This window comes from Cetorhinus maximus, chromosome 2 (assembly GCF_964194155.1).
Source record: "Cetorhinus maximus chromosome 2, sCetMax3.hap1.1, whole genome shotgun sequence".
Lineage (NCBI taxonomy): Eukaryota > Metazoa > Chordata > Chondrichthyes > Lamniformes > Cetorhinidae > Cetorhinus > Cetorhinus maximus.
Window position 1 is genome coordinate 117,057,537 of NC_135880.1, and position 288,358 is coordinate 117,345,894.

Sequence of the window (288,358 nt, forward strand, 5' to 3'; positions counted from 1 at the left end):
GAGATGACCGAGACCTGCTGCAGCAGACTGTGACTTTTCAGGCAGATGGTCACAGACATCTATGTCCTTGTTGCCAAAGATCTCACATCTTGCAGCACTGGTTGCTATGCACTGCCAGTATCTGTTAAAGTCACTGTGGCCTTGAACTTTTTCACTTCTGGTTCCTTCAAAGGTTCAGCTGCAGATCTTAGAGGTATCTCATAAACATGTGCATCTCAGTGATAACTGATGCCCTATTTGCCAGAGCTAATCAATACATTCATATAACAACATATACAACCTAGCAAGGATGGTGGACATTGGGTTCCGCCTCTATCAGTGGATTCTATCAGGTACAGGGCATCATCGGTTGCACCCATGTGACCATCAAGGCATGCAGTGACTGGCAGGAAGATCCAACAGGTAGGGCTTCCACTCCCTCAAATGTTCAGCTGGTCTGGCACCACAAAAAGAACTTCCTCCATGTGTGCGCTTACTTTCCTGGCAACTACCATGACTCCTTCATCCTCCACCAGTCAGGGTTGTCTCAGATCTTCACTCCAATGCTCAAAGTGCGTAGATGGATCCATGCCAAGGGGCATTACTTGAAGAGATGGCTCCTGACCCATCTGCCAGAGTTCCCAACAGAGGCGATACAGCCAATGCTATGATCTCAATAGGATAACTATTGAACAAGTCATTGGGCTTCTGATGATGCAATTACGGTGCCTTGGTTGGTCAGATGGTGCCCTCCAATACCCTTCTGAAAGGGTTGTGGTCATTACAATGGTCTGCTTCACTCTCTATTACATGGCCTTCCAGAGAGGTCTTTGGGGACAATAAGGCCCTGGGAAGGGACATCTCATCGGGGGAGCAGCAGGATCAGGAGGTAAGAGAGGCAGAGAAAGAGGCTGCAGAGGGAGATGAACAGAGCCTCTCTGGCATGAGGTGATTCCACCTGCCACACTCTGGGAAGAAGACCTCCTCCTCACCCTTGCGGCCTCCAGCATTAGATCCACATCAGCATTGGAGAGGCTGCCCTTCCCTGGATGCCAGGCCTCTGGCTCTCCTGTGACATCTTGCTTCTCTTTGATAAAGTGGAAGGCTTTGGCACAAACTACAAATCTCTCCCTCAGGACCTGTAAACTCAGTGATGGCTGCCGTAGGAGTATAATTAAATTCATCCAGCCTGCCTCTGTTTCTGGTCCCATTGGCCTAAGTGGACAGGAAACCCATCTCTGTATCAATTAAGGGTTCATTCCCTTGAAAATCTGAACTTTAATAAGTTTCCCACTGCAGGCTGGTTTCTGACCCAAAAACAGACCTAGTTCCTGTTTCCCATCTCCATGATGAAAATTCAGCTCCATGCGTCTCTGTCACCATTGCTATGGTGATGAAAGGTGCGGTGGGTTTTCAGGGACATTGAAACTTAAATAATTTACAAGAAACCGTTAAATTTAAAATTAATAATTTAACATTGGAAATCCCCATATGTATTTTTTTTCCTCATAAACCCATCCTTAACAGGAGTTTTCCTTTAGTCCAGGGTTGTAACTTTTATTTGATCCTTGGGTGCCAGGACTTTCCAGCTGTTCTGGATGAATTCTGCATGTGGGACACAAGTATAATGTAGTTGTGATTTTCACCCTGTTCCCATAGAAGTACAATCTCCAGACTTTACCACATGACAACCAGTTGGAAAAAGGATCCTTCAACTGACCTGGAGATCTGCCTGTGAAGAAAATCTGGAGATATGCAGAAAAGAGCGCAAAAATGGAAGGGCATCATGAGAATGATAGTTTGCACCCTTAAATAAGAACTGGTCAGATAATTTACAAACAGCATCGAGACAAAAATATATTTTCAAGCCTTTTATGCAGCTTAGGCCATTAAATAAAAGTCCTGCGCTAAAGGTTTGTTAGGGAGCAGGTTTTATGGTTCAGAGGTTTGCACTGGGAATGAATGCGTATTTATGACATGCTTGGGGACTAAGCTTTATCACTGCAGCTTGGACTACAAGAAATTTATTAGTAATTTACAAAACAGAAATAACTAATAAACAGATGTGCAAAAATTTAACCAGTAGATTTGAAATCCATTTCGAACTCCACTTGATATGGATGAAAAACAATGATTGTTTGGATATAGTTAATACCACCATTGTTGAGAAATGAATGTTTTTGAATGCATTTGTAATATTACTAAAATGTTACCGTATCATCTTCACTACATAAGGCCAACTTAGGATGAGATTTTCTTATTCCTGCTCCTGGACCTATTGGTTGGCTTGGGCACGCCAAATAATAGGAAAAAGGTAGCACACAACTGTTAGAGAGTCAAACCACTTTTCCATCCACTTAAATTAATGGATGGAAAACTGGGTGCACCCAGAGGCCATGGCCTCTGATAAGGATGTGGGCTCCTCCCTCTCCGACTTTCCTGTACTCTTTCTGGTCAGGCCATTCAATAGTCCCAGGCATAAGAACATGAAAATCTGCTTCATATTCTCCAAACAAAAATCTAATAAATTTGGGAACAAAAAATACTGCAAGGGAAAATATTTACAGAGCTATGGAAAATCAGTAGGAGAGTGATATAAATTGGACAGGATCTACAAAAGAGCAGGCATAGATACTGTCGGCTGAAATATCTCCTCCTCCGCCATATCATGTTATGATTCTACAACTTACCAACTTGAGCAGCAACACACTCCAGCTAATCACAAAATAAAAATACTACTTTACATGAAAACATACTGCACCACGCTGAGTTCTTGTGGAAGGAATTAGAAAATTAAAACTAGTAGCAGGTGTCCTGTGATGTTCCTCACTATTAATCCAGGCGTTGCTTTATCCCATTTAGGCTGCAATTTAAATGCAGTAGTTTGTCCAGTGTAATAAGCATAGTTAGTGAATCAATAAATCAATATATGCAATATAAGTTTCTTCTCCTCTCGTAAACCTCATATTCTCAGCTATCTACATGATAAAAAGTATATTAAACCCCCTTTCTGCCTTTGGTTTCTCCCCTATTACCTAATCCCATACCCTCTCTGCATTTTCTTACACTTTTATGAAGTACCTTGGGGCATATTCTAAGGTGCTACATAAATGCAAGTTTTGCATTGTTCTAACTCCCAAAGTGGATTTGCAATGTTTGCTTAAGATGGACATACTTCAGTAATTTTTCATTCCTTAATTCCTGAAACTTTCATCTTTTTATTTACCCAATCAACCAGTGAAGTTTTCTCCTTCCGTCTTTAAATCTCCAAAGGCCAGAGCCAAACATGTCATCAATCACCATGATCCAGGCCTAGCCAATGGGACACCAATGTCTTAAGTCAAAATCAAAATATCTCTTCTTGCACAAAAACAAAAATAGCTGGAAAAACTCAGCAGGTCTGACAGCATCTGCGGAGAGGAAGACAATTAACGTTTTGAGTCCGTATGACTCTTCATCCATTCTGATGAAGAGTCATACGGTCTCGAAACGTTAACTGTATTCCTCTCCGCAGATGCTGTCAGACCTGCTGAGTTTTTCCAGCTATTTTTGTTTTCATTTCACATTTCCGGCATCTGCAATATTTTGCTTTTATCTCTTCTTGCATTTGGGTCGTTGTGTTGTGGATAGAGGAATATTGCAGGGAAATAATCACTCACCCATATGGAGCTCACCTGATCATCCATCCATTTACAAAGCTGTGAAATTTAGTTTAACAGCATACATTTGGAGTCTGATTTACTGGACCCTGTAAGGTTGTGCTGACATTTTCATATTTAAAATATTATAACCCTTCTTCCAGAAGTTTTTTTTGGCTTGAAAGATAGAACTCTAATAGGCTTCAAAAGGCAACAAATAGTGTTAAAATCAAAACTTTCTGGGGATGCCACAAGTTCCTCATGGAAATAAATCTGTTGCCTCCAGCAACATAACCTCTTCAGTAATTTCTAAATCTACAAGTCCTGCAAATTAATCTTTTATGTACTTCTGGGGTTTACTGGAATTAAATAAAAACAAAGGAATATTGGCTTAAATTATGACAAGCCCACATCCTACTTTAGGCCGAACTCCTCTTCTTCATATGTCATAAGGCCTATTTTTGGCTGACCAGCTGCTAACTATTGCTCATTTTTTTCATGTTGGTATGTCTGGTTCTATAGTATCTATGATCATGTGATCTGCTTCTGAACAGGTTCGCAGTTCTATTCAGTTCAATTCCTGAACATGTTGCTACAGTAGAGCTGGAAAATTCTGTTGCTGAATTGCATTCTGTAGTACCAGTGAGTTTCATTATTCAATGGGGTTCTAAAGTAACATTCATGCCAATGAGTTCAATTAGTGGACAGTGTACAAGAGATCTGCAAGAGCAAATGACACCTTTATTTTAATCTGAAGTCACTTTGAAACTATAAGCCATTATGGACTAAACCGATTTTACTCAGGAATGAAGAACCTGTACAAAATTGTATGCATTATAAAAATATGCTAAATCAACTTTTCAGTTACGTAGCTGACAAAATTATTTGCCTGCATATGAATGATAAATTATATTTCAATTAATGGCTTGCTATGGCAGCACTAAGTGATGACAATTTGCACACCCCTTTACATAACATTTACCACAGATAGTTTAGAGGACCAGTACTGGGATGCATTCAGATCAGTCATAACAACATATCCCAAAGGCAGGCAAGCCACAGTATCCAGCTAATTCATTCAAGTAATTATAATACTACTCATATTTCAAAAATACTTTATATCTTGGTGTCAGACATTCTGCCACAATTTGTACTGCACTGCTCCATGTAATAAAGTTTCCCTATTCTTTACACATATGTATCAGAGATTCCTGCAATTCAGTACTTAGCAAATTATTCTGGGTTCTGATGATTTGGCATTAAAACACTAGCTCTAAAACTACTTAAAATATTACTTGAGTCACATTTCACAGAGTACGTTCTTGAGTCAAGCCAATGTTTTGCCTACTGAAAACAAAATTTTGATGCAGCTCTGCTTTTAAAATCACTAAACCATGCACAATTAACATTATTATGAAACAGTGCAATATTAGTACATCATATGAGTGGAATGGGAGAAAAAATATGCCTTTATAAACCTGAGCAAGATATTTGCTTTCTTATGCTGGAGAACGAAAGCCACCCTGTTGAACAGAATTTTCTCTGGAGTTTGTTCAGACAGCTCTCAATATTATCTATGGCAACTTGCACAATTCCATATTGTACCCTCCCCCCACCCCCAGAAAAAGGTATAGTTTTTTAAAAAAAAAAGTTTGATATTCACCAAAAGAGCTGCAGAGAAAAGTCTACAAAACTGTACAGAAATTGATGTGGACTGCACTCTGGTGTGCTGGCAGGTTTGGAAATTCAAAATCCAGGCATTTTTTTTATAACAGCTGTTGCAGTACAACTAAAGGGTGATATACAGAACACTACCACATCACTGTATCACTGGTATAACTGGTCTGGTTACCTGTTCATGGTCAAATGCATTTTTTAAAATCTGTTCATATAAAATACAGGAGTATGCTGAATTGCACATTTACCACAGGCCATCATACAAAAATGCCAGTTAATGTCTTTGCTTATTTTTTAAACAGGAATTGGATAAACTGAACAAATATAAAAGTATGCAGGCAGCTAGGCTAAGATGAATGCGAATCAGGAAGGAAAGAGGCAGGGCATTCGGCAAAACTGGCATGCTGGCTAGAAACTTGTCAGCAATAGTATCATCATTCCGCTGCAACAAATACTTTGGCATCAGTGAGCCACTGGACTGAGCTACATTACATGCAGTCATCTACCATGCTGACTTTCTTAGAAGGAGCGCAATAATGTAATTGTGCTTTCAGGTTCCAGACCTTCAGGCATCCTTAAGAATAAGCTAAAATTGCAAACAAATAAGAAAGCTACAAAAAAAAACAAAAGGGGAAAAAATTGCTGCATGATTAGAGAACATGGAGAAATTCAAAAATATATGGTAATGCTTTGCTCTGGCACTTGTAGACCTTGAAGAGAAGACTATGCTAAAATTCCATTTGTATTCTTTTAAAAAAATATGAGAAGCTATGTCCATAACTTCGGCAAAGGCCAAATCCATGCAAGTCACTGAGGGGCAGGGCAGGACCACCTCAATAATGACATCTTCAGAGCAGAACACGAGACTCCAACCGAAGAACAGCCACAGAAACGAGTGATGGGTTGTTGTTAGGCCTTTCTCATCATGAAGAACTCAGAGAAACAGTCACCAAAGTTAAGAGGAGGATGAGAGGAGGAAACACATGAACTCAGAAGAATCTGTGGAAAATAAATCATACCTGATTAGGGTTTGACTCTTTAGGCAGACTAGGTGCATCGTTATGATGTTAGGGCAATAACAACTTGCACTTATATAGTGTCTATAATGTAGAAACATGTCCCAAGGCAGTTCACAAGGTGTGATCAGATGAAGTAGAGCCCGAGTCGAAGAAGAAGGAGTAACCAAAAATTTGGTTCAAGAGGTGGGTCCTGAGGAGAGTCTTAAAGGGAATTCAGGGAGGTGGTGAATTTTTATGGGAAATTTCAGTGTGAGAGAAGTTAATGCCTGAACGCATCGCCAACAGTGGTGGAGTGAAGGTCTGGAGGTTAGGATACACAAAATGCTAGAATTGCAGGAATGCAGCTGGTTGGGGTGGGCAGAGGGTTGTTTGACTAAAGGGGGTTACAGAGAAAGGGCTGGGTAAGAACATGAAGGGGTTTAAACATGAAGGTGAGAATTTTAAGTTGGAGACATTCGGTGACGAGGAACCAAGGCACATCCACAAGGTCAAATGTGATGGGTGATTTCACTTGTTGCAGATTAAGACATGGACAGCAGAATTCAAGATAAGCTGAAGTTTGGAGAGTTGGTGATCTAAACAGTCGGGCCTGAAGGCATGGATGAGATTTTTAGCAGCACTTGGATTGAAGTGGGGTAGAGGTGGGAGCTGTTATAAAGGTAGAAGTAACCCATCTTTATGATGGAGAGGATATGGAATTGGGAACTCATTTTGGGGTTGAATAAGGCACTAAATTTGAGGGAAGTGTGTTCAACATGAGATGGTGGCTAAGGAGGGGGATGGAACTGGTGGTGAGAGTACAGAACCAAAAGTGATGACTTCAGTCTCCTCAATTTAACTGGCGAAAACTGGAGCTCACCTAAGACTGTCTGACAAGGCAAAGGCAGTGAAAAGATCAAGATAGGGGGTGGGGAAAGGTCAATCAGAGCTACAATTCTTCAATGCTCCAAAAAGGCATGATTATGTATGAATGTTGACTCCAAGACTAGCAACCTCCAAAAAAGGTACAGGTTAGAATTTAAATTTGTCAGAAGAACCATAGACTAAATTTTTTTCGGCAACACCAAGTTCATTATGACGCATGGTGACCAGTTCACTATGCATCTCTCTCAATACATTCACATCATTAGTTTTCTTAAAAAGTTTTCTCTTCCCCTCTTTGTCTTCATATTGTTACCAACAAGCATCCTCTTCCGAAGAAGATTGGCAGGCTCACGGGCTATTTTATGCTCAACATTAATATTACTCTGCTATGGATGGCAATAGATAGGACTGAGTTGGGCAGGGCTAGATAAAGAGTTCCACTGCCCAAGACCTACACTTCTATCCAACTTCAGAGAAGCCAGTGGAAAGGGGAAGAGAAAAATCTGTAATCAATGACTTAGTTGGTATGAACTGCCCAATGTGATCCTCAGACATATCTATGTGCAAAGTTACAAATTAAATTCCTAATATATGCTAAATTAGTTTATCTCATCCTTGAAAAATAGTAGGAGCGTTATAATTGGTCTCAGCATTCCTCAGCTAGTGAGGAAAAAAATCAGCCAGAATTCCTCGTTCTGATCACCATCTAGTGATTTCTACTGGGAAGTTCACAGGGATTGGCATTGATCAAATATAGAATTTGACTTTATTGTGATATTTCCCTTGTTTAAATAGTCTGTCCTGTATCACTGGTGGAAAATTTATGCCCCTCCTGGAAGCTGACAGCAGGTTGGGGTGTTTAGAACAACACATAAAAATCAGGTAGGATGGCAGGTGGCACCAAGCCTCTTAAGGGCCTCCCCTCCTCCCGCAATTGCTGGTAAAATACCAGAGGCTGAGGATACCCACCCGACATGGCAAAACTGCCAAGTGCACCCTGGTGGGCTGGCTACAGGCTGGAAGGGGCTCCATCCCGTTCAGCAGTCTGTGCCCTAAGGAGGGGCTCCCAGTCAAAAAGGCAGCCCTTGCTTGAATCCCCACCCCTGGCCTCCCAATCGCTGCTCCCTCATCCTCATTGGGGTCACCCTACTTACCAACAATTCTGGCCTTCTCCAAGGTTCCTCGTTGGGGACTGACTGCAGTCCCAGCAGTGGCCACTGCTGCCAGTGACACTGTTGGGTCTGGGGAGCTGCCAGCCATCCAATCAGATGACTAGCTTTGGAGGTGGCACTTCTTCCCTCATGGGGGCAGAAACCATGACCTCAGAAATTAACTGCCTGATGATCATAAAATCTGGTTGTGGCTTCCTGGCCCAGTGGAGGCGGGCTCACCCCAGACTTTTCAGTGAGTGGGTGGGGCTACCGTCTTTACGTAAAATCCAGCCCACTAACTCGGTTCTTATTTGAAGAATGTCCACTCAAGTCACACATGAGAAGGTGAATGGTCTTTGTGCCCAATATGCATCTAATGGGTCTGTGCTTTTAGCAGAAAATTGGATAGCAAGGAAAATAATAAAAACAATTCTATAAAAAAAATTTAAAAGGATATATGTGTTCAGAATAAAATGCTCCATATCCAGCTTTGGTACAAAGCTACATAAATGTAATTATAATTACAAATTGATATACATGAAGTCAGTAGCTTAAGATCTTGTGTAGTATCTCAAATTAACTTTCAAAGATGACGGCAAATGGCGCTCTTTAGAGATTTTTCCTGGGTCTGCCACCATGTGAGCTACTGCACCAAAGTTCAGTCCCAAGCAATCCCTTGTTAAAATGTCTTAGGCTGTGCATTGCAGCTTCAATGTGACATATTTATCTCAGTTGTCCTGCTGAACGATCAAGCTCAAATTGTTTATGATGGGGAGATCTTCTCTCCTCACCAACTGTGACATCCTGTTTAGTTGAGGCACCTTATGTTCATTCTGGGAGACGAAGCCTTTGTACTTACCACAGGTTTTACTTAAATGTTATCCAGCCTTTGTGTCCACGAGCTGCATCTGAACATTAACTGGTATGGGAGGACCTGCATAACCGCCCTTGGACTGCATTTGGTTCTGAATTGAGCTCACCTACAGATAGAAACAGAAGAGGTCAGATGCAAATTGGCTAGTTTTGACAGCACTTGACCACCACATCTGCCCCCGAATGCTGTGAGAAGATGGCCATTAACAGGCTCACTGAAACTTTCACATACTTCTTACTTAGCAAGTGTTCCATTGTGAGATTGCAAGGGTGATGCTGACAATGACTGACTGCTTTTGTTCCCATCTCATGGTTACGGCTGAAATCAATGGCACAAAGGCTAGAGATTTCATTAACCTCTGCTGAAGTCCTAGAATTTACAATTGGTCATTTTCAGGCAGAAGATAAATTGAGTGCCTTGAAGCTGATGTATTCTGCAGTGTGCTGAAGGGATAATGTCTGCCTTTCATAAGATTGCTTCACATTATTTGGTGCTTAATTTACCCTTTAAAGATCGAAGGGCTTTTTGACTTCCTCACAAGTGAAAGAATAAATGGAATGCGCCTTGTGGGATAATCTGTTTACTTTAAAAGCTGTTATTGTTTATCTCTGAACATATACCACAGGAGATAACCTGCATACATCTAATTAGGTAATTAATTAACCAAGGGGGTTTTATAAATTTATGATTTTGTTATAAATAAGGCCACAAGGTGTAAGTTTTCATTTCTAATCAAGAGACTATCATTTAGAGGGGTACCTTTAGGGAAGAATACATTTTGTAGTTAAATCAGGATTTTCTTTCTCTATGGCGCCATTACATGTAAATATTTGCATTCCACAGCTGAATTATCAAACTTCTCATTGGTTATATCTGCTGAACAGTACTTTAGCTACTTGAGAAGTGCAAAAGAAGCTTTATTACAAGTGTGATGTGATTTCCCATTTTTCTATTGTTCCTGCTAACCAAGCTGTGTTTCACAAAACAGAATTGAGCCTGGCCATTATAATTGGCAGCTGTTAAAATCTGTACTAAAGGATTATTAATTTCTTCTCTGCAAAAGAGGAAAATATCCCAAATCTTAAAACTTTTCTCTTGCTACCCAGGACTTCACAGTAACTGTCATAGTCCAGAAGAGGAATATTGTTTGATTCCAACTCAATCTATCTGCGCATTAACTATGAGTGTTATAGTGATTACCAGCGGATCAGAACCATTCTGTATCCCTTTTTGCATTTAAAAAAACAGTAGTGAGAAATCTCCCTTTTGTGAAAAATCTTGGAGCCTTTTTAAGTCTCCATTTTGCACTCAGAGGATTATCAATACTTTTGCTATTAGTGAGAACCGACGTTTTATAAAGATCATTTTTCCCACTTAATGGACTCAACTGTGCCAAGCACTATTCCCTAAACAAAAGTTCAGGCAGGACAGGTGTTCCCAGGTCTCAGCTTTGGCATTCTGGAATGAGATGTTAGGAGGAGGTGTGCAGAAGCAAGCCTTGGTCAATTTTCCACGAGACTTCTACTCTGTTTTTCCTGACTGCTTCAGGTGTGATGGGGAAATCCATATCCTATCACTGCACTCTGGCACAATGCACTGTATCTCCACTTTGGATAGTTGCATAGCCTTAGTATGCCAAAGAATGTTGATAAAATGCTGCAATTTGAAAGCTCAGAAAATAAAGTGCATCACAGCCACAGTAAAGAAATATTTTACTAAAAAGCTGCAGTCTTCCTAAGGGCCACAATTTTGAATTATGTACCATCAGCAAAACTAAATTACAGTTCAGAAGTTAGTTTGGCTGTGCCCCCCGCTTCAAATTTACTGGCTGTTTTTGTAAGCTTAGGAAATGTTAAATACAAACGTGAAATCCTTGTTGAGAAAACACTCAGCTTTTCTGGATTCTAATCGAATCCAGAAAAACTATTTAATGCCAACTTACTGTAATTTTTTTCCAGAAAGGGAAGAGGGAATGGAGTCACAAATCCAATGGTGGACAGACAGCATTTTCACAAGTTATTTTTCCCACAGCCCTGAAGTAATAAAACCAACCAACATCACCTCTTTACATGTGTGTCTTGTAAAGAGCAGAGGGCACCGTGTACCACATCCCTGAGCCAGGAAAAACAAAGCAATATTTCTTGAGTGCACAGGGAATGAGATTGTATAGCTCTGTGGGTGTTCATACTTGACTCTTGAGGTCAACGTTTTGGCTCACTTTTTCAAGCATGATTAATATGAGACTATTTTCCTGATCAAAATGAATAATCAATTTGCTGGTTTTTCATTATTCAACCCTTGAGAGTTAATAACTAGTTAGGGGCCACGCAGGAATATTACAATGCACTTCAAAATATGCAAAACGCTTTGCCTGTATTTTCAAAATATCTCAGTCATGCCCTACTGGTGGTCTGACAAGTCAATCAATAAGTTCTGTCAGAAAAGGGAAGCAGGAATTTTTTTTAGTGACTTTAATTTGTACTTTGATAATATTTAAAATGCTTCAGCTACAATACTTACTACAGAGCAAATCCAAAACTTGAATGCTAGAACTGTGACTGAATTTTAGGAGATACCAAAGAAAATTAACTCTAAACAGAATCCTGACGTTGTTATCCTAATGTTAATTTTTTTGCAGACTTGTTTTAAACTTGACAGCTGATGTACTAATGTACTTCTTGATGATGATTGTATGCCTAGTGTTGATTCCATAAACGGCACATGACTATTTTAGCTGAAACATTTTTTATGGTAAAAGGTTACTGCATCTCCTTGGGGATAGCTCAAAAGTGGCATCGCCAGAGGATTGGAGCAACTGGAACAAATGCTGGCCAAACCTAATGTGAGATTGTTGCTGGCAGGGGAGGAGAGATAAATTGAAATTCTTGTACCCTTTCCCTTTTGTCCATAATCAGCGTGTTTTTTTTGAAGATGATCAGTGTGGTTCTTAGCCTCTGCAGTTTGTCATCAATTGAAAGAAACAGCAGCAGACGTTTGTGGGTTTTAATAAAGATTATTCATACATTCAACCCAAAAGTCTAAATGCTATGTCAATCACTCCCACACAGACAAGAAAGGTAGTTAAAGAAACTAGAATACTTTACAAGCTGTAAACCAAAATAATAGTTCATAGTTCACATGTTAGTCTTGTATTAGAAGAGCAGTCGTTGTGGGCCCAAAGAAGAAAGGAGCCCTTTCCCATTCTTGAATTCAAGTTCAGATGGTCCAAAATGCTGAAGTCAGGTATCAGGATTATTGCAGGATTGCATAGAAATATAGAAGCAGGAGCAGGAGTAGGCCGTTCGGCTCTTCGAGCCTGCTCTGCCATTCATTATGATCATGGCTGATCATCCAACTCAATAGCCTGCTCCTGCTTTCTCTCCATATCCTTTGATGCCTTTTGCCCCAAGAGCTATATCTAACTCCTTCTTGAAAACATACAATGTTTGGCCTCAACTACTTTGTGGTAGTGAATTCCACAGGCTCACTACTCTCTAGGTGAAGAAATTTTTCCTCATCTCAGTCCTAAATGGTCCACCCCGTATCCTCAGACTGTGACCCCTGGTTCTGGACTCCCCCACCGTCAGGAACATCCTTCCTGTATCTACCCTGTCTAATCCTGTTAGAATTTTATAGGTTTCTATGAGATCCCCCCTCGTTCTTCTGAACTCCAGCAAATATAATCCTAACCAACTCAATCTCTCCTCATATGTCAGTCCCACCATCCCAGGAATCAGTCTGGTAAATCTTCACTGCAATCCCTCTATAGCAAGAACATCCTTCTTCAGATAAGGAGACCAAAACTACACACAATATTCCAGGTGTGGTCTCACCAAGGCCCTGTATAATTGCAGCAAGACATCCCTGCTTCTGTACTTGAATCCTCTCGCTATGAAGGCCAACATATCATTTGCCTTCTTTACCGCCTGCTGCACCTGCATGCTTACCTTCAGTGGCTGGTATACGAGGACACCCAGGTCTCGTTGCACATTCCCCTCTCTCAATTTATAGCCATTCAGACAATAATCTGCCTTCCTGTTTTTGCTACCAAAGTGGATAACCTCACATTTATCCACATTATACTGCATCTGCCACGCATTTGCCCATTCACTCAGCTTGTCCAAATCACACTGAAGCATCTCGGCATCCTCCTCACAGGTCACCCTCCCATCCAGCTTTGTGTCATCTGCAAATCTGGAGATATTCCATTTAGTTTCCTCATCTAAATCATTAATATATATTGTGAATAGCTGGGGTCCCAGCACCGATCCCTGCGGTACCCCACTAGTCACTGCCTGCCATTTGGAAAAAGACCCGTTTATTCCTACTCTTTGTTTCCGTCTGCCTGTTTGTTTCCCTTTCGTAAATCCATGCTGACTCTGCCCGATTCTGCCACTACTTTCCAAGTGCTCAGCTATTAAGTCTTTTATAATGGGCTCTAGAATTTTCTGCAGTACCGACGTCAGGCTGACTGGTCTATAATTCCCTGTTTTCTCTCTACCTCCCTTTTTAAATAGTGGGGTTACATTAACTACCCTCCAATCTGTAGGAACTGTTCCAGAGTCGATAGAATCTCGGAAGATGACACCAATGCATCCGCTATTTCTAGGGCCACTTCCTTAAGTACTCTGGGATGTAGATTATCAGGCCCTGGGGATTTGTCGGCCTTCAATCCCATCAATTTCCCCAATGTCATTCCCTTACTAATACTGATTTCTTTCAGTTCCTTCCTCTCACTAAACCCTGTGTTCCCCAACATTTCTGGTATGTTACTAGTGTCCTCCTTTGTGAAGACAGAACCAAAGTGTGTATTTAGTTGGACAGCCATTCCTTTGTTCCCCATTATAAATTCCCCTGTTTCTGACTGTAAGGGACCTACATTTGTCTTCACCAATCTTTTTCTCTTCACATACCTACAGAAACTGTTACAGTCAGTTTTTGATGTTCCCTGCAAGCTTACTCTTGTACTCTATTTTCCCCTTCTTAATCAATCCCTTGGTCCTCCTTTGCTGAATTCTAAACTGCTCCCAATCCTCAGGTCTGTTGTTTTTTCTGGCCAATTTGTATGCCTCTTCCTTACATCAAATACTATCTCTAACTTCCCTTGTAAGCCATGGTTTGGCCACCTTTCCTGTTTTACTTTTGCGCCAGACAGGAATAAACAATTGTTGCAGTTCACCCATGCGCTCTTTGAATGTTTGCCATTGCCAATCCACCGTCATCCCATTAAGTAATGTTTCCCAATCCATCATAACCAACTCGCACCTCATACCACCGTAGTTTCCTTTATTAAGATTCAGGACCCTAGTCTCAGAATCAACTACGTCACTCTCCATCTTGAAGAAGAATTTTATCATATTACGGTTGCTCATCCCCAAGGGGCCTTGCACAACTAGATTGCCAATTATTCCTTTCTCATTACACAATGCCCAGTCTAGGATGGCCTATTCTCTAGTTGGTTCCTCAATGTATTGGTCCAGAAAACCATCCCATATACACTCCAGGAATTCCTCCTCTACGGTATTGTTACTAATTAGATTTGCCTAATCTATATGCAGGTTAAAGTCACCCATAATTACAGATGTTCCTTTATTGCATGCGTCTCTAATTCCCTGTTTAATGCCATTCCCAACATCACCAATACAGTTTGGGGGTCTATATACAACCCCCTACTAATGTTTTTTGCCCGTTAGAGTTTCTCAGCTCTACCCACACAGATTCCATATCGTCAGAGCTAATATCTTTCCTCACTATTGCGTCAATTTCCTCTTTAACCAGCAATGCAACTCCACCGCCTTTTCCTTTTTGTCTGTCCTTCCTAAATACTGAATATCCCTGGGTATTCAGTTCCCATCCCTGGTCACCCTGCAGCCATGTCTCCGTAATCCCGACTATATCATACCTGTTTACATCTATTTGCGCGGTTAATTCGTCCACTTTATTGTGAATGCTCCTCGCATTAAGGCACAAAGCCTTAAGGCTTGTCTTTTTAACATTACTTGTCCTGTTACCACTATTTTTCACTGAGGCCCTGTTTGATTCTTGTCCTTGATTTCTCTGCCTATCACTTTTCTTATTCCCCTTTCTGTCTTTTGTTCTTGTCCTTGATTCCCCCTCCTCTAACTCCTCGCATAGGTTCCCATCCCCCTGCCATTTTAGTTAAACCCTCCCCAACCACTCTAGCAAATATTCCCTCTAGGACATCAGTCCTGGTCCTGCCCAGGTGTAACCCGTCCAGTTTTTACTGGTCCCACCTCCCCCAGAACCGGTCCCAGTGTCCTAGGAATCTGAAACCCTCCCCCTCACACCATCTCTTCAGCCATGTATTCATTTGATATATCCTGCTATTTCTACTCTGACTAGCACGTGGCACTGGTAGTAATCCTGAGATCACTACCTTTGAGGTCCTATTTTTCAAGTTACTTCCTCACTCCCTATATTCTGCTTTTAGGACCTCATCCCTTTTTTTACTTATGTCGTTTGTACCAATGTGTACCACGACCACTGGCTGTTCACCCTCCCCTTTCAGAAGGTCCTGTGGCCGTTCTGGGACATCCTTGACCTTAGCACCAGGGAGGCAACATACCATCCTGGAGTATCGTTTGCGGCCACAGAAACGCCTATCTATTCCCCTTACAATTAAAGCCCCAATAACTATTGCATTCCCACACTTTTTACTCCTCCCTGTGCAGCAGACCCAACTGTGGTGCAATGAATTTGGCTGTTGTTGCTTTCCCGAGAGGCCATTCTCCTCAACAATATATAAAGCGGTACATCTGTTTTGTAGGGGAATGGCCACAGGAGATTCCTGCACTGCCTGCCTAGTCCTCTTGCTCTGCCTGGTCCTCTTGCTCTGCCTGGTGGTCACCCATTCCCTTCCTGCCTGTGGACGCAGCCTGCATGTGACCACCTCTCTATACGTGATATCCACGATACTCTCTGCCTCGCAGATGCTCCACAGTGTCTCCAGCCGCCACTCCAGAAACCTGGGCTTCCAGGAGCTGCAGCTGGAGACACTTCCTGCACACATGCTGGCCCTGGGCACTGGAAATGTTCCCAGCCTCCCACATAGAGCAGGAGGCGCACACCAAGGCTTTGCGCTCTCCTGCCATGACTTACCCCTTTAAACTAAATTAAATCTTTTGGAACATACTTAATGTCAAATAATATCAATCACTCTAGTGCCCTTCTTCCCTGCTCCTTATTGTTACAGAATATAGCCCTTACAAATGATGAACCACAAAATTAGACCTTAAAAACTATAAGCGATAAAAGTAGTAAATATTTACTCGACTGTGCTCACGGTACTCAAAGGATCACCTCGTTCCATCCTCACCGAACTCCCTCAGTCACCAAACTTCAACTTAAGCACTCTACTGCAGCCGAAAGCAGCACTCCAGTGCAGACAAAGTCAGCACTGTAAGGTGGCCTGTTTTTATACTCTCTGAATCTAGCCTCTGAAAACCTGTTTAAGCCAGTTATCTAATTAACTAGTTGTAGCTGCAAGCAGAGCCTGTACAACCCCTGTTTTAAAGTTGGCCTAAAGCTCACCTTCTTCCAACCCAAACAGCAACATTTAGTTAATTACTAAATTAAAGAAACACTAGACTTTTGATAGAAATTAACCCTTAATTTCCCTCAGTCACCAAATTCTAACTTAAGCACTCTACTGCAGCCCAAAGCAGCACTCCAGTGCAGACAAAGGAAAAGATTGCCTTGAAAGGATGAACATGCAACAGCAGGTCACAAAGCTGGGCACTTGTGGTTTTCATATCAGGAAGTCCGATCTCTTTTCAGATGAACTTGGAGTTTTAGAATCAGACTGGGAGACTTGTTTTCGACGTATAGCTTCCATATTCTTAAATGCAAAGATGGCACAGCTTTTTGCTGCAGCTGCTGTCTCATTCATTGTTTTCTGCAGACTGCCCAGGTCTTTCTAGGTCTTAAGATAAAAACTCGTTATTTCCTGCCAGTTTTGATCACATGACCAATACTGGTATTATCCACTTAGCTGAAAGCCATTGCTATACAATGGAGATGATGGATGGGTTCTTCACACTTACTCAGGATGAACTGGTTTCTGTTAGGGTTCCAATTCGGAGACATGGAGTCTGGACTTGTGTTTTGGGTAAATACCCAAACAATAGCAAGTGTGAATTCCACAGATAGTATTCATCTTGATATGTCCATGTCCCCCACCCAGGATGATGCAATTAGGAACATTCCTGAAACTTCAGATAGTCTGTGTTGAAGTTGCAAAGGTTGCCTGATGAACTATTAAGATGGCGGCCAAGAGTGAGTGTCCATTTTAAAGAAAAGACAGTTCCAGAAACTTCTATACAGGCACAGGTTCAAAATTTAAGGTTATGAATATGACATGCCTTTACTGGACGTAACAAAGATAAAGATATCATAAAGATTTCATTATTTGGCTGATACACATAATGAAGTAGTTTATCGAGCGCATCATGTATTGCCATTTACGATTCCCAAAGGGATTTCAATGTAGGATGATCAGTATTTTAGTTCCTCATATTTATACATAACATCATTTACAGGAGAAGCAAGCAGTGTTTAATATAAAGCATACCAGTACTAAAAGCAGCCTGAAAAGAGGAAGCATAACTATTATCATGGCAAACAGGATTCAACCGGCAGTTGTAATACCAAAAAAAAAATTGATTTGAGCTCTTTATTTAATAAAAGCCAATTAATGAATATCATAGTTCTCAGCTAACTTGAAGCAAAGAAATTCTAAATTCACCTGTAGCACATTCTACTTCCAACACGAGTCAAATTGGTGACAATGAGTCCTACAGCAATCAGGTTGATACCAATTTTCAGGGGTAATATAATTTATACTGAACAGTAGTCCCTCACATCTAGTGTCCGTATGAAACAATTTCACATTCCACTGGTACAAGACAAGACAATCAGCATAACTGTAGCTTAGATCTGCTGTAGTCGCATCAATTTGTTAATCTAGTAGTGCATGACCACCTGAAGAAGTTATTCTCTGTAGCATTTGGCTTTGTACTGGATGCAAAAATAGATCACTAACTGCCCTTAAACCTGAATTAAAAATCATGAGGCAGTCATATGAACAACTTTTAATTTGAGGATATAATTTTTTTCAGAAAAGAGTTGACTATTCAGGAAAGAGCTGTGGGGATTGTTTGCTCTTTACGTGCGCTTTGTATTTATTTATATATATGCACAGAACTGCCCTTTATTAGAAGTCAATTCTGTGCTATCTGTTCCTCCAATGCCAAACCAGTACAGTTAATTCAATAGTTTATCATACTATTTATAAAAAAGTTTTTTTTTAAAATAAAGGATTCTTTTTCTCCCTTCCCCTTTACCTTTTAAACGGTGCCCTTCAGGGACTGATGGCATTAATCCCTGTTTGTATCAGTTATAGCTGGGTGGATTGCTCACAGCCTTTATTAACTTTAGGAATTAAATGAGCACTGCAACACACAATGCTGATCTACATCCCTTTGCAATTACCAATATAGATATTGGCCAAATGCAGCCTTAGCTCTGGCTGTTGAGTCACATTTCAGCCTTTTTAATTGTAGCCGACAGTAGCCACTGACTGAGACATAACTCATAACCAGCTGCCATCAGAAACAAATACAAAGGGTTTTAAGATAACTGTTCAGCCTGAAGTAAAACCACAAAATGAAGCCTGGCCACTGTTTTCATATCCTGTTATTTGAAATGTATGTCGAGAAGCTTTATACTTATCAGGGAGACAGAGAAGGGGTAAATTTTGCTTTGATTTTTGGTTTTTTCAGGAGTGTGTCTTCATTTTTTTTCATTTGTGTAATACTGGAAATAGGACTCCATTGAGCACTGGTCTTGTTTGATTCAGACTAAAACCCATCCATCTTTGTTCTAATGGTAAAAGGCTAAATTTGTTGACGCCTTAACTCTAGGTGGGGGTGGGTGGTGTAATTCTCACACCAGATCCACAGAAGTATCGTACTGGCTGAACCAAAATGGGAAACTCAGCAGTTGGCGGATTGGGGCAATGAAGCCCTATAATTCAGTGTTAAAGCTGGTTTAGGAAAGCTTTGCATACACTGCCTGTGGACAGGAGGCTGGGATATAGACAGTGTCTGTAACTGGAGTGTGGAATAAGTGAGCAGTCCCTCCCTCACTGTCACTGCAAAACTCTTCATTAGGTTGGTTCCCATCAGTGTTACAGGGGAATGGGTGAGGGGCTCATGTGTGAGAGCAGGGGCGTTATTTTATATCTACAGCCATGAACTCAGCAGCACCATTTGAGCTTCACATCTAGTGTTCAGGTACTGTCAAAGAGGGAGCAGCAGCTTACAGGCACCTTCTAATAATGTTGTCATTGTCTTTGCACATGCGCATTGAAGATTTTCAATTGGTGTCAGACGTTAGTGAATATAAAATTCAATCTCCATATATTCTATTTATGTCAAACCTGATAATAATTCAAATCATTTTCCAAATCAGGTGTCACAGACAGAATGTATGTGCTTTCTTATTTCCTGTAATCAATATGTTTTGTATGGAAAGAGGTGTCTTTCCTTCCCCTTGGAGTGTGTATTCCAATTAAATAGTTCAGCAGCAAGCCTGCGTGAGTTTAAAAGAAAAAGCATTATTTATTCTCACACACTTACACCGAATTATCGCTACCATACACACTCCATCTCATGCACGATTGGATACAAATAAAGATAGTGCACTTCTACAGATTAAAGTTAATTGAGTTTCTGATTTATGATTTCTGGTCTCCCATGTTGCTTCTTGATTGGATTCAATGATTTAAAGTTGAAGTGAGGGTCTTGTAAAGTGAAAGGTTCACAGGTTGCAAGGTTTCTTGCAGTCGAATATCTAGGAGCTTGACTCTGGTGAACTTTGAAACTAGAACAGGTTAAGCACTTTGGCTGCTTGATGACTTGCAGTTAATTTCAGAGTCTGGTTCATAGGCTGGCTGATGACTGATGGTTCTGCGGGGTCCTGTGGTAATAAGGGTGCAACCTCTGAAATCAGCTTTGATCACATGACTGCTGGGTTACACATCCGAGGCCCATCCAGACTTGTTTGGACAGGGGAGGCCATTGTAATACAATAAGAAATCGGTGGTGGAGGGAGTGAATGTTTGTGGATGGGGTGCAAATCAAGCGAGTTGCTTTGTCCTGGATAGTGTTGAGGTTCTTGAGTGTTGTTGGAGTTGCACTCATCCAGGCAAGTGAAGAATATTCCATCTCGCTCCTAACTTGTGCTTTGTAGATGTTGGACAGCTTTAGCAAGTCAGGAGGTGAGTTACTTGCCACAGGATTCCTAGCCTCTGACCTACTCTTGCAGCCACAGTATTTATGTGGCTAGTCCATTTCAGTTTCCAGTCAATGGTATCACCAGGATGTTGATAGTGGGGGATTCAGCAATGGTAATGCCAATGAATGTCAAGGGCTGATGGTTAGATTCTCCCTGGTTGGAGATGGTCATTACCTGGCACTTGTGTGGTGCGAATGTTACTTGCCACTTGGCAGCCTAAACCTAGATTTTGTCCAGGTCTTGTTGCATTTGAACATGGACAGAATTGCTGCAAAACAGCCATACTGATCCTGAAATGCTATTTTTAAGTGTGGAGATTCATTCCCCCAGAACAGCATTTAAAATATGCACGATTTCCAATATAATAAAAATGTTATGATATGGCAGTTGGTATATGCCAGGCTGAGCAAATCCCAGAGCGAAACTTGGTCATGTTATCACAATGATTTCACAATTTGTACTTATTACAAGAAGATTTGTGCACTGAAGTCAGAAGTAACAAGTCCACTACCAACTTTAGAGATTTTAAAGATTAAATTAAAACATTTATTAACAAAAGAAAAGAAAACTTAAACACACAAATTTCTATTACATGGTTACATTTACTTTTATAACAGTTCTTACAATATTTATACTTAACTAGACTCCCAATTACATACCCCTTTCAGGTAACAGTCCAAAATAGATTATTAATCTATAAAACATCCAGCAAGATTACCAAAAACACCCACTGTTGTTGTAAGGGAGGTATTTCACAGATTCTTTCTCCCTGCCACTGGACAATGGACTTCCAAGGCTTCTAAAAAACCTTGCACTCTGGAACAAGCAGGCACTGCTCTCTGAGGTCGCTGGAGGCTGCTTCTTCACAAGTTTGTTTTACGCAGTTAAGATCTCACATGGCCACTCCCATACAGCTTTCCACCCTTCTTTAAATATATTTCCTCCTTTTTGATCTGTAAATCCCATTGTTTCCACCTGTCTTTGGAATTTACTTTTCCCAGAGTATAAAAATCTTTTATATTGTCATTATGGCCAGCACTTTTGGGAAAAATAAACATAATAACTTTGCCTTATTTGTCAATGTAAACATCTTACTATGTCCCTTTGAAAAGCCACCAACCTCTCCACTTATCAAAAAATGCAAATTCCATTTTACTTAGCTCGTCCATTAGCATTTCAAATACTTCTTGTTTTTACACTTGACCCCTTTGATGATTCAAACCTTGCAGTCTAACAGTCTGAAGTTTACTTAAATTATTCACATGCACAGGAGCATACACACAAACATAAGCCTTCTTTAAATTATCCCACCATAATATCAGGAAAAATATGCTAGTCCCTTTACACCTCCATCCTTATGGAAAAGTGAACCAGCATAATCCTAAAAGACAGTTTCATTTTCTCAACCCATTTTGCATTTACTATACTTATCTATATACACAAAACTATTACACTGCCAGGTACATGCATTAACATGACAATATATACAAAGCCCTTGTATCAACAGAGGTGATTTCAGTTCAGTGCCTATGTTTCAAATGTCCAATCTCCTTTGAACTTTAAACTCTTGACAACGCATCCTCAATTAAATTTTCCCGTCCAGCCACATGTATAATCTGTAAATTGAACAGTTGCAGTAATACACTCCATTTGAACAGTCTGGCATTCGGTCTTTGTCCAGAAATTTTAAAGGATTGTGGTCTGTAAAAACAATTGTTTCTGAAGAATCGCTTGCAACATAAACTTGGAAATGCTGCAACCCTAAGACCAGACCTAGGGTCTCTTTTTCAATGGTTGAGTATCTTTTCTGTACATTCAGCTTCTGTGAAAAATATCCTACCGGTTTTCAATTCCTGTTTCATCTTGCAACAACACAGCACCAATGCCCAATCACTTGCATCAATTGCCAACTTAAACTGCTTGGCATAATTAGATGCTGCCAAAACTGGTGTAGTCGTCAACACAGCTTTTAAACTGTCAAATGCATTCTGACACTCCTGTGTCCATTGAAGTTTCTTGTTCTTTTTTAGTAGTTCAGTCAATGGAGCAACCACACTGCTAAAATTTGGTAAAATCCACTCATGCCTAGAAATCTCAAAACTTCCTGTTTTGCTGTAGGCACTGGGAAATTTATGATGGCTTTCACTTTCACATTTTGTGGGGCCACATCACCATGTCCAAAGGTATGTCCTAAATGTGTAACTTGTGCTTTTGCAAATTCACTCTTAGCCAAGTTAACCACCAAATTAGCTTCTTGCATGTCTGTCTGAAAACTACCAAGTTGCCGATATAAACAGCACAATTGCTCAGTCCTGCAATTACTTTGTTTGTCAGCCTTTGAATTGTTCCTGGCGCATTCTTCATACCAAATGGCTTAATTTTAAATTGATATAGCCCATCTGATGTTACAAAAGCCGATATCACTTTTGCTCTCTCCGATAACGGTACTTGCCAATATCCTCGCAGCAAGTCAACCTTTGTGATAAATTCTGATTGTCCCACTTTCTCAATACGATCTTCCAGCCGCGGAATAGGATATGAATGCGCTTTTGTCACTGTGTTTACTTTTCAATAATCTACACAGTCTTTGTGTTCCATTCAGTTTTGGCACCATCACAATAGGTAAACTCCAGTTACTGCAACTAACCTCTATGATGTCATTTTGAAGCTGGAGTACTATTAGTACCTCCTTCTGGTAATCTTTCCTGTCAAGAGTACTTTTTAAGCATATTTACATGACATAGCCTCTGCTCCTTTCTTCTATCTAGAGTATTTATTAAATAATTTACTTCACTCAGTCTCTTTCAATCATATAAGGCCCACTAAACCTTGCCTTTAATGGTTCCCCTGACACTGACAACAAGACTAATACCTTTTCTCCAGCAACAAAACTACGAGCTTTTGCCCTCTTCTCTGCACTTATCTTCATCACCTGCTGTGATATTGTTAAATGTTCCTTAGCTAACTCACATGTTCTGTTCAATTTTTCTCTGAATTTTGTCACATAATCCAGGAGAGTAGTTTCTGAACTCTGGCCCACTAGTTTCTCGTGAATCAACTTAAGTGGTCCCCTTACTTCATGACCATAGACTAATTCAAAGGACTAAATCCTGTCGATTTGTTCGGGACATTCTTAATAGCAAAGGACAAGAATGGAATCCCTCCATCCCAGTCCTGTGCGTAGTCTTGACTATAAGGTCTCATCATAGTTTTTAAAGTTTGATACCATCTCTCTAAAAGCACCTTGTGATTCAGGGTAATAAGCTGATGACTTAAACTGCTTTATTTCTAGGCTGTTCATTGTTTCCTTAAACAGCTGTGACATGAAATTCGACCCCAGATCCGACTTTATTTCTTTTGGCTACCCATATCTTGAACGTAGTCAACTCCTCTACAATTCTCTTTGCTGTAATACTTCGTAAAGATTTCGCTTCTAGAAATCTTGTAGACACATCCATGATTGTCAGCAAGTACTGATTTCCACTTATTATCTTAAGGAGGGTACTACACAATCAATCAGGACCCTAGTAAAAGGTTCCTCAAATGCTGGAATTAGAATTAAAGGTGCAGGCTTAATCACTGCTTGAGGTTTCCCGTCACCTGACATGTGTGACATGTTCTACAGAATTTGACTACATCTTTTTGCAGTCCTGGCCAATAGAAATATTTTTGTATTTTCGCCTGAATTTTTCGAATTCCTAAATGTTCAGCTATTGGAATTTCATGAGCTATTCTCAATATTTCAGATCTGTATCAAGATGGTGTAATTATTTGATGTACTACTGCCCACTTCTCATCTGCTGGAACATGAGACAGTCTCCATTTCCTCATTAACACTTTTAAGGTAATAATATTCTGGAATATATCCTGCCTCTGTTTCTGAATAAGCTGTCTGATATTACTTTATTTGTGAATTCTTCTACTGTAGCTCTACCAATTTCACTGAAGTAAACACTTCCACCTCATTCTCTTCAACCATCTCTTCCTGAACAGCATTTTCAAAGACAGATCCAGCTAATGGGATGTCAGCATCCTTTCCCTGTTTCTTAGATTCCTCCTCTTCCTGTTTCAACCCGAGTGTGAGATCTTGTTACTACACAATCTGGAAACAATCCAGGATGCTCTTTCTGCAACATCGCTGTTGATTGCATCTTCACAGGCTGCTCGACTAGAGTAGGCATCATCAACATCTGTGACCCAGCTATATCATTATCTAGGATAAATTGAACCCCTGCAGTGGGCAAATTTTCCACTACTCCAACAGTCACCTCACTTGTTTTCAACTTACTTTTAAAATTTACCTTCCACAATGGAATAGGTTTAGCAACTCCATTAATTACACTTATTACCACTTTTTCCTGCAATACCCCCTCTGGACAACAAATAGTACTATCCCATAACATTAAGGGCTGACTAGTCCCCGTGTCTCTTAAAATTTTAATATATTTGCCTGCTCCACCCTGTACACATGTAACTGCTCTGGCAATTCCATTAACTTAGCCTTAGTTACTTTTTGTAAATCAATCAGAGTTATATCTTCTACTGTCAGAAAAGTCTGAGCAATTCTGGAAGCCACATTTGCAGTCTAACCACTATAAAATCCCTTAATACCAATTCCTGAGTTCAATGTTCTTCTCATACCCGTAGCCTTAGGATTCACCAACTCCAACCCAATCAAGGAATTTTTAAAATCCTGCAAAGAGCCCCAGTTTTGTTATGAAGTGGAAGGTGGTATGTGCTAGGCTGATCAAATCCCAGAGGGAAACTTGGCCACTCTATTACAATGATTTTGCAATTTGTATTTATTACAAGAAGGTTTATGCACTGAAGTCAGAAGTAATGAGCCCATTACCACCTTTAGAGATTTTAAAGATTAAATTAAAACATTTATTAACAAAAGAAAACTTAAACACACAAAATTTCTGTTACAGTTACATTTAGTTTTATAACATTTCCCACAAGATTTATACTTAACTAGACTCCCAACTATACACCCCTTTCAGGTAACAGTCCAAAATAGATTATTAATCTATAAAACATCCAGCAAGATTACCACAAACACCCACTGTTGTTGAAAGGGAGATATTTCACAGCTTCTCTCTCCCTCTCACTGGGCAATGGACTTCCAAGGCTTCTAAAAAACCTTGCACTCTGGAACAAGCAGGCGCTGCTCTCTGAAGTGACTGGAGGCTGCTCCTTCACAAGCCCTTTTCACACATTTAAAGATCTCACATAGCTACCCCCATACAGTTTTCCATCCTTTAAATATATTTCCCCCTTTTTGATTTGTAAATCCCATTGTTTCCACTTGTCTTTGGAATTAACTTTTCCCAGAATATAAAAATCTTTTATGTTGTCATTATGGCCAACACTTTTGGGAAAAAATAAATGTAATAACTTTGCCTTATTTATCTTGCCAATTGTAAACATCTTACCATGTCCCTTTGAAAAGCCACCAACTTCTCCACTTACCTAAAATGCAAATTTCATTTTAATTAGCTCGTCCTTCAGTATTTCAAATACCTGTTTATTACACTTGACCCCTTTGATGATTCAAGCCTTGCAGTCTAACAGTCTGTAGTTTACTTAAATTATTCACATGCATAGGAACATACACACAAACAAGACTGCTTTAAATTATCCCACCATAATAGTTCCTTTACAAATAAAAATTAGTTTATTTGCTTTAAAGTATATAATATTTGATCTCCTCCATCAATCCAATGTGTAAGTCCCGATCTTTATTTTGCTTTCTGTACACAACTAAAACGTTAATTATAATCCATGCTTTTTACCTCCTGCGTTTGAGAATTTTTCAATCTGATTGGCTGATCAGCTTGCTTGTTTCCTGCACTGTTGTTGGATGCCGCAAGTGGCACAAAATTCAAAGTTACATTAGAATAGAGGACGTCTAAGCTCGAGAGCTTGCTAAAACTTTGTGGGTATTTTTTTCTTGGAGTCAGCAGTGAGTGCTGAGCCTTTGTCACTGACTGTAAAACATGCGTCATAATTGATAAAGACAGTGGTGCGTTCGTATGAAATTCTTTGGTCCACTATTTTCATAAAAGCAATAATCCAATTAGGATAAACATATTTATGCCTTCATTAAAATAGCCTTGATCTCATTACTAACATTACACTGAACTTCATCCCAATACGCAGAATTTCAACCCAATTATTGGGGGAAAGCAGAGTTGCTAAATCTTTTGCCTTGAATGCAACTGAGCAATGTAAATCTGAAGGGCCCCTGGTTTGACTCCTGGTTTGCAGTAACTTCATTGGTCATTCCCGGGAAATGGTAGGATAATAGAATTATCCTCAGTGGCACCGAGCAAGGAATTTGACTGTTAATCACTGTACAGTGACCCCTGATGGAAAGTGATGGATAAGGGAAACGGAGCAGTGACAGCTAAATGGACAACAGTCTTGAGGGGCTGAATGTCCCACTCCCTTTCCGATGATGGTTGGTGAGAATAGGATCAGATTTGGCTATGACAGACATCTGTCAGCACTCACATATGAAGAAAGGGAAAACAGTGAATTACTGTAGAGGTGACAGTGCATATGGGGAACATATGCCCAGAATAAGTCTATGCTTTCAGGGTAGGAGAAAATTGGAAGGGAGAAAAGGAAGGGACAAAAATAAAATACCAAAATATGGTTATATTAAGGACTGTTTAGCCCAAAGCCAAAACTGACCAATCTGCTTTTACAACATTACTTCAAAAGGTAACTGTGCGTACTCACGGAGTTCATTCCACTATTGAAAACATCTCCTGATCCTACATGGGCCGTATGAACAAAGTTTGTCGGCTCTCCTATCATGCTCCGGTCTATCCGCCGTCGCCTTTTCTAAAACAGAAGAGAGGGTCATCAGAATTCTTTCCCAATTACACAGCTTGGAGAACAAAAAAAAATTACATTAACAAGAACATTGCTTCAGTTTCCATTAAAAGGATAGCTACTGTACCTGCTTCCATCAGGCAGAAACATTGAGACCTTCTCACCACCCCGATGAATGTGTGCAAGTGTGTCTGATACTCAGTTCAAATTCCGCACCATTGTGGAAACTAAAGCGCTAGCAAACCTAACTTTGCCTCACTAATGGCTTCCGTCTTAACCACAACAGCACATTGTTTGTGTGGGTTGCACCCAACAGATACATGCTACAAGTTTATTAATGCATAAGTCAGTACAGTACAGGGTGTTTGAGACGTGATCTCTTGCCACAGAACTGCAAGATAGAAGCCCAGATTTTAACTTGGAGTCCGTTCAGGACAAAAACAAAAATTGCTGGAAAAACTCAGCAGGTCTGACAGCATCTGTGGAGAGAAAGACAGCGTTAAGGTTTTGAGTCCAGATGACTCTTCTTCAGACTCTTCTCCAGTCATTTGGACTTGAAACGTTAACTCTGTCTTCCTCTCCACAGACGCTGTCAGACCTGCTGAGTTTTTCCAGCAATTTTTGTTTTTGTTTCAGATTTCCAGCATCCGCAGTACTTTGCTTTTATGTCCTTTCAGGACAGCTGGGAAAGCGCTATAGGAAGTTGAGTGTGATGCTTGAACCAGCCTGGCTCCTGGCCCCCATTTTAATTGTTCAGAACCGTCTCTCCTCCACTCTCCTGGCACCAAAGCCGACAGGAAGGACACAAAGCTGGTGGGAGGAAGTATGAATTTACGCAGGAGCCAGACTCCACTAGTAACCATGGAAATGGTCCCTCGGCATAATGTTAGTACCGTTGAGAAGAGGCTTCCTAACAGACACCGGTGCTGGAAGGGAGAGAGAAGGCCAGGGTTGAGAAGTTTGCGAGGCCAGTACTCCTGCTCCTCAGAGAATTTAGCATGAAGCATTTACATTTGCCTCTTCTGACCACACTGTTGCCTCTCACCAAATTTCACTGAGGCATTAGTGCAGTGCAGGTCTCCTGATATCTTCAGTTAAAATCGTGGTATGACAGTCATTACATTATTGGGCCTCGACTTCAGCATGTTAAGAAAACCATCCTGTGCCCGAATTCTGCATGATTAAAATGGCGGGGGGGGCAGGGTGGGGGAGGGGTGAGGAATGCATTACCCCACACACCACCATCTTAACGTCCCACTAATCCTGTTCACGCCAGCCAGGTTGTGTTAAAATCAGGGCTATAAGGACTAATTATGATAATGAAATTCTAAATCTACCTTTAAATGTTTCATAGTCAACTGCTGACAAACAGTTACACACTTTATATTGCATTCTAACCATTGGTCAGGCAACATTTCCCCGTGATTCCCAGTGATTCTCCAGTGTGTTATCTATGGTTTAGTTGGTAGCATGCTCACCTCTGAGTCAGAATGTTCTAGGTTCAATTCCTTCTCTAGGGGGTGAATTTTATGGGGGGGTGGCGGGCATATTGCTCGCAACACCCCCACACCGCCAGTAAAAGAGTTGGTCTTAAGCCTACCACCTTTAAGAAGGGCTGCCCCATAGCAATAATATGCCAGGTGGGGGGGCAGCCTTAAAAAGGTAAATGTGGGATTTCCACCCCTTGGGCACAGGAAATCCTGCCCTCAAGAGCTGCCAGCCAGCAAATGAGTAGATCCAGCGGAAGCAAATCACAGTAGTGGCCACAGATGGGACTACAAGGTAGTCCCGAGGAAGACAACAACATACCTACCAGACTTAGGTAGCGTTGAAGAGTGACAGTATTCTGTTGGTACCACTGGAATTCTGACCCAGCTTTCTGAGTTGGGATTCATACTGAATGGTGGATTCCTAACAGCATTGCTGCCAAGAGGGAACATGTCACTGACTGGCTGTGACATAGGAAGAGAAATCTTTACAGCAATACTTGGGATTTCTGATTAGGAGGGCTATGAACACAAAAGCTTTATAAATCACTCTAAATTGTTGAACTGTGCTCAACTTTTACAGACGACAGATTGTTTCATGTATACAGCATAAACCGTACAATATCTGACATGTAAAATACACCTTTTGTTGGATTTAACAGGCTTAGTTGGTGTATTGTGTTGGCCCCAACAGCCACACAGTTAAATCAATGGCCCAGTGCAGTACTGAGCCATCTAAACCAGGAAGACTTAATTCCCAGTCAGCACTGAGCTACTTGATCTCAGACAAAATTGCGGAACTGGTACAACAACTAGCCTCAGCAGGCCTGCTGAGGGAAAAGCTAAATTCCTGTTTGTAATTGCTATTTATTAACGGCTGCTGGAAAGGCTCGAGTGTCCAGACACTTGGGGGAGATGCCACAATGCTTTCGCACTTGTGCATTACAGCATGGATCCAGCTCTTCAGGAGAGAAGGGAAAAAGAACCTATGAACAAGGGACAAAAAGAAGTGTAAAAAGCCCACATGATTACTTCCCTGCTGCACCCACGGAATTACCACAGCAAAGCACATTTTCCTTAGTAGGCAATCTACAGTTGAACTGCTACAGTTTATTCAACTATGTCTTAACAGGCAAATCATAAACTCTGTCAAAACTTGTGCAAATGCAGTACAGATGACAAGCTTGTGTATAGGCCTTTAATTATGGACTGAAGAATTCCAGATGGATTTTTCTTTTTAAATACAGAAACACTAACCCAGAAAATTAAAGTGCAACTACTTATTGCAAGTGGAAATATGTATTTATTTGGATTCTGTTTAGCCTGTGGATTCCATTCACAAATGATATCATAACAGAGGATCTCCTTACAACCACAATATTATTTCCTATCCTTTCCTCCGTGAATTTTGTAGTAAAAGTCTTGAAAAGTAGAAAGACTTTTTTCAGTTCTCTGTAACATCATCATGTAGGAAAGTTAGTGGTGCATATGAATTTAACGTATCTGAACAAAAATATTCTGTGTCAGAAAATTCAGATGAAGGCGCAAATTGAAATGCCAATAAAATGGATGCACTGCCAAAAACTGACTTACACTCAATGAGTCCTTGCCCTTCCAGGTAGGCTTGTCATTTCAAGAGATGCAAATCCACAACAAAACTGTTTTTGTGAGGTAATAATAAACCAAAATAGAAGATTTCCTTTGTCCTCTATTTATACCAAAACTGAGACTGGAGTTTCTGCTAGAAACATCAGGGTAATTCAGATGGAATTAGCTAAATCAATGCAAAATATTGCGGAATTTTAAACTTAAGTTACACCCCAAACCACTTATATTTGTGTTTCCCATGGTCTCTTACACCAGTTTAAAATTAAATTCACCTGGGTCAGGTCCCACTCCCAAAATTGGCCACACCCCTGTTGCGATATCACTTAGAGAATATGCAAATGATGGACGTGTCATCGAGGAACCAGGGTGTAAAGCAGCAGGCTGCTGTTAGTATTGGTGGTGGTTGCCATTGTGTGTTGTATCCCTAGAGTAGGTGTATTTGTTGAACTCTCTGGAACATGTATATATATTAGTTCTAGTCTTCGAATAAATTGAACCTACTTATAGTTTACCAATCCTGTGTGTGTGACTGGTGAGTTTGTGCAAAGAAGCCAGAAACACAACAACTCGCAGATCGACATTACGATATTCTGCCAACTGTGATAGTTCAGGGAGGCTCTTCAAATTGTGCTCATTTTTTTCTTTTTTAGGCATATAAACAGTAGCAAAACTTTGTAAAAATGCATTTTCATGACAAAAAAATTACATATTTACCAAGAAACTGACCAGCGCACGCCAATGGAAGTATTAAATGATTCAATATTTCTAAAAAAATTTATTTTCAGTGAATTTAAATACGGTTACTCACCTTCACATTCTTATTAAAAAAGCTTATTTGCTTATAAACCCATCTTCAGCTGTATTAATAAAACTGTACCAGGTTACCAATCTTAAATACGCCAAGGAATATAACTTTAATGGAAAAAAACCAATTACTCAATATGTGCTGAATCATGGGAGATTTGCTCTGAGGCTGAAGCCGACTGTTCACAACCCTTGGTGTCATAAGTGACCTCAAGACGAGCTTCAAATCATGTCTGTACCATCGCTAAAACTACCTACTTCCACCTCTGTAATATTACCCGACTCTGCCCTGTCACAGTTCATCTTCTGTTGATACCCTCATCCATGCCTTTGTTACCTCGAGACCTGACTATTCTATGAATTTATGACATCCTCCATGCTCTATCTTCCATAAACTTGAGGTAATCCAAACTCTGCTGTCTGTGTCCTAATTGTAGCAAAGTCCATTCATCCATCACCCTTGTGCTCACTGATGCAATTGGCTCCTGGTTAAGCAGGGTTTAGATTTTAAAATTCTCATCCTTGTTTTCAAATTCCTTCATGGCCTGGCCCTTCTCTATCCCTATAATCTCCTCCAGCCCTGCAACCTGCCGAGATATCTGTGCTCCTCTGATTTTGGCCTCTTGAGCACACCAATTTTAATCACTCCACCACCGACAGCCTGCTCCCTAAGTTCTAGAATTCCCTCCCTACACCTCTCCATTTCACTTTCCTCCTTTAAGACATTCTTGAAAGCCAATGCCTTTGACCAAACCTTTGGTCATATGCCCCAATATCGCATGTGGTTAGGTGGTTTATTTTGTTTAGTAGTCCCTTCTAAAGTACCTTGGAACATTTTATTACACGAAAGATAAGTTGGTTGTTATTGCTGGTGATTATGCAAATACATTTTAGTAGAAACTTGAAATGTAACCTAATCAATGCAATTTCTAGTGCACTTTGGGTGCAATTTCACAACTGCGACTAAAACAGAAATTCTACCCCTCGTTCATTATAGGCAGTTACAATTTTACTATAAATAGTGACACAGGAACTAAATCTCTTTGGGTACTTGGGCTGGCCACAGCAGATCTTTGTCCTTCCCTCCTGTGACCAGATGGCAAGTCGAGATTATGATTATTTTTGTAAAAAACACTTTTTCACCAATTGTATTCTCATGTTGGTTGTGACTCGGTGCAATACTTGCAAGATACATGAGGGCCCCACCCTCTCCTTTGCTGTATGTATCGTGAAATCTGCACCCTTGCTGGCTGGGAAGTGGGTACACATTTATTTAGTCAGGAGCATGAACCCAATTGGATTCCTGTAAGATTATTTGACAAAGATTAGATAAGACCAACTGATACAATTAAGAGTGACAAAGTGACAAGACAGGAAGATAAACACAACTCATCCAGCCCATCCAAGTTTGCATACTTTTAATTGCAGGATAACAGTAGAATCATTTTGTTTTTAAAAGTAGTAAAAATACTTGAATGAACAAGTAAATACTCAAAAACAAAAAACTACTGCGGATGCTGGAAATCCAAAATTGTTCTGTTGAAGGGTCATGAGGACTTGAAACGTCAACTCTTTTCTTCTCCGCCGATGCTGCCAGACCTGCTGAGTTTTTCCAGGTAATTCTGTTTTTATGAAGTAAATACTCAAGTTCCTTTGTGGCATGTGGTGTGGTGCTCGGGCTAGGTTTTTGTGCTAAGCACTGATAATACATCTGATGGTCCTATGGACAGTCAATCTATAATATCACATGGAGCAATGTTCACTGGATTCCAATAGAGAACACTCTGTTCTACTGATTTTAAAATTCTTACCCTTGTTTTCAAATCCCTCCATAGTCTCCTCTCTTTTGGCCTCTATAACCTCCACCAGCCCTAGAACCCTCTGAGAGGCCTGCAGCCCACCAATTCTGGCCTCTTGTGTAGTTTAAATCGCTTGGTCGTTGGCAGGCATGCCTTTATATACAAGATAAAAGCAAAGAACTGCGGATGCTGGAAATCCTAAACAAAAACAAAAATACCTGGAAAAACTCAGCAGGTCTGGCAGCATCTGTGGAGAGGAGCACAGTTAACGTTTCGAGTCCGCATGACTCTTCAACAGAACTAAGGAAAAATAGAAAAGGGGTGAAATATAAGCTGGTTTAAGGGGGTGGGGGGGGGGTGGGGACAAGAAGAGCTGGATAGAGGGCCAGTGATAGATGGAGATAACCAAAAGATGTCACAGACAAAAGAACAAAGAGGTGTTGAAAGTGGTGATATTATCTAAAGGAATGTGCTAATTAAGGGTAGAAAGCAGGACGAGCTAGGTACAGATAGCCCTAGTGGGGTTGGGGTGAAGGAATCGAAAAATGCTAAAAGGTAAAGATAAAACAATGGATGGAAATACATTTAAAAATAATGGAAATAGGTGGGAAAAGAAAAATCTATATAAATTATTGGAAAAAACAAAAAGGAGGGGGAAAATCGGAAAGGGGGTGGGGATGGAGGAGAGAGTTCATGATCTAAACTTGTGGAACTCAATATTCAGTCCGGAAGGCTGTAAAATGCCTAGTCGGAAGATGAGGTGCTGTTTCTCCAGTTTGCGTTGAGCTTCACTGGAACAATGCAGCAAGCCAAGAACGGACATGTGGGCATGAGAGCAGGGTGGAGTGTTGAAATGGCAAGTGACAGGGAGGTCTGGATAATGCTTGCAGATAGACCAAAGGTGATCTGCAAAGCGGTCACCTAGTCTGCGTTTGGTCTCTCCAATGTAGAGGAAACCGCATTGGGAGCAACGAATGCAGTAGACTAAGTTGAGGGAAGTGCAAGTGAAATGCTGCTTCACTTGAAAGGAGTGTTTGGGCCCTTGGACGGTGAGGAGAGGGGAAGTAAAGGGGCAGGTGTTGCACCTTCTGCGGTTGCATGGGAAGGTGCCGTGGGAGGGGGTTGAGGTGTAGGGGGTGATGGAGGAGTGGACCAGGGTGTCACGGAGGGAACGATCCCTACGGAATGCTGCCGGGGGGTGAAGGGAAGATGTGTTTGGTGGTGGCATCGTGCTGGAGTTGGCGGAAATGGCGGAGGATGATCCTTTGAATGCGGAGGCTGGTGGGGTGATAAGTGAGGACAAGGGGGACCCTATCACGTTTCTGGGAGGGAGAAGAAGGTGTGAGGGCGGATGCGCGGGAGATGGGCCGGACACGGTTGAGGGCCCTGTCAACCACCATGGGTGGAAAACCTCGGTTAAGGAAGAAGGAGGACATGTCAGAGGAACTGTTTTTGAAAGTGGCATCATCAGAACAGATGCGACGGAGGCGAAGGAACTGAGAGAATTCAGTTCCTTCGCCTCCGTCGCATCTGTTCTGACGATGCCACTTTCAAAAACAGTTCCTCTGACATGTCCTCCTTCTTCCTTAACCGGGGTTTTCCACCCTCGGTGGTTGACAGGGCCCTCAACCGTGTCCGGCCCATCTCCCGCGCATCCGCCCTCACACCTTCTACTCCCTCCCAGAAACGTGATAGGGTCCCCCTTGTCCTCACTTATCACCCCACCAGCCTCCGCATTCAAAGGATCACCCTCTGCCATTTCCGCCAACTCCAGCATGATGCCATCACCAAACACATCTTCCCTTCACCCCCCGCGGCGGCATTCCGTAGGGAACGTTCCCTCCGTGACACCCTGGTCCACTCCTTCATCACCCCCTACACCTCAACCCCCTCCCACGGCACCTTCCCATGCAACCGCAGAAGGTGCAACACCTGCCCCTTTACTTCCCCTCTCCTCACTGTCCAAGGGCCCAAACACTCCTTTCAAGTGAAGCAGCATTTCACTTGCACTTCCCTCAACTTAAGTCTACTGCATTCGTTGCTCCCAATGCGGTTTCCTCTACATTGGAGAGACCAAACGCAGACTAGATGACCGCTTTGCAGAACACCTTCGGTCTGTCCGCAAGCAAAACCCAGACCTCCCTGTCGCCTGCCATTTTAACACTCCACCCTACTCTCATGCCCACATGTCCGTCCTTGGCTTGCTGTATTGTTCCAGTGAAGCTCAACGCAAACTGGAGGAACAGCACCTCATCTTCCGACTAGACACTTTACAGCCTTCCGGACTGAATGTTGAGTTCAACAATTTTAGATCATGAACTCTCTCCTCCAACCCCACCCCCTTTCCGTTTCTTCCCCCTCCTTTTTGTTTTTTCCAATAATTTATATAGATTTTTCTTTTCCCACCTATTTCCATTATTTTTAAATGTATTTCCATCCATTGTTTTATCTTTACCTTTTAGCATTTTTCGATTCCTTCACCCCACCCCCACTAGGGCTATCTGTACCTTGCTCGTCCTGCTTTCTACCCTCAATTAGCACATTCCTTTAGATAATATCACCACCTTCAACACCTCTTTGTTCTTTTGTCCGTGACATCTTTTGGTTATCTCCATCTATCACTGGCCCTCTATCCAGCTCTTCTTGTCACCCCCCCCCCCCCCCCCCCCACCCACTGCTTAACCCAGCTTATCATTTACCCTTTTTCTATTTTTCCTTAGTTCTGTTGAAGAGTCATACGGACTCAAAACGTTAACTGTGCTCCTCTCCGCAGATGCTGCCAGACCTGCTGAGTTTTTCCAGGTATTTTTGTTTTTGTTATGCCTTTATAAATACATGCTTTAAGCTGTGGAATTCCCTCCCTAAAGCTTTCCACCTCTCTACCCCATTATCCTCCTTTAAGACGCTTCTTAAAACCTACCTCTTTACCAAGCTTTTACTGACCTAATATCTCCTCATGTTGCTCAGTGTCAAATTTTGTTTTATAATACTCTTATCAAGTGCGTTGGTGTATTTTACGTGTTTTACTACATTAAAAGGTGCTACATGAAGCGAGTTCTGGTTGTTATTAGAACCTGAATGGCAGTATACTTGGCCACCAGCTTTAGCAAAAACCAGTTTTGAATTTCCTCCTATTAGCAGCATCTATTCACCAGCATCATATCAGCCCAAGCACAGGGCATCAATATTATCATACGTTTCAGCACTGCACACCAATCTTATATCAGGCTTTTATCATTAGATTACTGCCAGGAAGACACACACCTTACAAGCAAAACTGCAGTATAAAGTGGACAAAATACTCTATTATAAGTTGGTTAGCCATTGAAACAAAGTGAATTCACATTCCTTTCCTATGGAAACACCTTGGGTGAAATTCTTATCGAGATTACGGTGTGAGACTACAGCGTGATTGATGGTCTTCCTACACCTTTACTTTTTCCAGGGTTTTGCAGCATAAGAACTCCTCACTGCAAAAGAATTAGTCAAATTTCCTAGTGGCAGAGACGCAATAAATAAATGCTAAAAGACAGCTGTCTGTGAGCGGTTACGCAATGTGGTCTCAGGATGGGTACTTCAATGCAGAAAATGTTATTTCTAATATATAAGCAGTGCAGAGAATTAGGAGAACGTTGAAAGCATTCATGATATTCATTGAAAAAAATCACAGAACCAGTGTGGACTTTCAAGGCAAGCAATTTGGTCAGAATACTCACCCATTTCAACAGCTATGCAAGGTAAATATTTAGCAGAATGGTCAAATTTAATAAGTATGGCACCTCTGATGTCATTTCCACTGCTGTTTCTAATATCTTAATCATTTTTTCCAAAACTGCTTTTGATGCTATTCTCTTTATTATTGCTTTATCAGTTTCCACACACTATTTAAACTCAGTTTAAACACATGCCTAGAGTCAAACATCTTCAAAATGCTTTATTTAATAGAGGACTGCGCAAAATTAATGATCGGTTTCAATAAGGCTGTTCACAGCAACACAAGAGAAAAACCTTAGAGTTAGTGAATGATAGTCCCAAGGTGTATCAGGCTAATAGAAAATATTAGGAACGATCTCCATTATCCAAAACATGCAGGTTTAAGCAGCAGGGAAGCTCAGGGTGCTGCGCTGCAGAATAATTTCTTGAAGTGGAAACATAAATGGGAGTTCTCTGCTTGCATGAAGTTTTTACATCTTTCCAATTTTTGACAGTAAATTTTTTTACACAAGTTGCATTTACAATACTGGCAGAGTTTTGCACTGAAGCAGTAGATAGCACCTTATTTAAATATGGCTAATAGGTGTACACAACACTGGAGGCATATTTCAAGTGTCCATTGAACAGACAATGTAGGAAGGCGTAGGGGAGCTGACCCCCTCTGAAATATTCTGGAGCGCACTTCAATGGCTTCCTTTAAAGATGGACTGAGAAAAATCTGAAAAATGTGAAATATGTTTGGAGGTACAGGCCATTTCGGGGGAACACAGGTGAACCCCTTCATTCCCTAGTCAATAAGCTGGTGTATCTCTTTAATGCTTCACCAAGAACAGCAGGATTTTTTGGATGGTAAGGTTTCCCCACCATTAATTGGCTAAGGGCGAGAATTCCATCCCTACCTGGGCAGGAAGTTCCGCCTTAAGGAGCTGCTGGCCAATCCAATTAGCTGGCAGCTCTGTTGTCCCAGGTTCAAGCAGTGCCCATTGCTGGGACAACAAGCAGTCCCCAAAGAAATGGAGCTAATGGTGGCCAAACTAAAGATAAGTCAAGGTATTGACAGGGCCAGGCCTATGGGCCCCAGTGAGGGGGGGGTGGGTGGGTGGGTGGAGTGAGGGGGTATGAGGACTGGGTTTGACAGGCTGGTGGGGGGGGAGGGGGGGCAGTTAAAGGGGCAGGGGGTATGACCTTTGGGGGAGGGTGCCTCCAATAGGCACAGAGAACCCCAAGGAAGGTACCCCTCCGCCCTCCACCCCTTGCCTGACACCAGCCTGCACAGCTAAAGCTGCTAGGTTACCCATATCGTGTGGGCCTCCCCCTGCTGCAGGTAATGTAGTGGCAGAGGTGGGATGAGGCACTTATGTGGCCATTAATTGGGTGCCGGGTAGACCAAGTACTGTATTTTATTAGCCCCTTGCCTTCAAACCCACCAGCGGGGGACCGTAAAATTCCACCCAAAGAAACTCCCCCAAACAAGACCTTTCAAAAGTTGTAGGGAAGTCTTGGGCCCACTCCTCCCGGCACACTCTCACAGGAGACCAAGCGCCAAAAAGACCTATTTTATAGATTATTTTGATTTTTTTTGGACAAATTTTACAATTTTTGACTGCCATAAACATTATTTTCTGGCATATTTGCTTCCCTGAGAGGGGAAAATCAAGAGGTCTGTGGAAAAGATTTTCTTTAACCGGTAGTTTTGGCAGACTGCTTAGCTTCGAGCTGTTGTTTCCATATATGCTAATTAGCTTTTTTCATTGGTTGATGTTAATAGTCAGATCTACTCGCTTGCCTTATACATGGATCATATATTCCCCCCTTCTCTTCAGTTGTATTTGCTGTTTTATAAATATGAAATTTGAGCTAATCAAGTCTGATACGTACTTTGCATATCAAGTGTGATGCCTGAGCATTGAGTGACCAATCTAATGGTCCTTAAAGGGACAACTGAAGGCTGCTTGCAAAACACTCAAACAAATGCAATTATTGTTGTTGGGGTTCAATGGACATGCATGCTCCTCATGGCCTTACAAAAAAGATCCCAACTGCTGCTAATCCCTCTGTCCTGCCCCCACACCCACTGTCCTGCCCTTTTAAGGTCCGCATCAGGCTCTGCTCCAGAGGAGCAGCCAGATCTCACGCCCTCCTGATCAGCAGGATATGTCTTACATTCGTTCAGTGTTGGCAGCTCGCTAAAAAAGTTCCAATGAAGCCCGACCATGAAAATTGGTCGAGCCTAGTATGAATTCCATCAGTCAAGCTTGGAACTTTCAGCTTCTGCCAGATAGAAGCAGACATATAATGGTTCAACACCCCCCCATCCTCACTGCTGCATATTACAGACTAAGAGCTGGAGATAGGCTTATGATGCAGGAGTTTTAGAGAAACCACCATGGTCACCCTCTGAATATATTCAGCATTATGGATCAGTTAAAATGACCAACAAGCCTAGTTGTTAATGAGCAGCTTCTCTGCCCTCGTATGTCTTCTAGAGTGTGGAAGGTGTGAAGCTGTTACTGACACTATGCAATGTATAAAGAGCCAAGGACATTGTGCACTGAAGATTACCTCAACTCCGATACTTATTGTCACAGATCATTTTGCTGAGCACAGTATTTACCTCTGTATGGAATGTCCCTAAATGTATTTTACTCGTGTTGATAAGGTCAACATGTAACAAAAGCATTGATGTTCTGGAGATTCTTCTTCCTGTTTAATTCAAATAGTGAGTGGAACTTCTCAAAGTACGCATGTCGTTGTTTACCTCACTGTGGTTTTTATGGTTTTGACACAAGGGACAATGCAACAAAAGACAAAAAGAAAAAGAATCCCTTTTTATACACCCACAAAACTACAATTACAAGCAACCTCCAGAAACAGCTTTACAAACAGTGGCTTGTTATGATCCTAGACCAGATTCCCAAATGTTCAGTATGATCCGGTTAAGGACCAGTAACTTTTTGTTTAAAGTAGACAAAGTTTGAAATTCAAGACACTTGCTAAGAGAAAAAAGCCTCAAGAACCAATATCTATCTTATAGCCTAACATTCAGGGTTAATATGAAATACATGTGAATTAACAGGCAAACTGTGGTCAAACACACCACATTGCACAATAAATGCAACCAAGAAACATTCCACTGATTTCTCAACAACCCACCCAGATGTCAATAAACACAGTCAGCCAATCTCATTAAAACTTTTGTCTCTTTCATGAGAGGTTCCAGTCTTCGCCTTTGAAGATCTTGCCTTGGAATCCTCTCCAAAATCCGCTCCAACTTGAACAGCCTCATCGACGGCCCACCTGGTAGAGTTTCAATCTCATCTCCCGAGACTCCCTTCCCCGGATTCCTGAGTCTGCACTCCAACACCAACACATAAGCACAACTTCAGCTCTTCAGCTGTGCCAAGCAAAACACTACTGCTCCAAAGGGGTACCTTAACCCCAAAGGCCCACAGCACAGAGTCACAAAACTTCTGCTGCTTTCTTAGATCTTCAGGACTTCTCCTGAGCCCCCACTGCTTAAAGCCTGCCAACCGCAGCCCTTGTTCTGATCAGAGCTTCTTTTTCTTCTCCTCTCTTTTTCTTCTTAAATGGGACCTCTCCGGGACTCCCTTTGGGAATTCTCCCTGCCCCTTGCCTGGGATTGTTCGCTGCTCCCTGGTCACATGATCTGGTTTTCATGCAGTGATCTTTTTGAGCAGGCGCATTGGGCCTGTCCTCAGCCCAAAGAACTACAAAATGCTGTCTGGTGCACACGCCATCCGCTCCCAGAATGTGTAGGAACTCCCAAGGCCTGTCAGAACTTGGAATTCCTGGCCCCCGCTCGCTGATAAGGTAAGTCTGGATTTTGCATCAAGCTCTATTTGCTTCCCACCAAATAACCCAGCTTTGAGCAGATTGCACTGGATAATAATACCAACTGATAAGTTCTGGGGATACTGCAGGAAGCAAGAATCATTTTACTATGTTTTCGCGACATTCATATATGTATGATGTTCACACTGAAGAAATCCACAATGAAATCCACTTTGCGCCGCCTTCAGTAATTTACGTCTTAAAAATACAATTAAACATTCCCATGCTTTTCTTACTCCATCTTGACTCAGCATCTGAGTTGGTCTCCTCCCTTTCTGTGGGAAAATATTGATTTTCTGTTAGCCCTCCCCCTGCTTTGGATCAATATCAATGGTGGAAGCAAATGGATTTTCAATGGCTCCATAGATCAGTTGTTTAGTGTGGCAGCTCCGGGCACCAGGCCCATTTCACTTATTTCATAACAGTCTGGTCATTTGGCTGTTGAACTAGGCAATGAGAAAACACAGGGGAAAGTATTTGCTCCACAAGCTAGTGGACAATCTTCACAGGCGTTGAGAAGCAGTGGAAAGTTAACACAATGGAGTTTTTCGTGTTTAGACAGTACCAGGTACATTTTATTATTGGTTTTCCAATTGGGAAAGAGGGGAAACTGTGTTCATGAGCACTCCATATTCAATGGACGTCTCACAAGTGAGATTGTGATCCCCGTTCCTAGGACAGTGATTTTGTGACTGCATGTAATAGTACCTCCCCATAATTCTGATATAGTTTTAGAGCATAGAATGCTTTACTGCAGGGAGTGGTTGAAGCAGGGACCACTGAATCTTTTAATGAAAAATTAAAAGCAAATATAATTGAGTCAAAAGAAGATACAGGGCTATGTGGAAGAGTTCAGGGCAGTGGGATTCTTTTAGATTGCACTATCAAAGAGCCAGCATTGACAAGATGCGTTGAATGCCTTTCATCAGGGCTATGAACTTTGTTGCTTCAAAGGCTGTCTTTGCAAAAATAGGAATTCTTCCCAAATCTCTCAGCCAGGTGCACAAAGAAAGAGAAATACAACAAAAACGGGAACAGAGAAATAGACTCAGAAAAGCAGCGAATAAGAACAACACATTAATGCCCTTTTATTGTATCTTACAGATCATTTGATGGTTGCAATTTGCCACTTTTAAACATGTTTATGTTTTTAATAGGAGGCAATGTACCTGATACATGGCTTGTGACTGAAAATCTCTCATCCAAGATCTGTCCAATGTTAACAGTTCTAATGAAACCAAGCTGGACACACTGCAGTGTGCATCCTTAGGCTACTACAGCTCTGATAACTTCTAAACATCAATGTATTGTGCTCGACATGCTTATACACATACACAGCATGAGCTAGGATTTTATATTGCCGCTGGGGAAGGGAGTTCCACAGCATTCCTACAGTTACACAAACCTCAAATAGGAATACGATTATTCAATGTGGTTCAAGTCTGAGGCCATCATGCTAAAACTGTAAGAGCTCTGATCAGGCTGTGACTTGAATATTGTGTTCAGTTCTGATTATAGAGACACAAGTGAGATTACCCAAGTTTAGAAGTGGTGCAGAGAGAGGCCACAAGACTTTGTTCCTCTAAACACAGCCCTATGGCATTAGTGAAGGTTAGAAAAACTGGGACTTTTCAGTCTGGAAAGGAGACAAAGTTTTAGAGGATCTTATAGATTTATACCAAGAGCACTATTTCAAGTTAAAGGTTTAAAGGTCCTTTGGACTAAAGGTCAAAATGACATTGGAACAAACTGATTAAAAACCAAATTTAGAACCAAGGTTAGAAACATTTCTTTGTGGAAAGTGTGATTAATACCAAGAAGAGTTCTCCAGTTGGATGTAGGCAAGCAAAGGCAAAAGCTTAACTCATTTAAAAGGCAGAGTGATGTTATAATGGGGTGGGGTCACAAGTTTCTGTAGGAGCATGAGCTTGATGGGCCAAATGGACTTCCTCATTTATACTTATCTTTGTAAATGTTTGTCATAGTTATATGTTTCAAGGAGACAGAGTCATAATCCCACTCCCAGTTAAGTGCTGTTTTAAATCAACTCCTTTCAGAGTAGGCCCCCTGATAGCTCACTAAGTTCCTAAGCCTTTCAGAGTAGAAAGATTCCAGGTTTGATTCCAGACTGTGCCAAGTTAGTCTAAGACAGGCAGTGATAGGAATGCTCAATGCCCTAAGGGTTAGAAAGAGAAGTCAGCCAGGGTTCCCGTTTTTTTAATTCATTCATGGGATGTGGGCATTGTTGGCTAGGCCAGCATTTATTGTCTTGCCCTGTTCAGAGGGTATTTAAGAATCAACCACATTGCTGTGGGTCTGGAGTCACATGTAGGCCAGGCCAGGTAAGGGTAGCAGATTTCCTTCCCTATAGGGCATTAATGAACCAGATGTTTTTTTACATCAACCAGCAATGGTTTTGTACTCACCATTAGACTTTTAATTCCAGATTTTTATTGAATTCAAATTTCACCATCTGCCGTGGTGGGATTTGAACCCGGGTTCCCAGAGAATTACCCTGGGTCTTCTGGAATACTAGTCCACTGGCAATACCACTATGCCCTGTTCCTGATCATCTTATCACAGTAAGGAGCTAACACTTCTAAAAGAGCTGGATAAGGCCCAAAACTGGTGAGGAAGTAAGATTCTGAACCCCTGCCCACCCACCCTCAGACATATTGTACAATTTATCCATTTCATAATGTTACAATAAAATAGAGTTTCTTTTGGTCTACCCTCACTGTGTGCATGTTGGTGTTTTGCTTCCTAAGATTCACATAACTATTTAATTTTATTTCTGGGAGACTCCTATGTTCCCACACTAGCTGCCAAGCCTGTAAGTGTGCTGTTATGAAGCTTAACATAATGTTTTTCTGTAAAAAAAAACTCTGATTTATGTTGACCCTGGGAGATGTATATATGTCATTTAGATTTATATCAACATTGTGAGGGGCCTGCATTTTCTTCCAGCTGAAGCAGGTATAAATATGTGGTGCCCTGTTTCACAGCAGATGCTTGAAAACAATAAAATCACTCAAGTACTTGATGAGATTCAGCTATTTTCAAAATGAAACAGTGGAAATGGTCGGGGGTGGGGGTGGGGTTGGGGGTGGGAAATCCCTCTGGGCATGGAATGTGTTTAATGGATTTATCTGCATACTTTATGTATGAGAAACAAAGCAAAAAGGGGAGGCCAAGAGAGCAAATTCTTGCCCCAATTTTTGCGGCCTAATAGATAGTGATAACGCGGCTATATAGAAGACAGGTCTCAGCCAGCAATGAAATTTAGCATGATAAATATGTCCATAAGGACACTGGATAAATCAAAAAAGTGATTTTTGGCTCCATAGGATAAGCTTAGCAATGGAAACAGAGCCTCACAAAATCAGTCCTTGTCACTGTGAGAAGAAAAAGTTTTCCAGTACCTCAGCATCAGGCAATGAGTAGCCACTGCCTGTACACAGGGTTTCTGTATATAATTTACATAAATTGAGAACACGCTGACAGCAATTGTCAACCATTTCATACAGGAAGCTAAGGAGGCTTGTTAAGTACTATTAAACAGCCTTTAACATAGCTCCATAAACAGCTGCAGGAGTCTCACTTTTCATGGGATGGAACTCTGGGATTGGGCTTTCTTTTGAAATAGGAAAATGTCCTTAGCCATCAATCTGTTTATGTATTTAGAAAGATGGGGGTGGGGGTGAGGACTGCTTAAACATTACTGCCCAGTTACTAAATGTCTGGGCTCATTTTCAGCATTGATTTCACGAGCAAAAGAGTGAACAAATAATGGGTTCAGCACGAGTTATCCATCTTGGATTTCACTCTGTCAGGTTTTTTATCAGAATCTGCACATATCCAAAATTTTAATTAACATGTTGCTGTGAATCAAACATCATCCCTTTATGTATTACTTTTGTACTCAACTTGGTCAGTGATACACCTCGCCGTATTATCCGTATTTCACTGGATATCAGAACAGTCGCAGAATGTTTTACCGAGAGATGAGCTGAATAAAAAAAATGTTTAGTGATATCCCTGGCACAAGGATGTTGGGTGTTACATCAGCATAAAGCAGGCAAAATCATTCCACTCCAAAAGGTTTCCTTTGGTGCTGACTAGTTAGCGACACTGTTAACCACAGTTGGACAATTTCTTCTGCTAAATATTTCTAGCAAAATCTCTTTGCTTTTCAAATTAATTTATGATATAGCTAAAAATAGTCAGTCTCAGAAATCTTGCCAACAGGTTTAGGATGTTATTAACAGTATCCATAGGAAAACTTCCTAAATATCACCTTTCTTGTTATCTAATGAACACGAGTTCAAAGCAACCCAAAGCTTCTGTTATTAATTAACTTTTATGTAAGCTTAGTATACCGATGACATATGTTGCAATATAACTCTCAATAATCTGTATTGCTTTAAGGAACTACATTTGCTAATTCTCTTGGATCGCCAATGTTTGTTCATCTGTCTAAATGGTATGTTTTGAATAATTTTGAATTTTCAGGTAAACTATTTCTCCAATGATACATCCAGTGATTCTCAGTCATTGCTTATCAGGCTTTATAGTGTGATTTCTTTTCTGATGAGAACTATCAATTTACCATGCTCCAACTGTTAGTACTGTGAGGACCCTTGTTAAGCTCCAATAGCTGTTAGGCAATAAAGACCGAGACCAAGACTGACTCGTTTGGATAGAGTTTTATTTCAAGTGCATAAAGCTCTCAACAGCGAGAACTTGCCTCACCTGTTATCCCTTTTATACAACCAAATGGGTACTTAGGTGTTAACTAATAATTAGCAATTGAACTCCTTTAGCTGTTTCCTTCCCCAACAGGTTCCCCTCTTCTTAAAAAGAAAGTAATCCTTAAGTTTATATAATCACAAAAAATATCAAGATATATTTTTCATTCAATAAGTTCACCTTACTCCCCATCCTTAAAAAAAGACAACACATGCATAGATATGTCCACACAAAAGCGGTACTTCTTTAATGCCTTAAAGAAGAAGGTGTCCCTCTTTAAAGGTCTCTTTTTGGAGCTTGCTCCTCTTTTGGTGAAGCAGTCAGATAATTGATGGCTGTTATCAATCCATTTGATCTTAGCAATCTCCTTATTCTCGAGCATCTGTTTTAAGCTTGCAATGTCAATCCGCAATCTCTTTTCATTAACGTGCTTTGTAAAGTGAACATTTTCCCAAAGTGACTTATTGTCTATAAGACATTCGACAGGTACCATTCCTGAATACCCTTTAACATTCAAAATTTCTGCCGTGCTTCTTTGACATAAAGAATGCCATATCTATCGCCTCAACAAGGGCGAGTCTCCCCGCTGCCAATGTACTTTTTACAACTCTTCTTATCTTTTCAGATTCCTAGGCCAATGGGCAACATTCACCTTTCTCCCCCATGAGAAATACTATAAATGCTCCCACACTTGAAAATCAATCATATAGATTTGCATAAGATGCATCACTAAACACAATCAGTTTCATTTTACCAAGATCACCCAACGATGGGAATTTCAAAACACCCTGCTCCATTTTTAATTTCGTCAATGTTTTGTTAGTTTAAATGATTTCTTCAACCTTGGGATCATCCATTTTAATACTCCAAAACATCAAAACTGACGTCTGGCCTTGTTTGTTTGCCTAGCCAACTGGGTTGCCCAATTAGACTTCTGAGTTCCTCTTTTTTAGTTTCAGAAGCCATTGTATCTTTCTGGAAGGCCCTACCATGACCAATTACAATGGGATTGACGTTCTCCAAGTAGGATTGCTGATGTAAAATAATTATGTGATCTGCCCTGCCTGATTTCCAATCCAATGTATTTAAACGCACCAGAAACTTGACCTCCAATTTTAAACTACGTTCTGAGCCCATTAATGACAACCGTTTTAAATTCACTACTACCACCCCACAAAAAAATCAGCTACATGCATCATAAAGATGCCTGCAAGTTTCCCTCCATGGTGCCAATAAAACATTGCCAGGTCTGCTTCCAACCGAAGACAGCCCAACTTTAACAAGGCTGACCTCACTGAGAAATACCAAACTTTGGAGGCGTCATTTAAACTGTGTGTGCAGTTATATAGCTTCCAGAGCGTCCCTTCAGCGTTTGGTGCCTCTTTCGGTGGATGGAGAAAAACTTCCCTTTGAAGTTGGTGCTCTGCAAAAAAGCTCCTTTAATATCAATGGACTTACATTCCCAAGCAATTGTAGCTAACAGAGCCAAAAAGATCTTCAGAATAACGTTTCCTGCTGTAGGTGAATCTACTCTTATATCCTGGTCACCCAATTTTTCATCAAACCCTCATGTCACCAGCCTGGCTTTATATTCATAAGTCCTTTCAGGAAGCACCTTTCACATGCACATCCATCTACGAGATAGAGCTGGTTGTCCCCGATCTGGCACCTCTGTGTTTACCCCAGATTCTTTCCAATTATGTAGTTCTTGCTGTTTGGTTTCCTTTATTAATTTATCTAATTTGTTTGAAGCTACTAAGACTTCTCAATCAAATGAGCTTCTGCTCCTTGTAGCATTACCAGTCTGTGCCATATTCCTTGACCTTGTTAAGTTAGGCCCTCTATCACACTCCAGGCTGTTACTGTTTAATCTCCTTCTCCTATTTATAGATGTTCTTTCAACAGTTCACGATCTTTTCCTAGAGGCATGTTCACTCCCAGACCCACTGAACTGATGCTACCGTTTTTGTGCCTTCCATTTTTGTACTTGATGTTCCCAAACCATAAGCCTACCCTCCTGTCCTTTATCTCATACATTTAAGCAGTTTTTATGGCCTTCGCGTTTTTCAGGAAACCTCATCCACGGTGGGATGAGGTTTCCTGAAGGTTTTATAAAATAAATAAATTTTCCAAACTTCACAAACATGTCCCAGCTCATGTGATACTGTCACATGAGGGGACATGTTTAAATATATTTTTACTTTATTTATTGAAAAGTTTTATAATCCATTCAATCTCCCTGAGGGATGGAGCTGCCTCAGGGAGATTGCTGTGCTCTTTTGCACGCATGCGCGAAAGAGCACAGGCCTCGATTCTCCCTCCTTCCGCCCCACCCCCCCTCCGCACAGGTAGCGCTGAGCTCACCCGCCCGTGTAAAATGGCGGCATGCAGCCGATCACGGCCGGCGATTGGCTCCACGCCCGCCCCTGCCCAGCCCGCCCACCATAGGAAAAATTCTCCCCTATATTTTCCAGTGGCCTTCCCTGCTCTACCTACAATTGTTGCATCCTTCCATCCTCTGGGACAAATCACCTCATCTCGTTCATCCGAATTACTGTGCCCATCTTCAGACACCCTGACAACCTCAGCAATCTGGTCCTCACAATCATGCAACATATGGGTATGAGAAGTACATGGTTCCTCATCCCTTCCTACAACTCCTTCCAGACCCACAAATTTGTAATCCACGCCAACTAACCTCGATGAGTGTACCCGAATAGTCTGGTTCCCATGGTTTAAAATGACTGTTTTACCATCTTCACCTATAACCTTTCCCAGGCTTGTCCATTTGTTAAGTCCTTCTCTTTTGTAAAATTAGTTTCCGATGGTCGTACATTGTGTCTTAGAGCTCACCGAATTCTAAAACTTCGGCTTTAAAGAATGCTCTTCTGCCCGTGTGTAGTGCATTTAAATGCTCAGAAAAGGTGGCGCTAATCATAGTTCCCTCCCAAGCTGGGGGATGATCACTCAGGACTGAAGGAATTTTTGGGTTTCTACCAAAAATCAACTGATATGGACTACATCCTCCAGCCATCTGCAGTGAATTCTTGGCATGGACAGCCCATGCTAGAGCTGATGTTAATGTACAGTTTGGTATATCTGCCAATATTTTACGAAGCATCTCATCTATCACTGCGTGATTCCTTTCACACACTCCAATACTAAAAGGGCTTTCTGCTGCTGTATTCATAACGATTACATTCATGTTTTTGCACATATCCCGAAACTTATCGTTAGCAAATTCCCCCCCATTATCAGTGAGGAATTTTGCCGGTGCCCTATCCACTTTTCCATTATCTGATCCACAATTATTTTCTTTCTTTACTTTATATGAATGTCGACTGGCTAAACCTTGTGGCCAAATCTACGAAAAGTAAAATAAAAATGTTCTTTTCTTTATCCCACACCTTTAAATCCACCGCCACAACTTCATTGAAATCCCTTGCTAAGGGTACACTATGGGTTGTGACAGTGTCCTTCTGTATTTCTTACATCTATCAGATCTATCGTTTATCTCCTCCATAAATTTAGTGTACTCTTCACCCCTTAGCAAAATTTTTAAGCTTTGTGAAGGGTGGGCAAACTGCCGATGCAATTTTAACACAATTAGCTTTTTGTCTTCTAAATTCCTATCCCCTGGTGCTAATAGCACTTCTTTACTCTCCTTAGTAGAAAAGTTAGGTTTCATTAAAGGGATACAATAGTGTGCAGATTGCGCAAGTTGCAAATCCACAGGTTTTCCAAATACAATGGCCTTGTCGTTCTCCATGTCCAGCTTCATTTACGCTTTCTTCATCGATGGCCTTCTCAACAGTAAGGTTATTTCGCTAGTCCATACTGATGAAATGGTTGATTCCAGCAATCTTACAGGAAATCGCTAGCCTTTTTAAAGATTTTGGAGTGTTATCATCTCCAAATCTAAAGCTGGTGGAACTCTCAAATTCCTTAACCTTATTCCGGTTCTTGTCATTTAAGGAGTCCAGGTAGCATTAACCAGTCTATTTCACAGACTGTAGATGTGCATCCGCTATGTAGCACCGCACAGTCAAAGGACTCTGCAACCAAGACATTCATCACTGGGCTGAAACTTCTTGTAACTAATACCCTCTCTTTGGTCAATATCTCCATTTTCTTCTACCGAGTCTTCTGTCCCATGTTTAATTTCAAACACATTATATCGCTTAGGACAGTTCATTGCATAATTGTATTTTGAATCACATATCAAACACCAATTGACCACACCCTGGGCATTTCTGGGGTTCATCCTTTTTATTGTAATTCCCCAATTCTTTTCTCCTGCCATAACTGTCAAAGGTGTTTTGTCCTCATTGTTTCTAGTTACAAATCTCCTTTCATACTGACGCCTGCGTCCTGTTTCTAGACGATCTCACCATCCTTTTAACATTGTATCCGCCATTTTCTACCTTACCACCGGTTGACCCATTTGCACCATGAACGCAACCGGAAAGGAATGTTTTCAGAGGAATTTTTTTTTTTTACAGCTTCTGACATCTGTTCTAGCAGTGTGCATCTTTCTGCAAATTTAACTCCCGTCAGAACTAGGAGTCTGTCCGTTTTCAATACTCTGGCGCAGTCTAGTAACTTAAATGCCAGCACTGATTGCAAAAATTCCATCTGGAAATTCCCCAATCTTGCAAATAGTCTACTGAATTCCATTATGTAATCTTCTATGGAACTATCCTCCAACTTTCTAAATTTGTTAAAATCTGACCACGCTTCATAATCGCATAATAAGTCATCTTTTTGATAGATTTTATGGATAAGATCTAATAATGTTTCCAAACTTTCATCTGTGTCCAAATGCTCAGGCTCCAACTCCGAAAATACTTTGCATCTTATTTTGCTTTCATGTGGTAGCAAAAGTGCCAAGGCCATTCCCTGCTTTTTTCTTTGGCAAGGAGGTAACCCGTGTCCACACGGTTACTTAATTCTTCCCTTGGTCATATAGCTGATGCTCAGAAAACATCGGTGGGTAATCATACCCCAAAACTCTACATTTTGATTCAGCCATTTTTGAGTGACTCCAAACCACTCTGCTCTTATAGTTAACTCCAAATACAGTCTCTTGTCTGAAGAAAGCTTAGTTTCAAATCTTTTTACTTACAAACAGCAACCATCCTCTGCTACCACTGTTAAGCTCCAATAGCTGTTAGACAATAAAGGCTGAGACCAAGGCTGACTCCTTCAGATAGAGTTTTATTTCAAGTGCATAAAACTCTCAACAGCGAGAACTTGTCTCACCTGTTATCCCTTTTATACAATCAAATGGGTACTTGGGTTGTTAAATAATAATTAATAATTGAACTCCTTTAACTGTTCCCTTCCCCAATAACCCTATGGGCAGAATTTTGAACTCATAGTCTCAGTCACAACGGTGAGACCTGTAGCGGGTTGGGAACCTGAATGCTGAAGAAGCGGGTTTTGCCCTGGCTGTTTAACTCAGCTATGGCATTAGAATTCTGTTTCTGAGTTTCTTGATCAGAGGGCTGGCTGGGTCACATGTCAGATCCGTCAATGAAAGCTTTCTATTTAAAAAGGATCCTGGCAGGAATCTGAATGGTTGCAGGAAATCTTGATGTGGAGGCCATGACTGCATTAGGATCAAAAAGATGTATACTCACAGGTAACATCCATCATTTTCTCACTTCCCTAGTATTCACCTGTACAGCACCCCTCTGACTGATACACCTCGCAGTTCTACATGTCCTTTCTTTCCAGCCTCCTCGCTAAATCTCCAACTCAACAGACACCACTCACACTCAACCTCATCTTCTTGCCCTCTCACACTCATTTCTCACAGTCACCCTCTGCAAATGCTGTCATTCCATCCTCAAAACTCATTCTGCTTCTCACAGTCAGAATTCTCAGCGCACAACTTCAGGGAGGGGTAGAGAACCCGGGTGGACCTGCAGCCATAGCTGCCTTAGAGATTAGCACTGGTGATGGTCCACAGACCCGGTGACAGCATTATATATCACATTGCCACTTGGCACTTCACTGTCACTCATGGTGAACTGGCGTCCCCATTAATTGAGCCATCATGATCTGCTCTATGCTGAATTTAGACCCTTTTTCACTTTCAGCACTAACTAATGCCTTTCATCTGCCACAGGCCCTTCATGGCTCACAATGAAGATCATGAGGTGCCAGCCCGAGTCCTCAGAGGAGGGTGAGCACCCTAAGGGTACTGTCAGTTGCCTCCTGCACACCCTCCACCAGCCCAGATACACACACACATGGGTCTTGCATGAGATAGGTAGGTTGTCACATGGTGAGGAGCACATCACATGGGAGCAAGTGCTGGAGACGGGGACAACAGTGGAGAATCCGTAATTGAGGGCACAGGACACTCCAAACTCTGCTCAGCTGAATATATACGCTGAGCCTTGGGAGTCATTCATGAAACGGTAAATTGTGAAGTAGCAACAAATGCACGTGCTGCAGTGAGCATTCCTAGAGATAGTGCAACATTGGAGAGATTGAAGAAGCCGTTTCTAGCATGATTGCCATGACGTTTCAGGCACTTGTGTGGATGCCCATCTCCATGGAAAGAATGACCAATCTCATTGAGAATCAGGCGTGGAGCAGGATACTGTGTGTGCGTTGGCCCAGACCATTGACCTGCATACTCTATCTGCCACTTTACGCTGGATGGAGCAAAGCCTCGCGTTGGTGGCTCAACACCACACTCATATGTAGCCAAGTGCTCTCCAGTTCTTGACTAGCAGGGAATGCAGATGGACTCCAAGATGGAATATGAAGAAAGGGAAAATGGCAGTGGGGACTCTTCTCAAGCCATCCCCACTTCTCAATCCTTGTCCCACTCTCCAACCCAGTCAGAACCGCGAATGTTGCCTCCTGCCCTGATGGCTGAGTCTGTCCCTGTACAAATACAGGTAGGGCAGCCTTTGGCACAGCCTTCACAGGCTCCAAAACTCAGGGGGCATCCACCACGGCCATCTTATCTGTCAGAGTAGGTGAATGAGCAATCTGCTTCCAGCTCAGGTGAAGCCACAAGAGTTGCACCACATGATGTAACAGGAAGCGAATGAGAAAGACCTATTAGTTTCAGATGGGGATTCACTTAGCTGTTTCTACCAATGTTAATGGTATTATGATAATGTTTGTTTCAATGATTGAGAGTTTTTTTGAATTCTTCAACTCATGGCCTCTACTTGGTTGCCTCTCCCATTCACCCCGGATAATAGTCTTCAGGTGAATGGCATGTTCAGCCTTGAGGAGGAGGAATGGGTGTGTACGTGCCAGATCCTCAGTGGGTAGTCCTCATTTCCAGGAAGCCAGCCGCTGACATTCTGTGGCACAGAGGACACTTGTGGCAGATGTAATTGCCACAGAATGAAGGAGTCATGGCAGCTCTCTGGATACTTGGTGCAGAAATGCATGATCACCTTATGGTGCTCACAAAATAGCTGGACATTATGGCAGTGGAAGCTCTCCCGGTTCTGTCGATCTGAGGACATCTTGATCGATTGCCACATCTGTACAATCAATCACCCCTGGACCTATGGAAATTCAGCCAGTTCTGTGAAGCTGACAGTCCCCTAGGTTTGAGTGGCCCCCCATCTGTGGGCCAAGGTGGTATAATTGGCAATTTTTGCAAAACAGGGGTTTGGTGTCCTGAGTGTTGTACATGTGGGCAGCAGACAGTGATATCCTGAAGATGTTTACAGCAGATCGCTGGAGGGAGCCAGAGACAAAGAAATTCAGTGTTGTGGTGACCTTGATGGCCACTGACAATGAATGTCAACCGCTCCTCTTGAGAGAAAGTCTAGTTTCAGGAGACAAAAGATGTCTGTCATGACCGCCCGCGAGAGCCTGAGCCTCCCGAGACATGGTTGCTCGGGCATGTTCATGAAGCTGTCCGTATATACTCTTTTCTGGAGCTATCACCTCCTTCAAGCTGGAGGTCTCTGTCCCTTCCTTCTGTCCTGTGGAGAGGTATGTGACTGTAGAGGCGGTGGGGGGGGGGGGGGGGGGGGGGAAGGCTGCTGCTGCTCCTGGCGCTACTGTTGACCTTCTTGTAGCTGCTGGTGTGCCTCCTCCTCAGAGGTCCAGGCTGCTGCTGCTTAGATTGCTCTCATGTTGCAATGAAGGCTGACAGCAAGGAAGTTGAGATGATGCCGAGTAAACTCTGAGCGACCTGAAAGTAACTCCAAAAAGTTGCAAATGGATCTGAAACAAGTGATTACAGGCTGACAGAAGTGATCCTGACAACAACACAAGTCTTTCACTGTGGCTAACAAGCTTACCGATTTCAATCTTTGTAGACTTCTCAGCGTGACAACTTCATTAAGCAATCACCCCCCCAGTGTGCTCTTGCCTCCTGCAGCCTGGTGGGATGCAGGGAGGTCATGGAACCCAAGCACTGGCTGTTAGAACCAGAACACTGGGTTAAAGTTAGACTTAATGAAATGAACCCTTTGAATATTTAAATAGTTTCCTGATATCGGCTTGGGGGTTTCCTCGCTTGCACCTGAACCTGACCGGGTGAAACCCAGAAAAGGGCAGGATGATTGTGTGTTCCCAATCCGATGTCACTTTTCAGGGATTTCACCTCACTCCCACACCTGCGCTTGCCTCTACTTTCCCATGAAAATTCCCTTCTATGGATCAGAGGTAGCCAGTTTCAAAGCTTAAGAGCCAGGACAAGCCAGTGTTCAAGCTATAATTACAAATAGTTCACATGCAAAATACTGAAACCTAGCCTACCAATGTGATTTAACATGCTTCATTTCCAACCATTTTCTTGAAAGATGGTTGTGCTTTCATGCCCTGCTCTGTTTCATTTCCTCACTTACAAATTCTTTGGATGGATTTTTCACGGAGTGGAAACGACTCCGGGTACCTTCCAAAATGGCGGATGGGATCTGGAAGTCCCACCCCCATTTCCAACAGATCCTTCTTGTCACTGGAGGTGATTGGGGATGGGATTGGACTTCCATATGTGGGAATTCTAAACTCAGCAGGATCATTTGAACTCAGTGCTGAGTTCAAACAGACCTGATTTTCGCTGGAGCGAGGGCCTTATTCCGCAGTGTGGGAGTTACAAATCTTTAGAGAAGTTGCAAATACTCTTGAAGGCAGATAAGGTCTGCAGAACTGTCAAGTTGGAAAGTTAGTTAAATGGCCAGTCCTTTAAAAATTGATTAAAAAACTGCCTGCCTGTGTCAGAGCGAGTTGAAAAGAAAAATCGATTCTAGCAGTTTCAGTACGTTTGTTGTTATAACCCTCAGTGCTATCATTATAGCATTATTTATGCTTGACTGCTTTCCACAACTATCATTGTCACAGTGGGAGAGGGAAGCAGGGAGCTGTAAAGTCAGCTTGATTGACAGCTCAAGGTGGTTAATAGCTGTTTTTGCAAGGGTTATGAATTCAAGTGTTTGTTTTCATAATAGATTAAGCTCTTGAGGCGATTCAAATGTATTGCATGGGGTTTCATGAGTGGTGGGGAGTGTGTTATTTTTAAATATAATGAAGTTTGTAATAGATTGTTAGAACTTTATTTTATTTCAGCTCAGCATAGTTCCTGAGGTCTGCCCATGGTGGATAGTGGGTGAGCTGGCATGGAGGGTGTAAGGGCAAAGGGTCATGAGTTGGCATAGGGGACATGAGTTGGCATGGAGGGTATGGGGGTCATTCAGGATGGGTGGGGGCATGTGTTGGAATGAGTTGGTAAGTATGGGTATGGTGTGGGTGGGAGGGGTGGGGTGTCAGGGCTGGCTGGAGGGCCTAATGTTTAACAAAACAACTGGGACGATATCCCATAGAACCAAGGTGGGCCTTTTAAACAGCTCACCTTGGCACTCGGCAGCCCGGGGCTGCTTCTGATCTGCATCTGGGGGTGGGGAGGCTCCCAACTTCATTCCACACCTGCCCCGGAACTAAAATTCCGCCATTTAGAGCACATTTTCCCCCATGGGCCAGGTGTGGTGAGTGAAGAGATTTCCTGACTCGAGCTACCCAACTCAGGAGTGAAAACCCAGGCCTTAGTCTCACTTCTTACCTGTCTTTCATTTTCAGTCCCTTTCCTCTTTTTCTGTCTGACATCCCTTTTCCCTCCTTTTGCATATATACCCTCTCCATTCCCTTAGATGCTATGTAAATACAAGTTGTTGTTGCACTTCTCCTAGTTCACTGAACAGGATACAAAATGCAAGCACAAATAGCATTCAGTTTAAGAATACTTTAATTCAGTGCCATTCTGTTTCTCTGCCATTGGTCGTGGTGTTGTGGAGGAGGTGATGAGCTGCCAGGGGTGGTTTGATCTTTTCACCTTGGCACATACAGCAGTGAAGTATTTGCAGCATGCAGCACATAATTGATAAAACTGTCTTTAAAATTCTTTCCCCTGTTTTTTTTCACTGTGAGGGGAACTGACCTTTGCATATTTATGGCCGTATAAAATTCCTGCTAACTGGACTGATATTTATTCAGCAAAGTGTAGTGCCATTCTGTGCCAACAAGGTTGGCATGGGCCCTGACACACCATGTAGGGTATTAAGCTCTTTACCTAATAGGTCACCACTGGGTAGCTCTCCAATAAATCTAGCCAACTGAAACACATTTAAATGCATTTTTACACAGTGGGAAAGCTAATGTGGCTTAATAAAATGTAACAAAAATTTGCTAGATTTTATATTTACAATTTTTGACAGGATTGTCATTTATACAGATTACAAAAATCTGCTTTTAAGGTGTTACATTTTCTGTTTCCTAGCTTTATACAGAAATGTGACAGTCAGAAGATAAATCACTGTTCAGAAAGGAGCTCAGAATAAATAAAAATAGAACAATAACTCACAGACCATTTTGTACTGGAATCAACATTCAGTTACTGTCAGTTTATTAAATGTTATTAAATGTTTGTACAGGTTTTTAGACAATACTGACAATGGGTTTTGACTCAATGTGTTAATGTCAATTACACTGAAGAGTCATTTCCTGCTTTTGCCATAGATTGTCTAAAAGGACTGTATGAAGTCAGTCTCTTGGGGATTAAATTTCCTGTTAAATTAGTCAATTAAGAGCTTGGAATAAGCGTTGTCCTGAAGCTACGGGGCTGATTTTCATCCCTGTTGTTGGGTAGGCACAGGGAGCCAATGTACTGGGCAGCATAGTATTCATCGGTTTTCCCTCCCCTCCCTCCTGGGTTGCTGCAATTTTGGTCGGAACCTTGCAATGAGCTAATGAGGTGTGGTGGATGAAATATGCAGGAGCCTTGTTGACCCTTGCACATCAGGGTCCTGTAACAAAATTGGATCAAGGTCCAATTCAACACATCAATGGGTGGAGCATGATGCCTCAGGGAAATCCAATCTTGAAGCAGGGTCCTCAAATAGAACATTTATTTGTTTACACAAAGGGATATCACCTATTTCAAACCTGGGTAAACCTCGCAAATTTGTTACCCAAGACGGCAGGCTGTGCCCTTCTGGCAAGTTTCCTGTCCACCATAGTGGGGCCCTGGTAGTCCGAGCCTAGGTCATTGTGTCTCATTGTACTTACAATGGGCTACTGGAGGAATCAATCTGGGATCTCCACCCTAGTTTATCAGCATGTTGACATTCTGCTCAGGGCATTCTTTTTTTTTTAGAAATGAAGTAGGGAGGAGACTCTCAAACATCCCAATTTAATCATGTCTATTAGAATTGCTTTAACAGCAACACAGGAAATGCTGCAAATTTAAAGTGACGGCAAATTTAAGCAGCACAACAGGATGTCTGTCAATGCACACGACCACAATTCTTCCTCTTACAGAGGAGCAGCAGAAAACCAGATGCAAAACAGGTCATTTTACAAGAAAAGGCTCCATACACAGGTCGAGATGGACAGAAATTCCTGATTTTGTTTTCAAACAAACAGCAATCTATGGCAGCAATGTAGCATAATGCTGGACTCCATTAATGATTTTAGCACACACCATGAGTATTTACCCAATTGTACATATCTGCTTGGATCAAGAGAAGCAATATTGAGTAATACTCCACCCAAGTAACTTCTCTGGGCTAAATAATGCAGTTATTCCAGGACAAGCTACTTTTCTCTCTTCATGTCCCCCACTGTTCTAGAAGTTGGTGATCAGTGGATTCCACATTTTCCAATCTCTGTACAGGTGGATTGAACCAGCCCCTGATATTTCACCCACCCCATCAGTTAGCCCTGTTCTTTATCTGCCTCTTTATCCATTATCTTGACATTTTCTAGACAGTAACAACCTTTTCTGCAATGTCTGCATAATTTGCCCACAATATGTTTTGTCACATTTTTCCTGAACTGGTTTCAGAACCTTTCATTAAGTCATTATTCTTATCTTACTAATTTTCAACTCAAGTATGTAACATCATATGTCTGAAAAGCCTCTGGTCTTTTTTCTTACTTTACCCTTCAAGATCCAATTTTCAGTCAAATTATGTATATATTGTGGTGTATGTAGGCTTATGATATAGACAGAGGAAAGAACATTACTCTGCCGCGACTACATCAAAGTCAATGGAAATAAAAGTTGGAAGGGATGTAACAAGGGCTATCCACTCTCCATCACTGGCTTTACACTATCATACAAGGCACAATCTACCCCGATGTTTCTTAATGACAAAATGTAGTTACAGTATGAAAAGCTATTGCTCACAGCAAACAAGAAATATAGTGACCAAATTCCCTTAGCCATTCTACTGGACTTTAATAGTTTGTAAAAAGGCCAGGATACATTGGATCCCAACCACAGTTGAGAATTCTTGACCAACCTTGGAAGGGGTGGAGTCTCTGTCCACAGGTTACAGGGAAGGGCTTCCTATGCTGGGAGCTCCAACTTTCCTGATGCTTAAGATACTTGGCATGATGCTGGAGGATGGTACACCAGTAAGCATATGTATGAACATATGAAATAGGAATAGGCCATTCAGCCCCTCGAGCCTGCTCTTCCATTTGATAAGGTCATGGATGATCTGATTGTGGCCTCAATTCTTACGTTTCTGTCTACCCCCTACACTCTTTGACTCCCTTGTCAATCAAGGCTCTATCTAACTTGACCTTAAAAATATTCAATGACCCTGCCTCCACTGTTCTCCAGGGAAGAGAATTCCACAGGTTAACGACTCTCAAAAAAAAATTTAGAACCATAGAAAAGTTATGGCACAGAAAGAGGCCATTCAGCCCATCATGTCTGCACCAGCCAAAAAAAAAAGGAAAAAAAAACTAGCTGCTCATTTTTAATCCCACTTTCCAGCACCTGGTCTTTAGCCTTGCAGGTTACAACACTTGCGTGGAGATCCAGGTAACTTTTAAATGAGTTGAGTATTTCAGCCTCAACCACCAATTTAGAACCATAAGCAATGAATTCTTGACACCCACTACCCTCTGGGTGAAAACGTTTTTTCTCATGTCCCCTCTAATCCTTCTACCAATCACCTTAAATCGATGCCCCCTCATAATTGGCCCCTCAGCTAGGGGAAACAGATCTTTCCTGCCCACCCTATCTAGGCCCCTCATAATTTTATACTTAATTAGGTAACCCCTCAGCCTCCTCTTTTCTAAGGAAAACAATCCTAGTCTATCCAATCTCTCCACATAGCTGTAATTTTCCAGCCCTGGCAACATTCTTGTAAATCTCCTCTGCACTCTCTCCAGCACAATTATGTCCTTCCTGTAATATAGTGACCAGAACTGTACACAAAGTTTCAGCTGTGGCCTAACCAGCGTTTTATACAGTTCCATCATTACATCCCTGCTTTTATACTCTATACCTCGTCCAATAAAGGAAGGCATTCCATATGCTTTCTTTACCACCTTATCCACCTGTCCTGCACTTTCAAGGACCTGTGGACATGCACTCCAAGGTCTCTCACTTTTTCAACCAGGTTCCCGAGATGCACTTATGGCGGTTTAGGCATCCAATGGCCCCATGCAAATCTGTTAATCATATTCAGGTGGAGGTTACTAATTGGGGACTCACCTATGCTACAAACTTGACTTCAATGTTCTCTCACTGCTTGGCTGTCCAGGTTTTCAAAGTGCCTTCCTATTGCCCTTCCAAATTGCGGCAGGGGTCACTGCAATCCCAACACTTCTGTCACATTTTAAATTTCCCTTCCATCTTTCTCACCGAGTTACATGGAACTATTTTAACAAATACGTATAAAATTTTAAAACATGAGTTTTTTTTAAAAAAACTTTGTTTTTGCACATTTATGCTTCAAATACTTTGGATTTTGAAAATCCTGTGAATAAAATAAATTTTAGCAGAGAAGTTCATGTTAATAAATGTTAAGCATCACATAGCACATACAGGCTTTAAACCTAAAGCAGTTCTGAGTAGACTGGAAATCCCCAATATCTAATAAGGGTCCAACTGTTCTGGATTTCTCAGTATTTACTAGATGTTCTGGGACAATCTGACTTATATTTTCACACTGTTCTGTGAGACTTCATGCCACATTGTGAAGATAACACAACACTGAGGAAATGATTAAGTAAAATAAAAATCAGTCTATTTAAGATTCTTTCCCAGTTTAATTTTTCTACCAATTTGAATCAGATTGACACCATAGTTGGAGATTTCTTATTACAGGTTCTGCTGAATGATGTCCTATTTATGCATCGTACCAAATACAGCCTCAAATGAAGCATACAGGGCAACATGCTGCTTGTTTGGCATTGCTGTGAAAATATGATACTGCACAAATACATTTTTGTGGCATGTTCAGGTAGTGCTACATTCATTCTCCTTCCTCCTCCTTGCCACACATTTCAAGTCATTAACACATGAATCTTGTGCTGCATTACTCAGAAAAGTATGGAAACCACATCAACCAACTGCACAAAATTTAGATGATACACCCACCATAACCACCATCCTACATGACAGTAGCCGCTCTACAAATGGTTGTATAAACAGTGCACTGTAGCAAAATTAAATTTACTCCCAAGATGAACAGGAACAGAAGAAAAATATTTTTACAACTGTTGCATACATATAGCGCCTCAGTACACTGATCCACATATCCTATTTTAAAAAGGACTGCAATCTCTCTCTGAAAAAAATACATTTGAATTTCTGATGTACTACAATCAACAGAAACCTTTTGCTCTGATCTCATCTGCTTTTTAACCCAATAGTTTACCAATTAATTTCTAATCAATAGCAGCCTATTTTTAAGAAATAGAAGTGATCATAAATATTTATTTACGTAATACAAAGAGTAGACAATGGGGTGAATCGTGCAAGTGCATATGTAGTTTGGTTTGTGATCAGTGTGCGTTTGAGCAACTGCGTCATTTATACATTCTCAGCTCAGCCCAAATAATAACTCAGAGCCTTATCTATCTCTATGAGGACCTTCCCTTCTGATTGCACACACACAGGAAATAGATTTTGCTGTTCAGTAGATTTACACACACTTTCAGGGTAATTTTGGCTTTGTGAGATAGTGTAAAATGGATGATAGCGAATTAGTGACTGTTTTACATCTTTCATAATTTTTTTTACCAATATTTCCACAAAATGAAAATCAGGAGAGATATAAAATGGACTGCTAGCTTGCTATCACCCAGTTTACATTATCACAGAAAGTCAACATTCCTCTTCACGCATTTTTTAAAATAAACTGAAGCTAGATTGCATTCTGCCTGTGCATCTGTGGGCATCTGCACAAAAATGAAATCAACTGGGTCTTCATTCCAGGCTATATCATTGATGAATATCAATAAATATGAAAGATACACCTTTTTTTCATTAAAAAAATCAATCGAAATGAAAATTGGCAGAGATATAAAACTTGTAGTCGACTTGCTATCATCCATTTTACAACGTTGCCGAGTCCAAAAGTTATGCTCAACCTGTGTAAATCAATTGGACGGCCAAATCTATTACCTATATTTGTGTGCAATAAGAAAAAAAATTAAAATCTAGGTAGCTGGATTTTTAACGGATTCTCCAACATAATATGTCAAATGTGCTCAGAGTATGCTAGTTTAGTAAGTCCAATTAATTCCCACTGGCCCACACTATTTTCTCCCTGACTCTCCTGTAGAGTGCTGGCAGCCCTTAGGTACTTGGTGGCCAAGTGAGCATTTGTCGTGTGTATGCCTAAACAAGTGGCTATTCCACTATTTCACTAGGTGCAGAAATCGGACTGATTTTGTTTCCACCTTAAGAGATGATAGGTCAGCCATAGAGCTATTAGTGTTGCCCTGTCTGAGATTAGCTATCTCAGCACAAAAACTTTAATCAAAGGATATCTGATCCCTATGTCTTGGTGTAGATCCAGGTGGTGGTGCCTTTACCCACAGCCAATTGAAGAAGCTGTTGAATCATATTTTAGGCCACAGCCATATGGTAAGCTACATGTTCTTTTGCATTTTTATCAAATATGAGAAGCTGCAAAGCTCTCCCATTGCAGGGCCAATTTCTGCACCTAGTGAAATAGTGGAATAGCCACTTATTTAGGCATACACACGACAAATGCTCACTTGGCCACCAAGTACCTGAGTGCTGCCAGCACTCTACAGGAGAGTCAGGGAGAAAATAATGTGGGCCAGTGGGAATTAATTGGACTTACTAAACTAGCATACTCTGAGCACATTTGACATATTATGTTGGAGAATCCGTTAAAAATCCAGCTACCTAGATTTTAATTTTTTTTCTTATTGCACACAAATATAGGTAATAGATTTGGCCGTCCAATTGATTTACACAGGTTGAGCATAATTTTTGGACTCGGCAACGTTGTAAAATGGATGTTAGCAAGTCGACTACAAGTTTTATATCTCTGCCAATTTTCATTTCGATTGATTTTTTTAATGAAAAAAAGGTGTATCTTTCATATTTATTGATATTCATCAACGATATAGCCTGGAATGAAGACCTAGTTGATTTCATTTTTATGCAGATGCCCACAGATGCACAGGCAGAATGCAATCTAGCTTCAGTTTATTTTAAAAATGCGTGAAGAGGAATGTTGACTTTCTGTGATAATGTAAACTGGGTGATAGCAAGCTAGCAGTCCATTTTATATCTCTTCTGATTTTCATTTTGTGGAAATATTGGTAAAAAAAATTATGAAAGATGTAAAACAGTCACTGATTCGCTATCATCCATTTTACACTATCTCACAAAGCCAAAATTACCCTGAAAGTGTGTGTAAATCTACCGAACAAATAGTTAGATGCTCATGCAAACCATGACTGAATGCAGAATGAATAAAAATTTCCCCGCCCGCCCGACCATCCCCTCATTTTCTCTAGCTTATTTTGAACTGTACTTATACAGATTTTTGCTTCCGTATCACGTCAGATAGTTCTACTCATTAAGATGACCAGTTAGATTTCCCATGGTATGTCCCTCAATAAATTGACAGATTACTGCTCCAGCTTGGTTTCTTTCTCATTATGCACACTGTGATGGAAGTATGTTGCAGCAGCAGTGGCATGTTTTATAGTTAAGATGCTGCAAGTGGAAATGTTCCTTACAGAACCCCAGAGGGATTCAATGGCCTAGATTATTAACCATTCATCCTGCATGTCAGGACTTTTATGGAGCAGAAACTATGTTGCTATTTTGATACAGCAGCTCACCAATTCAACGTGATTCTCTCCTCATTAAAAGTCTACTGGCACTCACCCCTTTCAACAAAAACAACTGGAATACAAGGAAAATGATCAATCCCTGATATGCACACATTCATGCCTTTACAATTTTATAACACACAGCAAAATTAATCTTAAGAAGTGCAGCCTGCCTTAGTGCAGAACTTGTTTGCAATGGAATAATTAATGTGATTCTACCTACAATCTCTCAGGCTAAGCTAAATATGATATATCCTGATTATGTTATATGCTGAGAAGTGCACAATAAACCTATGTGGGTTACCTCCCCATAGTGGCAGCCTTCCATCTCATGAGACAATGTTTTGCGCTGTAATGGTCAACTCTGTTAAGCGTCGCCTGGTGTGGCTCTGGAGCCCCACTCTGGCATGGCAGTCTCTGCCGCATTTGCCGCAGCGCAAGACAGTGGCTGAGAAGGTGCATGGTTCGCTGGTCTCAGTTTTCTCTGAGCTGTCTTCTTGGCCAGCTGAACTTTTCGTTTTTGTTTGCCTCTTCCAATGCCCTTCCAAATAATCAGCCTCCGGTGGTCATGGCCATCAGCGACCCCCTCCTAGTTGTCCACCATCTTCATATTTTGCTTGAACATGATCGAGCCAGCACAGACCTCGTTTGCTTAGCAATGTGTGGTATGCTGATGGAATTAGCATGCTCCAGGGCCTCTTGAGTTGGTGACCTTGTCCTGCCAAGAGATGCTGAGGATATGTTGGAGACAGTGAAGGTGGAAACTGTTCAGCCTTTTCTCCTGCCTAGCACATGTTGTCCAGGTCTCAGTACTGTAGAGGAGTGTGCTGAGGGCACAGGCTTGGCAGACTCACAGTTTGGTGTTCTCAGTCAGGCTACTGTTATTCCACACTCTCTTGGTCAGCTTGGACATAGCAGCTGTAGTTTTTGCAATGCATTGTGTTGATGTCAGTATCGAGTGAGAGATTGTTGGTGATTGTGGAGATGAGATATGTGAAGCTATCCACAATCTCCAGCGTCACTTTGTCGACTGCCTCCCCAGGGCTGATTAGGGAAACGTACCTGTAGGTTCTGTGTTCAATCCCAGTCTATTATCAAGGTAAGTGACTTCAGCCATGGCCCCAACTGGGTGCTATAATTTGTCTCAGTGCCTCTGGGCTAAAGAGTGAAAAAAAGAATGAGTCAGGATCCTTGTTCCTGAGTTCAGCCAGTAAGCATTGCTGGAAAGTGCAAGTGTGTAGATATTAGGTGAGGGCAGGATGACGCTCAGCTGTGTTGATCTTCAAGTGGAAAAGCCCGATCCTTACTTTGTCAATTATGTAAATTTACAGCACAGAAACAGACCATCCGGCATAACTAACCTAGGTTGGTATTAATGCTCCACATGACTATCTTCCCACTCTACTTCATCTAACCCTATCAGCACATTCTTCTATTCCTTTCCCCCCCTCATGTACTTATCTATCTTCTCCTTAAAGGCACCTGTGCTATTCACCTCAATTACTCCATGTGGTTGCAAGTTCCATATTCTCACTACTCTCTGGGTAAATAAGTTTCTCCTGAATCCTTATTGGATTTATTTGTGACTTCTACTTTTGGACAATCATCTTCTGTTTTTTCTACCCTAACAAACCTCTTCATAATTGCAAAGACCTCTATTAGGTCAACTCTCAGCCTTCTCCTTTCTAGAACCCCAGTCTGTACAATCTTTCCTGGTCATTATTATCACTCTGATATCAACCAGAATTGTGCAGAGTGTTCCAATATCAGAGAACCTGTGGAAATATATCCCAGGGGACAGAGAAGGGGGAGAAAACTGAAAATAAACAGGAAAAGGAAACAGTTCAAAAATAGAAGAGCGGCTCCATCAGCTCCATGATATATGTTATTAAAAATAACAGATACATTAGATGAGTTTTCCAGTTAAGATTTAATTTCAGGGTTCAGGAAACAGTCACCTGAACGTACGAGTTAGGAGCAGTAGGCCACTTGGCCCCTCAAGTCTGCTCCGTCATTCAATGGTATCATGGCTGATCTGAATGTAACGTCCACTCCACATACCTGCCTACCCCCAATAACATTTCGCCCCCTTATTTATCAAGAATCTATCTAGCTCTGCCTTAAAAATATTCAAAGGCCCTGCTTCCACTGCCTTTTGAGGAAGAGAGTTCCAAAGGCTTACAACTCAAAAAATTTCTCATTTGTCTTAAATGAATGACCTCTTATTTTTAAACTGTGACCCCCAGATCCAGATCCTCCCACAAGAGGAAACCATCCTCTCCACATCCACTCTTTCAAGTCCCCACAGAATTTTAAAGGTTTCAATCAAGTCATCTCTTACTCTTCTAAACTCCAGTAGATATAAACTTAACCTGTCCAACCTTTCTTCATAAGACAACCCGCACATTCCCGGTATTAATCTAGTAAATCTCCTCTGAACTTCTAACACATTTACATCCTTCCCTAAATAAGGAGACCAATACTGTACACAGTGCTCCAGATGTGGTCTCCCCAGTGCCTTGTATAACTGCAGCATAATCTCCCTACTTATGTAATCAATCCCCTTGAAATGAACAATAGCTGTCACAAAACTATAATAATTTTCATAATATTATTGTGGTTTATTGTAAAGTAGTTGTATGGGTGTGAGTGTAGATGGTTCTCTCTGTGTGATTTAATTAGAGTCAGATAGGCTGCAAGCTTGAAATTATCTAAAGTAGTTAGGGGTAAAAGGCATTTGAATGACAATTTGAATGGCAATGAGTAAACATGGATGAAGTCTTGGCATGTAGAGTGTGAAGGAAATTTGCGTTTTTAGATAAGTGAAGGAGTTGTTTGGGTTTCAAAGGGATGGTACAATGTTTATGACTAATAAGACAAATAGGCCAAGGTTATTATGTTTATTTTTCCCAAAAGGTACTGGCCATATTGACAACATGAAAGATTTTTATATTATGGGAAAAGTAAAGTTCCAAAGACATATAGAACAATGGAATTTACGGATTAAAGAGAGAGAAACATATGTAAAGAAGGAAGGAAGGTAATATTCGGGGGCCATGTAAGAGGACCATATAAAACAGCCTTGGGGATGTCTCCAGCCACTTTTGAAGAGGTCTGCTGTGTCCAGTAACCAAAGGTGGAGGAGAGCTTTTGGAATTCCACTGTTGAGTGGGTGCTGTGGTAAACTTGCTGTCTTGATATTTACATTTAAAATCTATTTTGGGCTGTTGCCTCAAAGGGGGCGTGTAGTTGGGAGTCAGGTTAATTAGGAATTTTGGGATTTGTTATAGTAACTGTAATCTTATGTATGTGCTTGAAATCTTTTCTTTTGTTAATAAATGTTTTAATTTCTTTTTAAAATCTCTAAAGGTGTAATGGCTCATTACTCTGAATTCAGTGCACAAATCTTCTCGTAATAAATACAAATTGCAAAACCGCTGTGATTGCATGGCCAAGCTTCCCTTGTGGATTTGGTCCACCTGGCACACATCACCTGCCATGTCATAACATAACATTCTATTGGCTTTCGTAATTACTTGCTGTACCTGCATACTAGCCTTTTGTGATTCATGCACTAGGGCACCCAGACCTCAGTCTCAGAGCTCTGCAACCTCTCACTGTTTACATAATATGAGTTTTAAAAATTCTTCCTGCCAAAATTAACAATTTCACATTTGCCCACATTATTCTCCATTTGCCAGATCTTTGCCCACTCATTTAACCCATCCATGTCACTTTGTAGCCTCCTTACATCCTCTTCACAACTTACATTCCTACATATAAGGAGCAGGAGTAGGCCATTCAGCCCCTCGAGCCTGCTCCGCCATTTAATAAGATCATGGCCGATCTCATAGTAACCTGAAATCTGCATCCCATCTACTGCCGATAACCCTTGTTTACCAAGAATCTATCCACCTCTGCCTTAAAAATATTCAAAGACTCTGCTGTGACCACCTTATCAGGAGGAGTTCTAAAGACTCACAACCCTCAGTGAAAATATTTTGCCTAATCTCTGTTTTAAATAGGCGGCCCCTTAATTGTAAACAGTGACCCCTAGTTCTGGATTCTTCCACATCCAGCCTATTAAGACCCCTCAGAATCTTATATGTTTCAATCAAGTCGTCTCTTACTCTTCTAAACTTCAGCGGATGTCCAACCTTTCCAACCTTTCCTCATAAGACAACCCTCCCATTCCAGGTATTAGTCTGGTTGCCCCTCTCTGAACTGCTTCCAACGCATTTACATCCTTTGTGTCGTCAGCAAATTATTCACCAGTTCCCCTTTAACCACAATGCATCTGACTCCTTCAAAGAACTCCAATAAATTGGTTAAACACGATTTTCCTCTCACAAAGTATGATTACGGCCTTGCATTCGTTGGCACCTATTTAGTTCGAATGGCAGTCCGCCCATTTACTCACTCCAAGTTGGGCCTGGAGCTAGTTTTAGTAATGTAAGCATAAAAAGCTGATGCATCATGATGCTATCCTATGATCTGTTTCACATTTTATGAAGTGCTCTATAAAACAGCAGATTGCATGAAAGCTGATCATAACATCCTCATAACATTTCTGGCCTTCTCACATCATCCAATGTACATCAACATCCTAAGCTACACAGCAATCTATACGCTTCGTCACGATTGCAAAAAGAAACAAATGGTTACAACTCTAAGAAAAATATACAATAAAACTTTACTATTTAATTTACATGGCCGCAAAGATATCAAATCTTAGATGTTCAATTCAGCATTAATCAGTTGAGCTTTCTTCTCATCGTCAAGCACATTATCTGAACCCTTTGATGATTGCTGGCCTGTAAATCACTCACCTCCTGGGATCTGCCCATCAATGGTTATTTGAGATGCAGTGTCATGAGCAAGAGCAACAATTTAGAATCAAAGTATTTCCTAATAATATACTCCCAACGAAGAACAAGTAAAACAAATTACTTACAAAATGCCATGCTTTGATATTCCTCACTTTTAAAAGAAGTATAAGCTAGATTCAGGTTAAACAAAGTGCTATATCCCAGAATGCCAGTATATGTTTACCTGCTTGGAATTTCCCAAGATACTGCTTTACTAGCTGGGATTGGTTGTTTAAAATGTTAGGGATTATAATCTGATCGAGTGCTTTAACAGCATGTCGAACTTTTAATTGGAAATATTTAAGATAAGAACTCTATGTTTTGCATTAAGGATCTCAAACTCTGAAGAAATAAAACAAAGCCACTAATATTGCCTATTAAATAGTCTTCTGAGGTACTGTATTTTTTAATACATGAATTTAAAAAATAATGAATTGTATATCTTTTCTTCCTATTTTAAGTCATCACCACGTTATGGCAACATGGTGTTGAATGCATAAACAAGTTGGTTTTACTCTGCCACAGAAGTTAGATGGAGGTAATGTTTTCACACCTGCTTGTAAGTTAGTCTGTTTGCCTGAAAACAATATATCTTGAAAACTAATGGCCAGATTGTAGGCCGAAGCATTATTAAAGGTGTTTATTGAAGGATAACGTTTGGCAAGGACACCAAGATAACAGCCTGTCTGCTTTCTTTCCAACAGTGCCATGCATCTTTTATATCTAATCAAGACCTTAGTTTGTCATTTCAACTGAAGGGTGACATCGTCAATAACGTAGTGCTCCCTCAGTGCTACACATGTCAGTCTAGATAAGAGGGGCAGATTACCTGCCACCTACCTCTCCAACCTCGAAGTGGGCCAGCACCTCGCCGACATGAAATCTGACTGGCCCGCAGCGATAATACATGGGAGCGGTCTTAATTAGTGCAGAGTGGAACTACCGCCCCTCCGGGAGAGGAAGTCCTGCCCCAGAGTGCTGCCAGTCAATCTGATTGGCTGGCAGCTCTGTAGTCCAAGCAGCGGTGCCAGGAGACTGTAGTGGCTGGGACTACAACTAGAACCCACAAAGAAGTGAAGATGTCACCTGGACTTCAAGTAAATCTGGGGACTTTGGGTGGGCATGGCTGGGAGACCCCAGCAAGTGGTGGAGGGTCAGGTTAGAGAAGCTGCTGCGGGGTGTGGGGGGACAAAGGGGGAATACCATCATGGGTTGTCCTCGATGGGCACAGTCTCCCCAAAGAAGGTATCCGCCTTTCTGTCCCACAGCAGCCTGCGCTATCAAAGCTGCCAGGTTGCCCACCTGGCTTCCACCTTCCCCCGCAGACAGGAAAATTGCGATGATGGTGGATTAGGCCCTTAGGTGGCAGTTAATTGTTCACCTAAGGGCATCAATAGGCCTAAGGAGGGGGGGGGGAGGGTGCGGGTACATTGCCTGCCCCTCGTAATATGGGGGAGAGATTGCGGGTTGGGAGGGAAGGAGGCAGGCAAGTCACTCACTTTATTTTACACCCCACCCCTCATCCCCTTGCCTTCAAATACACCAGTTGGGGGATGTAAAATTCATCCCCATTGTTTCAAATCTATAAGGTTGAGGACAGTGTATTACAGATAATTATTGTTGAACACAAGTTAGATGTTGGAAATACTTAAGCCTCTCCAAAGCATAATTTGATATATAAAGGAGATAAAAGGGATCAGGCATGATTTACAAAAGTAGGCCACCTCTGTCTTTTTGCCTGATGTCTATAGCCAAGGCAATGCAGCATTCAGTGACCAGGAAATACCCAGAAGTAACTAACTCCTCCGATTTTCCCTCCAGCCTCTGCACAGTCTCTCCCTAATCAATAACAGGGAGCTCCATGGTAGGAAACTGGGACTGCTGTTAAATAGTACAGGACCAGGCACGAAATCTAAATAAAAAGGGACCATCAGTCTTGAATCAATGTAGAAAGACTAAACCCACATCTCTCTTCCTGTTTCAACGTGAGACAGCAATGTGTGCCAAGCAGGAAGCTTCTGAGGAGTCTAACACCAGACTGATGTGAAATATACATTCAGAAAACTCCTATGGACTCTGCTCACAGTACGGCAAGTTATAAATAATGCAGGAGAATTTTTTTTTATACTTGGAACTGGCTTGAAGTTAGATTTTGCAGAAGTTTAAAATGGAATTTTTTTTGCTTCTCTTGGCCTCATGCTTTCTTTGATGAACGAGCTGGCACATGGGTTATCCCACCACAGTGACAAGATGGAAGGAGTGCTGTAGTAGCACAGTTCACAAGAGGTCACATCGGAGGCGATGCGTGACAGCTGACTAATTTTATTCATTCAGATTGGCCTTAATTAGAAAATGAGGGTCTAATTAAGGAACGCATTTGCTAAAACCTTTTTCTTTAAAAAGACTCAGTGCAGTCTTGAGAAAACAATTTCTGAGAGGATATTTTAGTAAGGATCTGGATAGATTTCTCTGTGTAATGCTTATGTCCATAGTACTAATCTATGTCTTGTGTTAACGAGTAGCAGTGCACAATCCAGGATATTATATTCTCCAGTCAGCCAGAGGTTTAGCAAGTGCTTCTTGGTATGAATTTATATTTTCAGATGATCTGCCGCTATGATTCATGTATTACGGTAATTGTTTTACTCTCCCCCCACTATTAAGGTTTGCTTTTGGCCATTGATAGGCATATGTAAGTGAGCAAATCAGACATCAGAAATAAAATACTGCGGAGGCTGGAAGTCTGAAAGAAAGACAGAAGATTCTGGAAATGCTCAGCAGGACTGGCAGCATCAGTAAAGAGAGGACCAGAGTGGAATTTAACACAGTTGATGGAGATCTTAGCCCCTAGCTGGAGGGTGCCCTGTGTCGCCTCAGCTGGGGAAGGCCTGTGGTATTGAGTGCTCATCAGACACTTAACTGGTCAGCGGCAGGCCTTCTCCAGGACCCCGGGAGCACAAATCCCACACCACCTCCCCACCCTCCGAGAGCTATTGGCCAGTCAGAGACTGGCAGCTCCCCACTGCTGTCAGTGACACTGGGAGCAAAGGCAGTTGTCAGCAATGCACCCAACAGAGGCCTAGGATCGCCTAGGGACCTAGGTCATAAACTGAGTGGGCATGAGATGGGGGTTACTAACTACACGGAGGGGAGGGGGGGTGTGTGGAATGCAGCAGGGAACCTCTCAGTGGACCCCCACTCTTTCACAATGCCAGGTCCCTTGATCAGGAACTAAGTACCTTTGAATAGGAGCCCCCTCTGCTGGCCCCCTGGGAGCTGACAGGGTTTGCTTTTTGAGCTTCCTACATGGCCAATCCCCTGCCTGCCACTAGTTGAACACCAGTGGTGGTAGGATGAGGCCCTTAAGTGGGCAATTAGCGTCCAGGTGGGAAGGCCGTCCATGCACGGAGTCGAAAAGTTGGCAGAATACCCACCCCGCACTGCCCAATTAAGTGCCTCCCCGCCTCCAAACCTGCAGCTGGTGGTATGGGGGGATGGAGGGGTGGAATGTTTAAGTAAGTACAGGGACAGGGTGAAGGTGATGGGAAGTAGAAAAGGGAAGGTCTGTGATAGGGTGGAGGGCAGCAGAGATTAAATGACTAAAGTGATGACAGCACAAAACAAAAGGGAACAGTAATGGGGCAAGTAGGGGGAAAAAATAGGCCTAGAGGAGGTGTAAATGGAAATAGCAGAATCATCACCAGCAGCGGTCACAAAATGGGGGAAGAGGTCATGATAACTGGTTAAGGAACCACCATCATCCCTTCTGTTATTTAACATCTCTCGCCTTCCATCCTATCACAGGCCTTCCCTTTTGTTCTTTCCCTGAGCTCCTACCCCATTTCTGTATTTGCTTAAAATTTTATCTCTCTAATTTTTTTCTGACAAACGGTCATCGAACTGAAACTTTAACTTGCTCTTTCTCTCCCCACAGATGTTGCTGAATATTTCCAGCATTCTCAGTTTTGAGTCAGATGTCAAGTCTATTGTGTCTCCATGGCCATCACTGATGGCATTTCTTGTTCAATGTACCTAGAGCAGCTCATATACCCATCCTGTGAATGAATGACTGAAAAACAGGGGGCTACTAGACTGATCCCCATTTTATTAATGGAAGCAAGAAATAAGGATAACAGCTTGGGACACTGCAGCCTGCTGCAGCTGAATTACAGTTCTGAATTATAGCACATGCAGTTGAGGAAGATTTCCCATCACTGAATGCCCAAATGTCAAAGTAAAACACATTGAATATAGTTATCGCGGCTAGTGATGTTGGTCCTGAAGGGGTGGGGAGAATGTCACTCCAATGATACCAGGTGAATGGGACGTTACTGCAGATAATGATGACAGATAAAGGCAGTGGCAACACTGGGCAAGGGTGGGGTGAGGTAAAGAAGCAGCATCACCCTGGGCAATGACATTGGGGAAGCAGGGATAGTGCTGCAGACAGTGATTTCAGGCAAGTGTAAGAGGAAATATTCTGCAGACGAATGACGCCAGATGGTGGAGGGGGAGCTTCACGACGCAACAGGATGCACACCAAGTGAAAGTGTAATAAGCACAAAGGTCTCGTAAAATGGAGCCTGCTGATTGTTGGATGACTGAAAGCCTTGTGGAGACTGTTCTGGCCACCAAAAGACTAATGCTTGCTCTATGAAGTGATGGTTAATGATTTGTTTAAACAGGAGTACAAAGGGAGAGTTTCAAATGATGACACTCTTGGGTAGAAAGTTCCACAGTGTTTAAATTAGAGAGTTAGAAATTCGGCCTTAAATGACATAGAATCCCAACATAATCACTGTGTCCCTTGGAAAAAATGACAAACCTAATACATTTCTGACTCTGTCCCTGAAACGTCTGTGCTTTAAGAAATTGTTTGGGGGGGGATTTTTATCAAAAGTAAACTTCTCATTACCAGAACTAGGTCACACTTACCGGTTGAGGTTGTTCCGCAATACAGCAATTGAAACACAACCAGAATTCACTCATGATTTACAGTCCAACGCCAAAATGTCCCTTCAAGCGGCACAGAATCCAGATTCTATATCCCAGGGTGAGAATGTCCACCTGTCTGTCCTTCGCCGGGCGGATTAGCGTGTGCAATACTGAGAGAGCGAAGTTCTTCCTGGAATCGGCAAGAAGCTAAAGTCGCAATGGTCTGGCTGTGGTGACAGGTATTGGAAACTTCACAAAGGATTGGGGCGGCCTTTTTCACCTCACCTCCAGGGCTCAGAATGACGACCTGCAAGAAATTCAAATAAAAGAGTAAGGATGAACAAAAGAACTGTTGAGTATTACCAGCATGGATCATCATTAGCTGTCAGTCCAGCTGCCCCGTTACACCATTTACAGACACACGGTGTGGCAAAAAGGCAAATCTACAAAGGCAAAAGACAAATCTATCCTGGGCATTCGCCAGTTTGTCTAAATTGGGTTTTCTTTTGAATCTCAAGCGCAATCACCTAATCTCCTTTGATGCTTCGCACGTAGCCTGCTCCTGGTTTCAAAACATCAAAGCAGAAGGAAAAGACAAGTTGATGTAACTAAGAAAGCGGCTAAACTCTGGCACTAAACATTTTTTTTTACCACAACCTTGAGACCCTTTTTTCTCACTTGGTTGCGTCAGGAAATATTCCAGGTATGAAGCTTCCTTGTAATGATTGACACCAGCCTCTTTTAAAGCTTGCGAACCATGGAGGCTGTGGGGCTGAATATCACCGCTGTGTGGGTCTCCCCGCAAGTGTGTGTTAAAAGGAGGAGGGCTGTGACTGCACTGCAGCTTGCAAAGAGAGGCGCACACGGCAGGTGGGCGGGGAATAGCAAGCATTGTGCAACTCTACATATCACAAAGAGAAATTAGCTCAAGAGCTCAAAGAAAATCAAAAGGTTGTTGAGAGAGAAATCTCATTTTGAATTTGGAGCAGCAGTGTTTTGCTCTAATTCTCTGTTTAAAGGCTGCTGCAGTGGTTACATTTGAAGCAACCGTTCTCATTAACCCACACGCTTGGATGACCAGCTTCATTACAACAGGCTCATTACAGTATGATTCCTCCCCCATAAAACTGTTTCCTTTTTCAATAAGGCGTCTAAAAAAAGGACTGTGTAACACAGATGACAAGATTCTGTAATTTTAAATGATTTTAATTCAATTTTCAACAGATGAAATATTAAAAATATGAAATTATTTTAGAAACGTTTTGAATTATGACACTTATTCAGGGGAGTTAATTTTCAACTGGAGAAAAGGGGCAATGGCTTTGCAAGCCACAGCTGTTGACTGCCGTGCTGTTTAATAGCGGAAATATACTTATCAGAGACAAGCAGATGATCCCTAGAATCATGGTTAACCACACAAGTAAAAAAGATTATTGTTCTAAGATGCATTCTATTGTATATCCTTTCCAATTTCTAATCCAGACTATGACATTGTAGCATTATAATATAATTATAGGAACTCAGGTTACAAAAGGACGTATTTCCGCGTTTAAATCTTATTCTATAGTGTTTTGGAATTACTGAACCCAGTTGACTTATTCTGTTTCTTCCGTTGATTAATGACAAATTACAGAATTTTTTGACACACCTTTTGCGTGTTATTTTTTGCCCATGATGGAGAGGGTAAGCAGGGATCTTGCACCCGGCCTCTTTATCTGCCAATGGAGATGGCTTAAGACTGGCTTTCCAATTGGTACATGAGCAAGGCTGGGGTTGGGGGTGGTTGGGGTGACATGGAGAGGGTCTCTCTACTAATAAGGCTAAGATTGGCTGTTAATTCATTCCGAAGCTAGGTAGTGAAGTAGGAAACCAGACACCCATTTTTAAAATTAATACTAGATTTATTCACAGAATGAAACATTACATATGTCTGCCTCCTTCCTAACCAACATCCAGTGTCCCAGAAGTCTCTCTTTATATATGCTCAAGGTACCTAATCAATCAATGCCTTTGTATCCTTAACCTTGATAATACAATTAACATTCCATTAATATTGTGAACTTGTGTGGGGCAAATCTGAGCTGTGAATGAGAGTTCTAGCATCCCTCCACTCCCTAGGCACTTTCAATAGAAAAGGTTTATTGAACTTGTCACATAAACATTTCAACTTTATTTTAAAAACTCAAAGTGCTCAACATATACAATGCCATGCAAACCTACGCCAGACTTGATATAAGTAATTCATGTGTGAACTTTGCAAATACTATACTTCTAGTCTTTTAAGTACAGTTACGAGACTAAAAGAGAGACGGTAATTTTCGGAGATATGGTACAAGGTTTGATCTTGAGAGAAAACCTGTTCTTGGCACTAGAATTGTAAATACCAAAACACTTTTTTTTGGTTACTTCAGAAGGTTTGGGAGATTTCAAATTTATGATGACACAGATATGAAGTGCCAGACACAAAGATATCTTATAGTTAATGGCAATGTCACTACTGACTGTAATGATCCCCAGAAAAAAGAAACTACTCAGTTTTGTCCAAATAATAATTCCCTTTAAAATATATATGTCATGTGCCGTCACATACATCATAATGCAGATTGCACAAAATGGAGCAGATAGATTGAGAATGCTGAAAAGAAGCTGTCAAGTCAAATTAAGAGAATCAATTTGTGTTGCAACATCTTGATCTCCTGAACTCTGCTTCTATATTTTATCAGTGCTTGAAATCAAAGGTTAGTCCTTTAAGCTGGTCTTTCTCAGATGAAGTGCTGAAACGGGATTATCCGTGGAGATATCATTCCCAAGAATTCTAGATGCAATAGGCCCGAAAGACCATGGGCAGCGATCCCAGGATTGCACAGAGATGGCATCCGCCAGAACCCTCCAACATTGACTCTCCCTGTTCAGGGTCAATGGGAGATTTCAATTAATTAATGCCAGGCCTCCGAGAGGCAGGAGATGAAGAAACACCAGCCTGGGAATAACTGTTCCAAAAATGTCCCTCGAAAAAGAAAGAAAAGTTTACATTTATATAGCACCTTTCATAACCACCAGCCGTAAACGTATTTTACACCCAGTGAAGTACTTTCGAAGTATAGTTACTGTCATACTGTAGGTAATGCAGCTGCCAATTTGTACACACCAACCCCCCAGCAATGTGATATTAACTAAATGTTTGTTTTTATGATGTTGATTTGGAGATAAGTATTGGCCAGGATACCAGCGATAACTTGTCTGCTCTTCGAAATAGCACCATGACATCTTTTACGTTCATCTGCGAGGGTAGAGGGGGCCTCGGTTTAAAGTTTCATCCAAAAGACTGCACCTCTAACAGTGCAGCACTCCCTCAGTACTATCCTGGAATTTTGTGCTAAAGCCCTTATGACTCAGCAACACAGTTGACAATGCACAAATGACTTTGTAATGAGATGGAGGTTCTGCTCCTTCCAAAGCCCCACAGATAGTGGCACATGCAGGCCTGTTTTTGTCCCTTCCCCCAGAGCTGTGCCAGGACCGTGCCCAGATTTCTCTCCAATCCAGAGTTTCAAAGTTCAATTTAACTATACATGGCGATTACAACAGAGAAATGATTTGCTCAGTTCAAACAATCTGTGTTGCTGTTTCTTCTCCACATGTGCAGCAGTTTTAATCCCATGTTCCCTCCAACTGCCTTTCCTTCTAGGATAGGCCTGTAGTAAGATGAAAATCCGCAAAAACATACTGCTCACTTCCCACCCAAAGTTTGCCTGAAGCAAATTTTGAGCCATCCATGCCCCATTGCTTCAAACTCACCACCCTTTAACCATATGCTTCCGCACCACCCCCCTGCTCCCCCCAAATCAGAGATCAGCCTGTCAGAATTTAGCCTGAACCAGCCTGTCAGAAGCTGACAGCTTGCCGTAATGAACCCACAAAAATGCATTGGGCCTCCTGCCAGTGACATTGGGTGGTAATACAGTCACCCCACCCACGAGGTCCATTTGATGTCCATGCAAGAGAAAAATCAGCACCTACTGTCCCCTTACCTACTTCTCCCCTTCACCTTGAGAAATGAATGAAAAGTAAACTGATGCTACTTAGTTAGAAATAGATTAAAGCGAAGGATAATTAACAGGTTGAAGCCCAGGTCATTCTAAGCTGTTTTACTTATCTTCATTAAAGTAAGGGCATGACAATATAGTGCAGCCTGTGTACCTAATTTATAATGCAAGGAGGCCAGCTGATGTGGCATTGTCATGGAGGCCAGTGTCATGATCTGTAGTCTTGGTGTGAAGTTACCAGGCTCACTAAACTACCAAAAATACATAAATGCTCCATGGAAGAAGTTGGCTGCATTGATGCTTATTCCACTCTCCCCCAGTGCCAGGAGCTCTTAAACCAAATTTCAGGAAATACATTGATTAGTTTCACAAAGTCCCTTAAATAAAGAAAATATATTTTACAGTTTATTGAAATGGACTGGAAGGTTTTATTGCATAAGAAAACTAACTTCATTCCCTTAAATGAGTTTCACTGCCTGGATGGAAAACAAAATAGGATAGCAAAATATAAATGAGGCAGACCTTTCAAAGCCAAACTCGGACATTATTATGCACAAGTGTCAAAAGTAGTTGGAATTCACAAAAGTAGAATTATAATGTATCAAGTGCAAACACGTTATTTAGCTTTAAGAGGCTTTCTTCACAGCTTTCACTGCAATACAGAAGTCCCTGGTATCATGTTTATCCTGTCTCCAGTTGCTCCACAGAGTGATTAGGGACATTTCCGTTTTATCCTAGTTCCATCTTAGCCAATTTCCAACATACTGGCGATTTCAGGTCTCCTCTAAACCAGCTCTAGCTACATCAGGAAAAGCCCAAAGTCCTTTGGAAACCAGTTGGAAGCAGAAATTAAAAATGCTGAAGTTTTCCAAAATAAATCAACGAGAACATCCTGAAAATCAAAGCTGACTGTACAAAACAACCAAGTGTAATATATTCCAATGCCTGCAAAAGTTTAACCCCAGGATATATCTCCTCATAAATTCTAGATTTTCCCTGAAGACAAAGGTTCCCCATCCCTCCTTTTCTACATGGAAAATTGCCTCAAAACTTTTTCCGCTTGTCTCAGCCATGACTCAGTTGGAAGCATTCTGGCCTCCGGGTGACAACGTATCAGGGTTAATTCCCACCCCAGGACCTGAACACAAAAATCAAGGTTGACTCTCCAGTGAAGTATTGAGGGAGTACTGCATTGTTGGAGGTGCTGTCTTTCAGATATAAAAGATCCCATGGCACTATTTCAAAGAAGAGCAGGGGAGATATCCCCAATGTCCTGGCCACATTTATTCTTCAATCGCATCACAAAAAGCACATTACCTGCTCATTGTCACATTGCTGTTTGTGGTGCAAAAATTGGCTACACCACAAGAGTGATCATACTTCAAAAGTACTGTAAGTCGCTTTGTGACGTCTGGGTGGTTGTGAAAAGCACTTTTTAAATGCAAGTCTTTCTTTTCTTTATTTTCACTCAAACCTCCAATATCAAGTCCAAGGAACTCATGGAATCCATCATTTCTACTTTGTAGACCATCCTGGATCATTAACTGCTTGAGATGAGGGCATTGACCTTTGAGGAGAGATTGAGTAGACTAGGTCTATATTTCCATGGAGTTTAGAAGAATGAGAAGTGATCTAATTGAAACATGTAAAATTCTTAAGGGGCTTGATGGGTAGAAGCTGAGAAAATGTTTCTCCTGGCTGGGGAATCTAGCATATGGGGTCACAGTGTCAGAATAAGGGGCAGTCATTTACTAAGCTATGCTACTGTTGACTTCCTCCTCGCTCCTGCGTTCTGACCAAACCTAGCACCCACTCATCCTGCCCCATCCACTTTCTGTTTTTTCCTCCTATCTCATCCTTCATATTCTATCCAAGCTCATTCTTTCTATGAGGCCAACCACTTGCTCACAAGAACCCTTCCCCACTCAACTGACCAGTCAATTGCCTTTCTTGGCCTCAACATCTGCCAACAACATTAAAGCTCCTCTCCAAATACTTCTGCATTTCTGACCTATGTTTCCTCCGAGGTCCTGAGATATATATAGTCACACGCCAGCTCCACGTAAATCTCTACCAAAATCCCTTCCAAATTCCTTTCATATGGCTCCCTTCAGCCTCACACCATCAAGAGCATCCTGCTATAATGACACCCTCAGACACAGCTATTTATTCATCTTCGTCTTCAACAGGTCCATGGCATTTGGAATTTTTCAGCCACGCATTCTTTTTCAAGCACCTCTCCTCTGCTGTCCAGTTGTGTGGGACTGCCCTTGCATGGACCCCTAACTCTAACCTGTCTTAACAAAGCCAGCAATGGCTTCTTTGTCCATTTCTACCCTGAAAATATATCCATGACCACTTCCCACTTCCTCATTTACATGGCACTCCTTATCCATAGAAAGGGTTCAGCTTTTGATCACCTCCATGTTGATAGATTGTCTGTCTGAAATTAAGCTGCAAACAATTCAAAGCTTCATCCAACTCAATATCAGGGTGAGTCAACCCATCACTTTTTGTATGTCCCAAAATCCTATTCCTTTGTCATCAGTTCCAATCCCCTCCCTGGCCAGCTGCTGAGATTGTGTCGAAAACCTTGACATTCTGCTGGATCCATAACTGAGTTTAAAACCTCAAATTCTACTCATCAACAAGAATATGTATTTATGCCTCCACCCTATCTCAACCCCAACATGTTGCTATCACTTCCATACTTCTTTCTATAGAGGTCCAAGCCACCATCTGATTTGGACACTTAAGGGGATTCCAAAACTGCTGGCAGTCCAGGAGACATTCCTGCTTCTGCTGACCACAGGCAGGATCCCTTTGAGGTCCCAGGACATGGAAGTTCCTAACTGATGGTCAGTTTAGCACAATGCTGGGACTTGGCGTGTCTAGGTCCTACTTTAGAATCTGAAAACTGCTGCCAAAGATATGGTGGGGGTAGATTAAAATGGCTACAGATTTTGGGCCTGAATTTTTATCCCCTTTCTAACTGAACCATCAACAGTAAAGTAGGAGCTCATGGCCTTTATAGCAATCATGTTAAAATACAGCTGCAATGAACTAATAGTGAGTATCCTCTATGTCTGCCTCTTAGCCATGTTGCACAGTCCTACCTCTGTTACAGGATGAAAGGGTTTACTGTCAAAATCAAGGAAACTTTCCTTCGAACTCACCACAATTCAGAGTTTACATTAAAAGGAGCTCAGAATTAAATCCAAATGCAGCCCACACCCCGAATATGGCAACTAGACACCAAACTTCAGTTCTGTGCAGGGTAGAAGCAGTGTGCGACTCGCAGGGGTTTATGTAATACTGTAATTACACACAGTTAATCACAGGTTTTTCCCCCTATCATATGCATTGTTTCCAAAGAACGTAGTTGCCTGAAGGGGTGAAAATGAATGGGCCGCCTGCCGTACCTTAGCAAAACGTTTGGCTACATTTTCTGCAAAATTCAAAGTGTGTTTAATGATGGTCAGAAATTTACCAAAGGATTAGCTCAGGCTCTGTGGTGTCCCTGTGGTTGCTATATATTCTGTCAACTGATATGCCTTCCTACTCAAAGTCTGCTGCAGAGCTAACCTTCATTTTGAAAGAAGAAGCGAGGATTGGCAGAAAAATGATCAATTCGTGTTTTACACTAGTGCCTGGAATTACCCCACAGAATGTTAATCTGGGCACAGTATTGAAAAGGAACAATAGTCCTGTTCACAATTGTTCAAGGAGGAGAGATCAGGTCATAAATGAAGTGCACTGCACTGTGGTCACAAATGGAGGTTTGCATGTTGAGATGAATACATCACCCATGCCGCACCAAGGGTTTACAAGATAGGTATCCAGTGTTAAACTCCAGAATGGTAAAAAGGCCAGCTTTATTATGGAAAATTAGCTATTCCCAAGATCAATATCAGCAAAATACTGGAAATCTGAAACAAAAACAGAAAATGCTGGAAAAACGTAGCATTCAGAACACCAAAGAAAGAGTCCGATTGGACTCGAAACATTAACTCTGTTTCTCTCTCCACAAATACTGCCAGACCTGCTGAGTTTTTTTCCCAGTATTTCCTGTTTTTATACCCAAGATCAAATTTGTTTTTGGAGATGTCCAAATAAAATAGTCGATAAATTTTGGCTCGAGATCTGGCATGATTAACCCATCCCCATTCCTTCCGATGCAGGCAACATGCAAGCTTTGTGCTACCTGCTCATGTTCACGATTGCAGCGTGCAGTCAGCGCTTAATGTGCTGTTGAGCATCTTCATGCCCGAGTAGGGGGTGCAAAATCGTGAGAGACTAGCATCAATTAAAGCTAGCCTGCATTGGCTAAAGCAGGTGCTGGAAGTCATTCTAGCAGTGAGTTTCTCCTGAAAAAGTGACAAGAATGGTGTAACATGGTAGAGAATGACTCTAAGATTCTCCAACAGCAGCACTGGAGGCTTTAGTGCAGGAGATGGATGGGACAATTGAGGGCCTTTATTCACAGAGGATCGACAGGCCCTCCAGACAAACACTGCGAAGACAGCGGAAGGCAGCAGCCACCATGGCCATTGGGAACCTGGATGCAGTGCTGCAAGAAGTTCAATGACCTCATACAAGTGGTCAAGGTGAGTGAATGCATATCCATAAAACCAACCTACTAGCCTCATACACTTTTCAATGCACCACCCCACTTCACTTACCAGCAATCTCAATCAACCATGACTCAGGTCACGTTCATAACCTCACCACACCTTCACACACTTAGCACTGCTGCAAGTCTCACAAGCACATCTCTCAGCTTGCACACATTACCAATCATTCAGCCATGACAGGCATATCACCCAAGCACATTGCACCACATTCACTGATGCCCTCCCTCTTGTAGGACAAGGTGGTGTACAAATGCAGGCAACAGCACCTAACCGGTTGCATGTCGTCATTGATGGATTAGACGGTAGAATCATTGGAGCAGCCACGACCAAGTCCATGACCAAGGCTGAAACCACAGAAGGTGACAATATTCTTGTACCTAATTCTTCTTCTCACATCCCAAATTCTTACAATATACAGCTGGAGATGGCGTTAGCAGGTACCTCTTACTTTCCACCCTCCTTATCACTGCTCCCCTACATTTGTGCCTATCTCCTTTCAGATGCTCCTGAACCATTACAGCTCTTGGATAAGAAATGGAAGAGAAAGAAATGACTGATGATGAAAAGAGTCACTTACCCTCACCCTTGCAGCCACCAGCTCAGATAATGACACTGTGCATACTTTATAGGGGATGGCTTAGATGTGGGATCTGCACATAGTGAGCCACCTGGCATGAGTGGGCTGTAGCCAGCACAGGAGGAAAAGATAGCACAGGTGCCAGCTTGCTGGAAGGCAAGGTTGTACACAAGTTTTGTGGTGGACTCAGATGAGGATTTTGACGGAGTGGTGTACAGAAAAGTGCTGATGGGGTATGCACACAGAAATGCTTAGAGTATTGCAGGCCTGCCAGAAAGACTTACTTTGTCAAGCATGGAGGAGTTTGACAGCAATTTTGCACACAGCTTAACACAGAATTTGGAACCCATCCTTTTCAGTGTGGAATTTGTGGCGAACTTCATTAGTACAATTGTGGACTCAGCCATGATGCAGTGTTAGATGTCTTAGCTTCTACTGCAACACAAGTAAAAGCCTCCCAACATCTGAACGCTACAGTGAAAACACAGACTGAATTCATGCAAGCTCAGCTTTCTGCAACAAATACTCAGATTGCTTCCATCATGGTTCGGAATACCAGTGTTCAAAGGGGTTTGCAGTGACTCGTAGCACTCCAGTAATCTGTCCTTCAACGGATTGCTTAAACTGCTGAGGTTTGGAGCCAAGGAATGTGGCAGTGACTCCATAGGAGCATGAAGCTGCCGCCCTCTCTCAGGATGGCACCACTGACCTTCCACTATGGCCACTCCACCAGTGTTCTTGATGCTGCTCGTCAGTCAGTCAGCCCAAACTGCTGCTTCCTATTCAGAGTTGGTGCAATCCAAAGCTGGCTCTGCTAGAGCCAGCGCCTTGTGTGATGGCACCTGCTGCCTTCCACTGGCCATGCTGCAGCTGTTGGGGTAGCACTGTATAGCAGCACTCAGACACGAAAAGGCTTACTGAAAACAGGCATGAAGGAAATGCACAATCTTGATTGGCTGAGTTTTGTATGGCATATTGGATGGTTTGATTGAAAATATCAGTTTGGAATATTTGTTTTGCAGTGTCTTTTGTTGTAACATTGTGGCCAAATGGATACTGTGATGGTTAGTGACAAAGGGAAGGTAAGGAGTGGGACTGCTGATGAATAGAAACTTGGGGTTGTATTGCAGTCGGATGAACTGATCACGAATAGCCCAGTGAGAAGGGGCTGTGTTGATTTCTTCATCTCTTTCTCCTCCTCCTCAGTTGCTAGCCGTACGCCGGTGGCAAGTGCTATATTCTCACCAAGGAGGAGTTGTGCAAGATGCAGCAGACCACGATGAATCATAAGGTATATACTGGACAGCATGACAGAGCTGCTCCTGAGGAGTCCAGGCAGCGGACGCTTTGCTTAAGCACGCCAAAGGTCAGCTCAATGACATTTTGTATGGCAGCACAGCTCGTGTTATATGCTTATTGCCCACTTCTGCGTGGGTTGCGCACTGTAGTCGTGTGCTTGCTGGTCAATGGAGCCCTTGTCACCCAGTAACCACCCTCTGGTTTCTCATTGTGGCTTAAATGTTGATACTACAGTGGACAGGTGCAAAATAAAGGCATCATGTCTGCTGCCAGGATATTGGGCATTGACCTGCATCATGCTCTGAATAAGGTCGCGAACCAGCTGGACACTGGGGTAAACAGACACCTTTCCAGTTGTGGTATATATTTTAATTTACATGCGGTTCCCACAAAACATCATGCATGCAGTCAACGGCACCCTGCACCACCTGGAAGCCTGCCATTCTGGTGATGCCATGTTCTTCCCTGCCTGCTTCTGTCCAGAAAGACAGAGTGCAATGTATTCCCCTCTCTTTGCTTACAGAGTATCAGTGACCTCCCCCACACAGCAGTGAACGTCAAACTACAAGGGGTTGGAGATGTCACCTGCTCCAGCCTGGAAAGAAGAAAAAAACAAGACTTGGATTTATATGGAACACTTTTCATGACCACCAGACATCTCAAAGCATTTCACAGTCAACAAAGTTCTTTTTGCAGTGTAGCTACTGTCGTAATGTAGGAAACACTTTAGCCAGTTTCCATACATCAAACTCCTACAAAACAACAATGTGACCATGATTTTTTTTTGTCATGTTGATTGAGGGATGAATATTGCCCAGGGCACCAGGGACAATAGCCCTGCTCTTCTTGGAAAAGAAGCTATAGCATTATTTCAATTTGAGGGGGCAGACAGGGCCTCAATTTAACGTATCATCTGAAAAACGGCATCTCCAACAGTGTAGCACTCATTCAGTACAGCACTGGAGTGTCAGCTTTGATTTTTGTGCTCAAGTCCTGGAATGGAACTTGAACCTTGAACCTGAACCTGGAACCTTGTGACTTAGAGGCGAGAGTGCTACCAACTGAGCCACAGCTGGCACTGACAAAGAACTTGATGCAAAGAGCTGTTGGCCACTTTTACAGACACTGACAATGCTGCCCTTGCCCTGCAGGTCCACCTGCCACAGGTACAGATTTCAGTGAGGACCACCTTAGTGAAGTGAAGGTGGCACATACGATGTTCCTCACTGAGGTTCAGGTAGGAGAATTGCTCCCTGAAGACCCCAGGAAAGATACAGTCACCTGCTGAGAGCCCTTCTCCCCATCCTCCTCCCTTTTAGAGGATCCTCTCTTCTGTGCCATCTCTCCTTATTCTCCCTGGCATGCCGCAGACCAAGGGAGATAGAAACTACAACATGACTGCGAGAAAATGTTGAGAGCAGAAATCTTGAAATGAGACCAAGGCCTTCACTGTATGCCGCACCAATCCCTGTAGACTTCACCAACTTTAAGTAGCAAGACAAACCACCAAACAGTTCCACTAACTCAACAACAGCCAGTAGAAATCAATCAGCAACTAACCTGAAATAGTTGATGATCCCTTTAATTAGGGCTGGTGGGTGTTTGGGGGTGGGGGGAACGTTCTCCTACTGCTGAATGCAAGTTCAGCTGCGTGAGGTTAAGAGGAGGAGCTAGCTAGAGTGTTTAGGTTGAAAGTGGCTCTGTTAAGAGTTAAATCAGCATTTCATACTGACTGACATCATGAGATGCCTCTACATATTTCGGGCACAAGTTCCTAGCACCTGTGTTAATGATCTGCCTAAAATGACTTCCGACAGGGCCAGCACCAGATGTATGTACATGCAGCTCGGATGCCATTTTTTAACTTGAAGCGCTACCTATAGTACCAAAAATATGGACATTATGCATCCAATTTTACAACCCCAGGTTCTCCTGGAGATTGAAAGTCATAGTGCACCCAAAGTCTTCCAGTTAGAATCAGAGCTCCAACTCACTAGCTAGATGTGGAAGTTTTGTGCACGCAGCCAACTTTAGGTAACCTCTCTCTCTGAATTGGTTTCATACCTGGAGTAATTTGAAGCAGGCAATATAGTCTTGACACTCTGATGCCAAAACTCACTCACTCACACACCTAAAGCTTCCAGAAGTTACAGTTATCCGGTGTTGACAGCCGATTTTCTTTTCAGCCCTGCTATGCCTATTCTACCTAGTCAGAATCTGAAGCAACATATTCTTTTACTCTATACACGGTAGCTAAAAATTACAATGTTCAACACAACTTCTGATGTTGCTTGTTTTTATGGTTATGAAACTTCTCCATTAAAAAACCCAAAAAATACAGTAAAGCACTGTGCGATGATGAACGGTGTCTAGACATGAGGGACAAATCTTGCACAGATGCCTTTTTCATTCAGGTCAGCCAAATGCAAAGTTATAATTAACAGAATGGCATCAATCAAATACACACAGGGACCAGTGTCTTTTCTGCATAGGTCTTTTGATTTTAACTGTTGTTTAAGTAAACTAACCTCAAAAATGTTGTAATGGCGAGCTTTGAAAATCTGACACATTTGGCAAGTTCTGTCATTATTCAAATTTCAGATGCTCGAAGTTGCATCGCAGCGAACAACAGTCAAGCTCTTGTTCCCTATGTTGGGCGCTCTGGCTGCCCATGCCAGCAGTTGGAGGAATCTCATTAGTTCTAGGCTAAGACCATGGGACATAGAATGGTGTTCCAGTTCCGTAAGGGAAAGAGAAACGACTGAAGTGGAGCAAAAATACATTCTGACGTATTCCTTGTGAAGGTGTATAACCAGGTTAATAGCAAATTGCTTTGGAAACTTTTTATTTATTCATTTATTCTTTCTTGGGATGTGGGTGTCGCTGGTTAGGCCAGCATTTGCAGCCCATCCCTAATTGCCCTTGAGAAGGTGGTGATGAGCTGCCTTCTTGAACTGTGGTGTAGGTACACCCACAGTGCTGTTAGGAAGGGAGTTCCAGGATTTTGACCCAGGGACAGCGAAGGAACAGCGACATAGTTCCAAGTCATGATGATGTACGGTTTACAGGGGAACTTGTAAGTGCTGGTATTCCCATGCATCTGCTGCAGAATAATCTCTTGGAAGCAAACACAAACTCAAGTTCCATTCTACTCAGTTCCTGACTCAAACGGTACATGAAGGTGACAAGTGGAGCCTGCAACATTATAAAATCTGGAAAAGATAGTCAACCCTTGGCAACCCCTTCTAGTGTGTTACAGAAGGCATTGCTGGCATTGAATTAAAGTGCAGAAATGGACTTTGAAAAATGAAGCCACAAAAAAGAAAATTTACCCAAAGATGAAAGTTTTGAAAATGTACCCAGTCATTCAGCTCAGTCCATTCTACAGATCATACACAGTTTGACATTGTTTTGGGTCTATTTAAAGAGCTGCAATATTTCTGTGAAGTCAATCACATTGGGTGTTCTCTTGTGGGCTGAGTAATGCAGACCATGCAGTGACATTGTTGCAAGTTACACTAACCAGGGCTATTCACATAGTAAATGTACTTAGCACAGCACTGCAGCTCATAGCTACATTAACTGCTGACTGCTTAGGCCTTGATGCATATTACAAAAAAAGGCTGACAGGGGAAAAAAAAATCAACATGTTCACAATTAAAGAATAGTGACAATTTAGACTTTGAAATCAAAAGAACAATTTCCAAATATGCGGATGATACCAAATTGGGAGGGATAATCACCACTGAGGACGAGTGTAGCAAATTACAAGAAGATATTAATAAACTTACAGGTCATTGGCAAATGAATATCAAACTGAATGAGTTGAGGTATGACATTTTACTAAGAAAAGTGAGGAGGTCAGATATTACTTGGAAAATAAGAATCTAAATAGGGTGGAGGAACACAGGGATCTAGGAGTACAACTGTACAAGTCACAAAGTTACATGCAGATCAATAAGGCCGTAACAAAAGCAAACCAAACACTAGGATACAATTGAAAAGTATAGTAATGTTAAACTTGCATCCAAGCTTGGTTAGGCCACAGTTAAAATACTCTGTACAATCTGGCTGCCATATTGTAAAAATAGAGGCACTGAACAGGGTATAAAAATGATTTAATAGGATGATCTCAGAACTGCAAGATTATACCAATCAGGAAAGGATGAACAGGCTGAGTCTCTTTTCTCTCACGTTGTGAGAGTTGACCTAAAAATAGAAGCTTTTAAACTTACGAAAGGGTTTGAAAGAGTCCACGCAGATATGAGTGTTTCCACTTATAACAATGGTATTCACGACATGAGCCACTTGTGGTCCTCACTTGTTTCTCCTGTAGCCTGCTCTACATCTCTCTCCTGCTTGCTAAACCTCCTACCTACTGTTTCTCTCCGGCTTGCCGCCTCTTTCCCACTCTCCCATCCCCTCACTCCCATCCCTCCCAGGCTCTCCCACTCACTGCCCTTGCTCACCCCGAGGGCTCAGGAGAGGGAAGCGGCAGGCGAGGGGGAGAGGGGCAGGGCAGAATCTGGTCAGGACAATGGGATTCTTGGCCGCTGGCTAGAGAGTCACAGGGGACCTATATCGCTTCTTTTCGGGAAGGCCCACCGCATCTTGTTCCACTCAGGCACGTGACAGGCCAGCGGCTGGCCTTCCTACGAATTGGAAGTCCTGTCATTCAGAGGCAGGCAGCTCTACTGAATGGCAGTGCCACCGGGGAGGTGGTGTTAGTATGACACCCACCTGAGGCCCCGTCTCATTACTGGATTCCAGACACGGGTGAGTGATGGCGGGAGGGACGTCTTGGAGTGTGTGGGGGTGGGGGGTGGAGGAAGAGTCATAAGGGAGGGGCGTTGACAGCAAGGGCAGGGGGCGGCTCTCAGCAACTCCCCCTTCATGATGCCGGGTCCCTCAATCAGGCACTGAGTGCCTTTGAACAAGGGACTCCCCCGGGAGCCCACGAGCAACCCTACATGGATTTGCTGGTCCTACCCCCCCACATTGTGAGCCCCACACCTGCTGCTGGGTTAATGCCAGTGGCACTGGGATGGAGCCCTTAGCTGGACATTAATGGTCCACTTAAGGACCTCAATTAGCAGTGGGGCGGGAAGTCTGTCCGCAGACCTTCCTGCCATGGGCTTAATTGGGGATGAGGCTGGGCATGTGGCGGGGTCCCCACCAAATTCACCACAGGGGCAGGCACAAGATTTCACCCTCAATGGAGTGGGAAAGACAGAGAGTGGGAGAGAAGTGGCGAAGAGGAGCAGGGGGGGTAAGTGGAAAGAGTTAGTCAATTATTAAACACATTAATAACTATACACAGTGTATTGTGTACAGTTACTAACAGCCAGAATTTCATGCTCCCCCGCCAGCTGGTTTCGAGGCAGGGGATGGGTGGGGAAGGAGCATGAAATTGAAGGGACGGGGTTCCTGCCCAGCCCTATCACACAGCGATTTTACGTGGGGGCAGGCACGGCCTTGGACAGGGAGCCTGTCCTTGCCCCAATTGAGGCCCTTAAGTGGCCAATTAATGGCCACGTAAGGGCCATTTCCTGTCCAGCCTCAATTTTTAGGCTGGCAGCAGGATTTACCTGGTGTAGGAATGGCCCAAACAAAATCGGGCTTAGATCTTGGGCGTGAAGAGGGAGTGAGGGGGTGAGGGGCGAGGGGGCGAGTGCCTCCATCAGAAGCCCCATTCTGACTGCGGGCATGTCCCTCTCCCTTAAGGTCCTTTGGCAGCTGGACCTCCCTTCCCACCTCAACCCCTGATTGCCCCCTTTGCACCCCCCCAGACATTCCCTGCCCTGCCCGCACTGGAACCTCTTAAACTCACCTTGTTCTCCAGTTCCAGGACTTAGGCTCAGGCATGTTGGTGTACTTCCTCTTCAGTGTACTGCATCTCTTGTTGCTGCAGGGATTGGAGAGCTGCTGGCCAATCAGATTGGCTGGTAACTCACTAAGGCAGTGCTTCCTCTCAAGTGAGTGGTGGAAATCCCGCGTGCAGCCACTTAACGCTCTTTCAAGTGTAGAATGGCTGTGGGGCACTCAGAGTCAGCAAGGGTGTGTACCCCGCTGACTCTTCGGATGGTGGGGAGGGAGACACGGCCTTCCGAAAAATTCAGGCCAATGTGTTTATCTTTTATAAGCATGTTTTGTATTTTATGTAACAAGATACATCACAATGAATCAACAAGCATCTTTAAATTCTATCTGCGGGATGTTTAACATTTTCCAATTAGCCCTCTAATTTTCTAGTGGCTACCACTGACTTATGGAGAAGAGCAAAATTAGAGGCCATCAATACAAAAGAATCACCAAGAAATCAAATAGGAAATTCAGAAAAACTTCTTTAACCTGACAGTGGAGAGAACCCAGAGCTTGCGTGGTTCAGGTGAATAATTTGGATGCCCTTAAGGAAAGGCTAGATAAACATATGAAAGGGAAGGAAAGAGAGGATTATGCTGATGAGAGTTAGATGTGCAAGACTGGGAGGAGGATCGAATGGGGCATAAATGCCACCATGGACTAATTGGGCCAAAAGCCCGTTTCTGTGCCATGTATTTTTACAATTCTAGGTAATACAAAAGGCAAACCTTTAGAGCTTAATTCTGTGTTAATTCGTTATCCTACCTCCTTTAGGAAATAAACACCTGTTTGAATGCTGTCATTACCATTCGCTGGGTTATGGTCCCAGATTCCTTGGGGAGCATAATTTCAACAAGATTACAATATCACTAATTGTTTGGTGTGTGAAGCAATTTGTCCAGGTGGTAGGCAAGTAACTGTGAGGTGGTATGTTTGGCAGGGCCTCTTTTCCCTATCAGTCACTTGTAAAAGGCCTCCCTATAAACGTGCTGTTCAAACCCAAGGGTAAATATTTAATAAGCAGGCTCCTCACAGCCCACAGCCTGAATCTAGCAGGAGACTGCTGTGTACCTAAAGCACAGTTAGGAGCCCCTCAAATGAAGCTGTACAAATATATAAACCAAATGGACATTGTTGCTTTTGTTGGCCGGGCGTACTGAGATTCTCACCCCTAATTTACTCCATTACCCCTGTCAACAAAGTAATAGTCATGGCCTATTTCAAGTGTTATTCTTAGTCTTAATCTCAAAAATGCATAATAATGCATGATATAGACTGTATCTGTGGTATTGTACTAAATAAGTTTTATATTAAATGATACATCGGAGTTCCTCCAGCCATAATTGGATTACCGTGGTCACGGAAAACCAGTTATATTATAATGTGTGAATCCTTTATTGACAAACATCCCTAATTGTGCAATTTATTTTTATTCCTAAAACCACCAACATTTTATATCTCCACTTTTCTCTCCAGCCTCCCTTGGTGACATACATTGTGAACTATACCTACATGTCTTGAGGAACCGTCACTTGCCTTCTGGACAGTTTTCATTTCCAATTGGCTGACCAGTCAGTCTGGAGCTACTTAACACAGAAAAAATAAAAGAGGCTTGGGTGTTCCGGTACAAGGAACATAAAGTTAGCATGCAGGTGCAGCAAGCAATTAGGAAGGCAAATGGCATGTTGGCCTTTATTGTAAGGGGATTCCAATAAAGGGGAATGGAGTACAAGAATAAAGAAGTCTTGCTACAATTGTACATGATTTTGGTGAGACTGCATCTGGAGTACTGTATGCAGTTTTGGGTCCAAAATTAAAAAAGGACACACTTGCTTTGGGGCCAGTATAGCGAAGGTTCACCAAATTGGTCCTTGGGGTGAGGGGGTTGTGCAATGATGAAAGACTGAGCAAATTCTCTGGAGTTTAGAGGGATAAGAGGTGATCTCATTCAAACCTAGAAAATTCTTAAGGGGCTTGATAGGGTGGATGCTGATTGTTTCCATTGGTCACGTGGTTTAAAACATGGAGGTACACAGTCTCAGGATAAGGGGCCGATCATTTAGGACTGAGACGAGGAGAAGTTTCTTCATTCAAAGGGTTGTGAATCTTTGGAATTCTCTACCCCAGGGGGCTGTGGATGCTCCATCATTGAATACATTTAAGGCTGGAATAGACAGATTTTTGGTCTCTCAGGGAATTAAGGGATATGGGGAGCAGGCAGGAAAATGGAGTTGAAGCCTAAGATCAGCCATGATCGTATTGAATAGCGAAGCAGGCTCAATAGGCTGTGTGGTCTACTCCTGCTCCTATTTCTTATGATCTTATATACTGGATGAAAAGGGAGATACGTTTGGCAGGTCATAGAGACATAGAGGTCTACAGCACAGAAAAAGACCCTTTGGCTCATTGAGTCTGTGCTGGTCAAACAATTATCTAACTATTCTAATCTCATTTTCCAGCACTAGGCCCATAGCCTTGTATGCCATAGCATCGCAAGTGCACATCCAAATACTTCTTAAATGTTATGAGGGTATGTGCCTCTACCACCCTTTCAGGCAGTGAGTTCCAGATTCCTACCACCCTCTGGGTGAAAAAATTCTTCCTCACATCCCTTCTAAACCCCCTGCTGCTTACCTTAAATCTATGCCCCCTCGTTATTGATCCCTCCACCAAGGGGAAAAGTTCCTTCCTGTCTACCCTTTTTATGCCCCTCATAATTTTATACACCTCAATCATGTCCCCCCTCAAGCTCCTCTGCTCCAGGGAAAATAACCTTAGTCTATCCAATCTCTCCTCATAACTAAAACTCTCCAGTCCAGGCAACATCCTGGTAAATCTCCTCTGCACTCCCTCCAGTGCAATTACATCCTTCTTATAATGAGGATTCCAGAACTGCATGCAATACTCTAGCTGTGGCCTAACCAGCATTTTATACAGTTCCAGCATAACCTACCTGCTCTTATATTCTATGCCTCGGCTAATAAAGGCAAGTATCCCATATGCCTTCTTAACCACCTTATCTACCTGTCCCGCTATCTTAAGGGACCGGTGGTCATGCACACCAAAGTCCCTCTGGTCCTCGGTACTTCCCAGGGTCCTATCATTCATTGTGTATTCCCGTGCCTTTTTATCCTGCCCAAGTGCATCACCTCACACTTACCCGGATTAAATTCCATTTGCCACTAATCAGCCCATCTGAGCAGCCCATCTATATCCTCATGTAATCTAAGGCTATCCTCCTCATTATTTACCACCCCACAATTTTCGTGTCATCCGTGAACTTACTGATCAACCCTCCTATATTCGAGTCCAAATCATTTATATATACCACAAACAGCAAGGGACCCAACACCGATCCCTGTGGAACCCCACTGGACTTCAGCAAGTCATAAAAACACCCCTCGACCATCACCCTTTACTTCCTGCCACTCAGCCAATTCTGGATCCAATTTGCCAATTGTCTTGGATCCCATGTGCTCTTACCTTCGTTATCAGTCTCCCATGCGGGACCTTATTAAAAGCCTTGCTGAAGTCCAAGTCGACTGCTTGGTCTAATACCTTTGTTTCAAAACGTTCTGTGGCATGTTCTATGTTCTAGTGGTATTTCTGGGATGTGCAGCTCTGGAGAGGCTTGCTGATCTGTACAAAAAGCCAGCTATCCTTATAATAAATCAAGCAACTTTTGGACCATTACAGTCAGCCATTGTAGCATATATCACATCAATGGTCATGGAAGGAAGTTGAGACCTAAGTCGTCGACCTTGCTGAATATAAAACAAGATACAAGATAAAGGACTGTTTCTATAAGATGACGTAGTGATTATAGTTACAGTGGACAAAAATATCTGTAGGACATTGATCCCAACCCTTGCCAGTGGTATTCTGTTCAGTGGACTTTCTGTGGTCAGGGGCAAGTTCTCCCATTACCATGCTCCTGGTGGGTGCCTGTACATTTAGGGTTATATCTCAAATAATGGCCCATTCTGGGGAAATAAGAAAGTCTGCTGAAGACTAGAGGGCACCAAAAGCTCAGAGATGCCCCTGTGGCCCTCTTTGTATGCAGCTACCCAAAACCCTGTTGCCAGAACAAACGCATTTTGCACTTCAGAGGACCAGGCAGCATTCCTGGCCAGAACCCTCGAAGTGCACCCCACATTCACTACTTATCATCAATTGCTGATACTCCACTTGGCCTCTAAGTCAGGGACCTTCCAACATGAGAATCAATATGGGAAGGCCCTGAGGCCTTCAGCATTAATAGTTTGTTTGGGCAGTTGGAGGTCAGACAGAAATTCTAGTGCAGATCAAATGCCACACTTACGTTGCATGCTAACACAGCACCACAGCATGACTATGAAAAAGGGCATCACTGATTTGCTCCTCTGAGCCCTCAGTTGGGTCAGAATTCAATTTCCAGCTTTCCTGTAATCCATGCTAAAAATGCATCGTGTTAAATTTGTGATGGAGACAGGAATGGGATGAGCTGTGATGTGCCTGGTTGAACAATCTAATAACACTCAATGCCTTGGTTTGCATGAAGAAGGGGCACGTGGGCAAAGTGTTGCTGGCACCCAAGGAACCATATGCCAGCATTAAATTAGCACCTTCAGGAAAGGAAGGAAGAACATTTTTGCCTGCATACCAATTTACACAGTATTTCAACAGCAATTCATTGTGTGAAGCTCTTTAACACATTTTGACATATAAACCTTCCCGAGCCCCTATGCTAACTGACATTGCAAATGATTCTATCGCCTCACATACTGTGTCTCTGCTTTTCAAAACTGCCATCACCATCATCATCTCCTCCTCAAAAAATATCTTTAATCTGAAACTTTCCTTTGCAAACTTCATTTTCCTCCCAAAAGTCATTGAATGTATTGTTGCCTTCCAAATCTGTATCCATCTCACCACAACTCTCTTTTTGATTGTCTCTCATTAGATTTCTACCCTCTTCCTCAAGCAAAATTATGAGCAACATTCTCTGTGCCTATGACAATGCTGCATTATTCTTCCTTGTCCTCCTCAGCCTCTCCACATGGTCTTGACCCAACCGGTCTTTTCCAATGACTCTCTTTCATTGGGTGTAATCGTCCCAGATTTGCACTAGGTGCAGTCGCGGGTGGGTAAAATTACGTTTTACCTGCTGGCCCCAATATCAGGTTTTCATGCCATATCATCCCAAACCCACCACATTAGTTATGCATTCCCAGGAAACATGTCATTTCGATGGCAGACGGGCTCTCATTGCCCGCCAAGCCATCACCTCGCTGCTTCATCATGCTGGGCTCCATATTTAAAGTCCAGATTGTTATGACCCAGCAGCTGGTAAAGCTGAATTATTTAAAAATCCCAGAGGGAAACTTTAAACAACTATCATAACCTATATTTTTATTTTTGCATGTTTGAGATGCAGCTCTAAATTCAGGAATCAGACTACCAGTTCTCAAGAGGTTTTATATCAAAATACATGAGACATTATATTAATTTACACAGGTTAAATATATATACACATGGCTACAAATTGCATCATAACTTTTAACATTACTAATCTACATTAAGGCAACAGCAGACACCAGGCAAAGTATTTTCATCTTGCAAATTCAAAATGAGGTTCCTTTCACTTTGGTTCATGTGGAGACAGTTGCAAACTTACAGCTGCTTTGATCTTACATTGCCTCTGACCTGCACACACAAAACTCTGTCTTTTATACCTAGCACAGCTCAGTGAATGTAAATTCTCATTGTATCACCAGCCCCTTTGAAATCCACCTCTTCTAACAATAAAACCCTTTTCATAGTACCAATTTTATTAGTAATATAAACATTGCTTGGTCTCTGCTCGCTAGGTGCCAGAATTCACTCCCCTTCTTGAATGCTCTATTCAACAAAATGCAAATGCACTCTACCTCTCTTACGTCTCAAAACTAGATTCTCTCTTGTTAGAGATGGTCATTGTCTGGCACTTGTATAATGCAAATGTTACTTGACACTTTTCAGCCCGAGCCTCTATATTGTCCAGATTTTGCTGCATGCGGGCAAAAACTGCTTCATTATCTGAGGAGATATGAATGGTGCTAAACACTGTGCAATCATCAGAGAACATCCACACTTCTGATTTTAAGATTATTGATGAAGCAGCAGAAGATGGTTGAGCCTAGGACACTACCCTGAGGAACTCTTGCAGTGATATCTTGGGACTGAGATGATTGACCCCCAACAACCACAATATTTTCCTTTGTACAAGGCATGACTCCCAATGAGTGGAGAATTTTCCTCATGATTCCCACTGACTTGAATTTTACAAGGGCTTTTTGATGCTGCATTCAAACGAATGCTACCTTGATATCAAGGGCAGTCACCCTCACCTCATCTTTGGAATTCAGCTCTTTTGTCAATGTTTGGATCAAGATTGTAAAGCAGTCAAGAGCCTAGTGGCCCTGGTGAAACCAAATTGAGCATCAGTAAGCAAGTAAGTTATTGTTGAATACTTGTAGCACTATCAACAATACCTTTCATTACTTTGCTGATGATTGAGACAGACTGTTGGGTGGTGAATGTGGAACCAAAGGTTAGCGGGAAAAACAGTAGCTGAAAAATGGGCTACCTTCAAAGAGGTGGTGGTTTGGGCACAGTCAAGGTATGTTTCCTCAAAAGGGAAGGGTAGGACAAACAAATCCAGAGCTCCCTCAATGACAAAGGAGATAGAAATTAAGTTAAAGAAGAAAAAGTGTGCTTATGACAGGTGTCAGGAAGCAAATACAATTGAGAACCAGGCTGAATACAGAAGGTTCAGAAGGGATGTGAAGAAGCAAATACGAGAAGCAAAGAGGGATTATGAAAAAAGACTGGCAGCTAGCATAAAAGGAAATCCCAAAGTATTCTATAAGCACATTAATAGTAAAAGAGAGGTAAGAGGAGTAGGGCCGATTAAGGACCAAAAAGGGGATTTACACATAGAGGCAAGAGGCATGGTTGAAGTGTTAAATAAATACTTCGCATCTGTCTTTACCTAACAGGTAGTTGCTGCCCAGGCTATGGTGACAAAGGAGGAAACTCAGTCACTAGAAGGGTTTAAAATTGATAAGGTATTGGATAAGCTGCCGGTACTTAAAGTTGATAAGGCACCAGGATCGGATGAGATGCATCCAAGAATATTGAAGGAACTGAGAGTGGAAATTGCAGAGGCACTGGCAATAATCTTTCAATGTTCCTTGGATTCAGGGAGAGGTGCCAGAGGACTGGAGAATTGCAAACATTATGCCTTTGTTCAAAAAGGGTTGTAAAGATCTGCTCTTCAATTACAGGCCAGTCAGTTTAACTTCGGTGGTGGGGAAACTTCTAGAAACAATTATTCAATATAGAGTTAATAGTCACAATGTCGATTGATTCGAAGAGTCAGCACGGATTTGTTAAAGGAAGATCATGTCTAACTAACTTGCTGGAGTTTTTTGAAGAGGTAACAGAGATGGTTGATGACAGCAAGGCCGTTGTGTGGTGTATATGGACTTCCAAAAGGCATTCGGTACAGGGCCACAAAACAGACTTGTGAGGAAAGTTATAGGTCATGGAATAAAAGGGACAGTAGCGACGTGGATACAAAATTGGCTGAGGGATAGGAAACAGAGTAATGGTTAATGGGTATTTTACGGGCTGGAAGAAGGTTTGTAGTGGAGTTCCCCAGGAGTCGGTATTGGGACCCTTGCTTTTCCTGATAAATATAAATGATCTAGATCATGGTCTTCAGGGGACAATTTCAAAGTTTGCGGACGACACAAAACTTGTGAGAATTGTAAATTGTGAGGAGGACATTGTAGAACTTTAAAAGGACATTGACACATTGGTGGAGTGGGCAGACAGGTGGCAGATGAAACTCAATCCAGAGAAGTGTGAATTGATACACTTTGGTACAAAGAACGTGGACAGTATAAAATAAAGGATACTATTTTAAAGGGTGTGCAGGAGCAGAGAGACCTGGTGTACATGTACATAAGTCAGTAAAAGTGGCAGGACAGGTAGAGAGAGCTCTTTCTAAAGCATACAGAATTCTAGGCTTCATTAACAGGGGCATAGAGTACAGGAGCAGGGAGGTTATGATGAACTTATGTAAGACACTGGTTAGACCTCAGCTAGAGTATTGTGCACAGTTCGGGGCGCCACACGATAGGAAGGATGTGAACGCATTGGAGAGAGTGCAGAAGTGGTTTACGGGAGTGGTTCCACGGATGAGACACTTCAGATTTGAGGAAAGATTGGACTGACTGGATTGGGACTGTTTTCCTTGGAGAGGAGAAGGCTAAGGGGAGACTTGACAGAAATTTTCAAAATCATGAGGGGTCTGGACAGAGTAGATAGGGAGAAACTGTTCCTGCTCATAAACGGATCAAGAACCTAAGGGCACAGTTTTAAAGTGCTTTGCAAAAGAAGCAAATGCGAGGTGAGGAAAAATTTTTTCACACAGTGAGTAGTTAGGGTTCGGAACGCGCTTCCTGGAAGTGTGGTGGAGGCAGGTTCAATTAAAGCATTCAAGAGGGTATTAGATGATTATTTAATTAGAAACAACATGCAGGGTTACGGGAAAAAGGCAGGAGATTGGCACTAAGTTAAAATGCTCAGAAAGCCAGTGCAGACACAATTGGCCGAATGGCCTCTTTCTACACTGTAACAATTCTGTGATTCTGCGATTGGATTCGTCCTGTTTTTTATCCAGTAATCTTGCATATTGTCGAGTAGATTCCAGTGTTGTGGCTATACTGGGGCAGCTTGCCTAGGGATGTTGTCAGGCTCCACAGCTTTGGCTGTAGCCAGTGCTTTTAGCCGTTTTTTGTTATCACATGGAGTGAATTGAATTGGCAGAGAAACAGCATCTGTGATGCAGTGGATCTCAGGAAGCTGAGACAGATCATCGATTTGGAACTTTTGGCTGAAGATGGTTGTGAATGCTTCAGCCTTGTGGTTTGAACTGATACTCATTGAGGATGGTAATGTTTGTGGAGCTGCTTCCTCTGGTTAGCTGTTTAATTGTCCACCACCATTCATAATTGGATGTGAGACGGCTTAGATCTGATCCATTGATTGTGGTGCCAATCAACGCTGTAGTTGAGTATTCTCGTGTTGTAGTTTACCAGGTCAGCATCTCATCCTTAGGTATGCCTGGTGCTGCCCCTGGCAGGCTCTCCCACACTTCTCGTTGCATGGGGCTGGTGCCGTGGCTTGATGTTAATGCTAGAGTGGGCGATATGCTAGGGCATGAGGTTACAGATTGCGATTGAATGCAAATCTGCTAGTGCTGATGAGTAATAGCACCTCATGGATGCCCAGTTTTGAGCTGCTAGATTTGTTCTGAATCTATTCCATTCAGCACAGGGGTAATGCCACACAACAGGATGAAGGGAGCCCTCAGTGTGAAGATGGTACTTTGTCTTCACAAGGACTGTGTTGTGGTCATTTCTACCATTACTATCATGAACTGATGCATCTACAATAGGCAGACTTGTGAGAATGAGGTCACATTGGTTCTTCCCTCTTGTTGTTTCTCTCAACAGCTGCTGCAGGCCCAATCTTGCAGGTATATTCCCTTAATACTCAGCCAGCTCGGTCAGGAATGGCGCTACTGAACCACTCTTGGTGAAGGACATTGGAGCCCCCCACTCCGAGTATATTCTAGGCCCTTGCTACCCTCAGTGCTGAATGTCAGAATTGGAGAAGTGCAGAGATTCCAAAGGCTTGTAAGGCCAGGAGAGGACAGAGAGATAGGGGAGGGACGCGGCCATGGAGGAATTGGAAGACAAAGGCGAGAATTTTAAATCTGAGGAATTTTCAAACCAAGGAGCCAGCGTAGATCAGCAGGCATAGGGATGATAAGTGAACAAGACTGGTTGCAAGTTAAGAAACGGGCAGTAGAGATTTGACTAAGCACAGGTTTACGTAGGGCGGAAAATGGGAGGTGGCCAGAAGAGCGTTGGAACAGTCAGACTGTCAATTGTACAGCAATATTCCCTTTAATTTTTTTCCATCCGTGTGTGGAATGAATTTTGTTACACCCACCAATATCAAGGACTATAGAGCTTAGATCTGATCCGTTGATTGTGGTGTCACTCAGCTCTGTAGTATGCTGCTTCTGGTGTTGAGTATTCTTATGTTGTAGTTCACCAGGTCAGCACCTCAAGTCGAAACCCCAAAAAATATATACAACATATGTTTTTAAAAAGTTACCACAGAGTTATGTTCATTGTGTTTCACACACGATGCACCAAAATTAGTCATGAGTGGAAGCAGCTGGTGCTTTATATGGGCATGTGCAAATGCGCATGTGCAAATCCTGACCCAGGCCCATTCCCACCCACACGAAAATGATAGGTGCCACGTTCAAGGGCAGGGCTTCCGATTTTTGGCCTCTCATGCCATTTTTGCAATAACGGAGAGGCTCTTCACACTTGCAAAAATCCAGGCCACAGCATCCCTGCAATTAAATGAATATTGAAGGGAAAAACTACGTCGGGAACTGGGGAAGAGAGCGTTGTGGTAAAGAGAGAATGGAATCCCAGAAGGGAGAATGACTGTTCAGGCAGCTTTTGGGGAAGTTGTGGCATTTATTCTACCTACAGTTTTTTTAGATTATAAATCTATGAATCGTGAAGTAACAAACTGTTCATCATTTTTGAAGTAAACCATCTCTCACATACATACAAAAGTGAATTGGGGAAGAGGTGGTAAAAACAGAAAATGCTGGAAAAACTCAGCAGGTCTGGCAGCACCTGTGGAGAGAGGTAGTATTTGGAATTATGCCAGGTTTAAAATATTCCAGGAGATAACCTCACAAGGACCTTTGCATTATTATTTGGGCTAGGAATCCAAACTTTTCACATATTTCACAGAAATGCCCTTGTGCTTTTAATGTGTTGAACATCTTTGGGGGTCAATCTTCCTTTAATAATTCTACAAAACCAGCTGCAGCAGAATGACTAGATCAGTGGTATTAACTGGCCCAAAAGTCACTTACTAATTCTTAAATTACTATCTCCTTCAACTTGCCTTCCGCAAAAAGCTTCCTACCTCCAGCTCGCTGCCTCTCCCAACTCGCCACTTCCCTCCCGCTTGCTGCCACTCACTCTCGCTGTATCTCCTGCTCACCTCTTCCCTCTCCTGAACCCTTGCTGTGAGCGAAAGTGAGGAATCAGGCGAAAGGAGCTGCAAGTGGAAGGGTTGGGGAGAGAAGGGACAAGCGGGAGGTGAGGGCCGGGGAAGGAAGCGATGAGTGAGAGGGAAGGGTCGAGAAGGAGAGAAACAGCGAACACTGACATGGCTTTGGGTTCCAGGAACTGACATGAGTGAATTTTGGCTGTTAATTCAAACTGAATAATCATGCCAGGCCTGAGTCCAATGTGGGGGACTCTACCAGTTCTTCGCTCACGGGCTAGAGTGGCAGTAAACCTCATTTAACCATCAGGACATGCGTGGTTGTAATAATTAAGTATGTGGCAGTTGATGGACAGTTTGTGACCACACAGCTTAGAGGAAACACTGGTCTAGAGGTAAAAAAGGCGTGGGTGAGGGTTTCAGCAGATAAGCTGAGGGATGGTCACAGTCGGGCGAGGCTCCACGGGTGGAAGTAGGCAGGCTTGGTGTTGGAGTGGACATGTGGTCAGAAGCTTATCTCAAGGTCAAGCTCAAAAGCAAGTTGTGAATGTCTGGTTCAGTTTTAGACAGCTGCCAGGGAGAGGGATGAAGATGGTGGTCAGGAAATGGAGCTTATGGCAGGACGTATCAGATATTTACAACTTTTGAATTTACTTTTTAAATTTTAGGACATTTGTGGCAATTACTTTTAATGAGGGGTAAATTAAAAGCAAAAAATAATAACCAAGAAAGGCCTTGCATGCATGGCCACTCGTCCTTAGCATCTATAAAAGGTTTAAATCGTGGCTGAATTTAATCTGTCCTTTTGATCTAAACGCTACCATGGAAACGGTGCAATTATTCAGTCTGCATCAAAAACACTTACACTGGCAGGTGGCTGAGCTTGTTATAAGTAGCCTCAATTCAAAGACAAGTTATATGAGAACAGATACTCCAAAAGGGTAGTACATAACTGTCTACATTACCGAACTTTAAAGGTCTAACTGTACAAAGCAAGAAGCTGCTATCCATACCCTTTATATGTGGCATGAAAATCAACATAGAATTACTTCAGAATTGCAACACAGTTACAGTCCGTCTGATCTAAGCAATCCATGGTGATGTTTATCCTCAATATAAGCTGCATTCTTTATTTAATCTGTCTGGCTTGTTCCCATATTCCTTTATTCCTGTTATCTTTAACTAACTATTTAACCAATTTTTAAATACTGCCATGGTCTCTGCTTCAATCACTAACTCTGGTAGTTTATTGCATAGCCTCAATTCTGTGTAAATAGGTTTTGCTGTCCCAAATGTCTTGTATTTAATTTTACATCGATATCCCCTTGATCAATCCCTCCCAAATCACTGGAAGCAGTCAGTTCCTGTTCAGTGGGGCATCTCTTCATAACTTTAAACATTACGATCAAATTATTTCTTAATCCCCTGTTCTAAAGGAAATACCGTTTCAAGTCTTCCCCCATATTTGTATTTCCTCATACCAGGCAGCATTGTATTGAGTCTGTGCTGTAGACTCTCAACATCCTTTCCATAATGTGCAGCCCAAAAGTTGATGCCGCAATCAACTGTGATCTTAAGATTTTATATAGATTTATCATTACATCTCAACTTTTATAACCTGTAGCTCTTGCCATAAAACTCAACATTCCATTAACTTTTTTGACCTTATTCAATTACAGAGCTGCTTTTCACATCTTGCATACCAGGAAAGATGTGTGGGAGCGGGCAGGTGGGTTCCCGATCGGCACCCCTGACGTGGGCCAGTTAAGGCCCGCCCAGCGTGACATCCACTTGGAAGTGCTATGCGCTCCCTGTGCGGGCGGGGTGGGGGATTCCCTGAGCTAGGAATGCACTCCTTCGCACATGCGCACGAAAGAGCACACTCATCTCCCTGAGGCTAAGTGCTGCCTCAGGAGATCGGTGGAAGTTTTAAAATTTTGTGGAAGGGTGGAAAAAATATTCCTGACATGTCCCTCATGTGACACTGTCACATGAGCTGGGACATGTCAATTTCTTATATTTAAACATTTTGTGCACATTTTAAATCCCTCTTGAAACCTCATCCCGCCCGTGGATGAGGTTTCATGTTTTTTCCAAAGGCCACCTGGACTCTTTGCCTGCCCACCAACCTTAAGGCTGGACGGGCAGATCCATTAATTGGTTTAATTACTTTTTCAAAGGGTTTAAGTGGCCGTCGACAGTTCGGTGGGCACGCAGCCGAATTGGCTGTGCACCTGCCGAACTGAAAATCTAAATGACACAGGACGCACGCTTGACATCACCTGCATCGTTTTACACGTTGGCAAGTGGGCCCCGGCCCCCGCACGCCAACCGGAAGATGCTGCCCCATAAATCCCAAATTCACTTTCTCTCTTCCATGTCACTCAGCTTATTCAATTCAAAGTGGGTTAATCCTTTCAAAAAAGCTAAAACGTACTGCGTCACATTATTGACATTGATTTCCATCCACTGCTTCTTTTCCCTCTTTCCATCCACCTTGTCAATGTCTCCTTGCAGTTTCCTTTGGCCCTCATGGGCTTCATATTTGAGTATGGGGGGAGGCAATGGCATAGTGGTGTTGTCGCTGGACTAGTAATCCAGAGACCCAGGGTAATCCTCTGGGGACCCGGGTTCGAATCTCGCCGCGACAGATGGTGGAATTTAAATTCAATAAAAAACCTGGAATTAAATGTCTAATGATGATCATTGCCGATTGTTGTAAAAGCCTCTTTGGTTGTAAAACCCATCTAATGCCCTTTTGGGCATGCCGTCCTGGTCTGGCCTACATGTGACTCCAGACAGCAATGTGGTTGACTCGTAAGTGGACAAGCGAAGCCCACATCCTGAGAATGAGTTAAAAAAAAATTTGGACACCACTTTCTCATGCCTACATACAAATTATCGACATACAGTGAACATAAACAGTCCGAGAACAGAATCATCTGGGACCACTGCTACCTACTTACAACTATTGAGAAACTGCTCTCAACTCCTACTCTACTTCTTCTCTTCTAAACAGTTTTTAAAGCAACTTGCTACCTTATTTCTCTCCTTATTTCTTTACCTGGCAACCTTCTCCCTATTTGTCTGCCCAGTTAAATAACAGATTGTTATGGTAAATCGTTTGCTGTATTACTTGTGATCTTTACTCTTTAACCTTCGATAATGTTTCTATTGTACCTAGTGCCACTACATAGAATGGGTTAGAACCAGCTTGAACCTCAGAAACCCGAGGCAGACCCTTGAGGATACTTATACATGTGTACATTTCAAGATTTACTAGTATCAGTTATTCTTGCAAATGGCTTGAACATCTTAGTCTTATATGTGTTGCTTTCCATGGTCCTATATTAATCTGTATAATAGAAAGCCCTGGGGATACCTGAACCAGATATCTGCGTCTTTTGCATGTGCATTTCTTCAATGGAGCCATAGGATTGGGTGAGGGGACATGAGTGGCATGAATGGAGCATAGGGAGTGGGGGGTGCATGGCGATGGTGTGTGAGGGGTAAGGCTAGAGGGCCTAATATTTAACAAAAAAGCCAGGGCAAAGTCTCAGAGAACTGAGGTGGACCTTTAAAACAGCCTGCCTCAGCAAATGCCAGCTCCTATGGCTGTATCTGTGTTGGGGGCAGTGGACAGAACTCCACCTGCAACTCCCCCCAAGCAAAAATCACACTATTTGTGGAACTTTGACAGCACCTTCCAAACCCACGACCGCTACCTTCTAGAAAGGCAAGGGCAGCAGATAGATGGGAACACCACCACCTGGAAGTTCTCCTCCAAGTCACTCACCATCCTGACTTGGAAATATGTCGCTGTTCCTTCACTGTTGCTGGGTCAAAATCCTGGAACTCACTCCCTGAGTGCACTGAGTATACCTACACCACATGGACTGCAGCAGTTCAAGAAGGCAGCTCAACACCACCTTCTCAAGGGCAATTAGGTGTGGGCAATAAAAGCTGGCCCAACCAGCGAAGCCCACATCCCATGAATGAACATAAAAATGCTTTTCTCCTAGGCGAGTGCGCCAAGCCAGGAAATTTCCCAACTTGAGCTAACCGCCCTGGAATCGAAAATCCGGCCTCATCTAACCATTCTGACAATTTTTGAGGACCCATTCCAAAACATGCATCTCAAGGTCAGACCAATGGCTAGTCCCTGTTCTCATGTCACATTTGGTCTTAAGCAACTTCTTCAGTGCTGATTCCTCCTCCTTCCACTCTCACACCAGTTTTTCACTAACACTGTATTTTCTTGTTAGAGCACAGTTATTTTAGGAGTTAGCAAGCGTTACAACTTTTAGGATGAACCGGTTTCATACTTCAGTTTCTGCAGGAGGATCTATTTCGGTTCGTCAGTCACTATGTGCGGTCAGCTCTGTGTGGGTGTGTTGTAAACTGCTGTGCATCTTCCTGGCAACACGGCTCATATTGTCTGCTTGATCCCATGCACCAACATAGGAGAGGATAACCTAAGCGTGTATTTCTAGGCTGAAAAATTGAAGCTGACTTCTAATGCAACCATATATCCCTAAACATACATTTATTAGCTCAAAAATGGGGAATCAACTTGTACACCGAGTATAGGTCTAAACATACATTTTGGCATTGAAAAAATGGGGTTGTCTTATACGCTGGATCTATGGTATTTCCCTTTTCAAAGTTGCAATAGGTTTTGCTTCTACTGCTGTTTATGGAGGACATTCCAATCCTAATAACCTCTGCATTAAAAAGAATATTTTCCTAGCCTCTCCCTTTGTTCTTTTGGTGATGGTTTTGAAGCTACCTTTCTGTGACCAACTCACTGATCAGTGGAAATACTTTCCCCCACTTCACAAACTCTTCAAAACTTTGAACTCATCTTTTTAATTTTCTCTGCAGCAATAACATGAGCCTCCATCTTTCCTCATAACTGAAGTGTCTCTTCCCTAGCATTATAAAGAAAATCATATGTATCTCATATCTTTAACGGCCTCATGATGTCCAGATAATTGCCAATTCTTTGTTTTTTAATGCAGTCATTGTAATTATGTCTCATGTGGAAATTGAGTCAAGCGATGATCAAGTATTTCGCCCATGGTCAACCATTGTGCTGATTCGTTAAGGCTCACGCATGAAGAGCATGCTCCTGCTCTTCATGGAACAGATCCCCAGCAACAGTCTGTAGCATCAGGAGTGAATGGGAGTAGAAGAGAGAATAATGCAATGGTACAGACTGGATATTATTGAAAGAATTATCTCCCAGAGAAAAAAAAACTGCTTCATGAGTTTTTGCGCTCAACAGGGTGAGGGCTCTCAATGTTGAATGAAATATATTTCCCATGGCGAGCATGCAGCAGAATTATATAATCCTAGAAGACCAGCAGCAGAGTAGAGGTCTTTCAAATTTTCTCAGCAATTCATCATAGCCAATTTCAGCCAAGTCATTCCTTACAGCACAAGGCCCCTCCAGTTCCAACGTTCACACGGCTCTCCTATGTGGGATTAGCAATTAGCTTCAAATTGTCTTCTGGCTCAAGTTATTGACCCATGCTGCATAAACTCAATCATTGCACAAAGAGCCACTAAAGGCAGCAGAGAGCAATCTTTAACCCGATCACATGAATGAATTGGAGTCAAATACAAGTCTTGGAGATAAAAACACATTATGTTTATCAACTACAGCACTTAGCCTAGTTTAATATACAATTTTAATAATGTCTTGTGTCTGCACATAATTGAGGCAGAGGGTTTTAGAAATGAGCTATACTGTATAGCCTGATTAAGAGGTTTCATTTGTACTGTCTATCTTATGTCTGTCCACATCCAAGTGTTTCTGGGCAGTCAGTTAGACATCAAAATGATCTGTCAGAGGATGTGAGATCTGACAATGTCCCCAATGTTTGTTGAAGTGAAAATGGGACCAAATCATGAATGAAAAGATGGAGTCTACCCCTTTATGCTCCTGCATTATGCAGACTGAACTATCACATTATAAAAGGCAGCTTTCTTTCACAATTTATTACTTACAAGTCAGTTACATTACACAGAATAGTTTGTTCTACTAAATGATCATTTAAGATAGAACTAAATTTGTAGCTGAAGGCAGGAACTGAGCTCAACTCTACAGTTTAAAAGATGCTCCAATCGCACAATGATCGACTGTACAGAAACAACACAGTTAAGTCACTTGCTCTATGCTATTCATTTGGGAAGTAATGGGCAGCTAAGAGTCTGAAAGGGAAAGAGTTGACGGCTTAGTACTTTATTATTGGAATATTCAAGGAGTAAAACTAAATGAAGATAGAGGCCATTAAAAGTACTAGTTTAGTTTTCCCCATTTCTGCTGAAGGCAATGCTTCATTCTGGAAGTTTCAGAGGCACACGTTGTCCACTATTATCTCAGCAGAGTAGTTGTTCTTTATCTGCAATCCTGAACAATGAGCGTCATCAAGCTATTTTACAGTTGATCCTCAACGCTGTTGATGTCTACTGTTCACACACATGCTCTCTTGATTATGAGTCTGTGAAACTGATCTAGAGCAGGAACCCTGGCTAACTTTTCTCAGCAGCATGGGTTAAATTCTAGAGCTCTTACCATCGTATCTACTGCGACCAATTAACTCAACACAGGCCAGACAGCAAACATGGGATCTTCCTGGTCTTTAAGGCTCAGTTCCACATGCAACAATAGCAAATCCATCAGATCAATTCTTCAGGCATTTTTTTTTAAAAAGATAAATTTGAGCCATTTCCTCTTTCCTTATCTGAAGACTTTGACTTTTTGCTGGCAAACTATTCATCTGCATGATCTTCGCAGTTAAGTCTGATCTTATTCTCACTCTGTATCTCCACAGGCAAAACTTGCTGCTGGGGCTAGTGGACAGCAGCCCAGGTGCACTGAAGCCATTTGAAATACCTTTACCATTGTTCTAGCTGAGATCAGCTAACTCGCGTAGACCCCCTTACACCACAACAATGTTGCAATTAAGTATCTCCTTTAATATAGAAAAACATCCCAAAATGCTCTACAGAGGCGTAATCAAATAAGAGAGGGCAGACTGACAGGAGAGAAGTTAGAAGGATTGGACAGCAGTTTAGTCAAAGAATTAGGTTTTAGAGGAAGAGAGGAAGCTGGAGAGGTTTACAGAAGGACCTCCAGAATCTGTGCTAGAGGTGTCTAAAGGCACAGGATGGAAGTCTATCCAAGATGCCAGAGCCAGAGAAGACAGTTTGGTGATGGGGTCGCAGGGCTGGAGGAGACTACAGACTTAGGGAAAGCAAGGAAATAATAGTGCTTTAAACACAAAGATAAGAATTATAAGTACAGGGCATGGAGGATTTGGAGCCATTACAGATCAGCAAGGACAGCAGTGATGATTAAATGGGGCTTGGTGCAGGATAGGGTACAAGCAGCAGGGTTTTGGGTGAGCTGAGGTTTACAGGGGTGGGTGAGGAGACGATAACCAGGGGGCACATTAGAATAGCTGAATCTGGAGGTAACCAGCAACAGATAAGTTGAGGTAGTTGGAGGTGGGTAATGTTACGGAAATTGAAGTAGGCAGCCTTTGTGACAGACAAAATATAGAATTGGAACCTCTACTTGGGTCGAATAGGACATCAAAGTTATAAATGGTCTCGGTAAAAGTTTTATATTATTCTTAGCACAGGCAACAAATGGCAAGTAGCTTTGATTTCTTGTTTTAGTTTGATAAAAAGCAAACAGGTCATGGATTGTTTTGTAACCTCCAATGTCAATAGTGCTTCACGTACACAGAGGATGGATAACATGCATTTAACAAATGAGGTTGTGTTAATATTTTTGCCATATTCAAGGGAACCCCAAAGATCATCCCACTGAGAAGTGGGCTAACTCACCACCTGCAAGCCCAGCTGATACTACATACATAGATTAAATGGGTTTAATTTCAGGACCAACTATGCAGCACAATTCCCACTATCAGTGTTATAACACAATCCACCCTGTACTTTAATGTATAAATTCCTTTTGTGATCCAGTTGCTTCCAAAACAGTATTTGCATTTCAACTCAGAGCAACCCCAACAGGCCTCATTCTCCTCAGGCTCCACCTCTGCAGTTTACTTAGTTGCTGAGACATCCAAATTGCACACACAACTTTATAAACCATGATCCTTTATGAGTAACAAGGATGTAACTAAATTAAAAGTTAGAGTGAATCATCATGGTCTCTCTCAGCTCAAAATGAAACAAACATTGAAGACTACAGTTTCTCAGATCAACCCCTGAAACTGAAGAGATCCCTGATTCTACTCAAGACTGTAAATAGGTTGGTGTTGACCATTAACAATGTTACTTAATAACTTATTTAGTACCTGTAATAAACATAGGCATGTTCACAATTAGTTTCTGTCAAATACAAATAAGTAACCTACAAAGGTGTATAGATTCTGAACTGAAAACTTACTGATCCGCAGGTTTCAATAGGCTGACTGGACTGTTTTTACACGACGGTAATGCTTCAGGAAAGGCTCAAGATCCTAGACTTTAATTGGTTCAGCTACCTGCAGAAAGAAAAGTAGAAGGTAAGTTGAATGAAAGCAAGCAGAATGTATAAACATTCCTTAACAACTATCATTAACACAATAATGTTGATTGCTTAAGAAATACTGACTATGGCATAATGAGGAAGTAGTGCAGAACATGCTTCAAAAACAGGAATCGTGGATTCTCTTGAAAGATGATGCTCACGAAAAGTAATTTCTCCCAAGGAACCGCATGCAATCCGTCAGCTGAGCTCGGCAGTTGAAATTGGAATGCAAGTCAGCAAAGATAGCAAACATCTGAAATGTTGTGGCAGGCTGATGAAGCTGAGCAACTGAAGATTAAAAGCCTCCAATTTCTATGCTGTACTAGCTCAATGGGAAGGGGCAGGTTAGTAGCTCCAGTGGTTCTACCAATCTAACCACACAGGTATAAAAAAATTCAAAACAACATTAGATATATCCTTGACAAGGAAAAATTTGCAAGACTATAGGGGAAGAGGGGGGAAGTCGGACTAATTGCATAGCTCTTCTAAAGAACTGGTACGTGCATAATAGACCAAGTGGCCTCCTTCTGTGCAGTGTGATTCTATGTTTATTGAAGAGGATTCCACCACTGAAGGCGAGCTAGGTACCTTGTGTAATGAGGGATCCTAGATAAGATAATCCAACCCCTACTTTGTCCAGGGAGTAACATGTGCGAATCTTACAAAACAGAATTTTCTTTTTGTTTTTCAGTTATTTCATTTTACTCTTCTCTATTTCCCCAAACAGCCTCATCCTCCCCACTCCAAAGGTAGGATAGACTAATCTAAAGGTAGATCTCGAAATAGGCTATTGGAACAGGGAGACTGTTTCAACGGAATGTAATAGATGAGAGATCTTGCACCAACCATGACAAATAGGTCACAACAGGAATAGAAGATTACTTCATTTTCCAGCCAATATCAGCACCAGGCTGTCCAAGATCACACATAGAGCACAGGTCAAAAGCCAAGTAAAGCTGTATTACTGTGCATCAATAATTCACTAACATTTCCATATCAGCCATTTTATGACCTATCATAATTTTTAAGAACTGCTGTACTTCTGTCCATTTGACACCAGTCATCGCATTTCAAAGTAATTAGTTGCATATCAAGTGCTCTGAGATATATTTGAGAGACACAAGGGGGGGCAATATATAAATGCAAGTCTTTTTTTAAGTACCAAAAGCATAAAGCAATTCAGCACAAACCAACGCTGAAAGCGGAAGAACCTCAAGAGTTTTCCCAAACTTTTTTGTTCTTTGAAGAAAGGCAGCCAGCTGGCAGTGTGCCTGCAGTATAACTACTGCCTGCCATTTCAACATTTGTTTAGCCCACTGAGCAACTCTCATTACCAAACAGAAATCTTAGCAATGCTCACAGGTTCAAGTGTAGCTTCCTGTTTGTGTGGTTGAATTTTACTTTCACTAGCAGATCTCACAAGCCGTTGCTCACGGGGAACTGGAGGATTGGCTGTGCTATAACAATAAGGGCCAGATTTCACGCCCAGCAGAAAAATTGGCAAGGAGACCTCCCATTGCATTCCTACCAGAGCTACATTTTTCTCTCATTGGCCCAACAAAGGAGGCAGTGGGTGGATGCCCCTTCACCATCCAGTCACTTATAAATGAAAGGAGGCGGGGACTGGAAACACAATTTTCTGTGACTGCTGCAACTGGCCCCATGGAGAGTGCGCATTGACAGTGGCAGCAGACCAGTCACCTTATCACCTCTTCCTTCACAAAGACACCAAACACTAATCACTTGAGTCCAAGACTCAAATTGAGAGATTTTCTTAAGTCTTTAGGGCATTTCTGTCCCTTTTAAATTCCTTGTTAAGACACTGCAGTGGGTGCCCCGCCAGAAGTGAGGGAAACGGGCTGGGGTTGGGGCAGCAGATAAAGCCCTTCCATGATGTTCCTCCAGCAGAAGGCTGAAATTCCAGCCCAGTGTGACAGAAAATAAGTGTGACACTTACAGCAAGTACATGCTAAACACAAGACTTTATTAGATTATGTGTTCTGTCGACTTTGCATAGAAATTATAATAAAAATATTGAGAATCGTAAATTCATGTGGGTGCCAATTAGAATGAAACTGCGGAATTGAATGGATGATGGTCAGTGGGAGGTACAATAGAGGGTTTGGCCGAGATGGCAAAGAGGTGTGAAACATTAAAAGAGCAAATAGTGGCAGTGTGGAGAGGGTGGTGGTGGCAACAATTGTGTGCGCACGCGTGTGCGTGCGTGTGTGTGGGGGGGATGGACAGAAACACCAGAAGTGTTAGCCCAGCACACAGTTGAAGAGAAGTTTTAAATGCTGTTAACTGCAGGTAGCAGGAAACTTGTGAATAGGCCAACTGACGGACAAATAAAAATTGCAACTATTGCTCATGATTGATGTACAGGATACTACAGTGAGGGCAGGTGACAAGAATCTAACATTTCACTTACAATTGTCAATAGAGTCCAAGGAGGGGTACTGCAGGGATGGAGTAAGTTAAAGAGATAGTGACGGATGACAGTATGGATTTAAATATGAGAATCAGAATTTTAAATTGGAGGCAATGGGAAACCTGGAACCAATGTAGGTGAGTTTAGGATACCAAAAGCATGGTTTGGTTGAACTGGAGTTTACAGAAGGCAGAAAATGGGAGGCCAGCTAAGAATCATTGGAATAGTCAAGTCTAGAGGTGGCTAAAAGGCCTGGGATAGTGACTCAAGCTTAAAGCATTACTTCCTGATTAAAACCTGAACTTTGTGATAGGGTTATGGGTGAAGATGGGAGATATCAATTTAGACCCATAACAGCATCATCTATTGCTGAGGAGCCTGCAACATATCGAATGTTAAGTATATTAGTGTCTAGGCAGGAGTCACCACGGGCAGTTTAGGCAGGAGTTACCAAAAGCATAAGAAAATTGCAATGCAGGAAGTAAGCCGTCATAAACAGGAACTGCATGCAGTGACACTCTTATAATATATTGTTGGCAATATTGTGAAAAATAGTATTGCTTAGGATTGCAGCAGATGGTGCATTTTATTGGAGTAGCTGACCACTCCCCAACCCCACCTCCCACCACAACAAACCTGTTTCTGTCAAGTAAAGGCAAATCCAGTGCAATACAAAACAACGCGCGTATGCTCTAGTGCAGGAAAGAAAAACGTGCAAGCAATTCTGAATAGAGTTGAAACAGGCTATGGGCAAACATCTAAAAATGCAAAAGATCCATAACCCTGCAAATCTGGGGCTACTACTTGCAGTTAACCAGTTTGTATCCAGTCATTTCAACACTACCCCATTTTTAAGTCACTTCAGGAAAGTAGATTGCAAATTTGACCGTTGCTATTCCCATCTCTTCTTCAATTTCTAGGGACCTCTCTAGCCTAGGACAGTTCTGACATCTTCCAAACCCACGACCTCTACCACTAGAAGACTAAAAGCAGCAGGCCCATGGGTACACCACCACCTGCAAGTTTCTCTACAAGTCACATATCATCCTGATTTGGAACTTTATTGCCGTTCCTTTACTGTCGTTGAGTCAAATTCCTGGAATTCCCTCCTGAACATCACTGTATGTGTATGCACATCGCATGCATTGCAGAGGTTCAAGAAAGTTCAGAGGTTCACCACTTTCCCAAGGGCAATTAGAGATGAGCAATAAATACTGGCCTTGCCAGTGGTGCCCACACTCCATGAGCAAATGAAAAACAAGTGTTAATCCTGAACTGTTGTTTGTCTTTTCTTCAGATGTTGACCAACCTTCTTCATTCAAAGACTTATCACCATAGCACCAAAAGGAAGGAACTAAATTTAAGAAAGGTATTGATTTTAATTAGCAGCCTGTTTGAGGCAAGGCAGGGGGTTGAAGCAATGGAACCCCCCCACCACCGGGAGATCGGCATGAGGCCTGAGCAATTTTGACTCCTGGAGCTTATTTTAATATAAAGCAGGACATCTCTCGCTTGAAGCCAACAGAAATGATGTCAGGGCTAACACATGCAAGCGAAAATTGTACCAGAAACCAGAGGCTGCCAGGGCCCCAAGGGAATGGCATAAAGTTAACACTTGGGAGGGGAGGTGCAGGCAGCTGATACTAGATTGAGAGGAGGAGGCAAGGCTGAAGCCTAGCATTCAGGAAGTCCAAGGACCCCTGGTGAGGCCTTCTCAATCGAAATGCAAGTCTTGGCTGCCAGTGTTTACTGTATGCCAGAATTCCCTGGGTTCCCGTTTTCCTCTTATTTCCAGCCTAACTTTTCCTTTCGCCCACCTGCTCTGATATTACCCCAATGGTGGTGGACAGGAGTGTGTCCAGGCTTTATTCAAAAGAGGTCCAGGAGTTAAAATAGCTATGTGCTATCGACATAACACCCCTCCCACCCATCTTAACACACCCCCAGTTCAAATCGACGCCACTAAGTATGAAATTTGAGATAGTCCTGAAGAGGAAACGTGGACAAACTCAACAACTGAAGATAATTATGTTTGAGGCAATTGCACTGATCCCTATAATATTGAGCCATCATTGCACAATGTATTTTTTAAACCTTACACTGAACCTATTGTACTTGTAGTGCTTCCTGTATATACCCTTGACAGGAATCCAGAAGGTTCATCTGCAAAACTAAAAGAGGCATATACTTCAGCAAGCTCCTGGATTCATTAACATCTCCACTAAAACATATGAAATCCATACTCCAAAATACTTCCAGGGATTGAGAAAGGAGGTTTGTTAAGTTACTGCTTTCTTCCCTAATTTTTGTCAATGCAGCAAGTAGATCTCAGCATGTTAAGGCCTTTTCTGGCCACATGCAAAGTATAGGTTTCCTGTTTTATGACACTGACACTTCACTTTTAAAGATTAAATGTCACTGACATTGGAGTTGAGAAATGAGGTACTGAAGGATGAACTCATCATTTCATGCTTTATGATGTTAAGGCTACTCTTTGTAAAGGAAATGTAAATATACTTTTTTAATGTAAAAAGTGAAAATTATTTTGAAAACAACACTGGGGATAAATTTAAAAACAAAAAACTACTGCGGATGCTGGAAATCCAAAACAAAAACAGAATTACCTGGAAAAACTCAGCAGCTCTGGCAGCATCGGCGGAGAAAAGAGTTGACGTTTCGAGTCCTCATGACCCTTCAACAGAACTGAGTAAAATTAGGAGAGGGGTGAAATATAAGGTGGTTTAAGGGGTGGGGGGGAGGGGGAGGGGTTGTAGGGACAAGCAAGCAGTGATAGGAGCAGATAATCAAAAGATGTCACGGACAAAGGAACAAAGAGGTGTTAAAGGTGGTGATATTATCTAAGAGAATGTGCTAATTAAGAATGGATGGCAGGACACTCAAGGTACAGCTCTAGTGGGGGTGGGGTGGAAAGACTCATAGGGCATTACAGGTATAGATTTAAAAATAATGGAAATAGGTGGGAAAAGAAAAATCTATATAAATTATTGGAAAAAACAAAAGGGAGGGGGAAGAAACGGAAAGGGGGTGGGGATGGAGGAGGGAGTTCGAGATCTAAAGTTGTTGAATTCAATATTCAGTCCGGAAGGCTGTAAAGTGTCTAGTCGGAAGATGAGGTGCTGTTCCTCCAGTTTGCGTTGGGTTTCACTGGAACAATGCAGCAAGCCAAGGACAGACATGTGGGCAAGAGAGCAGGGTGGAGTGTTAAAATGGCAAGCGACAGGGAGGTTTGGGTCTTTCTTGTGGACAGACCGCAGGTGTTCTGCAAAGCGGTCGCCCAGTTTACGTTTGGTCTCTCCAATGTAGAGGAGACCGCATTGGGAGCAACGAATGCAGTAGACTAAGTTAGGGGAAATGCAAGTGAAATGCTGCTTCACTTGAAAGGAGTGTTTGGGCCCTTGGACGGTGAGGAGAGAGGAAGTGAAGGGGCAGGTGTTGCATCTTCTGCGTGGGCATGGGGAGGTGCCATAGGTGGGGGTTGAGGAGTAGGGGGTGATGGAGGAGTGGACCAGGGTGTCCCGGAGGGAACGATCCCTACGGAATGCCGCCGGGGGGGTGAAGGGAAGATGTGTTTGGTGGTGGCATCATGCTGGAGTTGGCGGAAATGGCGGAGGATGATCCTTTGAATGCGGAGGCTGGTGGGGTGATAAGTGAGGACAAGGGGGACCCTATCATGTTTCTGGGAGGGAGGAGAAGGCGTGAGGGCGGATGCACGGGAGATGGGCCGGACAGGGTTGAGGGCCCTGTCAACGACCGTGGGTGGAAAACCTCGGTTAAGGAAGAAGGAGGACATGTCAGAGGAACTGTTTTTGAAGGTAGCATCATCAGAACAGATGCGACAGAGGTGAAGGAACTGAGAGAATGGGATGGAGTCCTTACAGGAAGCGGAGTGTGAGGATCTGTAGTCGAGGTAGCTGTGGGAGTTGGTAGGCTTGTAATGGATATTGGTGGACAGTCTATCACCAGAAATTGAGACAGAGAGGACAAGGAAGGGAAGGGAAGTGTCAGAGGTGGACCATGTGAAAAAGATGGAGGGGTGGAGATTGGAAGCAAAATTAATAAATTTTTCCAGGTCCCGACGAGAGCATGAAGCAGCACCGAAGTAATCATCGATGTACCAGAGAAAGAGTTGTGGGAGGGGGCCGGAGTAGGACTGGAACAAGGAATGTTCCACATACCATATAAAGAGACAGGCATAGCTGGGGCCCATGCGGGTACCCACAGCCACACTTTTTATTTGGAGGAAGTGAGAGGAGTTAAAGGAGAAATTGTTCAGTGTGAGAACAAGGTCAGCCAGACGGAGGAGAGTAGTGGTGGATGGGGATTGTTCGGGCCTCTGTTCAAGGAAGAAGCTAAGGGCCCTCAGACCATCCTGGTGGGGGATGGAGGTGTAGAGGGATTGGACGTCCATGGTGAAGAGGAAGCGGTAGGGGCCAGGGAACTAGAAATTGTTGATGTGGCGTAAGGTGTCAGAGGAATCACGGATGTAGGTGGGAAGGGACTGGACAAGGGGAGAGAGAAGGGAGTCAAGATAATATGGGGTATGTCAGTCTTTCCACCCTACCTCCACTAGAGCTGTACCTTGAGTGTCCTGCCATCCATTCTTAATTAGCACATTCTCTTAGATAATATCACCACCTTTAACACCTCTTTGTTCCTTTGTCTGTGACATCTTTTGATTATCTGCTCCTATCACTGCTTGCTTGTCCCTACAATCTCTCCCCCCCCCACCGACCCCCTTAAACCAGCTTATATTTCACCCCTCTCCTAATTTTACTCAGTTCTGTTGAAGGGTCATAAGGACTCGAAACGTCAACTCTTTTCTTCTCCGCCGATGCTGCCAGACCTGCTGAGTTTTTCCAGGTAATTCTGTTTTTGTGCTGGGGATAAAATTACAATCATTTCCATCCATTTCCTTCCTTGGCTTTTTTGATCTTATGACTGCAAGTTCACACACTGTGCTTCACTCTATTTGCTTTGGTGGAGGTGGCCAGCTGCATTATTTCTCCTTTAACTGAAAATAAAATTCTCAGTAGTTTAACATTGTGCGATTTTAAGGAAGTTACTTCAACTGGTGTGTGCATCTCCTTCTGTGCACCTAAAGCAACTTAAAATTTGAATAATGACACAGCAGTTCCTTTCATTCGGGGCTCCTGCAGTCAGCTGTCTACAGACCAAACCTTGGCAGGGAAACATACCAAGCTGCATTAGGCCCCATGAATAGACACTGGCACGTCCGGCCTCCCCCGAGTACCAATCAGCCATCACATAAACAACGTAAATCAGACACATATTTCTTTCTGTAATATGTGTCTCAGTGGTCTTGCACTAAATATGAGCTTTACCAGAAGCAGCTCAGGTGAAAAGGTGTCAAGGAATCCGAAGCAGTGAGTACAAGATCTCAGTAGCATTGCAACAACTCGACACACTCTGAGGCTTTGGGTTCAAGGCAAATTGTGGTAAATGACAATTTTTGTAAGAGTTTTACTAATTCAAATGAAAGAAAAGATTTGTAAGAATAACTCAGAGTAATGTCCTTTTGGTGAAATTTATCTGAAAAATTGCTGCTCACCAACCTAATGCCACACAGCATCCCATAAACACTAGGCAAAGAGCCATGCATTGAAATCACGGAGACCAAATGACCCACAGTTTCAAAGAAAACTATTCCTCGAGAATGTGTGTGTTAGTGCCGATCTAAGGCCATCTAATGCCATTTATTCAAAATCTGACTCATTCTAGCTGCTCAACCAGCAACACCATTAGAACTGTCTACAGAAAACTGGATGCCAAACAGTATCAAAGTACTCTGCAAGTAATTAAAAAAGGTGTATGGTGTCTGCTGTATTCAGTGCTGGTGCTCTGCACATTTTCACATACACACACACACAATAATGTGTCAAAATTATGAAGGGAAAAAAATTGTTCTACCTCAGCCTTTCTTCTGCACACTCCTGATAACACCACTTTTACATTCAGTTTCATTCACTTGGCTGTAAATGGGACAATCAGCAGCCTTGTTTGAAGAGCTGCACCAATTCTTTACTCCTAGGTCCCGTTGCCAGGGTTGCAGCTGCCGAGCTGATCCTTGTTAAAATGCAGCCGTCAGGACAAAGGCCTTTATTATCTTCCTTCAGTCCACACAAACAGCGAGGACAGTGCATGCCCGTGACAAAATGTTCAAACATGCTCAGCAACTCCATCACAGTATATTTGCATATCAATTGCCCAGAGCAGGGCTGTGTGAACATTACCCAGACGTAGACCTTGGGAGTGCACATATGCATCATCAGTCACAGTCCCAATTACTTTTCAGGTTTTAGTTTTAATAGGGGTAGAACAGGGCACTGGCATGTTGCCAGTAACATGCTATTAGTCAATTTGAGAACCAATTTTTTGGAATTTTATAAAGCAGTATTACAGCTGGACTTCACCACTACAAAGAATTGAAAAAAACTAAAATATACTGACTTTAGCTACAAATCTCATATCCCATTTGAGATGCATCATATTCATTATAACCTAGGGCAATTTATAAAAATTATAAAATCAAAAATTTCTGGAAATGCACAGATGGTCAGTTCTCATACAAAGGAGATGAAAAGAGATATTGCTTTTGATGTAAATCTTCATCAATTCTCCTAACCAAAATGTTGACTCTACCTTTGAATGTGTTGACTGACCTGTTGTGCATTTCCAGCATTTATGAGTTTATCTTCTTTTTATCTGCAAAAGGTCCAAACAGGGACACATACATGAGCAAGCCCATGAAAATAAAATTGCTAAAATGATCCAGAGGAAAGTCTTAATGAATAAGCAAGTTAGCATTTCAAAAATGTACAGTGGATATGAATTTGCAAGGCAACATTGAAAAAAGAAAGCTGCCACAAAGTGGGGATTGTTGCACAGCAGTGGATTTTATTGTAACATCTGCACAAATGGCACCTGAATAATGGTTATTAAATCTTAAGTCTGGAAAATGAATATCTAATGACAAGTTAATCAATTTGAAACACCAAACTCAATTTGAATCATATCAGTAGAAACAAGAATTCAGAACAAGCCAGGCATCTCTACTACTGTATAAACAATTTGGATAGAATTGTACAAGTTAGAAGAAACTAATGGGACCTAGCTGGAATCAGCCATTCTTTTCAGTTATATTGTACTTTAACAAGTCAGGCTTTCATTAATTCATTGCAGGAGAAGGAAAGAGAAAGTTGGCTTTAACCATGTGATACTTAAACAAGATTGTAAAAATTACCATCCTGAATCCAGATGTGGCCTTTTGAAGCCAACAAAATTCATTCCTATTTATACTTATTTCTTATTTTTCAAGCTTGTCTTGTTTCATTGTTGTGGGCCTGGAGGTGTGGAAACACCCATACTGAACATTATTCCCACAAACTGCTTCAGCCATGGTAGCAATCTCACATCTGAGTCAGAAGGTTGTGGGCTCAAGTCCCAGGCCAGGGACTTGAAGACATAATCTGGTTTACACTCCAGTGCATATCAGATGGAGTGCTACACTGTTGGAGGTGTTAAGCCCAGGCTCTGTCTGTCCTCTAGGTGTGAGCAAAATATCCTATGGTTACTATTTTGAGGAAGTGTCAGGGTGTTATCCCTGGTGTCCTAGCCAATATTTATTCCTCGGCCATCATCACACAAAACAGATTAGCTGGTCATTATTGCATTGCTGTCAGAGGGACTATCCTTTGGATGAGACATTAAAGGAGACTCTACCTTCCCTCTCGAGTGGATGTAAAAGATCCTGTGGCTTTATTTTGAAGAGTAGGGGATTTGTTCCCAGTGGCTGGTCAATATTTGTCCCTCAATCAAATCTTAAAAAACAGATTATTGGTCATTATCACATTGGTGTTTGTGAGACTTTGTTGTCCGCTATAAAAATTCAAATCTTTCTTTCAATCATAAATCAGAACAAGAACAACCACTTTAAAATTTATACAACTCATGGATTACACTCTATATGTGGCTCTTGAGGCTTCATGGTAAGAATCTATATGACCCACAATAACAAGAACCTTGGATGTCCTGGTTATGCTAAAAGTTGTTATGCCTTTGTTAAAATTGCAGCATGGCATCAGGCCGTGACTTTTAGAACTAAATTAGGCTTCTGCCTGCTTGCATCGTGAGTCTCAGCTGACTTCATAATCAGTGAAGGTGCACTGCTGCCAACAGTTTGGTGGTTAAAAATTGACCTCCAAGTCTCACTTGCCTATCATCACTGGTGTATAATTGGCGCCTGGTCCCCAATCTCAAATATAAAATTATCCCTTTGTGGATTTGTCCTTTATATCGCTGCTTGCTGTACTGGAGGTGGTTACAATCTCCCAAGCTCTCAGATAGTCATTGGTCTGAAAAGTTAATTCTGTTTCCCTCTTCACAGACTCGCTGAGTATTTCCAGCATTTTCTATTTTGATCCCAGTCTCTTTATTCCTCTAACTCTGACCTATGTGCATCCTCCCCCTTCCTCCCACCATTGGCAGTCATGCCTTCAGTAATATAAAGAACCATGATCGGGAATTCTATCTCTAAACCCCTTCATCTGTCTCTCCTCCTTCAAAACCCTCCAAAAGAAATCCATTTCCAACCCAAAACAGACACGTTTCTTGACTCAATCAACTTTTTAAAATTCACTTCTGTGAAGCATTTTTAGATTATTTTTCTACGTGAAAGGCACAATATAAATGCAATTTGTTGTTGGTGGTGATGTAGCTGCCTAACAAAATAGTTATGAATAATAACTGAAAAAACCCTATGCCATCACCTGTTTAAAATATTGATCTGGTTCTGTAAAATCTGCTTTATGGGATAAGCTGAACAGCTCCTGTAACGTGCAGCGCCATGCACAGCGACACAGGATGGATTTATGAAATTAAACTTCAAATTAATCATTAAACTTCCACCCACTATATCCAAAAGCAGAGGAATTTCAAATAAGTGAGCCAGCCAAGATACCGGACTCTCAATATTAAGAATTTTATTGGGCATCCATTTTCAAATGATTCTTTTTACATAAAAGAATTTGAATTCACTGCTTACTCATACAACAGGAGTGTTTTTAACCCTAACAGGGCTGAAACAGGGCAGTTAAAATTATCCAGGGTACATAACCACCAGAAAGCATCAGGGACTCACTGTCCCAAATTTTAACCCACTCTACTGAGCAGACAGCAACGGCAATTGTCCATAGCCAACAGGGTCCTTCTTGACATATGGGTGGCAGGTACCACTATGTTATCGAGGGGCCAAATGCAATATTAACAGCTGGCCACCATGAGGAAGTCACTGTACTTTTAGCACCCAGTGTATAATGAAGAGGAGGAAACGGGACCAGAAGAGGCCCAAATGGGCAAGTTTTTTACTCCCCTTCAACCGCCTTATTCCATGCTCCCGTCTCTCTTTTCCCCCCTTCTTGTCTCCACTTTCCTCATCTCTCCTCATCTCCCTTCTTTCCCTTTGCTCCTTCCGCTGCCCTTCCTCAATTCACCTCTCTACCTTCTCTTCTCACCCCCAACACCTGTCACCCTCCATCTTTCTCACTCTCTCCTCACCCAATATCTGACCCTGTTTGATGTGTAAAGTGCCATTAATCGAGACTTCCATGAGCAACTCCATGGGAAGTCAGCTAGTTTAAAAACACCAACTTGGTATTTGAAAAAAAAGTTCAACATATAGTTCAAAATAGATATTGGGCCAGATTTTGCAGTCAACGCTAGCTATTTGTTACATATGCACATTGGGTTTAAATTGGATAGCTCCTGAAATCAGTTGTGTGATTATCCTGTGCCGGTTCAAAGTGATGCAAGCAGCACACAAACTTTATGCCATAAGCTAATTATAATGATTGTGGCGTGCAGCCATGTGCTGAAGATGCTACTGAGTGGCTGCATGTCTCAGCAGGTGTTCCAAATTTGTGTGAGGCCAGCATCACTTAAAGCTAGTGTGCATGTCTTAAAGGGTTGGTTAGTTCAGTTGGGGGTGACAGCATGATGCAGAACGACGCCAATGGTACAGCTTCAATCCCTACACCAGCTGGAGTTCCTGGAGGCCTACTTCCTTGCTTTGCCTCACGCTTGCAGAGCGATGCCGCTCAAGCTACATATATATATATAATTTTGCTAATGGAGAGAGATGTCTATGTTCTTTGTAGATGAAGGCTAACTACCTTACCTTGCCTCTTTAAGGCCAGGTGCATTCTGGCTGCAAGTGCTGAAACAGTTTGAAGAAGAGTGGAAGACCCAGAAGGAGGAACAGAAATGTTGCAACAGGCCAAACAGCATGCCTCAAGGTTTTCGGATGCCACATTGAAGGCTTTGGTGCAGGTGGTGGACAGGAGGAGAGAGGTCCGCTTCCTTCAGAGGGCCCAGGAGCCTCCTAGACAAGTACTGAGAAGGCAGTCGAAGCAGGAAGCCATAGTGGTCAATACCAGCAGTCTAGCCCTGAGGACCTGGATGCAGTGCCAAAAGACGTTTAATGAGCTCACAAGAGTGCTCAAGGTCCAAGAATGCATCTTCACATCCCATATCATACCAACTGCACCACTAGCCTCACACACTGTTACATTCATCACAGCCCCATCAATTGCTTGCCAACAATCTCCATCAGCCACAACTCATAGCTCACATTTATATGCTTCACCTCACCCTCACACGCTTACCACTGCTGGAAGTCACACACTCACATGGTGTATTTGTTTGGCAGTAATTAAGACTTAGCATACCATTAAAAGCTCATTTACACCTAAATGCACCATCACTAACCTTCTCTCGTGCATTTTGTGAGTATTAGTAGGCAAATACAGCAACTTCATGCCTTTTTGAAAGTCAAATCACTCGGCAAGGTTGTGCAACAGCAGGACAACTTGGACTGCAACTTCCAGATTTCCACATTTGGCTGCACAAGTGCAGGCTCCAGAAGTTGCTGTCCAATTTATTCAATAACAGTGAATGCGTTAGGTGCATCATTAATCTTTAATGCAAAATGCGGACAATGTATGATCACAACTAAACTGTGCCCTATTTTTGCCCCAGTAAAGCTCAGTATTCTGCTCTGCAGGAAGATGTGGCTACAGTGCAACTTTACAAAGTAATGGCAGCAAAGGTTCTACATCAACAAACACCTTTTGTAACTAAACATCATGACGACAAAAATAGTCTGGTCAGCGCCACAACCTGTACCTGGCTGCTGGAGGGCATGGAAATATAGCTACGGTACATCTAAGATTCTTGTGACTGAGAGTTCCTTCTCCTGCTAGACTCTGTATCTATTTGGGGTTACTTAAATGCAGAGAAGAGTGAAGTTATACATTTGGTAGGGAGAACGACGAGAGGCAATATAAAATAAAGGATACAATTCTGAATGGAGTGCAGGCACAGAAGGACCTGGGGCTATTTGTGCACAAATCATTGAAGGTGGCAGGGCAGGCTGAGAAAGCAGTTAGTAAGACATATGGCATCCTGGCCTTGATAAATAGAGTATAAAAGCAAGGGAATTATGGTGAACTTCTATATAACACTGGATCGGCCTTAACTGAAGTATTGAGTCCAATTCTGGACACTGCACTTCAGGAAGTATGCAAAGGCATTACAGAGGGTGCAGGAAAGATTTATGAGAATGGTTCCAGAAATGAGTGACTTCAGTTGCATAGATAGATTGGAGAAGCTGGGGCTGTTATTCTTAGAGGAGAGAAGGTTGAGAGGTGATTTGATGGAGGTATACAAAATCACGAGAGGTCTAAACAGTGGATAAGACAGAGAATACTCCCATTGGAGGACACCAATCCAAGGTAAGGTGAATGGTAAAATAACCAAATTCGACATGAGGAAAAATTTCTTTACGCAGCGAGTGGTTAGGATTTGGAATGCACTGCCCAAAAATGTGGTAGAGGCAGATTCAACTGTGGAAAATCTGTAAGGTTGTGGGGGAAAAGGTGACAGAGTGGGACTAAGTGAGCTTATCTTGCTAAGAGCCGGCATGGGCATGATGGACTGAATGGTCTCCTTCTCTGCTTCTGTAACCACTCTATTATTCTATGATAAACCAGAGCTGGAAATAGGGAAGAAATGCAGCATTGTTCAGAACTCACTTCTTCTATAAAATTAAGAATGATTAATGATCCCTTAGAGAATTGATACAGAGGAAGACGTAATTATGGTAATATTTTTGTGATTTTGGCACTTATATTTTCTCTTTTATTGAGAGTTTAGGAAGAACATGACTCATGGTAATTTATTGTTCCTAAAGGATTCATCTGTGTATATTTTCCATCTTTTAGATGAACAAAAAAAAATTCCTTAGCATAACATTGTTTTTCTTTTCCAGTTTTGACTGTCCCAGAGTTCAATGTCACAGTTTATTTACACTATCTAAACAGTCTGCACATGTAATTAAGGATACCTCATGAACAATTTTCATTTAAAAGGTCAAGGCAAAGTACACCTGTCACGTTGCAAATGACTACCCAGAATTTTCCTTCAGACCAGAGCCACACATTGTAATCCTGAACTGAGATAATTCCACCTCCCTACCCAATCACAATGAAAGGAAGCTGCAGCACCTCGACTGCCTAATTACTAAAATGTTCCGAATTTAAAACAAACAATTTTCTTTCACTTTTTCCTTGCCTGAATGCTCAAAGTGTTACTGGAACACTAATTAAAACAAAAACTTACGCAAGAGTCTGTCTTTTCCCTGTAAATCTGTTCACATACATTTTTTTCCATTGTTTGCAGCCACAGTCCATTATTGGGTTATTTTAAATTTTTATTTCTGATATTGTTTAGAGTGGGAATCAGAGTTTAACTAACATTTTCCTGTTTCACCGAATGAGAATGCTTACCAACACGTTGTGAGCAAAATAGCTTGAATGATTATAACCAGGACAATCTGCATTTACATTTGCCTTTAATGTAGAAAAACATCCTGGCCAGAATTTTACGTCACGTGGGTGGGCGCGCGCCCGACCCGAACGGGCGTAAAATCACGTGAGATGGCGCAGGCAAGCGTTCCGACATTATCGCACACTTGCATGATATTTTGCTCTTCCGACTTTTGCACACGCCCGCCGACAATTAAGCAGGCAATTAAGCTCATCAAATCAGCGATTTTTACGTGGCCCGCCCAACCTTATGGTTGGACGGGCCAATCGGCCAGGCGGGCTTTACATTTTTGATGAAACCACATCCAAAGGCAGGTCAAAATCTCTGTTAGGAAATAAAATAAAAAGAAATATCTGGGGATTTTTTTTTAAATGAGGTATGCTCTCAAGTGCTTGATTGTGCTGCATGGACATTCCTTGCAGCATTTTTGTGCTTTTTTTTATTATTTGGAGGTCTGCAGCTCCCTGAGGCATCTGTCTGCCTTCAGGGAGCTCAGTGGAAGCGCTCACCAGCACCCGTAGTGACGTCGGCGCCCGCCCTCTTTCCGGTTCTGGGATAGGATTTTAGCAGCAAAAACAGTTGATGAACAATGGTAGACGTTTAAGAAAGTAGATCATGACTCACAACAAAGATATATCCCACTGAGGAAGGAGGATTCTAGGAAGGAGATAAATCAACCACGGTTAACCGATGAAATTAAGGATAGCATCAAATTGAAATAAAAATCAAACAACATGGCAAAGATTAGTGGTAAGCCAAAGGATTGGGAGAGTTTAAAAAACCAACAGAAGATGACCAAAAAATAATCAAGAGAGAGAAAATAAACTTTGAGGGTAAACTAGCAAGTAATATAAAAACAGACAGTAAGAGCTTCTTTAAATATATAAAAAGGAAGAGAGAGGCCAAAGTGAACACATGCCCCTTAGAGGATGAGGCTGGGGAAATAATCATGGAGAACCAGGAAATGGCAGAGGAGTTCAATAAATATTTTGCATCAGGCTTCATGATAGAAGACATTAATAGCATTCCAAAAATATTAAATAATCAAGGGGCAAAAGGGGGGGATGAAATAATTACAGTAACTATCACTAGAGAAAAAATACTAGGGAAACTAATGGGGCTAAAGGCCGATAAGTCCCCTGGACCTGATGGGTTGCATCCTAGGATATTAAAAGGAAGTAGCTACAGAGATAGTGGATGCACTGGTAGTAATCTTCCAAGAATCCTTAGATTCTGGAAAAGTCCCAGAGGATTGGAAAACTGCCAATGTAACACCTTATTCAAAAAGGGGAGAAGTTCAGCAGGTAATTGGGAAGGCAAATGGAATGTTGGCCTTTATTTCAAAGGGAATTGAGTATAAAAATAGGGAAGTCTTGCTAAAACTATAGAAGGCACCAGTTAGATCACATCTAGAATACTATGAACAGTTTTTGTCCCCTTACCTAAGGAAAGATATATTGGCATTGGAGGCAGTTCAGGAAGGATTCATGAGGTTGATCCCGGGTATGGAGGGATTTTTTTTATGAGGGGAGGTCGAATAGGTTGGGCCTGTACTCATTGGAGTTTAGAAGAATGAGAAATGACCTTATTGAAACACACAAGATTCCTAGGGCTTGACAGGGTTGACTCTGAGAGGTTGTTTCTCCTTGTGGGAGAGTCTTGGACCAGAGGACATAATCTCAGAGTCAGGGGTCACCCGTTTAAGACAAAGATGAGGAGGAATTGCTTCTCTCAGAAGGTACTGAATCTGTGGAATTCTTTACCGCAGAGGGCTGTGGAGGCTGGGTCGGTAAGTATATTCAAGGCTGAGATAGACAGATTTTTAATCAGTAAGGGAATCAAGGGTTATGGGGACAAGGCAGGAAAGTGGAGTTGAGAATTATCAGATCAGCCATGATCTCATTGAATGGTGGAGCAGACTTGATGGGCCGAATGGTCTACTTCTGCTTCTACATTTTATGCTCTTACTGACATAGGTAAGATTCAAATTTCATAGATGCCATGTAATTGCTCAGTGATTACAATGCCAAACATAGGTTATCAGTATAACATTTCAATTGCTTTAGGGAGGTCTTTCTTAATCACCACCATTTGAAGTAAATGTTTCTGTTGTCCCTGTTGCCATTTATATCATTCTTATCAGGTCTAGAATGCAAATATGCACGGTTAATGCTGGAAAACCTCTGATTGGTGTACATGAAAATTATGCCAACACAAAGTTGTTGTTATGCTGAAGGCTCTCAATTTACAAGTATTATGCAAATCTTTTATCTGCATGCACCTGTGTCAAATCACATCTTTATGCAAACAGGAACTGGAGACAAATATGAAAACATGCTTGTAATTATGCATCATGCATGATAGCTTCAAGCAATTAGCTCTTCAGAAATCAGTTCAGTTTTTTCAATCATTTCCTCATTACAGACAACTATGCCATTGATTTAGGCGCGGAATTTAATGCCTCCGTTCATGTAAGAACGGAGGGGTAAGGGTTTTAAAAATGGTGAGTGGGATCAGATTCTGGGATTCCTACTTCCATTCCCATTTCTGGCCTTGCCAGCTCCATTGCAGGGGTGGGCAATTCAGGCACCCACCCCTGCTACTTTCATGGAGTTGGGCCAGCTTTTAGAGGAGATGTGGTTCGTGGCTCCTCAGAGGAGCCGTGAACCATGGGGTTACCCTAGCCTGGAGTTTGGAACCAAAACAGTTAGGTATTCAACATTTCCTATGAAAAACATTGCCCCTCTTACCTTCTCATAGAGTTGTCATTCAAACACATGCACTGAAAGTTCCAATGAAGAAATCTTAAATTGACTTCACACATCTTAATCTTGTCCAAATTGAAAAACCACATCAAAGAAAGATCAGGTTATTAGAAGGTAATAAAGCTGACAATCAAAGCTAGCAGTCCCTTTTGCAACAGTGTAAGCAGACCCCTGCTGGTCTGAGTCCATTAGTCATTCTTGGAGCTCAGTCAAGCATTCATAATGAGGCATCTGGCAACTGTATCAACAGAAGCAAGCTGAACAGATGGACATATATCTAAGAACATACGAAATAGGAGGAGTAGACCATTCGGCCCCTCAAGCCAGCCCCGCCATTCAATAAGATCATGGCTGATCTGCCCCAGGCCTCAACTCTTGTTTCGTGCCAGCTCCTCACAGCCCTCAACTCCCCGATATTTCAAAAATCTACCTACCTCCTCTTTAAATACTTTCAGTGATCTAGCCTCCATAACTCTCTGGGTTAGAGAATTCCAGACATTCACTACTCTCTGAGAGAAGAAATTCTTTCGCATCTCAGTTTTAACCGAGTGCCCCTTTATTCTGTAACTATGTCCCCTAGTTCGAGATTCTCCCACTAGTGGAAACATCTTCTCAACATCTACCCTGTCAAGCCCCCTCAGAATCTTATATGTTTTAATAGGATCACCCCTCATTCTTCTAAACTCTAATGAATAATGGCCTAATCTGTTTAGCCATTCTTGAGAAGTCAACCCCTTCATCCCAGGAATCAGCCTAGTGAATCTCTTTTGAACTGCCTCTAATGCTAGCATTTCCTTTCTTAAATACGGGGACCAAAACTGTACACAGTACTCCAGGTGTGGCCTCACCAATAGCCCGTAGTTGTAACAAGACTTCCCTATTTTTAAACTCCAACCCCCTAGCAATATAAGCCCCTACCAAAATTCCATTTGCCTTCTTAATTACTTACTGCACCTGCATGCTAACTTTTTGTGTTTCATGCACAAGAACACCCAGATCCCTCTGTGCTGCACTTTTTTGGAGTCTCTCTCTATTTAAATAATAGTCTGCCTTTTGATTTTTCCTACCATAGTGCATGACCTCACACTTTCCTAAATTAAACTCCATCTGCCAAGTTTTCGCCCACTCACTCAACCTGTCTATATCCCCTTGCAGATTCCTTATGTCCTCATCACAACATGCACCCCCCCACCCCGACCTATTTTTGCATCATCAGCGAATTTGGATACATTACACTCTGCCCCTTCCTCCAAGTCATTAATATAGATAGTAAATAATTGAGGCCCTAGGACTGATCCTTGTGGCACTCCACTAGTTACGTCTTTCCAACCTGAAAATGACCCATTAATCCTGACTCTCTGTCTTCTGTGTGTTAACCAATCCTCAATCCATGTTAATACCTTACCCCCAATACCGTGAGTTCCTGTCTTGTGCAATAATCTTTTGCGTGGCACCTTATTGAATGCCTTTTGGAAATCCAAATACATTACATCTACTGGTTCCCCTTTATCAACTCTGCTTGTTATATCCTCAAAGAACTCTAGCAAATTTGTTAAACATGATTTCCCTTTCACAAAACCATGTTTCTCTGATTGATTGCATTGAGTTTTTCTAAATGTCCTGCTATTTCTTCCTTAATAATGGACTCTAGCATTTTCCCAACAACAGATGTTAGGCTCACTGGCCTATAGTTTCCTGCTTTTTGTCTCCCTCCCTTCTTGAACAGGGGCATCACATTAGTGGTTTTCCAATCCGCTGGGACCCTCCCAGAATCCAGTGAGTTCTGGAATATTTCGACCAATGCCTCTACTATCTCTGCAGCTTCTTCCTTTAAAACCCTTGGATGCAGGCCATCAGGTTCTGGCGGCTTGTCTGCCTTTAGTCCCATTAGTTTCTCAAATACTTTGTCCCTCATGATAGAGACTGTTACAAGATCTTTCCTCCCATTAGCTCCTTGCTTATCTGATATCTTTGGGATGTTTATAGTGTCCTCCACCGTGAAGACCAACGCAAAATATTGATTTAAATTATCTGTCATTTCCCTGTTCCCAGTTACCAATTCTCCAGTCGCATCCTCCAAGGGTCCCACACTCACTTTAGCTACTCTCTTTCTTTTTATATACCCGTAGAAGCTCTTGCTGTTTATTTTATTTCTTGCCAATTTACTTTCATAATCAATTTTCTCCCTCTTTTTTAGCTTTTTAGTCATCTGCTGCTGGTTCCTAAAAAATTCCCAATCCTCTGGCCTATCACTAGCTTTTGCCACTTTGTATACCTTAGTTTTGCCAGATGGTCTCATTTTGTTTTTCAAAGGAATTTTTGAATGGCTATGTTTTTTAAAATTTCATGAACATTTCAAAGACTGGCCAGTGTTAATATATGGCTCATTGGTTGTGTATAAAGTGCACACTGGGTGCATGGGCATAGGGGATATGAAGGGGCATGGAGGGGACTTGGGTGCAGTGGTAAGGGGGGGTGAGGGTGAAGGCCAGTGGGCCTAACAACCACAGGTACAACTGGGCAGTAAACACAGGTGGGACTTAACCTGCCAAGCTTGCCATTTGCTTGCCTCTGTTGCCATCTCGGGCCTGCCTCCAGAGGCAGTGGACCAGACTCCAGCCTCTGCCTTCCTCCGAACATGAGAATAGAGTAGGTGGGCTCCTCCATTACGGAGGCAGAATCACTGTTCTCAGTTATCCCTTCAGAAACCATCATAAGCTGTTTTTCAGCTCTTTTTCAATCCCAAGACAAAAGTTATTTTAAAGCGTGATTTCCCACTTCCGCCCATCCTCCAGATTTTACTCAAAGAGAGTAAAGGCTGAAAATTTATACACTCCTAAAAACACGTGTTGTCATTTCCTTCTCAGGGTCTGTTGTCTACCCGAATTCATTTAACTCTATACCAGCTATCTTATCTCGCTTAGCACAATCTAGCTGCTCCGTGCAGTGATGTTTTTGACTAACATCCTTGCAGGGAGGTTTGCTAGTGCTGTTGGGGAGGGTTTAAACTAACTTGGCAGGGGGATGGGATCCTGAGAGGAGGTTCAGCAGGGGGAGATGCACAGCCAAAATTAGAAGAGAGAGCAAGTGAGTCTGGTAGGCATAGAAATTATATGCCAGTTAAGGCGCAAAGGAGTTTGGCAAGGTTGGGTGGTATTTATTTTAATGCAAGGAGCCTGATGAATAAGGCAGATAAGTTGAGGGCACAAATTAACACATGGAAGCATGATGTCGTCACAGAGATATGGTTGAGAGAGGGGCAGGATTGGCAGCTCAATATTCCAGGATGTAGGGTCTTCAGGCGAGACAGGGGAGGAGGTAAAAGAGGGGGTATTGCAATATTGATCAAGGAATCAATTACAGCAGTAAGGAGGGATGACATCTTAGAAGGCTCCTCAAATGAAGCCATATGGGTAGAAAACAGAAGAGCAGTTATGTAGGCAAATTTCAGAGAAATGTAAACATAATAGGGTAGTAATAGTGGGGGATTTCAACTTCCCCAACATTAACTGGGTTAGTCATAGTGTGATAGGTTTAGAGGAAGCGGCATTCTTAAAATGCATCCAGGAGAGCTTTTTAAGCAAGTACGTAGAAGGCCCTACATGAGAGGGGGCAGTCCTGGACTTAGTTTTAGGGAATGAAACCGGTCAAGTGGTAGAGGTATCAGTGGGGGAGCATTTTGCAGATAGTGATCATAACTCCAGTAGATTCAAGGATGTGATGGAAAAGGATGAGGATGGGCCATAATCAGAGTTCTAAATTGGGGGAAGGCCGATTTTAATAAGATCAGATATGATTTGGCCAGAGTGGATTGGGACATTGCTACTTTTAGGTAAATCTGCGTCAGAGCAGTGGGACCCATTCAAGAAGGGAATAGGGAGAGTGCAGGGCCAACATATTCCGGTAAAGACAAAGGGTGGGACCAACAAATCCAGGGAACCCTGGATGTCGAGGGATATACAGGACAGGATAAATAGAAAAGGGGAGGCTTATGGCAGATACCGAGGGCTCAAAACAGCGGAAGCCCTAGAGGAGTATAGGCTGTGTAGGAGAAACTTAAAAAGGAAATTAGGAGAGCAAAAAGGGGGCATGAAAAAACATTGGCAGGTAAAATAATGGAAAATCCAAAGTTATTTTACAAGTACATTAGGAGGATAACTAAGGAAACAGTAGGGCGCATTAAGGACCGAGGTGGCAATTTGTGTGTGGAGCCAGAAGACGTAGGTAGGGTTCTAAATTAATACTTTGTGTCGGTGTTCACAAGTAAGAGGGACGACATGGGTATGGAAATCAGGCAGAAGAACTGTGATATAATTAAAGAAATTAGCATAGAAAGGGAGGAGGTTCTAAGTGGTCTGGCAGGCTTATAAGTAGATAAATCTCCAGGCCCGGATGAAATGTATCCCAGGCTGTTGAGTGAGGCAAGGGAGGAGATAGCAGGGGCGCTGGCAATAATTTTCAATACCTCTCTGGCCACAGGAGAGGTGACAGAGGACTGGAGAACAGCCAATGTGATACCGTTATTCAAGAAGGGAGGAAGGGATAAACCAGGAACTACAGGCCAGTCAGTCTAACCTCAGTGGTGGGGAAACTATTGGAAGCAATTCTGAGGGACAGAATTAATCTAAACTTGGAGTGGCAGGGATTAGTCAAGGGCAGTCAGCATAGTTTTGTTAAGGGGAGGTCATGTCTGACCAATTTGGTTGCCCTCATCTACACACCTGGTCACCTCTTCGAAAAATTCAATGTATTTGACATAGTCTACTTGGGCTTCTGCAAGGCTTTGATAAGGTCCTGCATGAGAGACTGATAATGAAGCTAAGAGCCCATGGGATCCAAGGCAATTTGGCAAATTGGATCCTACATTACAGGAGGATATAGATGGGCCAGTCAGATGGGCTGATCAGTGGCGAATGGAATTTAATCCGGATAATTGTGAGGTGATGCACTTGGGCAGGACAAACAAGGCAAGAGAATACATGATGAATGGTAGGGCCCTGGGAAGGACCAAGGATCAGATGGACCTTGGTGTGCATGTCCACCAGTCCCTTAAGATAGCGGGACAGGTAGATAAGGCGGTCAAGAAGTCATATGGGATACTTGCCTTTATTAGCTGAGGCATAGAATATAAGAGCAGGGAGGTTATGCTGGAACTGTATAAAACGCTGATTAGGCCACAGCTAGAGTATTGTGTGCAGTTCTGGAATCCGCATTACAGGAAGGATGTGATTGCACTAGAGAGAGTGCAGAGGAGATTTACCAGGATGTTGCCTGGGCTGGAGAGTTTTAGTTATGAGGAGAGATGGGATAGACTGGGGTTATTCACCCTAGTGCAGAGGAGATTGAGGGAGGACATGATTGAGGTGTATAAAATTATGAGGGGCATAAGTAGGGTAGACAGGAAGGAACTTTTCCCCTTGGTGGAGTGATCAATAACCAGGGGACATAGATTTAAGTAAGGGGCAGGAGGTTTGGAGGGGATGTGAGGAAGGATTTTTTCACCCTGAGGGTGTGGGAATCTGGAACTCACTGCCTGAAAGGGTAGTAGAGGCAGAAACCCTAATAACATTTAAGTAGTATTTGGATGTGCACTTGCGATGCCATGGCATACAAGGCTATGGGCCTAGTGCTGGAAAATGGGATTAGAACAGTTAGGTACTTGTTTGACGGCGCAGACTTGATAGGCGGAAGGGCCTTTTTTTGTGCTGTAGACCTCTATGACTCTATGGAATATTTTCACTGGAACTGAGTGGCTTAAATGAAGGTTCATAAAATCCCTTTGTAATTTTCAAAACCTTTGATAAAGGGAATAGAGAAGATTGACTAAATATTTGAAGCAGACACATGAACTTGGGGAGAAAGCAATGTTGGTTTGGATTGCTCTAGTAAAGAACCAGCACAATTAATAGCCTGAATGGCCTCTTTCCATGTAGTAAATATCTGTGCCTGTTTGCCTGCATAAGGACTTTAATTATCCAAATATAGTCTGGGAGAGTAATAGTATAAATGGGAGGGAAGAAGAAGAGCTTCTGAACTATTTTCAGGAGAATTTTCTAGATCAGTATGTTTCTGGTCCAAAGAAGAAAGAGGCATTGCTGAATCTAGTTCTAGGGAATGATGAGGGTCAAGTGCATCAAATGACAGTTGGGGAAAATTTGTGGGACAGTGATCAAAGTATCATATGGTTTAGTTTATCCATGGAAAAGGACAAAGAGCAATCCAGAATAGTAATAATTAATGGGGATGGGGTGGGGGGTGATGTGGCAATTTCAGTAGGGTGAGGGTAAATCTGGCCCAGGGAAATAGGAATCAAGGACTGGCAGGCAAAACTGTAACAGAACTTTAGGCTGTCTTTAAAGAGGTTGTAGTGTGGATACAGTCGAGTTACATTTCCACCAGGGGGAAATGTCGGAGAAACAAAGCCAGAGCTCCCTGGATAATGAAAGAGTTAGGGGGTAAGGTGAAGCATAAAAAGGTGGGTACATATGGCAAACTTCAGGTTGATAATTCAGGTGAGAGCCAGGCTGAATATAGAGAGTTCAGAGGGGAAGTGAAAAACTAATGAGAAGCAAACAGTGAGAGTGAGAAGTGACTGGCAGCTAACATAAAAGGGAATTTGAAAGTTTTCTACAGGCATTTAAATAGTAAATGGTAGTAGAAGAAGGGGCGAGGCCAATTAGCAACCAAAATTTACAAATGAAGGCCGAGTACTTGGCTGAAGTGCAAAATGAGAACTTTGCACCAGTCTTAACCAAAGAAGATGCTGCCCAAGTCAGGGTGAAAGAGGAGGTAGTTGAGACTGGATGGGCTAAAATTGATAAAGAGGAGGTACTAGAAAGGCTGGCTGTACTTGGAGTTGATAAGTCATCAGGACTGGATGAGATGCATACTGAGGATACCTAAGGAAATAAAGGTGGAAATCACATCAGCACTGTCAGTAATCTTCTAATCCTTAGTTGGTGCCAGAGGATGGGAGAATTGCAAATGTTACACCCTTGTTAAAAAAGGATGCAAGGATAAACTGGCCTGTAGTTGCTGGGCTTAACTTTGGTCCTGCGAAGCTTCGAGAAATGATAATCCGGGACAAAATTAACAGTCACTTGGACAAATGTGGGTAAATTGAGAGCCAACACGGATTTGTTAAAGGTAAATTGTGTTTAACTAACTTGCTTGAGTTTTTTGATGAGGCAACAGAGAGGGCTGATGAGAGTAATGCAGTTGATGTGATGCATATGGACTTCCAAAAGGTTTTTGATAAAGTGCCATGTAACAAGCTTGCCAGCAAAGTTTTGCTCATAGAAAAAAAAGGGACAGTAACAACATGGTTACGAAGTTGGCTGAGTGACAGGAAACAGAGTGGTGAGGAAGGTGTACAGTGGGGTTCCCTAGGGGTTGGTACTCAGACCACTGCTTTTCTTGATCTATACTAATGGCCTAGACTTGGGTTTGCAGAAACAATTTCAAAATTTGCCGATGTCACCAATCATGAAAGCATTGCGAACTGTGAAGAGAATAGTGATAGACTTCAAGAGGACAGAGACAGGCTTGAGGTGTGGGTGGACACATGGCAGATGAAATCTCATGCAGAGAAGTGTGAAATGATACCTTTTGGTGGGGAGAATAACAAAGACAGGCAATATAAAAGAAAGAATATAATTCTAAAGGGGGTGCAGGAGCAGAGGGTCCTGGGGTATACGTGCACAAAGCATTGAAGGTGGCAGAACAGGTTGAGGAAGTAATTAAAAAGGTTTATGGGGTCCTAAACTTTATAAATAAAGGCATAGAGTACAAAAGCAAGGAAGCTATGGTGAACACTTATAAAACACTGGTTCAGCCTCAACTGCAGTAGTGTGTTTAATTCTGGGCACCACATTTTAAGAAAGACATGAATGCATTGGAGTGGGTGAGGGATAGATTTACAAAAATGTTTCCAGGGATGTAGTACTTCAATTATGTGCATAGATTGGAGAAGCTGGGGTTGTTCTCCTTGGGAGAAGTTTGAGAGGAGATTTCATAGAAAGAGTAGATAGAGAGAAACTGTTCCCATTGGAAGAAGGGTCAAGAACCAAAGGACACTGATTTAACATGAATGGCAAAAAAAATGCCAAAGGTGACAAGAGACAATTTTTTTCATGCAGTGAGTGGTTAGGATCTGGAATGCATTGCCTGAGAGTATGGTGGAGGCAGATTCAATAATGGCTTTATAAAGGGAATGGGATAATTAGTTGGAGAGAAAAAATGTACAGGGCTGCGGGGAAATTGCAGGGGAGTGGGTCTTGATGAGTTGCTCCTGCGGAGAGCTGAAACTAATGTTGTAATTGTTCTATGATTCTATTCTAGTTATGCCTGCCTCTTTGCTTTCTTTTTTCTTTTCAATTTTGCCTGTCCTTTCAGCCTTTGTAAAGGCTGCAAATAGGTTGAGATGTCTTTTGAGACTTTCCAAAGGCTTAAATAATTTTGGTCCTATTATGACAATTTTCTTTAATTGCTCCCATCCATTAAAATTCAACTTACTCACATTTGTTCATTGCCAATGCTAGTGTATTCCCGAGATCTGTCCAAATCTACAGCTGAAGTTATGCCAATAAATTGACCTAGGACAACTGAGCGTAAACAGTCTACTTCCATTTCAATCCATCTCAAACATAACAAAAGCACCTCTGGCATAAATTATTCCAATAGAGGAAAATCCAGGCTACTGACTTCCAGCTAGGATATGGTTTTAAATTCCTGCTGAGTTATGGCATCCTGAATGTTCATAATTCATGTGATCCTTGACAGCAGGTGTCAATAGGCTATTGAACCATATTGAGGGAGGCAGCACATCACAGCCAAACACCATCTTGTCTGTACTCTTCATGCATGACAAACACTTCCAGCAGAGATCAAATTCCATCCAACTGGTTTTCACCCCATTGGGTACAATTGAACATTTTTTTTATTACATGAATAATAAGCCTCACTGCAGTCCTGTCACACAAGAGACCTTTGTAACATCTAGAATTCCAGCACTAAATTGCTGAATGCACTGATTTATGAAACACCATCGCCACCCCCTCAGAGCATTGAAACTACCAAGCAATGCTAAAAATAAGACATTTCTGAATAAATCCCATGTCAGAACTAGCACAGCCTGGAAAAAAATGGCATAATCTAAACATAGAATCAGGTCAAGTTGACAGCCTGAATAACTAACAGTAATGTACCAAAGCATCTTGGCTCAACTTGGTTACGAGAAAGTAAAAGGTGTACAAAAAACCTTTTTTTGCCATTCCTGTGAAGGAAATCTTCAATATTACTTTGCAAATATTGTACTGTAGATAACAAAATGTAAAATGCCATCTCAACAAGTTTCTGATTGAAATTTCCTTTCTTTAAACGAGATCAGAGCTGTTAAAAAAACATAACTTTGAAGAATGTATTTACATGATGTAAACATCTACTGCTGGGCTTAATGCACTCCGAAATCCACCAGGCTTTACCAATTTAAAAAATCCAAGAATATATTTTCAGATTAATTGGTTAGAATTTATGAACTTTGGTAACAATCTGTGGAAGTGACAGCTAATATTATTTCATTCTATATACATGCACACACACAAACACACAGTTTCTAAGTATAGGACACCACTATGCAAGCTTTTTCAAATATCCAGAAGATCTCAATAACAACTTGAAAAGGCTGAAAATTATTGTATAAATGACACTATTGAAATAAACAGATCTTCAATCCATGGTGAATAAATATCTTTAGATAGATTCTTTGGTAGTTTTTCACCAATGAATGTAGTAAAAACTTAATTGGTTAGTCATGAAAAGCAGAACCCTACAAACTGAGAAATGCTTGATAATCGAGAGGTTTATTGCCTTCATCATGACAACTGAATGCACTCTAACTCTTGTCAGCTTTGAAAACACAGAAGAACAGAAACCTGGTCGTTTTGATAGGGATAGAAGTCAGACCTGACCTGAGTTAGAACTAAATTTAGCTTTTGGAAGACTTTTGACTTGAGACAGACTGGGTAGTTCATTCTGAAGGGCAAGAAGCCCCAAGGGGGGAGAACAAGCTTTAGCAAGATCTGCCAGTATCTAAATTGCATGCATATATCTCAATAGATACATCTTTTCATCACTGAATCAGTTGCATATTGCAATATTTATACCGAAGTAATCTCAAAGTTGAGTGTAATTAATTACTGTGTTCAATTTTGAGTCCTAGAACACCTAATAGATTATATCTATACTGTGAATGCTTATCCAGATGATCATAACTTAAATGATGAGAAGGAAGGTTGGGGTGGGGGGCAGGCGTGGTGAGGGATGCAGCTCATCTGTTAAGAAAAGCTTTTGTGCATCCATTGCAAACTCTCCAAAATTATTCTAAGCTTTTTGCTTCCACTATACCCTAACCATTCTAAATGTTCACTCTCAGAATGAAGAACGACCTTTCTCATCAGCTTCATGTTTATGGCTGGAGAGGTCAAGTTTCTCCAGTCTTTCCTCATAACTCATTCCATTGGCATGAGGGATCAGCTTCATGGTGACAGATGTGTTCTCTTCTCTAAATTGTAACTTTGGCATTTTTTTCCAAAAGCAGCAACTTTATAGCCTCAGTTGTATGTGATAAATTCAAAACCACTTACCAAAATAGCTACATAAAAAGTAACAGTTATCACCATTTCTGCCAATCAATCTCAATTTGGCATTTTACACTGTAATCCCGTGCATCTTCAGTGTCTCACCCATTTACGTTTTGAAGATACGTTTTTCAATGCAATTTGCTTCTTTTGTGTCCTTAAGGCAGCAATTGATGCTGGGACGGAATGCCAAAGGCACCAATTGTTCAGTACCTCAGTAAAGTGATAATTTTTAATTTATAGTCCTGGATAGGTGCAGATGGATTGGATAGTCAATTGTGGGAACAAGTGCAATTAAGCCCAAACCTATTCTCATTCAACATCCATACAAGCGTACTTTCTGACAGGGACCATTAGATAATAATGATCAGTTGTAAACCCTGACTAATCGTTTTCCTTCCCCGAACACAGGCCAAAAATATTAACTAAACATTCCCATTCTGTATGGCTCAGCAAGACACCACAGTGCATCTAGCCACAAAGCCAATAGGGCCTTAAATCCTTAATATATAGTTTTTGTTTCTACTTAATTTTTTTAGAAATATCAATGTTTATTAATGCAAATATGTGACAAATAAGGAGTTATTAATAATCCAATTTTTGGATGGAATGGTTTCTCACCCATCTATTCTTCTCATGCTATTCCTTAAAAAAACCTGCTGATGTAGCACAGCTGAATTTTCACTGCAGTACACACCAAGCTAGAGGTCTTATGGTGCAAGAACTTCTGAACCAGAAGCTCCAGGTTCAAGTCCCACTTCAGGACTTGGTGGCCATGGAAGGTGTGTTCATAATGTGGCCAAACAGGCTGATTATCAGCCTGTAAAATCCTTCCAATTCTCCTGATGGCAGGCAGTAAGAGTGAGAGAGTTTCTGGTCAGTCATACTGCTGAAGGCAACAGCAAATCGCTGCAATACTTTGCTAAACATAATCGTGGACCAATCCAATGGAAGTCCTTGCTCATCAACACCCTCTTAGGGCATGGTACCTGAAGAAGAAGGACGACAAACTAAGCCAGCTCAGGAAAGCGGTTCTTTGGGGCCTTGACAAACTTACACTGTAATATCAAATAGAGTGCATACTTTTTGTTTGCCTAAAAATGATATATTTTGGGCTCCAACTCACCTACCAACTATCACCAAAAACAAATAAATTAGTTATTTGTCACATTGCTGTTTGTGTGATCATTGTACAAAAAGGCCTATTGTATTTGCCAACATTGCAATAGCCACTGCACTTCTCTAATTAATTGTATGTTAAGTGCTCACAGGTGTTTGATAAAACTTCCTTTGGCTACATGACTAACTTAGCCTTCGAGAGAAATCCAAACATGAACATCAGTCAAGAAGGTATTTAGTAGCAGCTATTATAGTCTGTAGTACAGAACTGTCATCCATTAGTTTCTTTGTGAAAGAGTTGTCAATGCAAAGTGTACCATCGAGATTGTAGAATTTTGATGAATGACATGGGTTAAAGGAATTCACACATAAATAATCTTATACCATTTTCTTCCTTTAATTTTAAAAAATAGACGTGACAGTGTAGGTTTGCTTTGACAATGATTTAATCTTATCATATAAAATTAACCTCACATAGTGACAGTTTGATTGCTGATGATTGCTTAAAAACTTTGCTGGATTTTTTGAAGATTTTGAAAACGTTCTTTGAACATCAATACACCTACTAAAGTTTCAGACCTTGCATCCCAAATCACAACTAACGTCGAATACAGAATCGAGCCAATGCACTTTATTTGGTATTACAATGTAAGTGCTCCTGCAATACTGTAAAACTTTAAAAAAGTCAATCTTTTTTGGGCCTTCCAAAGAATCTTAAACTTTACATGCACACTTTATTTAATTCCAGGCTTTTGACATATTTAAATTTTCTGTTTGCCTAACACAGTCACAGGTACTGTGAGAGCTCATGAATTATTCAGATAAAAAGCAAAAAACTGCGGATGCTGGAAATCCAAAACAAAAACAGAAACAGAAATACCAGACCTACTGAGTTTTTCCAGGTATTTCTGTTTCTGTTAATTATTCAGAGTAATTTATTTTCTTTTACTGAGCATTGTGTTTGAAGGACTCATTGTTTAATCAGTACATTTAAAAAGGCATCCTAGTAAATTACTGCTGGACTCTCCAACAACCTCATCCATCAGCTACGCTTGTTTGGAAGCAATTACCCTAACGTATAGAATAAATTCCACTTTAACTCATTTTTCCTCTTATACAATTAAAATATTGTGTAATTGAAATTCCCATCCACATAGAACCATAGAAAAATTATGGCACAGAAAGAAGACATTCAGCCCATTGTGTCTGCACTGGCCATATAAGGAGAAAAAAGCATTTCAGCCTCAACCACCTATATAGGCAACAAATTCCAGACGCCCACCACCCTCTGGGTGAAAAAGTTTTCCCTCATGTACCCTCTAATCCTTCTATCAATCACCTTAAATCTATGCCCCCTGGTAATTGGCCCCTCAGCTAGTGGAACCAGGTCTTTCCTGTCTACCCAATCTAGGCCCCTCATAATTTTGTACACCTCAATTAGATCGCCCCTTAGCCTCCTCTGTTCTAAGGAAAACAACCCTAGCCTATCCAATCTCCCCTCATAGCTGCAATATTTAGGCCCTGGCATCGCTCTTGTAAATCTCCTCTGTACTCTTTCCAGGGCAATTATGTCCTTCCTGTAATGTGGTGACCAGAACTGTACACAAAATTCCAGCTGTGGCCTAACCAGCATTTTACAGTTCCAGCATTACATCCCTGCTTTTGTATTCAGTACCTCATCCAATAAAGGAAAGCATTCCATATTCTTTCTTTACCATCTTATCCACCTGTCCCGCCACCACCAGGAACCTGTGGACATGCACTCCAAGGTTTCTCACTTCCTCAACCTCTCTCAATATCCTGCCATTTATTGAATATTCCCTTCCTTTGTTTGCCCTCCCCAAATACATTACCTCACACTTTTCTGGATTGAATTCCACTTGCCACTTTTCCGCCCACTCAACCAAATCTTTGATATCTTTCCGGAGATAACAGCCATCCTCTTCACTAACAACATGGACAATTTTTGTGTCATCTGCAAATTTCCCAATCATGCCTCCCACATTTAAGTCCAAATCATTAATATATACAACAAACAGCAAGGGCTCCAACACTGAGCCCTGTGGAATGCCACTTTTTACATTCGCAAAAACATCCATCGACCGTTATTTGTTTCCTGTCACTGAGCCAATTTTGGATCCAACTCACCACCTTCCCCTGTACCCTATGGGATCTCACTTTCCTGACCAGTCTGCCATGTAGGACCTTGTCAAATGCCTTACCAAAACCTATGTAGACAAATCTACTGCATGACCCTCTGCAATCCTCCTTGTTACTTCCTCAAAAAATTCTATTAAATTAGTAAGACAAGCTCTTCCCCTAATAAAACCATGCTCACTATCCCTGATCAAACTGTGCCTTTCTATCTTGTCTCTCAGAATTGATTCCAATAATTTGCCCAAAACCGACGTCAGACTGAGCAGCCTGTAATTTTCTGGCCTATTTCTCGCACCCTTTTTAAATAATGGTACAACGTTCACAGACCTCCAATCCTTGGTACCCCGCTTGTGTCTAGTGAAGATTGGAAAACGATCCTCAGAGAATCCATTATTTCCTCCCTGGCTTCCTTTGACAACTTGGGATACAATCCATCCAGCTCTGCTGATTAATCCACCTTCAAGGATGCCAGTCCCTTCAGTACTTCCTCTCTCATTATGCTTACTGTATCTAACATTTCACACTCCTCCTCTTTAACTAAAATGTCTGCATCATCCCTCTCCTTAGTGAAGCCAGAGACAAAGTACTCATTGAGAACCCTGCCAACATCTTCAGCATCAACACACAAGTTACCATCTTTGATGGGCCCTACCCATTTTTTTGTTATCCCTTGTTCTTAATGTACTGGTAAAACATCTTTGGGTTTTGTTTGAATTTACCTGCCCGTATCATTGCTTTGCTTTCCTAATTTCCTTTTTCACTTCACCCCTGTACTTGCTATACTCCTCTGTGCTTTCTACAGTATTAAGCTTTTTGTGACTGTCATAAGCTTTCTTTTTCTGCTCTATCTTACCCTGTATGTTTCAGGATAACTAGGGGACTCTAGATTTGGCAGTACCACCCTTTTTCTTTGTGGGGACGTGTCTACACTGTGCCCGTAGAATCTCACTTTTGAATATCTCCCACTGATTATCCACAGTTTCCCCTTCTAGAGGCTGTATCGACTTCCGTCAGTTCAGCTCTCAGCTTAGTAAAATTTGCCTTCCACCAATTTAGAATTTATACTCCTGTTCTAACTTTGTCCTTTTCCATAATGATGGAAATTTCTCCTCACGGCTGTAATTGTTTCTTTAACCATAATGCGACACGTCCACCTTTTTTATCACCCTCTCTTTCCTGCCTGAAAACTTTATATCCAGGGATGTTGAGCTCCCATTTTTGCCCATCTTTAAGCCAAGTTTCTGTTATAGCGACGATATAATGCTGCCATGTGTGTCCTCAGCTTATTGGCTTTATCTGCTATACTCCTTGCATTTACATATACACCTTTCAACACTGCCAAATTCCTGTGCTGTACACTTGTGCACCTTAATTTAAATGTTTACCACTATAAACATTCAAAATTTTAACTGGTAGGAGAGACCTCTCCTGAGGAACTTCTGCAGTGATATCCTGGGACCGAGATGATTGACCTCCAACAACCACAACCATCTTCCTTTGTGCTAGGTATGACTCCAACCAGTGGAGAGTTTTCCCCCTCATTCCCAATGACTCCAGTTTTGCTAGGGCTCCTTCATGCCACACTCTGTCAAATGCACCCTTGTTGTCAAGGGCAGTCATTCTCACCTCACCTCGGGAGTTCTGCTCTTTTGTCTATGTTTGAACCAAGGCTGTAATGAAGCTCAGTGGCTTTGGCGGAACCCAAACTGGGCATCAGTGACCAGGTTGTTGTTAAGCAAGTGCCGCTTGATAGCATTGTTGATGACCCCTTCCATTACTTTACTGATGATCGAGAGTAGAATGATGTGGCGGTAATTGGATGGGTTGGATTAATCCTGCTTTTTGTGTGCAGGAATACATGGGCAATTTTCCACATTGCTGGGTAGATTCCAGTGTTGTAACTGTACTGGAACAGCTTGGCTAGGGAGCATAGCAAATTCTGGAGCACAAGTCTTCAGTACTGTTGCTGAAGTATTGTCAGGGCCCATAGCCTCTGCAGTGCCTTCAGCAGTTTCTTGATAGCACATGGAGTGAATCGAATTGGCTGAAGACTGGCATCTGTGATGCTGGGGACCTCTGGAGAAGACCGAGTTGGATCATCCACTTGACATTTCTGGTTGAAGATTGTAGGAAATGCTTCAGCCTTATCTTTTGCACTGATGTGTTGGGCACCCCCATCATTGAGGATGGGGATATTTATGGAGCCTCCTCCTTCAGTGAGTTGTTTAATTGTCCACCACCATTCACGACTGGATGTGGCAGAACTGCAGAGCTTAGATCTGATCTGTTGGTTGTAGAATTGCTTAGCTCTGTCTATCACTTGCTGCTTACGCTGTTTGGCATGCAAGTAGTCCTGTCATTGGGATCCAATAGCCTCTCCATCGAGAGATGCAGTGAATACATGGAGAATTTCGATGAAGAAAAAGAGGGATTTTTGCAAGACAATGAGAAAATATTTCTTTGTCATGGGATGTGGGTGTTGGTGGCTAGGCTAGCATTTGTTGCCCATCCCTAATTTCCCTTGAGGTGGTGGCGAGCTGCATCCTTGAACCGCTGCAGCCCATGTGGTGTAGGTACACCCACAATACTGTTAGGAAGGGAGTTCCAGGATTTTGACCCAGTGACAGTGAAGGAACAGTGATATATTTCCAAATCAGGATGTTGTGTGGCTTGGATGGAAACTTGCAGGTGGTGGTGTTTCTATGCATCTGCTGCCCTTGTCCTTCTAGGTGCTAGAGGTCGCAGGTTTGGAAGGTGCTGTCACAGGAATCTTGGTGAATTCCTGCAGTGCATCTTGTACTGCTACTGTGCGCCAGTGGTGGAGGGAGAGACTGTTTAAGCTGGTGGATGGAGTACCAATCAAGCAGGCTGCTTTGTCCTGGATGGTGTTGAGCTTCTTGAATATTGTTGGAAATGTTTCTGCCCAGTTTTGATCCGAGGGGGCTTTCGTGTGTTAGGCGAATGTGATAACCAGTATACCACTATAGAGCTGCACTCATCCAGGCAAGTAGACAGTATTCCATCACATTCCCGACTTGTGCCTTGTAGATGGTGGACAGGCTTTGGGGAATGAGGAGGTGATTTACTTACCACAGGATACCTAGCCTCTGCCCTGCTCTTGTACAGTATATATATGGCCAGTACAGTTCAGTTTCTGGTCAATGGTAACCCCCAGGATGTTGATTATCGGGGATTCAGTCATGGTAACGCCATTGAACGTCAAGAGGAGATGGTTAGATTCTCTCTTGTTGGAGATGGTCATTGCCTGGAACTTGTGTGGCACAAATATTACTTGCCACTTGTCAGCTCAAGCCAAATATTGTCCAGGTCTTATTGAATACGGACATGGAATGCTTCAGTATCTGAGAAGTCGCGAATGGTGCTGAAAATTGTTCGCTGATGATTGCACATAGTCACTTCTGACCTTATGATGGAGGGAAGGTCATTGGTGAAGTAACTGAAGATGGTTCGGCCTAGGTCAGTACCCCGAGGAACTCCTGCAATGACGTCCTGGGATTGAAATGAATTACCTCCATCAACCACAATCATCTTCCTTTGTGCTAGGTATGACTGCAACCAGTGGAGAGTTTCCCCCCTGGTTCCCATTGACCCCAATTTTGCTAGGGCTCCTTGATGCCACACTTGGTCAAATGCTACCTTGATGTGAAAGGGCAGTCACTCTCACCTCACCTCTTGAGCTCAGCTCTTTTGTCCATGTTTGAACCAAGGCTGTAATAGGGTCAGGAGCTGAGTGGCCCTGGTAGAACCTAAATTGAGCATCAGTGAGCAGGTAATTGCTGAGTAAGTGCCACTTGATAGCACTGTCGACGACCCCTTCCATCACTTTACTGATGATCGAGTGTAGGTTGATGGGGTGGTAAGTGGTCAGATTGGATTTATCCCCTTTTTGTAGACAGGACATACCTGGGCAATTATCCACATTGCCAGGTGGATGCCAATGTTGTAGCTGTGCTGGAACAGCTTGGGTAGGGCATGGTTATTTCTGCAGCACAAGTCTTCAGTACTATATCTGGAATGTTGTCAGGGCCCATTACCTTTATAGTATCCAGTGCCTTCAGCCTTTCCTTAATGTCATGTGGAGTGAATCCAATTGGCTGAAGACTGGCATCTGTGATGCTGGGAACCTCAGGAGGCTGTCAAGATGGATCATCCACTTGGCAATTCTGGTTAAAGATGGTTGCAAATGCTTCAGCCTTGCCTTTTGCACTGATGTGCTGGGCTCCCTCATCATTGAAAATGGGGATATTTGTGGAACCTCCTTCGCCTATACATTGAGATGCTTCATTGTGTTTGCGGCCTTTAAGTATCAGTTTTAACATTAATTCCTGAATGGTATCATCCACATACTCTCACCTAACAGATGTACCGGCTTGACATCAATTTACAATAAGAAAGCACTTTAAAAATAAACACAGCTGGCCTGCAGAACTCTGCGATACTTTGCAGACTTCAGCATGAACCAGCCCTCTTGGACTATTTTATCCATTGCTCAGCAGCCCTTAGAAGGATAGCCAATCTGTGCACCAGTCTTCCTTCTGTTAGTGTCTGTACCTTGAGAAAACTTTATGGGATAGGCGAGATAGGCAAGTGGGTCTGTCAGTTTTGTACGCTTTTCAATGTTAGAACAGAAAACCTAAAGGTCGCTTTGACATAATTTTGGTTTGGCAAGGATATTATTAAAGTTTACAGAACCAAGATAGGTAGATGGATTAAAAATGCAGGATAGCCATGATCTAACTGACTGACAAATGGCTCCTTCTGTGTTGTATGGTTATTTCAATCAGCTCAGGTCACTCTACACATCTTATAGTACTCAAGTTACGTAGAAGTACTGGCATAAGTCTGGCAGCCGGTTGATATTTCACCCTCCTGTTTGAAGATTAGCATATAGTTTGTGAGTACCTAAAAGAGGGTAGCAGAAATGAAGAGCAAATGACAGCTTTCAAACATTGGCAAAGCAAATCAATTCAAATCCACCTTGTTTAAATCCTCATGCTATATGTAAGCCAGACCCAACAGTACAGAGAGAGAGAGCAGAATTTAATGTTGGTGATGGGGTCCTCCAACTGGAGAACCAGTGGGAGCCCTTCCCCAGGATTTAAGACCCTGGTGGCAGAAATCCTACCACCACCCCGTCGCCCACCTCAAGAGCTGCCGGCCAATCAGAGGCCGGTAACTCTCTATTGCCCATCAGCGTCACCAGGAGCAATGGCTACTGCTGGTAGTACACCGACCAGAGGTCAAGAAGCGATGAGGGGTACAGGCCACAGGTGAGTGAGGGTGGGATGGAGGGGGGGTCATGGGCTGAGAGGGGAAGGCATGGGAAGAAAGGGCAGGGAGAGGGGCTCTCAAGGCCACTTAAGAGCCTCAGTTAGCATCTCATAGGAAGACCGTCCATGAGCTTTCCTGCCCCAGACTTGGTCAGGTGGGGGCAGGAAGGTGGTGGGGTCGTCACTCCGTACCCTCCCACCCAATTAACTGCCTCCCACCTCCAAATATGCCACTGGGGGAACATTGAATTCCACTGAGAGAGTGAAAGAGAGATGAGGAAGTGTTACATAATGACAGGTGGAATGTGATGCAGATCAATAAGATTCAAAATGGAACTGCACCTCTTGTGTAAACAACACTCTCACAGTTTGCTTCCTTGTGCAAATGAGGAAGTGAAGTGAAGTGCATCCATCTTGTTTGCTCTTGATTCAGCTTATCAGAGTTTGCTTCAATTGTTCTCTATAAACCCGGCTGAGTAAAGAAAAACCGTTATCAACAGTACTTAAAGAAAATGTTGAAAGAGCTTGATAAAGATCTTCTTTGCGAGTCATTATCCATATTCCAACAAGGGGGTGGGAAAAGTCAGCTTTTTTATAAAAGAACCTTCTACCTTAAGAGACAGAAATCCATCAACAGGATGTGAAAATTTTACATTTTTGCTCTGCCAAAAATAACTCTTGAGGATGTGAATAACTAAATGCTTCTAAACTGAAATCTAAGTCCCACACTCAACCAACCACTGCCTCACCAAAAAAAACAGAACACCACAAAACTAAAGGTATTTTAGCATGTATTCTGACCTGTACCAAATCCTGTTCACCCACCACCCCTGTGCTTGCTGACCTACACTGGCTCAAACTCCAACGACACCTCAAATTTAAAATTATCAATCATGTCAGTGTTCAAATCTTAGGATCAATCCATGGTTAACTTCCTCCCTATCTTTGTAACCTCCCCCAGCCCGACATTTCTCCTCAAGTTTCTGCATCCTTGATATCCTTTGCCCCTCTGCTGACTGCTGTGTTTTTAGCTGCCGAGACCCAATTCTCTGGTATTCCCTTCCTAAGTGTAATGAACTTCATGTACCGGACAGGTTTCTTACTTGAAGCAGATAACTTTATTACAGAGCTCTTTTAGAAGCTATGTGCTTGAACCAGGTCCATGGCTATAAAGCTCCGCTCCCAGGATTACCCACGCTTAGGGCTCATTCGTCAGAAAAATCCCTAAAAGCAATAGAAAAGGTTATACCTTCAATCACTACATTTCCTCCCACTTTAGTTTTTTTACATTTCCTATTACAAAGGATATTTTAATCCACAACATATACATATATATACACAGGTCATGCGATTAAAGATTAAGTCTCTGAAATGGTTTTCTAATTCAGTTAGAGCAGCATAACTCTACCATTCGAGATTCGCCCACTGGATCGATATGATCAGGAACTGCAGCATCAGGTACATGCTTAGAAAGTGGCAGTTCAGGATTAGGCAATTCAACAGAAACATCAGGTATGTCTATTCTAGGTCGATCTGTCACCTCGGGGATTAAATATTTGACATCAATTACAGGCGGAATAGCTGTTGTTGGAATGTCTCTCTACTCCTTAGATGATCCACATGTTTTCGAACAATCCAGTCTTCCACTTCCACTTGGAATGATAAGGGTCCAGTTTCAGAGACAATTATACCAGGAACCCAACTAGGTCCATTTCCAAAACTCTGCATGAAAACAACGAAATCTTCGAGCTTTATTATGAATATCATGATTCAATTTTTGACTACTCTGGTTCTTCTCTACCTTCCCCTCTAAGTTTGGAAACACCAGACTTAACCTTGTACATAGGCGGCGTTTCATCAATAATTCAGACAGTTTTGAACCCGTAGTTGCATGAGGAGTCGTATTATAATTGAGAAAAAAAACGTGAAAGTCGAGTTTCTAGAATACCTTTGGATAACCTTCGGATAATTCCTGATTTGAAAGTTTGCACTGCTCTTTCAGATAACCCATTTGATGAGGGATGACATGGTGCTGTTTTAATATGCTTAATCCCATTTAAACACATGAATCTCTGAAATTCTGTACTGGTAAAGACAGTAACTTTATCCGAAAGAATGACTTCTGGTAGGCCATGTATACAAAAATATTGGTGCAGCTTTTCAGTAGTTGCACACAATGTCGGTGATCTAACTTCATACACTTCCATCCACTTAGAATGCGCATCGATGATCAATGAAAACATGGTACCTAAAAATGGACCTGCATAGTCGATATGCAGTCTAACAGAGGGTCGATCAGGCCACTCCCAGGATGTAGTTGAGCCGAAACAGGCAACTTCTGCTGTTGCTGACACTGGAGACAGTGCTTGATCATGCTTTCAATGTCAATGTCTACGCCTGGCCACCAGAAATAGCTTCGCGCAAGCATCTCCATCTTCGATATGCCTGGATGTGCACTGTGAAGCTCTGTCAAGAGTGGTTCTCTTCCTTTCGAAGGGACAACCACTCTTGATTCCCACAAGATTCCGTCTTAGCAACTTAACTCTGTTTTACGGGCATGGAATGGTCTTATCTCTTCAGACACTGGTGAATTCAACCATCTTCGCAACACAAGGTCTCTGAATTTTGACAAAATTGGATCCCTGTTTGTCCAATTCCTTACTTGCTTTACATACACAGGCAAGGGGTCCAAGAAATTCAGCACAAGCTCAATTTCTTGTGGCACTGGAGCATGTACAATACTATCTGGTAACAGAAGACAACTGAGTGCGTCTGCATTTGCAATATGCACGCCAGGGCGGTGCATAAATGTGTACTCTTACGCCAATAATATCAAAGCCAAACGTTCAATTCTTGCTGAGGCTATTGGCGGAATGGCTTTATCCTCACTGAATAAACCCATTAATGGTTTATGGTCTGACACAATGGTGAAATGTCATCCATGCAGGTACAGTTGGAATTTCTTCACTCCAAGTATTACTGATAAATCATCCTTTTCAAGTTGTGAATAACCCTTCTCGGCTACAGAGGGGTTTCCGGAGACATAGCCGATTGGCCTTTTGGAGCCATCTTCCATTCTGTGTGACAACACAGCTCCCACACCGTAAGGAAATGCATCATAGGTTAATATTAATTCTTTTGATGGGTTATAATGTACTAGTCAACATGATGAATGTAATAGCTTCTTGACTTTCACAAAGGCTTCTTCTTGTTGCGAATTCCATGACCAACAATGATTATTTTTCAATAAAAGTGTAAAGGTGCTAACACTGTTGACATGTTTGGCAAGAAGCGACTATAATAAATGATCATGCCCAAAATTATTGAGTTCAGTGAGATTGGTAGGAGAGGGCACCTCTTTCATTGCCGTAACTTTCTCCACTACTGGATGCAACCCCATGGCATCTACCCGGTGACCCAGGTAAGTGACTTCTGGTGCATGGAATGTACATTTCTCTTTCTTTAAGAGCTTTAAGAGTACACCAGCTTCAAAAAAAATCTTCTTAAAACCTTTTCTAGGTTGGCCAAATGTTCTGCTTCCATTGACCCTGTAACCAGGACATCATCTAGGTATATACTACTACCCGAGGAAATCCTTGCAATAGACTTTCCATGGTCCTTTGGAAGAATGCACAGCCAGATGATACACCAAAGGGTAGGTGTGTATATTGGTACAGGACCTTGTGCATGTTGATGGTTACATACCATCTAGATGTGCTGTCCAGCTCTAGCTGTTGGTATACATGGCTCACGTCCAGTTTGGTATAGGATTTTCCTTCAGCAAGCTTAGCGTACAGATCTTCAATCCTCGGGGTAGGACATTTATCTAGTTTAGCAGCCTTGTTCATGATTAATTTGTAGTCTCCGCAATGCAAATAGTTTGATCAGGTTTCATCACAGGGACTAGGGCGCAGCCCATTCTGAAAACTGGACTGGCTGGGTGATGCCTAACTTCTCTAGGCGGCACAATTCTGCATCCACCTTCTCCTTTAGGGTGTAAGGCACAGGTCTGGCCTTAAAGATATATTTTTGCTTGTAAGCCTTTCATTTTTCCCAATTCGTCATGAAATACACAGTCATATTTCCTTAACAGCTCAGGAATTCCTCCTGTTCTCACTGGAAATATTTTTGGCCAGTTGAGCTTAATCTTTTGTAACCAATAGCGGCCCAGAAGACTAGGTCCTTCACCTGTCACTATGATCACTGGAAGCTGGGCTATCTGTTGCCCATAGGACACAGATACTGTGGCGAAGCCCTTTACCTGTAGTGACTCTCAAGTGTATGCCTTCAGCTGAGCCGTGGTTTGCTCCAGTTTCAGTGGCTGGGTACCTTCATTTAGGTATTTAAATGTGTGTTCTCCCATCACTGTGGCTGAGGCTCCCATGATTACCTTCATGACTGGAGGCTTCCCATTCACTTGAAGGGTGACGGTGATTGGTTCCGTTTTTACCACTTTGACATTGTATAGGGAATAAATATCAGCATCAACAGTTCAGTTATATTGTGCACTTCAATCATCTTGGTCTGCTGTCTTATGGGCTGTCTTGATTTCGCCCAGCATTGCTTTATTATGTGCCCTTTTTTGTGGCAGTAATGGCATTCTGCCTCCTTGAATCTACGGTTACCTCCATATCTGTAATAGATTAGCTTCAGAGTCACTGCTGAAATCCTTCTACTAGGCCTTTTTGTTTTTGAGCAGCAGAGACTGTCTCCCACTTCCCTGCTGTCTCTCTGGTTTTCGCGCCACACCCAGTGGTATGTTCCTGCCCTAACTGAAGAACGGCACCATGTTGCACACTCTGTAAAGACCGCAAGTCCCTCTCAGCATTCTCCATTGCTAGTGCTATTTCCATGTCGTGCTTCAAATCAATGTTAACTTCTGCAAGTAAACATCGCTGAATGGCATCATCATGAACACCATAAACTAACCGGTCCCGCAACACGTCAATGAGTGTGTCTCTAAAGTCACAGTGCTTAGTCAACTGCCTGAACTTAGCTATATAAGTTGTGATGGACTCTCCCGAGGTCCTTACTCTGGAGTTAAACTTAAATCTCTGCATAATTACCGATGGTTTTGGCTGAAAATGCATCTTTACATGGTCTACCAGCTCGTTAAAAAATTTAGAATTGGGCACATTCGGGGCCGTCAGACTGCAAATGAGGTTACATGTCTTGCTACCACAAACACTCAAAAGATTGCTTTCTGCTTCTCCTCTGCTGTTATTTCATTCGCCACAAAATAAAAACCTTGCTGCTCTACATACTGGTTCCAGTCTTCCATGAATGTGTCATAAGGGTTGATTCTGCTGAAGAGTGGCATGACTGATAAGTATACTTTTCTTTCTTTCCTTAAGAACTGATGTACTCACATTCACAAGGCAAGGTGCAGCGTCGGAGCTATTTTACCCTCGTTGCCAAATGTACCGGACAACTTGATGTACCAGACAGATTTCTTGCTTGAAACAGATAATTTAATTACAGAACTCTTATAGAAGCTACATGCTTGAACCAGGTCCACAACTAGAAAGCTGCTCCCCTAGGATTACCTGCGCCTAGGGCTCCTCCGTCAGAACAACCATGTGACCCCTAAAGGTAGTAGGAAAGGTAATACCTTCAATCACTACACTAAGCCTCCCTACCTCTCTTTCCTTCTTTAAGACACTCCTTAAAACCTACCTCTTTGACTGAGCTTTTGGTCATTTGTCCTAATATCTTCTTACGCAGCTCAGTGTCAAACTCTGACTGATAACGCTAGTGAAATGCCTCGAGATGTTTCCTTGCATTAAAAACACCATATAAATACTAGTTGTTTTTTCTGTTTTAGGGGAAAGATGGAAAGTGCCCGATTCTCACCGATTTGCTTTCACCGATCAGCCACCAGTAGAGCTGATGAGTCCAGTGACAGTTATGAAAAGGTGAATCCCCACTGCTGCCAGAACAAGTCAAGTCAGGTCATTCATATTTCCAATTGTGGATAGTGGAAAAACGACTTTTTTGCAGTCAAGGGCACTCTTGTAGCATGAAGGCACCTGTGTATTGGTCAGTGCAACAGTTGATAGGTACTTGACAGATTCTAAAATGTATAACTCCAACGTTCAAATGATATGACCGGTTTAAGGACATTTGTTTCAGTAAACACGGGAGCCAGAACACATTGGTCTCTGGCTGTGTCTCTGTGTTTCACATACAAAAAACAGCAAGTCAGCAGTCAGAGTTTGACACTGAGCTGCATAAGGAGATATTAGGACAAATGACCAAAAGCTCAGTCAAAGGGGTAGGTTTTAAGGAGTGTCTACAATTGGGAAAAGGGGAAAGAGGTGCACGAGTTATATTTAAGGTCATTTTTAAACAGGGGCGAGAGAAACCGGGATGTGTAATCGGGCAACGGTGACATAAAGCTGATCAGAATCAAAGGTTTTTCCTCCTGCAAAATATTGCTGGGAAGATTCAGCTGGTCAGGTGGCACTGGTGCAAGCAACAACCAAGTCAACATTTTAGGTAAGTTCCCTTGGTCAGTGCACACCCAAAAGCTAAACTCCTCTGTTTTCTCTGCAGATGCTACCTAACACACTGGGTGTCTCCAGCAGTTTAGTTATCGTCTCAGATTTTAAGCATCTGCAGCTTATTTTGGTTTTTGGTCACTTTCCCTCCAGCTCCAGGTTCTCTCTCGCATGTAGATCCTGCAAGGCAGGGGGAGAAAAAGTGATCCTGAGAAATGAGGTTCCTTTCCACACTACCCATGTAAGCAGAGAGGCAGTATTAGCAAAATCCGTGAAGCTGTGGAGTTGCAGCTCATTGAGTTCCTTCTAACTGACAAGAACTGCATAGAGGCAGAGAGTGAAAATAACAATGTATTATACACTACCTATAGGATGGGAATTTCCGTGCCTGCCAGCGTCGGGCGTGTTCGGTGGTGTGAGCGGACAATACGGCACGATCAATTTGTGATCGCCTGCTCAGCCTGGCGAGCCCACCAGACTCATCCACCCCCCACCCCCCTGGATCATCCGCCATGTCAGCGGGAAAACACGGCAACATGTTTCACAGCAGCACATAAGCAACTTGCACCTGGCGGGCTGCACTTCTATCGGGACTTCAAGGTTTGTTTGTCTACCTTGTTTCGGTCAGCACTCGCAGTCATCAGTGCCAGGCTTCACAGGCAGCACCACATCACTTTTAGGGGGGCTCACGTGTAGGTCTCTACCTACCAGATCAGCCATAGGCGGGTGGCTTTTCAACAGCTGCAGGGCAAAGTCTTGCTTGGGGAACCGGGGTGGGGGGAGAGTGGCCTTAGGCGAGGAAAGAAGCTGCAGGGCGAGAGCTGTACTGGGGAAGGGGGTATCCCAGGGTGTGTGTGGGGGCACATGTTGATCTGTGCAAGTGGCCTCAAGATGTTGAGGACTGAGGAGGGGGTCTCCAGAGGAGATGAGGCCAGATGGAGATGTGAGGGTGTGTGTGAGAGAGTGAGTGGTGATGTCCCTTGAGCTGGCAGTGAGTGAGATGCCAGTGAATGTGTGATGGGCTTGAGTGTGTGAGTTTAGATTGATGAAATGGTTGCCATACCCTGGCTGCACAGATGAGATCATTCATCCTCTATCTGCATTAGATGGCCAACGTCTTCTGTGCAGCATTGGCACTGATGACCGATGCCACCGCCTGCCATGCTGGATTGGTGATGCCGCTGCCCATCCTGCAGCCAGCACAGGGGTAGAGGACATCCCGGAGGGCCTCCATGGCATCCAAATGGCATTCCAGTGACGCATTGCTAAACCTAGGGGCTGCAGTCTTTTTGCCTTTCGTGGGCATCTTCCCTGCGGTAGTCATGAGCTGGAAGCACTGAGATGTGTGCACGGGGCTGGACTTTAAATATGGCGCTCAGTGTGATGAAGCGGCGAGGTGATGGCGGGTGGGCAAGGCTGCCATGGAAACGGCGTGTCTCCTGGGAATGCATTAATGATGTGGCGGGTTTGGGATGATACAGCGTGAAAACCTGTCATCGTGGCCATTTTACCCACCTGCTACTGCGCTTAGTGCAAATCTGGGACAATTCTGCCCAAAGTTTCTGAAGCCTCTCCAAATCACTCAAGGAATACAAACACCAGCAATTTTAAGAAGTATCAAATATGTACCTCTATAGTGAAAGTCTGTGATGTGAAGGAGTAACAAAATGGAGTGGCTTTGCTTTGAGGAGGTTATAGTAATCTCTCATTACAGACTCAACTTTGACAGCAGCTCACTAAAAGTTGCCACAAATATGTTCTGGGCAACAGCTTGCAATCCATTCTCAGAGAAGCAAAGTTTCCTGTCAATTACCACAAGCAGCACTAGGCCTGCTCAGAAACTATCACATGTCTGCTCACTCTGCTGTGTGAGAGACTCTAGTTCTGATTAGGCTGGGGAGGAAAAAAGAGACAGGTAAAGAAAAGAGCTTGCGTTTATAGAATACCTTTCACAATGAGATAGTCACCAGCTGATTCAGATGTTGTTTGAAGGAGGGATAAATAGTGATCAGGATTTTGGGAGAACATCCCTGCTCTTCTTCGTATAGTACTGTGGGGCCATTTACACCTCACCCCCACCAAAGTGGACAGAAAGGGAGAAAGAATCATGGTTTCATGTCCCATCCAAAGGAAGGCACCTCCAACATGGTTGCTCTCCCTCAGTACTGTACTGGGGTGTCAGCCCAGATAATTTGCTCAAGTCTCTGGAATGAGGCTTAAACCTTGGATTCTGACACCTCAAACAAACAGGGTGGATCAAATCCCATTCCTGCAATATGCCATTTTCCACTGTTTGATCTCTTTTGATGGAATGGGGTTCCCCTCATTTGAGCCCCACAGCAGCTTATTTTCTTTGTTGGCATGCCATCCACATCTGAATGCTGAAATAACTCTGGTACATGCGTAACTAGGGCATTGGAATCTACACACAATTAGGATATAATATGGCATAGCAGCCTGAGGCCTGGGTAGGACAATACTCAAGAATGGGGACCCTTCCCCCATCCAAAACTCTCATCAGCCTTCAACAAAATGAAACACAAGAGAATAGAAGCATCAGTCGAGACTCTTCTTTTCCACATTGGCCCTTACAAGGACTGCTTTAACAGGCTAACTTTATATACATCAGGAAAGGGGGAAGGGGTCAAAATTCCACTGCTTGATTATTTTACCAGAAAAGCTGACATTTCCTCTTTTACTCTCACAAAATTTTCAGTAGTATTAGAAATTTAAATAATCACAAGGCTAGTTTCTGATGCCTAACAAAAATCATATTTGGCCTCTGCAGGGCCAATGTTTGAGTAAATTGACTTAATTATATGTTTAGACAAATTTAGCAGTGGGCCCCACTGATTGAGCATGAGTTGTCCCACTCTTAAATTAGTTATGTTTTACATCTGGAGATCAAGCAAAACACATACCAATAATTATCCCTGCCTGCATTAATGATAAGCACATCACACCATATACTGCACCTAAATGACACTGACCCGGATGGGGTACCCTCATTTGGCTACGTACCTGCAGGCACAAGGCCCTTTAGGTACAAAATCTGGTCTCCCTCCCTGATGTGTCAGATTGTCTCCATCTGATTTTGAGCATGAGCGATTGAGTTAGTGACATTTCCCACATATGTTTGCCCAAGTTAAGGCTTGTGATATAAACTATTTACATCAATGTAATCCTCACAAAAAAAGAAAGGGACATACTGTACAAAACACCATCGGATGCTAGGAAGGAAGAGCTAGAAAAGTGAAGGGAGGCATTTCAGTGGGCCCAACGATTCTTTTCAACCTTTGAAGTTTCCTGTATTATATCATCTACAAATCTTCAAGACAGCAATATCATGATACGCAGGAACTCAAAAGTCAGTTGCTCTAATCTAAGCCAGTAAAGGGCAGCTCTTTCACTCAGCCAATATACAGTGATAGCTGACCAAGAAAGCACTTATTGCAAATGCACCTAAAGTTGAGTGTACTCAGAATCTGGCTCTCTTCCAGCACCCGGCCAAGTACAATAACCTGATAGCGCAGAGTGTCTGCTGAATATGTAGGAAATGCTTTGTAAACAAGATCCAAATCACACTAAATGAGGTTTCATTTGATAGCAACCTCTTTCACTGCTTTAGTTAAAATGAAAGAAAATACACAGTGCATAGCAGCTGATGCAAAACAAATAAACATACTTATTTAAAAGGAGGAAATTACAAACAGTGCATCGTAGTCTTTGCAAAGTAAATAAATGCACAATGAACCAGAAATCTGAGATTTTATATTTGGGCTTGAACCAGGCAAGATTTTCTGCAGGGGATTGCTTAATGGTTCAGTTGGTGACCTGGCCAGTGGAAATTCCATTGTGCAGTACATTCACAATCCCATCGAACAATGGAATCAAGTTTAAATCCTACACCCCCCACCCATCCATCCCACCTGGTGTAAATCAGGGGGTCGGGGGGTGGGGGGGACTGGGGGCAGTTAAAATGGAGCAGGGGATTTACCTATTTCTTTCCCATTCTGATCCAGCCAACTATAATATTAAATTAATTTGTAGGCAGCAAGGACACCTGCCCTAATAGGCAAGGCTTTCTCTGAGTATGCAGATCACGTTTCAATGATATCACCAGGGCCTGACCTGCCATTTTAACCCTAGACCTGAGTGTGGGAGCAGAGCTAACTTCCCCACCAGACAAAACCTGTCGGAACACCAGCCAGGGCCAAAAGAGTTCCAGCAAAGTACAGTTTCAAAAATATATTTTAGTTTCCATGTGAACTGCACATAGTGACACCATTATTCCCATTCAGAGTGAAGCTAATTGAGTAATTCTGCTGACAATCACGCGCTGCTTTAAGTGACTCAAGATTGATTTTATACACACAATTTCTATCTAACTGCTCTGTTTACTGTAATTTGTTGGCGAATTTACCATGGTTTTAACTGGACAAGTTGCAGCAGTTTTGGTCATGAGTTTTGCTTACTGCAAACTTTTATTAAATAGACTGCAAATAAACTGTTTACTGTAAAAATTCATTGTTTGGTGCAAGTCCCCATCCCCAACTCATTGACTAACACAATGCCAATAGGCAATCTGTAGGCCAAGAAGAGCAGATATGTTCTTCAGAGTCCCATTAAGAAACCTTGGGCCTTCCTGCCCTGTGCTTCTTACCCTAATGAGGGGCCAATTGAAAAGTGCAGGGTTGGGGGTGGGGGCAAGGAGTGAATTTACAATAACTTTCTCTACAGAATATAACTATTCTGTGAACAGTCACAAAACAAGTCTAATTGTCCAACAATCGATCAGAGTATAGGGCAGAGAGGACAGCATCTGCAGGGTTGCCCAAAGCACTCAAAATAAAAAATATTCTTTGATTTGCTTTTGCTTCCTGCAAGAACAAACAGATACAACACTCCCATTGTTTTCACATTAGTGCAAGTCTAAGGCCCAAAACTGTTCTCTGTGATTTTGCTCCGCTTTCACCGTTTCCACACTTGACCAGCTTCAGAAAATGGACTCAGTAATCAAAAGATGTCAAAAAGTTAATAACCAGACTTTAACTGAATCACACCGGTTAACTAAAACACAACAATTAATCATTAACAGACATTATAGCAAAGGCTCAGTTGGTTAAATCAGCGAACAACTGTGTTATGGAAGGTGCCAGGTATGATTCTCAGTCTGTCGACTGGCCTCAAAAACCTCCCTGCGCTTACAAAAAAGATTACCCAATGTCCCTGCTCCTGACTTAACGACCCTCATTGACCCCTGTACGCACATAGGCTTGAGGGGCTGAATTTCTGCACAACTCTTTCTACTGTACCATTACCGAATACCGAAGTTTGTTCACCCAAGTTTCGGGAGGACATTCAAAAGAACCCTGTGGAAATGCAACCTTCAGGTGAAGACAGGGCTGGATTGATGCAATACCCTTCAAGGTCAATAAGATGTTGACAGTCAAATCCTGATTTTAAATCAAATTAAGAGTTCAGTTTGAGAGCCCAGGCCAATTCAAGTACAGGGCCTCATTACCATTGTCTATGTCAGTCTCCCAAAGAGGAATGACCAGGCAGCCAAGTGATCCATAACAATGGTCCCCGAAACTCATGTGACTTTGCTGAGGGGGTGTTGTGGTGACTCCTTATGAGGTTGAGGATTCTTTTGCCCTTATGAGAATAAAAAGTTACATTACTGACTTCCCAGAAGGAAAAAAAAACAGTACAAACTGGGAAATAAGAATACTGGTCCGAACTGGTCTTTTATATCTTAAAATTGGAACACCAGTAAAAACTGGGAAGTAAGAGTACTGGTCCGAACTGTTCCTTTCCTTCTGGGTTTCTTGACCCTTGACCCTCTTTTGGGCCTGCTCTAACAAAATGGAGTGGTGTGGGGGGAGGGTGGTGTGTGTCTCAGGCAACTGTAATATTCTTGATTTTGTTATGCTAACAGAATATTTAAAGGACTCCGCTGAAGTAAGGGGAATACTAACTTTACTCAGAAATATCTTACAGTGGCTTCATCTTGCTGTGAGGTCTACAAAAGAGAGCAAGATCATAGACACTGCAGCACTTCCTGCGATGATGTATACTGTCTTATTAGCATATCACAGTTAGAATCAACTCTTATTCTACAGCAACAGGGCACCGTACACACAATAAAATTGCTTTGGAGTTTGAATCAAATAATCAGGCCCCCTTTCGGCACTTTAATGAGGCCTTTGCCTGCCTGTAGCAAAATGGCAACTCCCACACCTGAGGTGCACCAGACAAAGGGATGGGTTTAAAATCAGGCCTTTGCTGTCTTCGCTAAATATAAAACATTAACACAGTTAGTACCAATGGAAGCAGGACTCTTACGCTACCCAACTTGCATCAGTGCCTTCAAGGCAGGACAGGAGGTCAGAAGGAAAAAAAACGTTGAAGGGAAAAAATAAAATTGAGAGTTACTATAGTGAAATGTAACCTATCAGCAGAGTGCCAGTTCCTGGAAAGTGAAACTGCAAATGTGACACAAGACTTTTAACTTCCGACAGTCTCTCACAAAGGAATTTTTCCATGACATTAGAGAATGAACAGTCTCTCTTTGCAAGTAGTACAAACATGGGGCATATATGATACAAACTACAAATAAAACAAAACTGATGACATCTGTCAAAAAGCTGTTTAGGTCCGAGTAACAAATCAACCTGTGAGCACCTCAAGGACACTGAAATGTTAACAAAATGATCAGGGTGAGCTGAATGTCTGTCCTGATCCTGGCAAGGGTTTGCAGCTTCTGAGGTTTGCTCCAGACTAAAGACCCTCTTTTTTTTTAAAATAAATGTCTGGCTTCTATTTTCTAAACTCCAGAGGGAGTTGGAAGAGAGAGTCAAAAGTGACTCCCTGCACAAACTAAGCAAGGTTAACCCCAAGCAGAGTAAATGTGAAACAGATGTAGTTCTATACAGACTTTGATTTTTTTAAAATTATTCAATTAAATTTGAACTTCAAAAAGTCAATGCACTGGCACTTTTACACAGAAGGAGATCACGCGGCTGGCAAGGTAAGCCTACTGCAACCACACTCACTAAAACAGAACAGGGGACCTCCCTTGAGGTCACCATTTCAACATAAACCAAGACATTCACAAACTGCAGTCAAGACTTTACTTGTCATAGGGGGTCAATTAGCTCAGTTGGTTGGACGGCTGGTGGGTGATGCCAATAGCACAGGTTCAATTCTTGTACTGGCTGAGGTCATGTATGAAGGCCCCGCCTTCTCAACCTCGCCCTTCACCTGAGGTGCGGTGACCCTCAGGTTAAATTCACCGCCAGTCGTCTCTCTCTAATGAAGGAGCAGCCTATGGGCCTCTGGGACTACGGCGATTTTCTTTCCTAAAGTCACGGGATAACAATCCTTCCCCTTTCTACCATCAATGATAGATGCCTGGCCTCTACAGGCCTCAAATTGCAGCAGCAGGGAATGGGCTAAATAAGGGAAAATCAGTACAGAGGAGCTGTAAGCTTCTGGTTAAGTGATGATCTCCCAGGAGGAGCCCATTTTAAGCATGTGGGGCTCTCACCACATCCTAATAGCTTCATGGGCTCTCAATTTGAACACAATTAGCCATTCAAGTAACTGGATTGGAGGATACTAAGAGCCAGCTGGTCACAATCTGAAATGGAAGGCATGTTCACAAAGGGAGGGTAATGAAAATGTTTTACAGGTAAACAAAACACCTGAGGGCTTCTCTTCATTGATGAGCATCGTCAGCATGCAAAATTATCGGAAATGTTTAGGCTACAGCTCCATGAGGAATATCTGGAGAATCACCACTTGCAAAGACTGCAATGACACTGCAGCAACACAATCATCCTGTTCCCTGCAGGAACTAACATACTGTGCACCCTGTGTACACATGAAGCTTTTCCACCTGTGTTAGACAAACAGATTCTACCTGTGTAAAGCAGCTTCTGTAAAACGCCTCTAAGTGCCGAACAAAGATTTACAGCAGTTATTACATTGGGGAATGTAACTGAACCTGCTTGGAAAAGCCTAATTTGCACAGTGATAATGGCAGCCGAGTTTATGTCAAAATGAAGCACCACACAAAATCATCATGCTGTGGTGTGATTTGTTAACGTTACATAAGTGGTCTGTGGATTTCCCATTTTGTCTCCCTCGTCACTGTCTCAAGTCACAGTCTTAAGTCAAAAGTTGAATCAAATCACAAGTTAGCACAACTGCCTCAAAAGGTTAATAGAATTCCCCCAAAAGAACACAAGTTCCCTTTTATTGAAATAAACTCTGGTTAAGCTGGGATAGGGTTAATTCAATGGTCTTCTTCACATTCAGCATGGATGAAGAAAAAGCCTACGGGCACATTCCTCGCCAGCTCCAGGAGCAAATGTTTGGAATGTCCCATGTCAGCTCCGCATTGTAAAAACAACAACGAGAGAAGCAGGAATTGTGTGCAGCAATCACTGTTGCCATGGGCTCATAGTTTCACTTAAACAATGTATGAGCAAAGACACCAGAAGAGGAGGAGGGTAAAAATAATCCCAGATAATTCTGACTACTAACAGGCCCTTAAAATCAATCCAGTCTCAAACTGGTCTCCGCTCAATAACTGTTTAAATCCTGTAGGGCTGAAGTGAGGAGGCTCTGAGGATACAATGGAGTTACTGTACATTGAAACTGTAACATCTTCAAGCAAAGGACACTTAGGGGCAAAAAAAAGATCAAATTTAAACGGCAAAAGTAAAGTTTTGGACAACAGTTTCAAGTTTCCCGAACTCAAATATAATTAATATAAATGCTATTGACACTCAGCACATATCAGCCCACTCATATTCCTCCCCTCTTCTGATAAAACTGAATCATTCTGGACCACAGCTTCACTGAAGCCAGTAGCCACTCAGAAGAATAGTCGCTTTTTTTTCAACAAACTAGGTATGAAACAGGAAACTGCCTTGCCATCGTGTTGTCTAAGAATGGGGTTGTGTGGCATGTATATTGGCCATTCTTTGACACAATGTTCTCTGACCTAAGCACATTCTTCATCAGATTTCTGTGCATCTCTGATTTCATTCAGTCACCGAGTTATTGCTGGTAGAGTTGTAGTTATTGTTCATTCAAAGGCGACATTTGCAACACATTGAACGTAGTACTATGAATAGAGAGGACACCTCAATGTAGTTGATGTAATCACTGCTTCAGAAATGTGACCCTGCAGTTGCTTGACTTCTATCCACCTGTAGTAGTGGTTTACTATGATCAAGGAAACCACACCCCCGTGTTCGAGGAGGTCCATTCTAAGATATTGCCATGGACGTGATGGGAAGGAAGATGACATCAATGGCTCTCTTGTCTCCTGATGGTGAACAACACAGATAATAAAGCTTGCTAACATCTCTTCCAACGGCTTGAGAGACCTGGCCCCAAACTGAATATCTTGCTTTGGCTCGACATTTTATGATGTCCAAATGTCTGTGATGCAATCGTTGTAATATGTCAGAACTCGTGGAATGACCACTCGCTCATCAATGAAGTGTCCTTTATGTTTACAGTGCTATCTGAGAATGGGATTGTGTGGAATGTATGCTGACCATCCTTTGATGCATTATTCTCTGACTTGAGCACCTTCTTCATCAGATTTCTGTGCATCCCTAATTTCATTTAGTTGCTGAGTTGTCGCTCATAGAGTTGTGATTGTTGTCGATGCAGAGGGGGTACTTGCAACACATGGAATCCCAGACATTTCAATCTCAGGCAGCTGACTGCAGTTTACCAATGAATGATTGAAAGAGTGCACTGGTTGCCATACAGAGGCTGCCTCCTACCCTGCGGAAGCAATCATTTACCCAGCCTAACCAGTCAGAGGTGCTGCATTCAGCCACCAATTCAGATAACAACCTGACTAGTGAACCTGAGTCATCTACCAATTCCTCTCTTGCCCAGCAGAGTCAGAGGGGCCACCCGCAGGGTTCAAAACCCCCAATCCCCTCCAAAGGAGACTTGTGAAATCGCCACAGTGGTTGTCCATGTATGAACAATGGAGGAAAGAGCACCTAAGAGAAAGAAACAAGATTAAGGGCTGCAAAACACCATTTTAAAGATTTAAAAGTTTGTTTGATCTTCATAATATAGAAATGGGAATGAGAGATTTAGGGGGTGATGTAGTGTAATGTGTTATATTGGATAGTGGGTTGTTAATGGGTCAATTCTAATTATTGAATATGCTAATCACATACTATATACGTCACAGAAAGTGCTGCAACAGCACAACTGATCTCTCGTGCAGCCTGGTGGGAGATGTAAACCAGAGCAGTAAGATGTGTTCCAATAAAATTCCTCTTTCATATATCTCTGCCGATTCATTAAGTATTTTGTATTAGTCTAAGAACACCAACAATATTATAGCCCCCTCAGTTCAATTGGGAAGAAGAGGGTCTTGTCTCTATTGGGAGCAGGAGGGAAAGGAGCGTGAAGAGGGGAAAGAATAGCCCAGTACAAGGGAGGCTCAAGGCTTCCCTGTGATGCCTAGAGGAGCACTCTAGGCTCACAAGATAACTCCTTGTAGGCCTGGAGGTGGAGAGCTCTGCCCAGCATTTCAAGGAAGCCTTTGGCCTCCATCCTACCAATTGCTGGCTTCTCCCTTGCCCTGCCATGATCTCCACGCCAACCCTAATCTGCAGCCTGCCCTACGATCACGAGCTGCCTCCTCCTGCAGCCTGCCTCACCATCACAATTTCAGGAGACCATCTCCTGGGGTCCAAGGCTGCAGCCTCCTGCTGCTGGTTCGCCCGCCCCAGCAGCCTGTCAACTGAGCGACAATTTGGCAGCAGAGCAAGAGTTCACCTACAGAGTTATCTGAAACATGGAGACCAAAAATATACTGAAAAAGTAACTGAAAAAAGGTGAAAACTCACATTTACTTGGGCTAGTGCTAGAGGCACTACAATTGGCCTCAGCACCCTGAGTTCAGAGGCAGAAATTAGCCATGGTTCTCCCTCCTAAACCCTTTCCAGAAACCTTGCTAAAGAAGCTGCACTAAATAGGGTTGTGCTGAGAAGCTTATTTTGTGATTAAACAGCAATGGTTGAAGAGAACTGTTGAAGCAGCCTTTTCTGTAGCATGGCCAAATCAGCTCATACCCCACCAGGCCCGTTAATGGCTGGTACAAGCTGGAATAATAAAAGATAAACTTGATTTTTGTGCAGTTCTGACATTCTGGTTTATAAATCTGTCTTGCAGCCATGTAAGGAGTTGTTTTTACCCATTGCCCTAGATATTGTTAGATGGGCCATCTGTGTAGGTCTCTACCATATACAAAGCGAGTCTCTGGGATGATAAGCCAATGGAACTCAATGTAAACCAAGGGTAACAGTCATGGAAAGTCTATGGTACAATGGCTGAAGATATAATAATCGGAACATGATAATATAAAGTTAAGGGAATTGAGGGTTGGCGACCCTGTTACTGAGCTCAGCAACAATAACGTGAGGTTTCCCACAGCCATTGGCACCATTGTGCATTTTATCGGCGAGCATAATTTTCCATGTGTTTGGACACTGGATAAGAAGTACAGCTAACTTGTGTCTAGTGGGAGCTCACCTCATGCCGGAATATCCTGTGAATAGTTAAAGTCAAGGTTTGCATTAATAATAACTACTTGGGCAAGCTACGAGAGGATAGCTGAGGTATGCAGAACTATACATCAACAAGGGAGTCAGCGCCATCAGGAGAGAAGAGGGAGGGGAGAAATTGGCAAGAAATCCTGTCATTATATTCACCATCAATGTTCTGATGTAACTCTAATATTGTCAGATTTAATCAAAATTTAGCATGTTGTTGAGTGTCTCTGGCATAAATTTGAAACAAACTGTTCAGAGTATAAAACTGTATCCAAGGAAACCCTACTGCAATAGCAGTGACTTACCTGCGAAAAAAAAAGAAACTATAGGCTTTTGTGCAGTTCCAGTGTCAAAGTACATCTTGCGTCACTCACAATGCAAACAATCGCTAATACTGTTCGCTTCTGCTGGATGAATTAATTGAGCTCACAAATGCAGGCTGCCAAACAAACAGATAGTCTTTTTGTTTCCTTGTTTGTTTCCTTTTGACTCACCATTGTATGCAGCTGAATTTGCTCAAACGAATCATGGAAGAGCAATGATGCAGTGTGCCTGACAATTTGTAATAACTGTACTTTATGCAAATTCATAGGGATTCCATGTCGTTGACTAGCGACTGTACAAAATGCTAATAATCAAAGAAAACAATGCAATACCTAATTGGCACAGCGCAACCAGATTGATTAAACAGTTTAAAGATGCAAGTATATTTGCATGGTGTTTGGCCTCATGCAAACGGGAACACACTTATTAAAAACTTCTCATTAACTGCTTCAAGTCACTGCATAAACAAGATGAATGTTGCCAGCTTTAGAAGCACTCACTTTTGCCACTTTCAGCTATTTAATGAAGTGCTGATCTCTGCAGAGTAAGTAGGGTATTAAATGTATATTCAATGCTATAGGAAGGCTGCACCAGCTCTCTTTTCCAATGAAGGAAACCATGAGTGAAAGAAAGCTGATAGATCCTCCTTATGACCCAATTAACAAAATCCAATAAATGTCTAACTACATAGATAAAAATCAATGAGCTGCCCAAAGCCATTCATTTTTCTCAAACTGAAGTTGATGGCTTTTACAGATTGCAAAACTTTCCTTCAATACAATATATTGGCTTGGATTTTGGATTCAGCAATCACCCAACAATAATTAAAATCTAAAGGAATCAGGCTGCACATGTACAGAATTAAATATTCAGTGCCAGAGAGGCATGTCATGTCATTAAAATTTATTATTTCGTGGCATACTTGTGAGCTCTTCACGAGGTAAAATACCAGCGGAGGTGGGAAGGTGATGGGCACAGCAAACCCCCACCATCTCATTTGATTTTAAGCACCTCCCAGCCCACTTCCAGGGGGGACGCATAAATTTTAACCCATATCTTAACTTACCAGATAACAATTTTGGGGCAATATGGCCTGGACCTCTGCAATTTCCACTCACTTCCCTTAGCAACCTAGGATGGAGCCCATTCAGATCAGGAGATTCTTCTACTTTGAGTACTGACCAAACTTTTAATTATTTTAACTAATTAATTAATTACATATTTATAATTCTTTTACTTTTTATCTAGTTTTATCCTATCCAATTTCTTTACAGTCTCTTCCTTTACTGTGACATTGGCAGCATCTTTAGTTTGACAGGCAATATGATCGGTGCAGGCTTGGAGGGCTGAAGGGCCTGTTCCTGTGCTGTACTTTTCTTTGTTCATTGTTCTAAAGACAGATGCAAAGTACTCTATTAATACCTCAGCTTTGTCCTCTAACTGCACAAGACCTTTCTGGTCCATAAATTGGTTCCACTGTTTTTTTACTAACCTTTTACTCATTATATGTTTATAAAAGAGCTTTGGTTTCGCTTTTAAATTAGTTCTTAATCTATTCTCTGACACCCTTTTCGGTCTCTGCTATATCATGATTCTGACACTTGTTATAAGCCTTCAATGGTTCATTTCCTCACTGGGCAGTAGAAACATCATAAACAATAAGAATATTTCAATGGTGTATTAAAGCAATAATAAATCAACAGATAGCAACACCTCACCCACTGCATCCCGCAAACCGTTTTTACATTCTCCATAGTACACAGTTGTAAGTCTTGCCATTTTGTTACATCAACAGTGAGTCTATCCGAACAGCTGTATAGAATCAGCCTTTGTGCTGCTTTCATGTACAACAGTTCATATGTCATTGTAACTTCAATTGTAGCATGTCAACTTATTCATATTAAGCCTTTAAGCATTTTTTTCTCCAATTTATTTCTTTTAGTCGAGTTGCAGACTCAGGTTGGGGTATGGTCTCCTGGGTGCTAGGCATTTCATTATATTGGGTTTCTTCAAGTTTGATCGTAAGTACTGTGGCTACAAGAGCAGGTCACAGGCTAGGAATCGTGCAACGAGTAACTCACTTCCTGACTCCCCAAAGCCTATCCACCATCGACAAAGCACAAGTCAAGAGTCTGATGGAATACTCCCCACCTGCCTGGATGAGTGCAGCTCCCACAACACTGAAGAAGCTTGACACCATCCAGGACAAGATAGTCTGTTTGATTGGCACCACATCTACAAACATTCACTCCTTCCACCGCCAATGCACAGTAGCAGCAGTGTGTACCATCTACAAGATGCACTGCAGGAATTCACCAAGGCTCCTTAGACAGCACCTTCCAAACCCATGACCATCACCACCTAGAAGGACAAGGGCAGCAGATAGATGGGAACACCACCACCTGGAGGTTCCCCTCCAAGTCACTCACCATCCTGACTTGGAAATATATCACCATTCCTTCATTTGTCGCTGGGTCAAAATCCTGAAACTCCCTTCCTAACAGCACTGTGGGTGTACCTACACCACATGGACTGCAGCGGTTCAAGAAGGCAACTCACCACCACTCAAGGGCAACTAGGGATGGGCAATAAATGCTGGCCCAGCCAGCAAAGCCCTCATCCCATGAATGAATTTTTAAAAATAAGTAGAAAGTGGCAAGCTATTCAACCATGTGAGATTATCAAAGCTAGCCTAATTCTGCTTTCAGTCAACTTAACCATTCACTCCCTCCAACACCGATGTATAGTGGCAGCAGTGTTTACCATATCCAAGGTTCACTGTAGCAATTACCAAGGCTCCTTCAACAGCATTTTCCAAACCCTCGACCTTTACCATCTAGAAGGACAAGGGCTGCAGATGCATGGGAACACCACCAACTGCAAGTTCCCCTCCAAGTCATACACCATTCTGAATTGGAACAATAATCGCTGTTCCTTCACTGTTGCTGGGTCAAAATTCTGGAATTCCCTAATGCACTGTGGGTGTCTGCACCAGGTGGACTGCAGTGGTTCAAGAAGATAGCTCATCATCTTCTCAAGGGCAATTAGGCATGGGCAAGAAATGCTGGCCTAGCCAGCGATGCCCACATCCCATTAAAGAATTTAAAAAAAACATCTGGGGTCACTGGATATTCATCAGGAATTAGATTCCTGGTCATCTGTTGCCCAAAAAGACGAATTAAAAAGCCCCTATGAAACTCAGAAAAGAACAGAGACCAAAGCCAAGACCTTGTAGTCAGAAGGTTGCAGTCATGGCCTTGAGCAGAAAAAAAATCAAGGCTGATACTCTAGTACATCACTGAGGGAGTGCTGCACTGCCAGAGGTGTCGTCTTTCAGCTGAGACTTTAAACCTAGAACAATCCGCCCTCTCAGGGGGGTGTAAAAGATCCCATGGCAATATTTCAAAGAGCAGGGGCGGGGGGGGGGTGTTATTCCCAACGTCCTGACCAATATTTATCGCTCAATCAACAGCACAGAAACAGGTTATTTGGTCATAAACACATTGCTGTTTGTGGGAGCTCACTATGTACAATTTGTTTGCCTCGTTTCCTATATTGCAACCTTTATAACAGTCCGCACAAGCATGATGAGCCATGGTCTCCTTTTGTGCCTTAAATCTTTCTATTGGCTTTAAAACTCTTTGGGGTGTCCTGTGATCATGAAAGTTGTTATATAAATGCAAGGCTTTCTTTCTTTTCTTCCTTAGCTGAATGGTTCAGTTCAAGAGTGGGTAGTGTCTTTGCTGAATAAGCTAGTGGGGCTGCCTTAACAACATTCTTTTGTAAGTGTATCTCTGCTGCCCATGACTTAATTCGCACCAAGTTCCATTCACCCATCGCCCCTGTGCTTGCCAATCTACACTGGCTCCCCTTTAAGCAACAACCGAGTTTAAGATTCTCACCCTTGTTTTCACATCCCTCTATGGCTTTGTGTCTCTCTATCCCTGTAACCTCCTCCAGCTCCACAAACCTCCATACTACACTCCTCCGTTCTGGTCTGTTGAGCATCCCCAATTTTAATCACTCCACCACTGGCAGCCATCCCTCCCTAGACCACCCCCCTCTCTATTTCTCCTTCCCCTTTAAGGCACTTCTTAAAACCTAACTCTTTGATCAAACTTTTGGTCATTGGCCCTAATATCTCATGTGGTTCAGTGTCAAATTTTGTTTTGATAACACTCCTGTGAAGCACCTTGGGAAATTATACAATGTTAAAAGTGTAAAATAAATAAAAGTTGTTGATGTGTGGGGATGGATGTACATAATACACATTATCTTAAGTCAAAAGAAAGGCAAACAGACAGTCTTGCACCTTACACAGAATGAGGTCATCCCAAAGTGCTATTCAGTCAATTAAGTTTTTTTTTGTTTGAACTTTAGTCACTGTTGAAATGTAAGAACTATAGCAGCCAATTTTTACACAGCAAGTTCCCATAAACAGCAATCTGAGGATGACAAGATATTACGTTTTGGTGGTGTTGATGGCGAGGGCACTGGGAGAACTCCCCTGCTCTTCTTCGAACTATGCCAACGGATTTTTTACTTCCACTTCAGGCAGCAGACAGGGCTTTGGGTTTAACATCTTACCTGAAAGACAGGTGTGAACTATAATCCATGAACGCAATACCCCGGCTCATACTCTTTCACATCATTTACATGCAGTTAGAAGATAAATCACATAGCTATAAAGTTCATTCCCAGCCTGAAGGTATTAAACTGGTCACAAGTGCCTCAAACGTTTTGAAGTATCAAAAGTACAAACATGAAATACTCAATAAACCAAATGACAGACCCATTACTTACTTTCGCAACAACCTTCTAAATATATTAAAACAAATTCTGTCAAGGTTAAATTCATTCCTCCATCACTATGTCCTCTTTGATCAGCACAAATCCTGACAGTGTGAGAAGCACCAAAACATTCTGGCTGCATCTAGACAACAAACCACATACCACCATTTTAGAACAGAGTTCATACTAAGCAAGCTTAATATTCAATTTGAGTTATACCACAAAAATTAATGGATGTACACTGTGAAACTAGAACATTGTATATGAGTGTGATACATAAACACCATCATTGACCTGTTAAGCCAAGTGGCCTGTTTCTGTGCTGTAAATTCTATGTAATACTTGTGCATCATGTGGGTTATGTAACATGTAAAGTTGTTCAATTGAAGTTGAATCCACTTGAACTTCTTAATTTCTCAAGGAGCATCCTTTATTTGTCGGATATAGAATTAGCAGGGTATCACTGATATTAAAATTTAGTTGAATTATTCTAGTTACTGGAATATTGCTATTTTAATTTCTTCCCAGAAACTATCTAGCAGTAATGTACCCATCAGTTTAATCCAGAGACTATTTAACTGGTTCATTCACTGAGTATTCAGAGTATTCTGAGAAGTCTAGGATGGTTTTGCTTCCTCAAGCCAGCAGCTTAATCTTACATGGCTACACCTGCAATAATCTTCACTCAGCGTGTGTGTGTGTTTGAAAGGGCATGGACAGGAGTGGGCAAAATCATAACTACTTAGCAACAGGCTTGAATGAATACAAGCCAGTACAATCCGTTTGTACTCACGGATTACAATAAGAAAAAAATGCTGCTTTATCTGCAAATATTTACAAAGGGATTTAAAAAGTATATTAATCTTTCTAGGGTTGAATCACATTATTTCTGTAAAACATTTACAGCTAGGATAAGGAAATGCCTCAAGTTTGAAAGCACGGAAAGGCAACCAGTACTAAAAATAGCTAATAATGCTGGCACTGCTCATCAGCCTAAATGTTCCCACTTAGTGCAGGTCAAGTACAACATGTTCCACAGTGCCAGGAATATCACTATCTGATGGTTCAATTCCTTCAAAGGCTTGATGACATGAAGCCAAAAGAGACTTGGGGTCAGGTCAACTGGACTCCATTAGGTAAGAAAAGCCATTCAACTCTATATTAAAACAGAATAATAATATATAGTTATGAGTGTTCCTTTAAGTAATTTAGATCAAGGATAATAAACAATACAAAGATATATGTGTGTGTGTGTTCCTGCCATTTAGATTAAGGATAATGGATATTCTATTTCAAAGAGCTAATTAAGTTGGATAAGCTGAGTCTAGAACTGGCAGCTTTGAAGAGCAAGAATTTGTATTGGTGAAAATTTACTGGATATTGCTTGCTTGCAACATGAGGGTAAATATTTCAGTTATGTGTCTGTTCCCATTTCTTTTTACATACATCATAGCTTTTCAATCAAGTCTCATCACAGATCAGTGATAGTATTCCTGCCACATACTCAAAGGAGATGGTTTCAGGCCCTAGTGCTAGATGTGAGCACATATTGCAGGTAATTCTAGATGAATTTTTACCCAAGATCCTGCCAGTTTATTCAGACAGATATAAATGATCCCATGCTACTACTCAAGAAGCAGCGGAGTTATCCTGGTGTCCTTGCCAACAATTTTCCCTCAACTAACACTACTAAAACAGGCTCAGTGGTCATTTATCTCATTGGTTTGTAAGACCTTGCTGTGCACAAATTGGCTGCCATGCCTGTCTACATAACAGAGACACTTTGAAAATAATTAATTGCCTAAGATGCACATGGGGATGTCTCAAGAATGTGAAAAATGCTACATCGATGCAAGTCTTTTTTCCCTGAAAAATATTTACGTACATACACAAGGGGCTGGACTTGTAAGTTCTTTTTTTGCACACAGTTTTGACATAGGCATAAGGGAGCCTGAGAAAATTATCTGAAGTCTCAGTAAATGCAATGCTCAGTGAACTGCATAGACCAAGAAGGCCCTTGGTTCAATTGTTAGTTTATGCTGCATTCGTCGTTCTTGACTGGATCGCTGCTAGGAATGTCATTCCAGGTCTACATGTAAAAGAGTGGGGGGAAAAAAAAGTAAGGTCCCACTCCAAATCCCTATTCTGTGACCTTTGCTGGAAAGTAAAAATGTGTTAAAGTCAGTTGGGGACACAACTCTCAGGAATTGTATCTAAACCACAAAATACCATCATAAGGGGTGAAAAGAATTTGCTGACAGAATGTGTGAGATGGTCAGATTTTTATAACACTGGTTGTGGGGAATGGTTCAGAAACAAAGCCTATTCATCTTTACCAAATTAAAAATAACCACCTGTACATTTAGATTCATAATTTTGGTGGGTAATACGCCACATGGTGAAATGGTATTGATGACCAAGAAGGTTTTGCCCCTAGCTGGGCCAAGTTAACTGATGTCAGCCTGTGTCATAAGGATTTGGCATATCGCTCCCCTCCTTATTCTTTCCTTCCTTTAAATTAATCCTTTCTCTGATGTTCTTGTTTTAGTGTCATCTCTCAGATAAACATAGATACATAGAAATGACGATCCAGACATTCAGGAGTTACTCCAAAATAAACAAAAAAGTGCAAAATTTCAAATGTCACATTTCACTCAACACATTTGGATGGTGTAGGTGAGGGAATTACAGTTGACCTCAGTTTTTCTGGAAATAGGCAGAGGAACAAAAGGAAAAACAATCAGCCCGAGTTTGGCCAAGTTAGCCAAATTGCCATTCGGATCAAGTTCATCTTGTTACCATTCACAGTTGAATAGAATAGCTCCTTGATATTGTCTAGGCTCATTCTGAAGAGGAGCCATTTGGCAAGGTTACTAGCACCTGTGGAGCAGCAGCCCAGTCTGACCTGATGACTTAAAAAACAAAAACTAGTAATTACTTGGAGTCTAATTCCTAAATAGGGCTCAACTGCAAATGCTCATTTCATTCACAATTTAGAAGCAAGTTACTTTTTTTAAGCATCTGTGCGGCCTGAGTTTTCTGTCCCAGACCCGATTTTTTACATGTATTTATAACCTGGCCATTTCAAATGGCAATGTCACTGCTAGCAGTGGTAAATTTGAATGTTTAAATAAACAGATTACATTACCCTGTAGAAAATAATCCAGAAAAAGAGCAAACCTCTTGTAATATACTGTAACAGCCGAGCATTTTATTATACTGCCCTCACTGTTGGGGAGGTGTAAATAAAGTTGCTCAATAATGGCTGCCTGCAGTTCAGCATGTGTTAATCTGACTCAGTGCAACAAAGGACAGCAAGACGGCAAAAAGACTGGGGTGGAATTCTTTTTTACACTTCATTTGAGAAATTAAGGACTGAAGAACATTGTGACACATTTTTGAAATTTCTACGGTACGAGTGATTTGAAAGATTGCTCCGAGTGCACATCGTATTCAGGTACCTAGTGAGTCAGTACGAGATGGAATTGAAAAAAATTAGCACTGAAGGCATTTTTGGGGACAATGGGGGAATTCAACCCTAACAAGGACTGGTATAATTACAAACAAAGATTTCACATTTGGCTGAAAGCAAATGAAATAGGAGATGAGGATAAAGTAAATGTTTTCCTCACCATGATGGGGCCAGATGCTTTTGAGGAGGTGTCAAACCAACCATGTTGTCCATGATACCCCAGTACTATGAAATATATACTGAAATAAATGAGATTCTAGGCTCGTTATGGCACGATTAGGGATGAAATTGCACTGAGAGTTGCATTCCATCAAAGTTGCCAAGTGAGATTGTTGCAGATTATATTCTCGAAGGAAACTTTCTCACCACTGTGGGTATGAGACAAACTTGGACAGCAACCTTCGAAACACATTCATAAGAGGCCTAAAGAACAATAAAATCCAGACCCAGCTTTTTGAGCAAAGGCAATAAGCTGATGTGGAAGGAGGCCTGAGATGAGACCACGGCCATGGAAATGACAGAGATAGTTTCAAATTGCAAGGGAGCTCGTTTCCCAAGCCGGCAGGGGAAGTCCATCAGGTTTCAATGGGATCTAGGCCATGTCAGCAATCCCAAGTCACATTCCCTTATGCAAAGCTGGTGTGAAACTGAATAGTTATTTCAATAACAGTATTCCAGTATTAGGTGAAGTTGGTGTTAGAGTGAAATACAATGATGCATCTTATTACTTGCCATTGGTCGTAGCAGGAGGGAACAAAGTCTCCCTGATGGGAAGATTGGCTTAAGAAAATGCTGTTAAACTGGGCCGAGTTATTTACAGTAGAGAGCAGTAAGAGTATGTCTATCATTGTGCAAGTGTTAAAAGAGCACAAAGTGGTCTTTGAGCAAGAAAGACCAAATGGTAAAATTATGCACCTCACGGCTGAAGTCAAAAGAAAGGACAATTTATTGCCGATATTTTGCAGGGCTGGGCCAGTACCTTATGCAAAATAAGAAGCAGTAAGTAAAGAGCTAAATAGATTAAAAAGAACAGGGGCAATTAAAAAGGTGAAAAGCAGTGAGCAGATCCTACCCATTGTGGTAGTTCAAAAAGCAGATGGGTCCATTCGGAATTATGGAGGTTATAAACAAACGGCAAATAAGGTGATTGAGAATGATACTTACTCACTGCTTACCAGTGAAAATTTATTTTCTAATTTAGCCAATGGAAAGGTGTTCAGTAGGATAGATTTGTCAAATGCATATTTGCAATTAGAATTATCTGACAAGAGTAAGGAACTGCTTTCTATTCATACACACAAAGGGTTGTACCAGTACGAAAGGTTACCATTGGGGTGCCTACTGTTCTCACAGTGTTCCAGAGCACCATGGATCAGGTACTAAGTGGGATGAAAGAAGTGTGCTGCTTCTTAGATTGCATTCAAATTAGCAGTAAGACAGAGAAATAGCATATTTTAAGGTTGAACAGAGTCCTAGATCGACTTCAAGAATATGGCAACAAAGCTAAAACACACAAGTGTTGCTTCATGGTATCAATTGTAACAATTCTGGGTCACCAAATAGATGATGAGGGTATTGACCCAATGCAGGAGAAAGTGGGGGGGATTTTGAACGCAAAAAGACAAGAGAACAAAGAAGTAATTAGAAAATACATAGGGATTGTTGTGCATGATTATAAGCTCATCCCTGACTTAACGAACACATTCACTCAACTATATCAGCTGCTCAAAGGTAGAACAGATTGGGAGTGGTCTTTGGAGTGTCAGGAAACATTTGAAGTAGTGAAGGAAGTACTGACCAGAAATACTGTTTTGACCCACTCTGATCCCAAGAACAACTTGTTTTAGCATGCGATGCCTCACAACGGGTTGGGTGTGGTGTTATCTTGTATAATAGAAGACTTTGTGAAGAATTATGTAGCGTATGCTTCACATACTTTAACAAAGTCAGAGCAAAATTACTCAAGTTGAGAAAAAGGCTTTAGTGAACATTGATGGCGGTACAAAGTTCCACAAATACCTGAATGGTAGGAAGTTCACTTTGTTAACCAAGCCCTTACGATCATATTTGGTTCAATGAATAGAGTATGGTCTCTAGCAGCAGCACAGCTTCAGCGGTAGGCATTGATTTTGATGGCTCATCGGTATGAGATTAAATATCGCAAAACAGCAGATCATGCAAACGAGGATGTTCTTTCAAGATTCCCTGTGATTACTGATTCATTTTCAGCCACTGAGTAATCTTTTGAATTAATTTACATACACAAATTACATGCCATGCCTGCCAGAGAAATTAGTGAAGAAATTCAGAAGGATGGGGTGCTCAGTAAGGTGCCCAATTATGTCATGACTGACTGGCCTAAAGAGTGTGACGATGAGAAATTGCAGGAGTATTTGTTGTTCTTTTCATTACTTTTTGTCAAACGATAACACTTTTGTTAAAGATATACTGGTGTTAAGGAAAAGCAATTTTTTTTGCATGTAAATTACTCTGGAAATATTGGTCATATATGTTTGGATGTGATTACAGTAACCACAAATTTCAGGTATTGTTGATGTCGGTTTAGACATATTGTATTCTTGGAAATTATGTGCACGTACCATTTTACATCTTAATGCACAAGCTGCTTTTTTCAGTGGCGAGGGAGTGTAATATATTGTAATAGCTGAGCATTTCATCATACTGCCCTGTCTGCTGCCCTCTCTATTGGGGAGGTGTAAATAAAATTGTTCATTAATGACTGCCTACAGCTGAGCATGTGTTAGTCTTACTCATTGCAATGCACAACACCTTTTCTAGCTGATAAAACAAGGATCTTTGCTTGGATTTTGAGATACAATGTAAAGGTCATGTTTGTTTCAAAGGCTGCCTAACCCCTTTTACCAAGACATGCAAGTGTCCCACAAACAACAGCTGTAACCTACAATAAACCATATCAACTGTCAACCCTTCAAGTTGTCAAGGCTATTCAAGTTGGCATTTTGTTTTACAAAAAGGGATTACTAAATGGACAAATAATGTCTCTCTTTCAAATAGAGATGACTGATATTTTAACGAGTATGATATATAATTTTAATATTAAGCACAAGATCATTATTCAACCTATGTACATAGTAGCCTATTTAAAAATGAAAATGGATGTTTGGCATTTGGAGAGATTCTGACACTAGAATGCCACTACAACAGTAAAACGAATCTGAATAATACAAGAGAGGAACCTAAATTTATCAATATTAATTCTAGGCATGCAAGCACTTTACAAATGATGGGTTAAGCCATACATTGGCAATGATAAAAGTAAATAAACTATGGAATGGCTCCAGCCTCTTCCATTTCAATTGCACTGAGAGATGTGGTGGCAAGTCTAGTTCCATACACCATCCGTGGGATGAGATAAACTACAGGTGGGGTGGGGTGGGGTGGGTGGAACAGTTATCCAGATCCATCATTTGATGCTCCGTGGAAGGTATGGATGGTGTGTTAGGGATGATTTCCCTATTCAGTTTGGTCTTAGCTCTGTGGGTCACGAACAATTTCTGTCAGGCCAACAGCAGAAAGGGTGCTTGTTAAGGGAGTGGCAAGAGAATGCAAGGTCCCAATTGTTCCCTGAGGGAGTGGGGAGAGGTGTCATGCCCAATAAAGATATCATATTCCTAACTTTCAAGATACGGACTTTATTCAATGTGAACTTTTTGAAATTGAATTTAAGAGGACAATGTGCAGAAAAGATGGCTCCCGAGGGTCAGGTGACCCTTTGTGATTTCTGCACAAAGAATTAACTCAAATTGCTGAAAAGTTCTTAAAATTTAAATGACCATGGGTGGAATACCGTCCTTTGAAAAGACATTCAAAATCTGAAACCACTTGTGAATTTACACATCCTATTGACTGGGTATTTACTGAAACTCAAAAGCAATAGCTCCCCCAAATTCTGAGCTTGGCACTTCACAAAAAGAGATGCAGAGAAACCAGTTTATCACAAGCAGATGTGAATAGCCACCATTCATCCCCCTTGTCTAGCAATGTCTTCTAACTTTGAATCATTTGTGTGGACAATAGAAGTATTGATAATGTGGTCATATGATCAAAACCGACTTCAGATAACAAATCTTATTACCCCAAGAACCAGCCAAAGACAGGCTAGTTTGGAAACCAACAAGACAAGAGGGACCATTCCTCTTAACAAGAATAGAACCCTGACTGAAAAACCAGTTAACTCAGGCAATAAGGGAGAAGGGCTAAATTGTCTTCACCTGCAAAGATTCATCTTTACAGAAACTCAGCCACAATTTCATCTGGAAACCTAGGAGGCTTGCAACTTCCATTCATCCAAAAGATCCATGAGAGAGAACCCATTCAAGCCTGCATCTTAAAAGACTAAATTTAAACAAGATATGCATAACCTAAATGCATGCTTCGTCTCTCAAATCCATCTTTATTTGTGTGTGTGTCTGTGTGCATGAGGGATTGAGTTTGTTTTGTTGTGTCTACATTTCGGGCCGTTGTGTGAATAAACAGTACTTTTCTTCCAATCAAATTGTACCCGAAAGCCCATTTTGTGTCTATTACAAAAAGTCACAAGACTGAAAGGGTTTTAAAACACACCCTGTAAAATACTCATCAGGCCACGGACAACTGAGAGGTGTGGAGAAAGGGGAAAAGTTATCCCATCACTACCTCTCCCTGTCCATAACAAAGGTCATTGGTCAAAATATTGCTTAAAAGGGGACTGAAAGATGATAATGGGGTTTGGCAACCAAGATCCAGAATTCTGGTCAATGGGGTGGGGTGAGGTGAGGATAAGTGTTGGAATGTTGCTCAATGTCAGAGGGAAGGTCAAAAGCTGAAAGGCTACTCAACCGGTTGGAGGGCCAGGACCAGGACACTATAGCCTGGGATGCATGGGATTTTTTGACAGTGAACCATCAGCGTTCAGTGTAATTACTCCTCTGAAGCTGACTGCAACGTCAGGATTTAGCCCAAATGCAGATTAATGCAGGAATCCAATGTTACTTGCTGCTCCACCACAAATGGCATGGTGGACCTCCTCAGAGCCAGCAATCATTGAAATCAGTTGACCTGACAAGAACTTCCCCTTTTTCAATCTCATTTCTTTGTCAGGAACCTTATAAAAAGTTACGCCTTATTCAATGAGGTGCAACTGGGTTTTTAAGTGTAGGTCTGAGTAATAACTACTGAACAATCAATATGACCCTGAAAAAATAATCCTATAGTTGTGGAAAGTTGTTAAACTTCTCCACTATGATTAATTAAATTTTTTAAAATAGATTTTTTTTTAAAAGTTTGTCAGCTTTTATCTAAATTCCATGTATACGTACCAATCTTTATTTCACTCTCTGTAAAATTGATTATTAGTGCTTTTTATTTCTGGATAGATGTCTATGAGAATTCTCTAATGTGATTGGCTGCTTGCATAGCTTGATGACAACATTGCAGCTCCATTAAAGAATGCTGCAATCAGAGAGGTAAAGTTCTTCCTACAGAGATCGGTGATCTCGGTGTGTAGTTTTCTTTGCGGTCACTGTCACTTCACTGCTGACCATAAATCACAGGCCAATGTTTATGGCTGGTGGTGCTACTGGGTGTGGTAGAGGTGCTCATTTATAAGGCTGGTGGGGGTGGTGCAGGGGAGTCAGGGAGAAAGATGCAAAGATCTTTGCCCAGGCTTCAAGGAGATTTAAACTGAGTGGGTAAGAACATGGCAGATAGAATATGATGTTGAAAAATGAGGAGTTATCCACATTGGTAGGGAAAAACAGAAATGCAGAGTATTTCTTAAATGGTGAGAGATTGGGAAATGTTGATGTCCAAAGAGACCTGGGTGTTCTTGTTCATAAGTTACTGAAAGCTAACCTGTAGGTGCAACAAGCAGTTAGGAAGGCAAATGGTATATTAGCCTTTATTGCAAGGGGATTTGAGTTCAGGAATAAGGAACTCTTGCTGCAGTTGTATAAAGCCTTGGTGAGACCACACCTGCAGAAAAGTGTGCGTAGTTTTGGTCTCCTTACCTAAGAAAGGATGTACTGGCAATAGAGGGAGTGTAACGAAGGTTCACCAGACTAATCCCAGGGATGGCAGATTGTCCTGCGATGAAAGAGTGAGGAAACTGGCTCTGTATTCTCTAGAGTTGAGAAGAATGAGAGGTAATCTCTTTGAAGTGTACAAAATTCTTAGAGGGCTCAAGAGGGGGTAGATGCAGGAAGGATGTTTACCGAGGTCTAGAACCTTGGACACAGTCTCAGAATAAGAGGTAGGCCATTAGGACCAAGATGATAAGGAATTTCTTCAGTCAGTGGGTAGCAAATCTTTGGAATTCTCTACTCTAGAGGGCTGTGGAGGCTGAGTTACTGAGTGTATTGAAAGCAGATGTCGGTAGATCTCTACATATCAATGACATTAAGGGATACAGGAATAGTGCAGGAAGATGGCATTAAGGGAGAAGATCAGCCATGATCTAGTTAAATGGCACAGCAGGCTCAAGGGGCTAAAACATCAGGTGGTGTATAGTCTATTGAGAGGCAGGACTAAAAATTTGGTTGCATCTGGATGCATTTGCATGCTATGGTCATAATTGGCACTAGATAGGTTGCAGACATGGTGGGCCGAATGTCTTCCTTCCGTGATGTAACAATTCTGTGAACTCTGATTAAGCATGCATTAATCATCAATGTTGCTGATGAGGGACAGTGGATGAGTGGGGGATTGGGCGGACTGCATGACAATAAAGGCTAATGAGAGTATATAGAGAGTTTTAATAAACTGCCCTTGGAGTCACTGTGGTTCATGATTAGGCAACTTGTCCAATCAAAAAGGCAGGTAGGACAGTGGAAAGTGCTGAAGCAGTAATAGGAGAATTCCACGTGGTCAAATTGGTGTATCAGCTCGGTTGCGAGGCCAGGTGGTCATGCACAAGGGGACTGGGCAGGGGCCAAAAAGTCTCTGTGAAAAAGTTTCAAATTTAAAACTTTACTTTGCTATAATCGACCTGGTTGATGGTCAAGACAAATCAGTTCCACAAATGTACTCAATGACCACAGCATGCAAATACATCCAGGCGCAACCACATTTTTAGTCCTGGCTCTCAATAGCCTATACACCTCCTGATGTTTTAGCCGCTTGCGTTACTTGATATTTAACAATGAGAAAACCTCATCACAGCGCTACCTGCAGGCGCAACAAATGTTGATACCTTTATAAGGCATTATTCCAGTAAGCCAAGGTGGCACATTCAAATGGAATGTATGATCCACTCAGCAATTATGTGATATAATGGATAACAAGTCAGACAACATTACAGCCATTTTTAATGGAGAAAAGGGAGCATGCCTCTTCTGGTGCTCCAATGTATACTACTGGCACACAATTACAAAAATAAATAAATCACTCGTCAGTGAACAAACCAGAATGATATCTAAAGCTCACATTGGAATCTTTCAACAGGACAGCAGTTGCCAAGTTTGATTATTGTAGTCACAGACAACCTCAATAACACTTAAGTGAATTTAATCAGGATGCAGCACAAACTGAATAGACAAAAAGGAAAAATGACAATTAGGTCAGACTGCCTCTTGCCTGCAAGTTAAGTTAATCACTTAATTCATTTATCAGGTGTTCAAAATGCTTTAGAAATCTTTATTCGCCTCCGTTTGGGGGTTTGATGTCAGAAAGTTCAGGTGTACATTATTTCCTTTCATAAGTGTCTATTTGAAACTGAACGCTAAAGGACAATAATACAGATTTTGGCAAAAAACCATGAATTGGCTTACACATCTGGACCTGACAATCCACTGTCCAAACACTAGGTACAATGCCCAAGATGCACTGTGGCTCCATTCCTCAGATTTTCCAACAAGCTTGTCTGTGCTTTCAAAATACAGAATCTTGAGCCATTGGCAGATGCCAGTATCTTCTCCAGCAAAACTAGAAATCTCCAAATCTAAACTACTTGTTATGAGATTGTATGAGATTAATTAGCAATTTAAAAAATAATGACTGGATTAAGCCAGGTTCTCCAACCAAGAATACAACAGTGATTAATAAGACTGCTTCCTGATGGTTATTACAAACAGGAAACAGGCTCAGTAATTCCATTTCATTGGAATGTAATGGATACTATGAGTGCCCCTGCTTCTGGATCAGGAACAATGTAACTAATATCTGCTCTGAGAGCAAGTGTGAATCAGTATTCATTTTCAAACAAGCATTCTCAATATGGACTAAAGGTTTCAAAAATAATGCACTTCATATTGAAGGTGGCAATGAAAAAGTTTTGTGTTTGGACCCTGGACACAAATAAAATCTGCAAGCAGGCAATGTCATAATTGGTTTGGAATTAAACAGTTTCATTTCAAGCTTTTTGCATTGACTGGATTCTAAAATGAAGTTTATTTCTCTCCATTCATCTGTATTGAGATTATGATTTACAGTCCTTTTCCGCGAAGGATTCATAAGTGCTCGTGGAAAAACTAATTTAGGGGCCAGTTTGGTCCATGGTTACAACAAGTGAATGAACATTTCAATGAACCAATTAAATGTGATGTTGTGGGCACTTGACAGAAAAACTGGTGTCCACATTGAGAACTTAAATAGAAGCCTTCCCATGCTCGATTATCAATAACTATAATAGTTGAAATAAAAACAGAAAATGCTGGAAAAACTCAGCAGGTCTGACAGCAGTTGCGGAGAGAGAAACAGAGTTAACGTTTCGAGTCTGTATGACTCTTCTTCAGTGCATATAATAGTTCAGAGATATAATAGTTGCATAGTTTTAATAGTAGACGATTCTATCAGTTTCACATTGTCACAGGATTAAAAATGCCGATGTTTTATTGCAGAGTAAAGGAAGAGACCAGCGTTGAAGAACAGTGTGGCATCTGTCACAATGCATCACAGAAAGTACAAAGCACTCCTTGCCTATTACCCTCTCGCCGTTGCGCCCCTTCAAGCTGTGATGGTCAAGAGTTGCTGAATTCAGAAGCAGTTACATTCGGTATATTCTGTAGTCCACTGGGGCCAAATCTGACACTGCTATGTTTCAATGTTGCAGCACAGCATTCAGCTTACAGCAACTTAAACCCTAGACCTCATCTCCATTTCCTGGAATGAATTTAAAATGTCTTAAAAAGGTAAAAAGCAGAGACCCAAATCAACCCGAGACCACAAGCAAATCGAGAATTTATAGCGGATATGTACACTACCAGGTACAGTCATTTCCTGTATCTGCTCTATATTTTATTAAACCGCCGTCATGCCACAAACATTGTACAATATTACAGAGATGACAGCTCATCAGAAAATTGCAACATAATTAAAAAGAGAATGCACAGCATATACATTACAATAACGTGATAGACCAGGAATTAACTGATGACCTAATATCTCAGCTGACGAAGCTTTTATAAACCATAACCAACATTTATCACTTATTCTACATCACTAAAACGTAATACTTAGTTACTTATCTCACTGCTGTTTGTGGGAGCTTGCTGTGTGAAAAATTGGCTGTTGTGTTTTCCCACATTAAGAAAGTGGCTAGATTTCAAGCCTATTTAGTTGGTTGTAAAGCACTTGGGGACATGTGCTATATTTAATGCAAAATTCTTTATCTCTATCTCAGTTTTACTCTCAGTTTGAAACTTTCAGATTAGGCTAGTGTATAATATTGTCATTCACCTTAAATTGTTCCAAAGTCTAAAATCATTAACAGAAGTTAACCAATGATGTATCAAAACTGACAATTGTATTAATGATGTGGCTTCAGTCTCAATTGATACAGTACAAAAATCTCACTTGCACCCATCACCACACCACCACCAAGCCCCCACTACCCACCAACTCCCACATTAAACTTTACACAAATCCCAAAGACAATTGCGGTAAACTGTCCGCTTGAATCTGTTTTTTGAGTGAGACTGTATGAGTAAGTGTAATCGGATACACATGTGAAGTCGGCTGTGTGAGTGTAAAAACGTAAAGAACACAGCAAGATCAGGCCATTTAGTGCCTGTTCCCTCCACGGGCCATGTAGAATGTATCCCAACGTGGAAGCTATCCAGCCTTTTATTTGTGCACACATAGTTTGAGAACTAGTACAGTATGCTTATGTAAGTGCAACAATTTTGTCATCTGTGTGGTATTTTCCTAGTGACCTTCATATCGAACAGATGCATTTAACAAGATTTTCATCAAAAATATTTAGGAAAAGTAAAAACAAAAACAAAAAAAAAATCACAGTTCAGAATCTCTGCTAAAAACCAGTAAAGAGGGATAGTTGAAATCTGTTTCGTATCTTATCCCAGCTGTTGTCTTGTTTAGCCTGTTCACAAAATTGCTGTTTAGTATATGATTTAATATAATGATTATTGATCTTATTTCCATGCTAATTGACTTGCACATACACCTTTTAACTTCACAATAAAAAGGTTTGCAAAGATTTTGCGTGACTTGCCAAGGAGAGGTTTCATCTTGCTGCAATATGCCCACACCTTAACATTGCACACATTATCTTATCACCCTAATGCAAATTCAACAGCTCACAAGTATACAAGGAAAATAAAACTCTTGACTATGTAATTGGAAACCCATTAATCAAAAATCTATTTAAATATCACATAAATATGCAAGTTTTCCAACTCAGTGAAGTTGAGTTTTCCAACTCAAAATAATTGTTCGATGCTTTCTACACAGAACAGTTTGTGAATCTTGAAGATGGGAGCAGCCTCAATATTATAAAAGATGCACAGTCCTATTCACAAACATGGGATGTTTCATGTAAACAATGCTTTACAAAGTCCCAGTTTCTACTGTCTCAGAATGATTATATTAGACAATCTGGTTATGTTCCATCTTGCTAATTGACTCTATCATTAATTCTGGACAACTGCATCACATTCTGTGCTATTGTGTTATGGACATGCAAAGACACGTTTTGCCAAAATTTCTAAACTCTCCATATGCCAAACCAAAATGTAAAACACAGTCTGAGGATGCAATCAAATTCATTAATGGCACTTATGTTATGATCACAGCCAGTGTTAATTGCTGTGCAATTGGCTTACAGGCCAAACCCTTTTTTTGTATTCTGAAAATGAGAAGACAATATACCAATCTCAGCAGTAAGAGGTCTAGTAACACTTCAGGGATTTTAAAAAAATTAAAAGCAAATATTTTATTAACAAGAATAAAAGAAAACTTAAGCACAGAAGATTACAGTTACACAGTTAAAATTAGTCTTACAAAACATTTCCCCAAAAGATTCCTGACTTAATCAGACCCATAAGCAAACACCTTCCAGGCAACGCTGCCTTATAGATGTTTAACTAAGATATCCAGTAATATTACCCAAGGCAAACTGCTATAGCTTTAATAGTGTCATACCATATGACCTGTAACTCTCTTCCACTCTGATGTAGGATTCAAACTTTAGAATAAAACTGCTTTTTGCAGCCCAAGACTTTTCTGGCTTGACTGAATGGTTGATTCAAAATGCATCTCCTCCCAACCCAGAGCTAACAGCTCCCAACTCAGCAGCTCAACACCAGCTCCAGCTGCTCATCTCACAGCTCAAACAGCAGCTCCAGCTATAGCTGCCTCAACAGCTCCAGCCCACCAGCTATCCTCAGCCAAATCTCACAGCTCCACAGTAACTCTGAAATACCCTTTCATCTCAGGTTCCATTGTTCTCACACCTCTTTGAACTCCAAACCCTCCAAATATAAAATCTTTCATGTCTCTATCTTGTCTTTGCTTTCAGGTCAATAAAATGTAATATGCTCCTTCTATCTACCTATGGAACTCCTGCAAGATGCAAACATATTTCTTGTTACCTCCCCTTTGCTATTCAATCAAACTCTCAACTCATCTAAAAATGCAAATGTTAGATCTAACCTAACACCTCTATCGTTTTCATGATTCAACCTCCCCAGACAACTTGTCCACTAATCTTTGCCCAGCTTATATATTCATAAACACACACACAGACTTTTCCATAGAATAACACAATCTTCCCCAAAAATATTGTGAAAAAAACATCCATTTCTCACACTTATATATGGTAGAAGTCTTTTTTCAAGAAACCCTGACATATTTAGGAAAATATACTTGCTGAACATTTATGTGGCAATTAAAAATAATAAATTAGCAACAGCAACAATTTGCATTTACACGACATCTTTTAAATAGTGACATCTCTCAAAGCCCTTCTCAGGAGTATATTCAAACAAAAGTTAACACCACATTAAAGGAGGAGATATTAGGCTGCATTTTCACCCTAGAGGCAGGTAGCAGGAGTCAGGAAATTTCCCAGCTCAGTGCGCCAGCTTTGTAGGAAGTGCCTGCAAAGGTGTGATTTTTATTCTCGATTCTCGGGGGTGGGGGTGTGCTAACTGAGTCAGGCACGCTGCCCTGCTGCCAAGGCGAATTGGTGAAAAGGCCAGCCTTGGAGCTCTGGAACTTTGTCCCAGTCGCTTTATTTAATATTCGGCTCTCTAGCCCTCACCACCCACCCGCCCAGGGTAATGCTCTGGGGATGCAGGTTCAAATCCCACCACAGCAGATGGTGAAATTTGAATTAAATAAAAATCTGGAATTAAAAGTCTGATGATAACCACAAAACCATTGCCGATTGTCGTAAAAACCCATCTGGTTCGCTAATGTCTTTTAGGGAAGGAAATCTGCTGTCTTTACCTGGTGTGGCCTACATGTGACTCCGGGCCTGCAGCAATGTGGCTGACTCTTAAAATGTCCTCTGAACAAGGGTAATTAGGAATGGACAATGCATGCTGGCCTAGCCAGCGATGCCCACATCCCATGAACGAATAAATTTTTAAAACTTCCCAGGCCCCATAAAAGTAATTCATTCAGAGCTTTCTAAATCAAAACTTCTTTTACTTGAGCCCTATAAAAGTGTCAATCATCCAGGCCTTTAAAGTATTAATAGCAGAAACTACAAGCACTTGAAACCTCTTTATCTTGTACAAACATTATGTTTGGCTGAGAACTCAGACATCCATTAGCCTGTTGAAACAGTTTCACACAAGGGAAACATTGCTTGATTGACAGCTCTTTCTCTTAGATCTATTTTGTCTATTGCACAATGAATGAATGACTTTTTAAAAACTTTTCCACACATGCCTTCATTACTTTGGTGTTCATTGGTTCTGTACAGATTGTATACTGGGTGAATGGGCATGGAAGTACCAAAGGTTGGCATGCAGGGTATGAGAGGCCATTAGGGTGGATGGAAGGGCACAAGTTGGCATGGAGGGTATGAGGGGCAGTGTGGATGGATGGAGGGGCAGAGCTTGGCAAGGGGGTATGGGTAAGACCTTTTGAACTTATCTTTCAAAAGGATCCCTCATCCAGATTACGTTTCATGACACCTATGAGAGGCCTTGAAGCACCAGTCCTTGAAAAGTTGGCCTACCTCCACAAATATTGCAGAGATCACTATCCCTCCAATGAAGCTGGCCAGATCTGGAGTGCAGGGTGCGGGCTAGCAACAGCCCAGACCCTTACCCTGCTCTGATGAAAAGTGGGGATGCTGCAAATGGGGATGGGAATCCCGAAATCAGGTCCCACCCGCCATTTTTAAAAGCCCGCAGGGTCTCCCTGACTCATGAAAATCCAGCCCATTAGGAAGCTGATTAAAAACTTGATCGAAGAGATAGGTTTGAAGGGAAGTTGTAAAGGAAGGAGGAAAGGCAGTGAGGTTTCGAAGGAAATTCCATGGCTTAGGGTCTAGACAGCTGAAGGTATCTATAGTGGGGTGAAGACAGTGCTGGATGTGTTTGAGGCTAGAGCTGGAAGAAAGCGCGAGTGCTGGCAGGCTTGTGGGCTGAAGGAGATTACAGAGAAAGTAGGTCAATTAATTACAGCCTCTGGAAGCAAGTGCCTTTTATTTTTGCATTGGTTTCCCACAAAGCACAACAGTTACATCCTTTTTTCCAGTTCTATAAAAGGATTGTTTTTTTAATTCCCTTCATCTGTACTATTTTTGGGTTTACTGGCCTACAGTGCAATGACTGCCCAGAAAGGCACAAAAAGATCCTTCCGCTCATATCATTAAAAAGATAACAGACTCACGAGGAAAACCCTTTGGTATTTGCCACAAATAATAACCCTTTTTCACACAAGGCTAGTAGATGTTTGAAATTCTCTCCCTCAAAAGATGATGCTTGATAGAACAACTGGAACTTTCAAGATGGTGTAGGATTTTTGTAAGGGAAATGGAGTAAAGGCAGGAAGATGGAAATGAGCTGCTCATCAGCCATGAATGACCTAACTGGATGACGGAGCAGACTCCAAGGACTGAATCGCCTACACCTGTTCCTAACGTTCCCCTGTTCCTAGGATTCACTAGGTTGACAAAAGGAACTCTCAAATGTGCAGCATTACTGCCAACTTTTCTAGCTCTGATACAAAACACATTCCAAATGTTACATATTACTGGCACAGCATCAACTGCAACTAGCAACTCAATTGCATTCATATTTACTTGGTGGTTAGCATTTGGGGAGAGTGCTGTGTGATGCTACCCAGGTTATCCTGAATCCAAGACCGTTACACCAGTCTTGTTTTACCAAGCATCCAAAATCACAGATTCAAAAGTTCCGGGCAGTTATATAGTATACCATGAAATGTTGTTCAATGTTGTGTTTCGTGTGTGAAATATCCCGCATGCACAACAAAACCAACAATAAGATTATCATCTTACATGATGCTTTCTGGGACTTAAGAGACTAGGCCTCCTTGTGGTTTAATTGCAGTAAAAATGCTGGCCAAATCAGATAGAAAGCAGCTCATTCTACCAGTTTTGCTTGCTCCAGCCATGGACAATAAAACAACTCCGTAACTTCAGAGCTCCAGAGCAGTGTATCTGAGAAGTAGCCCAAAGATGCACCGAGGAACCCACCACACCCCCGCCAGAAGTTCCCAGGTAACGACTACATGGCAATTGCCCAGGGAGTTCAAACTTCCTTTGGGAAAATGCGATTTAAGTCACAAACCTTGGATGGTTCCAACTGTCCTACAGCAATAGTTAACAAGAAAAAAGTTAGAATAATTCAAACCACTTCTAACTTCTGGGTAACTATAGCGCCGACCCACCCCGACCTCCCATGGGACTCCCCCTACCCACCCCAATTACCCCCTCACCCATGGGACTCCCCACAATCCCCCATTACCCCCCCCAACCCACGGGACTTCCCACACTCCCCCATTACCCCCCCACCCACAGGACTCCCTTCACCCTCCCCAGTACCAGCCCCTGACTACCCACCCCATGGGAATCCCCACACCCCCCTCCACCCCCCCAAATTCCGAACCCCCTGGGACTCCCCCGGGCCACCCACACCCCCCAGTGCGACCTGACCTGACCCTATGCCCACTACCCCCAGCCCAGCCCAACTCAACCGTCACTCTCCTCTCACCCCAGGCCCGTCCCAACACTCCTCCCCACCCCTGGGACCAGCCTAACCACCCCCATAAAAATGGGGGCGTGGCTTACTTCAACTGAGCTGGCACTCGACTGTAGGCCTCAGGAACCTGCTGTGGTACACAGATTTCACCTGGCCTGAGTCGGAAGGCGAAATAGGAGCAACTGAATTTCAAAGTAAGTATTTCCGAGCAGAGTGGCAATCCGACTCAATTGCCATTCCATTGGAAGTTACAAGCTGAGGTTTTCCAGTATTTGCAAACTGAATTTTGGAGGTGTTCCTCTTCAAAAGTGCCAGCGTCGGGGTAATAGTTTATAATAGCCATTGAGTTAAGGTACTGAAGTTCACTACCCTTCATCACGTCGACCTGTCTACATGCACCTCTGAAGCCTCACTGGGACCTGCGATTAGCAAGTGAGTCATTACAAAATCTTTGCACATCAATTCTCCGTAGACAGCAAGCACAAAAGTCTCCCTTTGAGAACATACTGTTTAACCCTTTCAAATTCGCTGCTATAAGATTGCAGTGTGCTTCTGCCTCCCGTAACATTATGAATATAATTTTTGTAGCAGTTAAATGTCAAATAAAAAGGGACCTTTGCAGGTACCATAGCACTATATGATGCAGTGCCTGCATGGAGTAGTACAGAGTAGGTCAGAAATTTGATCCTCAACTTTGACGAGATTTTTTAAATCAGGTACTTTGTGTGAAGAAGGTACCATCCAGCCAGCAGAGACAAAATTTGAAGCATGTTGCCACAGTATGTTCTTGCCCACCTCCCATATATGGCCAGCTTTATCAGCCAAATACCACTTTGGCAGAAACATGGGAGCAGTCTGGCCACCTGCCATCTTACCTGCAATCTTACCTGCAGTTGGCACCCAATCCAGTGCAGCCAGGATAAAGGGATGAAGAAAGTTTTTTTTAAAAAAAAAGAGGGGTACATGCCAGCACAAACAAAATATGTGCAGTACTTAAATTCAATAATATAACAAGACCAAGCCATCTAAAAGTTTAATTAAAATCAGGTGACATGATGCAGAAGGTTCCCACAGTTTCTGAGCTTGGAAGTATTTTAATTGTATGCAGAAGAACTCAGAACAAAGGAGGTCTGCTCAAGTCTGTTATATTTTAAGCACTGATGCAGAGTCATACGAAGAAGGCAGGACTGTAAATGTCAGAAAAGCATGATCCAAAAACTATAACCTCATTTTAATCTTAAGACTTTAAAATATATTAACTTTCCAAATTAATCTGCACAATTCTGAATTCTAGTTTACTTTAACCATCGCATTAAATTTTGTTCCCTGGGTTAATCTGCAACTAACTCCATGCTTGGCGTAATCAGAGCCCCATTTCCTGTTAAAAAAAATGAAAACAATGATTTACTAAATGTACCTCTGGAAGTTAGCTCTTAATTAATTTTCTATTTCATTGCGCAGCAATATTTTATATACCCAAGTGGTTCAGGCAATCTCCTTTTCTGTGCTGCCTTCCAAGTATAGCTAGCTTGGGATAAGGCTTTGCCTGGAGTTGCATTTCTTTGCCAAGTGGGAAAGACTGAGAAGATTAGCCAAGTACACCAATCTAGATCTTATGAACGGGACAGATAAAGTGCCTACGAAATGCTGAGAAAGCAAATAAACCAGCCTCTAGATTACAAAATAATTGCACAATACTGCTGTGTATAGGTAAGAAACCAGAAGCAAAGGGAGAGTTAAACCCACTGCTGCCAAAATAGATCTGCTGAGAGTTATCTAAGTACACAGGATCAATAATGTTTCAAAGCCTGAAGTCGTAAAATCTATAAAGGAGAACCGTAGACCCTTGCAAGGTCCACATAAACCTCAACCTTTGCTTTTTTTTAAATACAAACTGTTCACAATTTGAAGACACTAATGGAGATACCAATGTTGCAACATCATCCTTCAGAAATTTAAATTACAGATGTCTGCCTGATAATTCTGTCATTTAGACTAAGAAAGTTTGATGCAGTCCAGTTGAGACTCAATTGTGGTGTTTTTTGCAGTCAATCAAATATGCTGCTTTCACTCACTGAGCCCAACCACACATGAAGAACAACCAATGGGACAATGTGCCAGAGAGCTGCAGACATTCATGAAGCCTAGCCATATTGAGAAGAAAATTGGGAGGAAAATGGCTCTTATTTTCCCTCCATCTCGCTAATTTGTGAATTGGGAGCCTTCAACAACCAGCCATTCACTGACCACTAAATGTCGTGATAAAATGTCCTGAGATCAGGTTTACTATATATGCTCAATGAACTTCCTGCCTGGATTGGGCCTTCCTGCAGGAGTTGCAGCTTTTACAGATTTAAATTGCAAGCAGCTGCAACTCTTAAAGGCTGGAGCTGATACTTAAAGTGGCAGATTACTTGGCAAAAAAAAGAGGAATGGATGAAGCAGCTCAGTTCTATTCTTGGACACGTGTTCAGGTCGGTCCTCGTAAAGTACAAAGAAATATTAGCCTCTTTGACATCCCAAGGCATCCATGGTTGTTGGGGGTACCATTCTCAACACTCTGAGGACCTGAAGGCAGATAAAGATAGTCAATGTTACGGAACATTCCGTTTCCTCTCGCACTGTTACACTTCGGTTAGGTTGATTACAAAATCCTTACCAAAAAGCTCTGTCCAAGCTTCATGTACTGCAGAGGATTCACTTTATTACTGAACCTGGTAGCAATGGTAGTTACCTGACAGCCCTTGAATCAACACATCAATATACATACTCCAACCTTAGCCAACACCACCACCACAAGTACATCCATTTCATCAGGGTGGGTACACGAGGTGCAGCAGAGCATAAATGAGTTGAAGGAAGAAATAACTAGCATTCACATTGCAGTTCTCATGACCTCAGGATGTCCTAATGCATTTTACAACTACTAACAACAACCAATGATGTACTTCTGAAGTGCGCACACTGTGTGAAATTTTATGGAGGCAACAGGAGTCTCAGGAGCCGGCAAGACTCCTATGTTGCCTCTTTTAAAGAAGGCCACAGCATCTCGCATCATTTAGGCTCTTAGTAGGCCAGTGGTGGGCCTTCACTAGGATAAAGCACTTGGAGGGCGGAAGTCCCACCCACCTTACATAGGAAATCTGTATTGACGGTACAATGAAAAATGTTAGCTGAAAGTATACACACATGCAAGATTTTTAAAATGTTATACATGTTTGAATTCAAGATCTTTATTCAGAACCTTCATCTAAACTTTAACAACAGTACAGTTTTTGGTTTGCTGGCCAATCAGTGGCTGGAAGCTCTTCTGTACTCAACAGCCCTATCGGGGAGGTGGTGGCTGCTGCTGGTACTGCACTCATCCGAAGCCTCAGATTGAGGAGACACAGGTGAGTGATGGCCGGAGGGGGATTGCGAGGAGCTGGGAGTTAGCCATACAACTCTTGGTGCCTACAAAGGTGATTCAGCAGGATTTTCTACTGGCTCTTTGCCTATGTGTTGTTCGGCTCTTGCTTATTCACGGGTGCAGCCCTCCTCCTTGTTAATACTTCTTTGGGTGGTAAAGTTATAGAGCATGCACAAAGACCTTGGAGGCTTCCATAGGCCATATTGTCAGATGCCCAAAGTCTTGGCCAGACCTGTGAAACCTACTTTAAGATGACTGTGATGTGTTTGAAATTGAGCCTAATGGCTGCGTGAGCAGATTACATCTGCACTTAGCTGGTCGGTTATCAGAATTTTTTTTAAAAATCGCTCATGGAACATGGGCATCACTAGCAAGACCAGCATTTATTGTCCATCCCTAGTTGTCCTTGTGAAGAAGTTGATGGGTTGCCTTTTTGAACAGTTGAAGTACGTATAGTGGAGTACTGTTAGATAGGGAGTTCCACAATTTGAGTGAATAATGAAATCTCAAATAGGCAATCTGTATTATTAGTGTTGATGGTACAATGCAAAATGTTAGCTGGAAGTATGCACACATGCAAGATTTTTAATATATTATACATGTTTGAATTCAGGATTTTTATTCTGAACCTTTCTCTAAACTTGAGCAACAGTGCAGTTCCTCCAAGTATCTCCAATTCACATTAATGTGTTGGTTTTGCTTGTTGTTTTGAGGTCTCAGATGAACACAAAATAAAAGAGATACAGCTGGTAAACACAAAATATAAAGACTAAAGAATAGCAAGCGTAAAAGTTTTGTTTGTTACACAGGTATCATGCTGAAATTAACATTCCCTTGAATATAGTAGTCTTTTTTTAAGGAAAGTTATTTGAGAAAACATTTATGGGTTTATGTTTTACCTTGTCTTGTTCTGACATTTCATTCCAGTTACTTTTACTATTCCTAAAATTGGTTTCCCTGGGGTTTTTGTCTGCAAGAATGTTTCAGTTAGACGCTGGGGGTATGGGGGGGAGCTGGTTGGTGTGACATTCACAATGGGCATGCTCTGTAAATAGACAGCCTAGCCAACAATAACAACCCCCCACCAAGCACCAAAATGTGGCTGTATTCATGAACCTCGGGGAAGAAGACTGCCTTAATGTAAACTGAGTTCTCTCTACAGACTGCTTACAAATAGTCATTCAAGGGTGTAATTTGAACTATAGTATGCCTTCATGGGGCTTCGTCTGAACAGACGGAGTGTAAGCCAGGCTAGGTTTTCTCATATTTTGTCAATATAACTTTGTAGGATAACAACATAAAAACCCTCATATCCAGAGTTCAAGATGACAGTGGAAATGACTTTTGAAAAATGTTTTGATTTCACTGGTTCGCACACTTTTTAATAAATAGCTTTTGCTGACTGCTGATTCTGGGTTGGTTGTTTTTACATGTCCTTAGTGATTTTCATTAGATATTGCTCACTTTTTTTGTCCCTAAACATACTACTGGAGGCTGTTCTCCCCATTGCATTCCACCAAAACAAGATCTGAGATACAGCTGCCATGACAATGCCAGTATAAAATAAATCCAAATTTATCACATAACACAAAGAAATAATCACAATTTTAACCATGAAAGTTTAGTTGCAACAATTCTGTCCTCCAATTTCGCAGTAAGCATAATGCAACACCTGCTGGATCCAGTGGACTATCCAGCCCACATTTCACAATTTCCCACCCAGCCTGGCAAATTCCTGGCTTCTAAGGCCTGGAGAACACAAACCAATTAGCTACCTTCCACTTGAAACAGGCAAGCTGTGTCATGAACATGTTATAATTCAAGGGAACTACCACATTACACAATATGATGCGTCAGCTTTGGCTCAGTTGATAGCACTTTCTCCCCTTGAGTCAGAGGTTGTGGGTTCAAGTCCCACTCCAGGGTCTGAGCATAGATAACAAGGCTAGCATTCCAGTGTAGTACTGACGACGTGCTGCACTGTTAGATGTGTGGCCTTTCAGGTGAGACTTTAAACCAAGGCCCCCATTTGCCCTCTCAAAGAATAAGGGAGTTATCCCAGGCATCCTGGTCAACGTTTGTCTCTCAATCCACATTACATAAATAGATTATATGGAGATTTTCACATTGCTGTTTCTGGGAGCTTGTTTTGTAGAAAGCGGCTGCCGCACTCCCTACATTACAACAGTGACTACACATCAAAAACGTTTCATTGGCTGTAAAGTGCTTTGAGACGTTTGGTGGTCAAGAACGACAACCACCAAAGGAGGACATTCAGCCTATCATGCATATGTTAGCTCTCTGAAAGAACTCAGCTAATCCCACGCCCTTGCCCTATCTCCCCGAAAAAAATTCTCTCTTTAGGTGCTTATCCAATTCCCTTTTGAAAGCCAGGATTGAAACTGCCTTCTCCACACCTTTGGGTAGAGCATTCCAGATCCTAACCCCACACACACTTTTCCCATATTGCCAGCTCCTTAAATTGGTGTTCCCAGGTTCTTGACTTTTCCACCAATGGGAAGTTTCTCTCCATCTACTTTGTCAGACCCCACATGATGTTGAACACTTCTATCAAATCTCCTGTCAACCATCCCTTCTTAAAAGAGAACAGCTTCAGCCTGGATGAGGAGAATTTTTTTCCTCTGAGGGTCGCAGGTCTTTGGAATCTCTTCTTCAAAAGGTGGTGGAAGCAGGGTCTTTGAATATTTTTAAGGCAGAGGTAGATACATTCTTGATAAGCAAAGGGCTAAAAGGTTATAAGGGGTAGGCGGGGATGTGGAGTTGAGATTACAGTCAGGTCAGCTATGATCTTATTGAATGACAGAGCAGGCTAGAGGGGCCAAGTGGCCTACTTCTGTTCCTGATTTCTAAGTTTTCCAATCACTCCACGTAACTGAAGTTCCTCATCCCTGAAACCATTCTTGAGTCTTTCCTGCACCCTCTCTAAAGCCTTTGCATCCTTCCTAAAGTGTGGTGCCCAGAATTGGACCTAATACACCAATTGAGGCAAAACCAGTGTTTTATAAAGGTTGACCATAACATCTTTGTTTTTGTACTCTATGCCACTATTTATAAAGCCCAGAGTCCCGTATACCGCCCTTCCACTTTCAGTGATTTGTGCACATTTCTGCAGATCTCTCTGTTCTTGCACCCCCTTTAGAATGTGCCCTTTTTTTATATTCCCTATCCTCATTCTTCCTATCAAAATGTACCACTTCACACTTCTCTGCATTAAATTTGTTCTGCATGTGTCTGCCATTCCACCAACCTGTCGGTCTTCTTGAAGTCTATCACTATCCTCCTTACAGTTGAAAATAATTCCAAGTTTTGTGTCATCTGCAAATTTTGAAATTGTGCCCTAGGTCATTAATATATATCAAAAAAGCAGCCGTTCCAGTACTGGGAACTCCACTGTATAGCTCCCTCCAGTCTGAAAAACACCATTCAGCCCAACTCTCTCTTTCCTGTCACTCAACCAACTTTGTATCCATGCAGCTACTGTCCCTTTTATTCCATGGCTTCAACTTTGCTGGCAAGTCTATTATATGGCACATTATTCAAAGTCTTTTAGAAGCCCATGTACACCACATCAACCACATTATCATCATTAACCGCTTCTGTTACCTCATCAAAAAATTCACTATAGTTAGTTAAACACGACTTGCCTTTAACAAATCCGTGCCCTAAGTGTCCAAGTGACTGTTAATTTTGTCCCAAATTATCATCTCTAAAAGTTTCCCCAAGTTTAAACTGACTAGCCTCTAGCTGTTGGGTTTATCCTTACAACTGTTTTGGACAAGGGAATTAAATTTGCAATTCCCCAGTCCTCTGGCACCATCCCTGGATCTAAGGAGGATTGGACAATTATCGCCAGCACCTCTGCAATTTCTGCCCTTACTTCCCTGAGCATCCTTGGAAGCATCCCATCTCGCCCTGATGACCTAACAACTTTAAATACACCAGCTTTTCTAATACTTGTTCTTTATTCATTTTTAGACCATTATCTTAACAACCTCCTTTTTAACTATGACTTTGGCACCTTAACCCTTGGTAAAAATAGATGCAAGTGTTAATTTAGTACCTCAGGCATGCCCTCGTCTCTGTACATAGATCCCACTTTTGGTCCCTGAACAGCCTACTCCTCCTTTTACCATTCTTTTACTATTTATTTGCTTATAGAAGACTTTTGGATTTCCTTTTATGTTACCTGTTACCTGCCAGTCTCTTCCCCTACTCTCTCTTTGCCTCTCTTAGCTTCTTCGCTCCTCCGAAGGTTCTACATTCAGCCTGGTTCTCACTTGTACTATTAACCTGACATCTAGCATATGCATTCTTTTTTCTGCTTCATCCTACTCTCTTTCATCATCCCGGAAGCTCTGGCTTTGTTTGCCCTACCTTTCCCCTTCCTGAGCATGTAGCTCAACTGTACTCAAAATAACTCCTCTTTAAAAGACATCTCATTGTTCTGTTACAGTTTTGCCTGCCGATTTTTGATTCCAATTCATCTGAGACAAGTCTGTCCTCGTCCCACTGAAATTGGTCTTCTTCCTATCTGGTGTTTTTACTTTATATTGCTCTTTGTCCTTTGCTACGATACTATGATCACTGTTCCCTAAAAATTCTCTGAATGCCACTTCATTCACGTGACCTACCTCATTCCCAGAACAAGATCCAGCAATCCTTCCTTCTTAGCTGGGCCAGAAACTTACTGATATAGAAAATTTACCTGAATCACACTTCCTCCTCTCTGCCCTTTACACTATTATTATCCCAGTCAATATTAGGAACATTAAAGTCCATCATTATCGCTACTCTATAGTTTTTGCATCTTTCTGTAATTTTCCTGCAAATTTGCTCCTCCAAATCTTTTCCACCAGTTGGTGGCCTGTAGAATATCTCCATGAATGTGTTGGTACCTCTATTGTTTCTTAGCTCCAATTAAATAGATTCAGACTTTGAATCCTCCAGAGCATTCCCTCTCTGCAACAATCTTTTCCTTTAATTTACATTGTTGTGGTAATAATATTGGACTAGTAATCCAAAGAACCAAGCTAATGCTTTGAGGACATGGGTCCAAATCCCATGAAGCAGCTAATGGAATTTAAATTCAATCAATAAATCTAAATGAAACGCTCGCTAGTAACTGGATTGTCACAAAAAACCCCATCCAGTTAAAAAACAAGCCAGCCAGTTCAGTAATGTCCATTAGGGAAGGAAATCTGCTGTCCTTATCTGGTCTGACCTACATGTGACTCCAGAAACACTCAATGGGATTGACTCTTAACTGCCTCTGCAATGGCCTAGCAAACCACTCAGTTGTACCAAACTACAACCAATGACTCGAAAAGGAATAAAACCGGACAGAACACCCGACACCAACTTTGGCACCAGAATCAACAACGGCACACCCTGACTAGTTGACCCTGCAAAGTCCTCCTTAAATTGGGAGCACTGTCCCACAGACTAGAGTAGCAACAGTCTGACATTGTCTGTAAGGTATGATTCGGTGACTGTGACTATGTCCAAGATGCCTCCATCACCATCCCTCAGTATGTCTTGTCCCACCGGTTGACAGACCCAGCAGCTGTTACAGCACAGTGATACACAGCTGGGAGAAAGTTGCTCTGGCAGCCTTCTGTATTTACTCCTCATCTCATGAAGTCTCATGGCATCAGATCAAACCTTGTCAAGGAAGCCTCCCGCTGATTACCACTTACCGCCCTCCCTCAGTTGATGAATCAGTACTCCTCCATGTTGAACACCACTTGGAAGAAGCACTGAGGATAGCAAGGCCACAGAATGTACTCTGACTGGGAGACTTCAATGACAAGCAGTGGCGCCGTTACTGACCAAGCTGACAGAGTCTTGGAGGACATACCAGCCAGATTGAGCCTGCAGTAGATCGTGAGGGAACCAACACGAGGGAAAAACTTACATGGCCTTGCCCTCATCAAGCTTCCGATCACAGATTGTCTATGACAGTATTGGCAAGAATGACCACCACATAGTCCTTGTAGAGATTAAGTCCTGTCTTCACAATGAGGATACCCATCCATCATGTTGTGTGGCACTACCACTGTGGCTAAATGAATAGTGCAGGACAGTATGCCAGGAGCAGCACCAGGCATACCTAAAAATAAGGTCTCAACTCGGTGAAGCTACAACACAGGACTACTTGCATGCCAAACAGCAGAAGCCGCATGCGACAAACAGAGCTAAGCGATCCCACAATCAATGGGTCAGATCTAAGCTCTGCAGTCCTGCTACATCCAATTGTGAATAGTGGTGGACAATTAAACAACTAACTGGAGGAGGCAGCTCCACAAGTATCCCCATCCTGATACTTGTGGAGCCCAGAGGATCAGTGCAAAAGACAAAGCTGAAGTATTTGCAATCATTTTCAGCCAGAAGTGACAAATGGATGATCCATCTTGGCCTCCTCCTGAGGTCCCCAGCACCACAGATGCCAGTCTTCAGCCAACTCCATTCACTCCACAAGATATCAAGAAACAGCTGAATGCACCAGATACAGCAAAGGTTATGGGCCAACAACCCGACAGTACCACTGAAGACTTGTGCTCCAGAACAAGCCTTGCTCCTAGCCAAGCTGTTCCAGTACAGCTATAACACTGGCATTGACCCAACAAAATGTGGAAAATTGCCCAAATATATCCTGTTCACAATAACAGGACAAATCCAATCCAGCTAATTACCACCCCATCAGTCTACTCTTGATCATTAGGAAAGTGATGGAAGGTGTTCTCAATAGTGCTATCAAGCAGCACTTGCACAGCAATAAACTGACTCACTGATGCCCAGTTTGGGTTCTGCCATGGCCACTTGGCTCCAGATCTTGGTATAAACATGGACAAAACGCAGAACTCAAGGTGAATTGAGAGTAATTGCCGTTGACATCAAGGCAGCATTTAACCGAGTATGGCGTCAAGAAGCCCTAGTAAAATTGAAGTCAATGGAAATCAGAGGGAAAGTTCTCCATTGGCTGCGGTTATACCTCGAACAAAGGAAGATGGTTGTGGTTGTTGGAGGCCAATCACCTCTGCCCCAGGACATCACTGCAGGAGTTCCTCAGGGTAGTGTCCTCAGCCCAAACGTCTTTAGCTGCTTTATCAATGACCTTCCACACATCATAAGGTCAGAAGTGGGGATGTTCGTTGATAAGTGCATGATGTTCAGCACCATTCGTGACTCCTCAGATGCTGAAGCAGTCCATGTCGATATGCAGCAAGACCTGGACAATATTCAGGCTTTGACCGTTAAGTGGAAAGTAACATTCGCACCACTAGTGCTAGGCAATGACCATCTCCAACAAGAGAGAAATTAACCATCTCCCCTTTACATTCAATGGCATCACCCACCATCACTGAATCCCCCACCATAAACATCCTGGGGGGTTACCATTGACCAGAAAACTTAATAGGAGTAAGCATATAAACACTGTGGCTACAAGAGCAGGTCAGAGGCTGGGAATTCTGCAGTGAATAACTAACTCCTGACTCCCCAAAGCCTGTCCACCATCTACATAGCACAAATCAGAACTGTGATGGAATACTCTCCACTTGCCTGAGTGCAGCTCCAACTACACTCAATAAGCTTGACACCATCCAGGATAAAGCAGCCTGCTTGACTGGCACCCCATCCACCACCTTAAATATTTGTTCCCTCTACCATTGCACAGTGGCAGCAGTGTGTACCACCTACAAGATGCACTGCAGCAAATCACCAAGGCTTCTTTGACAGCACCTTCCAAATACTGGCCTTGCCAGTGATGCTCACATCCCATGGAAGAATAAACAAAAAATACAGCCACCCCTCCTCCTTTCTTTCCTTCCCTATCTTTTCTAAATCCAGGAATATTTAGTACCCAGTCTGTTCCTTTTTGAGCCAGGTCCCTGTTCTCACTATAACATCATCTCACCATATGGCTATTTCCACCTGCAGCTCACCAACCTTATTTATCACGTTTTGTGGGTTTACGTATATGCACTGTAAACCTAATTTAGACCTTATCGCTCTTTCACCACCTAACACCTTCTTATTTCTTACTGCACACCTTTCTAATGCTGCATCCTGGTTCTCACATCCCAATAAACTTAGTTTAAACTCTCCCAAAAAAGCACCAGCAAATTGCCCCGCAAGGACATTGGTCCCAGTTATGTTTAGGTGCACATTGTCTGACCTGTATAGGTCCCACATCCCTCAGAACAGGTTCCAGTGTCTCAGGAATTTAAAGTTCTCCCTCCTGCACTCTCTCTCCACCCATGCATTCATCTGCTCTATCTTCCTATTTCTATACTCACTAGTGCATGCTACCAGGAGTAATCAGGAGATTACTACCTCTGAGGTTGTGTTTGCTAGTCTTTTTTCTAGCTCCCTAAACTCAGATCTCATCCCTCTTTCCATCTATGTTATTGGTAGCATTATGGACCGCTTCACCTGGCTGTTCACTCTCCCCCATTCAGAGGGCTCTCCAGCTATTCAGTAACATCCTTGCTCCTAGCGCCAGGGAGGCAACATGCCATCCTGGCTTCAGGTCTGTGGCCACAGAATCATCTGTCTGTTCCCCCAACTACAGAATCCCCGATCACGACTGCTCTCCCAATTTTCTTCCTGCCCCCTTGTATAGCTGAGCCACCCATCATGCTGTATACTTGGCCCTGGCTGCACTGCCCAAAGGAGTCATCATTCTCAGCAGTATTCAGAACTAAGTACTCGCTGGAGAGCGAGATGCACTCTGAAGACTCCTGCACGGCCTTCCTGGTTGTCCTTTTAAAAAAATATATATGTACAAAGTTGCCAGCTGACCATAAACATGCAAAGGCCTCCCCATCCCCACCACAGCAACGGCAACAGGTACAGAAAATGGCCATCAGGGTTATCAACTTTAAAATGTCAACCGGAAAGGAGATCTGGATAGGGACTAGGACAAAATGACTACATGTGTACAGCAAAACAGGCCATAACATGGGGGAAAGGGGAAGTGTTTGCGAAAGACAGAAAGCGGTCGAGAGGGAGAGACAGAAAAAATGGTCAAGAGGGAGGTAGAATAAATTCTGGTCACAACATGCTGAATCAGGAGCAGGGAGAGGCAAGAGCCCAATACACACAAATCTATTAGCAAAACGATCATTGCGTAATTAGTGCAGGATATAACATGCTGAACTGTTGCTGGCAGTTGTCTGATCTTATCACTAAGCAAAAACCACTGCAGATGCTGAAATCAAAAATAGAATATTCTGGAAACACTCAGCAGGCCAGTCAGAATCTGTGGAGAGAACAGACAAGTTAACTTTTCAGATGTGGACCCTTTGTTAAAACTGGAAAATATTACAGATGGGCAATATTTTAAAAAGAACAAGGGAGAAGGAGCTGTGAAACACAAAGAAAAAGAGACGGAATGCTTGAATGGAAAATGGGAGCTAGTTAAATGGCATAAGTAATATTAACATGAATCAATAAATATTAAATAAATATACTGACTGCATACCATGCCTATTAAGGTGAGTATGAGCCAATTGGTGAAATATTAATTTTATTTGGTCCAGTCTTTGAAATTTGAACATTAGTTAAGGAAAAAATAAATAAAATATGATAAAAAGTGAACTTTACAACCTTCGAGTTATGCCAGCCAGTATATTAATTTTCCTATTATTGTGGGAGGCTTGAAAGTTGTGGTGAACAGAGGAGAAAGGGCATTACACCTAATTAGGTTATTTAGTTAGAAGGATTAACGCATCATGTGACAAAAGCGGAGAACAGGAAGCTTTTAGGATTGAGCAATTCTGATATCAGTGCTCAGTAATATGCCTATACACCAGCCAGAACTTATGCTGAACCTTAGGCCACAACTAGAGTATTACATCCAGTTCCAGTCACAACACTTTAGGAAGGATGTGAGGGTCCTTGAGAGGGTGCGGAGAAGATTACCAGGCTGGTTCCAAGGATGAGGGAATTTTGCTACAAAGTTATGTTAGAGAAGCTGGGAGTGTTCTTCCTGGGGCATAGGAGATTTGAAAGACGTGAACAAGATTATGACAGGTTTGAATAAGGTAAACAAACAAAAGCTGTTCCCATGAGCTGATGGTAGAAGGTCTAGAGGACACAGATTTACGGTTTTGGGCAGCAGATGCAAGGCGGATGTGAGGAAGAACTTTTTTACGCAACAAGTGCTAATGATTGGAACTCGCTACCTACGAAGGTGGTGGAAGCAGAGATGATCAATGATTTCAACAGGAAATTCCATTGGCACTTGAAGGAAGTAAACTTGCAGGGCTACAGGGAGAGAGCGGGGGAACGGGACTGACTGGGTTGCTCCAGAGAGCCAGCATGGGCTTAATGGCCTCCTTCTAGCTCGTAATGACTCTAGGAACCGTATTTTCGCTACTGAGGCGGGTAGCTCAAGTCGGGAAATTTTCTCCCCATCAACAGGAGCTATGGATTTACAAAGGATGAATGAGGTGATTAATACTACTCTGAAGAGATTGCAGGATTTACCTATTTAAACCCTTCCTCATAAGGAGTACCAAAGCATCAGCCTGAAAGAGATAGGCTAGCCTATCAGCAACAATCATATTTAATTTTGTTTTAATGATCCTTCTCTGTTGCTGGGTTAATATCCTGGAGAGCCCTCTCTAACAGCACTGTAGGTGTACCTACATCACATGGACTGCGTGGGGTTTAAAAAGGCAATTCACCACTATCTTCTTAAGGGAAATTTGGAATGGGCAACCAATGCTAGTCTTCCCAGCAACACCCACATCCATGAATGGAAAACTCCGAGTAATTTTTACCTTTGTTGCAGATGTGAAGCTAACAATTGTGGATTGTCTGCCCAATATATACTCCCCTCAAATTTCCTTCCCATTGGAGTCAATGGGGTGGGGTGGGTGGAGAATTGGTGGCCAATCCAGTATGTGTTAGTTTTCCCCCCATGCTGAAAGTGAAAATGACTCCTTTTGACTTCCAACAAATAGTTACACCAGAAACCTTAACCAGGCCCCCACCACCCCATGTCTTTCCAGCATTTCTGCTTTTATTTCACATTTCAAACATTTTCAGTTTTTCTTTTACCATTACTGTCCCATCTCAACAGTATGAATTCTCCAGTTTTACCTATTTATTATGCCACTTAGTGGCAAGTAATGGCCAAATTTGTTTTACTGTGGACACACATCCCCGTCAGGAGTCGAAGTGAGATTACTAAACTGATTTTGTTTAGAAATTTTCCAGCTGTCAGAAACATCACCAGTTTTCATTGCCTCCGTGTGGTTCCCAGAAACAACAGGCCGTGTGTGAAGTAACCTCACCACCTAATCCTCAAACAGATGCCAAAAGTGGGGATCCCCAAAAATCAAAAGTTACTATTTAAAAATTCTCCATCCTAAGGTCATCATTTTGGGAACACTTTTCCCTGAACATTAATGCAGTTTGCAAATGAGCCCTTGAGTTCTTTTAATATGAAACAACTGAATCCATAGATTTTATAACCAATTTCAAAGCTTCTCGCCTTTCAGGTATGTAACAAGCCTGAATTCTTGCTTGGTTGCAGCATATCCAGAACACATTTTCAATACCACTCTAACAAACGTCAGAGGTTGTCAAGTACTCACAAGGAATGAGGCTAGTTTGGAGCCAAATGATGTCTGCTCTCCAGTTATAGCTAAACCTCCTGTGAACAGTGAAGGTGCCACAATCAAGGTGCAGCTACCATCAGCTCGAATGTAACATGTAGTTTATAACTTGCTGATCCACGCAAAAACAGCACACTAATAGCTTTTCTCCAATATGCACTTCTTTACAAAACACTTCACACATGACTGCCAAAACAGTAACTTTGCTAACTGATATTCTGCGGGCAGTAATTCTTCCTGTAAAACATTGGATTTCCCCCACCTCATGTTGAGTACTCTTACATTAGCTTTCTGGAAACTTCTTGCTTGAACCATTTCCTTGTGCCTGCTGAATAATTAGACAGGTTTAATCTTGGCCATCAGTCACACAAACAGCCATTTCCGGCTTTAATCAGGCTCTACCTCTCTTCATATGCACACATGGTCATGATCAGCAGGGTAGGTGGCTTGCTTTTTTTATATATAAGACTGGGATTCTCCATCTGCTTGTTCCTCACAGTTGTTCCCTTTCACTTGAAAAAAATAAAGCAGATGGCAAACTGAGAAACCATCTTGTAAGCACTGATGTCCAAAGGCTGAAAATGGACTTTCTCTGAAAATGTTTAAGAACAATAGCTGACCAGCAGAAACTGCAATGACAAAGGAGGAACAACAACATTGGCCTCAACACTTACCAGGATCTTGATTATACCTCTGTTATTTTATTTCTAAATTGAACATAAGATAACCTTCTCAGCAAATGATTAAACCGATAATAAACTGCCCTTCTACAGCAGAATACTGACCTTGATAACAATCTTTGTTTACTTTCTTTAATCATATCCTTGATAGATTTATCAAGTTTTTCTCATTTAGAGCAGGTTTGATAGTCAGTGTAGACACACAGGCACTTGTGAATGAGTCCAAAAGTAGAGGTCATAATTTTTATCCTTTCATGGAATGTGGGCATCACTGGCATGATCAGCATTTGTTGCCCATCCCTAATTGCCCTTGAACTGAGTGGCTTGCTGGGCCATTTCAGAGGGTCTGGAGTCACATGTCGGCCAGACTAGGTAAAGATGGCAGATCTCCTTTTCTGAAGGACATTAGACGATAGTTGTCATCGCCACCATTACCGAAACTAACTTTATATTCCAAGTTTATTAATTGAATTTAAATTTCACCAGCTGCCGTGATGGGGTTTGAACACATGTCCCCAGACTCGAAACGTTAACTGTATCCCTCTCCGCAGATGCTGTCAGACCTGCTGAGTTTTTCTAGGTATTTTTGTTTTTGTTCTAGATTTCCAGCATCCGCAGTATTTTGCTTTTATCCCCAGACAATTAACCTGGACCTCTAGATTACTAGTTTAGTGACATTACCACTACACCACAATCTTCTCCATAAACACAAGATAGTCACTAATTAATCCAATAATTCAAGAGAAACGTCTTTACACAGAGGGTGGTTAGAATGTGAAACACGTTAACACAAAGAGTAGTTAAAGTGAATAGCATAAGTGCATTTAAGGGGAAGTTAGATAAGCACATCAGGGAGAAAGGAATAGAGGGATACACTGATAAAGATTAAGAAGGGTACAAAGAGGTTCATATGGAGCATAAACGCTAACATAGGCCAGTTGGGCCAAACGGCCTAGTTCTGTGCCATAGATTCCATTTTACCCATGTATCTCACTCTGAAAAATGTACACAGCTCAGTACTGAAGTGTTTTTTTAACCAGTCTCATTCTATTTGAAGATACATCTCAGTACAAATATTTCTGAGAGGAGATTTGATTGAGGTATTCAAAATCACGAGGGGCCTGGACAGAGTAGAGAGGGGGAACCTGTTCCGACTGGTGGAAGGATCGAAAACCAGAGGGCACAGATTTAAGGTAATTAGTAAAAGAAGCAAAACTGGGATGAGTAAAAACATTTTCACACAGCGAGTGGTTAGAGTCTTGGATACACTGCCTGAGAGTGTGGTGGAGGCAGGTTGAATAGAGGGAATTAGATGATTATTTGAAAAGAAACAATGTGCAGGGTTATGGGGAGAAGGCAGGAAAATGGCACTAGGTGAAATGCTCATTCTGACAGCTGGTGCAGACACGATGGGCCAAATGGCCTCCTTCTGCACTGTAAGAATTCTGTGATTCTCCAATGCTGGTAACTTTGTATGTTACCAATTCCTCAAACACAACATTTAGGCTTTTGGCTTCTTCATTAACACAACAACATCATTTAAATTACCTTTCTCAATTTATGCTTATGATGTCTCCCAAAAACATTGTAATAGAGGATCAACTGTATAAGACAAATAGTTTTAAAAATGGCTGATTGCCTAGATGGCTCAGTAATATTACTGCACTACTGGTATGCTGCTCAACCATACAGACCAGAAAGATGAAAGCAAAATACTGCAGATGCTGGAAATCTGAAGTAAAAACAGAAAATGCTGGAAAAACTCAGAAGGTCTGGCATCATCTGTGGAGAGAGAAACAGGTTAACGTTTCAAGTCCATATGACTCTTATTCTGAAGTTGCAACGCCAGAGGCATGCATAGAATCAGAAGGGAAGGAGGGGAATGCGTGCCCATCACCTTCCTGACACCATGGGATTCTCTCAGCAGCAGGGAAGGTCGAGGAAAGTGTTCCTGCCCAGAGGCCATTTCAGGCCTTTATGTGGCTACTTAAGGTTCTTTTCCCACTGCCACTGCCATACTACCAGCAGCAGAGCTCCCTCCTCCACTTGGGAAGACCACCCAGTAAAACCTAGGGGCCTCCTGAGGGTTCAGGGGTGGGAAGACAAGGGTCCTTCTGATCGGGCACCCTGTGGCCCACTTTTATAAAGTGATCTGTTATTACTTATTCTTTAGACAAAAATAAGACATAACGTAGGAAAAATTTACAGGGCTATAGGGAAAGAGCAGTGGCCTTGACTTAGTTAGTAGCTCCCTCAAATAGCCAGCACAAGCACAATGGGCAGAACAACCTCATTCTGTGTTGCGAGATTCTATGGCAACCCCAGGATATTAGATATATTAGATATTTAATTCAACAGAAATAAAAAGACTAACCAAGGAATGGAAACAAGGTGTGTTTTAGGAATTTTCTGTGTTCCTATGTAATTGGGAAAATCTCCAAAATCGGTATGATAACATTCATCTTTATCTTCCATTATCAGAACACTTTGTTTCATCTGCTGATTTATATCTATTGTTAATCCTTTTTGGCATGAAACAGCCACAATTTTCATTAATGTCAACATTTCCCTCTATGACATCCTGCAACTTAAAAAGGATTAATCGGGTTAAAACAAAAAAAACAAAAGATGTGATTTGCTTGATTTCCAGTAATTACTGTAAATCCCCAGTTTTTTTTGGAAGGGGGGGGTGGAAGTGTGTTCAGTTTACTGTAAACTCAACTTGCTTTTATTTCCATCTTACAGAATGCTCTTGTCCAACGTCATGACCTGACACAAGAATGAAACGTTGGTGTGTTCACCCAGTTACTAATTAACTGGCTGCAATTAAGAGTCTGGGAAGAGTGTCCTCTGCAGTTACTGTCACCGAGTGAAAATAAATGTGACATCACAGGAAAACCTTAAGTTCATTGGTTGGTGAGTAACTGCTAGTTTGAACTACCTATTCTAAATTGATTTCAGGTTAAAAGGTGACTACTGGGGCCCAGGATCGGAGGCCTAACACTTCAGCTTCAATTCAGCAAAGAGAGCGAGTGCCAGTGGATTTTAAAAAGTGTATTTTGAATCTCTATTCTAACTTGCTTTCAGATTAAAGGTAAATAGGAGAAATATTTTACAGATTGATAAACTAAAGACCAGTAGGAAATTTCAAAACAAATTGAAAAACTAATTAAATAAAATAGAGATGCAGGGCCAGGCGATGTGTTGCAGCTGCATGATGTGGGAGCTGGTGGACCCCATTGTGGTTCCTAGTGACCACATCTGTAGCAAATGTTGGTTGCTCGAGGAATTCCGGCTCAGAGTTGATGAGCTGGAGTCTGAGATTCGGATACTGCGACACATCAGGGAGTGGGAGAGTTACCTGGACACTGTGTTTCAGGAGACAGTCACACCCCTTAGATTAACTACCTTAAATTCAGCCAGTGGTCAGGGACAGGATGGTGTGACTATGAGTGAGGCAGGTAAAGGGATCCGGGAAGTAGTACTGCAGAAGCACGACTGTAGGGAGGATGAGCAAACTGACCATAGCACCGTGGTACAGGGAGCCATTCAAGTGGGGGGAGAAAAGAGAAATGTAGTTGTAATCGGGGATAGTATAGTTAGGGGAATAGATACTGTTCTCTGTAGCCAGGATCGAGAGTTCCGAAGGCTGTGTTGCCTACCTGGTTCCAGGTTAAGGATATCTCATCTGGGCTGCAGAGGAATTTGGAGTGGGAGGGGAAAGATCCAGCTGTCGTGGTCCACGTAGGTACCAACGATACAGGTAGAACGAGGAAAGAGGTTCTGCTGAGGGAATACGAGCAGCTAGGGGCTAAATTAAAAAACAGAACCAAAAAGGTAATAATCTCCGGATTACTACCTGAGCCATGAGCTAATTGGCACAGGGTCAATAAGATTAAAGAGGTAAATGCGTGGCTCAAAGATTGATGTGGGAGAAGTGGGATCAAATTCATGGGACATTGGCACTAGTACTGGGGAAAGAGGGAGCTATTCCATTCGGATGGGCTGCACTTGAATTATGCTGGGACCAGTGTCCTGGCGAATCACATAATTAGGGTCGTAGATAGGGCTTTAAACTAAATAGTGGGGGGGAGGGTTCAGTTGCATGGAAATATAAAAATATCAAAGTTTAAGGAGAGGGTAAGAGTGTAGGTTAGTGACAAAGCTGATTGTTACCAAAAAGTGAAAGGAAGGGACAGAGTGTGTGAATGCCATATTGCACCAAAGATTCATATAAAAGTAGGGAAAATTGACAATAGGGCAAACTTAAAGGCTTTGTATCTGAATGCGCGAAGCATTCGGAATAAAACTAATGAGTTAACAGCGCAAACAGAGATAAATAGGTATGATTTGGTGGCGATTACTGAGACGTGGTTACAGGGAGAACAGGTTTGGGAGTTGAATATACAAGGGTACTCAGTGTTTTGGAAGGATAGGCAGGAAGGAAAAGGAGGTGGTGTAGCTTTGTTAGTAAAGGAAGAAATCAGTGCTATAGTGAGGAATGATATAGGCACTGGAGAGCAAGATGTAGAGTCAGTCTGAATAGAAATAAGAAATAGCAAGGGAAAGAAGTCCCTGGTGGGAGTAATCTATAGGTCCCCAAACAGTAGTTCAGCAGTAGGGTACAGTATAAACCAGGAAATACTGGGAGCATGTAAGAAAGTCATGGCAATAATCATGGGTGATTTTAATATGCATATAATCAAATTGGCAGGGGTAGCCTCGGGAGAGAGTTCATAGAGTGTAGTAGAGACTGTTTCTTGGAGCAATATGTTGTGGAACCAATCAGGGAGCAGGCTATTCTGGATTTGGTTTTGTGTAATGAGATGGGATTAATTAATGATCTCATAGTAAAGGATCCTCCAGGGAAGAGTGATCATAGCATGATAGAATTTCAAGTTCAGTTTGAGAGCGAGAAATTTGAGTCCCACACTAGTGTTCTGGAGTTAAACAAAGGTAACTACATAGGCATGAGGGCAGATTTGGCCCTAGTGAACTGGGCAGGAAGACTACAAGATAGGACAGTTGATGAACAGTGGCAGATATTTAAGGAGATATTCAATTCCTCCCAAGTAAAATATATCCCAATGAGGAAGAAAGATGGTAAGAGGGGGAAAAAGCATCCATGGCTAAGAAAGGAAGTTAAAGATAACATAAAGGCATACCAAATTGCAAAGGTCAGTGGCAGGCTGGAAGATTGGGAAACTTTTAAAGATCAACAAAGGGTTACTAAAAAAAAAATAAAAAGAGCAAAGGTAAATTAAGAAAGAAAACTAGCGCAAAATGTAAAAACTGATAGTAAAAGCTTCTACAAGTATATAAAAGGAGAGAGAGTAGCTAAAGTGAATGTTGGTCCCTTGGAGGATGAGACTGGCGAGTTAATCGTGGGGAACGCAGAAATGGCAGAGACACTTAATCAATATTTTGCCTCAGTTTTCACGGTGGAGGACACTAGTACCACCCCAATAGTAATGGGGTAGTGCAGAGGGTATAGAGAAGGAGGAACTTAGAACAATCACCATCACTAGAGAAAAAGTACTGAGCAAACAATTGGGATTAAAAGGTGACAAGTCCCCAGAACCTGTTGGCCTACATCCCAGGGTCTTAAAGGAAGTGGCAGCGGAGATAGTGAATGCATTGGCTATAATATTCCAAAATTCCCTGGATTCTGAAAAGGTTCCAGTAGATTGGAAAAATGCTAATATAAACACCCTTATTCAAAAAGGGAGGGGAGACAGAAAGTAGGAAACTATAGACCAGTTAGTTTAATGTCTGTCATTGGGAAATTGTTGGAATCCATTATTAAGGAAGTGGTAATGGGGCATTTGGAAAGTCAAAATGCAGTCAAGCAGTCAGCATGGTTTTATGAAGAGTAAATCGTGTTTGACTAATTTGCTAGAGTTCTTTGAAGATGTGACAAGCAAAGTGGATAATGGGGATCCTGTAGGCCTATACTCGCTAGAGTTTAGAAGGATGAGGGGAGATCTAATTGAGGTATATAAGATGCTAAAGGGGATAGACTAAGTAGACGTGGAGCGGATGTTTCCCCTTGTGGGGCACTCTAGAACGAGGGGCCATAGTTTCAGGCTAAGGGGTGGTAGATTTAAATCAGAGATGAGGAGGAATTACTTTTCTCAAAAGGGTCGTGAATCTGTGGAATTCACTACCTCAGAGCGCAGTGGATGCTGGGATGCTGACTAAATTTGAGGAGATAGAGAGATTTTTAATTAGTAACGGGTTGAAAGGTTATGGGGAGAGGGCGGGAAATTGGAGTTGAGGCCGAAATGAGATCAGCCATGATCGTATTGAATGACGGGGCAGGCTCAAGAGGCTGAATTGCCTACTCCTGCTCTTAGTTCTTAGGTTCTAAGATAACCTCAGTTCGTCTACAATTTAATTCAGTCTGAACCCTTGTAAAAAAGTGAATGCAATAGCACGTTACAGTTCATTTAAGACTGTCATGAGTTTTCTCTGCATCAGTTGTGGAACATGCAGACCTCACTAATATTTATGCAAGAAATATTTCACAGATGACTGAGGATAATCTTCACCCCTTATGTTATGCTTCAGCTGTGAATGTGAATCAGTTTGGAACTTACAGCTGTTTGGGATCGTAATGTACCATCTGAAAGGTGAGAATTTATTCTTGGATGTTAGTTCTGACTAAAATACTCCAGCTCCGAATTTTAATCCAGTGCATTCCTATTTAGGATACACAACTGAATTTAGTACTAAATACAAGCCAGTAATACATTGTCATTTGCCCAGGTTCAATTTCTCTGTTAGATGATATTAAAGCACCAGCACGAGTTAGAGCACTATAATAATGCAGCTATACTGAGTGGAGAGGATTGAAGTCATGCATGTGACTCTCCAATAGGGTTGCCAACTGTGATTAAGTGTATTCTTGGAGATTTCATCACACATCTTGCCCCACCTACCACTCGCACCCCGCTTCAGCCATTAGTCAGCCAACACATTCATCCTTGTGACGTACTGCCTTTCTACACCAATTTGAAAGCAAAAGGATTCATTACCCAATTTGATTATGCTTGACTGTCAGCAAAACAACCTCTTTTTTCTCTGGTTCAATATGTTTACATTTGCTAACAAGAAATGTTCAAAGAAAATGACAAAAAAAAAATCTTAGTTGTTGTCCCAATGATTTTTCTCCAGGGTTTCACATAGCAGAGTCCTGGAGATTAACCTTCAATTCCTGGAGATTCCAGGCCAGTCCTGGAGGGTTGGCAACTTTACTCTCCAATTATTGAGTTACCCAACTTCAACCATGTTGCTATGGGGCATGGGGTGGATACTGGGCCTGTTCAGGGACGAGGGAAACTTGAAGGACATCAGGTGGATTTTGACTTTTGGGCTGCCAACTGCCTGCCTGTTCCAGTGGCAAAAGGGTTGGAGCAATTTTGAGGTCTGGGTTTCATTTAAGTGGGAATGGTGAGCTGTGGGCTCAAAACAGCTGTCCTGGTGCAAGCCACTGGAAGGAGGAGGATGTTAGGCTGGCAATGGCCCAGAGTATTTTTGAGGAGCCATGAGACATAACATTAAAAAACTTCTGAAACAGCCAACAGCAGTTACCTTCAACCATGCTCCATCCATATATCCCTTAAAATTGCAAAATGGTCCTAACTATGTCATTCATAGGACACCTTTTGCATAAGCAAGAAGCCTCCTGCCTTATACATGCAAACAATCTGGTCACCCAAGGGATGGCACATTTTAAATGGCAGCAAACAGAATGTCAGCATTAATAGGCGATAAGTCTACTGACGCCATTTCAAGGCATTATTAACACTGATTTCAGCTAGCTAAAAATCACCCTGTCTGTGGGAGGGTGAGGGGAGAATTTTGGCAATAGCATGCCATTTTTGATGGCTTAACTCAAAGTGGGTGCCACTTCCATTCTCTTGCTTTTTGCCGTTTCCCACATGATTACAATAAAAATTTAAAGTGTCGGTGCTGTGCATGGGAGACACGTGCGATCACATGGCGGGGGAAGCTTTTCTGTGGTGAAACCCGCCATCAGCTGACAATGCAGCAGGTACAGGCGGCCTATAGAAGGGCCTCCTGGACAAACAGGGAGGCTCCAAATCACTGCCAAAACTTTCCTGCCCAACTTCCATTGCAATAAAACTTATTGAGAGCACAGAGTTGGCACGGGTGTTTTTCAAAATTAAATTTCACTTGTAAATATTTCACATTATATTGATGTCACTTTTTTCCCCATGTGCATCACTGTTATTTGTTGAGATAGCTTAGCCAGAGAGCTAAATGGCACACCTCATGGCTAGTACGCACAACAAAAACAGAATTACCTGGAAAAACTCAGCAGGTCTGGCAGCATCGGTGGAAAAGAAAAGAGTCGACGTTTTGGGTCCACACGACCCTTCAACAGAACTAGTACGCACTGACTGTTGCAGGGGAGTTAGGGATATTTCCTTTATTGTGTAAGAAAGGATGATGTGTTTTTGCATTCACTTCACTCTTTATTGAATGTCCAATGTTGTACTTGCCAATCTGTGGACATGTCTGGACTTGCAGGCTCAGCTGGCCCTCCTTACTATTTATTGTAAAGAACATTGTCCAAGATCACTCTTAGTGGGATAACTGAAATGTTGTAGGTGATCACAAAGCCCTGTGAGGACTCTGCCAGCCAACACCCCAAGATAGACACACATTTGGACAGTACTGACACCACCCTTTAGGCCCCTCATTTCTATTTTTACCTTGACCCGCCATCACCCTTCCCCCCACCATACCCAGGATGCCAGGCCTTTACCATTTCACTCCTCCCCCCAACCCCACCCTCTGTCCTCCCCAAATCCCTCTTCCACTCCTCTCCACGACTCCAATTGCACTCCACACCAATCCTCCCCCCACGCCCCTACTGACTCGCCCTTGCAGGTTCCAAGCCTCCATGCAAGCTGACAATCTCCTGCTCCCCTCCCTTGTGCCGTAGAGCTAAATTGCTGACCTTACGCACAACTGCACAAAGCCTACCACTGCGTGCCACCTTTAAACAAACGTGAACCGGGTGCCACGAGATTCTCGCTGACTTTAGCTTGAAGGTAGGATGTAATTTTAAAAAGTTTTGACGCTGTTGAGTATTCATGGAATGCAAGTGTATTACAAGTGTGAACCCACCTCGAGGCTCGACATGCCACTGACTTAATCTCTGCATCTCAACCCACCATCGGGAAATCAAAATTTCACATCCCTCCTAATTAAGCCAACATGCACATGCGTTTCCTGCTCTTGCAGGCTCCTTAAAATCCACCCCTATAATTCTAGGTCACTCTCATGCAAATCCCAACAACAAGTTTCACAGCATCACTGCAAGACGCCTACTGCCCTCTTCACTGTGTTTATAAGAGAGAACATTGGGAAAGGAGAGAAGAAAATAACTCAAAAGAAAATGAAATCTAAATGAGCACAATTAACATTAGTCTAGAAATTCTTAGTTAAAATTTGATATTTTTTTGAAAACTTCAGCAATAGAAAAGAAGATTTACATTTACATAGTGCTTTTCATGACCACCGTATGTCCCAGAGCGCCTTACAGCCACTGAAGTACTTTTGAAATTTAGTCACTGTTGTTATGTGGAAAATGCAGCATTCAATTTGCGCACAACTCCCACAAACACCAATGGGACAATGACTAGATAATCTTGTTTTTGTGATTTTTCCCCCCACTTTTTCTAGCTTTTACTTTAACATTAAACAGATTCCATGTAAATTGAATATGAATTAACAGGCAAATTATGGCCGGTATGAACTACAAATCACACATGGAAGAGCAGATACAACAAAGACTATCTGATGGAAGGATAAATATTAACCAGCACACAGGGACTGACTCTCGTGCTCTTCTTCGAAATAGTGCCAAGGATTTTTTACATCCTGCGGAGCAGGCAGATGGGGCCTCAGTTTAACGCCTCATCCGAAAGACAGCACCTCCAACGGTACAGCACCCCCTCAGTACTGCACTGAAGCATCAGCCTTGATTTTTATACTCAAGCTCTGAACTGGAAATTGAACCTAGAAGCGTGAGACTCAGAGCTGACAATGCTACTCACAGCTCGCAGGTGAGAAGAGATGGAATACTTATTGGATATGCTCAATTTTTCAGGTTGTTTCAGTAAAACTTTGAACCTATTAGATGGCATTTCTGGATCTGGTATTTTGTTAAAATCTTCACAAATTTGATACTAAAATGTCATTTTATTAAGCGCAAACAAGTAATTGATCTCAGAGAAACTTAAAGAAATGTCATTTGTAATTCTGGGCAGCAACTCTAAGCCACTTTATCCTCCATAAACTATCAGTACTTAATAATCATGTCATGGCACACATACACCCTAAAGAATGAACAGAACTGACTGTATTGTAGCCAAATTTTCTGATGATACAAAGATAGGTAGGAAAGCAAGTTATGAGGAGGATACTAAGAGTCTGCAAAAGAGATATAGATAGGTTAGGTGAGTGGGCAAAACATTGGTAAATGGAGTATAATGTGGAAAAATAGGCAGTTATCCATTTTGGTAGGAAGAAAAGAAAAGCAGAATATTATTTAAATGGAGAGACACTGCAGAATGCTGCAGTACAGAAAGATCCGAGTGCCCTTGCACATGAATCACAAAATGTCAGCATGCAGATACGGCAAATAATTAGGAAGACAAATTAAATGTTGATTTTTATTGCAAGGGAGGTAGAGTATAAAATTAGGGAATTCTTGCTACAATTGTACAGGGCATGGGTGAGATGCACTTGGAGTGCTCTATACAGTTTTGGTTTCCTTACTTAAGGTGGGCGTACTTGCATTGGAAGCAGTTCAGAGAAGGTTCACTAAGCTGATATCTGAAATGAAAGGATTGTCTTATGAGGAAACATTGAGCAGATTAGATCTACATATAATGGAGTTTAGGTGATTTTATTGAAACACATAAGATCCTGAGGGGGCTTGACAGGGTAGATGCTTAAGAGTGTGTTTCCTCTCATGGGGGAATCTAGAACTAGGGGGTACAGTTTAAAAATAAGGGGTCTCCCATTTAGGATGGAGATGAGGAAGAATTTCACCTGAGGTTTTTAGTCTTTGGAATTTTCTTTGCCAGCGAGCAGTGAAGGCTGGGTCATTGAATATGTTCAAGGCTGAGTTGGACAGATTTTTGATTGTCAAATGAGTCCAGGGTTGTGGGGACAAGCAGGACAATGGCGTTAAGGCATAATCAGATCAGCCATGATCTTATTGAATGACTGAGTAAGCTCAATGAACCAAATGGTCCATTCCTGCCTCTATTTCTTATGATCTTATCTTAAGCTTTAATGGTAAATTATTCATCTTCAGCTGGCCTTTTGGCTTTGTTTCTGTACTCTCTAATGATCATGGGGGTCACATGAAGTCTGAGGCATTAAAATGGGGTCACACCAGGAAGAAGTTTGGGAAGCACTGCTCCAACCTAATTTAAAGCTCTGTCCAAAGAGATAACAGTGTCCCTGAATAAACATCAGTGTTGAAGGGAAGATCTTGTCTGTGCATACATAATTGTGGAGAGGCAACAAACACAGATGTGTAGATGTTTGTGAATATGGCCAAAACATTGGTCCAACCATGCCAACTCCACTGACATCACTGCCTAGAACTTGTATTGGGTCAGCACTATGAGAATTAAAATGCTACCTTTATGCTGAATAAACACAACCTTAGCACGGAATCATCCCAGATTTGCACTAAGTGAGGTAGCGGGTGTGAAAAAAGACATTTTACCTGCTGGCCACAATGGCGGGATTTCGCACCGTACCGTCCCTTTCCCAGTGCATCCTGCCTCATTAATAATGCATTCGTGGGAAGCACCCCAAATTGCTGGCGGGCAGGCTCGGATTTGCCCGCCATGCCGTGACCTCAGTGTTTCCTCGCTCCAGGCGCCATATTTAAAGCGCACCAGAGCGCAGCCTATTTCAGGTCTACAGACCAGGACTGCTCCAGGCAACAGATAGCTCCAAAAGCAAAGAAGACGGCAGCCCCCAAATTTAGTCACGTCTCTCTGAGTAGCGGTCAGTGTCACCGGAGCACAGAGGAGGTCAGCCAGCTAGTGCAGGAAGAGGATGAATGCTCTCATCTGTTCCGCCAGGGTAAGTCAACCACGTCATCACTCTCAGATAACACACTCACAAATACATCACACATCCACAGGGATCTCACACCTCAAGGGACAACACCACTAACTCTCACACACACCCTCACATCTCCATCCAGCTCATATCCATTAAAGCTCACGTCCTCATCCCGTCCATGGTTCCGTTCACCACACAAACATTCCATGCAGGTAGACAACAGAAGACCTGACCACAATGGTGAAGGAAGCGAAATGGGAAATGGACTAAAGGCCAGAGTTGGAGGAATGTTGTTCTTGAAATGATGCAGGGTTGGAAGAAATTTTGAGAGGTAGGGAGGGGTAAAACCCTGGAGGGATTTGAACGTGAGGATGAAATTTTTAAACCTGATGCATCGGTGGACTGGGAGCCAATGTAGATCAGCGAACACAGCGGTGACGAGTGAACTGTACTTGACGAGAGTTACAATAGGGAGACTTTTGGATGAGGTTATGTTTCTGTAGGGTGCAAGATGGGAACCTGGCCAAGAGATTAATAGAATGGTTGAGCCTATAGGTAATAAAGGCACAAGTGAGGGTTTCAGCAGCTGCTAAACTAAAGTAGGATCAGAGACAGAGGTGGAAAAAGGCTGTCCCTCTGATGGAGAGGATATAGGGTCAGATGCAGGGTCAAATGCCTCGGACAGTGGTTAGGGATCGGAATAGAATCAGTGGGTAGGGGATGGAGTCTGTGGTGGACAAAGACTAAGTTTACTTGGAGGAAATTTTCAATTAATCCAAAAACTGAATATCAGACAAGCAGCCTGACAACTCAGACAGTGGAGGGGTCAAGAAAGGTGGCAGTGAGGTAGAACTGAAAGCCAACCCCAGTGATAAATCAATCAGAACAGACTATGGCTGTGTAATAACGAAGACTAATTTGTGCATGGAACATTTTTAATTGCTTAAACTCCATATTAATTGGAAAACAACTCAACCTTGCTGGACAACATTAATGACTTATGGCTATAATTGAAGTTCACTACACTGTCTTCTGAGGCCGTCAACGAAGATACCGCAGAACTTTGGCAAACCTTGTCTTAAACATGATGTGTGCTGTACATTGCTGTAACCAACCATGTGACTCTAGTTGAGGTCAAGATCCACCTATATTTGACTGAATGCGCAAATCGAATGCAATGTAATCGGACTAGACACTTTACAAGGAAGTTGCCAGGAATGGAGAATTTTAGCTATGGAGAAAGATTGGATAGGGAGGGGATGTTTTCCTTGGAACAGAAGAGGCTGAGGGGAGATTTAATAGAGTTGTATAAAATTATGAGGGGTCTAGATACAATGGCTATGAAGGACCTATTTATTTCAAGAGGTCAAGAACCAGGGGCATAGATTTAAAACAATCAATAGAAAGATTAGAAGGGGGTTTAGGAGAATATTTGCACCCAGAGGGTGGCAGGTGTCTGGAACTCACTGCCTGAAAGGGTAGTAGAGGCAAAAAAACCCTCATCACATTTTTTAAAATCTTGGAAGCTGTTGTTGATGTTGAAGTGCTGTTACCAACAAGGCAACTGGAAAGTGAGATTAGGCTCACTTTACAGGCCAGCAGACATGATGGGCCAAATGGCTTCCTCTTGCACTGTCAATTTTCTATGTTTCAATGTTTACAGACAATACCCCAAATACAGACTATGGGTGTGTGTGTGTGGGGGGGGGGGGGGGGGGGGGGGGGGTTGTAGGGACAAGCAAGCAGTGATAGGGGCAGATAATCAAAAGATGTCACAGACAAAAGAACTAAGAGGTGTTGAAGGTGGTGATATTATCTAAGAGAATGTGCTAATTAAAAATGGATGGCAGGACACACAAGGTACAGCTCTAGTGGGGGTGGGGTGAAATAAGACTAACAGGGCATAAAAGGTATAAATTTAAAAATGATGGAAATAGGTGGGAAAAGAAAAATCTATATAAATTATTGGAAAAAACAAAAGGGAAGGGGAAGAAACGGAAAGGGGGTGGGAATGGAGGAGGGAGTTCAAGATCTAAAGTTGTTGAATTCACTATTCAGTCCGGAAGGCTGTAAAGTGCCTAGTCGGAAGATGAGGTGCTGTTCCTCCAGTTTGTGTTGAGCTTCACTGGAACAATGCAGCAAGCCAAGGACAGACATGTGGGCAAGAGAGCAGGGTGGAGTGTTAAAATGGCAAGCGACAGGGAGGTTTGGGTCATTCTTGCGGACAGACCGCAGGTGTTCTGCAAAGCGGTCGCCCAGTTTGCGTTTGGTCTCTCCAATGTAGAGGAGACCGCATTGGGAGCAACAAATGCAGTAGACTAAGTTGGGGGAAATGCAAGTGAAATGCTGCTTCACTTGAAAGGAGTGTTTGGGCCCTTGGACGGTGAGGAGAGAGGAAGTGAAGGGGCAGGTGTTGCATCTTTTAAGTATGCAGGGGAGGTGCCGTAGGTGGGGGTTGAGGAGTAGGGGGTGATGGAGGAGTGGACCAGGGTGTCCCGGAGGGAACGATCCCTATGGAATGCCGCTGGGGGGGTGAAGGGAAGATGTGTTTGGTGGTGGCATCATGCTGGAGTTGGCGGAAATGGCGGAGGATGATCCTTTGAATGCGGAGGCTGGTGGGTTGATAAGTGAGGACAAGGGGGACCCTATCTTGTTTCTGGAAGGGAGGAGAAGGCGTGAGGGCGGATGTGCGGGAGATGGGCCGGACACGGTTGAGGGCCGTGTCAACGACCATGGGTGGAAAACCTCGGTTAAGGAAGAAGGAGGACATGTCAGAGGAACTGTTTTTGAAGGTAGCATCATCAGAACAGATGTGACGGAGGCGAAGGAACTGAGAGAATGGGATGGAGTCCTTACAGGAAGCGGGGTGTGAGGAGCTGTAGTCGAGGTAGCTGTGGGAGTCGGTAGGCTTGTAATGGATATTGGTGGACAGTCTATCACCAGAAATTGAGACAGAGAGGTCAAGGAAGGGAAGGGAAGTGTCAGAGATGGACCATGTGAAAATGATGGAGGGGTGGTGATGTTGCTGCCTGGCATACCAACCTCTACTTGCAGAGGCTGAGCGCCAACTCTTGGACACTTCTTCCTACTTCTTCCTGGACCTTGACCCAGGACTGAACATCAAGCCATTGTTTCCAGGACTGTCACTGACTTCATTGCCTCTGGAGAGATCTTCCCTCCACGGTCTCCAACCTCCTAGACCCCAACCCCGTACAGCCCGCTTCTACCTCCTCCCCAAAATCTAGTTCCAATGAACAGTCATATTGAATTTGAAACGTTAAGTATGTTTCTCTCTCCGCAGATGCTGCCAGACCGGCTGAATTTTTCCAGCACTTTCTGTTTTTATTCTAAGCTGAATTACACCTGGTAAACGCTCTCTGGAAACATCTGGACTGAGAAACTGAAGAGCGTTGACACCAGGAAGCTGTATCTTCATGTGCTACTGACTGCAAAGTGTTGCCAATCTCCTTTTGTATTCCCCAATGATAGTCCTGCTAAGGTTGGGAAAAATTGCTGGCAAGAGGAGGGAGTGATTCTATTCTCTCCCTGTAAACACACTGGCCCAGAACTGCAGCAAGTCCCATTATAATATTTACACTGGCTTTTTCAGCACTTTATTTCCTCTGGCCAGAACCTTTGTACATGCAATACATGCGTTTTTGATAGGTTGTTTTGCTTTCATTCCATCCTCATGTTATTGTTACATTGTTGTAATTGGTTCTTCAGTACCAATTGCATTGGCATTTATCCATTTTTTATTTTTGGCAAAAATACATTTTGAATAAAATATCTGAAAGCTCATATTCCAAGTCAATCAGCAAATAACATCTGGGAGCACAGGAGCATTAGACAGAGTTTAAGAGCCATTCAACTACATTCGGACTAACAGAGAAACTGGACTTCACAAGAACTTGATAAATGGGGGAATTGACGTATGTATGTTCTGGGAACATTCACTAAGACACATTTTCATTAAGACACATTTTCAACAATGAGATAGCAGAGGTTTAAATGGCCCCCAGTGTAAACAGGGAATTTCTATCTGTGTATGTTGTTGCTTAACAGGGATAGGTACAGATAAGGTAAAGGAAGCTGGGGTTGAGGGGGGTGGCAGAGAGAGATACATGGTAGGGATAATGAAGCAGGTGTAGTGATAATAGGAAGCAGTGACCGGAAAATCGGAGCTTATCTCTGTCTGAGTTACTGTGGAATTAGGGAATGGGTCACCTGTCAACTACTGTACAATAAATTACTGGAGAAAGGAGTTCAGGATTCCTTCTAATACACTTGCAGTGATCAGTAATTAAAACATCAAATCCGCATCCGTTTTAAGATTTACAACAAACCATTTTAAACAATTGCGCCGGGTAAAAACTATTGAATTAACACACTGAATAAATCGCCTGGTATCTAATCGAGACAAAACGAAAACATGTTCTGTCAAAGACTGTTAAATGTGACCTGAAATGAATAAATGCGGAGATTTGCGTTTGTTTGTTTTTTGTGGCCAGTGTTCTTTTATATGGAGAAATCACATTCTCATGTTCCAGGACTGAAGGATGCAATTTAAACGTGAGGTCCGGGATCTGCTGTGAAAAGGCTGCAGATTTCTCAGCCTCCAGGCTATCCGTGCTGTGAAAGCAAGGCTGATTCCGGAGCCACACATATCTCCAGGCGGGTGCCAGCCAAACATCCTCCTCATACATCTGCAACCTCAGCCCTTCATCAGCTTCAAATACCATCTACAGGATCCAAACCAGAAATACTTCATCCAGTTTAGAAAGCAGCATTTCAGAATGAATGCAATTTATCTCCCTCAGCTCTTGAACTCTCACAATCACACGTAAAAAATAAAATCTGGTGAAGAGATTTCTCTTCATGTCTCATGCAAATCCGAAGACCATTAATGTCTTACACTGGCAACATGCAAATGGCCTTGGACGCAAATTAATGCTAATTAAAGTGTTGATTCTTGGTAATGTCACCGTAATGGATACCAGAAATCAGATCACCCATTCATTCTGAGGAAAGGATAAAAAGCAGCATATTGCTGCTCATCTAAAGCTGCCTTTCCACAGAAGTGAATGAGTGCGACGCAGACTCCACATCGTTCACCCAACTAAAGCAGGAGGGGGGGTGGGGGGGGGAGAGAGAGAAAATAAACCCCGCTGGAAATCGGGGGTCGGAAAAATAAAGCGAAGTTCACACACCTCAGCCTTGTGTCTTTTGCTCCTGCCTGGTGCCTGGTGCCTGGTCTGTGGATCGTTCCCGCAGAGACGCTGCCTCCCCTGTCTCCTCTGTCAGTCTCAGCACACAGCGCTTCCCCCAGTCTGTCTGTGTCCCTCACTCTCTGCCACTGCCTCTCCCAAGCTGGCCAGCGTTAATACATTGCTCCAAACAGGAAGATGGCGACGCTGGGCTCTTGATTGTAGAGAAGACTGAAAAAGCTCTGCTGCCTGGAAAGAAAGAAAACCGAAACGGCGAATAATGAGGGGAGAGAGGAGGGGGGGGGGGGGGGGGGTGTGAAAGGAGGAGCGCGAGCAATCCCTCCTCCCTCAGAGACTGAGAGGGCGAGCAGCGCCTTTGCTGGCCTCACTTGGGACAGCACCATCACGGGGCATGTTTAAATCTTCCCCTGCTCACTTTTACCAGTACCAAACGCAGTGAGAAGAGAGACAGACACCTTGGGATATGGGGAGTAGGATTCCAGAAGTGTGTGAATGTTTGGCATACCAGCATCAGGATAGCCCACAACCCTCAAAATATTCGCATTCCTCCAATTCTAGGCTCTTATGTGGCCCTGATTTTGTTTGCTCTATCTTTTGTGGCCATCTCTTTAACGGCCTGGGGCCTAAACTCTGGAATTCCTTCCCTAAATCTCTCAGCATCCCCACCTCTTCTCTTTTAGGACACTCCTTAAAAACTACATCTTTGATCAAGCATTTGATCACCTATTCTAGTATTTCTTTATAAATACTGTGGCTACAAGAGCAGGTCAAGAGGCTAAGAATCCTGCCGTGAGTATCTCACCAAAATCTGTCCACCATCTACAAGGCACAAGTCAGGAGTGTGATGGAATACTCCCCACTTGTCTGGATTAGTGCAGCTCCCACAACACTCAAGAAGCTTGACACCATCCGGAACAAATCAGCCCACTTGATTGGCACCACATCCCCAAACATTCACTCCCTCCACCACTGATGCACAGTAGCAGCAGTGTGTACCATCTACAAGGTGCACTGCAGAAACTCACCAAGGCTCCTCAGACAGCATCTTCCAAACCCACGACCAATACCATCTAGAATGACAAGGGCAGCAGATGGGAACACCACCACTTGAAAGTTCCCCTCCAAGCCACTCACCATCCTGACTTGGAAATATATCTCCAAAGACGCATTTAAAGAGTGTTTTGAGAAAGTGGAGATGGAGCAGGAAAAGTGGCAAGGTGGCAGGGACTGGGTAAAGAATTCCAGAGGGCAGGAGCATAATGGCTGAATGAACAGCTGCAAATAGTGGAGCAGAGGGAGCAAGAGATCTGGTGAAGTTTGATGCTTGAGGGGCTGAATGGCCTACTCCTATTCCTATGTTCCTACAAGGATTGTCTGATTGTTTGGAAGTGGTTTGATCGGGATGAGGAAGCTACAATAGAGCTTGAATTAGTCCAGATGGAGCTGACTGCCTTTAGCCAGGCTGGATAAACAGCAATGTGTTCAAGTTTATGGTCTGCGGATTTGAGACTGCTGAGGTGCTGTTATGTCAGGATAGTGGTGCCATATGTAATCTGAGCAGGTAAGTGCCATGAAGTTGAGAAGACAGAAAAGAAAGAATTTTATATTGAAAGATTTTAAGTAAATAGAAACAGATTCCTTTATTAGTTATATAATGTTAGGCCTTACTTCCAACACACAATTACTTTAGTAAAGGCTTTTCTAAGATTTCAACTATTTATCCCAGCCAAATTTACTGCTGATATACTGTCTTACTGTATAAAAGCTTTTACTGAAACTTGTAAATTGCATTCCCAAGGGTCTTGGGTAAAGTTGCAGCAATAGGTTTGTTATGTGAATAGGGCTTGTCACTGCTTTCAGGGGATTTTCCTTCTGTTTTACCAGTCATCTTACATGATGAGTTTCAGTGTTCAATATAGAAATGATCCACCAGAATTTTACTGGCCTTTCGGAGATGGATGGGATGGCTGGATAAATCGCAGTGGAAGGCATTGCGAGGGAAGCCCGATGTCTTCCAGCCACCACGGCACATTGTGAAAGGAGAGAACAACAGCAGCCCGGCTGCCCACTCACTGGGACAGAGCAGCCAATTAAGGTACTTAAGAAGCTTATTAATGACCATTTCATGTATCCACCTGCATTTTACCGGCGTTGGCGTATCCACCTGCTGTATAGATAGACTGCCAGGTACATGGTGGTGGCTCCCCAGTGGCTTTCTAGGGCATGTGCTCCCTTTATCAGTGCACGATGGCCCACAACGGGGTCCCCAGTAACATTAGCCACCCCACCTCACCGAGCTCCAACACTGCAGCCCGAGGGCTCAGCACTTTGATTGCTGGGTCCTGCCTATGTGACCCTGGCAAATTTAAGAAAAATGCTTCCCAGGCCTCCAACGACCCCTCACAATGGAGGTGCCCGCTTGCACCCTTGGCTGTGGCTACCTCTATCAGTTGCAATGCCAAGCTACCAACCCTTTAATTGGTCCAGCACCTCAGAGAGGCAGGCCATCATTCTTAATGCGGCTCAGTCCTATACGTGGTCCCGGCAGTGGACCCATGGCGTGCCAATAAAATTCTGACCGTCATGTTGAACAGTTACATCATTTACCAATGCCTAAACAGTGGTGTCTACAAATAAAATCAGTGGCATTCTAAATGCTATTATATGGTCTTATAATATGAACAAATAAACTATTGTCCTCAACCTATGTATACATTCTTGGTGTAAGAGTGAGTTTGATAAGTGTGAGCTGTTTGATATATTTGAACTTCATAGAGTCAAAGACCAGAAATCTCCAAATCATAATCTACACTTAAATTTAAAAAGGCTGTGCAATAATAGAAAATGCAGTCACTATGCTATTGGGGATCCAGGCACTTATCAACTTTAGAACAGGCACATGTACAACAATTTTCTCAAACTGCATATCAGCATCAGGAATCAAAGGGATGCAGCTTGTACAAAAAAATCTCCACTGGATTCATACCAAGCGCAAAGGAAAATGGTTGTGGTTGTGGAAGCCAATCATCACAGCCCAGGATATTGGTGCAGGAGCTCCTCTGGTAGTGTGCTAGGCCCAACCATCTTCAGCTGCTTCATCAATGACCTTCCCTCCAACATAAGATCAGGAATGGGGATGTCCTATGATGATTACTCAGTGTTATGTTTAATTTCCGACTCCTCAGGTACTGAAGCAGTCAGTGACCGCATGCAGCAAGACCTAGACAATATTCAGGCTTGGGATGACACGTAGCAAATAATATTTGCCCCATACAAATGGCAGGCAGTGACCATCTCCAACAAGGGAGAATCTAACCATCTCTCCTTGACAGTCAACTGCACTATGATCACTAAAACCCCCACCATCCAACATCCTGGAGGTAACCATTAACCAGAAAGTTAACTGGACCAGCCACATAAATACTGTGGTGACAAGAGTAGAATTCTGTGCCAAGTAGCTCATTTCCTGTCTCTCTAAACCCTTTCTACCATCTACAAGTCACAAGTCAGTAGTCTGATGGAATACTCTCCACGTGCCTAGGTGAATGCAGCTACAAAACCACTCAAGCAACTCAACAACATCCAGGACAAAGCAGCGCACTTGATCAGCACCCCACCCAGCACCTTAAACATTCACTCCCTCCATCACTGGCACAGGGTGGCAGCAGTGTGTACCACCTACAAGGTGCAGTGCAGCAACTCGGCAAGGATCCTTCAGCAGCACCTTCCAAACTTGCGACCTCTACCACCTAGAAGAACAATGGCAGCAAGCACATGGGAACACTGTCACCTCCAAGTTCCCCTCCGAGCCACACACCATCTTGACTTGGAAATATATCACTGTTCCTTCCTTGTCGCCGGATCAAAATCCTGGAACTCTTTCCTTAACAGCACTGTGGGTGTACCTACACCACATGGACTGCAGTAGTTCAAGAAGGCAGCTCACCACCACCTTCTCAACAGTAATTAGGGATGGGCAATAAATGCTGACCTAACCAGCGATGCCCACATCCCATGAATGAATTTTTAAAATTAACCAGGCAGTGACGTTTCTTTAAAAAGTTTAAAAATAATATATAAATGAATATGCCATTGAACAATTTATAACATTGACAATGTCACTGAGATATCTTCAAGGACAAAGTCTTGTTCAGGGCAGGAATCAAAATTACCCTAAACCGATCAGAGTCTTTTCTACTGATTATATTATGGTGTGTCCATATGAAAACAATTTCTTTAAGGTGCTTTCCAAATTTACTTGCAGAGCCAATTAGCCTGACTTTATGCCATTTTAGCTGATGTCCTTTCTGCAACACATGGTTAGCCAATGTTATGATCCCAGCTGAGGTTACCACCGGACAAGCCTGATCCCAGAGTGGAACCCAGCTTGATAGATCCTAACTTTTATCTGTTTGTCTAGATATGTGGAGAGGGACTACTGAACAGAATTACCGGAGTCAGCTAATGAAATTTTAATAAAAGCATAAAACATTTATTAAAGAAACAAAGGTGAACTATATTTCAATACTCTTTCACCCACAACTATACCTTTACAGATATACACAGATTTGTAAGGATAACACAAGTTACAAAAGCTATGTTATATTCTAAGGACCAGCAAGTACACAGTCTATGTACCAATAGACGACCTGTGGTCAGACACACCACACTTTGAAACCAAGTGACAGATGCCACCCCAGACAGATGCTCAACTTCCCCCAGATGCTTGTCACAACGTGAGCCAACCAGTCTCACTGAACTCCATCTTTCACATGAGGGTTTCCAATTTCCAGCTCCAAGGATACACTTTGGAATCTTCTCACAAACTGTTGCTTTCTCTCAGACGCCGTAAGGTTTCACCTCCAGAGTTTCGAACTCTCCTTCCAATGTTCCTCTCTCCTGGGTCACCGCATGCATTCAAGCTTTTTTCCATGCACTCTCTCCCATTCACTCAGCTGTCAACAGCACACCACTGCTTTACATGCCCATAGCAAAGAGTTACAAATCTTCAGTTGTCTCTTTGAACCTTTTGGCCTCTCGCTTTAAAATTGCTTCCTTTAACTTGAAGCTTGGAGTCTTTCTCTGCCCCTCACTCTTAATTTCATTTAACAGGACCATTTCCAGGTTCCTGTCCTTCCTTTGACTAGAGGGCCTGCTTGGGACTTTCTCCTGTTCCACTCCCCTGGATTCTTGGGGACTTTCTTCTCTAGCTTGGGACTGGCTTTCTGCCCCTTCGAGGTTGCTTCTGCTTGGCAGCTATCTTCAAAAACTGACTGAACTCCACAACTTCCAAATCAAACTGCTGTTTCTAGTTTCTTGTGTGTGTGTCTGTGGGACGGATCTGCTTCTCTGGACCCCTGTTACTGGGTAACAGCCCAGTTTTTTCTACTCTTGTGTTTGCTTAACTTATCTTACAGTCATAAACTCTCATTAGAAATGCAGGCACCTTTTAAAGTGAAACTAAAACTCAACTTGACCTTTTCTTAACACACAGATACAGAAATACAAATCAAACTTAAACATTAAAATAAACCTCATTCCTAACACCCACAAATACTAACGTAATTTACTTAAACTATCTCTATTTCCTAACACCAAAGCTGATTTATAACTTTCATATCTATGTATTTTGTACTCGTTCTTTAGTCTGTCCCATATGGAAGCCTGATGATCATGAAGAAATAGCTGACGGGGCAAAGGAATTTTGAAATTCTGGGTAAGAGCAAGCTGGGGATAGAATCAAAATACAGTACATTGTTTCAAACACAGGGATGAGGAAAGAGTGTGTGTGTGAGAAATTCAATGCACAGTCGCATGTTTTGCACCTGAAAACTGGGCAGGCAGAAGTTGGAAATCAAAGGGGCCCCAACCATCCCTTTGAGTACCTGATATGATATTTCTGTAGGCCTGTAAATTGATGAGCTAGCTGACCTACAATAGGTTTAGCTCTGGCAAAGGCTTGAATTTAAAATTCTTGTCCCTTGTTTTCAAATCACTCTGTAACCTCCTCTGGCCTATAACTCTCCAAACTCTCAGCATTCTTCCAAGTTTGGCCTCTTGTTTATCTTCTATCAGCCCACCAATATGTAGTATAAGAGTCTGGCACATATAGGGTCACCATGGGACTGAGTACAGTACTGCCCACACAGTGATATAAGGTAACGCACGACGTTCATCTAGGAGTCAGTCCAGTGTTGGACAGAGCCATGTGCACAAGCAAGCATGGAGACAGCTCCTAGATTGAACCCGTTGCTGTATGTACGTACATAAATCTTATAGTTAGTAAATAGCTACAGTTAACCTACTTAAGACTCAATACTTTACAACATGGTGGCAGCAAATGGAAAAACCCAAAACCTCACAAAAAGGCCTGAGAGAAACTAAAATCCTGCAAGACTAAAGAAAAATTCGAAGAAGCATTCTGATCTGAAGAAAAACTCGAAGCAGATGCACAGAGGAAAATCACCAGGGAAAAGCTCCAAAGAAAGGCTTAGAAGCTGAAGGCAGAAATTAAAAATTTCTCACTACAACAGAAGACTCCAGGCGATCTCTTGGAAGTCCAGTTTCAATTCCCAGAGTGCAGAGTCAACAGACCTAGAAGGGGTGAGCTAAAACTTTTAAATTCCAGGATGCAGCAAGTCCTGAGAAACTTTTAAATCGTTCAGTGGTCAGAAATTGTTATTTAAAAACTCTCAGAAAATCCAAATTCCCGAGTTGGCACCTGAACACGTCTGAGCTCGCTCTGAAAACGAAAACAAAATTAATTAATTCAGAAGAATCACGACTAAAGAATCAGCTAAAGACCAGCAAAGGCCAGGATTCAACGCTTTTGCAATCGTAAAGCAGAAAGCTGCAACAGAGAAATCTGCAGCCAGTCAACCCAGCAACCATTGTTTAAAATCTTTTCAAGGCTGAGACCGAGCACCATTGTAGCAGGGGAGCCCACCAAACAAACGTGGGAAAACCTTTTGTCTTCAAACGAACCGCAGTGCCATCTTGAATTTCAGCAACTTCTTAAAACTGAATCTACGCTTTCAAATTTTTTAACCAAGGAACAGAAATCCACTCTTCCAGATCCATTTGAACTTACCCAAGGCCCAGATCAATCGCATAATTGCAGCCTTTGGAGAAAAAGATTCCTTCGATATATGATTGCTTCAGGTCTGGAAAAAAAAGACAGAAGTTCAGCAAGTTAACACACTGCTTTACTCAGTAGGACCAATAGCGGATAACATTATTGCTAGACAAGGAATCAACTAATCATCTGCTAACTCCGAAGAAGTACTAAAATCATTCAATGTTTATTTTAACATAGGAATAACAAAATCCTCAAAAGGGTTAAATTTATTAAACGTGTCGAGCAGCCAGGAGAAATTGTCGACTCATTCGTTAATGATCTGTACAGGATGGTTGAAGGCTGCAAATACTGTGACCTAAAAGCTGAACTTATCAGGGATAGAATACTTATAGGAGGAGCAGACAAAACACTCTCAAACATGCTGCAAGAGAAGGAAGGTCTAACCCTCGGGAAAACTATCCAGATTGTTAGGCAGTCTGAACTCTGTGCTGCACAGGTCCATTTTAAGAGGAGAAAGTAAACCGTGGTACAAAGGAAACCCCATAGTCCAGTTAGTTAAAAAGCATAGAAACAGGGACACTCTAGGCCAAGGGAAGCAATACCCTAACCGACCAGTAGAGTGAGCAAAGCACGCCCACAGGCGAGGTCAATGTCCTGCAATTTCAGCCCAATGCTTTCAATGTAACAGAATTGGACACTTTGGTAAACTGTGCAAGTCCAAGACCGCTAAACACTCAGATGATTCATGATACTTCGACTGCACATCAAGAGGACACACAACCATATTTCTTGGGTGAGGTCAAAGATCCTGGATTTTCTTTTTGGCATGTGGACATTTTGGTTAACAGCCATCTCATAAACTTTAAATTGGACATGGAAGCCGGTGTTACAATCCTATCGGACAAAGAACCGTGACTGAGAGACCTCTGGCTTCAAAGAATATACACACCACTCTATAGGCCTGGAGGAATTTGACTTTCAGTCATAGGCATGAATCTGGAATCACCAAGGTATGATGGCAAACAAATCTTCCAGCTGATGTACATCATCCATAACCAGTCTTTTTCTCTCTTGAGCAGAGATGCCTGTGTAGCCCTGAATCTGCTCAAAATGGCAGAAGATGTCAAGACAGCCACTGTCGTAAATTATACAGAACTGGAAGTTTCCGAGAGCTCCAACAAGAAAGAATATCCTCACTGGGACTTCAGCTCTGAACTGTCTTCTCTCTTTGCAGAGCAGGCTTGTCCATTTTCGTTACAGGTGTAAGAAAATCCTCCTTGGTCAGATCAGCCAACCACTCAGATGGTTATCACAATGCCTCCTGTCGAGGATGGACCAGAGAGAAACCAACAGCCAGAAGAGCCTCAATCTCTGGCTCCAACGACTGTTGATGAGGTCAACACTGCAACCACGGAGCAAATGCTGTAACTCGCAGCCAGCATGACAGCGCCACAGACAATGCTGAAACCAAGTAACAGCCATCCATTGGTGACAGCACATCACACAGCCAAACGCAAAGATGAGCATACTAAAACACCACATCCTCATAACAGCAATGGCCATCTTCTGTCACAGAGGACATTGCGATGACCCACACAATGAAAGAAGAAGAGGAGAAAACAACATGGAGACAAGCACAGCTTTGTTCACCCTGCAAGAACTGGGATGGAACAACAACCACCTATCACCACAATTGCTGAATCGACAAAGAGCAGTTCAATACCAAGGAATGGAAAAAGATGATAAAAAGATACCCAGATGCCAGAACAATCTCAAAGTCAATAGAGTTTACCTGCAGTGACAGAGCCTACCACTCCTCCAGCAACCGTGCAAACGAGATATGGAAGCGTTATAAGGCCTCCAGAATGTTGAACCTGTGAACTCAGAGACTTGAAGTGGGGGAGACGGGGTAATAATAATGATATAAACACATGGGGTAAACTAGAATAACTTGAAATACACTGGATAAAGACTTGGGAGGAGATGTAGTATAAGTTATATAGGGTTAACGGGAGACTGAGTACAGTACCACCCACACAATGATCTAAGAGAACACATGACCCACACCTAGGGGTCACTCTAGTGTTGGACAGAGCCATGTGCACAAACTAGCATGGAGACAACTCCTAGCTTGAACCCTATATGTACGTAGTTCTTGTAGTTAATAAATACATACAGTTAACTTACTTAAGACTAAAAAGACTTCATTAAGACCTACCGAATGGTGTCCAACACCCTACAACATGGTCAACATCCTAAGCTCTGAAATGTCCTCTCTACCTCTCTCTCCTCCTTTAGAATGCTCTTTAAAACCTACCTCTTTGACCAAGCTTTTGGTCACCTTTCCTAATATCTCTTTAGTGGTTCGGTGTCAAATTTTGTTTGATGACACTGCGCTAGAGTACTTTAGAATCTTTTATAACCTTAAAAGCAGTATATAAGTGCAAGTTATTGTTAATTGCAAAGTCCAGGTACAAATAAATGGAACTTGCACTGTGCTGACTATGACCTGTTGCACCAGGTGCAAAGCAGCCCAAACAGCCGTCTTTAAAGGGACCTCTGGAGGCCACTCAAAAGTTACTATTATTTTTGTGGGCTGAGGAAAGGCAGGAGGAAATGGAAGTATCGGTTTTCGAATTTCTTAGTGCTAAAGGTCAGCTGTGCTCTGAAACTTGGCTTCACCTCCCAGTAGTCTGACTGACCCAAGCGGCCATAACCTTAAAATTAAAGGCAGTTCAAGTTTGATGCAGGAAGCATTTCTTGCAGAGCAGAGTGGAAATCTGGAACTCTCTATCCCAAAAAGCTGTTGAAGCTAGGCCAGCTGAAAATATCAAAACTGAGATTTTGTTAGGCAAGGGTATTAAGAGTTACAGACTAAGACAGCTATATGGAGTAAGGAACATACAGCCATGATCTAATTGAATGGCACAGTAGGCTCCTAAAACTGAATGGCCTTCTGTTCATATGGAATGGTGCTATGGAGTGGTACAGGAGTCAACCCTACTCACAAGTATCTTGTGCAACACCTTCTAAATTTCAACGATCACACAGGGATTGTCTGTGGACTTGCATTTATTACATACTGTACCTACACTATTTTTGCCTGCCATTTCTTAATCTCTTCCCTCTTTAGCCTTGATGAGTTGATGTCTTGTAAGGTTATCCAAAAGATTGTTGAAGTTTTGTTTCCCTTACCATTATAACCCTGTTATCATCATTGTGGGACTTAGATGTGGTAGTCATGGATCTGGAATTACAGATAAGGCTGGAGGCTAGACTGTTCATAAACTTTACCTTTTATTGAACATTAGGCTATGTACAATACAATCTCAGCACAAGGCTCTACATAGAACAATCTCTCTCCATGCTCTGTTGTCATGTGATCTTACATCACTGATGATGTTGACTATATTTACATATTTAATATTAATCCTTTATACTACAGTGATTGTCCACTGTAATTGTCTCCATCCCTTTAAATTCTACTTACATGCAATTTTCCTGTACCATTACACTAATGTCTTCACTAACGCCATCTCAGTTTGCAGCTGGGGTTGCAAATAATTATTTAAATTAGCTTTGACTGGAGAATTAAATGCTATTTACTCTTAGAACAGACTTAGACCTGAAACCAAATAATCAGCCCTAACTACTTTATTTGGTGAATGCATGGGAGACAGCAGAAGCAGATCGAGCAGAAAAGATCGAGGGAGAGTTGGGGAGCTATTTGAGACAATGTGCAATTCAAAACCATTAGTCCTTGAGACCAGCCTGATGGACAGCAGAGTCACTTCCAGATTAGTGCTTCCTTGTGTTCTTATCAATTAAACTAGGGCTAGGAAAGAATCACTAATATTCACACCAGGGAAGCTCTGGGGTCAGTAACTTTAGCGAATATTTATGAATGTTATGTACTTTGGGAACAGAAAGAACAATTTGTGCTGGTACAAGGGAATTGATAATGTGTATCAATTTGAAAGACTCCTGATGGGAGCATATAATTAAAACAAGTAACTGGCTAGATCAATTTGGTCAGTAATCAGAACAAAGTACAGTAGAGAGTCTGAGCAGAATCATGCGGGTAAATTTAAGGTAGAACTGCATTTAAAGGAACAGAAGTCAACTTTTCAGCCTCTTGAACCTTTTTCACCATTCAACATCTGTACTTAACTTTCAGTTACCCTGTCTTTTATCCAGAAAGTGATATTCTCACCTAACAAAAATCTATCAATCTCAGTTTAAAAATTTCCATTGACTAAGCGTCCACAGCCTTTTGTGGAGAGAGTTCCAGACTTTCATTTTTCCACAACTGTGTGTGTGAAAAAGTGCTTCCTGATTACACTGCTGAAAGGCCTCGGTCTGATTTTAAGATTGTGCTCCCTTGTTCTGGATTCCCTCACCAGAGGAAATAGGTCCTCTATCTAATCTATTAAATCCCTTTATAATTTTAAACTTTCTTCATAATTTATGTTTATAATTTATTCCTTATCATTTTAAACAACTCAGTTAGGTCACCCCTCAAACTTCCAAACTCAAGGGAATACAAGCCAAATTTTTGCAACCTGTCCTCACAATTCAACCCTGTTAATTCTGGTGACTCTCTGCATATCCCCTCCAAAGCCAAGTATATCTTTCCTGAGGTAAGCTACCCAGAACTGAACGCAGTACTGCATTTGGGTCTGACTACTGCTCTGCAAGACTGGAGCACAAATTCCTCCCTTTTGTATTCCAACCTCCTTGAGAAAATGGCCAATATTCCATTAACCTTTTTTCTATTACATTTTGATCCTGCCCACTAGCCCAAAGAGGCCGCTAAACCGCATTGATCTGCCCTGGCTCCTAGTTTCCCATCATTAATAAAATATTCCAAATTTATTTCATGGATCTCACACCTCCCCCATTGAACTCTGTTTGCCACAGTTTTGCCGAGTCATCTTTTCTCTTTCATTAGAGAAAAGCACCTAGAAATTTCACTTGTTTGTTAGTGTCTTTAGTTAACAAGTAAAAGATCATTTTCCTTTCCTGTATGAACCAGATATTTCTGAAGAATTCTGCTTCAGACACCAAGACGCTTTGTAGTCTTGAGTAAATTAATAGCAAGACTTTATTAACAACTCATAGGGTGATGGTTGAAGGTTGTTTTTGTGACTAGAAGCCCGTGTCCAGTGGCATACTGCAGGGTTTGGTGCCGAGTCCCTTGCTGTTTGTAGTGTACATTAATGATCTAGACATGAATGTAGGAGGTATGAGCAATAAGTTCGCACAAAAATTGGTGGTGTTGTAAATAGTGAGGAGAAAAGCCTTAGACCACAGGATGATATGGATGGGCTGGTAAGATGGGCAGAACAGTGGCAAATGGAATTTAGTCCTGAAAAGTGTAAGGTGATGCATTTTGGGAGGACTGACAAGGCAAGGGAGTACACAATGAATGGTAGGACCCTAGGAAGTACAGAGGATCAGAGGGACCTTGGTGTGCATGTCCATAGATCCTTGAAGGCAGCAGGATGGGTAGGTAAGGCAGTTAAGAAGGCATATGGGATACTTGCCTTTATTAGTCAAGGCAGTTAATACAAGAGCAGGGAGGTTATGATGGAGCTGTATAAAGTGTTAATTAGGCCACATCTGGACTACTGTGTGCAGTTCTGGTCACCACGCTATAGGAAGGATGTGATTGCACTGGAGAGAATGCAGAGAAGATTCACCAGGATGTTGCCTGGGCTGGAGTGTTTCAGCTATGAAGACAGACTAGATAGGCTGGGGTTGTTTTCCTTAGAGCGGAGAAGGCTGAAGGGGGGGACCTGATTGAGGTGTACAAAATTATGAGGGGCATGGATAGGGTAGATAGGGAGAAACTTTTCCCCTTAGTGGAGGGGGTCAATAACGAGGGGGCATAGATTTAAGGTAAGGGGCTGGCAGTTAGGAGGGGATTTGAGGAAATGTATTTCACCCAGAGGGTGGGGGGGGGAATCTGGAACTCACTGCCTGGAAGGATGATAGAGGCGGGAACCCTCACAACATTTAAGAAGCATTTAAATGTACACTTGAAATGCCATTGCACACAAGGCTACAGGCTAAGTGTTTGAAAATTAGAGTAGATAGGGGCTTCATGACTGGCGTGGACAGAATGGGCTGAAGGGCCTCTTTCTGTGCTGAAATAACTCTATGACTCCATAACTATATACATATATACAGTAGAGGGTACGGGTGTGGAGCTGATTCAATCCCAGGGTCTTTACATATCTCTGTCCATCTCTAGGCTGACTCTGGCTCTGGGTCATGTGCCTTCTTAAATCACTGTGTGGGCAGTATTATTCTCAATCCCACATTAACCTTGTATGTACCAGACCTTACTACAATTTCTAGCTCAAGATTCAGGGGTAGAAGTTGGACCTCACCACCATTTTATGGGTGTAAAACTGGCATACCAAGGCCTAATTTCAGAGACCAACAATTTGCGCCCCAAGGAGACCTCAAAAACGCCTACCCCAAAATTGGGTTGGCCATTTTCAAAAATAGGCATTAGGGGATTTTGAGTGCTGGGGGCATAATTTATGACTTGCCTTCTTCCGTTCAGGCAAGCAGTATGCAAACTTCATGCTGCCTCCTCATTATTTCAGTGTGCAGCCCAACGCAAACTTCATGCTGGGCGGCTGCACTCTGAACGGAGGACCTAATAGCTAGGCTAGCATGACCTCAGCTCTTAAAGGCAGACTGTCACTCTTAAAGGGAAGCTGCATCGAATCACAGGAGGCTGCTGCTGAATGATATCATTGAAATTCTGTACATGAGAAATGGAATGTCAGGACAGAGAGAGGGCTCACAGGTTTATTGAGGTGACATTGGAGGCATTTGTCATGGAGGTGGATACAAGAAGAAAGACTATGTTTCCATTGGGGTTCAGGAAGCCCTCCAGACAGACACTCTGAAGGGAATGGGAGCAAGTGATAAGGGAGGTCAACGCTTGGAGTCTGGTCCCAAGGACCTGGCAGGAATGCTGGAAGAAGTTTAATAACCTCGCATGGGTACTCAAAGAAAGTGAATACATCTTCAAAGAGCATCTTGCCGCCACCACACCATCAGCCTCTTATGCTGCTTAATACACCCTACACCCATCAGTCACCCATTAGCAGCTCCTAGCAGTCAGGACTCATGCGAATATTCCCATGCTCCACCTTCCCTTCATACACCTTCTAATGATGCCAGCCTCAAGCCTATCTCTTGCTGTCTCCACTTACCTCCAGCTACTCAGCTATGTCAGGCACAGCACCCAAGCACAGTGCAACACAATCACTAACATTGCAAGACAATGTAGCCCATAACAGAAAGGAGTAGCAAAGAACCAGGGCAGAGGTGTGGGGTAAGGTGGGGGATGGGCATCAGGCATGCCTTCATCCACTGAGCCAATGGTTCTCCAGATCATGGGGCTAGCTGTGACAGAGCCCATAGCATTCAGTATCACTGAGACCATTCATGATGATGGTATGTTACCGTTCTTTCTCAACTCCCATTTCATTCTCATTCAGCTATCTGACATGATGTGCAAGCTACAGATAGTGTGGCTTTCCACACCCATCCTCCCCCACTTTTGACTTTATGCTTTCAGATACCCAAGAACTGCCTCTTGTCCAGCCATGGCACACCCAGAAGAAAAGGAGCAAACAACCCCAGTGAGAGGAAGCACTACTACCTGATCTAACACTCACCGCCACCAGCTCAGATACTGGAACTGTGCATATCTTCGAGGATAGTATGAGTCAGGTTCAGCATGTGGCGAGTCAACAGGCAACAGTGGGCTTCAGCCAGGCCTGGGGAAAAGAGTAGCTCATGTGCCAGCTCACTGGAGGGCGAGGTCACACATGGGCTCTGATGCAGGGCACTTTGGTGAGGACTCCAATGGGGCAGAATACAGGAGAATGCTGATGAGCACACACACTGAGATGCTTGGTGCTTTGGCAGGCCAGCTGGTGGGAGGGTCCTTCCTGTTGTTGTACACATGTTCAACTGTGAAAGTTTAAGAGAGGGCGTTAGCTGAAAGTGTTGAGGTTGAAAGCATCATGACCTACCTACTCTGCATATTTCAAGCATCTGCGCTCAGCACCTCATTAACATATTGCCCAAATTAGAAGCTGGTGCAGCCTGCATCAGAAGTGTATGCATGTGTGTGAACACCATTTTAGATCCGAAACAGCATCCATAGCACTAAAAGAATGGGCACTAAGCAATTGAATTTGTCGGCTTCAGTCTCTGCTGCTAATGGAGCTCCATCCACTTCCCTCCTGAGTAGCGACATGACAATAGAAGACTGAAGAGAAGGTCTCTTATTAGAAAGTTCTTCCTTCTTTAAAGTTCAAACAAACTAATGGTGGTATTATTCATCAGCTTTATTGCATTAAGCATCAATGCAACAATGGTACATTGCCCTGTGACAATGATGCCAGTCCTAAATCCAAATTTAGAATGGATCTGCATTTGCGTAGCAACTATGAACAAAAGCTGGTATGACTCCAGCAGTTAACGCAAAGCTGGGTCTCAGTCTTATCCTCCTCTAATATTATTGGCATACCAATTACAAACAATATACCATGGTCGCTTCTTGATAATGGAATTATCATTATACCCTTACTCCTTTAAAGATAACTTGAATAATTTTACATCATAGCTTTCTAGTGCTCTGATATATCCTGGCTAACTCTGAACAGACATTACAGTTTTCCAATTCCATGAGTATGTCCGTATGTAAAACGTAAATATAAGATCTACATCTTGAATGATAAAAACCCTTTTTCTCCAACATCGGTTTTACATTTATATAGTGCATTTAAGGAAGAAAATCTCTCAAAATTAGGAAAAGCAGAACATTCACCAAATTTAAAAGGAGGAATTAGGAGGGGTCATCCAGAATTTAAGGCAAGAGAAAGTACATCATTATCATTTTGATGGTAAATCAGACAATTGCTGATTACTTCTAGAAAGTTTCATGTCCAATGAAAGGGAAATTCAGGTGTAAATTTTTTCATTAGTTACACTGGAAGACTGAGTAATGAAAAGGACCACTGGGCATAGAGGTAACAATTCCCTCCGAATCCATAAACAAGAACAATGAGGTTGACAACTATGCATGCCTTATATATTATGTCTCACTGTTACATTATGTGCCCATCTGTGCGGCATTATGTAATGTCTCTATGGAGAAAACAACTGGGAGAATTGTTTTCAGTTAAATGGGTTTTTCAGGTATTTGCAATGCAGAATAAAAGCACAGAGCATGTGGGTCGCATACAAATTAATGAAGTGTTCAGAGTGAATTGCAAGGAATGTACAATAATACAATATAGAGATTTTGATGATATCATAAGCCATGAGAGTAAAGCTTCAGGAATTTATAACATTGCTTGAGATTATGTTACTGACTTTAGTTCTCCTGCCTATTATTTTGACTTGTGCAAATTATTGACTTCTAGCATCATCAGCAGTCAAAGTTGCTTCACGTTCTTATGAAATCACGGTGAGTGCATGTTGGAAGTCTTGTTGGTGATATCAAATGCATGATGTAATGTTCATTTAACGAACATAAGACCACAAGAAACAGTCACCATGGTTTTATAAATAATTTGTTATGCTTTATAAATTGGAAATCTATGAATTAAGTTAGTGGATTCACGGGATAAGATGTACTTAAATTTGAAACATGCATTTAATTAAGCTTCACATACAAAACTTTAAAAAGGTTAAGGCTTATGGAATTAATGGCAACTTAACTCTTTAGATTGAAAACTAGCACAGTGACATTGATAAATGGAACATGCTCTGCAGCCGTGGTGGGGGTGGGGTACAGATCTATGGACTGTTCTGGGGTGGTCTGTTTCAGGTCTCCTACTAGTCATTCTTATCATGAATCAAAGGAGGACAAGATTTTTAGTAATGTTACAAACTTTGCTTAGCACACTACACGACCAGGTATGAGGGGAGAATTGTAGAATTTAAAGGACTGATCCTTAAAAAAAGCTAAATAAATAAAAGTGAGAAAAGAGTTAGGTGAAGTAGGCTCATGTAAAGCACAAACACCAGCATAGAGCGGTTGGGTTGAATGGCCTGTTCCTGTGCTGTAAATTCTATGGGCGGAATTTTCCCTTCTGGGACTAAGACACATGGCGGGAGTGGGGAGTGTTTCCCAGCAGGGAGACTGACGGAAATTTGCGTACTATCGCTGTCGGGGATTTTCCCATGATGGGGCGGGATGGATGGCACACACCCCATTGACATTTCCGGGCGCCATATTTAAAAAGGGCCCAGACAGCAATTAACCAACAGGGTCAATAGAGTTTGCAGGAAAGGGACAGGAACCTCTGGCACCAAAGTTCAGTGACTCATCCCTGGGCATCCTCCTCGACCAGGTGGAGCCCTGGAGGATGTCCGGTACCTAGTTGACGGGAGGAGGAGGCCAAGCAGGGAGACCAACCCTGCATGGGAGCAGGTCGCTAGCACAATCAGTGCCTGGGGCCTCCAGCACAGGTCAGCCCTCCAATGCCAGAAGAGGATGAACGACCTCATCCCCGCCACCAGAGTAAGTGAACCCTCAGCTATTCACTTTAACCACAATCAATCAGGGGAAATGGCCCTCAGTGGCAATGCCATAAGGTCAAACCTCATAGCCCCACTACAGTCCATTACTCTGCAGGTGGACAGGCCTCTGTACCTCCCTCACCTTTCCATAGAGAATGAGTTCACATGCTGTCTGGAAGGATGTTGGGGGGGAGGGAGGGTAACAAGCTCAGGCGTTGAGGGCAGCAGCAAGCCCTGTAAATGATATGCCTCTCTGAGCCATATCTCTGTATCTGGGTGGGCTCATTGCTCTGGACGGTGGTGACGCTGAACCCTTCTGGGCAACCGGCAGTGTTTCAATCACATGGCACATAATCCAGTGGGTTACCTCTAAGACTGGAAGCATGAGAGAAATGTGAAATTGCTATGTAAAAATTGATACTAAACACAATTCCTCTCAAACCCATCTTGTCTGTTCTCCTTGAGCAGGAGAAGCTAAGCCACAACCGGCGAGAGAGGGAGAAGACTGGAGGGGGTCAGCCACACCTGAAGGAAGTGACAGAGTTTGAGCAGTGGGAAGCCCAGCTGGCAGGCTTGGAGTGGGACTGAGCCATTGCAGATGGAGAGATTTGCATGTGGCCTCCAACCATTAAGGATCCATGCAAGTCATAGAAACCCCAGCGCCAAGGGTGCCTCCATGTTGGAGGCAGTTCATGCTGTCACTCGGTCTCTGCTCTCTCACTTACAGATGCAATCAGGGAGAGGGCAAGCAAGGCCTAAGCCAGAAGAAACCCTGACAAGCCCAGAGAGGAGTGAGGACATAACACAGAGCGAAGTTCAACTGTAGAGCCATCACAGCAGTCACCCGCACCCTCCACCAGCCCAGAGACACACGCCTCGGTAGGTCTTAGCTCTACTGTAGGAAGGGTCTCACACTCTGATGAACACTGCACGGACACATGTCCGCAGCAGGAGGAGCCAGGGTCAGCCGTGCTCACCAGCACTTGGAGGAGTGCTGGAGAAGAGGCGTCTGAGTCCTCTGGAATCGGCCATCCAACTAATGGTGGAGTGGCAGCAACAGCAGGGGGAACATCATGCAGAGGTGTTGGGGACCCTTCCAAGTGGCACGCAAGGTGGAGGGGTCTGTCCACCTGCTGTTTAATGAAGTGGTGCCAACATGTGCATGCATCAAGGTCTCCATGGGGAGGATGGCGGAGTCAATGGAGATCCTAGTCCAGTAGATTCTCCCAGATTGCGTGCAGACCTGCACTCCACCGTGGTAGCCATGGATGTACTTCTACAGTGGTTACGCAAGAGGGGTACAGGGCACCTTGACCTCCCTCCAGGTGCCCATTCCCCTCAAGGAGTCAGACAGGAGTTCTTGGGCACCCAAAGGGAGGGGGAGCGGCAGTTGGACACCCCTGAGACTCCACTTATGACTTTCAGAGGGTGTCTGACCCTTCCAAATTCCCTTTTCCTGTGACCCATTCAACCTTGTCCTCTGTCACCGCAGAGGGAGTAGCTGCCTCACAGCAGGACCCTGTGCCCTCCAGGCCTCGGGCCTCCAGAGGACGGCCACCAACATCATCCAAGGCAACAGGGCCAATTGGTCAGCAGGCTGCCTCCACCCCTGCTGCAGATGTTGAGGGAGCACTTAGAAGAAGTGGCGGGGAATGGAAAATTAAAAAATACTGAGATCACAATTGATTGCACGGGTGCACTATTGAATATCACAGAGATCAAACTTTTGTAAATATATTCACTTTCACTTTTATAATGGCTAATGTGTTGTTTTATCTGTAGTCCTTAAGGCTTAGTGTTCCCCACCCCTTTCCTTCATCTTTCTGGGGAGACCCCATCCCCACTGAATGAGGCATCTGCAGGGAGGCAAAGGTATGCACAAGGGCCCTTGCGATCCATGTGCAAGCACTGTCCTGCGCATGCTGATCCTTTGGTCTTCAAACTCTCATGTGTCCCAGGGCCCTAGCATTGCGAAGACTACATGCTGGTGTTCCCCTTCAGTTGTCCAGTTGAGAGGACTGCATCTCCATCCACCCCCGATGTCCCACCTCCCATGCTGCATGTCAAGATACTCCATCACGAGGCTCTGCATAGTTGCAACCAGACCAGCAAGGGTGGTAGTAACGTTTTACCTTCACTCCAACACTTTTTCCCCTCCCCCAGTCACCCACCCACTATCTCCCGTAACATTGAGCCCCCATTATAACTTTCAACCTCCCCACCATCACCCTTCATCCCTCCCACGTAATCATTGGAAATGTTCAGATTGACATTGTGGTCCCCTTCCTCCCTGAGAATCCCACCCCCATTATCATTGACTTGCGTGCCTTCATCCTGCCCACCTGCCAAATCTGGGTTCATCTCCGCATTCCCACTAACAACCCTCAGCACCCCTTCACATGACATCATTGTACCCTCAGCCTCTCACTCTACTGCCTCCCTCCGCCTTCTTTAACCCTTACTATATCCTGTTACCACAGTTTCCCTCAGTTTGCACACCAGGAGTCCACCATTGACTCCACCAACCTCTTCCCGTGAACCCCTTCAGACCTCTGCACCCCGCCCCATACCCTTTCAGATGTGCACAAGCCCCCACCACCCCCACCAACCGCCGCAAACCTCTGTGCCGCTTCATTGAGCTCCTCTGATTCCCTCTTCCCCCAGTATCCCCAAACTCCCCTGCCTCCCCCTAGGCCTGAACCCCTGCACCACCTTTTTATTCCTCTCCTGCCCTTCTATTGCCACCCTCCCCCACCCCACAACAGACCCCCGCCACCCAACAGTACCTCCTGCAGCCTTCCACCTGCAGCTAGAGGGTCCGAACCCTGGTCGAAGTGCCTGGATGATGATCTGAAGCCTGGTTGAAGTTGCTGCGCCGAGAACAACCACCTCATGGATGCTGCACGCGGCTGATGCTCCGCCCACCCAGTGCTGCATGTGGTGCTCCAGGGTCCAGTCACTGGAGGCCTCCATCTTCTCTTTAGATCTCCACCAGCTACCTCAGGCCTTCTTAAGGTAAGGCCCGACTTTGACACACTACGTTGGTCCAGATGTGTTCTGGGCTGGTGTGATTTCTCGCTGGCATCGTGGACAATCGAACGTTGGGTGGTGGGGGGTGCGGTGGGGCAGGACTGGGCCTTCATCTGCATTCGATTAACAGGATACAAATCAGCTTCACTCTGGCCTCTGGCGGGAAATGTGACCCACCATGGCGGGCAGTAGCAGATGATCCTGCTATCATTTCATGCCGGCGTGAAACCCATTTTTGGGCCTCCCGCCGGCCATTAGGCCTCCCACTGGGGGCATGGGAAAATCCAGCCCTATATATTTTTATGCTGAAAGGGGGCCTCTTACAGCCATTGATCTTCTCAGGCCATCCCAATGGAGCCCATTTTATCAGCTGGAGGAGGTAAATAATGCCTGCAAGAGACAAAAAAAAAATCAGAAAGAAAGAATACAGCCCCAGATATGCCAAGGAAGCCAAACTAGGGCTGTGCTCATCTATGATTGACAGTGGGTAGGCTGGACTCTCAGAATTTTGCAAAGCTTTCCTCTTCTAATTTCCATTGCACACGAGAAACAAGTCCAAAGAATTTAGTCTGTGGATTAGGGGGAAATTGCAAAATTCAGCAAGCACTTAGTCTTAAAGAGATGCTAATTGCTCTTAATTATCTTACCTGAGGATCAAGTGTGGTAAAATTTTGTGACCAAAGTGTATGCAATGAGGCAGTGCAAAAGAGTCAGGAGCCACTGGAATTCCTCCTGTAGGAGGTCCGCAAAGGAGGGTTCCCCCCTTTTGAAACAGAAAACTACCCTTCTGTTAGAGCATAGGTACAAACTGCATGGGTGGAGGTAGGACAACAAGTTAATGCAGTCTCCTAGATCTGTTACTGATACTAGGAGAAGTATTAAAGAAGATGGATCCAATTTTGTATACATTATTACTATTGGAGCACAGAAAGAATGGTATAAACGTAGATGCTCATCCCTGGGAGAAAGCATGTGTTTATTATTAGTTCCCTATCCTCAGTCACTTTCTGAGTCATCAGGACAAGGCAACATTTTGCAGAGCAGGAGCAAGATCCACAATATGTCTTCTTTTCTTCGCATTTTCTTGCACAAAAGTTGTAAAGCTCATTAACACCTTGCACAGAAATATACAGAGATGTGCTCTGGAAGAACACTGCCACTTCAGTCAGCACATGTTACTTTGAACTGCTTTCTATTTGAATCCAAGCTGAGTTGCCGACTATGTAGCTTCCCTATCACAAACACTGCCTACTTCTACTGCTGTAGCACCGTCTGCCTCTGCTAATGCCTCAGCCCATCTGCTACAGAGTAGAACCCATAATGCTAGGTCTCCATTCCATTTGCTAGGAAGTACACACTTGATTCAGGTGGGAGGCTTCCATTAGTACACAAAAGTGTGAGTGGCATCATAGTGATCACCCTTGGAAATTAAACATTACATATTGCGGGGCAGCCCCTTCAGCTAGGCGAAATTGTAAAGAGGAAGTAATTGTCGTTCTGTGGTCCCTCAGGGGTGCATTTTGGAGATGAAGACCATTCACCTACTTTTTCTGGCAGCAGCTAGTTGGCTAAAAACATTGCCAGAAATATGGTCAGCTTTAGCTAAGGAGAAATTTAGAGGTTGTGAAAAGCATAATTATGCTGGGGCAAATGGGGAAAGTAAATTGGAGCTTAAAAATTTTGCAGATAGCAGGTATTTCCTGTAAATCTCAAGATTTTGATTATTTGAGGTGAAATTTGGTTTAATTTATATTGAGATGTTGCTATTAAATTAGTTTCAACTCATAGTAGATTAGATCCACAACATACAGCTCCTGAGGAAGTAGATTATAATTTAGATGATGGTTCTCCACACATACCACATCAGTAGGGGACAAGGGAGGTTTGTTAAGGCAGTCCAGTAAACATTCACAAGTAATACATTGTAAGGAGCTCAGTGGGAGTTGGTGGACAGGACCCCAGACCCAGGAATATTGTAGCTGTTTTAAATTACAGCCAATTCCCAGGCACAAAAGAGCTGAGGAAGTGTTAGAGGCCAAGGCTTTGACTTCCTGCCCAGATAAGAAAGGAGACCAGCTGCAAAGATCTTGAAATGAAATCAAACAGAAATTAAGTTTAATGCCAGCTAGTTTCAAAAGAAATTTCTAACCTGAAAAGTGTATTTAGCTATAACAGGGGCAGCATGTTACATTATTTTCTATGTTCTGAGGAGAGTTATGAATAAATTAAAATTCACTGTAAATGTTATTCTGTTTGTTCATGTATTAAATGTAAAATAAATAAGCTTGTTTTTTCATAATTAGTCTTATCTCACTAGATTATTCATCAGCCTGCCTTCTGGGAGATGAGAGAAATGCATGTGGGGTTACATGCAAGATTATAGCATCCAGTTTAGGTAATGTGAGATCTTATTGTTGCAAACCCTGGGTCATGCTATGGTGTGACTAAATATTGTGGCGTGTAGGTAAGCTGTGGTACACTGAAGGCATAGGCCAGGATTTTCCAGTCCTATGACAAATTCCCACCCGAAGTCAATGGATCTTTGGCTGGTCTGTCAAATCTCCCATCCCGCCCGCGACAATTCCTGCCACAAGCGAGACTGGAAAATCCCGGCCACAGTGTTCACTTATTGAAACTTACAAAATCCTGAAGGGGCTTGATAGGGTAGATGCTGAGAGATTGTTTCTGCCGGTTGGGGAGTCTAAAGCATGGGGACACAGTTTCAGGATAAGGGGCCAGTCGTTTACAACTGAGATGAGGAGAAATTACTTCATTCACAGTTGTGAATCTTTGGAATTCTCTACCCGAGAGGGTTGTGGATGGTTGGATACATTGAAGGCTGGGCTGGGCAGATTTTGGTCTCTCAGGGAATTAAGGGATATACAGGGAGAAATGGAGTTGAAATGGAGTTCAAGCCCATGATCGCATTGAAAGGTGAGCAGGCTTGATGGGCCATTTGGTCTACTCCTGCTCTTATGTAGTGTTCTTGTGTTCTTATGAGAGAGATTGGTGCTTCTGAATCCAACTGAATATGTAGTGCAACACCAAGTTTGTAAGTCACATCACACTTCAGCACAGCCTGCGATCCACCATGGATAGCCCCACAGGAGATCTGCTAAGTGTCTAGCATGAGACAAAGTTAACAAATGCATTTTGTGGATAACTTTCAATTCTGTGGGACATCAGATTGGCTGCCAGTTGTACACCCTACTTAGTTTCAGTGGAATGGAAAATTGGTCAGGGTGTATATCGAACATACGATTCCATAATGTGAGTTTTATGCCCTTGTTGAAGGTGAAAGTTACTCTGTTATCTTCTCAAACCAACTCCTAAAGTCCCAGGCAGTTTTCTTAGTAATACCATCAATAGTGTCTATGTTCATTCTGATGGATTCAATGGTAAACCAATTTGGTTAAGAATTAATTGAAATTTTATACTTACTTTTACAGCGTCCATTTTTCACAGCAAAACATCAATTAGTTTTTCATGTATCAATATTACTGTTAAGCTTTGGAACCTCAAGTCTTAACTGGCTGTTTGTCACCAACTATAAAAGTAAATTTTACTTAAGGGTTATAACAGCTCACTCTTTTGTTCACCTAGGGGATTACCATGAAGAGATCAGAAGACAGGCTGAAAGATGCCTTATGTAACCTGAGGGCTATGAAAGTGTGCTATGAATCTCATTATTATTGATTAAAATTCAAACAATATTTGCAAGTGTTTTCAAATGAGTTAGATAAATATAATATTTCAGTGGTATTAGAACAGTGTGGAAAATCTTCAACTTATTTGTCATTTTGTCACTGATGTCCTGCTCCTTTTAATTCAAAAGATGTGAATTATCCACTAATTTTATTATATAATTTTAATGAAATACCAAAAAAGCACAGGGGGAGACTGTAAGAAACACCATAAAACTGAATGCTACTGAAATGAACCTGATCGAAACTGGAACACCAAACCATCAGGGTGGGGCAATTGTTGGGGGTGTGGTGGTGAGGAAGTGTGAAAGACACACAGGTTATTGGGTTATTGGGTGCTAATCATTGTGCAGATTGTGCAGCCTGTGGAATTCTCATAGGCCATATGTATGAAGGAGATTCAAAATCATTGCAGTATGCACTCTAATTGCAGGAGAAGAGGGCCCACAGTGCCAGAGAAAGAAGCATGATGGGAGGTGGTGCGCCAAACCTAGCAATCCTCACATCCATCGAGGAGGAAGTGTTGGAGCTTGCTGCGAATGAGTGGAGCTGGCCAATTGGTAGAAGTGGGATAGTGGGGAAGGCCCCGGGGTGGTGAGATTGCAAAGAACATTATGTACAATGGAGAGAGATTTGTGTTAAAGGGCTAAGGGGAGGGTGCTTGATGTCTGGTATGTTGTTATGAATCAGGCATTGATGGTCACTGAATTTAAACGCTCATATGCATCGGGGAAGTTGTGAAATGCAACCAAAGATTGACATATCGCAATGCTTGCAGTGCTGCCAATGTGGAAGTTTGTCTCTGTGTACACGCCTTGAAGGTTGAAAATGGCATTAACCTTCCCTATTTTTATCTCCTGTACAGATGCACCATTGACTGCTGCTGCTGCAAGCCCCAAGGATCCCACACTAACTTCTGAGGAGGAAGAGGAAGCCTCAGGGGGTGCAGTGTCACATCTTTGCTCTGCACCCAGCACTAGCACAGACGCTAGCATCTTGATGGGAATTACACCTCAGAATTAAGGCAACCACAAACTGGTGAGGGAACATCACAGTCACACAGGCAGCTGCCAGAGACTGAGATGGATCAGGCCTCTGGCAGTCAGAGGAGTGCTGGAGGAGAGCCAAATGCTGAATCCCAGTCTGATGATGAGCCTCTGGTGTCACCAATAAGGTGATACATGCTGGACGTCCAGCGCAAGGTTTGTGGGGATGTAACAGAGATACCAGAGGAGTTGTGTGTTCTGGCATGGACATTGGAGATGTCTATCCAGACCATGAGCATTGCGATTACCCACTCAGCAGAATGTACGACTTCCTTCATTGACAGACTGGCAACTGTCTTGGAGGGCCAGCCAGCAGATAACTGAAGCAATTATGCATTCTTACCTGCACTCCAGCGCCCTGTCTCTGTGCTCAGGAGCCAGGACGAGAGGCCAGGAGTTACATTCAGCTCCTGGTCCCTCTCAGGAAAGCAGGGAGGGCCAATTGGACCTCACGGCAGAGGGTGAGCAGCAGCTGACACCATCTGGGGGCACCTCTCAGAGCACTTCTAATGGGAACAGCCTCTCCTTCGCCACTGTCATTGGCACATATACCTTTGAGTGCCAAGGTGACAGAAGGGCCTCCTGCCACTGTGCAGGATACACCCGCTACGCTGGGGCCCTCGGGGCCTCAGGCGACCAGAGGGTGGCCGTCAAAGTCATTGCAGACAATGGGACATAAGTGACTGTAGCCTGTCTCCACTGTAACTGCAAACAGGTATGGAGCACTATGCTGCAGCACCCAGAAAAGAATCAGGGAAACCCCAAGGTAGTCACACTTCAGTGCACACTGAGTTTATAATTTGGATTACTTGCAAAGGACACTAAGAGTAGAGAAGGGCACTGGTTTATTTACTGTGTGTAATAATGGATGAAGATGGGTTCCATGGATGGTTTTATTTGAATGTGTCTTAAGTTGCAACCAGGGGAGGAACATAATTTGGATGTTTGTGACTGTAAAAAATGACAAACTGGTTTTCTGGCGAGGACGGAGGGAGAGGAAAGAAGCGGTGGGCAAGATGAGAAGACGTTTTGATGGACAGATCTACTGGAATCTTTGCACCACTAAAGCCTCCCTCACCTCATGCTTCCTGGCAGAGCCTTGCACATCTGCTTTTCTGGTTCCCACTTCTCTTCCTTTATCACCTCATCAGAGGAATAGATGGTTTCCTTTTCCCCTTCCTCCAATAGGGGATCCTCTCTCTGCAGCGCCAGGCTGTGGAGAGCACAGCAAACAACGACCATGAGGGACATTCTGGAAAGCACATACTGGAGAGACCCTCCCAATCAGTCAAGGCATCAGAGCCTCATTTTGAGGAAATTAATGGTCTGCTGGATAATGGCCATGGTTGTTGTGTGGCTCTTATTCTACCGGCTCTCAGGGTCAGTCCTGGGACCTCAAATGGCTGTCAAAGTCACTTCTTCAAAGGCTCTTTGTCACACAGCAAACATCCTTCCAATGCATCAGGTCCACTAAAAACATACCTGGCCCCTAGGAGTTCCTTAGGATATACAAGTCATGGCTGCTCCCTGGGTACCCAGCACACACCTGCATTGTGTTGCAGACCATCTGGACATTAATTGAGCGGTACTCCTTCCTGTTAATAAAGGCCTTTGCTTCCCCTAGTTGGAGCCTTGATAGCAAAGTAGGGAAGAATTTTTAGTTTAGCGGGCGCGTGTGTTCGTTGGGCCCAGGGGCGGTCAGGAAACGGACCGCTGACCGCGATCAGCCCCCGACTGCGATTTCACTCTGGCTGGCCAATTAACGGCCAGCCAGTGCAAAACATGTGCTTAAATGCTCAGTGCTGCCAGGGTGGGGGCGGGAGGAGGGCGGATGCTGACGTAAGCACGGGCATGGGGGAGTGCGGAATGAAAGCTCCCTGAAGGCAGAGAGCTGCCTCAGCGAGCTGAAGAATTTAAATACAAAACATAAAGATTTTAAAAAGCGGGAAAAAATGTCCACGCACCGGAATCAGTCCCCTGAACATATGGATGATGAAAATTCTGCCTAAATTTCTTTTTTAATTTAATAACGAAAACCTCATCCTGCCCTTGGATGAGGTTTCATCAAAAATGCAAAATCCATCTGGCAGATTCGTCCATCGGCCAACTGTAAGGTAGGACGGACCGCGAAAAATCAGAGACAATTGGAACTTTAATGGGCTTAGTTGCCCTCTTAATTGTCAGAGGGCGCACTTCCAACTTTCGCCAGCGCCCGCCGACCGAAATATCGTGCGAGCACGAGATGATGTCGGGATGCTTGCCTGACTTCATCACACGCTATTTTATGCTCCAGCGGGCCAGGCGTGCGCCTGCACACCGAGTTAAAAATTCTGCCCATGAGTGCAGTAAATGATGTCTTGAATGTGCCATGGCTGCAATGTCTCTGGCTCTTTCCGTCTGACTATTGCGGTCATTGGTGAAGGTAATGAATGCCCTGCATGTCAAACATGACATCTGTAAACACCTTAGTGGTGTGCTGCAGGCTGGGGTACTGAAAATTGGCCTGAAATGACCCTGAAGCAAAACGTTTAGAGCAACTGTGACTTTCAATGCCACAGGCACTGGATGGCCCCCCACATAGTTGGATGTGATCACCTCGACCACCATGTCACACACAGCTGTCACTGTGGCTCTCAAAAGGTGAATTCACCTCAGGCACTGGCTGTCAGTCATCTGCAGGTAAGTGCCTTGTATGGCCTCTGCCTGCGTCTCTGTGGCTGCTGCAACTCAGCAGCCCCTTTCGCCTCAGCAGGTTGGACTCCTTCATGCATTTCCTGTGACTCGTGCCCCTGTTTATTTGGCCTCCTTCCTCTCTTTCTCCTCTTACTCCTCCTCACTGGAGTAGCTATCTCCAACAGAATAAACTATGCCCATATTTGACACAGCAGCAATGCTGCAGTGATATGTCGACCTGTTTGAAGACAGTGGAATGATCATTACTCCTGATATGGTCGAGGGATTCATGCACTTCAAGGATTTGCAAGTCAAAAACCTGTCAGCAGCCTCTCCTGTAAATTCAGGCATATACCCACCTCCAGCCTTTATATCCACACTGACAACCAACAATGGAGAAAAACGAGGTTCCCACCTGGCGTAGTTCAAGTGCTGGGAACATATTATGGAACCGGGGACGTATTATTGCAGCTGATTAGACAGCTAATAAGCTTAAATGATTGCTAATTGCTTATTTCAAAACGGCAGACAGGTTCCCAATTTCAGACCCCACCCGCCCAATATTATTGCTATGACTGGCGTGATAATGTCAGGTTAACGACTGGATATCATCTCGCTGGATATTACATTGTCACGTGACTAAAACAGTCCCATTTTCAAAATGTAAAATTCAGCCCTCTGAAAAGGAAATCATATTTTACTTATCATTACAGCTTTTTGAGGATGTAACTAGCAAGGTAAAGGAGAACCAAGGGATGTAGCATATTTGGATTTTCAGAAGACATTTGATGCGGTGCCTCATAAGAGATTGTGACACGAGATTAAAGTTCATAAGATTGGGGTTATATTTCACCATGGATTCGTGGATGTGGTGCAGTGGGTAGTGTCCCTGCCTCTGAGCCAGAAGCTCTGGGTTCACGTCGCATCCCAGGACTTGATGGCCAAGGAAGGTGCATTTCTAACATGGCCAAGCAGGTTAACTGTACAACCTGCAAATCCATCCAAAACATGCCAAGAGCAGGGGTTGATGGACAGAACACTGGAGCCTCTACCATCACTATCCATAGTTCCAGACTGCAACAAGCATGTAAAAGTGCATGTTGCCACAGCAACTTGGGCTCCCTGGGTGAACTGTAGCACACCATTACCATGGATTGTGATGAAAGAAAAATACTGTGCATGCTGGAAATATGAAATAAAAACAGAAAGTGCTGGAAGAACTCCACAGGTCTGGCAGCATCTGTGGAGTGAGAAAAACAGAGTTAATGTTTTGAGCCCGTATGACTCTTCTTCAGAGTACATGGATTGTGAATTGGTTAAGAGAGAAGACAGACAGTAGGAATAAATAAATGATTTTTGGGATGGAAGGATGTAATTGGTTGATTGTCACAAGGATCAAGTGGAAAAGTAATCTGTCAGGAGGATGCAAGCGAATGCAAAGGGATGTAGACCAGTTAAGTGATAGAGCAAAAAGGTGGCAAATGGAGTATAATGTGGGAAAATGCGAAATTATTCACCTTGTAAAGCAGAATGGAAAAGCAGAATATCTTTTAAAAGGTGAGAGAAAGTAAATGTTGATATTCAGAGGGATTTGGGGGTCCTTTTACAAAAAACGCTGTAAGTTAACATGCAAGTGCAATAAGCAATTATGAAAGCAAATGATATTTTAACCTTTATTGCAAGGAGGTTGTGTAAGAGTAAGGAAGCTGCTATTATATAGGTTCTGGTGAGACCACTATTGGATTATTATGGTCTCTTTACCTGAAGAAAGATAAACTTGCCTTCGAGGGGTGCAAGGAAGGTTCATTAGATTGATTCCTGGGATGAGAGGGCTGACCTATGAGGACAGGTTGAATAGAATGGACTTATATTCTCTAAAGTTTAGAAGAATGAGAGATGATCCCATTGAAACGTAAAACATTTTTAGAGGGCTTAACAGGATGGATGATGAGAGGCTGTTTTTATTTTGGCTGGAGACTCTAACTAGGAGTCATAGACTCAGGAAAAGGGGTTGTCCATTTAGGATTGAGATGAGGAAAAATTTATTCACTCAGAGGGTTGTGAATCTTTGACTCTGCCCAAGAGTGTTGTGGATGCTCAGTCATATTCAAGGCCAAGATCGATGGAATTTTGGACACTAAGAGAATCATGGAATCTGGGATTAAGGTGGGAAAATGGAGTTGATGTACAATTTTAGCCATGATCATATTGAATGGTAGAACAGGTTTCAGGGGCGCTAAGGCCTATTCCTACTGCAATTTCTTTTGTTCTTATGTCCTTCAGCTCTCACTCTCACTACAACTTTGGTTTATACAGCTCCGTTAACATTTTAAACATCCCAAGGCACTTCACAGAAGTGTTCTTAATTAAAAATTGATACAGTGAGCAAAAGCTAGGTCAAAGAGGTAGGTTTTAAGGAGTATATTTAAGTAGGAAAGAGAGCTGGAGACATGGAGAAATTTAAGGAGGGAATTTTAGATTTAGGGTCTGGACAGTTCAAAGTAGGCCTTCGATGATAGACCATTGGGGGATTCCAGGGAAAATGGTGTTGGGGGAGAACAAAAGCCATTTCAGGAGATTCTCAGACTATGACTGGATAAGTAAGTGTGGAACCAGGTGAGAGCAGTCTCATTCAGTTAGACACATGGAGGAGAGGCCTTGGAGGAGGTTGGGTGAGATCAGCAGTGTCAAAAGGTGCAGACAGATCAGGAAGTATGAGGAGGATTACGCCCCATGACCACAGTCACATAGCATGTTATTTGTGACTTTGATTAAGGCTATTTTACTGCTGTGACAGGGACACAAACCTGATCAGAGATTTTTTCACGCATCCAGTTGTTGGTATTTACTGTAGATACCATGCTTGCCTCCCCCCACAATGTAGACCTGGATTTCCTTACATGATCCAGAAGCAGGGTCAGTTCAAAAAGCTTTTGGCAAATTAATTAATTAATTTTCAGCAAGTTCAGGCAACTTAACTGTTCTGGCCTATTGAAATCAGGTTAAATTCTAATTGAGCAGTGGGCTTTACTGGACAGGACCAAATTGTGAGAGGAATTTAAGTTTGAATTAACTAATGATTCAAACTAGCAGGTTTCAATTAAGCATTGCATTTTTAATGTGAGGTTTTCTTCACCATAATTTTAATTCAAACTAACAGATAATTCCAAATAACCAACTTTGAATTAAGAGGAATAGACTGTTTATGGTCTTTTTACTTGTGGGATGAAATTAACCATCGGATATCCTTTCCTTAGAAACAGTGTAAAATCTAAAGGGCGTAAAAACATTTACTCTGTCGGTACTGATATTTAATTGCACTGAAATTAAAATGGAAATAACAGCCACACCATACCACACTTTAAATACACTGAACAGGAATACAGGTGGGAATGAATTTTGCAATAGAAATAAGGTTGAGGCTAACAGTGCTCACCATTGTAACAGAGTGAATCAGACAACCATTTCCAGTACCTGAACTCATGCAGTTAAAGTTGGAAGTCCAGACATTTCTGTCAGAGACCCCTACTCTTCCACAGGACGCATGCTTGCAGCCTTCATCAATAGGTTTGGTACTGAAAGATATGTAAAGTCATGAACTTGGAGTACTTGCCTACTTGTTCCCCACTGAAGAAGGCAGAAAATGTTAGAGCTGTTCATTCAGCAGTAAGTGAATCTTTAATGGCATTATAAGTGATAATCATCACTGACTAACCTCTCTGGCCCTGAAAAATTCATTTTTAAATTGTGGAGTCTCATTCCCTCAGAACATAATTAGTGTTGAAGATTTTAAAAATGTATTTTTCTTTACTTTGTTGCTTTTATCACTCTTCCATAATTTTTATTTTCTTTAAATCTTTATTTTGCTTTCTGTACATGAGTTAAATCTGTTTTATACTTCCTGCTTTATATTCTTTCTATCTAATTGAGGTATATAAGATGCTAAAGAGGAAAGACAAAGTAGACATGGAGCGGATGTTTTCCCTTGTGGGGCATTCTACAACAAGAGGCCATAGTTTTAGGCTAAGGGGTGGTAGATTTAAATCAGAGATGAGGAGGAATTACTTTTCTTAAAGGGTCGTGAATCAGTGGAATTCACTACCTCAGAGTGCAGTGGATACTGGGACGCTGAATAAATTTAAGGAGGAGATAGACAGATTTTTAATTAGTAACAGGTTGAAAGGTTATGGAGAGAGGGCGGGAAATTGGAGTTGAGGCCGAAATGAGATCAGCCATGATCGTATTGAATGGCGGAGGAGTTCGAGGGGCTGAATTGCCTATTCCTGTTCCTAGTTCTTATGTTCTTATCTCCATAAGGATTCTTCAATCTAAAATGAAAAGTATATATAATGTTCTGATCAATCTTTGTTGTCAGACAATGGGGTGTTAAACCAAAGCCCCATCTGTCTGTTCAGGTCAAGACACATTTGTATTTATATTGAGTCTTTCACAACCTCAGGACAGCTGAAAGCTCTTATGAATTTCCAATGAAGTACTTTTGAAGTATAGTCACTGTCGTAATGTAAAAGTGACAAATTTGGAGACTCTGCAGAACTCCCTGGAAGAATTGTTTGTGAATATACAACATGCACCTCTTAACCCTTCTTCAGAAATGTGTGAAGATTTATACAACAGCTGTACACCTAGACCTCATAGACTAGTTGATTTTGGTATATGTTCCATGCAATGGCTGAGAAAGATCCAATAGCATAAAAGCATAATGTATCAGTGATCATCACAGCAACAGGAAAAGCCAATCCTCTGGCCAAAGTTGTCATCTTCAATTCTGTAACAGCCTCCCTTGTGAAATGGAGGCGGTGAAATGCCCAAGTAAGGTTGCCTGAGTCTGAAAGTGCATGCCTTTGAATTATGACAGAAGGAAAAGGACATATATTTATGTAGCATCCTTCATGACCTCCAGATATCCCAAAGCACTTTACAGTCAATAACGTACTTTTGAAGTGGAGTTACCGTTGTAGTGTAGGAAATGTGGCAGCTAATTTGCACATAGCAATTCCAATAAATTTGCCTCCTGAAATAATGCCCTTAATTTTAACCACACAGCCCTCACCCCTGACTGAAGGTAGAGGGCTGGTGGGGTTAAAATATCAGAATTGGTCCAAAATTGACTAAATGAGGCCCTGCTGTTAAGATTGGAAGGACCTCCACATCCTCAGCACTAACAGGCTCTTTGTCATCTATTATTCTCTGCCATACTCTCTCCAGCTCCCCATTAACATCAGGATCAATGTATTCATGTTTAACTTTGTGACCAATGATTTTTTATCATTGTAAACAATGGCCAGGAATTTCCTCATAACAAGTCCTGATCACTCACTGTAAATTCGCTGGACATGTGACTGTAACCCACCTGTGGGTATAAGTGAGATTTCAGCTGCTCTGCAGGTTAAATTATACAGGATCAAATTGGAGGAAATTCCCGAGCAGTTATTCTGTTCCGTAGCAACCTCATCTGCAGTAAACCTTTCATAGTGGACCATGAAGGGAAAGAAGAAGCCCAGTTTAATGTAATACCTAGGTGTCACTCTTCATTTCAACAACGCAACTATACCATGTTAAATAATACCCCACTCCTCTATGAAGTACTGACAACTTGTTTGTGAAAATATAGATTGAGAGTAAATAAATTACCTTTACTACACTGGGCCATGCATCCACAGATTTCTTTTTCTTTGTTATGCTTGTAACTTAAAAAAGACTTCCTAAAAACAGTAATCAAACCATCTGTGCCACGTGATGTAAGCAAGTTTCATTATACATCGATATTGCATTTATATCAGAGAAAGAATATTTATTTAGTGTGTAACATGTTTTGTGTTGAAGGACACAATAGCAAAAATGGTACCTATAAATACCACTAATAACTTGTCCCAACCCAATCATGTTGGTTTTCAGAAAAGAAAATGATTTAAAGGGTTGGGTCTGAGGGGACGATGCAGCTGATGAGTTGGCACATAAATCCATCCTCATCATTCACAGAAGATGAAATTTTCTAAAGGTTGAACGCTTGCGCTCCTCTGCACAATATATGACATCCTTTGTACTTGACACTCCAACACTAATACAAGACATAATGACTCTTTTGTGGACTGCATGCTGTCAATATCTCGTGACTAGCATCCAGCTCTTCCTACGTTAATTACCAGCCTTTTACATTAAATATAACAATGTACATTATTCTAAGTAGAATTTTCTTAATTAGATTCGCCTGTTTCTCGGAAGATCAGGATCACCCTAGACACACCCCCGAATTACTTATGCTCTAAGTCTTGAAAAGCCTCCTTCACAGACAACTTGGTGTTGAATTTTTATGTTTTCACTTTTCTGCTTAGCTTCTCCTGCAACATGCTGTAATTTTCATTCGAAGGTGATGTTAGGATCAGAACAGGATAACTTTGACTACTCTGTGGTAATCAATGTTTCTTCTAAGCTAAGCAGGTGCAGGGTCACACAGCAGTCTGGAACCATGCAGTGTAACAAACAGGTTGCACACAACCAACATTCTCTTTAAGCTCTGTGCATGTGCTTCCAAGCAGCAATCTTAAAAGGACTAAACAGTGCAATAAACAGGCCATGGGGAGAGGCTGGGGGGGGGCGTGAGTTGGCACTGAGTTGGTATGAGGGGCCATGGTGAGTGGTGGGAGTTGAGGGCTATAGGGCCTAACCTTTTATTACAACTGGGACAAATGTCCCAGGGAACTGAGGCAGGCTTTCTAACCATGCCCCACCCCGTGGCCACTTGGGATCTGCTTCCACGGTTGCCGGCTCTTACTCTGTCCCGCACTTATCTCCCCAGAGCGAAAATCACGCAATCTGGTGCCCTTTAAACTGGGAAAGGTCTGCCAAGGGAGGAGATTTTCCAATTTGAGCCACCCACCTCGGTAGCGAAAATCCAGTCCCCTGTGAAGGGGCCAATACACATTTTCCTGTCCTGTTCCTGGGACTTGGGGGGCAGAATTTCCAGCTTCTTCAGTCTGTTGGATGTCCAAGATGTGCCCTTGGTGGGACATTCAGCAACGCATTATTTAGATGAAGTGACTGCCTCAATCCTAGATACTTTGGTATTGCCAATAATAGACCGAGTGTGGCATCAAGGAGCCCTAGCAAGACTGGAGTCAATGGGAATCAGGGGGAAAACTCTCCACTAGTTGGAGTCATACCTAGCACGGAGGAAGATGGCTGTGGTTGTTGGAGGTCAGTCATCTCAGCTCCAGGACATTACTGCAGGAGTTCCTCAGGGTAGTGTCCTCAGCCCAACCATCTTCAGCTGCTTCATCAATGACCTTCCTCCCATCATAAGGTCAGAAGTGGGGATGTTCGCTGATGATTGCACAATGTTCAGCACCATTCGCGATGACTCAAATACTGAAGCAGTCCATGTCCAAATGCAGCAAGACCTGGACAATATCCAGGCTTGGGCTGACAAGTGGCAACTAACATTCGTGCCACACAAGTGTCAGGCAATGACCATCTCCAACAAGAGATAATCTAACCATTGCCCCATGGCATTCAATGGCATTACCATTACTGAATCCCTCGCTATCAACATCCTGGAGGTTACCATTGACCAGAAACTGAACTGAACTAGCCATATAAATACTGTGACTACAAGAGCAGGTCAGAGGTTAGGAATCCTGTGATGAGTAACTCACCTCCTGACTCCCCAAAGCCTGTCCACCATCTACAAGACACAAATCAAGAATGTGATGGAATACTTCCCACTTACCTGGATGAGTGCGGTTCCCACAACACTCAGGAAGCTGGACATTGTGCAGGACAAAGCAACCCGCTTGATTGGCATCATATCTATAAATATTCACTCCCTCCACCACCTACGCACAGTAGCAGCAGTGTGTACCATCTACAAGATGCACAGCAGGAATTCGGCAAGGCTCCTTAGACAGCACCTTCCAAACCCACGACCACTACCATCTAGAAGGACAAGGGCAGCAGATAAGATGGGAACACCACCACCTGGAAGTTTCCCTCCAAATCACTCACCATCCTGACTTGGAAATATATCGCTGTTCCTTCACTGTTGCTGGGTCAAAATCCTGGAACTCCCTTCCCAGCAGCATTGTGGGTGTATCTACACCACATGGACCGCAGCGGTTCAAGAATGCAGCTCACCACCACCTTCTCAAGGGCAATTGGGGATGGGCAATAAATGCTGGCCCAGCCAGCGAAGCCCACATCCCGTGAATGAATAATAAAAATAACTAGAGGTCAAAGGCAGGCATCTTCTAACAGTTGAGGGGAGAGGCCATGGATAATTGGACCAAGGAATGAACAATTAATAAAGTTCCCCGTACAAAGTCATAAATTTTATCCTGATTTTCACATTTTCATTCTTGTAATCAAGACTGCCTATGTAAACTTGTCAGGGTGTAATTATACCCTCCTGGTGCTGCAGTATGTTCTTCATTGTGGGGAGGGGAAGGGAAGATGGAATTAAAACATTATCAATTTACATAGGCAGTATTGATCATAAACGTGTATATAGAAATTGATAACAGAAGAAGTTAACAGCACATCCATTTGGATGCAAGGTATAGATTATTGTATATAGGTTATAGTTGATCTGCTGTGACTGTATATGTGGGAATCAAATTATATTTTGTGCGATAATAACAGGAAGATTGGATGACCAAATGATATAATGGAGAATATACCATTGGAGAACAACATGGAATGTGAAATAAAAGCATTAAAGAATTAAAGTAAGCAACTGAAAATTCAGGTAAAATTACAAAATAGAAGGTTTTCTAGAAGATTGGCAAATGAAAATCAGAGTAGATGTCAATGTGAAGTTTATAAATAATATAGTAAAATTTATTTATAGCAATATGTAACATGCATGAAGTATTGTACATCATTTTCATTTAGTAATTTTGTATATAAATCATACAATAAAAGTATCAATAGAATTTTACATTTGTGTGAGTTTTTCTGTTGTTTTCAATTTACTTTGTAGGGACAGGTAAGAAAAAACACCTGAATGATGACGTAATATTAGGAATAGGCAGTTTACAGTTGCACTCTGGAAATGTTAGTTGCATTAAATGATAGTGAAACCAATGGATTGTATAATGGACAGGGAATCCACTCCACCAAGCTACCTCCCAAATAGCAAAATTGAAAATTGCCCCCATTACCTCCCTTGCTGTAATGTAAAAACAAATCTTCTGTGATGAGGCTACTCCTTTCCTTTGGTAGCTGATATGATCTTCATAAGTTACAACAGAAAGTCCCCAGGAGTGTGTCATTATTTGCACCAGTGGGCTGAATTGAATGGCCACTGGCCAGAGAGCTAGTGGCAACCTCGCTGTGGCCATTTCCATGAGTCCCGATGGGATTAAATCCCATTCAGGCTGCCTGTCCCTGTGGTTCCCAGGGCCTTGAGGACAAGAATCTTGCCTCCAAGAGCTACCGGCCAATTGGAGGCCAGCAGCTCTTCTGACCCAGCAGCGCCACTGGGAGTTGTGATCACTGCTGGGACAAGGAACAGTCATGGAGGCTCTGGAGGAGAGGTACTTAGGGGGGGCTCATGCAAGCCCAGGTGAGAAAGGGGAGGGGGGCCAGTGTGAGAGGAGTCTTCCTGCCTGGGTGGCCCTTGCTGCTGGCTGGGTCCTCCGTTAGGAAAAGGGTACCCGATCTGGAGGAACCTCCCCCCATCCTACCCCCACCCAAGTCTGCAGACAGGCCACCAGGATATACCAAGTGGCCTGCCCATGTGGCATGGACTGCCCCACCACTGGTCTGATACCAACGGTGGTGGGATGAGGCCCTTAATTAGCCACTTCAAGGCCTCAATTGGCCTAATGGTGGGAAGGACATCCGCAATTTTCCCCATCTTGACTTCATCAGAAAGTTGTGAAACTGACAGGCTCTCCACACCATGCTTCCTGGGACCTGGGGGGTGGAAGAGAGAGGGGGCATTAAATTCCAGCCACTCTTTCATACTCAATACAGCTGGTCAATAACTGTAAGAAGATGAAGTCTGAAACCTTGGTATTTGAAAAGGGCTCCATACTAGCGAAGTGTTTGACTAACTCAATTTAACCTCAGTCAATATAATAGAAAGGAAGAAAGACTTACATTTTCATCGCGCTTTCACGACCACCGAAAGTCACAAAACTCTTTAGAGCCAATGTAATATTTTAGAAGTGTAGTCACTGTTATAATGTAGGAAATGACCTGTATTATATTGGGCATGATATGACCATATTAACAATAGTGCATAGCTCTTCACACTGCTCCTTCACCAAAGATAAGTTTCCTATTTGGGTGACATCGGTGATTTACTTGAGGAAGGATGTAGTTGCATTGGAAGCGGTTCAGAGGAGGTTCACTAGATTTATTCCAGAGATGCGGGGCTTGTCTTATGAGGATAGATTGAGCAGTTTAGGCCTATACTCACTAGAGTTTAGAAGGATGAGAGGAGATCTAATTGAGGTTTATAAGATGCTAAAGGGGATAGACAAAGTAGATGTGGAGTTGATGTTTCCCCTTCTGGGGCATTCTAGAATGAGAGGCCATAGTTTTAGGCTAAGGGGTGGTAGATTAAAATCAGAGATGAGGAGGAATTACTTTTCTCAAAGGGTGATGAATCTGTGGAATTCACTACCTCAGAGTGCAGTGGATACCGGGACGCTGAATAAATTTAAGGAGGAGATAGACAGATTTTAAATTAGTAACAGGTTGAAAGGTTATGGGGAGAGGGTGGGAAATTGAAGTGGAGGCCGAAATGAGATCACCCATGATTGTATTGAATGGCGGGGCAGGCTCGAGGGGCTGAGTTGCCTACTCCGGCTCCTAGTTCTTATGTTCTTATTTGGATACAAATTGTGTATAAATTGCACTAGTTTTGGAAGTAAATTTTTTTCTCATGCATCTGTTCAAACTTCAATATTTATGTGTTTTCCACTATCTACAAAGCAGAAGTCAGGAGTGTGATGGAATACTCTCCACTTGGCTGGATGAGTGTGGCTCCAACAACACTGAGGAAGCTTGACACCATCCAGGACAAAGCAGCCTTGATATGGCAAGGCTCCTTCAAAGCACCTTCCAAACCTGCGACCCTTTACCACCTAGAAGAACAAGGGTAGCAGACGCATGGGAACAGCACAAGCTGCAAATTTCCCTCCAAGTCACACATCGCTCTGACTTAGAAAATATATCACTGTTTCTCCACTGTCGCTAGGTCAAAACCCTGGAACTCTCTTCCTAACAAGAATGGCCAGTGTATCTACAGCACATGCACTGCAGAAATTCAAGATGGTCTCTCCCACCTTCTTAAGGGCAATTAGGAATGGGCAATAAATGCTGGCCTTGCCAGCAATGTCCACATCCCATGAACGAATAAAAAAAGTGTCAGCATTTTATTGAGGATTTGTGTTTAAGTGAACAGAAACTAATTAGGACCAGTGGCCCAAATCTAGTTATCAGCTTTCTTTTTGTCCAGCCACAGGTTCGAAAATGAAAGTGTTGTCAAATGGCATTGTTTTACAAGTAATATTTTTAGTCTGGATCCTTTCCTCCAGGGATGGAACAGTATCTGGCACATTTTAGTGATGCGTACAATTATCGTAGCACATTCCATCGCTTTAGGTAGATTTGAGGCCTTTATATTTCAATGGGCATGACTCAGCATGTCTCTGGGAATAAATTATGATATATTTGACACTAGTGCTGTAGTCATAACTGTGAGGACACAGAACAGGTATTGTTTCAGCAAGTCTGATAAGATATAGATTATATGCTCCTTTCAACATCACACTGCAGATCACTCTAAATGCTCTGACTGAAATTCCAAAACTCTTTGGTACAGCAACCACGATGGTTGTATGTACTCTAGTCTTCACATTTTAAAAAAAATCCATAGGGTTTGTGGCTGTGGATTATTATTCTCACTGGATATCAAGGACAGGGAAAATCAGAAAATTTTTAAGTTTTGAATTGCAGTGAACAACTAATGATGATTTAAATTTAGCACATCATTCAACCCATTTCTAAACAAAACAATATTGTTTGTACAATAATGTTCACCATTCCCACATTTGCCTACAGCCCTCATGGAGAATACAGCAGCAAAATAGCACAAAACCTGACTTTTTCTTAAGTTGGCTTATCCTTAAAGCAGTTGGGAATTCTTTTCTAGTGAGGAGGATAGCTTTAGATTATAGGAGGATATAGACGGGCTGGTCAGATGGGCTGATCAGTGGCAAATGGAATTTAATCCAAATAAGTGTGAGGTGATGCACTTGGGCAGGACAAACAAGGCACAGGAATACACGATGAATGGTAGGACCCTGGGAAGTACCGAGGGTCAGAGAGAACATGGTGTGCACATCCACCGGTCCCTTAAGGTAGTGGGACAGGTTGGTAAGGTGGTTAAGAAGGCATATGGGATACTTGCCTTTATTAGCCGAGGCATGGAACATAAGAGCTGGGAGGTAATGCTATAACTGTATAAAACGCTGGTTAGGCCATAGCTATAGTATTGCGTACAGTTCTGGAATCCACATTATAGGAAGGATGTGATTGCACTAGAGGGAGTGCAGAGGAGATTTACCAGGATGTTGCCCAGACTGGAGAGTTTTAGTTATGAGGAGAGATTGCATAGACTGAGGTTATTTTCCTTGGAGCAGAGGAGATTGAGGGGGGACATGATTGAGGTGTATAAAATTATGAGGGGTGTAGGTAGGGTAGACAGGAAGGAACTTTTCCTCTTGGTGGAGGGATCAATAACCAGGGGACATAGATTTAAGGTAAGGGGCAGGAGGTTTAGAGGGGATGTGAGGAAGAATTTTTTCACCCAGAGGGTGATGGAAATCTGGAACTCACTGCCTGAAAGGGTGGTAGAGGCAGAAACCCTCATAACATTTAAGAAGTATTTGGATGTGCACTTGCGATGCCATGGCATACAAGGCTATGGGCCTAGTACTGGAAAATGGGATTAGAATAGTCAGGTACTTGTTTGACTGGTGCAGACTTGATGGGCCGAAGGGCCTTTTTCTGTGCTGTAGACCGCAATGACTCGATAAAATAGAACAAAAGGTGGGGATAAAACAATTAATTAAAATGAAAATAAATAAAAATAAAATTAAGTGGGTAAAAAATAAAAATGAAAAAATAGAAATTAAGAATGAGAATAAATATTGAAAAAAGGGAATAAAAACAGGGTGAGGATGGAAGAGAAAGTTTGTGGTCTGAAGTTGTTGAACTCAATGTTAAGTCCAGAAGGCTGTAAAGTAACTAATTGAAAGATGAGGTGCTGTTCCTCCAGTTTGCGTTGAGCTTCACTGGAACATTGCAGCAGGCCAAGGACTGACATGCGGGCATGAGAGCAGGGTGGTGTGTTGAAATGGCAAGCGACAGGAAGGTCTGGGTAATGCTTGTGGACAGACCAAAGGTGTTCTGCAAAGTGGTCACTCAGTCTGCGTTTGGTCTCTCCAACATAGAGGAGACCACATTGGGAGCAGCGAATGCAGTACACCAAATTGAAGGAGGTGCAAGTGAACCGCTGCTTCACCTGAAAGGGATGTTTGGGCCCTTGGATGGTGAGGAGGGAGCTGGTAAAGAGACAGGTATTGCACCTTCTGCGATTGCATGGGAAGGTGCCGTGGGAGGGAGATGAGGTGTTGGGCGTGATGGAGGAGTGGACGGAGGGAATGGTCCCTATGGAATGCTAACAAGAGGGGGTGAAGGGAAGATGCATTTGGTGGTGGAATCATGCTGGAGTTGGCAGGAATGGCAAAGGATGATCCTTTGTATGCAGAGGCTGGCGGGGTGAAAAGTGAGGACAAGGGGGAGCCTATCACAGTTCTGGGAAGGGGAGGAAGGTGTGAGGGCAGAGGCGCAGGAGATGGCTTGGACATGGTTGGGGGCCCTGTCAACCACAGTGGGTGGGAAACCTCAGTTAAGGAAGAAGGAAGACATGTCAGAAGTGCTGTGTTGAAAAGTGGCATCATCGGAACAGATGCGATGTAGGTGAAGGAACTGAGAGGATGGGATGGAGTCCTTAGGGTGTGAGGAGCTGTAGTTGAGGTAGCTGTGGGAGTTGGTAGGCTTGTAGTGAATATTCATGGACAGTCTATCACCAGAAATTGAGACAGAGAGGTCAAGGAAAGGAAGGGAAGTGTCAAAGATGAACCATGTGAAAATGATGGAGGGGTGGAAATTGGAAGCAAAATTGATACCTTTTCCCAGGTCCAGGCAAGAGCATGAAGCGGCACCGAAACAGTCATCGATGTACTGGAGAAAGAGTTATGAGAGGGGGCCTGAGTAGGACTGGAACAAGGAATGCTCCACATACCCCATAAATAGAGAGGCATTACTGGGGGCCCATGCGGGTACCCATAGCCACACCTTTTATTTGGAGGAAGTGAAACAAGTTAAAGGAGAAATTGTTCAGTGAGAGAATAAGTTCAGCCAGGCGGAGGAGAGTGGTGGTGGATGGGGATTGTTCGGGCCTCTGTTCAAGGAAGAAGTGGAGAGCCCTCAGGCCATCCTGGTGGAGGATGGAGGTGTAGAGGGATTGGACATCCATGGTGAAGAGGAGGCGGGTAAGGCCAGGGGACTGGAAATTTTTGATATGATGTAGAGCATCAGAGAGATCGCGGATGTAGGCTGTAAGAGATTGGACAAGGGGAGAGAGAACGGAGTCAAAATAGAAAGAAGTGAGTTCCGTGGGGCAGGAACAGGCTGACATGATCGGTCTACTGGGATGGTCCTGTTTGCGGATTTTGGGAAGAGGGTAGAAGCGGGCTGTCCAGTGTTGGGAGACTATGAGATTGGAAGCTGTGGAAGGAAGATCTCCAGAGGAGATGAGGTCAGTGACAGTCCTGGAAACAATGGCTTGATGTTCAGTGGTGGGGTCATAGCAATGTAAGATCAAAAGGCAACTGCAAGCCTCCAACTGGCTCCATGGTGAAAGGAACCTCATTTTGAATTTGTAAGGTGAAAATGCTTTGCCTGGTGTCTGGCTAAGTCTATGGGTTGCTGTTGCCTTAATGGAGATTAGTTTGGGAATTTGTTAAAAGTTATGATAGTAGTAATTTGTAGCCATGTGTATATATTTTAACCCGTGTAAATTAATAAAATGCTTCATTTAGTTTAATCTAAAACCTCGAGAACTAGTGGTCTGATTCCTGAGTTCAGAGTCAAATCTCAAACATAACAATTAAAATTATTGGTTATGACAGTTGTTTAAAGTTTCCCTCTGGGATTTTTAAAAATAACTTCGCTTTACCAACTGCATTGGTCATAACAATTGGTTTTTAGTTTTGCAACAGCAACCTGCATTTATACAGCACCTATGAGATAAAGAAATATTTCAAGGTACTTCATAAATAGGAAAATACTGATTCAAATTCCATATCCTGCTTTTGCTCCACATCCCTTAGTATCTTTGGTTAACAAAAATCTATCAATCTCAGATTTAAAATGATCCAGATCGATTGCTGTTTGCAGAAGAGAGTTCCAAATTTCGACCACACTTGGGCGGTGGTTGAGCAGTGGCACACTGCTCCTGCCAGCAGAGCCAAAAGATGGCCACCACTTCCACTTTTAAATTGGGAACTGATTCCCACACGATTCCAATTAAAATTTAAAGTGCCGGCAGCGTGCACAGGAAACACATGCGATATATGCAGTGCAGCGGGTATTCATTGGCGGATCTTACCATCAGACGAGCTATAAAAAAGCCTTCTGCAGACAGACAGGGAGGCTCTGCATAATGACCACAACTTTCCTGCTCACTTCCACTCTACTAAAACTTTCTTGCTGAAACCCTTCATCACCTTCAACCCCGTTAAACTTCTACCCCCATCACTCCACCTTTATTACTCTTTTGTGCTGCCCCCCCCACCCCTCCCCATCACATCGAAGACTTTTCAACAGATATGAGACTTTGAAGCATTGTGAACTTTGAGGAGGAGAATTTCAAAGGACATAGACAGGCTGGTGAAATGGGGAGACAAATGGCAGATGAAATTTAATGCAGAGGAGTGTGAAATAATTCATGTTGGCAGGAAGAACAAGGAGAGACAATATAAAATAAAGGGTAAAATTCTAAAAAGGGTGCAGGAGCAGAGGGGCCTGGGTGTATATGTGCATAAATCATTGAAGGTGGCAGGACAGTTTGAGAAAGTAGTTAATAAAGCATACAATATCTTAGGCTTTATTAATGGGAACATTGAGCACAAGAGCAAAACATTTATGTTAAACTTGTATAAAACACTAGTTCAGTTTCAATTGAAGTATTGTGTCCTGTTCTGGGCTCCACACGTTGGGAACAGCATGAAGGCATTGGAAGGAGTGCAGAAAAGATTCACAAGAATGGTCCCAGGGATGAGGAACTTCAGATCCGCAGACATATTGGAGAAGTTGGGACTGTTTACTTTGGAAAAGAGAAGTTTGAGATGAAATCTGATAGAGGTATTCATGAGGGGCCTGGACAGAGTAGATAGGGAGAAACTGTTCCCATTGGTGGAAGGATCGAAAACAAGAAGGCACAGATTTAAGGCAATTGACAAAAGAAACAATGGAGGCATGAGGGGAAACCTTTTCCCACAGCAAGTGGTTAGGATCTGGAATGCACTGCCTGAGGTTGTGGTGGAGACTGTTTCAATTGAAGCATTCAAGCGGGAATTGGATAGTTATCTGAAAAGGAAGAATGTGCAGAGCTACGGGGAGAAGGCCTTGTAGCTATAGTGCAGGATCTGAATTCTTGGTCACAGTAGGCTGATGGACATATGTCCAAGTGTGAAACAGATCTCCTAGGGACCAATATTCATCAGCGAGTGTGTTTGACAAAGGTTTGCTCCGCTTGCTCTTCTGGGTGGCAGGGGATACAGGTTCAGAGGTGGCTCCAGAGAGAGGCTGGCAGGGGTTGGCTGACATCCTGAACAGGCAATGGGGCTTTGGCAATGGGATCATGTTCATGTAGTTACTTCACCCTTGGATGAATCGGGTGTAAATGAGATTGTGCCTGATATTCCTTGCCTGGAGAGGGTCAATAGGAGGAAACTGTTCCCTTGGCGGAAGGATTGAGAACCAGAGGGCACAGAGTTGAGCTAATTGGTAAAAGAAGCCAAAGTGATAGGAGAAAATATTTTTTCACACGAGTGGTTAAGGTCTGGAATACACTGCCTGAGAGTATGGTGGAGGCAGATTCAATTGAGGCATTCAAGAGGGAACTAAGTGATTATTTGAAAAGCAACAATGTGCAGGGTAACAGGGAGAAGGCAGGAGAATAGCACTAGACGAAATGCTCAGAGAACCAGTGCAGACACAATGGGCTGAATGGCCTCATTCTGCACTGTAACAATTCTATGATTCTGTCTCTCCATGGCCCTGGCATCCAGTATAGGGTCCTGCACATTGATGGTTTTCTCCTCAGGCTCATCCAATTTGTCCTCATCTGTGGAGGAGTTTTGCTCCTCCCTCTTGACCTTTTGCAACAGTTTTCTGTGTTGCATGGCCAAGTTGTGCAGTGCACAGGAGGCCATGACTATTTATGATGCTCTATGTGGTGTGTACTGCACAGCCCCTCCAGACCAGTCAAGCCAGTGAAAGAGCATTTTCAGCATGCCAATAGTTTTCTCAATGATCGTTCTGATGGAGACGTGAGCTGCATTCTACCGCTCTTACTTTATGCAATGGGGATGCCTCACAGGCATTATTGGCCAGGTAGAGGGCCGATCCACACAGGCTCCAGCTGTCAACCTCAGCTGGAGCCTCGCGAAGCTCTGGGAGCTGCAAGTTGCTCAAAATGTATGAGTCATGTAAGCTCCCTGGGAAACGAGCACAGACATGCATGATTGTCTACCTGTGACCAAAAAGCAAAAGCCCTTTCAATTCACAAATGCTGCTGGCTGGTCCCAGGGAGCTCTAATGGCCACATGAGGGTGTAGTCGATGACACCTTGCACACTAGAGAAATGAGCGATGGTCCTAAAGCCCAGTGCTCTTTGTCAACATCTGTGGAGTAATTGATTAATTCATTCACATGGGGGAAGAGGGTATTGGTTATGTTTTCATGCACCTATGTGCGTCAGCCTGGGAAATGCCACTCAAGTTGCCTGTGGAACCCGGAAAACTACCGCTGACCAAAGAATTGAGTGCCGCAGGCACCTTGAGGCCCACTGGCATGGGATTCCTGCTTGGATTCACACTTTCATGCCTTGACTGCATCCTCCCCCGCCCTGATTACCTCTTGATCCCCTTCATGGCCCAACCGAACCCCACTCTCATCCCTGATTCGCCCTTGCCCCTCCTGATCCTCCATCTAATCTGGCAGCCTCTCCCTGCCCTCCCTTGCTGCAGATTTGCATAGAAACAACTGTGCACCTCAATCAAAGTGGAAAAACTCAACTGGTGCACGTCATCTTTAAATGATCGTGAAACCGATACCACAAGGTTCCCGTGTGTCATTGACATAATCTTGAAGGTAGGATTTAATTTGAAAAAGTTCTAAGATAATGAGTATTCATGGGATGCAAATGTATTAAAAATAAGTCGCCAGTAGACAGTGTGAGACCTGATCCGCCACTGCAACGCTGCTGACTTAATCTCTGCATCTTAACCTGGCGTCGGGAAACCGAGATTTCGGCTCCCGCCTAATGAAGTCGCCCTCCCCGCTGGGTTTCACACTCTTACAGGCCCCAGTTAATACTGCCTTAACTGTGTAAGAGTGTTTCCTAACATCACTCCTGTATTATTAAATCAGATCCAACTTCTGGTCCAGATGGCATTGACCCAAGGTTGCTTAAAGCTCTGGGTACTGTGCTAAGTGAACCTCTTGCTCATATGTTCAATAGTTCGCTGACATCAGGGGGTGGGGGGTGCGGGGGGTGGTGGTGCTGGGGGGGATGGTGGGGGAATGTGCTATTGCTGTTCTAATATTTTAATAGGAAATAATTCAGAACTGGGAGATTGTAGGATCTGACCTTCCCTTGTCTGACCCCAAAAAATCTTCCCCAGCAAAGGCCTCAGATTTATCTCTTCACCACCCACCCCTCACCTCAATAAATTTCAAGCTCAGTACAATGCTGAGTTCTTCTCCCATTGCCTTTACTTGCACACCCATTTCTTTAGCCAGGAACATTTCTGGTGCACAGCGGACCCGTCTTCCTGACATCAGAATTCTCATTCCACCTGGATCCCTCCATCTTGCCCTCTCTAGATCTTTTCATGGAAAATTGCTGGTGTGACATTTGCTGTCTCAATTTTTCTGTTCTGCTCACTCACTCTCACCTACCTCCCTCTGAACTTGCCCCAGTCTGTTTGTCAACCCTACAAGAATTGTCAAATATGCTGACAATTAAAGGTGATATTATTGTTGTTTGGTGAACAGACTTCTACTGAGAGGAGGCTGATTGCCAAGCCTCTGACGCCTCCTCTTACCTCCCACTGGACCATGACACCACTCTTATCCAGACTTCCACTTATCTCATTTCCTCTGGAGAGCTTCTTTTCAATACCTCCAATCTCATCACCCACAGACCCGTATAGTCCACTTCCAGCACCTGACCAAGATCCTCAAATAGAACTGGCCTGGTAGACCCACTGTTTCAGCCTGTTCTTGTTCCTGTGTCCTATGACATGGACCACAGAGCCTGGGTGGGATAGGAAATGCGAGAGCCGTTATTCCTGGTATTGACTCCAGTTGAAGACCAGTTACAAGTGGAGTGTCGCAGGGACAGGTGTTAGTTCGTGGGATGTATGGCAAAAGCAAGAACACCATCATTCAAGGAGGGAAGACAAATTCATCAATAGAACTGGGCCATACTAAGGACTTAGGACAAATTTTCTATTTTCCTAGTACAGATAATCTCATGAAGACCCCTAGTCCCTGAAGGTGAGGAATATCTCTGGTGAAACAGATGGTCACTGCACATATTTTCCTTTGTAATTCAGCAAGAATGTTAGAGAGGGGGATGACCACAGGGGACTCCTGCACTACCTTCCTGAGTCTTTTACTGTTCCTGATGGTCACCCATTCCCTTTCTGCCTGTGTAATCTTCACCTGCGGTGTGACCACCTCGCACGTGCTATCCATGACTTGCTCAGCATCGCGGATGCTCCACAATGAGTCCACCCGCAGCTCCAGCTCCAAAATCCGGTTAGCTAGAAGTTGCATTTGGACACACTTTCCACACACATGGTCACCGGGGATGCTGGAAGCGTCCCTCATTTCCCATGTCCTGTAGGAGGAGCATATCACAGGTTTGAGTTCTCCTGCCATGACGTCCCTCTCGATTAAGCTAGTTACTCCCTTAAAAAAATACACTAGCTCGGGGCCTTATTTATGTTAGCTAGGAACCTTGTTTCTTGACTAATTATACTTGTACAGTACTACTCTATACTTTTTAAAAAATTTTTTAGCTCCTACCTCAATATTAAGCAATGAATTACTTTAATAGATTGAAAAAAAAAAGCTCACCAGGATTTACTCACCAATCAGCTGCTTTTTTTCAAATCCACTTTCGGAAGAGTGTCCCTCGCAGGTCTGGTGCACTCCTGAAGGTACTGCCTCTCCGTTCTTTGACAGTGGGTCCTCCTCGATCCCCTTCTGAGTTGCGGTGACTGTGCTGACTTCTCCCAGAATGCTTCTCAGTCACTTCTCACTACCGCCCTCTGTTGGATGCTCTTCCTCCTGTTAAGGGTAGGGCTCCTTCTCCTCGATCCCCTTCTGAGTTGCGGTGACTGCGCTGACTTCTCCCAGAATGTTTTTCAGTCACTTCTCACTACCGCCCTCTGTTGGATCAAGAAAGGTCATACAGACTCAAAACGTTAACTCTGTTTCTCTCACTACAGATGCTGTCAGACCTGCCGAGTTTTTCCAGCATTTTCTGTTTTTATTTCAGATTTCCAGCATCCACAGTATTTTGCTTTTAACTAATCATCTCCATTTTGGTTCACAGGTTGCTCTGCCAAGCGACCAACACCATCAGCCATCCAGCCTCTCAGCTCCATCCAGGTCCTCACCTCCAGCCAAGAGAAGGACTCCTCTATTGAAGAGCTGGAAATAAGCAGCCTGGAAGACCCATCACAGCGCTTACCCACACCCTCCACCAGCACAGAGACACACACCTCGGTGGGGCCTAGATCTAGAGCAGGCTCAGGTTCACAATCTGGTGGTCAACACATGAACACATGTCCGCAGCAGAAGGAGGCAGGTTTGGCTGAGCTCCCTGGCACTCGAAGGACTACTGGGGATGGTGCATCTATGAGATCCGAGTCAGATGATGAACCTCAGGATTCAGCCTTCCAACTCATTCTGGAGAGTCACGCAGAGCTATTGGTCGCCCTCAATAGGTTGGCACGTGAGTTGGAGGAGTGAATCTGCCTGCTCTCTGATGAAGTGGTCCCCACATATGCGTGTATGAAGATTTCCATGGGAAGGATGGCGGACGTCACGGAGACCCTGATCCAGCAGAATGTGGAGATGCACGCAGACCTGCATTCCATTGCGGTAGCCAGGGAGTTCCTGCAGCGGCAACGCGAGGGGGAAACCGGGCACCTAAATCTCCCTGCAGGTGCTCCTTCCCTCAAGGAGTCAGGCAGGGCCACTGGGCACCCAAAGGGAGGAGGAGCGGCAGGTGGACATTACTGGGTTATCCACTCATGAATCTCAGAGGCTGCCCTCTCCCTCCGAGCCCCCTTTTCCTGTGACCCCCTCAATCTCATCATCCACAGAGGAAGCAGCTGGCCCACAGAAGGACAGCCAAAGCAAGCCAGGGCTCTCAAGGCCTCTGTCCTCCAGAGGATGCACGCTGAAGTCATCAGAGGCAACAGGGTCAACCATTGCACAGGCTGGCTCCACCCATCCTGCGATGTCAGGGCAGCACCTAGAAGAAGTGGTAGGCCTAGGATTTCTGATTTTTTGTTATTCAATCATGGGATGTGGGCCTCGCTGGCTAGGCCAGCATTTATTGCCCTTGTTCAGAGGGCATTTTAAGAGACAACCTGGTCTGGAGTCACATGTAGGCCAGTCCAGGTAAGGACAGTAGATTTCTTTCCCTAAAGGACATTAGTGAACCAGGTGGGTTTTTACAACAATCGACAATCAACAATGGTTTCGAGGTCATCATTAGACTTTTAATTCCAGATTTTTATTGAATTAAAATTTCACCATCTGCCATGGTGCGATTTGAACCCGGATCCCCAGAGCATTATCCTGGCTCTCTAGAATACTAGTCCAGTGACAATACCATTATGCCACCCTCTCCTCCACCCTTACCCCCTCTTCCACTGTTACTCCTTTGCCCCCTCCGAACACCTTCCCTTACACCTACCTCCCCAGTTGCCGCATTCTCCCCATTACACCCTCCTCCCCCCCGTACTCCCTCCAACCTCAACCCCCCACACCTTCGTCCCTCCCATCCCAACCTCACCCCCTCCCCCACCCCCCACCCCTAACCCATACACCTTCCTCTCCCAGTCAAGCTGAGACCTTACTGTCTCAGCCTGGTCCGGTTCACCTTCCTTTTGCCGATCATCCATAGCAGCCCAAGGCCAAGACCGTGATGTTCCGAAGCAGAACCCAGACGTCAACAGAGACCTCCCACCTTCCATGAGCAGCTTCGCAGCAGGCACTGCACGTGTTCCTCGGTCCAGTAGCTGTAGGGCTCCAGCATCTTCTACTCCTCGGATGTCCAAGATCTGAGTAAGGCCCTAAAAGGTAAGTCCCGACTTCTGCAAGTCACACTTGTCCAGACATGTTCTGGGCTGGCATGTTTTCCCGCTGGCGTTGTGGTAGATTTGGTGTGGGGGTCAATTCCGGTTGGACTTTACTTTGCATCCCATTAGCGGGATGCAAATTGGGTTCGTGGGCCTCCAGCGGGACTGGCGTTTTGCCATGGCAGACACCGTCAGATGATCCCGCTGTGCTTTCACACCAGCGTCAAACCGATTTTTGGCCTTCTCTCCATACTGTTGTCCCCCCGCCTACCCCCCCAACCCCCCATGACACCTGAGGCCAACGGGGTGGAAAATTCCAGCCTATGTGTTCAGCATTGCTTAGGAGAGTGGCAGTCATCACTTTGCCCTTGCTGCTCTAAAGCACTGAATTTCGGTAGGCTTGATCACAACATTGGGGCCTGGACTGCTAGGGACACAAATCAGGAATTTGTAGACAGCTTCTCAAAATTTTTCTTCGATTACAAATGGATGGACATTAAATTATGAGAAGCGTGCTCATGATTTTCCAATTGGTGTTTCTGGCAGGCACGGCTCTGTGTCAGGTGCACAGATTTGGCAAATATGGTCCATTGGTGCTGCAATGGAAAAATAGAGACTGACACCCTCCTAGATCTAAAGTATTAAAAAGTATCCACAGCACAGAAACATGTCCATCCACTCTTTATGCTCCCTGTGAACCTCCTCCCATTCCTCTTCATCTAACCCCATCAACGTACTGTATCCTTAGATTCCTTTCCCTGTCCCTCGGCAAAATGGGATCTGCTGGAAATGGCGGCAGGACATCCTCATCCAGGTCTCAACCTCTACTTTTAATGGCCTCCGGAATTTGCCTGATTCAGCAAAAATCTGGCCTAAAAAGCCTACAAAGGGATATAGATAGATTAGTGAGTGGCATGTTGGCAACTTGTAGGGAATAGGCAAAAAGTGGATTTGTTGCCTAGATCAGATCAGCCATGATTTCATTGAATGGCAGAACAGGCTTGAGTTTTAAAATGGGTATGTTCGTAAGAAGTACTTTTTGAAATGTAGTCGCTGTTGTAATTTAGGAAAATAATGCACATAGGTTTTAAGAAGCATCTTAAAGGAGGAGAGAGGAAGAGAAGAGGAGATGTTTAGGGAGGGAATTCCAGAGCATAGGACCTTGGTAGCTGACCGCATAGCCATCAATGATGAAGCGACTAATAAAGAATCCCAGAATTGGAGGATCGGGATATCCCGGAAAGCTTAGAGGGAGTCAATAAAGATACATTTTTTCAGAGGTTGAAGAGTCAATAACCAGAAGGCACAGATTTAAGGTAATTGGCAAAAGAGCTACAGGCAACTTTTTATTCAATGAATAGTTAGGATTTGGAATGATAGCCTGGTGGATACAGGTTCCAATGTATTCTTCAGAAGGGAATTGGATAAATACTTGAAGGAATGAAAGATTGCAGGGAAATGGAGAAAGAGTGACATAGTGGGACTAACTGGATTGCTCTTCAAAAGAGCTGGCACAGATTCAATGGGCTGAATTACATCCTTCTGTGCTGTACTATTCTATGATTCTACTCCCATACTTCTAGCTTCCCCTTGAATGCATGTGTACTAATGACTTCAACTACTCCATGTGGTAGCAAGTTGCACATTCTTACCACTCTCTGGGTAAAGAAGTTTTCTTGAATTCCCCAGTCAATTTATTAGTGACTATCTATTTATGGGCCTCAGGTCTGATCTTCCCTCAAGTAGAAATATCTTCTCTATGTCTACCTAATCTTAAAGACTTCAACAAGTCACCCCTCAGTCTTCTCTTTTGTAGTTGAATGCTACACACATGCAAAAGATAGTTGAAACTTAAACTTAAAGGGCATACACAAGTATGTTTGCACACGTACATTGTCATTATAACACTTAAAAGACAAGTGCAATGTGATCTGGAGGATTGAGAGCTTCCATTATTAAAAAAAAGACAGAATAATAAAATAGAATTTCTGTATGGGATCATCATGTGTAGCGTCAACACAAGATCAGTTTCCCTGACGAAATTAGGCAAATTGACTTTTACACTATGACCAGAAATTTGTCAGGGTGACGGTGGACCTGAGAAAGGGTTAGAAAGCTGGGGGCAACTCCGCCTCAGCCATTTCAGGGAGCCCCAGCTGGATTTTATGTGCATCAGGCAGCTGGTGAGCTGCTGTCGGGGCTTCCTTCCCTTTAAGGTTAAAGTTGCTGGCCAATCTGAGGGCTAGCAGATCTTCAGTCCTAGAAACACTTCAGGAAGCAGTGGTCACTGCTGGGACTGCATCCAGCCAGGAGAAGCAGCATGGAAACCACCCTTGGAAGAAGGTAAGTGGGGTCAGGGTTGCCAGGGACAGTCAGGCAGGCCCTGGTCAGGTGGGGTGAGTGGTTATTGAGGATAGGGGGAAATGTTGTCACCAGGGGGCCGCTCCTATGCTCTACTGTCAGAGACCTCACAACATTTAAGAAATATTTAAATGAGCACTTGAAATGCCATAACATACAGGGCTATGGGCCAAGTGCTGGAAAAAGGGATTTGAATAGATAGGCGCTTGATGACTGGCACAGACACAATGGGTCGAAGGGCCTGTTTCTGTGCTGTATAACTCTATGACTATGACCTGCTTCAATATCGGGATGTGTTTAAAGACTGCCAAATAGAAAACCATTCCATTCAGAGAGAGCCTTGCTTGTTTTCTTTTTTTCATGAATTCTCAGTGTTTTGAACTGCCAAACCAAAAAAAAAGAGTCTGACCCTAAACCTACTGCAATTAACTTTCTATTTATCCTTTGTTTCTTAGCTGTTCATCCCCATTGCAGCCCCAGATCACATGGGCAATTCTTGGAACCTAATAATCTCATAATCAGGAAACCAATTAATTCTCTTTCAAAATACTCCCCAGCTCATTTTGTTCTTAAAGGGACATCACATAAAAGAAAATACATGCTTTTCCCAGCACATGGGTCATCACATGTACTAGAATTTCAGCTGATATTCCCAGGACTGTTATAATTCACTGAGCAAAGGAGTAATCTGGAGCCAGTCTTTCCTTAACATAGGTTTATTCGGAGAACACAGGCACAGACTTCCTTCTCCTTCCTCCGACGCAGGTGGAAACTGGTTCTTATATATATCTACTTAAGAATAATACTCTAACCTTTCCCCAATTAGTAATAGCTGCTCTCACTTACAACTAGACCATGCACTTCACTGTGACAGGATTGCAATATTAACAAGCACTATCATGTGACATCCTTAAGGTTGCCTCAGCATCTCTTCTACTGAATAACCACTTACCTTGCTACTGTCAATACTCAGCTGAGCCCAAACAATGATTATCATCAGCATAGCAACAATTAATAAAACAGTTAAAAAACTATCTTTTTCAAATTATTTCTGTAAACATAATACATAATTTAGCAATATATTGCACACAAGATCTACATGATTCAGACAAAACTTTGTTGCATATGATGGTGTGATGTTACCAGATATTAGCATGCCAATCTGTCCTGTTACAGAATACTAGGACACAGTTGGAAGCTTTACAATACTCACAAGATTAACTCTTAAATAAAAGCAAAAAACTGCGGATGCTGGAAATCGAAAATAAAAACAAAAATACCTGGAAAAACTCAGCAGGTCTGGCAGCATCTGCGGAGAGGAGCACAGTTAACGTTTCGAGTCCGAATGACCCTCCAATAGAACTAAGTAAAAATAGAAGAGAGGTGAAATATAAGCTGGTTTGTGTGGGGGTGGGGGTGGGGGGGGAACAAGTAGAGCTGGATAGAGGGCCAGTGATAGGTGGAGATAATCAAAAGATGAAACTTTGGATTGAAGGGGATGCTTCTGGAAGCTGGGTAGTTCTCTACAGGAAGGGCATTGTAATATTCCATTTTTCAATTGTTCAGTGTTTGACTATGTGCCTGTTGACTATTCTCTATTCTGTGTGCTGTTAGTCAAGCCTGGGTGTCTTAGAGGAACAGAAACTAACTGAAAGCAAAAAGCTGTAAGCATGAGAGCAGACATTTTAAACGCATTGTAAATAAAACTTCTGTTCAGACACAGAAACTGGTGTCATCAAGGCCTAAGACACAACAATTGGTGATGAGTTGGAGAATAGTTAAAATTTATTGCCTTCAGCACCTTTCCTTTCTTTGCTGGTAAGTCCACCCATATCATGGGATCAATGGATTTCAGGGTTCAAGACCTACTGAATCGCTACTGAAATAGACAGTCTGGATTAGCAGCGATCTGTAAGAAGGCAATACATTGTCTTGGAGCAAAAGGCCAGTGAATGTTCGAGCAGCTTACATCAATGTTTGATATGGTGGTAAGTGCTTTCAAAAAATACTTCAGGCCAAAGAAAAGTGCAATTATCGAACAACATACATTCTGCAGAGATGCCAGAGAAATGGTGAGCCCATAAAACAACACATGGCAGCATTGTGGGAGTTGACTTCCACATACAAATTTGGCATACTAACTAACAAACTAATTCATGCCAAATTATTCAAAGAACTTCACTTCCACGAATTAAGGAATGTCTCCTCATGAAGAATGACGATTTAACCTTGGAAAAAGCCACAACCTTGGCAGTCCAAATTGAATCTGCCAATGTTAGATTCAAAGAGGCTACACAGAAATGCATCCTCAGACTCAGGGTCACAGACACAGCTTGCCCAACCAGTTCAAAGTGAAGGGTTATGGACAAAGGGACCTCAGCAGTCTCATCAACACTTGCCCCATCAAGGTCAGATACCTTCAAAAATGTGCCCAAATTCTGGAGGTATACATCGGTTTCAATGCCACGTCCAGCTCAAGGGAAAAGTGTTACCCCTGCTAAAAGTGGAATTACTTTGCAAAGGTGAACAGACCGTAGAAGAAGAGAGCTTCATCAGTTCAACACGTGGGGAAGTAGCTTCCTGAGAGTGAGCTGCAGCATGTATAAACCATCACAGATGGTAAAACAGCAGGCCATTTTAAGGAATGCTCAGTCACAACTCAGGCATCTCAGTATCAATTCTCATCGATGTTGGTGTGAAAGTATTTATATTAAGCAACAAGCTCTACCATTGTTATTTTTTGGCAGCTTTCATTCTGCAACAGACATTCTTCAAGTTTAAGAAGACTTCATTATTCCGGTTTTGGGAATGATCACAGTTCCAGTGTGCTTCAAAAATGTCACCCTAGACAGGTTCACATTGCAAGCAGCCAAAGGCTCTATGGGAGTAAACCTTTTTGATAAGCTTGGCTTCAAACTGGAAGACCCCACTGGAGCACACATTAACGTGATCAATGACACAAGCTACACACAATGGTATCCTTCCTTTTTTTACTGGATTTGAGAAGATTAAGGTCATGCTCCTTGCATTGACACATCAATTCCTAGGGTACAGAGTGACACCAGCTGGAGGAAAGCCTACGCACGACAACATTAAAGCCATTCATAAACTTCCGACCTCCTCTAAGGTGAAAGTGTTGGCATCATTCCTCGGCACTACCAACTTTTATCACAAATTCGTTCCTAAATCCACAGAGATTATGGAGCCTCTTCAAATGCTAATATGCAAAGATGCACAATATGGGAATGGACAATTGCACAGCAAACAGAGTTTGTCACATGAAAGGTGGAGATAACACCTCTGCAAGTCCTTGTGCATTTCAACCTACATGTGGAAATGTATGTCACAACAGATGTGTTAGGAAATGCAATAGGAGCTGCACGCTCAAAGTACATTGAAGGAAGTGAACGACCAACCACTTACTTGTCACGTCCATTGTCAGAAACTGAATGCAAATACTCTACTGGAGAGCAGGAAGCACTAGCCCGCATCTACACTTACGAATTGGCACATGTATCTCTATGGTAGAATGTTCACTTTCCACACTGATCACCAAACGCTGGCTACATTGTTAGCCACCTCTGCACATCTACAGATGGTCAGATCATGCTCATCAGTACAACTTTGAGGTCAGTATCTCGCAGGTTTATGCAACCGAGCAGCCGACATGCTGAGCCGAACTACTATTGCAGGCGGCCTTAGTGATAGTGAAGCAATTTGTGACACTGAAGACTATGCGATTGTAGTGATTTTACTCAGCTGCAAAACTTGTTACATGAGAGGAGTTGAAGGCAGAATCAGCGATAAATAGCGTGTTGTAGAAAATAAGCCAGTACCTAAAAACCAAATGGCCTTGTTAAATAGGGGAGGACCTCATCTTATACTACAGTGTACGTAATGAGCTCCCATTGTTTGATGTCAACTGTATCGCATGCGGTTCTCAAGTAGTTATCCTGAAAGCACTACTGCAATGTGTATTGCATCTTGCCCGTGAAGGACATCTGGGTGGTGTTAGGATGAAACAACAATCCTGTGCAGCAGTCTGGTGACCAGCAATAGATAACCATATAGATGAGTTCATTAGAAACTGCGTAGCTTGTACCCTCAATGAAAGATCTGTTGAGCCATGTCCTGCACCTCTACAACTGACGCCATGACCAACAAAACCATGGCAACAACTCCAAATAAATAATTTTGGAGAAGTGCAAGCAGCCCCTACCAATCAACGTTTTTTGCTTGTTGTTCATGATCCACACAGCAAAAGGTGGGAAATCGCTACAAAAAAATCCATAACCGCCATAACTTCGGCTATTGACATTCTAGATATGTTGTCTAACAAATGGGGTATGCAGGAAACTATCACTATAGTCAATGGGCTGCGTTTTGTTTCCAGTCAGATCAAGAGTTCCTAGCAAGTTACAGAAGTCACCACCACCGTGAGACAACCCGCAATTGAATGGTGGCATCAAATGATTCAACAGGATGATCAAAGACATTTGAAAGCTAGCATGTCAGAGGGGAAAACATTTGAACAATCCATTAATATCCTATTCACGCACAATGATCCACCTCAAACTCTCTGACTGAAAGTACACCAGCCAAACTTATGACTGGTCATAATTTTTACCTGCCACTAAACATAGGAACATAAGACTTAGGAGCAGAAGTAGACCATTCAGCACTTCGAACCTGCTCCACCATCAATAAGATCATGGCCGATCTGGTTGTGGTCTCAACTTCACTCTTCTATCCCCATAGCCCTTGACTCCCTTGTCTATCAAAAATCTAACTCTGCCTTGAGTAAATTCAATGACCCAGCCTCCACTGCTTTCTGGGGAAGAGGATTCCACATACTAACAACCTTCTGAGAGAGAAAAAATGTCCTCGTTTCTGTCTTAAATTAATTTTATTACCTTAAAAGTTTCAAATTTAAGAGCTTATACAGTCAAATCTTTTCAGTCCCAGCAATGGTGAGTTTATGTTTTAGTCCTTAAAAGAGAAGGTGCTAAAGTTTTTGCAGTTTCTTGAATGTGCTCAAAACGCACTTGAAATTGCACTAGTTAGGTTACATTTTAAGTTTCTGCTAAAATTAATTTGCATTATCACAAACATAAAATCTTCTATGAAATATCGTGATTGGAAAGAATAATAAAATGTAAGTTTTTTTTGCTATTTTCATCAAAACTATTCATTGGTGTAATTAAGAGTAGTAACCTGGTGCAGTTTTATTATTACTGAATTTGCTGGAAATGAATTCACAACCAAAAATAAGCATTTTTAATAAGAATGTCAAGACTTTCACCTGTGAGAAATCTGATTTAAAATTGTTGAAAATAACTTTAATAAAACTATACTGAATCATTTGCCAGTTTCATTGGAATACAACAGTTTGTTAGTAAATTCAATTGTTTTGACATGAAAAAGCACATTTAGTGGAATCTTGTAATGCTGACCTGCATGGCCAGTTTTGGATGTAGGCTCTGATCCAGGTGAATTGAATCTTGAACCAATAGAACAGATCACAGAAAACATGAGCATAAATAGTATTTGCAAGACTCACTTAATGTTTAAAATATCCTGATCTTTTGCATTGGTTTGGTTGATTCCATCCTAATTGCACTGATATTACTGGCGGAAACTCAACCCCTAGAACTTCTTTACATAACCCTCCGTCTCTTTGCTTAGAGTAACTAAAATACATCTTTTTTTTCTAAATAATTAAAAATAACAATAAACTGTACATGTTTTGGTAGTAAATTCCAAAATGATTCATGCTATAAAGAGGATTTAGTCCTAAACCTTCGTATTACATCTATATATCTTAGAGAAAAGAGAATAATAACAAATAATATTCTCTAAAATACATCCATTACAACATAACACTAAATCTGAATGTACAATCTCTTATCTGAGCCTGAGGCTCAATCTTTGAGCACATACTCAGTAAGTAGAGCATTATCAGACTGGAAAAGTGGCATTTTTCATTTCGTAATCTTGGTTTTCATTCTCACTGCATTTGTTATTTTTAGACCCATTCTCAGAATGTTAACATCTGAAGGTGATCCGCAGCATTCCAGCTGGGAGCTTACTCCAAAATGTTTGTACACGTTTTTTCCCCATCTGGAGCTGCTGTCACTGAACAGGTGTTAAAGAGAGAGACTGAAAAAAAAAGCAAGACTTTTAAAACATTTTTCAGCAAATAAACCCTGTTTTCTAGTTTTGAATCATTTCTTCTCCCACTGATTATCTTATTTACCCTTTGTTTGTTCCAGCCCTCTGTGCTACACTTTGTTCCCTTAGTGAAAGGGTGGGTAGATGACTATGCTTCAATATCTTTCTGCCAATGACCATGGTGAGCAGATCATTAGGAAGTGTATGATATCAACCCAAGATGGCATCTTTATCTCCCCAACGATTTGACTACCTTGGTACATAATGACAGACTTCATTTCAAGTGCTGATAATCAGAAATCATTGGTCTGATGCAACACCATGAAAGTTAGAGCCCCACAGTGTCCTAGCGTCCAGTGTTTTGAAGAACCCCTATCAAGGGAGAATTGCTATGTCAGACATTCCATAACAGTTCAAACCTTTACCAGCACTTTTAAATTCTTATACATTCAAAAAGCCCACAAACAACTGCAAGAAAATTCTCTCAAAAAGCCCTATCCAGTATTCTCTGTGAGCAGCTGAAGAACCCTTTAAATAGCCTTTCAAATGGCCACCTCAGGATTTGTACCTCCCATGATTGGTGGATGAGAACAGGAAATGCCAGTCAGGTGGTGAGGTTGGAAAATGGTTGCATCATAAAGACATTACTTACCTATGATTTGAATTTATTCATGAGGCTTTGACTAGCAAGATTAAAGTTCCAGGGAAAATCTAAATTTTGGTAAGAAAGAGTGATCAATAGGCAGGAAGAACAAACATCTTATTTTAGTGTCTTTTATTGCCCCATCTTTGAATGGCACTGACAATCTTAATTATAAAGCCAAGCAAAGAAACATCTCAATTATGGGATGAGCAAGCTATTAACAAAACCTGAGATCTGTGCAAAGTAAAGTATTGCAATGATAGTGCAGAGATCAGGGAAATGAAAATGGGGTCAGAGAGCAGATTATAACAAAGCATTGAATTTGACCTCATTTTATGCTGTCAGTATATCAAACAATATTTGATACCATCTACTGGGTGTCCTCGTAAAAGAAAATAGAGAATATTTAGCATTGGCATTGTCACAAATTAAGTTCAACATGCTTGAGTACAATAATGTTCTGAAGTTTGTAGAAACAGAAGGCTTAGGCATAGATAGAGGGGAGAAAGGAAAAACAGAATAGCGACACGTTATTGGCTGCTCAGGGAAATTATTTATCCATTCATAAATTTAGAGGAATCCTTTCTTCTCAGCGGCAATGGCCATGTTATTTTGCTACTTTGTAGCCAAATTAGTCAAACAGAACACACCTTTGATAGAATGGCTGCAGTTGAACTGAAGCAAATGCTTGCACTACGCCACTTGGCAGTTGCGAGAATAGAACATATCAGGCCCCAAACTGGCAATGTTTAAAGCAGCTGTTTTTTTTTCTCTCTGTATTTCCTATGTAAGCAGCTTAATTCAAAACTGGCTAGTTTTATAAAGTAGTGGTGGTGAATCTGAATGGATTCTGATGCCAAACCTGAAGTTGGAGGATAACTTCCTCAGAAAAAGTGAAAACCAGACCAGCTGTTTCTGTTTACTTAGAAGTATTCACTCAAGAGCCACATTGGAAAGAGATTGGCAGCAGGTCATTTTGTGTTTGGGGAATGATGCACATTGCTGGGCGAAGCCTAAAACTGGATGAATTGAAGTTCAATTGTGATTATTTTGTGATATTAGGAATTCTGGTGAATATTTGATTTTGCACAAAGCAATGTTTAGACATCTGTTCCAAAGTTAAATTTAAAAATGCTGAGATTTTACTCCTACTAGAAGCCTCAATTTTAATTTGATTTACTCAGAAAACAGTGCATGAGCAGAAATCAATGTGCTTTATATTAATCTTCAGCGCTACTTGAAAAAATGCTATAACATGCATAATTTCAATCAACTCTATCATTGCACGCTTCATTGCCCGATTGCAATATTGAAAGGCTTTTGATTACTTTTGCTACTTCTTGTGAATCTTAGTTCAATTGAATGAAATGCACTCAATTAACAAAACTCTTACACAAGTTAATCCATGCTATCAATCAGAAACAAGCACATCATTTCAAATCTGTTTGCCTGAACAATCAATGAATGATCAATGTACCTTCACTTTGCTGCTGTTGTATTTACCTGCTCTGCAGCGGTGTTTCAAGTCAATATTTGCAACATTGCTACTCATTGAGTTGTGTACAGGTACTCAGCTTTTGGGGAACATCATAAATGAGGGGAAAATACATATTTAAAGAAAGAATATAAATTTGTTATGTGCTGTGACAAACGCTACCTAAATTCCTTGCTATGGCCACTACACTGTAAATGGCAGCTAAAAGAAGGTTCACTCGACTGATTCCTGGGGTGAAGGGGTTGCCCTCTGAGGAAAGCATGGGCAGCTTGGGCCTGCCTCAATTTAAGTTTAGGAGAATGAGAGACGATTTTATTGAAACATAAGATCCTGAGGGGACTTGACAGGGTGGATACTGAAAGGATGTTTTCCCTTATGAGAGAGGCTAGAACTGGGGGACACAGTTTAAAAACTAAGGGTCTCCCATTTAAGACAGAGATGAGGAGAATTTTTTTTCTAAATGTCATGTGTCTGTGGAATTCTCTTCCCCAGAAAGAGGTGGAGGTAGGGGTCATTGAATATTTTTGAGGCTGAGTTAAACAGATTCATGATTGACAAGGGGATCAAAGGGTATAGGGGGTAGGAAGGAAAGTGGAGTTGAGGCCACATTCAGATCAGCCATGATCTTAGTGAATGTCGGAGTAGGTTCGAGGGGCCAAATGGCCTACTCCTGCTCCTAATTTGTATATTTCTATGTAAAACCACAGCAATTTGTCAAGAATAGCATCACAAGGGTATCCCTGCAGAGGGTTTTTCCGTAACCGAGTTATTTCAAGTTCAAGGGAGCTGAAGAAAAATTGCCAGTTAAAACAGAAAATGTTGAACATGCACAGGAGGTCTGTCAGCATAGATCAGTGGTGGGCAGCCTGTGGCTTGTGGGCTACATGTGGCCCATCAGGGTTCTGAGTGTGGCCCACGAGACATTTTGTTGACCATTGTCCATGTGCACAGTTGCCAGGATCCGCTGGTTTCTGTCTGCGTAGTATTTTCCCTACCGGTATTACTAAAGTGATACGCATGCAAAGCAAGGGCACATGAAGTGAGTTGAGTGCTGATTGCACACAACACTGACTGTGAGAGCCGTGCGCTCCCTCTGCGTCTAATCAAAGTGCTACTACGATGCCTGATTTCAATCTTGCTGCCCACTGAGTTGAAGGAGGGTCACTTATGCGGCCCACTCACTAGCCTAGGTTGCCCATTGCTGAAATAGATAGATAAAGATTTCAGGTTTCAAACTGGATGAAAATAATACCAATTTGATAGACAAACTTTGACCAAAATAAATGTGACCTTCATCCACTCAGCAATCACCATTATTATATCTCTTCCATGAGATATTGGACTCAATGCAAAGATAAATATCAAATGATATATTAATATATTCTGCTCTGTGTAGATACAACCTTTTTGTAGAAACAGAGCCGATATATCATATTACAGAATTGGGGCATTTTGTGACTATAGCACCCAACTAGCAAACAGTTATCTTTTATGGTCTCCACTACATTTCATATCTAGACATTGATGATTTGGAGTGTGAAGAAAAGTTAACAGCATGTTTTGATTGTTCAGTTGAACCTATTTGCTTCTCTGACTATGACCTGGTGATGATCATTGACATGTCACTTAGAAATTTAAAAATTAGTCTGGAAAGTTTAATCCTGCTGATGAACCAAAGGTTATTCTCCCTCTAAGAACCATTGATACAGTGGGTAAAAGCTCACAAATCAACAGTATCTTAGCAAATGAAAAAGTGACCTTGTCTTTTTTTGTCCAAACTTGTTTGAAATATCACTGAACAATATTATGAATTAATTGCAACTCATGCTCAGCAATTCTATTGAAAGCACATTTTTCTTAATGTCTATTCATGAACCAAGGATCTTCAACAACAGCAAGTCGTATTTACATAATGCCTTTAACATCATGAAGCATCCCAAGGTGCTTCACGGGACTGTTATAAAGCAAAATTTAACACCGAGCCATATAAAGTCATATTAGGGCAGGTGGTCAAAAGCTTGGTGAACTAGATTGGTTTTAAGTAGCATCTTAAAGGAGGAAAGCAAGGTAGAGAGGTGGAGATGTTTATGGAGGGAATTCCACGGTTTAGGGCCTACGCAGTTAGAACCATAGAACCATAAAAAAGTTACAGCACAGAAGGAGGCCATTCAGCCCATCTTGTCCATGCCAGTCCAGGTGCCCTTTTTAATCCCACCTTCCTGCACCGGGCCCATAGCCCTGCAGCTTACAGCACTTTAGGTGCAGATCCAGGTACTTTTTAAAAGAGTTTAAAGTTTCTGCCTCTACCATCAACTTGGGCAGTGAATTCCAGATACCCACTACCCTCTGAGTAAAAATATTCTTCCTCATGTCCCACCTACACCTCCTGCCACTTATCTTGAATCTATGTCCCCTGGTTCTAGAATTCTCCATCAAGGGAAACAATTTTATCCTGTCCACTCTATCTATTCCCCTCATAATTTTGTACACCTCAATCAAGTCACCTCTCAGCCTTCTTTGTTCTAAGGAAAATAACCCCAACCTATCCAATCTCTCCTCGTAGCTACACTTTTCTAACCCTGGCAACATTCTTGTAAACCTCCTCTGCATTCTCTCCAGAGCTATTACATCCTTCCTGTAATGTGGTGTCCAGAACTGCACACAATACGCCAGTTGTGGCCTCACCAGTGCTTTATACAATGCCAACATTATATCCTTACTTTTATATTCTATACCTCTGCCAATGAAGGAGAGCATTCTATACGCCTTCTTTACAACCCTGTCTACTTGAACTGCTGCCTTCAGGGACCTGTGTACTTTTATGCCAAGATCTCTCACTTCATCTACCCCTTAGTATATTCCCATTTATTGTGTAATCCCTGTAACTGTTTGACCTACCTAAATGTATGACCTCACACTTCTCTATGTTAAAATCCATCTGCCACTTTACCGCCCACTCCACCAACCCCTCTATATCGTTTTGGAGATTATGGCTATCCTCTACATTATCCACTACTCGGCCAATTTTTGTGTCGTCTGCAAATTTCCCAATCGTGCCCCCCATGTTCACGTCCAAATCATTAATATATAACACAAACAGCAAGGGTGCCAACACCGAGCCCTGTGGAACACCACTTGAGACAACTTTCCATTCACAAGGGCATCCATCCACCATTACCCTTTGTTTCCTGTTACAAAGCCAACCTTTTATCCAGTTTGCCACATTATCCTGAATCCCATGGGCTTTGACTTTCCTGACCAAACTGCCATGTGGGATGGGACCTTGTCAAATGCCTTGCTAAAATCCATGTACACAACATCCACTGCACTACCTTCATCAACCCTTCTTGTCACTTCCTCAAAGAATTCAATCAAATTTGTGAGGCAAGACCTTCCTTTAACAAATCCATGCTGACCATCCCTGACTAGTCCATGCCTTTCCACATGACAGTTAATCCTATCTCTCAGGATTGATTCTACTAATTTGCTCACCACCGATGTAAGACTAACTGGCCTATAATTGTTTGGGATTTCCTTTGATCCCTTTTTAAACAATGGAACTACGTTTGCATTTCTCCAGTCCTCCAGTACCTCCCCTGTATCTAGTGAAGATTGGAAAATCATCCTCAGAGCATCTGCTATCTCCTCCCTGACTTCCTTCAGCAGCCTTGGAAACAATCCATCTGGCCCTGGTGACTTTTCCTCTTTCAAGGATTTCAGCCCTTCGAGTACTTCCTCTCTCTTTATGACTATCCCGTCCAATATTTCGCAGTGTTCTTCCTGGACTACTATATCTACATCCTCCCTTTCTTTTGTAAACACAGAGACAAAATATTCATTCAAAACCCTTCCCACAGCCTCTGCATCTACACACAAGTTTCCACCTTCATCTTTGATAGGTCCCACTTTTTCCTTAACTAACCTTTTAGCATAAATGTATTGGTAAAACAGTCACCAATGATAGAGCAATTAAAATTGTGGATGCTCAACACCATGGAGGGAAGCTAAAAGAAATATCCGAATTTTAAAATTGAGTCTCTGCTTGAAGGGGAGCCATTGTAGGTCAGCGAGAACAAGAGTGACTGGCAAATGGGATTTGGTGCAATTAAGGACACACGCAGCAGAGTTTTAGATGACCTCAAGTATACCAAGAATGTGGGAGGGCAGCCAAGAGTACATTGGAATAGTCAAGTCCGGAGGTAACAAAGGCATGAATGAGGGTTTCAGCAGCAGATGAGCTGAGTCAAAGGTGAAGTTCGGCAAGGTTATGGAGGTGGAAATAAGCAGTCTTAGTGATGGTGTGGATGGGTTGGAAACTCATCTCATGGTCAGATATGACACCAATGTTGTGAACAATCTGGTTCAGCCTCAGACTGTTGCCAAAGAGAGAGATGGAAAATGTAACTAGGGAATGGAGTATGTAGCAGGGATTAAAGACAATAGCTTCATTCTTCTCAATATTTAATTGGAGGAAATTTCTGCTCCTCCAATATTGCACAAAGCATTCTGATAAATTAGCAGCAATAGAGGAGTTGAAAGAGATGGTGTTGAAGCTGAACTGGGTGTTGTCAGTGCACATCTGAAAATTACTGCACTTACTGGATGCTGTCACTGAGGCAACATATTAATGAGAAATAGGAGGAGGCCAAAGATAGCTCTTTGGGAACACTAGAGGTAGCAGTGGGGAGCAGGAAGAGAAGCCATTGCCAGTGATACTCTGGCTATGATTAAATAGATAAGAAAGGAACCAGGTGAGTTCAGTCCCACCCAGCTGGATGACAGTGAAGAGGTGTTTGAGGAGGATGGTGGTCAACCATGTCAAAAGCTGTAGACAGGGTGAGAGGGAAAAGGAGGGATAGTTTACATTTGTCACAATCACATGAGATGTAATTTGTGAACAATACTGTGGCAGGAGCGGAATTCTGTTTGAAGGAATTCAAACATGGAATTCCAGGAAAGATGGGCACTGATTTATGAACATACAAACTTATGAACATACGAGGTAGGAGCAGGAGTAGGCCATTTGGCCCCTCAAGTCTGTTCCATCATTCGATAAGATCATGGCTGATTTGATTGTGGCCTCAACACCATTTTCCTGCCTTCCCCCTATGCACTTTGACTCCCTTGTTAGTCAAGAATCTATCTACCTCTGCCTTAAAAATATCCATTGACACTGCCTCCACCGCTCTCTGGGTAAGAAAGTTCCACAGACTCAGGACCCTCTAAGAGCAAAAAATTCTCCACATCTCCGTGTTAAATGGGAGATCCCTTATTTTTAATCCATGTCCCCTAGTTCTAGGCTCTCCCACAAGGGGAAAGATCCTCTCATCATCCACCCTGTCAAGTTCCCTCAGGATCTTCCATGTTTCAGTAAGATTTGGGAGGCAACAACTTGTTCAAGGACTTTGCAGTGGAAAGGGGGTTTAAGATAGGGTGATAATTTGCAAGTAC

At 42.5% G+C, this 288,358-nt stretch overlaps 1 protein-coding gene across 7 annotated transcripts; it reads right to left on the reverse strand.

Annotated features, from left to right (window-relative positions):
• Window positions 1–4,338: 4,338 nt before the first annotated feature.
• On the reverse strand, window positions 4,339–221,763 carry cdc42se2 (CDC42 small effector 2). Of its 7 annotated transcripts, XR_013580300.1 has the most exons (7): window positions 221,417–221,763; window positions 108,770–108,866; window positions 72,785–73,091; window positions 27,266–27,370; window positions 25,954–25,990; window positions 9,188–9,308; window positions 4,339–6,293 (listed from the first exon to the last, which is right to left on the reverse strand). XR_013580300.1 is itself a non-coding variant. In XM_078568850.1 (6 exons), exons 3-5 carry the CDS (start codon window positions 72,836–72,838, stop codon window positions 9,207–9,209), a joined length of 261 nt encoding a protein of 86 aa, XP_078424976.1. In that variant the 5' UTR covers window positions 72,839–73,091; window positions 108,770–108,866; window positions 221,417–221,763; the 3' UTR covers window positions 4,339–6,293; window positions 9,188–9,206. The 7 variants fall into 7 exon arrangements, 6 of the variants coding, with proteins under 6 accessions (XP_078424976.1, XP_078424985.1, XP_078424993.1 ...); XM_078568850.1 differs by lacking the exon at window positions 25,954–25,990; XM_078568859.1 differs by lacking the exons at window positions 25,954–25,990; window positions 221,417–221,763 and adding an exon at window positions 203,380–203,406.
• Between the last annotated feature and the right edge of the window lie 66,595 nt (window positions 221,764–288,358).

Bases quoted from the DNA above. Each gene is read 5' to 3' on its own strand.
- cdc42se2 (XM_078568850.1), bottom strand. From the start codon at position 72,838: ATGAGTGAATTCTGGTTGTGTTTCAATTGCTGTATTGCGGAACAACCT. The intron at 27,371-72,784 runs GTAAGTGTGACC...CTTCTGTTTTAG, and splicing joins TTGCGGAACAACCTCAACCG to AAAAGGCGACGGCGGATAGA. The intron at 9,309-27,265 runs GTGAGTACGCAC...TTCTATCTGTAG, and splicing joins TCAATAGTGGAATGAACTCC to GTGAGCTCAATTCAGAACCA.